A 288,358-nucleotide genomic window follows, 5' to 3' on the forward strand; every position below is an offset into this window, starting at 1 on the left:
GTGACTTAAACCGGTCCATTATTATAATCCAAATCTGCAGTTAATATTAGTTTCACTGTTAGTGTTCTCCATCTGATGGGTCTATTCAAATGTGTAGTGTATTTGCTGTTGCATTTATATTTGTTCTTAATTTTGTGTTAAATTCCAGAATTCATAAGTATTTAAGACATGAGGTATAGGAAATTATGATTTAAAATATTCCTTTTATTTAATTTTCAATTTTGTAATCTTGTACATGATAAAGTATTTTAAATCAGTATGTCCAGTATCTGTGCACTAACATTATAGTGAAGTTTTAATATTTTAATAAATGCATTAGACCTAGTAAAACCATTTTACTACATGATTGTATCACTAAGAAGTGATTGTTGTGAATAAAAATAAAATGTTAAGTCACCTATCAATTATTTTCTTGCCTAGGTATGTGACTTATATTGTTCTATATATTTTCCTATTCTTTGGTTTAGGAGATGATACCTATTCTGTGCTACTTTGATCTTGTAATTATCTCCAGGTATATACTGAGTTTCTGTAACATGGTAGTAGTAGTTTCGGTAACTACATTTAATTAACAGCTTTTTCCTGTGTTGTTTTCTTTTGTCTTCCCTTTTGCAGAGCCTCAACCTTTTCCTGTGGCTCCATTCAGGCCAGGCAAGTGTGCTATCACTGAGGTGTATCCTTTACACTAAGAAGTTTGCTTTCTTATATCAGGTTTAAGTTCACTGCAAAATTGAAAGGAAGCTCCAGAGATTTGCAGTTGATCATGTGCCTCTCACACATAAGTTGCCTCCTTCCATGGCCAGTGCTCTCCCCTAGAGTAGTACACTTGTGATAGATGATGACTTACCACGAGTCTACCCTTATCCTTAAAATCTGAATCTGCGGTTAATGTTAGGGTTCACTGTTAGTGTTCTCCATCTGATGGGTCTATTCAAATGTGTAGGGTATTTACTGTTGCATTTATGTTTGTTCTTAATTGTTTGTTAATACTCCATATTCAGAAGAATTTAGGAGATGATTATAGGAAATTTATAATCCAAATGTTACACTTCTTTAATTTCTACTTCTGAAATCCTATACATGAAAAATAGTTTTAAATTAGTATGGTTACTTTGTGTGTACTAACATTAGAGTAAACTTTTAATTTTTTAAGTAAATGTGTTAGACTTAGTAAAAGAATATTACTACATGGTTGTATTACTGAAAAGTGATTTTTGTGACTAAAAATAAAATTTGAAGTCACTTAACAATTATTATCTTCCCACTAAAGTATGTAATTTGTATTGTTCTGTATAATGTCCTACTCTGGTTTAGGAGGTGATATCTACACACTGTTACTGTGTTTTTCAATTATCTCCAATTGTATACTAAATTTCTGTATCATGGTATTAGTAGATTCATTAACTTTCTTTAAATAATACCTTTTTCTTTGTTTCTTTGTTTATTCTCTTTTTTTTCTGTTTCATTGTCTTCCTTTTTGCAGTGGTTGCCACTGAACCCGAGACTCCACTCAAGTCAGGCAAGTGCTCTACCACAGAGCTGCACCCTTTTCACTAAGAACTTTGTTTTTTATGTCTGGCTTAGGTTCACAGCAAAGTTGAAAGGAGGATCCAGAGGGCTTTGATTGATCATGTCCCTCTCACACAAAGTGTTTTGCTTCCCTCCATGGCCAGTGCCCGCCCCTAGAGGAGTACCCTTGTTACAGATGATGACTTACAGTGGTCCATCGTTATCATCTAACGTTGGCAGTTAACATTAGGGCAAACTGTTGGCGTTCTCCATCTGATGGGTCTATTCAAATGTGTAGTATATTTACTGCTGCATTTATATTTGTTCTTGTTTTTTTCTTAATACTGCAGAATTCAGAAGTATTTAAGAAATTAAGTATAGGAAAATTTTTATTTCAAAATACTCCATTTATTAATTTTTACTTCTGAAATCCTATACATGAAAAGAGTTTTAAAGCACTATGTTTACTGTCTGTGTAATAACATATAATAAAGTTTTAATATGTCAATAAATGCATTAGACTTAGTAAATAACATATTACTACATGACCTTATCACTGAGAAGTGATTTTTGTGACTAAAAATAAAATTTTAAGTCACTTATACATTATTTTCCCACCCAAGTTTGTAACTTATGTTGTTCTCCGTATTTTCCTATTCTTTAGTTTAGGCGATGATATCTAGTCTGTGCTACTTTGATCTTGTAATTATCTCCAGGGGTATACTGACTTTCCGTATCTTCTGCAGTACTGGGTTTAGTAACTATCTTTAATGAATAGCTTTGTTTCTTCTCTTTTATTTTCTATGCGTTCTTTTTTGCAGTGATTGGTAGACCTCGGACTCCATTCATGCAAGGCAAGTGCCCCTCCACTGAACTGTACCCTTTGCACTATGAACATTTTAAAATATCAGGCTTAAGTTCACAGCAAAATTGAAAGAAAGCTCCAGAGATTTCCAGTAGACTGTGTGCCTCTCACACGAGTTGCCTCCCTCCATGGCCAGTGCTGTCCTCTAGAGTAGTACACTTGTTATAGACGATGACTTACACTGGTCCTTGGTTCCCATCCAAAGTCTGCATTTAACACTAAGTTTCACTGTTAGCATTCTTCATGTGATGGTGGATTGGAATTTGTTGTGTGTTTCCTTTAGCAGTGTCATGCCTCAGACAGCTCCTTTGTGCTATTTGTTCATTGCCTCCCTGGCCCTGCACCACCCCACCAATACTGCAACCACTGAACTTTTCATTTTCCTGGCAGTGATCATTTTAGCAGATCTGCTCCTTCATTGAAATGATACAGTGGATAATTTTTGAAGATTAAAAGCAATAACTGTTCAAGCTAACTGAATGTAGCCAATAAAGCTGTTACTTGAACTGCCTTTCTTCCTCTTATTGGGGATGTTGCTAGGGACCGAAGCCAGTGCTTTGGCCATTCCAGGTCAATGATTTACCATGGAGCTATACCTCCAGCCTTAGTTTTTGTGTTTTTCATGCTTGTATGAATATGCGCTGATGGCATGTGCTCCACATGCTGAGCTGGCCTGCTTTCTATGTGGATTCCTCATCATGAGGAGGGTTGCCAAAAGTGACATCATGCTGAACTTCAGAGCACGAACTGCACCACCTTGTTCTGTTGGGTCCAGACAGAACCTTTGAGAATGGAGGCAGACACTGGCGAGTGCTGTGCTTCTCAAAGTGCCTCAGGGCTTTCATTCTTACCTGGAGATGGGAAGTAAGATGAGGGAGTAATGAAAGCTATAGGTGAGTCAAAATGCTCCTCTTCCTTTGAGTGCAAGTCATGTTAAGTTAGTAAAACATGACCGATTTTATCATTATTATTATTGGTCCTCACTCCTTCAGTACTAGGGACTCAGTGGTCTTGTGCGTGCTGTGCACACATGTTTACCACTGAGTCCAACCCCAGCCCTGACTTTGTATGAATAGGTTCTCTGTCACGGGAAATCAGAGGCTTTTGGTTCTTTGTGTTGTTTTGTTTTTTTCCCAAAGTTTACATGACGTAAAATTTTGTCTTTCACTTGTCACATTCTGAGAGGCTCAGTGAGTTAGTGGTTTCATTTGTATGTTTTCATTATTCCATGTAAGATAGTGCTCCCTGGCAGCTGGTTGCAACCTCCCCGGTGCTGGCTTTTAAGCTTTTCAGACTGGACCAGCTTGTAAGGGCTTGAGCTCTGAAGTGGTTCTTTCCATGGGAAGTAAGATAGCAGATGAACTTGAGCCCTGTTTGCATCACACATATGTCAGAGAAACCAGGGAGAACTAAGGGAGCTCCTTAGCATCTTCCCTAGGAGAGGAATAGCAAGAGTAAGTGCACAGACTTCTCCTGAGCTCTTCTCCACTGAGAGCTGGAAATCATTGCAATGGTGCTTGTTTCAGGTGTGCTTCCCATATTTTGCCATGCTGCAAATTAGAATGCCCTTTACAGCTTCCTTGAGCTAAAGTATTTCCTCTTCAAACTCTACAGTTCCAACTGAATGCTACAGCAGCTGCCTTGTGTCTTAAGAAAATAAGTGTATCTTTTATGATCGTTCCTAGTGCCACTACTCTAGGAAAGTCATGCTCTTTGTTTGCCATGTCAGCTTATGCCAGCGATACTGCTAATGGTACCATTTCTGTCAATATAATACCTTTAGGTAGGATGTGATTGTGCACAGCACTATTGCTCATTTAGCTATCAAATGTAGGTAAATTCTCTTCTTCCCTGCATTTCTTAAATAAAAAATAGGAAGTGAGATTTCTTATTGCATTGCATATCAATAGCATAATTAATACTGATTATAGAATGGGCTACAGATGTAGCCCAAAAGACTATTTTGTGTCAAAACATCAGAGTTATACTTTTAATAGTTTATATTTTTGTTAATTCAAAATGTATTTTACCTTTTTCTTGAATAGTGTGTGATATTTCTGATGATGACTCTCTAATCAGGTAAGAATATATAGATTTTTAAATATCGTACAGTGACTAATTAGTGAATGCAGAAAAGAAACCAATTGTTTTAGTGTTCTGTTCCAGGCCAGACAAAGTACCTGTGCTGTTTTAATCCAGTTTTATTAATTTTGCTGCTTTTATGAATGGAGGTTATTTAAATGGTCCATGGTCTCATAATTAAGAAGTAACTGACCCATGTGTTGACTGTTAGCCTGCCTGGCTCCCAGATGCCTTCCATTGCCCTCTGCAGTGCTGGGATCCAAATGCAGGTCATTTAAGATCAATGTAGAAAGTCACCATAAGGGACATGTCAAGTCTGCTTAGTTTTCCTGAGAAGTTGGTGAGTTTATTCTAAAGATAATGATTGAATTGATAGCCAGTTTCTTGTTTTTACCACTATAGAACTTAGGGGAGATGTGGTAGTTAAGACTATCTTTATGTAAATCATCTTATATTATTTATGTTGAGGGTTTATTGCAATGACATTTTTAATGCATGTGTCTATTCACCAATTTCCCAGTTTGGTTTTCCTTTCAGGCTATTACTACTGCCTAGTTCTATGATTTTTTTCCTCTTAAGTAAAATATTTTCTTGACTTTTAAAAAAATTTTTCTTCTACTTGGTATTTTTTTTTTTATTTCTGCTGCCTTAGTGGGTTTTTTTTAGTACCAGAAATCAAATCTCACGACTGCATTCTTGCAAGGCAAGTGCTTATGCTGCTTAGTATTTCTTATTGTTGTTTAGACAGAGTCAAAAACAAGTAAACTTTCAGGTTCTAAGAAATCTAAGAGACCAATAAAAATATCCTCTAGTGCTCAACCTGTTTAACATTCTAGCCACATGGTTGAATCCTAGAGAATTTGACATACAATGATATTAAAGTGACTTATCTGAATATAGTTCATGACAAAATGAGGTTGTATTCAGGTTTTATATTTGCTGTGTCTGGTACTCTTTGTCATGTCTCCTTCTGTGAGAGTTTCCATAATAGAAGAGAGGAGGAAGTCCAGCATGTCCAGTGGGAGATCATGAGAGTGGAATTCACAGGGGAAGGGCATGTTGGAAGGACAACATTGGGTGGGGCAAGACTGAGGTCTTACAAATCAGAATATTGAGGTTTGTCACAAGTCTGATAAAGATAATACAGAAAATGAAGCCCCAGAATACTGAGAATTATCCTGACAAATGTATTAAAAGTGTGGATTCAAAGGAGTTCTGAAGAGATTTTTGCTTTTTTGTTCAGTCGGAGGAACAGCGAAACTTAAAAATTGGTATTAGATTAGTTAGGGTAATCTGAGCCACCTGGAAGTCTCTAGAGCATGAAGGAATATCCCATGCCCTCCTTCCTACTCAGTTCATGGAGGGTGGCTTAGGCCTCTCACTCCACTGGGGACCAGAAGCAGCTGAACTTCATGGGCCTGTTACCCAGGACAGGTGTCCCTCATTTCCACCTCTTATGTAAGGTAGGCCTGCAAGGCAGATGTGTCCTCTTGATAGGTGGTACCTTGCTTCTGCTGAGGGCAGGTGATTGTGACACAAATACTTCTTTTCAGGAGCAGCTGCTCTTGGTTATTTGAGCACATCCTTTTTTTTAGGAATCTGTGCCTTCTTAGGCTGAAGATTTAAGTGAACACTGATGTGGAGCCCCACCATGAGAAACCCAGAAGGAAGAGCACTTACAAAAGGACATTAGACTAGATTTATAATAACAGAGGAGCAGCTACCAGGGTTGATTTTCCAGCCAGCTCCTACTTGAATGTCAGAGTGTCTGTGAAAGTTTCACCACTTTATGTGTAGGTGAAAAAAGCAAAGGCATACAAGAAAAACAATTGGGTTTTATCATTTTAATAGTTTAATTTCCCAGGGAAGAAATTGACCAACACACACACACACACACACACACCCACACCCACACCCACCCACCCACCCACATTTTTCTTTGATTTTTGTACTTTTAACCTTCAAATATTTTACAGTTGCAGAGGACTCTGTGTTGATTTATGCTAAATGATACTAACAGAGTTGTCTCAGTGTAAGGGGCTTCCATACAGAAAACAAAGACTGCCATTCCTGACTTACTCGGCATCTTACTGACTTTCAGTAACTTTGGCATTAATGGGGCAAAATGCTCAACCCTAACAATTTAAAGGAGGAAAGATTCATTCTGACTCAGGTAAGAGGCTCCAAGGCAGAAACCACTTGGCAGGGAGACAAGGTGGAGGAAAGCTCCTTAACACACAGGCAGGGAGCAGTGAGAGGGCTGAAGAACCAGGGGTGAGAATTTACCCTTGCAGGTCAGAACCCAGTGGCCTTCCTCAGAGCAGACCTCCCACCTAAGAGCACAGTGAGCTACTGAACTTGCAGATGGATGAGGACATGCTGAAGATAGGGTTCCCATGGTCCAAACACCTTCCACACACAGGATAATGAAAGGGGACACTAGATTAGAACCATCACATCCAGCTTAGTCATTGAACCAGAGACAGAGCAGGGAAAGGGGACGGTGTATTTTTCCACCTTGAGGTTACCAGGCTTGTTTGAGTCCAGGTAACAACTTTTGTTTGCTATTATTGCATTTTTCACTTCAGCCTTCAGAGCAGGCAATTTGTAAAGAGAAATGATTTTTAGACTGTGCTGGTCTCTTGGCTGTCATGCTTTGGGAGTGAAAGTGAGACTATGCTGAGTGTTTCCGAGATTGGAAGAAGTGAAGACAGAAGGAAGCATCTAAAATATTTCAAAACTGGAAGTCAACTTTTAATTGTGTCAACCACGAACCATCATTTGATACACAGATAGCCAAGCTTTCACCAGTTTTTAAAGAATGAAACTCACCCACTGCTATTGTGTGTTTTTGCTCCCCAGCTCTTCCAGCAAACACAGTCTTGTTAATTTCTGGCCTAAATCAGATGACACTGACTTTCTTCTGGATAACAAGGTAAGTGTCTTTCGTAATGTTAATTTTCTTCCTCTTAGTTTTGCATTGTATTGCCCTTAGTCTTCAAATTTAACAGTGGTGTAGCTACCATAAATTTATATGGAACATTGATCAGGGAAGATCACTTTGGAGAACTATGCCTAGTTAAAAAGAATTTCCACCCCTTTGGTAAATAACTGGTACATATTTTGAAGTATTTGAGACTGAAAATAATAATGGGTTAGAAAACACACAGTGACAGGAAAATTGTATCTGTCAAACCTTTGCCATGATGGCGGAAATACAAAATTTGGTCAAGGATCATTTGGATAAGTGGATCTTGCCATGGCTTGAAAATCTTACTACCAAGACCTTCATAGCACTCATACCTATATAAATCTTTTATGGATCTTATTAGTCCTACAATAATCAGGGAAGTTTGGTGCCTTCATTTGAACAACTTACCGTGTATAAAACAACTTTTCCTTTAAGTAATCTTTATTTTGCTATCATCAGTTTTTATGAGAGCTCTTCTGTTTCTGTTATTGGTTCTGTTGTTAGACTAGAATAATACCGGAAACTGTGACAACTTAGAAATTTAAAATGTGTTTCATCAGGGATGTATGACTATGGAATTACAGGATCTTCATTGTTATTGTTTTGTTTTTTTGTTTCTGGAAGGTGATCACAGGGCCTGTGCAGGAAGCTGTATCCCTTGCCCTCTTTTTTTAGTTAATTGAATTTGTTTTTGAGTCCGGTCTGGAATTTGGGATGTTTAGCCTCACCTCCAGTGCTGGATTGAATGTATACTACACCTTCCTGCACTGTGTTTTCTATGTGATTCCTCCATAAAGGGGATACCACTTTTAAAACATTTTATCTTATAGAAGACTACCTGTTTTCAAAATAATAAGCAGTGGTAGAACTAGATGGTCTACAAAGCAAGTGGTAATTGTAAGCTTTATAGCTTTAAAAATATACAGTGGTACTCTCTGTATCACATTCTGACATTTCAAGTTTCACAAGTTTTTGTACTTCCAAAAATTCATTTAAAACTCCGCAGTACAATGAGATTCTGGAGATTAGAAAGATTTTTGTGTGAATTCTGAAGACTTTCAGTGAGGTGTTTGGTATTAAGAAGCATTTTAATACCAGTTGAATGCCAATAAATGGATTTCTACCTAGTAGAATTTTTCAAGTAATGTATGCATAATTTATGTAATAAATAAGTGCATTCAGTTTGCCCTAAAATGTATACTGTGGTTAGGATATATACTTTCAGGTGACTTATGTTTAATGTTATGTCAAATAAGAAAACAAATCAGAGGAATGAAAGACACAGTACATTCTAGTATCCTTTAACTTTGAACATAGGTTAGAATGTCATCTTAAAATCTCTTAAGCTTTTCTTTTAGTCAGCTCCATGTTTATTAGGTGCATCTTTTCAAAGTGTAATTTTTCTGTAGAATCGTGATTAGCAGTTTCACTGAATGCAAAATTGTGGAAATTATTGTGTTTCCTTTCTCTCTACCGGAAATGCTTCAGTTCTCAGGTAGTGGTAAATAGCCCACAACCTTTCTTCCATTTGTAACTGTCATTGCATATGGCAATAAATAGAAAACTAGAAGTATTGGCATATACCATTTATTGGGGGAATAGGAATTTTCAAATAAGGCCTTCCATTTCTCCCTCACATTGTAGTAGCATTTAAAAATACCACTTTCTGTAAATCATCACCATTTCTCTTCTACAATTTACAATATGTTTCCCTTTATGAGAATGGACCTGGTTATATTCACCAGTTGGATTTCTGACTCCTGGCTTCAGGGACCATCCCGCCTGAGCTGCCCTATAAGCACAGACCACAGGTGCACATCAGCAGGCCTGGATTTCATTAAATCCTGGAAGATTTTTCTTTGAACAGGAATCTTTTTCAAAATCTTCAATGGGTATCTTAGTATTAAATCTTATGATTAAATTTTAAAATTCACATTTGCGTACTGTCTCAGAAGTTAGTATTTGCATATATCAGTTAAAGTTTGTTTATAGCTTCAACACAAATGTTAATGTATATAATTGAAAAATGGCATCTCCTGTAATTCCCCCCTCATGATTTCATCTGATGAATTTCAGAACTGTGCATAGATTAGCATTACTGCCTCCGTTTTCTGTATTCTACAAAAAGTTACTTACCTTTTGAGCCAATATCATTTCCTGAGTGAGGTCATCATCTCCCCTCCTCCAAATGTGTCTCCTCCATCCCAGGCCTCCAGTTAGATGTATTTCCTGCAGGCCTTGACTGTGGTCTTTCTGTGATGATATTGGATGGCACCAGATCTCTGAAGCTGAGAATTCCTGGCCCCAGCTACCCTTCTGGTGACTATCAAATTTTCTTACTTCCTACATTCTGAGAACTATTTTTCATTTCTGGACTCATTTTCTCACTCATCATTTAAAAACAATATTCTTTGATGCTGTGCTTCCCATTATTCTCTGGCATCGATCTTACAATATCAGAGAATCTACAGATTTGCATTTCACAAGGGAAAGTTCCCATTCCAGCCTGAAATTAGTGTGATGCTCCTGTTCACCTGTCTGTGCCCTTCCAGGAACTGTATTCCAGCTGTGTCACATTCCTTGGGCAGCCCTCTTTTGTGTATTGTTTCATGCCCCATCCTTTTGTTTCTGGTGTCCTTTCTTGAATGCCCTTGACACCCTTCCTTGGTGCTTTCTCACCTGTTCACAAGAAATGGCTTTTCCTGAGCTTTCCAGATAGAACTGATCGTATTTGCTTTAGAAGCCTGTCTTTGGACCCCATTTGTAGAATGAATGAAATGCATTTCACTGTTTTCATGTATCTGCGTCTGCTTCCATGCAAGCAGAATGTGCTTTCAGCTTTTTGCAGAGTAATCCGTGTGATTTGATAGATTTTTTCGGTGATTGTTTCCATTGTGTTTCCATTACACTGAGTGGGTGGCTGGGCAATTGCCTGCTTTGTAATACTGTTTTTTTCTTTTCTTCAATAGAAACAAGCAGAAATGTCAAAAGTTACAGCGTGGAAAAAGGGTAAGCCTTTTGTTGTAAAAGCACTGGATGAGATATCAGTTAACAATATGACTAATGTGGATGAGGAGAAGAAAACTCATCAAACTGGTAAATTAGTGACTGTGAAAGTTGTTTTTAATTATATGCTATTATTTTCAAATGTGTGTAGATCTAAAAAATGATATTCATTTCTTTTAAAATTTTACTTGTCTTAATTTCCTTCTACCAACAGGTTTTGGAAACTGATTCAAACTTCTGAAATTCTTTTAACATTGACTCATATCTCATTGAAATCTTCATGAATGTAGATATATTTATATCTATAAGCAAATTTTACAGCAGTGAATATTCTCACTAATGTGTCTCTGACTACATTTTATAGATACGGTGTTTGCACCAGGAGTACGGATGGCTTGGGATTCTGAGGTACTGCCTATCATTTGTAATTATGTTTGAAATAAGTATTGGTTGAGATTTTAATATAAATGGGACAATTTGTCTGTACTTTCTCATGTCTTCATATACCTGTAAGAAATCATTTGCTTAGTTTTCAACCACAGTTCCTAATTTTGTGACCAGCTTAGCTGATTAATAAGAATCTGTCTCAAAAAGTTAAAAACACAGGGTTCCTAGCTCAATACAAATACCTTATGTTGAATCCCTTGTACTGCAGGTGAAGGAATAAATGGATGGAGTGCTAAGCACACCTTTGCTACCTGTGTAAAATTCATTCAAGCAAGCCAGTGCAGTCAAAAACTAGGAGCTAGATTTCATAAGCAATCGGCTTAGATTCTGGAATTAAGTTGAACAAAAACTGAAGAATTTTCCCTGCTCAGCCTCTGGCCACTGGCTGAAAATTCTGCTGAGATTCAGACAAAATGTTTGGATATAATTTTTAGAGGTTTTAACTTGACAAAATAATGAGTGAGAATCACAATTGTTAATCTATTTTGGTTGCTTAGTGTCAATCTGCATGACATAATTCAAAAGAAGAAAGGACTCAAGATATAAATACAGGGCTTTATAATCACAGATCCATTTTACATTATTTCAAAAAACAGAACCCAAAGTTGAATGTGGATGCATTGAGTGTCTCTATGGCAGTCATGCTTGTAGTGATAAAGATGTAAATATTGACAAATTGTTTTAGAGTGAGCACTTAGGAAAAGGCCTAATGTGTTCGGTCCAAGCAGCTCCTGCATTGTGGTACCAGGGTAGTGGTGGAAGCACAAAACCAGTTAGTATTCTGGTTTTGTCAGTTAGTGACTGCTGGTTTTGGAAAAATCATTTAATGTATTTGGATTTTGTGACTTATTATACCATGAAGATAACACATGATCTGCTTTTTAGCTATATATATGGACAAATGTGATAAAAATTGTAAAAATACTTTGAAAATTATACAAAGTTCTAGTTGGTTTGCAGTACCTGAATAAATATTGAAGATTTTTTCCTAAACCTGAGAACAACAAAACAATAGTGTGAAGAAGACAATAAGAAAGTTGAGAGGGGCATATAGATTGCTACTTTGTAAATGGTAACACTGTTGGTAAACTGTTGATGGAGTCAGCATATAGGAAGAGAGTAGCTTGGTGCTTGAGGTTTCCCTGAGGAGGCTTTAAATGTGAACTTGAATAAATCTCTGTTATTCTGTACCCACTGTGCACTAGGTAGTGGGACACTGAATACATCAGATGAGGACTTGTGCTATCATGATAGAGTATTCAGACAAACAAGAGCACTGTTTGTTTCATTACTTTGAATCCATCCTGTGGCCTTCACCTGGCACTAGCTCGCCAGGCCTTTTCATACTTGAGATAAGGGTCTTTCTAAGTCACCACATTCTCCAGACTGGGCTTGAACTAGTGCTTCTGATGTCTCAAACCTCCAGAAGTTTGGAATTACAGGTGTGCACTGCCAGGCCTGCATAGGTTAGAGAATTCCAAGGGAGTTTGAGGTAAGGATGGGAATGAGCATGAAGTGCTGCTAATTTAAGAGTGAGAAAGAGCCAGCCCAGTCAAGTCTCGAGGACACTGTGGGCAGAGAGCAGGGAGCCATGAGCCATGTCTGGCTATCATTGTAGCACCCTACAGTGACCTGAAAGCAGGAAGTGCATCAACTTTCATCACAGTTATTTACAGTTTTGCGACAGACAGAAAAGAAAACATGCAAATCAGTATGAGCAAGTTTTGGGCACTTAATAAATTAAAAAAGGTTTTATGCTGCAGCTCTTTTTATACTTTTAAAAAGTTCTCCCTTAATTGGGAAATAGTTGTATATAGTGTCCAATATTTGTGTGCTCTTACTTGAATATAACATGAAGTTATTAGTATATTTTAAGTTTCAAACATCTTTTCAAGCAGTAAAAGTTTTACTCATAATTGTTTTTCTTCTAAGCCCTTGTTTACACAAGTGGAGCAGTGCCTGCGATGTTCTTTGTACTCAGCATGGCTCTCTGAAGCTTCTTAGCTGGCCAATTATTTTAACAGTGACGTGGCTTTTGTGATTAGAAATGCTTAGTGGTGAATGGTAACAAGTATATTTATAAGAATTTGTTTATTCAGGGAAGGGAAAGTGATGTTAGGGTGTAAAGGGAACCAAGGCAATGAAGAAATGATAACGAATGTAGCAGTTCCCCAAAACAAATGTAATTGTTGTATATCACAAACATACTCTCATAAAAACTTCTTCATTTAAATCTGTGTGTTTCAATGTTCCATTCATTGGAGAGTGCAGAGTACTTTGTCTCCTCCGACGTTAGGATGAAATATGTTTATCAGCTGGAATTTTGTCTCTGAATCCCTCCTGTGGCTTTCCATGCCTGCTTTACAAAGTCAGCACCCATGTGGAGACCGAAGCTGGGCTTCTCATAAGGCTCTCATTGGAGACATTTTGGTCCTCAGTACGTGATTCCCATTATTAAACCTGCCTGCCTTAAGATGGTAAAACTCAGATAACTTCTTGGGAAATGAGTAGGTAATGGTTGTGCAACTCATTACTGCTATATGAATTTTCTCAGAGTATCTCTGTGAATTTTCCACAGAAGCCTGTCGATCCTTTTTCTGGGAAAGCAGATGATGGAGGAAAACAGGCAGGAAATAGAAAAACAAAAGGTAAGAAATATGTATAAATGTGTGATATTTTAAGAAAGTCATTTGACAGCATGTTTATTTCACAGTGGAGCATGGCTGAGTTCTGAATCCCCCAAAACTACTTATTAATGACAAAGTAAGAAAAAAGAGAAGTAACACAGCAATAAGTTTCATGTACCCTGACGTATCAGCCACAGGCAAATTTGAGAGTCACTGAAGGAGCTACCTTCTTAGCTCCGTTTCAAGGCATTCTAATGTCTGAGGGATGTTAGAAAATTAAGAGGAGAGGAGGGAGTGAGGGAAAAGAGAGAGCCACAATACAGGGAGTAGGCAAAGGCAAGAGAAAGTATGGGTGTGGGAAAATGACGTAATCATTTAGAAAAAGGAAGAGCCATTAGGAAGAATTATAGGAATTATATCAATTGAGCACCGAGTAACAAAACTTGCAGAGAGGTTGGGCAGAAGTTTTCGTCTTTCCCCGTCTTCTCACGATTGGAAAGGTATTGAGGATTGAAGTAGTGAATTACACAGAGCTCTACTTCATTTACTACAGATCAAAGTAAACGAGCATTGTTCGCTGTACGTGTAGTTTCACTGGTACCTTGGTTCACGCTCTTACTTCTTCCCGCAATGCTGGTTGCAGAGTTCCATTTAAAAGTTTACCACTTAAAAACGTTGCTATTTCAGCAAGTAGTACATCCAGAATGCGACAGTCAAAAACTAGAAAGAAAGGAATGATTAGTCATTGAGTTCAGGAAAGCCATAGTCTCAGTTAAAAGTCCATTAGAACGGGGATGGCCTGTTATGCATTTTCATTTTAGTTGACAGGATGAGGAGGAAGTTGGTGCTAGATTCCAAAAATGGAAGGAAGGGAAGGGAAGTGGATTTGGAAGCGATTAGGTTTGTGGCCTGGAGCTTTAGTTATGAAATGAAGCCCCTGTGGGGGAACTTGTTACACCACACATCTGAGTCAGCAGGACTAAGGTGGTGTGTTTCTAAGAAGGTCTCCAGGGATGCTCATGTCACTCATCCTCAGACCACTGAAGATGGGCCAGTATCAAGTTCCCTGTAGAGAAATCTGGACGAGAGTCATTGGATAAGAACTAGTTCAAGACATAACAAGGTCAAGGGAGAACCATTTCGTGCCTGTTTTCCTGTTTGTATTTCTGAAAATAGTTCTAGTCACAGGGGAGAGAGTAAAGCAATGAACAGAGAAGAAATAGAAGTTGTACTTCTAAGATATTACTGCCATTTCTGCCAACTAAAGAAAGTAGTGGTAGGAATAATCCGCAAAAAGCCGTAAATGGAAACACTCAAGACCATAGAACTAGGTCAGTTTGGAAGGGAACAGGGAGTTATTAGGGGAGGAGGATAGGGAAGAACAAAGCTAGACAGTAACTTTGGAATGAATGATGCAAACTGAGAGGACTCCCTCCCCACAGCTTTCGAGTATGTGTTTGCAAGTGACAGAGTAGACTGTGGCTGTTCAGGGATGATTCAGAGCAGGGAGGAGTGCTAGCCTTGGCTTACACTGCAGGTACTTCCCTCCTTTCCCGCCTAGTCATCAGGCATCAGAGCTTTCTGTGAAATTGATCATTGTTCACGTGAGATTAGCTTGCACATAGAAGCACTGACTCCTTTTAAGATAAGTAAGTTTTGATAAAATAGCTTTTCCACACAAATCCTTTAAAAATGAACCAAGAGACATTGTTCAGTTCATTCCTTGAAGGCCAAAATTGTTACCTGTTAGTAAATATTGTGCTGATTTTAAATGTAAAAGTTTCCTAGTATCTAGCAATTCCCTGACTATTCAGCTTTTTGCATTTTGATAACTATTTCAATGTTGAAAACTGATGTAGCATTATGTCTCAGATATGGTTTATGTTCCATTCATGAGGGATTCAACAAATTTCAAGATGTGGCCAAACTAGTTTTGAGGATACAAGAAATGTAGGCATAGCCATGGCCCACAAGGACATAGAAAACATGACTGGGTTTATTAATTATTATGCTGAACATGTATGGCTAACTGTTTTGTGAGAACACAAAGTTTAAATTCCTCTTGATGATGACCAAACTTATGTACCAGTTGCAGTGCAGGAGAAATGCAAAACCACAGATACTTGGAGTGCAATGGTGTACAAATGGGTGATGTACTATGTTCGATTTATATGCTATTCCCCTCTCCTGTCAGCTCTGACACTCAGCCTCTCAGGGTCATGACTTGCTAAGATTACTTTTTCTCAGCAGTCAGCATGTAAAGCTCACTTCCTGTTTTAGTTATGGTCCTTGCAAGTATAATGTCACATTGGAAATCATGGTTGATGTATATTCTAGTTTTTCTGTCATATTGTTCTAACCAATGGCGAACGTTGTGTGTGTTGATAGTAAAACAGAAAATTTAAATTTATTGCATCAAATTCATTGTATTGGTACATTTTAGATACCCATAAGGATCCCCTTCATTAGAGGGAGATTCTGCCTCTATATGATACTTCTTGATTCTTTTTTCTCCAATCTCTTCTCCCTTAAAGGTCTCCCCTTACCCTGTTTATTTACAAAAGCTTTTTTTCTATTTTGTTCTCTCTGTTGTTTTTTTCTTTTCCTTTTCCTTTACTTCTTCTCCCTCTTACCCTCCCACCCTGTTCCCATTCCTATTGGAATATTTTCCAGTGTCTTTGTACAGTTTTGTTCTCATTTACACTTTTCAGTTTCTCTCACTAGAAAAACAGTACGATGTTGAAATGTGTGTGTTAGATTCATTTTATTTAAGAAATGGAGTCTTTCCCCCCTTTCTTTCCATTGGCTTTGCCCCTTCTTTAGTTCCCCTCTCCTTTAAACAATTTTGCCCTGCTTCACAATACCTTTTTCACTATTTGCTCTTTATTTACACATTTGATATCTAATAACAATGAAATAAAATTCACAGTCCTAAAGACTTAACAATCGATAGTCCTGGAAATTAAAGGTAAATCGGGATAATACTATTAAGTTAAAACAGAAGAATGAGAGATGATGGTGCGAATGAAAGTCAGCTGAGTGAGTGGCCAGCACAGATGCTATGGAGCACAGTAAGGCTGAGGCATTATTGTACTGTGGGGCAGAGAAACACAGGAGACTGCTTCTGAGGAATGGATTTGTACAATCGATATCTGCGTAGTATCGTTGTATCCTAATAAATCAAACTTTATATTTAGATTCCCACTTGAGTTTGCATCAGACTAATAAGACTTTTGAGAGATCATAGAATTTGAAGTTTGTTGATATATGTCCCCTTGCAACACCCTCAGTGATGCAGATTCTATCCCTCTTCCTGGAATCTAGTGAGTCAACCACAATGGGTAAATACTGATGAGTATTGGAGCTGTGTTTCTGTTGGGCAGTCGTACTCACCTTGTTGCATGATTCATGCCAACCAGAAAACAGCATAAGGGAAGTAATAAAGTAGCAGAGTTAATTCAACTTGTAGCACCTGTGCGTGGTTTTCTACTATAGTAATTATGCTTTTTCAGAAATCTTTTGGTGGTAGAATCTGCTCTGTGTTGTACACCTCCAATGCAGCTGCCAACCAAACAGTGTCTATCCACAAGGCAGTCATGGTCTTTGTCTTACCAAAGCATGGTAAAAATTATGAAGAAGATCAGAAGGAAGACTAATTTTATTTAGGCGAGTGTTTAGCATACATTTGAGAGAGAGTGTCAATAGACTTAGAGCTTCTGGGTGGAAAGAAAGACTAGGGAGAGATCTACAGATTGCTACTCAGATGCAACTTCTTTCTTTTAGTGCTAATTGCTCTGAATTCACAAGAATTATGTGTTTGTCACTATGTGCAGGACATATCCCCAAAGATGCTTCCAAAACCACATATTAATGATTTCTTACAATTTCTTTCAGTTTGTATGGATTGATTCTCACTGGATCAGTGGAAATCACTGAGAATTTACTGGGCAGCTTCTCCTTAGACATGTCCCCAACTTTCACACAAAATGGTTGTGTACAGAGTACTGATATTTAAAAGAAATACATGAAAATGTTGCCAGGTGTTGTGCATATCCTTTGAGTTCAAGCTATTTGAAAACTTGAGGCAGAGGGATCGTTCATGTCCAGAAATTGAAGGGCACCATGGATAGCGGAGCACAATCTCACCTTTTAAAATAACAATATTAGGAACACACCATTTGTGCGCTCTGCCGTGGTGGACATCTCGAGAGCACCTACATGTATGCAACGGTGTACCAATGGATGATGTGCTTTGTTCAGTTTATATGCTGTTCCCTTCTCCTGTCAGCTTTGATAGTCAGCCCCTCAGGATCATGACATCCCAAGATCACTGTTTTGCAGCAGTTCACATGTACAGATTGGAATATGCTCACTTCCTATTTTAGTTATGATCTTTGGCAGTATGGTGGCACATTGGAAATCATGTTTGACCTGTGTTCTAATTTTTCTGTCATATTGTTCTCACCAGTCGGAAAGGAGCTGAAACCTGAGGTAATCATTTCCCAAGCATAGCATGAAGATTCGGCTGTGTCCTAAGTCTTCATGAATGTATGCTTGGTTTTCTCATATTGCTGTCTAAAGTTTATTTTCCCTTTTTCCTCTTTAGAATCACCTGACACACATCTTCCCTTGAAGGTAAGGACTGTATATTTGTATTTTGAACGAACTGCCTATTTTAGGAGGTATGCAGTGTGTAGTAATCACTTTACTTTAAATCCCATTCAGCCTGCTGTGGAAACAAAAGATTCTGATGGGAAGAAAGCAGTAAGAGTGAAGGATGCACTGCCACCTCAACCAGGTACATGTCACAATACAGATTCCTCTGTAATGAAGTACAGTACCCTAAATTGTTTGATATGCCTGCAGTCATCTCCATTTTGTCTCCAAATGTTGGCAAGGCTTTGCCATAAATACTGCCGGTGTAATTATTGGTGTGCATATTTGCAAATAAGGTGCTAATAAGCTCAAGAGAAAATAATATTTAATGAATTGTTTACGTATGTTTTAATATCCAATGTTTTCAGCTTGGATCCTTATACTTCACAGGGATCCACAAAACTTACTATAAAATTCCACGATCTTTGCAAAGTGTGTGGGTGCTTCCCAGAGAGCTGGCTCCTCTGGGCATCCCAGAGTCCCGGTTACTCAGGCGATAGTGGCAAGTGGCTCACTGATACCCATGATTTAGTTCACTACCGCTAGCAAATATGCTTACAGTGATTCTGATGTTTGTCTAGAGTAAAGCTCTCCTTAGTAATATGCCCACTGTGTGTCCACTTTATTTCATCTCAGCCTTGGTATATTCATGATTGCAAGCAGATAGATTTTCTCGAAAGCAGACTGTGTGAGTGTGTATATATGGTGTCTCATACGTTTGATTATTAAGTGTGCAGACGTAATCATTCTTAGTGACTGTTTGATACAATTCTTCACAACAAAGATTCTCAAACTTTAGCTGGAATTCCTTTTAGAGTCGTAAAAGATCTTACATAATCTACAGAGGTTTCTTATTAAAGTATGTTGAATCTATTGACACTCTAGTAGAGACTAAATCTGAAAGATGGAGAATAGTGGGGCGGGAGATTTAACTCAGCAACAGAAGTGTCGGCCTGGCTAATGCAGCTCATGAGTTTGATCCCCAGTACTAAAACAAAGAAACAAACAACAAGAACAAAAAGCTGTAAGATACCAGCATGCAGTCACATATGCCAATATCCATTAGAGCTGTGATTCGTGAATCATTGGAACTATGACAGATGAGACGTTACATTTCTGAAAACTTCAGTCTGCTAGGCCCCATCAAGATAGGGAATGAGTGTGGAATTGCACTTAACCTTTGGAATTATTTGTCCTCTTAGAACCTTGAGCTTCAGGGATTCTAATTCACTGTTAAACCACCATTTCAACAATAAGTATTGTCCATGAACGCCAAATGACAAAGAGCTTCTTCACAGCGAACTGCTATTTAAACTCTCTATCTCCTGTTTTCTTTCAGTTGTCTTTAATTTTATAAGTGTGACAATTTTGTTTATAAAGAAAAACGGCATTGTGTCATTGTGCTTTCCTTTCTTGTCTCCAGCCATTCGCTGGGACTAATGTGTGTCTTGGTTGGAGACAGTGAGCCTTCTAGGGCTTTCAGTGATAGCAAAGAGCCCACTGTGGAGCATGTGCCAAAGGTTCACTACGAGTGACCTGGACTAAACTAGTTCGTACATGGGCACAATAAGGTCCCGGAGAGCCGGCACTTTTCTTATGAATTTGTGATGTTATCAAAATTTATAAAGTGAATTCTATCTAACAGCAATGGCACATGGAAGTATGTATGTCATTGTAGTTTTCAGAATTTAAAGTAATATATTGATTAACATCCATGTCTTTGAGTCTTGGAAACAATATTGTGTGTGTTTATAGTACAATAGACAATTTTCATTTTTGTTTTTCCATTTGATTATACTGGTGCATTTTAGATATCCATAAGGATAACATTCATTAGAGTAAGCTTCTACTGTATAAGATATTTCTTGATTGCTTTATCCCCAGTCCCTCCCTCTCCCTTCAAGTGATCACCTTAACCTGCTTATTTACAAAAGCCTTGTCTCTATTTTCTCCTGTCCGTTGTTTTGGGGGAGTGCGGGCACCAGGGATTGAACTCATGGCCTTACATTTGCAGAGCAGGCACTTTTGCTGTTGAGCTAAATCCCCAGCACTGTCTGTTCTTTTCCTTTTTCTTTATTTCCTCTCCCTCTCACGCAGCACCCTGTTCCCCTTCCTATTTGAATATTTTCCAGTATCCTTGCACAGTTTAGTGCTGATTTACAATTTTGAGTTTCTCCCTCTAGAAAAACAATATGATATTGATATGTGTATGTCTGATTCATTTCTTTTAAGAAATGGATCCTTTTTCTCTTTCTTTCCATTGGCCCCCCCCCTTCCCTAGTTCCACTGTCCTCGAAACAGCTTCTCCCTAATTCACACTCTGTTTTATGCAATTTGCTCATTATTTACACATTTGACATCTCATAGCAGTGAAATGAAATTTGTTTCCCTAAAGAATTAAATCAACTGTCCTAGAAATTAATGTATGTAAAAGAGATTGCTGGGTAAATCATAATACTTCAAGTAAGTGAAAACAGAAGAATGAGAAATGGTGGTGATAATGAAACTCCGCTGAGTGAGTGGCAAGCACAGAAGCTGTGTAGCACAGTAAGCCTGAGGCATTATTGTACTGTGGAGCAGAGAAACACGGGAGACTGCTTCTGAGGAATGGGTTTGTACATTAGTTATGGTTGTAGTACTATTACATTCCAAAATATCAAACTTTCTATTTTGATTCAGATTGGTGTTTGGCCTCCTGTTATGAGACTGCTGAGAAATCAGAGAATTTGAAATCTGATGATAAACAATCACTTGCAACATTACTAGAATCTGGTGAGTCCACATTAATGGGGATAGTTAGGCTTTTTGCTCAGCACCTGTGCACGATAGGCTGCTTGCTCCAGAGCTGTGGAGATGTGCATGTGCAGAGGCCATTAGAGCCTAGGGGTTGAATGAGGGGTTGCTTGGCTTTCACTGAAAGGCAGTGAGAGGTCCAGGGTCCCTGAGGTGCTTGCACTCTCTATAGACTGTGCCCAGAAGAACTTGTCCAGTGGGGACCCGGGACCATCGAGGCCTGTGGGCCTTCTGAAAAACTGCAAGGTTGCATTGCAAAGCATCTTTGGTGAGCCAATGCCCAAGATTCACAAGGCTGCCCGTAAGGGCAACAAGGACCGGGTGCAGTTTCTCATCACAGCAGGCCATGTCCATGACAGAGACAGAGAACGCAGGTAATGGGGCTGCATGACCAGGGGCGGCGAGTGGGGCTGGGATGATGCAGGAGAGCGAGGGTCTCAGGCTCAGGAGGGAGGAGTGGGTGAGGAGGGTGCAGGGGGATTCCCAACACCCAGGGAAGCAAAGCTGGCCAGAGGGTCGATCCTCAGGCAGTGCTCATAAGCTGCAACATAAAAACAAACCTCCCACTGGTTTATAATGGACTTGTACTTCCTGTTGTAGGCCACTTCATTGACTACTGAAAAGCTATTTAACATTGGTATGATGTGTGTGTAGTGTTTTGTTCTTAGTATCACATTAAGAGAATTGTACATATTATAAAAAAGGGAACTGTGGCATGTTTCTTATAATCTACAAATTTAGGGCTGAAACTTAAGCTTATAAAAACCTAGTGTCCATTTACTATCAGTGTCCATCTGTGCATGTATGTTCTGTACTAAGGACCTTTATAAGGAAACTGAATTGGGAAGGCAGCTCTATGTTCTTGGCTAGAAAGTTCCATTAGTCCCCAAATGTGAGCTTTTTGTGTATCTGCTTATGCAACGAAAAAAATGTGCAACACTTGAGTTTCCCTTTGTTGTTTTGCCATTGGGGTCACTAAGAAAATATAGTGAAGACCCACCTTCGTAGATATCAAGGTAAGTTATTTTCACAAATTAATTATTTTCTAACAGCCCAAAAGATAGACAAATGAATGTAACTTAATAGAAAATCTGGAAACATTCAAATATCTGTCAGAATTTAGAAATTGATCCTCACATATTTTAGTTGAAAAACTGGAATGATACATGAATGAAATGTAAACCATTTCAAAAAATGTAGATTTTATGTCACAAAAGTTTCCAGTGGCATAGAAATAAAAATTTTAGATCATACAAAATGAGAAAATTAGCAAAAGCAAACACATTTGCATATTCCTAGAAGTGACCGTCACAATGAGCATTCGTTTTTTTGTGTTGGGGGTTGCTGCTAGGTCCTGGTGCATGTGAAACACACTACCACTCAGCCATCCCCTTCCTGACCTGCATTATGAAGATTAACTCTCAAAAGAAAAATTAAATGTTCCTTTATATTAGGAAAACATTGACCAAATGAAATACAACATATTTGTAAGACATTTACAACAATGACCTGGGATATAGGTCAGTGGCACTGTGCCTGTCTGAAAAGTGTGAGGTCCTGAGTCAGATTTCTAGTACCAAAAACTAAACTAAAATAAAATAAAATAGAGACAGATATATCATAAACCATATATCAGATGAAATATACATCATAGATACATCAGATGAAAACTGTATCTTTATCTTTCAAGGTGATTGTTTGAAAATCATCAAAAAATTGAATACTAATTTACTTTAAAGGTAGATAGCACACACTGTGAGCGTCAAATCCTACTGTACCACTGAGCTATATCAAACTCTAAATTAGGTGGTTGGTTTGACAAATGACCTGTAAACATAAAAAGAAATGTTTAGTGTTCCTGATAAGGAGAATTTAATTTTACAATGGAGTGAAATATTTTTCAGCTACAGAGTTTGTGAGGATGAAGAGCAGTTTATCCTGCTGCTTAAAATTGGAGATGGCTTATGACTTTTTCAAATAGGAAATTTGATTCAAGTACTGTACCACAGTTTAGGAAAGCGTATGTCCACTCATCAGTTCCTTTCTAGAATACCTTCAGAACATACAGACACGTTAAATGTGCTTTTCTTCATTGTTGCTTAACATAGTGATGGATCCACAGAAAGATTGTATCAGTTGCAGTGCATTGCAGGATGGAGTGATATATAATCACTGAAATTGGCATCACATGAATGTATTTTTAACAGGGAAAGATGCACTTTGATATATCCACTGAGACGAGAGTCAGTTTACTTTTGCCTACACACAAATAGGCTGCAGTCTTGTGTTAGTCAGAAAATGTATACAAGTTGTGGCAAAATTTGTTATTTTTAGGCATTTGAACGAGAGGTGAAATTTTCTGTTCTTTTTTATTATCTAGAAAGTCATTCTACTCATAATATTTAAGAGTTTCTCATTAATTTTTTCACTCTAACAGAGTTTCATTGGCACCAGAAACAATGTTGAATATTCTGTATTTTTACATTTTTGTGCCTTTCATTTTGTACTATCTCATGATTAGTAATGGCAATAATGGTTCTGTGTGCCCTTCTTTCCTTTCTCTCATCCTTGATTTCTACAATAAATAAATATAAAATTCTAGTGAAAGTTGTCTATTAATAAAATAATTCTTGGGAAAAACACAAACATTAGTTAAGCACAGATAGTTTTCATTTTTTCTGTGTGTGTATTGGTATTTTTGACAACTTTTTGCTTCTTCAAAAATAAAGATATAAAGAAATTATCTGTACTTAGAGATTTTACTATGAATCATGTGATGATGCCATATGAAGAAAACTTTTTAAAGCCACTGCAGGATACTGAAGCCTTTTGCCCAGGAAGCAGCTTCATTGCTGCTCAGACTAACTCAGCAGATTCATGCCTAGTATCGCATGTTAGCCCCTTTTTATTCAATTTTTGTCTTTTCATCACCCTTATATGGGCACATGCAAGGATTTTCCAGTCTGGTCGGTATACCTTAACATTTTACAGGCTGGTTTTTGTTACAGAGTCACATCAGTAGCATACACAGTGTTTGATCCTACGCAGTAAAAAGCCCCCATACTCCAAAGGTCAGGAGGGGACCTTCCACACTACCAGGTATAGTTACACAAGAGCTTTTGTCTTCTGAGCTTTGTGTGCCTTTCCAATGACAGAGGTGTTAAAATATGAGAAAAAGTGTCTGGAGGCTTATTGAAATAATCCTAACCCCACAAAGAATGTCCATCTTAATTATTTTATTTTACTTAATTGAAATATTGTCTTTGTTAAGTAGTAATAGTAGACATTATAGTATCTGACAATTATTGAGCTGTTATTTGTTCTACAAGTTGTTCTAAATATTTTGTGTGGATTCTTATTTAACCATCTCAGTGGTGTCTTCTGAGAGAACTGAGAACTTCAGTTCTCATTTAGTAGGTGAGAATCCCGAGGCACAGAAGGGCCAAAGGATGGCTAGAAAGTAAGAACTTAGGGTAGAAATTAAATTCCAATTGAGCTGAATCTGAGGCCTGTTCTTACTAATTCCAGTGGGTTGCACTAGGCTGGGAGGTAGCGCAGTGCAGGGACCTTGTTTAGTTATGTGCAAGACAGCAGCTTCCATCCCCCACACTAAGCGTTACCCACTTGCACTTCCATTCACAGGTGAGCAGTAAGAGCTGTGAAGCATTCTATGTTTTCAAAGACAATTAAATACTTCTTGTTAAAGATATTTAATTTTCATAATAATTCCATAAATAATTTTGCATTTTGAAATGGAGCGCTGTAATTTCCTAATAATCTTCTTGACTGTCCCAGGACTGCTCTGCATTATGCCAGTGCCTATGGCCATCCAGAAGTGGTGACTCTCTTGGTAAAGAGCAAGTGTGATATTAATGCCTGTGACAGTGACTATGACACCGCTCTGATTAAGGTAAATAGCAGCCAACAATTTCAGCATGGGAGGGATTGTATTTAAATGCTGAAAATCAAAGTCAGTCAGTGTAATTTGAATATAACTCCTTGGCCAGGCATGTGGAAAGTGTGTTTGGAGTTTCTTGAGCTGATGGTGTCTCCTTTATTACAATACCCACAGGCTGTAAAATGCTACGAGGAAGGCTGTGCTAGTATTCTCTTGGAGCATGGTGCAAATCTAAATATTGCCAATGCCAAGGGCGACACTGCTCTGCATCTTTCGGTATTTCATCCAAGGTCTTCACTAACAGCAAAACTGCTTTCGCATGGTGCCGATGCTGAGGCAAAAAACAAGGTATAGAGCACTGAATTTTCTTTCCAAAGTTTCTGAAATACTTTCCTGTTCACAGTGACATATTGGTTGGTCAGTTTTCCACATGTAGAAACTCAAGTGTTTCATGAATACACTGTTTGAAATAACTTAATAGTTAATGTTTTCACTTTCAATGTTGATAGTTTTAATGAAATGCTAGAGGATGTGAGTTTCTTTTATGCACTTACAGTATTTGTGAACACACTGAATTTTAAAATGTAAAATTTTTGTTTCAAAAGGTTTCTTTCTTTCTTTTTTGCAGTAGTGTAAAACAGCACAAGATAGCAAAATTAACCTCAGAATTTGGTTTTATTTTAAAACTTAAGCAGAGCAATAGTGTTTTTTTATTTAAAAGAAACAACAGGAAAATGGTAGAAATAGCACATAATTTCAAAAATAATTAACAGTAAGAAATCACTAGTTGATAAATCACATACTGTTCTTTTAGATATAGTTCAAGTTACAAAAGTAAAGCACACAAAGTGGCTGGTCAAACAGCAATACTGCAAACTGTTCTTTTCAGCTCTCCAAGAAAAATTTACTAATAGGGTTATCAAATCTACTGTCACACATACGTGCAGTTGTAGCCTTTAGATCAGTTTTTTGTCCTCTCTTTTTCACAACAGCAATTACACATTTTGTGTTTGACTACTCCTACATTTCTTATTACATTTCACACTAGAGACACACTGTGATATTTATAAATATGATTATTTATTTATTTCATTAGTGAGAAGAGCCTCAAATTGTCTCCATTTGTCTATGAAAGCCTCAACAGCAACCTTTTTATAGCTGAGTAATATTCTATTGTATAAAAATATCACATCTTTTTCATCCACTCTGCAGTTCATGGGCATCTTGGTTTTTTTCAAGTTTTAGCTATTACAAATTGTGCTGCTATGAACATGGCTGCACATATCTCACAGGTATATGACATTTTCCATTTTTCTAGGAAAATACCAATGAGGGAACTCACTGGACCGAATGGAACTTCCAATCCTAGTCTTCTGCAAATTTTCCATACTGATTTCCATAGTGCCTGTGTCAGTCTACCCTGCCAGCAATCGTGGAGCATTGTTCCTCCCCCCCCCCAGCCTCGCCAGCATTTGTTATCAGTTGATTTCTTGATTGCAGCTATTCTTTTCGGAGTGAGAATCTCGATGATGTTTAAATTTGCATTTCTCGAATGACCAATGATGGTGAACATTTCTTTCACCGTCATTGTAATTATTTGCCATTTGTATATCTTCATCTGAGAAATGTGTGTTCATCTCAGATGTTCATTTTTGGAGAGGGTCTCTGAATTTGGGCTTGATGTTTTTCAATACTTTACACGTTCTGGATATAAGTCCTTTGTCTGAGGAGTTGTTGGCTAAAATTGTTTCCCATTCTGTGGGTTTTCTTTTCACTCTGTTAGTGATTTCTCTTGAAGTGCAGAAACTTTTGAATAATATGAGATCCCAGGTGTTGATTCTTTGACGTGTTTCCCATGCAGTTTACATTTTGTTCATGAAATCTCTGCCTACCTCTGTCTCCAAGTCTTCTGCCTACCTGGTCTTCCAGTAGATTTAAGGTTTCTGTATTAATGTTTAGGTCTTTGGTTCATTTAGACTTATAGTTTTGTGCTTGGTGATAGGCATGGGTCTATGTTCAGTCTTCAGCATGCAGAGAGCCAGTTTTTCCAGCCCCATTTATTAAAGAGTGAACATGGTTAGCCCCATTGTCAAATATCAGGTGGTTGATTGTTTTTGTAGTTTTGCTTGCATCTTCTAATCTGTTCCATTGTTCCCCAGGTGTATTTCTTTGCCAATACCCTGCTCATTTTATCATTGTGCCTTTGTAATAGAGTTTCAGGTCAGGAATTGAGATGCTTCCTCCCTTACCTTGGTTTCTCAGAATTGCCTTTGCTATTCTAGGTTTCTTCTGTTTCCAAATGAATTTCAGGAGTGTCTTCTCTAGCTCTGTGAGGCACGTTAATGGTATTCTGATTGCAATTGCATGAAATCTGTAGAACAGTTTTGGGAGTATGGCCATTTTCACAATATTGAGTCTTCCTAGCCAAGAACAAGGAATACTCTTCCATTTTGTAATATCCTCTTCAATCTCCCTCTGTAGTGTAGCATAATTTTCAGCAAATAGGTCTTTTACATTCTTAGTTAGCTTGGTTCCTAAGTATTTCATTATTTTAGATGCTATTGTGAAAGGTGATATTTCCACAAATTCTCTCTCGGTGAGTTTTTTTTTGGTTGAGTACAGGAATGCTATTTGTTTTTGAGTTTTGACTTTGGATCCAGTTACACTACTCAATTTTTTTATTATTTCTAACAGTCTTCTAATGGAAATTTTTGGGTCTTCTACATAGAGTATCATGTCACTTGTAAATAGTGATAATTTAACTTCTTCCTTTCCTATATTTATTCATTTTATTTCTCTCTCTTGTGTGATTACCCTGGCTGGTGTTTCCAGAACGTATTTGAATAGGAATGGTGAAAGTGGACATCCTTGTCTTGTTTCTGATTTTAAAGTAAAAGCTTTCAGCTTTTGTCCATTTAGTATAATGTTGGCTATTGATTTGTTATAGATTGGCTTCATAAGATTGAGGTAGACACCATGTGTTCTGAGTATCTGAAAGGTTTTTATCATGAACATGTGTTGGGCTTTATCAAAAGCTTTTTGTGCATCTGTGAAGACGACCATGCGGTTTTTGTTTTTGGCTCTGTTGATGGATTGTATTACATTTATTGATTTGCATATGTTAAAGTATTCCTGCCTTCCTGGAGTGAACCCCACTTGGTCATTATGTATAATCTCTTGATTCTTTGCTGCATTCTATTCTTGCCAGTATTTTATTGGGAATCTTTGCATGACTGTTGATTAGTGAGATTGGCCTATAGTTCTCCTTTTTGGTTGGGTCTTTCTCTGGTTTTGGTATGAGAGTTATACTTGCCTCCAGGAATGATTTAGGGAGGATTGCTTCCTTTTCATTTTCATTGAAGTGTTTAAGCAGTTTAAGGAGAAGTTCTCTAAATTTTTTGTAGAATTTAGCCATGAATCCACAGGATGTGGGCTTTTCTTTGTTGGTAAGTTTTTAATTATAATTTTAATTGCAATAGTTGATACCGGATTATTTAAATTTGCTGTATCTTCTTGGTTGAGCTTTGATAGTTCATATGGTTCTGGAAATCTGTCCATTTCCTCTGTATTTCCCACGCTATGTGAGTAGAGATTTTCAAAGTAGGTATTCATGATGTTTTGAATTTGCATGGGATCTGTAGTAATTTCCCCCTTTTTGGTCTTTATTGCCTGAATTTAGGCTTTTTCTTAATAAGGTTAGCTAGAAGCTTGTCAATTTTGTTTAGTCTCTCAAAAAACCAGTTTTTTGTTCCATTAATTCTTTGTACTGTTTTTTAAATTTCCATTGCATTGATTTCTGCTCTAATCTTTACAGTTTCCTCTCTTGTATGAGCTTTGGGTTTAACTTACTCTTCTTTTTCTAGAAGCTTGTGATGAAGCATTAGGTTGTTTATTTGTTGTCGTTCTTTTTTTTTGATATAACAATTTATTGATATATATTTCCTTCTTAAGTCTGCTTTCATTGCGTCCCATAGATTACAGTATGTTGTGTCTGCATTTCATTGATTTGTAGCTATTGCTTTATTTCTTCTTTATCTGTGGCCCACTGGTTCTTCAAAGGGTTGTGATTTAATTTCCATGTAATTATACAGGTTTCACAATTATTCTGCCATTAATTTCTAATTTCAGTGTGGTCAGATGTGTTTCTTGTATACAGCATACTGTGGGATCATGTTTCTTGATCCATTCTTTCAACCTATTTCTTTTGATATGTGAATTGAGACCGTTTACATTTATGCATATCAGTGGTATGTACTGGCTTGACTTTGCCATGTTGTGTTCCAGTTCTTTGATTTCTGCTTGTCCTACCAGGTGGTTTTTTTTCTGTTGTAGAACAACAGTATTTTAGAATAAGTGGAAATGTTGTTGCTGTTGACAGTTCATAAAAATGATCCATTTTTGGTGACTTGACTTAAATGGGAAAAATGACAAGGAAAAATGATTAGAAATAATGCAAGCCAATAGTGTTTGGTTGTTGATTAGTTGCTACTGAAGGAATATAGTTTCTGGTTCATGTGCATAGATAAGATGCTCTTCAATTTTAGGAATAAAATTTGTTTTTTTCTACTTATTACTGGAAATTGAACACAGACCCTTCACACAGAGCTGTGTCTCCTGTTCAACTGTGCTATGTTTTATTTTTGGTAGGATATGAAGTTGTCTTATTTGAGATTGAACATGTGATATGCCTGCCTCATATTCCCATAGTGCAGTGATTACTGGCTGTACCTAGCTTGAGAATAAAAACTCTTTATTCTGTTTTTTTTTATTTTTCTTTTTACATGCTTTTTTCAATAGTGGCACTCAAACTCTGAATCTTGCACCTACCAGCCAGGCACTGTGCAATGCTGAGCTACATTTCCATCCTCTTAAAAATTCTTAGTAGAAAAGAAAACCATATAATTGTTTTTTTTAAATTTTATTTAAAAGGAAAAAGAGAAAAACCAAAACAAAACAAAGCAGTTTAAGAGTACAAGTAATAAAGAACTACAAAAAAAAAAAAAAAACACTAAGAAATCACCAGTTAATAGATTACACATTATCATCCTAGAGATAGTTGCTCAAGTCAGAGTATCAAAGCATACAAAGTGAACATTCAAACAGAGGGACTGCACACAGTTGTGTTCAATGATCCAACCAAAAACATTAATATGGTCAGCTATTTAACACCCCTAAACACACTTGCAGTTATATCCTGTAGAGCACTTTTTTTCCCTCTCTTTTTTACAACAAAATTATATATTTTGGGTTTTATTACTCCTTAGTTCTTATTACTGTTTTTTTGGGAAGAGAATAAAGTCAAATATGGGAAAACAAAGCTGTCAGTCAAAACCAAGGATAGACACAGTACATGATGTAATAACAGAGTACAAGGTTATCAACAATGGTTACCATAATGCCTCTTGCTTCCTTAAAAAGAATTGTCTATCTCATTAGGTATTATAAAGTTGAACAAAACAGTAGAGAACAAGACCAATAAAACCTAAACATTGTAAACATTACAGCACTTCCAAAGGAGATAATAGTCAAACCAGAATGGGCATCTTAGTGAATCTTATTGCCTTCAAAGTAGTTGCCTATACTCTTGATACTATCATACAGAATGGAACAGAGTCTAATCAGTTAAAACAAGATCGTGGGAGTATTACAGGGCTTCAAAACAAGTTAACAGGAAATCAAAAAAAGTTACTATAATATATCCTGCTAATTTTTAAAATTTTTCCCCTTAATTAAAAAAACCATAAAAAATAACTAAATAATCTTTTTAATGAATAAGGGAGAGATTGAGATAAAAGAGGACATAACAACATAACAATACAGGTCAAAGCATGACAATTTCAGCAACCTAGTGCTTCACCACCAAATAACCCGACTTACTTGCAGTTAACATAGTGTCTGTCTTTTTCCTTGAAATATTTGAATATAACTTCATATACTATAGCTTCAAATATTTCCATATCAAGAAGCCCAGAATAAAGCCTTTCCAAGTTAATAAGTGAAAACTTTATAAGGCTTCAAGGCCACATAATGGGGAAATCATGATTACCACATACTTTTATATATTTGAATCGTTACTTACATTAGGGAAACTATTCGGTATTCACACATGCGAGATAGATTTATTTCACTTATGAGTATGGTCTCAAGCTGCGCCCATTTATTGAGAATCATATATTGTAAACCTGAAATTTTAGGAGAACTCCAGCAATCCAGTTTGGCATGCATGAATGGTAATTAATTAAGAAACAAGGGAAATGAAAGAATAATTAAGAAAGATCCTCTCCTTTTCAGTCAGAAACCGCAACTAAGATAAGAATCTGAATTGTCCTTTCAAACATATGATGTCTTGCTGGGAGCTGGGAGTTAAGGAGCTTGTATGATGAGATCAGTTGTATTTTGAATGTACTAGTCCCTGTTCTGCCCTGAGCCAAGAGGATTAAATGGAGCTTCCATGGAGTACCTGTCTCTCACCTTCCCTCCTTTTGTCTAAATTCTCAACTAGTAAAAAGTAGTGGCTGTGTAGATGAGAGATGAGACTGATGTCATCTTCTAGGTTCTTAGTCCTCATCTAGACTTGTGCGTTTCTGTGGTCAGGAGAAAGGTTTGAAACAGTTGAGGCTCTGCCCTGGAGATTTGGGTTCAGTAAATGTCTTAAGCCCTGACATGGATATTTCAAAATATTTCCTCAAGATTCTGACGTAGCTCAGAAGCATTTAATGGACAGGCATGTTTAATGGGTGAATTCCTAATTCTCAGAAACTGAAGAAATCTCTAGATGAGTTGGATTAAATACCACTTCCTTCTAATCTCTCCTTTCCAACAAAATCAGGCCAAGTTCCATTTGTCTTTCTCTACAACTGTCAATAGGAAGTGAAAAGGAGTATCATCAGTGTAACCTATTGTTGTGCAGAATCCACCACTTTCCTTCCCCCCTGTGGTCATTCAGTGCCACTGGTAAGCTCTGTATTATTTCACTAATGGTTAAGGCTTAATCTTGATGAATTCCACATCTCTTTGTTATCATTACTGGCTCTCATTATAATCACTAGTGGCACAAAGCTGACAAATGTAGATTTTCAGGAATTTGAACAATGTCCACCTTGAATCTGTATTTAGTTGAGGCATGTGACAGACTATGTCACTGTATTCAGTTAAGAAAGCCCTGGCAGAAATCAATGAAATTGTAAGAACAGAGATGGGAATGCTTTTTAAATTCGTATTGCTTATTTCTTAGTGTGTGTGTGTGTTGGGGGGGTAATGGAGGATTGCACCTAGGACCTTCTCACTGAGCTGCATCCCCACCATTCATCACTGCTCACCCCCTGTTAAATTTGAGACAGTGTTTCACTAAGTTTCAGAGGCAGAAATCAGACATGAACTTGGATCCCTCTTCCTAGCCTCACAGAGTGATAAGGTTACAGGGTTGTACCACCCTATGCAGCTGGGAATTGTTGTGGTAATTTCTTTTCAGCGCTCCTTTGAAACTGTTTAACAGCAGGGAGACCTGCATACAAATGGAGGATAAGTATAAGTGTTGAAAAATTATTGAAATAGTTATAATGCTTTTCATTTCATGGTAGGACCTCACTTTTTTGGTAAAACATGATGTTAAGGGAAGAGTTTTACACAGAAATGCTTGCTTTGTACACAACCATTTGGCAGCCCATGCATACCAAAGGTAAAAGCAAAACTCTGTGACTTAAACGTGGCTCTTAGCTCTATGCAGTTTTCCTGCATCAATTGAACTCACAAGGAGGTTTCAGAACCCTGCTCCAAATTTGAAGTTGAAGATGCTCAGAGAGAAGGGACTGTCCTGTCTTCAGAGCCTGTGTGACCATGCAAGTGCCCTTTTACAGACCCACCTCTGTGTTTCCCTGTGCACACTACTGATTGTGCCTCTGTGAGAGTTTGCAGCTCTTAAAAGATGGTATATTTTAATAAAGATTCTGGAATTTCAGAATATCTTTTATTCATTTATAAGAATGTAATCTAAGTGCTGGGGTTTTATCTCAGCAGCATAAGCGCCTGCCTTGCAAGTGTGTGCTCATGAGGTTGATCCCTGGTACTGATAAAAAAGGAAAAAGACAAAAAAAAAAATGTCATCTAGATTTAAGAATAAATATTTAGAAATGGAATGGAATTTAGAAATTGTTTAAAATTGTTCCCATATGCTATAAATAATCATGTTCCTATCAGAATGCCTGTAGACATTAATAATTATAATCACAACTGAATAATTTATGCTTGTTACCAAGAATTTTGTATCTTTCATTTCAGCCTTGCCCCTTAAAAATATGTGTCTTACTGAGTTTCATTGTGATACAATTTTCATATTTAGTGGTATGAAAATTTTCATATTATGCAGTATTAGAATTTGTTCATTATGAGAAAATCCATCCTGAGCAGTGTTATAATTTATTTATTATGTTAAAATCCAAATTGAGCAGTATTAGAATCTTTATTGATGAACCATATTTTACATTTGATTTGTATAACATTGGTAATTGAAATGGAACCAGAATAAAACTTATTAAAAGCAATAGTTATGCATGGGGATCCCAGGATTGCTGTTATATATGAGAAGTGAAGTTTTGTACTCATCTTTCTAACAGCTGAGATAATATTTTCATCTAATAATAGGACATAAAGAGCCATAACTGGTTTAATAAGAAGTGATCCAAGTTCACTTGGGGCTGATCTCACAATTGAGTGACCATGTAATGGGGGTACTCCTTAAAAGCTGGAATGGTTAAGAATTGTAGTTGGATCCTGTCACCAGGTGGAGAATTCAGCAAGTTTCCTGCCTAACTGCTTTGCATGGTACCGAAACTGTTAATTCCCTGAAACTGTTAATTCCTCAGGTGTTGATATTTGGCAGAAGACAAGTAGTGTTGAATATGAGTAAAGCAAAGGTAAAGAGATTTTAATACTGAGGAAATAATGCAGTTTTATAATTTCTCAAACATGATTATCTAATCTGTTGAGACATAGAAGTCATGGAAAATTATTCTTTGGAAGATAGGCTGAGAATTCCTGCCCTAGGGATGATGATTTAACTCATTAATTTAATCCAAATCCTTCAATCATTTTTGACTGTGCATTATGGTTGGAGCTACTGAGAAAAAAGATACAGCCCCTGCCCTGAAGGTGCATTTGATTGAAGCGGGAGATGTTACATAACTCTGAGTACCATGATAAAGGTTGTGATGGAAATTTATCCATTGCATGTTTTTCTAGGAAATTGTTTTGCTGGCTTGCTATGACTTGGTATTCCCTATAATACAGAGAGGATAGATATATATGTAGAAATTCACACATGGGTTCTTTTTTTCTTTTTAATTATTTATGGGAACAGATTATATAATGTAAGATGTAATGAACAGATACTCTGAGGAAGAGACACTAGGAAACTCGAGGCTAATTTAGTAGCATTATGATAGAAATTCTAGCAATACTAATGTTTGCTGATTAGAATGACATTGGACTGGTTTCTTGAGTTCAATTTCAGCATATGTAGAGATGGGGACAGCTATCACAAAGAGAAGGAGAGATGAGTTGGTAGTTACTATTGTCTTCCCTAATTTGGTACTTGAGGACCTAAAAAGTCTTCAATGATTTGATTGTTCTATAATATACACTAAGTATACAAGGTGGATGAAGAAGGGGACAACTATTTGTAAAAAACTAGAGACAGTTAGATAGACAATCAAGATCTGCAGTGGGCTTCCTATGAAATCTGTATTTCTTTAAATTGTTTTTTAAACTGCTATGTTCTGTTTTGATATGTTTAATCTTACCCTCTTTGAGAAGTAAAACAAATGTGTAGGACTGATAACCACGTTACTGAGCTCTTGTTCGATCATAGAGCAGAAGGGTTTGTAGTGTCACTTTATGAATGTCATTCTAAATGCTTTAATTCCATAACATGAACAGCTACTTCTAAGATGACAATGTGTAACTTATCAACCAGCAATTTCTTACCGTTTTTCTGTAAGTTTGTATCATTTCTACCCTTTTTTAAAATCTCCATGTATTCTTTTGTTTCCTTTTCTTTAAATAAAAAATTAAAAAAAAAAAAAAAAAGAAAGACCCTTGGAACCAGTGACTGGAGCGAGTTGTGACCCTGGGGTTTCTGTAGCCACTGTGGGCAGAGAGCATGCACTGCAGAGGGTATGGCAGGGCAGCACGTGTGGAAGCACTGGGAGTGAGAAGGAAGAGACTGCTGTGTGTTGTTATCTATATCAGGTTAACAGTCAGGGTCCTTCACAAGCTGTTCAGTTCAGCTGAGAAGCAGGCAGTTGTGTGGGTTTTAAATTGTTTCTGCTTCTCCACAGGAAGGCCTCACACCACTTATGCTTGCTCTAAGGGAAAACAGAATGGACGCGGCAGCAGCATTGTTAAAATTTAAGACAGAAACAAAGTATGTGGTGAATGAGCCAGAAAGGTATGGTTGTTCTTTTTTTAAACAAGAGTTCAGTAGTGTTGTGGAGTGGTAATAAGTCAAATAAGTCAGTAGCTGAAAGACTACCTTAGTGACTGGTGTATAATGAAAAAGATCAACACAAACCATCAGATAGAAAAATTATTTGGATTGGCAACCTAAGGAATACTGTGCAGTACAAGTCATGCTCTATTATTGAGTAATTTTGACTGATGTCTGCTTTTTAATGAGAAGAATAACTTTTGTAGTAAAACAATAAGGAAGAACACTGTATTGCTATGTTCATGGAACTTCCTCAGAGTACAAATCATAAACCTAAATGCTTCATAGAAAAAGGAAAAAGTGTAAATGTTTCTTTTCAGTGATTGAAAATGAGCTAGTAATATAAACAAGTTGGCATATAAAAATATTTGGAGAAGCAAAATATGCAATTTGGAAAAGTATGCTCATATAAGAGAAACCAGAAAATATTTGAATTTCTGTGTCAGACTTATTTAAAAGAACTTTATATCCTCAAGTTGCATTCATTTATCTATGAGTTCCTCAAGGTTATCTTTCTTTTTCATAGTGCAGTATTCCATTGTGTATAGTTGCCATTTTCCTTGTACATTATTCTCTTAATGGATGTACACACTATTTTAGAGATGTAGCTGTTAGAAATTGTGCTGCTGTAAACATAGATATCTATATATCCCTGTATGTATGATTTTAACTATTTTGGAAGATTTCTGCAAGGGGACATAGCTGTGTCAAGTGGATTTCTATTTTTAGTTTTTTGTGGAATCACCACACTGTTTGCTGTAGTGTTCATACTGGTTTACATTTGCACCACTGGTGTAGAAAAACTCATCAGCATTTATCATTAGACTTTTTTTCATGGAAATCTTTGTAAGATAAAATGCTATCTTGGTGTATATTTAATTTGCATTTATGTAATTTCCAGAAGCAATGATGAGTTTTCCATGTTTTTATTGGCCATTTGTACTTATAACAAGTATCATTTCATTTTATTTTTCTGTTCTTTGAGCTTTCTTTACTAGGTCTATACTTTGATGCTTGTCCTCTGCCTGTGGAGTGACTAATAAGGGTTTTTTTTTTTTTTTTTTTTTTTTTTTGTATTCTGAAGGTTGTCTCTTTCTGTTGGTTGTTTCCTTTGCAATAGAGAATCTTTTTAATTTCACGAGACTCCATTTGTTGATTCTCTATATTGTATTTTGTGCCATTAGGGTTTTGTTCAGAAAGTCCTTGCCTATGCCTGTGTCTTTGAGTACTGCCTATTTTGTCTTCCAGAAGATTGCTTCTGTTTTAACATTTAGTTCTTTGGCCCATTTTGGTTATAGTTTAGTACATGGTGAGATATGTGGATCTAGACTCAATCTGTTGCACGTAGGTATCCAATTTTCCCAGCACCATCCCTTGAAAGAATATCTTTACTCCGGTGTATGTTTTTGACTCCTTTGTCAAAGATCACACAGCGCTCTGGCTCTGTGTGCTTTGAGTTGTCTCTGTTTGTTGTGCTCTCTTCAACTGATGCACATGCCTGTTTCTATGTCAGTACCATGTGGGTTTCATCACTGTAACTTTATAGTGTAGCTCTGAGCTTGGGATTATGATTCTGATGCCACCTGCGTTGCTTTTGTCACTTTTGAGTCTCTTCTAATTCCACCAAATTTTAGGATAATGTTTCTTTAGCTCTGTGAGAATTGACTTTGGTATTTAACTTGGGGTTGCATGAAGTCTGTTTACCAATATTGAAAGTCAGGCCATTTTGACAGTATCAGTTTTGCCTATCCAGAAATGAGGAATATCTTTTCATTTTCTGATATTTTAGTTGCCTTTTTCTGATTTGTGTAATTTCCACTGTACAACTCTTTGCTTTCTTAGGTTAACATCTACCCATTTAAGTTTTTTTGATGCAATCGTGAATGATACTGTTTTCCTAATTGCTTTTTCAGTGAGTTCTTCAATATTGTAAAACATTGCTATTGATTTTCATCTCTGTATGTGTGTGTGTGTGTTTTATCCTTGTATCTTATTAACCTTGGCTAACAGTTCTAGAATTGTGTGATGGACAGTTTAGCATTTTGTAAGCAGAGGGTCATGTCATGTGCAAATAAAGGCCTTGAATGACTATATTGATCAGGAATGGTGATAAGAAGCCTCCTTGTCTTGTTCCTGTTTTTAGAGAGAAGGCTTTTAGTGTTTCCCCGTTGCATGTGATGTAAGCACGAGGATGGTCATAAATGACTTTTATCATGTTGAGATGAAAACATTCGGTACTTATTTTCTTCAGGATTTTGAGAATGAGTGTTGCATTTTATCACAGCCATTTTGCATTTTATCATAGCCGTTTTCTCAGCCTGTTTAGATGATCGTGTGGTTTTGGGTCTTGCTTCTTTGTAGATGAGGAATTAGAATTATCATTTGTGTTTATTGAGCCTCTTTGTATTCAGGGGCCTGAAACCTGTTTGGTACAGTGCATGATGGTTTTGATAATTTGTTGCTTTTGGTTTACCAGTATCTTATTAAGGATTTTTACATCCATGTTCATTAAACAAATTGTTCTCTAATTGCCTTTCGTGGTTGTATTATTTTCTAGTTTTGTGATGAGGATAATGATAGCTTCCAAGAATGACTTTTGAAGTCCTACTTTTATTTTTACTGCAGAGTTTTTTGTGTTAGATATTCACAGAAGTTGTTATAGAGTTTCATTGTGAACCCATCAGGTTCTGGGCTTTCTTAGCTGGTATTTTTTTTTTTTTAAGTTCTCAAATTTCCTTGCCTGATGCTAGAAGATTCAGGATTTTCATATCTTTTTGTTCTTTTTTGGTAATCCATATATATCTAAGAATCTCTCCATCTTTTCTGAACAAAGGCTTAGCATATACTTTCATGAAATAGTTGCTAATAACATCTTGAAGTTTGACAATGTCTATTGTGATTCCACTTTTTTATTTCTAATTGTAGTATTTTATATGTTTTGGCTTTCGATAAAATTGGCTTATGTTTGATTTACTTTGTTTATTTTTTCAAAAGCTCTTCAATTCAGTGGTTCTTTTTTTCCCTCTAGTTTCTATTCATTGATTTCTGTAATGAGGTTGATAGTGTTTTTATTTTTACTAGCTGTGTGCTTGAATTGTTCTTATTTTTCAGTGACCTTGCGATGCATCATTATGTTTTTGAGCTCATCCTATTTTGTAAAAATGAAAATATTCACTTCTCTATACTTCCTATATTGAACTAGTTTCATTGTATCTCATAAATATTGGTGCACAACTAACTCTAGGAACTGTCTTATTTCTTCCTTAATTTTCTCTATGACTCAGTGATTGTCTTTAATATCCATCTGTTTGCACAATTTCTGTAGTTTCTTTTGCTATTGATATCTACTTGCATCGCACTGTAATCTGATAGTATGCATAGTAAAATTTTTATTCTTTTGCATTTACTTAGTTGTGCTTTATTAACCAGAATATGGTCTGTCTCCAAGAAAGTACTATATGAGACTAAAGAATGTATCTTCTGTTGTCTTTTGGAACACTGTATACAGTACATCTCCAAGTGACAAACATTCAAGTTGCAAAGTTTCAGAGATGCAAATGGGACCTCACATTACAAAAAATTGTAGATGCAAAGAAATCAGAAAGGTTGCTTGTGTGTCTACCAGACACTGCTACAGTTGTGCTATTGTGTGCTTACAGTATGTACAGCTTTACAGAGCTACATCAGAACCTGGGATGTCTGGAAGCAAGCAGAAAAGCAGCAGTGATATGGATGTTGCTGCTAAGAAGTGCAAAGCAATAACCATGGAAACAAAAGTGAAAATAATTAATTGCATTGTGTCTTAGTTACTTTTCTTTCTTTGCTGACACAAAATACCCAACACTGAAAATTAAGGAAGGAAAGATTTCTTTAGCTTACAGTTTGTGGAAGTTTCTTTCCATAATCAGGTGGCTCCAGGGCAGGATGGCATGGCACCAGGGCAACACATTGACAGCAGCAGCTTGCAAAAGCATCCAGAGCAATAAGGAGGAAGAGAAAGCCTCTTTCCCACCCTTATACTCTACACAGCCCAATCCAGAGCAGGTGTAACGCTCCCCAAATGTCTGTCCTCCTCTTTCACAGTATGAGAAAATTTACAAAGAAGGATCCTGGATCCCTGTTGAGTCTCTCGTAAAAGGTGTAAAGTTCTCAAGTTGACACAGTGTATCAACCACAACAGATAGAGGTAAAAAAAAAATAGTACACATGGCTGGTTTTTATAACATGAATCATGCAACCATGTCCACAGTTATGAAGAAAAGGAACAATATATTGAAATGTGTGTGGTCCACTGTGCCAATGAAGCCATTTTGCTGGACTTACAGAGAAATCTGACTTCCAAAATTCTCCCTGAATAGAACTCATTAATAAGTCAGGGAAATTACTGTATATATAGTAAGTCCATTTGTTTAATGTTTGGTTCAACTTTTACATTTCTTTGTTAATGTAATTTTGTTTAGTTGAAGAATTTTTGATAATGGTGTGTGTAGATCTTTTACTAAAATTGTATTGATATTTATTATATAATTTTCATTAGGTTTTTTGGGTCAAGGTTAGTCACTGTTGCTTGGCATGTTTATAAGTATTATCTCTTTCTATTGAATAAACACATTAATGTAACATTTGTTTTGCTTTCTTTTCTTTCTTTCTCTCTCTCTCTCTCTCTCTCTCTCTCTCTCTCTCTCTCTTTCTTTCTGTTTTTTTTTGTGTGTGCATGTCTCCTTTGAATAGTTTTGCCTTGAAAACAGGATTACCCCTCCTGCTTGTTTTGGGTTCTCTTCGTGTTGAATATGGTTTTGCAAACTTTGATTTTTTAATCCATGGAATTTTTATTGTATGAATATCTTTGTTTGTTTGTTGCTGCAGGGTCTCACTATGTATTACAGGCTGTCCTTGAACTTGTTTATATAGCTCAGGAAGGCCTTGAACTCACAGTGATCTCCTTATCTCAGTGTGGCTTTACAGGCATGTGTATTTCTTGCATAGAGCATACTTTTGGATTATGTTTCTTGGTCCATTCTACTAACGCAGGCCTTTTGATTAATGAGTCCATTTACATGGCAGTTATGACTGGTAAGTACTGATCTGTTCCTGTATAGTAATTTCATGTTGTTTTCTTTTCATTCTACTTGTTACCCTACATGATGTATTTGTTTGATTACATCTTTGACATTTTTAGCTTCATTTTGTCCTAAGATATACTTGAAAAGTTTTTGGAATATTTGTTAGGTGGACATAAGTATCTTTAGGATTTATTATGGAAGTATCTTATTCATCAATTTTGAGAGATAATTTTAGTCAAGGTTGGAAGTTGCTTTCCTTAAGAGCTTGAAACACTGACTTCCATGCTGCCCTTATCTTTAAGTTTTGTGCTGAGACATCCATTATAATTCTGCTGGCTTTTCCTTAATAGGCAATTCATTGCTTTGCATCAGTAACTTTTAAGATTTTGTACTTGTGCTACATGTCATTTTTAAGTATGTGGCATGGAGTAGTTTTTTCTGATCAAGGCTACTGTGATCATACTTTACCTGCTTGTATGATTTCTGCTACTTGCCTCAACAGGCTTTCTATGTCCATTCTGCTGTCTTCTGATTTTCCACTAATTACCATTCTTCTTGTATTAGTGCTCTTTGAATTTTCTAGGAGATGTCAGGTCCATTTTTCTTATCCCTCTGTACCTCTAAGGTACCTCTCAGTAAGTGATCATTGACCTCAGCCTGTCTTCTAGATTTTCAGTGTTTACATTAAATATTTTTTGAATTCCAATTGTTTTCTATTCTAGATATTCATATTTTGTAATTCTTTATATAGTTCTAAAAGCTATTTCTTATATTTTCTTTAATCTTGTTGATCATCTGTTTCAGGAGGGTCAATATTTGATTAGTTGTATGTTGTGAAATTTGCCAGTTGCCTGTGGAAGTGTTTTATCTGGATACCCTTTCAGAAATGTCTGCTGTGTGGTTTATGATTTCCTCCCTAGGGCCCTCCAAACTGGTTGCAGGGGGGTGGGGCGGTATTGGGAGGTTGTGAAGGCATTTTGTTGCCTTATCTTTTCATGTTTCACTTTCTCTGTTTGTTTTTCATGATTGAGTTTACAAATTTTATGGACTGGCGTCCTGTTTTGGGGGGAGTGAATCAGTATTGTTTTTGACATCCCCACCCCAAGGTGTGTACCTGGTGGCATAGAGAGAAATCTAATGTAACTCTGATATGTTACACTGGCTGTTGTAATAAATTCAACAACAATGGAATCACATTGCAAGTGAATATTCACAAATCCTAGACACGAGTCATGAACAGCCCTTAACCAAAACAAGGAGGACTATCACTTAAGTGAGTTATACTACCCTGTAGTAGTTCAGGCCACTAAATTCTGCTGGATGTAAGTGGTACAGTGCAAACATACAGCTACAGTATATGCCTTCTTTAGAAGTGGCCCTCTAACTATTACTTCCACCAAACTTGGCCTTCCAGAAGAGAATACGGGCCCCATGATCTTCCTGTTCACAGCCCATACTTCCCAGGTGACCACAGGAGATCCATATTTAGCTCTCACCATGTGTAGCCTATCTCCCAAAGTTCTCACTTATTCTCTGAGGAAGGCTATCAGTTCAGTGTTGTACTGAAACTCTCTCTGGGCATTGGTCACTTCCTGGCACAGGTCGTTCTGTTGGTTTTTACCTTTGTGGCCCTGTGCTGAGGGGAACCCAGTGCTGGAGGATAGTGTGTTCAGGTCTGGGTACTCCTTACCCTCTTTAGATGTCAGGCAGGCATCTATGTCAGCTCGGAATGCAATGCTTACTTACTGGGTTGTCCTCCAACTCTGCTTTGGGACAGGGGGCATTGGCTTTATCTGAGGGTGGGGCACTCAGCCTGAGGTTTGCTGTGTGTGCTCTGATTTTGCTGGTCATTTGACCATCCGTTAACTAGAGAAGTTTGACATCTTTTCATAAAGCACAGAAGTTGGGACTGAATTGAGAGCTTCACAGATGTGAAGCATCTGTCATAGCACTGAAATACAACCCCAGACCCTATCTTGGGACTTGAGAATCATTACCCATAGGGATCCCATGTAATTGCTAGTACAGTTCTCTATGGTGTACAAGTAGTGTCACAGTTTTGATTTTTCTAATTAACCACTTGGGTCTTGACATGTCTAGTTTAGCATAAAATCTTTGTTACTTTGCTGTGGGAGCTCTCTCCTACACCCTCGTCCCTGAATTTTCCAAAAATCCAAGACATTGCTTAAGACTGAAGAATTCAGTCCTCTTTCATGAGTCAAGTGTACTTTTGTGGTTTGTGTTATTATTAAGTATCTCTCAGTGTAGTGGTGATTAACTTTTAGTCCCAGGTTGTCATTACTGACCCAGATCCCTGAGCCTTCATGGTAATACACACTTACACTTAAATTGCAGCTTGTTTTATTGTGTTTTTTTTGTTTTTTTTTTTTTTTTTTTAGTATGTGTGCTTTTTTGCTCAGTTTTTGTCCCTGAACTGGAAGCACTTTACTTTGGTGGCTGAACCTCGTAGATTCGCCCCATGCATGGTAAACAAAATGACTCTTCCCACCTCCTCAGAATCCTACACGGATCCTACACATTGGTGGAGACCTTCACGGTGGCTCATGCTCTGAGACCTTCATTAGTCTTCTGCCAGAAAATAAGAGCAAGGATCATTGTAAAGTACTGAAAAGACCCAAATAATGTTTCCAAAAGAGATCAATGTTTGTTTTTTCTTTGTCACCAGGTCTTTACCGAGAAGTCTCTTTATACCAAGTAGCACCATTACATAAGTTGTAAAAGGTCCCGAATTAAGCCTTAAATTGGCAGCAACTTCTGTTTGGCCTCTGAAATTGTTTACTACTGAAAATCTATTTTTGTCTTGGAATCAGGACTCTAGAATATTTACAGATTTTTGTCTCATACAGAAGCAATTAAATGAAACTCTCTGAATTCATAGTAAAGAAAACTAAGCCCCAGCATGATGCAATATGTCCTGCACACAAGAGGGTTTTGCCTTCCATGTCAGTTGGAGACAGACAGAAATTGAACCAGCCAATCTTTGTTAGAATCACACTCAGAGTTTTGTTGTGTAGAGGAAGAATATTAGTCCATTCCAGGTCTTTAAAAGAACTAACTCTTCACTTCATTAGTTCTCCGTATTATCTTCTTAGTGTCAGTTGCATTAATTTCTGCTCTGATCTTTATAACTTCCTCCTTTATATGGGTTTTAGTCTTGCCTTCCGCCTCTTTACCTATAAACTTGAGATGCAACATACAGTTTTTGCTCTTTCTTTTTTTTTCTTTTAAATTTTATTTAAGGAGAAAAAAAAGAGAAAGGGTATAAGTTATACAGATTTACAGAAAAAAAAATAAACAGTAGGACATCACTAGTTAATGGATTACATATTGTCATCTTAGAGATAATTGTTCAAGTGACAAAATTAAAGCTTGTAAAGTGGACATTCCAACAATGATACTGCAAACAGTTCTGTTCAATGATCCAATAAAACTCAGTGATATCATTTTCTATCTTATACACTTAAATATACATGCAGTTATATTATTCAGAGCACTTTCTTTTCCTCTCTTTTGTACAATGACTATTACACATTTTGGGTTTTATTGCTCCCATGGATCTCATTACTTTTTTGGAAGAGAGTGAAACCAAATGTGACATAACAGAGCAGAGTCGGTCAAATCAAAAGGGTGGACATAATAGATAATGTAAAAACATAATACAAGGTGATCAACAATGGTTACCATAATGCCTCCCGCTATCTCTAATAGAATTGCCTATATCATCAGTTATAATAAAATTGAACAAAACAGTAAGGAATAAAACCGACAAAACCAAAACATTGGAGACATTGTAGGTCTTCAAAAGTAGATAAAAATCATCGAGAATGGGCGTCATAATGAATCTCACTATCTTCACAGCTGTTGCCTAAACTTTCGAACCTGGTACTATCCAGCAAAACACAATAGGGGGACATCAGTCAAAAACAAGATGGTGAGAGTAATACAGGGCTTTAAATCAAGATAATGGAAAGTCAAAGTGGGTTACTATAATATATCCTGCTATTTTTATTTATGTTTTCCTTAATTAAAAGGATAAAAATTAAAAAGTAAATAATGGAGTGGAGATTGAGATAAAAGAGGGCATAACAGCAAAACAGCACAGATCAAAACATAACCATTTAAGCAGAATATTGTTTCACCACCAGATAATCCTGACATAAAAGTAGTTACCATATTGTCTCTTTCCTTGAAATCCTTGAGTACAACTTCGTATACTGTAGCATTAAATATATCAAAACAATGTAAAACCATTTAAGAGAATGACAGCATTACAGGGTATTTAGAATCAACTAACAGAAAATGAACAATGGTTTCTGTATAATCTCCTTGTCTTTAAAAGTTTTTACTTATACTATCGTACATAATAAAATCCAACAAGATCCAACCTGTTTAGACCAATGGAGACAGAAGAACAAAAGCTTGATGAGACTTCAAAACAAGATGATACTAAATCAGTATTACCTATTAAGACATCATTTTCTCCAAAATAGCTGTTCCTATCATCCAATCTTCTCTGCCTCATTTCTGTTGAGTTCTTTTTCTGTCATTAGTTGTCAGTTTGTCTTCTTCATTTTGTTTTCTGCTCCATTCATTGTGGCCTCTCTGCCGCTACTTCTGGATTTTTTGTATTTATCTTTTTTAGAATATCTTGCAGTATTCTCTGTAGAGTTGAATTGGTGGTTGCAATTTCCCCCAGTTCCTCTTTATCCTGGAAGCACCTTGTTTTTCCATCAATTTCCAGGGACAGTTGGGCAGGATATCTCAATCTTGGCTGAAGATTATTATCTTTCAAAGCTTCAATTATTTCCCCCCACGCTCTTCGTGACTTGATGGTTTATACAGAGAAATCTGCTGTAATTCTGATGGGTGTTCCCTTGTAAGTGGTCTGTTTCTTGTCTCTGACAGTTTTTAATATTCTGTTCTTGTATTGAATTTATGGAATTTTTATTATTATATGCCTGGGTGTTGTTCTGTTTGGGTTGTAGGTGGCTGGGGTCCTGTACATCTGAGTATCTTTACCTTTTGCTAAATTAGGAAAATTCTCCTGGATTATTTCTGTGAGTAGCTTTTGTAGTTCATTTGTTTGTGTCCCTACTTCTTCTTTTATGTTCTTAATTCTTAAGTTATGGATCATCTTATCATCTTCTAGTCTTTGTATTATTGCTGTTTGTTTCTTTGTTACTTTTAAGAAGTTTTTCATTTCATTCTCCCATATTACAAATCTGCCCTCCAGTTCAGATAGTCTGTCCTTAGTTTCTTTCAAGCTGTTATGCCAGTTTTCGATAGACTTTTTAGTTTCCTGGTAGTCCCTTTGAACCTGCTTCACGTATTCTATGCTTTCTCTATTTTCTCCATCAAACAATTCTCCCCTCTTTTTCTGTTCTTGCATTCCACCATCCGTTTTTTCTTGGGTGGTGCTTAGCATTTCTCTAACTATTCTGCTTACTTCTAGCTTCAGGTCATTAATAACTTCATTCCTGAACTGATCTATGAGGCTCTCTAGATGGCGCTTTATGTCTATTGGTGCGGTGTCCGCTCTTGCCTGTTTCTCAGGATTAGGGGCTCCCTCTTCCCATATTCTTTGTTCCTTATATATGCAAGCTTATATAGGAGGCCCAGCTTCCCTCCCTATCAGCCACAACCTGATCGAATTGCGCCGGCTAGGTGTTCCCACCCGCCACAGCACACCAGGAAGTTGCAGACCAGGCAGCCTACACGGGGCCCACCCCTCCAGGCCACCCTCAGGCTCTGGGATCTGGGTTGTGCTAGCCTACTGGGTCTCGGCCAGCAGCGTCACATAGGCTAGGCACTTCTCACCAATCCCGCCTGAGAGGGGCATATGTGGCTGAAGTCGCCACAGCGCCCTGCTCCCGCAAGTCTGCCCAGTCCCAGAATGCTTTCCACTGGAGTCAAACTGTGGTAGAGTGTCAGTTTCTCTTACTCACCTCACCACAAGTCAGTGCATGGCTCCCGTCCATCCTGTTTTCAACTCTGTTCACCAATTCCCGTTCTCAGAACTTCTGCACATCTCTCTCCCTGCCGAGCCGATGCAGATGCAGTCACTGCATGGTGGAAAACCCAAATCGCGGCTTCCAATGGCGCGGGGTCCAGCCTCCAGGCTGAGGCTTTTCTGTTCCTGTTCTAGCACCAGGACTGCATTCCAAGTTGGTTTCTCTCAGCCCAGTTCGTTCCTGGGTCAGTAGAGCATATCTCCACTGGTTTATTTCTCCTTACTCCACACCATTCCTGACTTCTGAGCCAAGTCTTAGAAGCAGCCTCCATAGCTGCTGTTATCTGTCCGCTATGTTCTCCTGGAAGTCCCAGTTTTTGCTCTTTCTGTTTTTCTGGTGTGAGACTTCACTATTACAAATTTCCCATAGGACTACTTTCATTGCATTCCAAAGGTTTCAGGAAGTTGTATCTGCATTTTCATTTAATTGTAGACATTGTTTAATTTCTTTTTTAATTTCATCTGTGACCCATTGGTTGTTCAAGAGTATGTTATTTATTTCCATGTGTTTATGGAATTTTTGCGGTTTCTTTTGGTGTTAATTTCCAGTTTCACTGGGATGTCATCAGGAAATATGCCTGGGATAAGTTCAGTTCCTTAGTACTTACTTAAGCGTATTCTGTGGGCCAGTATATGGTCTAGAGAATGTCCCATTTGCAGCTGAGAAGAACATGTATCCTAATGTTGTTCGGTGGAATGTTGTAAACACTTACCAAGTCCACTTGTTCACAGGTTTTATTCAGTTCTGATATTTGTTTGCTGATTTTTGTCTACTTGGTTTATGTCTTTGTGACAATGGGGAATTAAACAGCTCCATCACAATTGTATTAATTCTTATTTGATTTTCCCTGTCCGGTCATGTTTGTCTGATACAGTTATGTGTTCTGCTTGAAGTTTTATTCCAGGTCTTGATATCTGTTACTTTTCTGCCATTGGCATAACTAGTTCAGTAGTAGAAGACAAATGTATTGTCCAATTTAATGAGATATTTATAAATAGACTTAGTTATAAATTATTTAAAAGTTGATATGCCATGAATTACAAACCACAGAGAAGAGAAGAGCTCATAGTCCAAATTAAGACCCATTATTTTCTGGTAACTACAGCACTTGAATACTACAATCTGAAAATACACACGTTGGGTTGTAGTTGGAATTCCAAATTAGGTGAGCATTTAGGAACTACTCACCCCTTACTTTATTATTTCTGAGAGCAGGTTTCTATGTTACCTCATCAAACCTTCATGGGATTCTGGTAAACTAAATTAGCCAAGTCCTTACAGTTTATAAGACTTTGAGTCTAAGGGAAATGACTTATGCAAAAAGAAACAGCTGTTGGTTTTCGAGCCGGAGCTTGTGATTTCAAGACAGTTTCTCTTAAATTGTGCTAATCCAGCTAATGCTTGGAGCTGTCTTGCCTTTCTTGATTGATGCCTGCCTCACTTTACTTACTGTTTTTTCTTCCTTAATTACAGGTGTAATAAAGTTTTGTAGACATGACAGATTTAAAGTATTGGAGTAAAGTTTTCATATTAGATCTAACATTGTCTGAAATACGCTTAGTAATTTAATATGTTTTATATCAATTTTAAATCACTTTTTTTGCATAGAAAAAATTCTCAATGTGAAAAAAAGGAATCTTCAAATTCTGACAATAGCCCTGCAGGTAAGACTTCTCATAGTGAATTACACTTGGTGGCCCTGTCTTGATTTTCAAAGACAAAAGGATGAGTGTGAAGGCACAAACCTGTAACCCCAGCACTGGCGAGGCTGAGGCAGGAGTACCTTCTTGTGTTGAAGGCAATCCTGCACTACATAGTGAGACCCTGTCTCAAAGAACAAAAAACAAAAGACAAAAACAACAAAAAAGGAAAAGAGTAAGAAAAAACTTTGAACACAGAGGAGTTAAAACATTCACTGTGTCAATTAAATTTATATTTCCTTAATTTTTTTAATAATTCAGAACTCAGAATTATTTAAGAAATGAATTACAAGAAAGACCTAATCTAAAACATTCCATTTATTTAATTTTTACTTCTAAAATTCTAAACACAAAAAAGAATTTTAAACCAGTGTGGCTACTTTCTGTGCACTAACATTAGAGTAAACTTTTAATATTTTAAGTAATGGATTAGACTTAGTAAAGGAATATTACTCCATGATTTTATTACTGAAAAGTGATTTTTGTGACTAAAAATAGCATGCTAAGTCACTTTTATCAGTTATTTTCCATCCTAAGTATGTCATTTATATGGATCTGTATAATTTGTTACTCCTCAGTTCAGGAGATAATATCTATCACTGCTACTTTGATCTTGGAATTATCTCCAATTGTATACCGAGTTTCTGTAACATGGTAATGGTAGATTCAGTAACTATGTTCAATTAATAGTGTTTTCTCTTTGTTTCTTTTCTTTATCTCTTCTGTTCTCTTATTTGTAGTGGTTGCAAGTGAATCTGAGACTTTTTTAACACCAGGCAAGTACCCCTCCACTCAGGTGTATCTTTTGCTCCAAGAAGTTTGTTTTTTATATCAGGTTTTAGTTCACAGCAAAATTAAGAGGATATCCAAAAATTTCTGGTTTATTATGTGCCTCTCACACATGGGTTGCTTTCCTCAGGGGCCAGAGGCCTCCACTACATTAGAATGCTTGTTATAGACTATGATTTACAGGGGTCCATCGTTACCATTCAAAGTATCACTTTTAGTGTTCTCTATCAGATGGCTGTTTTGAAATGTGTAACATATTTATTGTTGCATCTATGTTTACTCTTCATTTTTTTCTTAACACTGCAGAATTCAGAAGTATTTAAGAAATTCAGTATAGGAAATTAATGATCTAAATACTCCATTTATTTAATTTTTACTTCAGAAATCCCATACATGAAAAAGAGTTCTAAATCAGTATGGCTGATTTATACACACTAACATTAAAGTTTTAATTTTTTAAGTAAATGTGTTAGACTTAGTGAAAGAAAATTATAATATGGTTATATCACTAAAAAGTGAATTTTTGACTAGAACTAATATGTTAAGTCACTTTTCTCAATTATTTTCACTTAGTTGTATAATTTATATTTTTCTGGATATTTTCCCGTTCTTTGCTTTAGGAGATTGTACCTATACTGTGGTGCTTTGATCTTGGAATTATGTGAATTTGTATACTGAGCTTCTGTAACATGATACTAGTAGATTTAGTAACTATTTTCATTTAATAGCTTTTAACCTATGTTTCTTTCTTTTCTCCTGTATGCTTTTCTTTTCTTTTGTCTTCTTTTTTGCAGTGGTTGCAATTAAAATTGAGGCTCCATCCATGCCAGGTAAGTGCTCTATCAGTGAGCTGTACCCTTTGCACTAAGATTTTTTTTTAAATCAGGTTTAATTTTGCAGCAAAATTGAAAGCAAGATCCAGAGATTTTTGTTAGATCACGTGCCACTTGCACATGGGTTGCCTCCCTCCACGGCCAGTGCCCTCCGCTAAAGTAGTACACTTGGTGTAGACAATGACTTACACTGGCCCATCATTACCAAGCAAAGTCGGCAGTCAGTGTTAGGATTCACTGTTAGTGTTCCCCATCTCATGGGTGTACTGTAAGGTGAAGTGTATATTTGCAGTTCAATTTATATTTGTGTTTAATTTTTTGTTAATATTCCATATTTAGAAGAATTTAGGAAATGAATTATAGGAAATTTATAACCTAAAATACTTCATTCATTTAATTTTGCTTGAATTCGTATACATGAAAAAGTTTTAAATCACTATGGCTACTTTGTGTGAATTACGATTAAACTTCTAATATTTTGAATAAATATGTTTGACTTAGTAAAAGAATATTACTACAAGAGTGTATTACTGAAAAGTGATTTTTGTGACTAAAATTAAAATGTTGTCACTCTTATGAATTATTTTCCCACTTAAGTATTTAATTTATATGGCTTTGTATAATATTCCACACTTTGGTTTAGGAGATGATACTAATAGTGTGCTACTTTGATCTTGGAATTATCTCCTATTGTACATTGAGTTTCTATAACATGGTAATACTTTCAATACCTATCTTTAATTAATAGCTTTTCTTCTTTGTTTCTTCTCTTCTGTTTTCTTTTCGGTTCCATTCTTTTCTTTTTTGCAGTGGTTGCCAAAAAACCCGAGATTCCATTCGTACCAGGCAAGTGCTGTACCATGGAGTTGTACCCTTTGCACTATAAACTGTTTTTTTTTTAATTTTAGGCTTAAGTTCACAGCAAAATTGAAAGGAAGATCCAGAGATTTGCAGTTGATCATGTACCTCTCACACATAAGTTGCCTCCCTCTATGGCCAGTGCCATCTCTTAGACTAGAACACTTGTTATAGACAGTGACTTAAACCGGTCCATTATTATAATCCAAATCTGCAGGTAATATTAGTTTCACTGTTAGTGTTCTCCATCTGATGGGTCTACTCAGCTGTGTAGTGCATTTAGTGTTGAACTTATGTTTGTTCTTAATTTTTTAATACTGCAAAATTCAGAAGTATTTAAGAAATGCAGTATAGAAAATTTTTATCTGAAATACTCCATTTATTTAAGTTTTACTTCTGAAATCCTAAACATGAAAAAGAGTTACAAATTCGTATGGCTACTTTCTATGTACTAATATTTTAGCAACGTGTTAATATATTAATAAATGCATTAATCTTTGTGAAAGCGTATTATTACACAGTTGTATCAGAAGTGATTTTTGTTACTAAAAAAAGTGTTAAGTCACTTCTCAGTTATTTTTTCACCCAAGTTTATAACTTATATTGTTCTCCATATTTTCCTACTCATTTATGAGACGTTACCTATACTGTGCTAGTTTGATTTTGGAATCATCTCTAATTGTATACTGAGTTTCTGTAACATGGTAGTAGTGGATTCAGTAACTACCTGCAATTAATAGTTTTTTGTCTTTCTTTCTCTCTTTTTCTCTCTCTGTCTTTCTTTCTTTCTATCTTTCTTTCTTTCTGTCTTTCTTTCTTTCTTTCTTATTTTCTTTCTTTCTTTCTTAATGTTTTTACTTTTCATTTTTGCAGATATAACCTTACCTGGGACTCCATCCTTGCCAGGCAAGTTCTCTACAAGTTAGCTGTGTCCTTTGCACTAAGAACTTTGTTTTTTAAATTAGGATTAAGTTCAAAGAAAAGTTGAGAGGAAGATCCAGACATTTCGGGTGATCATGTGCCTCTCAAAGATGGGTTCCCTCCCTTCACAGGCAGTGTGCTCCCTTCGAGTAGTACACTCCTTATTGATGATGACTTACCCTGGTCCATCGTTGCCATCCAAAGTCTGCAATTAACACTAAGGTTCACTGTTAGTGTTCTCCATCTGATGGATCTATTCAAATGTGTAGTGTATTTGCTGTTGCATTTATATTTGTTCTTAATTTTGTGTTAAATTCCACAATTCATAAGTATTTAAGACATGAAGTGTAGGAAATTATAATTCAAAATATGCCTTTTATTGAATTTTAACTTCTGTAATCCTGTACATGAAAAGGTGTTTTAAATCAGTCGGTCTAGTATCTGTGCACTAACATTATAGTGAAGTTTTAATATTTTAATAAATGCATTAGACCTAGTAAAACCATTTTACTACATGATTGTATCACTAAGAAGTGATTGTTGTGAATAAAAATAAAATGTTAAGTCACCTATCAATTATTTTCTTGCCTAAGTAGGTGACTTATATTGTTCTATATATTTTCCTATTCTTTGGTTTAGGAGATGATACCTATTCTGTGCTACTTTGATCTTGTAATTATCTCCAGGTATATACTGAGTTTCTGTAACATGGTAGTAGTAGTTTCGGTAACTACATTTAATTAACAGCTTTTTCCTGTGTTGTTTTCTTTTGTCTTCCCTTTTGCAGAGCCTCAACCTTTTCCTGTGGCTCCATTCAGGCCAGGCAAGTGCGCTATCACTGAGGTGTATCCTTTACACTAAGAAGTTTGCTTTTTTATATCAGGTTTAAGTTCACTGCAAAATTGAAAGGAAGCTCCAGAGATTTGCAGTTGATCATGTGCCTCTCACACATAAGTTGCCTCCTTCCATGGCCAGTGCTCTCCCCTAGAGTAGTACACTTGTGATAGACGATGAGTTACCACGAGTCTACCCTTATCCTTAAAATCTGAATCTGCAGTTAATGTTAGGGTTCACTGTTAGTGTTCTCCATCTGATGGGTCTATTCAAATGTGTAGGGTATTTACTGTTGCGTTTTTGTTAGTTCTTAATTTTTTGTTAATACTCCATATTCAGAAGTATTTAGGACATGAATTATAGGAAATTTATAATCCAAATGTTACACTTCTTTAATTTCTACTTCTGAAATCCTATACATGAAAAATAGTTTTAAATTAGTATGGTTACTTTGTGTGTACTAACATTAGAGTAAACTTTTAATTTTTTAAGTAAATGTGTTAGACTTAGTAAAAGAATATTACTACATGGTTGTATTACTGAAAAGTGATTTTTGTGACTAAAAATAAAATTTGAAGTCACTTAACAATTATTATCTTCCCACTAAAGTATGTAATTTGTATTGTTCTGTATAATGTCCTACTCTGGTTTAGGAGGTGATATCTATACACTGTTACTGTGTTTTTCAATTATCTCCAATTGTATACTAAATTTCTGTATCACGGTATTAGTAGATTCATTAACTTTCTTTAAATAATACCTTTTTCTTTGTTTCTTTGTTTATTCTCTTTTTTTTTCTGTTTCATTGTCTTCCTTTTTGCAGTGGTTGCCACTCAACCCGAGACTCCACTCAAGTCAGGCAAGTGCTCTACCACAGAGCTGCACCCTTTTCACTAAGAACTTTGTTTTTTATGTCTGGCTTAGGTTCGCAGCAAAGTTAAAAGGAGGATCCAGAGGGCTTTGATTGATCATGTCCCTCTCACACAAAGTGTTTTGCTTCCCTCCATGGCCAGTGCCCGCCCCTAGAGGAGTACCCTTGTTACAGATGATGACTTACAGTGGTCCATCGTTATCATCTAATGTTGGCAGTTAACATTAGGGCAAACTGTTGGCGTTCTCCATCTGATGGGTCTACTCAAATGTGTAGTATATTTACTGCTGCATTTATATTTGTTCTTGTTTTTTTCTTAATACCGCAGAATTCAGAAGTATTTAAGAAATTAACTGTAGGAAAATTTTATTCCAAAACACTCCATTTATTAATTTTTACTTCTGAAATCCTATACATGAAAAGAGTTTTAAATCACTATGTTTAGTGTCTGTGTAATAACATATAGTGAAGGTTTAATATGTTAATAAATGCATTAGACTTAGTAAAAACCATATTACTGTATGATTGTATCACTGAGAAGAGTTTTTGTGACTAAAAATAAAATGTTAAGTCACTTATACATTATTTCCCCCCCCAAGATTTTAACTTACGTTGTTCTCCATATTTTCCTATTCTTCAGTTTAGGAGATGATATCTAGTCTGTGCTACTTTGATCTTGTAATTATCTCCAGGGGTATACTGAGTTTCTGTATCTTCTGCAGTAGTGGGTTCAGTAACTATCTTTAATTAACAGCTGTGTTTCTTCTCTTTTATTTTTTATGTGTTCTCTTTTCCAGGGATTGGTAGACCTGGCACTCCACTCACGCAAGGCAAGTGCCCCTGCACTGAACTGTACCCTTTGCACTATGAACATTTATAAACATCAGGATTAAGTTCACGGCAAAATTGAAAGGAAGATCCAGAGATTTCCAGTAGACTGTGTGCCTCTCACACATGAGTTGCCTCCCTCCACAGGCAGTGCCCTCCTCTAAAGTAGTACACTTAGTGTAGACAATGACTTACACTGGCCCATCATTACCAAGCGAAGTCTGCAGTCAGTGTTAGGATTCACTGTTTGTGTTCCCCATCTCATGGTTCTATTGTAATGTGAAGTGTATTTACAGTTCAATTTATATTTGTGTTTAATTTTTTGTTAATACTCCATATTTAGAAGAATTTAGGAAATGAATTATAGGAAATTTATAACCTAAAATACTTCATTCATTTAATTTTCCTTGAATTCCTGTACATGAAAATGTTTTAAATCACTATGGCTACTTTGTGTGAATTAAGATTAAACTTTTAACATTTTAAACAAATGTGTTTGACTTAAAATGTTGCCCCTCTTATGAATTATTTTCCCACTTAAGTATTTAATTTATATGGCTTTGTATAATATTCCACTCTTTGGTTTAGGAGATGATAGTAATAGTGTGCTACTTTGATCTTGGAATTACCTCCTATTGTACATTGAGTTTCTATAACATGGTAATAGTTTCAGTACCTGTCTTTAATTAATAGCTTTTCTTCTTTGTTTCTTCTCTTCTGTTTTCTTTTTGGTTCCATTCTTTTCTTTTTTGCAGTGGTTGCCAAAAAACCTGAGATTCCATTCGTATCCGGCAAGTGCTGTACCATGGAGTTGTACCCTTTGCACTATAAACTGTTTTTTTAAATTTCAGGCTTAAGTTCACAGCAAAATTGAAAGGAAGATCCAGAGATTTGCAGTTGATCATGTACCTCTCACACATAAGTTGCCTCCCTCTATGGCCAGTGCCCTCCCTTAGACTAGAACACTTGCTATGGAGAGTGACTTAAACCGGTCCATTATTATAATCCAAATCTGCAGTTAATATTAGTTTCACTGTTAGTGTTCTCCATCTGATGGGTCTATTCAAATGTGTAGTGTATTTGCTGTTGCATTTATATTTGTTCTTAATTTTGTGTTAAATTCCAGAATTCATAAATATTTAAGACATGAAATATAGGAAATTATGATTTAAAATATTCCTTTTATTTAATTTTCAATTTTGTAATCTTGTACATGATAAAGTATTTTAAATCAGTATGTCCAGTATCTGTGCACTAACATTATAGTGAAGTTTTAATATTTTAATAAATGCATTAGACCTAGTAAAACCATTTTACTACATGATTGTATCACTAAGAAGTGATTGTTGTAAATAAAAATAAAATGTTAAGTCACCTATCAATTATTTTCTTGCCTAGGTATGTGACTTATATTGTTCTATATATTTTCCTATTCTTTGGATTAGGAGATGATACCTATTCTGTGCTACTTTGATCTTGTAATTATCTCCAGGTATATACTGAGTTTCTGTAACATGGTAGTAGTAGTTTCGGTAACTACATTTAATTAACAGCTTTTTCCTGTGTTGTTTTCTTTTGTCTTCCCTTTTGCAGAGCCTCAACCTTTTCCTGTGGCTCCATTCAGGCCAGGCAAGTGTGCTATCACTGAGGTGTATCCTTTACACTAAGAAGTTTGCTTTCTTATATCAGGTTTAAGTTCACTGCAAAATTGAAAGGAAGCTCCAGAGATTTGCAGTTGATCATGTGCCTCTCACACATAAGTTGCCTCCTTCCATGGCCAGTGCTCTCCCCTAGAGTAGTACACTTGTGATAGATGATGACTTACCACGAGTCTACCCTTATCCTTAAAATCTGAATCTGCGGTTAATGTTAGGGTTCACTGTTAGTGTTCTCCATCTGATGGGTCTATTCAAATGTGTAGGGTATTTACTGTTGCATTTATGTTTGTTCTTAATTGTTTGTTAATACTCCATATTCAGAAGAATTTAGGAGATGATTATAGGAAATTTATAATCCAAATGTTACACTTCTTTAATTTCTACTTCTGAAATCCTATACATGAAAAATAGTTTTAAATTAGTATGGTTACTTTGTGTGTACTAACATTAGAGTAAACTTTTAATTTTTTAAGTAAATGTGTTAGACTTAGTAAAAGAATATTACTACATGGTTGTATTACTGAAAAGTGATTTTTGTGACTAAAAATAAAATTTGAAGTCACTTAACAATTATTATCTTCCCACTAAAGTATGTAATTTGTATTGTTCTGTATAATGTCCTACTCTGGTTTAGGAGGTGATATCTACACACTGTTACTGTGTTTTTGAATTATCTCCAATTGTATACTAAATTTCTGTATCATGGTATTAGTAGATTCATTAACTTTCTTTAAATAATACCTTTTTCTTTGTTTCTTTGTTTATTCTCTTTTTTTTCTGTTTCATTGTCTTCCTTTTTGCAGTGGTTGCCACTCAACCCGAGACTCCACTCAAGTCAGGCAAGTGCTCTACCACAGAGCTGCACCCTTTTCACTAAGAACTTTGTTTTTTATGTCTGGCTTAGGTTCACAGCAAAGTTGAAAGGAGGATCCAGAGGGCTTTGATTGATCATGTCCCTCTCACACAAAGTGTTTTGCTTCCCTCCATGGCCAGTGCCCGCCCCTAGAGGAGTACCCTTGTTACAGATGATGACTTACAGTGGTCCTTTGTTACGTTATCATCTAACGTTGGCAGTTAACATTAGGGCAAACTGTTGGCATTCTCCATCTGATGGGTCTATTCAAATGTGTAGTATATTTACTGCTGCATTTATATTTGTTCTTGTTTTTTTCTTAATACTGCAGAATTCAGAAGTATTTAAGAAATTAAGTATAGGAAAATTTTTATTTCAAAATACTCCATTTATTAATTTTTACTTCTGAAATCCTATACATGAAAAGAGTTTTAAAGCACTATGTTTACTGTCTGTGTAATAACATATAATAAAGTTTTAATATGTCAATAAATGCATTAGACTTAGTAAATAACATATTACTGTATGATTGTATCACTGAGAAGAGTTTTTTGTGACTAAAAATAAAATTTTAAGTCACTTATACATTATTTTCCCACCCAAGTTTGTAACTTATGTTGTTCTCCGTATTTTCCTATTCTTTAGTTTAGGAGATGATATCTAGTCTGTGCTACTTTGATCTTGTAATTATCTCCAGGGGTATACTGACTTTCCGTATCTTCTGCAGTACTGGGTTTAGTAACTATCTTTAATGAATAGCTTTGTTTCTTCTCTTTTATTTTCTATGCGTTCTTTTTTGCAGTGATTGGTAGACCTCGGACTCCATTCATGCAAGGCAAGTGCCCCTCCACTGAACTGTACCCTTTGCACTATGAACATTTTAAAATATCAGGCTTAAGTTCACAGCAAAATTGAAAGAAAGCTCCAGAGATTTCCAGTAGACTGTGTGCCTCTCACACGAGTTGCCTCCCTCCATGGCCAGTGCTGTCCTCTAGAGTAGTACACTTGTTATAGACGATGACTTACACTGGTCCTTGGTTCCCATCCAAAGTCTGCATTTAACACTAAGTTTCACTGTTAGCATTCTTCATGTGATGGTGGATTGGAATTTGTTGTGTGTTTCCTTTAGCAGTGTCATGCCTCAGACAGCTCCTTTGTGCTATTTGTTCATTGCCTCCCTGGCCCTGCACCACCCCACCAATACTGCAACCACTGAACTTTTCATTTTCCTGGCAGTGATCATTTTAGCAGATCTGCTCCTTCATTGAAATGATACAGTGGATAATTTTTGAAGATTAAAAGCAATAACTGTTCAAGCTAACTGAATGTAGCCAATAAAGCTGTTACTTGAACTGCCTTTTTTTCCTCTTATTGGGGATGTTGCTAGGGACCGAAGCCAGTGCTTTGGCCATTCCAGGTCAATGATTTACCATGGAGCTATACCTCCAGCCTTAGTTTTTGTGTTTTTCATGCTTGTATGAATATGCGCTGATGGCATGTGCTCCACATGCTGAGCTGGCCTGCTTTCTATGTGGATTCCTCATCATGAGGAGGGTTGCCAAAAGTGACATCATGCTGAACTTCAGAGCACGAACTGCACCACCTTGTTCTGTTGGGTCCAGACAGAACCTTTGAGAATGGAGGCAGACACTGGCGAGTGCTGTGCTTCTCAAAGTGCCTCAGGGCTTTCATTCTTACCTGGAGATGGGAAGTAAGATGAGGGAGTAATGAAAGCTATAGGTGAGTCAAAATGCTCCTCTTCCTTTGAGTGCAAGTCATGTTAAGTTAGTAAAACATGACCGATTTTATCATTATTATTATTGGTCCTCACTCCTTCAGTACTAGGGACTCAGTGGTCTTGTGCGTGCTGTGCACACATGTTTACCACTGAGTCCAACCCCAGCCCTGACTTTGTATGAATAGGTTCTCTGTCACGGGAAATCAGAGGCTTTTGGTTCTTTGTGTTGTTTTGTTTTTTTCCCAAAGTTTACATGACGTAAAATTTTGTCTTTCACTTGTCACATTCTGAGAGGCTCAGTGAGTTAGTGGTTTCATTTGTATGTTTTCATTATTCCATGTAAGATAGTGCTCCCTGGCAGCTGGTTGCAACCTCCCCGGTGCTGGCTTTTAAGCTTTTCAGACTGGACCAGCTTGTAAGGGCTAGAGCTCTGAAGTGGTTCTTTCCATGGGAAGTAAGATAGCAGATGAACTTGAGCCCTGTTTCCATCACACATATGACAGAGAAACCAGGGAGAACTAAGGGAGCTCCTTAGCATCTTCCCTAGGAGAGGAATAGCAAGAGTAAGTGCACAGACTTCTCCTGAGCTCTTCTCCACTGAGAGCTGGAAATCATTGCAATGGTGCTTGTTTCAGGTGTGCTTCCCATATTTTGCCATGCTGCAAATTAGAATGCCCTTTACAGCTTCCTTGAGCTAAAGTATTTCCTCTTCAAACTCTACAGTTCCAACTGAATGCTACAGCAGCTGCCTTGTGTCTTAAGAAAATAAGTGTATCTTTTATGATCGTTCCTAGTGCCACTACTCTAGGAAAGTCATGCTCTTTGTTTGCCATGTCAGCTTATGCCAGTGATACTGCTAATGGTACCATTTCTGTCAATATAATACCTTTAGGTAGGATGTGATTGTGCACAGCACTATTGCTCATTTAGCTATCAAATGTAGGTAAATTCTCTTCTTCCCTGCATTTCTTAAATAAAAAATAGGAAGTGAGATTTCTTATTGCATTGCATATCAATAGCATAATTAATACTGATTGTAGAATGGGCTACAGATGTAGCCCAAAAGACTATTTTGTGTCAAAACATCAGAGTTATACTTTAATAGTTTATATTTTTGTTAATTCAAAATATATTTTACCTTTTTCTTTAATAGCACCTGCTATTTCTGAAGATGAATCTCTAACCAGGTAAGAATTTACAGGTTTTTAAATATCATACAGTGACTAATTAGTGAGTGCAGAAAAAGAAAATAATGTTTTTTAGTGTTCTGTTCCAGGCCAGACAAAGTACCTGTACTGTTTTAATCCAGTTTTATTAATTTGGCTGCTGTTATGAATGGGGGTTATTTAAATGGTCCATGGTCTCATAATTAAGAAGTAACTGACCCATGTGTTGACTGTTAGCCTGCCTGGCTCCCAGATGCCTTCCATTGCCCTCTGCAGTGCTGGGATCCAAATGCAGGTCATTTAAGATCAATGTAGAAAGTCACCATAAGGGACATGTCAAGTCTGCTTAGTTTTCCTGAGAAGTTGGTGAGTTTATTCTAAAGATAATGATTGAATTGATAGCCAGTTTCTTGTTTTTACCACTATAGAACTTAGGGGAGATGTGGTAGTTAAGACTATCTTTATGTAAATCATCTTATATTATTTATGTTGAGGGTTTATTGCAATGACATTTTTAATGCATGTGTCTATTCACCAATTTCCCAGTTTGGTTTTCCTTTCAGGCTATTACTATTGCCTAGTTCTATGATTTTTTTTCCTCTTAAGTAAAATATTTTCTTGACTTTTTAAAAAATTTTTCTTCTACTTGGTATTTTTTTTTATTTCTGCTGCCTTAGTATTTTTTTTTTAGTACCAGAAATCAAATCTCACGACTGCATGCTTGCAAGGCAAGTGCTTATGCTGCTTAGTATTTCTTATTGTTCCTTAAGCAGAGTAAAAAATAAGTAGACTTTCAGGTTCTAAGGAATCTAAGAGACCAATAAAAATACCTTCTATTGCCTCAACCTGCTTAACATTCTAGCCACATGGTTGTATCATAGAGAATTTGAAGCACAATGATATTAAAGTGACTTATCTGAATATAGTTCATGGTAAAAATGAAATTGAAATCAGGTTCTATCGTTGCTGAGACTAATACACTTCCTCATGTCTCCTTCTGTGAGAGTTTCCATAGCAGAAGAGAGGAGCAGGTCTAGCATGCCCAGTGGGAGAGCATGACAGTAGAATTCATGAGGGAAGGCAAGTTTGAAGAGCAGCGTCGAATTGGGCAAGACTTGGGTATTAGAAATCAGAAAGTTGAGGTTTGTCACAAGTTTAATAAAGATAATACAGAAATTGAAGCCCAAATTAGTGAGCATTATTTCAAAAGGCATATTAAAAGTGAAGGTTTAAAGATACCTGAAAAGATTGTTGCCCTTTTGTTCAGTTGGAGAAACTGAGAAACTTGAAGATTGGTGTTGGATTGCTTAGGGTAATGTGAGCCATTGGGAAGTCTCTAGAGCAGGGAGGAATGTCCCATGGCCACCTTCCTTCTCAGTTCATGTAGGGTGGCTCAGGCCCCAAAGTCCACTGGGAACCATAAGTTGCTGAACTTCATGGGCCTGTGACCCAGGACAGATGTCTGTCACCTCCACCTCTTTACTCCATTGGCTGATGTGCTTCCTGTAGATGGAAGGTAGGCCTGGAAGTCAGACGTGCCCATTTGATTATCAGTACCTTGCTTCTGCTGAGGGTAGGTGATTGTGACACAAATAGCTTTCTTTTCAGGAACAGCTACTGTTGCTTACTTGAGTTCATCCTTGTTGCAGGAATCTATGCCTTCATAGACTGAAAAGTTTAGGTGAAGACTCTTGTGGAGCCCTCCATTGAGCAGCCCAGGAGTAGGAGCCCTTTCAGAAGGACTTTAGATTAGACTTAGGATAACAGAGGAGCAGCTGCCAGGGCTGATTTTCCAGCTAGATCCTGCTTGAATGTCAGTGTGTCTGTGAAAGTTTCACCAATTTATGTGTAGGTGAAAAAAGCAAAGCCATACAGGAAAAATAATTGGATTTTATAATTTTTAATAGTTTAATTTCCCTGGGAAGAGATTTATCAACTCACATACACATTTTTTTCTTTGATTTCCATACTTTTAACCTTCAGATATTTTTATAGTTCAATGTCCTGTTTTTATGGTAAAGGGTAAGAAACAGAGTTGTCTTACTGTAAGGGGCTTTGATAGTAGAAAAAGACTGCCATTCCAGAGTTACTTAGCATCAAACTGACTTTCACTAACTTTTGCATTAATGGAGGAAATTGCTCAACCCCAGTGTTTTAAAGGAGGAAAGATTTATTTTGACTCAGTTCAGGCTCCAAGGAAGAAATTCCTTAGCAGGGAGACAAGGTAGAGGAAAGCTCCTGCAGGCAGGAGCAGTGAGAGGGCTGAACAACCAGGGGTGAGAATTCACCCATCCAGGTCAGGACCCAGTGGCCTGCCTCAGAGCAGACCCGACCTGCTAAGGGCACAGTGAGCTACTGAACTTGCAGATGGATGAGGGCATGCTGAGTATAGGGTCCCCATGGTCCAAACACCTTCCCACTAAAGGGGACACTTAAACCAAAACCATCACAACCAGATTAGTCATTGAAACAGAGACAGACCAGGGAAAGGGGACGGTGAATCTTTTCACCTTGAGGTTACCAGGCATTTTTGAGTCCAGGTAACAACTTTTGTTGGCCATTGATTGCATTTTCACTTCAGCCTTCAGAGGAGGCAATTTGTAAAGAGAAATGACTTTTAGACTGTGCTGGTCTCTTGGCTGTCACGCTTTGGGAGTGAAAGTGAGACTATGCTGAGTGTTTCGTAGATTGGAATAAGTGAAGACAGAAGGAAACATCTAAAATATTTCAAAACTACAAGTTAAATTTTAGTTGTGTCAACCACGAACCATCATTTGATACACAGATAGCCAAGCTTTCACCAGTTTTTAAAGAATGAAACTCACCCACTGCCATTGTGTGTTTTTGCTCCCCAGCTCTTCCAGAAAACCCGGTCCTGTTAATTCCTGGCCTACATCAGATGACACTGACTTTCTTCTGGATAACAAGGTAAGTGTCTTTCGTAATGTTAGTTTTCTTCCTCTTAGTTTTGCATTGTATTGCACTTAGTCTTCAAATTTAACAGTGGTGTAGCTACCCTGAATTTATATGGAACATTGATCCACGAAGTTCATTTTAGAGAACTATGCCTAGTCAAAAAGAATTTCCACCCCTTTGGTAAATAACTGGTACATACTTTGAAGTATTTGTGACTGAAAAAACTAATGGGTTAGAAAACATACAGTGACAGGAAAATTGTGTCTGTTAAACCTTTGCCATGATGGCGGAAATACAATATTTGGTCAAGGATCATTTGGATAAGTGGACCTTGCCATGGCTTGAAAATCTTACTACCAAGATCTTCATAGCACTCATACCTAAAAAATATTTTATGATCTTATTAGTCCTTTCAATAATCAGGGAACTTTGGTGCCTTCATTTGAGCAACTTAGAGATAAAACATTTTTTCCTTTAAGTACATTTTATTTTACTGTCATACTGTTTTTATGAGAGCTTTTCTGTTGCCTTTATTGGTTCTGTTGTTGGACTAAAATAATATTGGAAACTGTGACAGCTTAGAAATTTAAAATGTTTCATCAAAGTTATCTGTATCTGTGTCATCAAACTTTAGAAGTGCAGGATTTTCATTGTTGCTATTTTATTTCTTTTGTTCCTGGGAGTTGATGACAGGGCCTGTGCAAGAAGGTCTACCCCTGGTCCTCATTTTTTTAATTAATTGAATTTGTTTTTTAATCAGGACTGGAATTTGGGATCTTTAGCCTCACCTTCAGTGCTGGGTTGAATGTGCTACTACACCTGCCTGCACCGTGTTTTCTAAGTGATTCCTCCATTAAGAGGATAACATTTTTAAAATTTTTCATCTTTTTGAAGAATACTTGTTGTGGTCAAAATAATGACCAGTCCTAGAGCTAGATGGTCTAAAAAAGCAAGTGGTAATGATTAAGTAATTGTAAGCATTATAATTTTTAAAATATACAGTTGAAGTGTCCAAATCTCATTCTGACATTTCAAGTTTCAGAAGTTTTTGTACTTCCAAATATTCATTTAAAACTCCCACAGTACTGTGAGTTTCTGGAGATTAGAAAGATGTTGTGTGAATTCTGAAGACCTGCAGTGCGGTGTTTTGTATTAAGAGGCATTTTAATACCATTTGAATGTTAATGAATGGATTTCTACCTAGTAGAACTTTTCAAGTAATGTATGCATGATTTATGTAATAAATAAGTACATTGAGTTTCTAAAAATATGCCCTAAAGTGTATATTTCCTTACTGTGCTTAGGATATATAATTTCAGGTTATGTTTAATGTTATGTCAAATAAGGAAACAAATCAGAGGAATGAATAGGTATGATACACACAGTACATTGTAGTATCCTTTAACTCTGAACATAGGTTAGAATGTCATCTTAAAATTTATTAATCTTTTCTTTTAGCCAGCTCCATGTTTACTAGGTGCATCTTTTCAAAGTGTAATTTTTCTATAGAATCCTGATTAGCAGTTGTTTCTCTGAATGAAAAACTCATGGAACATACTGTGTTTTCTTCTCTCTCTACTATAAATGCTTCAGTTCTCAGGTAGTGGTAAATAGCATGCAACCTTTCTTCCATTTGTAACTGTCATTGCATATGGTATAAATAGAAAATTAGAAGTATTGGGATATGCCATTTATTGGGAGAATAGGAATTTTTAAATAAGGTTTTACATTTCTCCCTCATGTTATAGTAGTATGCAAAAATACCTTATTCTGTAAATATATCACCATTTCCCTTCTATAATTTACAATATGTTTCCCTTTTTGAGAATGGACCTGGTTATACTTATTAGTTGGGCTTCTGACTCCTAGCTTCAGGAACCATCGTACCTCAGCTGCCCTATTAGCACAGGACACAGGTGCACATCAGCAGGCCTCCATTTCATTAAATCCTGGAAGATTTTTCTTTGAACAGGAATCTTTGGCAAAATCTTCAATGGATATTTTAGTGTTAAATCTTATGATTAAATTTTAAAATCATATTTATGTAGTGTCCCAGAAGTCAGCATTTACATATATCAATAAAAGTTTATGCTCATTTCCTGAAAAAAAGTTAGTGTATATAATTGAAAAATGGCATCTCCTTGATTTCATTTGAGGAATTTCAGAACCATGGATAGCATAGTTAGCATTACTACCTCAGTTTGCTGTATTCTACAAATACTTCACCTTTTGAACTGATATGATTTCCTGAGTGAGGTCATCTTCTCCCCTCCTCCTACAATGTGTCTGCAGTCCCAGGCCTCCAGCTTGATGTCTTTCTGCAGGCCTTGACTGTGACCTTTCCGCGATGATATTGGATGGCTCCAGACCTCTGAAGCTGAGAATTCCTGGCCCCAGCCACTCTTCTGATGACTATCGAGTCTTTCTTATTCTTTACATTCTGAGAACTGTTTTTCATTTCTAGACTCATTTTCTCACCCATCATGTAGACATTATATTCTTTTATGCTCTGCTGCCCATTAAACTCTGGCATTGATCTTACACTGCTGCCAAGAATCTGCAGATTCCCTTTTCACAAAGGGAAAGTTCCCATTCCAGCCTGAGATGAGTCTTGTGTGGTTCCCCTTGCTGCTCCTTTTTATCTGTTTGTGCCCTTCTGGAAACTATTCTAGTTGTATCATCTTCCTTGGGCAGCCCTCTTTTGCTGTATTGTTTCATGCCTCATCCTTTTGTTTCTGGTGTCCCTTTTTGAATTCTGAGGTATTTCATTTGTTCTTTAAATGAAATGGTATTCTTGAATTCTGAGGTGTTGCCTATCACTTGTAATTATTTTTGAAATAAGTATTGGTTGAGGTTTAAATGTAAATGTGATAATTTGACTTCCCTAGACAGCCTTCCTGTGTGCTTTCTCTCCCTTTCAAAAGAAATGGCCTTTCCTGAGCTTCCCAGATAGAACTGATTGTACTTGATTTGGATGTGTATCTTTGTACCTCATTTGTAGAATAAATGAAACACATTTCACTGTTTTCATTTGTGTTCATGTATCTGCATCTACTTCCGTGCAGAGCAGAATGTGCTTTCTGTTTTCAGCTTTTCCCAGAGTAGTCACTGTGATTTGATAAATTTTTTCCCGTGATTATTTCCATTATGCTGGGTGGGTCACTGGGCAATTGCATGCTTCGTAATGCTATTTTTGTTTTTGTTCTGCCTTTTTTTTGTTAGAAAGAAGCAGAAAGGCCAAAAATTATATGGCTGGAAAACGGTAAGTTTGTTCTTGTAAAAACACAAGAAGAGCAAACAGCCAAAAATGTGACAAATGTGGATGATGAGAAGAAAACTCCTCAAACTGGTAAGTTAGTGACTAGCTATGAAAATCGTTCTTGTTCATATGCTATTATTTTCAAATGTGTGTAGATCCAAAACATAATATCCATTTCTTTTAAAATTTTATTGTCTTATTTTTCTTCCACCAACATATTTCTGAACCTGTTTCTGAAATTCTTTTCACATTGACTTGTATCTTAGTGAAATATTCATGAATGCAGATGGATTTGCATACATGAGTAAAATTTATTGTAGTGAATATAACTAATGTGTCTGTGACTACATTTTATAGATACTGTGTTGCCACTGGAAGCACAGACAGATGATGAATCTCCTTGGGATTCTGAGGTATTGCCTGTAATTATTTTTGAAATAAATATTGGTTGAGGTTGAAATATAATGGGAAAATTTGACTATACTTTCTCACCTGTTCATATACCTGTAAGAAATTTTTCCTTATAGTTTTTAACCACAGTTCCTAATTTCCTGTGTAGCTTAGCTGTTTAGTATGATTATGTCTCAAAGAGTTAATGCCACTGGGTTCATAGATGAATGCAATTGCCCTGTGCTGAATCCTTTGTACTGCAGGTGAAGGAATAAATGAATGGAGTCTGAGCACACCTTTGCTACCTGTGTAAGATTCATTTAAGGAAGCCAGTGCAGTTAAAAACTAGGAGCAACATGTCATAAGCAATCAGCTTGGATTCTGAAACTAAGCTGAGCAAAATCTGAGGAATTTTTCCCAGTCAGTCTATGGCCAATGGGTGAAAATTCTGCTGAGATTCAGACAAAATGTTTGGATCATAATTTTTACAGTTTTTTACTTGACAAAGTAATAAATGATAATTGCAATAGTTAATATGTTTGGGTTTCCTGGTGTCGATCTGAACGTAGTAATTCAATAGAATCAAGGACTCAAGATGTCAATACATGGTGTTATACTCACAGTTTGGTGTTATATTATTTGAAAAAACAGAAACCAATTTTGAATGTGGAATGCAGTGAGTCTCTTTATGGCAGCCATGCTTGTACTGATAAAAATGTAAATAATGACAAATTGTGTTAGAGTGAACATTTTGATTTTTTGTTTGTTCTGTTTTGTTTTTCGGTTACTGGGGTTCAAACTCACAACCTTGTGCTTGCCAGAGAGGCACTTCAGCCACTGAGCTAAATCCCTGGCCCTAGAGTGAGCATTTTGGGAAAGGGCTAATGTCTTTGTTCCATGCAGCTCCTGCATTGTGGTACCAGGATGGTGGTTGAAGTCACAAGATGTGTTAGTATTCTGTCTGTTAGTAACTGCTAAATCTTGGAAACATAATTTAACGAATTTGGCTTTTGGTGACCTTATTATACCATGAAGATGGCACATGATCTACTACTTATGTGATGCTTTCTATATGTCATAGGAAATTTGTGATAAAAATTGTAAAAATACTTTGAAAGTATAAAAGGTTTTACCTGAATAAATATTGAAGATTTTTTCCTAAACATGAGATCAGCAAAATAATAATGTGAAGAAAAGAGTAAGAAAGATGAGAGGGGCATGTAGATTGCTGGTTTGTAAATGGTAAAACTCTTAGTAAAACTGTTGATGGAAACAGCATATAGGAAGAGAGTGGCTTGGTGCTTGAGGCTTCCCTGATGAGATTTTAAATGTGAACTTGAATAAATCTCTGTTTTAGAGTACCACTGTGTACCAAGTAGTGAGATACTGAATATCTTAGGTGAAGACTTATGTTATCATGATAGAGCAGTCGAATGAACAAGAAGCACTTTTTATTTCATTAATTTGAGTCCATCCTGTGGCCTTCCCATGGCACTACACCACCAGCCATATTAGACTTGAGACAGGGTCTTTCTATGTAACCACATTCCCAAGACTGGGCTTGAACTGGTGCTTGTCATGCCTTACCCTTCCAGAAGTTTGGAATTACAGGTGTGCACCACTAGGCCTGCAAATGTTAAAGAATTTTCGAGGGGGGTTTCAGTACAGATGGGAATGAGAGTGAACTGCTGCTAATATAAGAGTGAACAGGAGCCAGCACAGTAAAGTCCAGGAGGACACTGTGGGCAGGACCATGAGCCCTGTCTGTCCATCACTGCAGCACCCTACAGTGACCAGGAAGCAGGAAGTGCAGTTACTTCCTCACAGTTATTTACAGTTTTGCAACAGATAGAAAAGAAAATGTGTAAGTCGGTATGTTGTAAATTGGGGGCACTTTGTAAAAAAAGTTTTTATGGTGCAGTCTTTTTTCATACTTTTTCAAAGTTTTTCTTAATTGGGAAAGAGTTGTATATAACATCTCATATTCATGTGCTAGTTCTTGAATATAACATGAAGTTATCAGTATATTTTTATTTTCAAACATTTTTCTATCAGTAAAAATATTATCTCAGAATTGCTTTTCTTTCAAGTCCTTGTTTACACAAGTGAAGTAGTGCCTGCAATGATGTTTTTACTCAGCATGGCTCTCTGAAGTTTCTTACTGGCCGAGTATCTTAACAGTGACATGACTTCTGTGAATAGAATGCTTAATGCTGAATAATAACAAGTATATTTATAAGAATTTGTTTATTCAGGGAAGGGAAAGTGATATTAGGGTGTAAAGGGAACCAAGGTAATCAAGAAATGATAACTCATGTAGCAGTTCCCCAAAACACGTGTAATTGTTACATATCACAAACATGCACTCATAAAAATGGCTTCATGTAAATCTGTATGTTTCAATGTTACATTCATTGGAGAGTGCAGCGTACTGTTGACTCTTGTGAAGCTAGGATGAAATAGGTTTGTCAGACAGAATTTTGTCTCTGAATCCTTCCTGTAGCATTCCATGCCTGCTTTACAAAGTCAGCACCCATATGGAGACAGCAACTGGGCTTGTCATAAGGTTCACATGGGAGACATTTTGGTTCTCAGTATATGCTTCCCATTATTAAACCTGCTTGCCTTAAGATGGTAAAAATCAGATAGCTTCTTTGGAAATGAGTAAGAAATGCTTCTGTAACTCATTACTGCTATATGAATTTTCACAGAGTATCTCTGAGAATCTTCCACAGCAGCCTGTCGATCCTTTTCCTGGGGATGCAGATGATGGAGGAAAACATGCAGGAAATACACAAACAAAAGGTAGGAAATATGTGTAATTTATTTAGAGAAGTTATTTGATAGTTATTTAGCTAAAAGTAGAGCATTGCTGGATTATAATAGTCAAAAAACTACCCATGAATTGGATAGTAAGAAAAAAGAAGTAAATCAGTAGTAAGTTTTATATACTTTGAAGTTTAAGTAATAGGTTAATTTGAGGGTCACTGAGGGAGCTACCTTGTTAGCACCATTTCAAGGCATTCTAATGTCTGAGGGAAGTTAGAAAATTAATAGGAAAGAAAGGAGTGAAGAATGCGAAAGCAATAATACAGGGAGTAAACAAAGAAAACAAAGTATGGAGTGTGGAAAAATGAAGTAATTCTTTTTTTTTTGTCTTTTTCCTTTTTTATTGGTACCAGGGATCGAACTCACGACTGCCTGCTTGCAAGGCAGGCACTTATGCCACTGAGCTAAATCCCCAGCCCCTGAAATGAAGTAATTCTTAAGAGAAGGAAGATCAAGGTAGCAGAAGTGTAGAAATTGTATCAATTGAGCATTGAGTAGCAAAACTTGATAGAGAAGTAGAGCAGAAGTTTTTCACTTTCCCTGTCTTCTTACCACTGGAAAGGCATCAAGGACTGAAGTACTAGATTATGCAGAGCTCTTCTTTATTCACTACAGATCAGAATAAACAAGCAAGGTCAGCTATATGCGTAGTTTCACTGGTACCTTGGTTCATGCACTTACTTCTCCCACAATGCTGGTTGCAGAATTCCATTTACAGTTTTACCACTTAAAAAGAGTTGCTGTTTCATCATGTAGTGTATCCAGAATGAGACAGTAAAAAATAGAAAGAAAAGAATGCTTTTTGAGATCAGCAAAGTCATAGTCTCAGTAAAAAGTCCATAAGAAAGTGGTTGACATTCGTGCATTTTCAATTTGGGTGACATGATGAGGAGGAAGTCAGCACCACTTTCCAAAAAGGGAAAGAAGGGAAGGGAAGAGGATTTGGAAGAGACTCAGGGAAGGGAAGAGGATTTGGAAGAGAGTGTGTGTGCCAGATCTTTTGTGAAGAAAGGAAGCCCCTGTTGGGGAACATGTTACACCACATATTTGATTCACAAGGACTGAGGAGGTGTATTGGTAGTAAGTTCTCTGGAAAGGCTGACACCACTCATCCTCAGACCACTGGAGGTGGCCCAATATCAAGTTTCCTGTAGAGAAATCTGGAGAAGAACCATAAGTTGAGAACTAGATCAAGACATAACAGGGTCAAGGGGGAGCATAAATCTTTTTTTCTTAATTTTATTTTAAACAGTAAAATTAAGCATAACAAAAGATAACAAAACAAAACATAAGAAAGCAGTGTAAGAGACACATTTCAAAGCAAGACATCAGTAGATCTTCACTATCTGTTATACTTTCTCTTGTTTTCTTCCAAATACTTGTCCATATCTTCACATACAGTGAATTTATACAAAACAACATAGTATAAAACTGATCCAAACAGGATGGTGAAGGCATTTTACGGCTTCAAGACCAGACAATAAGGAAGTCGACAATGGCTGTCATAGTGTTCCTCATTCTCTTCAAAATCACTGTCCATTCCTTCATGCATTTTGAAATTAAACAAAACAGACTAAAATCACTTGGAATAAAGAATAATAATTTGCTGGATTTCACATCATGATGCTACGGAATCAGAACTGGGTCCCTTAGTGTCTCTTTTTCTTCAAAGTAGTTGTTCATTTTATTGTGCATTATATAATCAGTTCTCATAAACTGTTTAGAAGTTCTACACATGCACGAGTCTCTATATGGATAGCTATCCTTTCTGTATTGGAGGGAAAAACAAAACAAGACAAAACAAAAACTCCTAGTAAAACACAAAATGAAAAAGTAATATAAAACCATGACACAAGGTGACCTACATGGTTACTATGATGTCTCTTGTTATCTTCAATAGAATTGTCTATATCATCAGGCATAGTATAATTGAACATAGCAGTATATAACAATATTAATAAAAACAAAACATTGGAGACATTATAAGACTTCAAAAGCAGGTAATAATCAAACCAGAGTGGGTATCCTAGTAAATCCTGTCATCTTCAGTGTAGTTGTCTATACTCTCAGACTTGATACTATCAAATCATAACAGATTTGAATAAGATCAGTCAAGACGAGACAGTGATCTGAGAAACCAGATTCAAATAAGATCAGTCATAATAAGACAGTATAAGTAATACAGGGCTTCAGATTAAGTTAATAGGAAATTAAGGATGGTTACTGTGGTATATCCTGCTATTTTTGGAGTAGCTGTCTGGCCATTAAGTCTACTACAGGTAGACAGGCTGGAATAAAATATAACCAAACTAAACAAAATGATAAGAACAATGTGGATTTTAAATCGTGGTACACTATTAACAATGTCCTCTGCCTTCCTTTTTAGACAATTCCTTCCCTTTTACTTTCACTTTCATGGGGTACATTGTACATTTTGGTTCCCACTAATTCCCTTTAGTTTGTAGGTTAGGGATGCAAGCTGTTATTTACCCAAGTGGTTCTGAAACTTTTTACCCCTGGGCTTGATCTTAAGTTGTTTTCCTGCACGTACAAAAGCCTCAAGGCTTTTGCTTCATTATAGCTTTTTCTCCACTGCATAAGTATCATGTCTTTCCAAGCGATCTTCAGGTGCTGGACGAGCTGCCCCTATTTCTCTCTGGTTCCCTGTCACATAGAGCATTGTTTTTTCATATTTGACTTTTGGTCCATAAACCCTCTTTCACGTTAATTATATTTCCCATACAGAGGAAATTTTCGATGGGCCCTATCTCCTGATCTACTCTGCCTGTGTTTCTTTTTGTTAGTGTATCAAGGCCATCTATGTTAGAGATTATAGCCAACCTTCTCTGCCTCATTTCTGCTATGCTATTTTTCTGCTATTGGTTGTCTACTTTTCTCCTTCATTCCATTGTCTGCCCCATTCATTGAGGCCTCTCTGCCACTGTTCCTGAAATCCTGGGGTTTTTTTCTCCCTCTCTAGAATGTCCTTCAGTATTTTTTGTAGGGTTGGGTTGGTGGTCACGAACTCCCCCAGTTCCTCTTTGTCATGGAAGCATCTTGTTTCTCCATTAATTTTGAGAGACAGTTTTTCAGGGTATGTCAATCTGGATTGGAGGTTATTTTCTTTCAAGGCTTGGAATAATTCACTTCAAGTTCTTCTTGATTTGATGGTTTGTGTCAAGAAGTCTGTCATGAGTTTGATGGGTTTTCCTTTAGAGGTGATCTATTTCTTTTCTCTGACAGCTTTCAATATTCTGTTCTTGGGATGAATTTCTGGGATCTTGATTATTATATGTCTGGGTGGTAGCTCAGTTTTGTTTTAGGTGGCTGGAGTTCTGTATGCCTCAAACAGCTGAATATCATTTCCTTTTCCTATGCCTGGGAAGTTTTTCTTAATTATTTCTGTGAATAGCCTTTGTATCTGCTTTGTGTTTACTCCTGCTTCTTCACTCATTTTTATTCTTAAACTATGGATCATCCTCTTGTTGTCTTCTAGCCTTTGTATTGTTACTGCCTATTTCTTTGTTATTTTTAAGAGATCTTTCCTTTCACAATCACACATTGCAAACCTATCAAGTGTTGTTAATGTATCCCTAGTTTCCTTCAGGCAATTTTGCTATCTTTCAATGTAGTTTTAAATTTCCCGGTAATCTCTTTGACTCTGTTGCATGTATTCTAGTTTTATTTTATGGTCTTCTATGAAGGTTTCTCTCCTTTTTCGTGTTCCTCCATTTTTCTATCTATGTCTTCTTGGGAGGGGCTTAGCATTTCTTTTATTAATCTTACATCTTACTGTAGTTGTATTAATATTTCAGTTTTCAGTTCATCTATAATGTCATGAAGATATTTCTTTATGTCAGCTGATACCATGTCAAATATCTCATGTTTCCTGCCCTCAATCTGTTCGGTATATACCTCTCCTGGCCCCCATATTCCCTGGGTTGACTGGAGGCTTTTTCTAACTTCTTTCTCTTGTTATGTATCTTGCTTCCTCAATACAGGTGTATCGTGAAGGTCCCAGCCCCTTTCCTATTGGTTATGGTTCTCATGAAGTGCGCTGGCTAGGGATTGCAGCCTTCTCCATTTTGTTGTTGGTCATTGAGGTGCAAGCAGGGGTGGTGTAGGATGGCCCCTACCCTCTGAGCCAGTCAACCAGTGGAGGCCTTCACCACATTAGTTTGTGCAGCGAGGATGGAACTGGTTTAGGAAAATGTCAGGGACAATTTCAACTCTGGCTATTGGGTGCTGGCCAAAGGCATGACCCAGCTCTATCAGATCCCACCCATGTGCTCTTGGCAGGGAGCAGCCAACTGAAGTCACTGCCATTCCTTGTTCTGGCCCATCCTGTCCAATATCAATATGTCATCTGGTTGGTCACCTAATCTCTCCCAGGAGGGCCAGATTCTGAGCACTCATTGCAGGTTAGTGCAGGTCTCCACACTGGCTCTGTCCTCCATTGGGCTTACCAAACCCTGACTTCAGCACAACTGTGGCTCCAGTGAGAGCACTGCCACGCGAGTCCAACTGGCTCAGGTGAGAGTGCCACACCCGTGAGTTGGACTGGCTCTGGTGAGCGTGCTTCTGGCTCCAGCCTTCTGTCCACATTTTTCTTTTCTTTTTTTTTTTAAATCTTTTTCCTCAGTTTCTTCCTGAGTCATTGAGAGTCCATTTCCTTTCACCCAGTCTTCTGCATGGTGGTAAATTCTAAGTGTCTGAGCTGTTTCTCCCAGAGAGGCTCTGTACCTTGTTACTTACTGATCCACCATCTTTCCCGTGACTGCTGAACAAGGACAATCTTATAACAGAATCAACACTCAAAAGTCAGCTACAACTTGAAGATGTCTCTGAGGAGTAGTAATTTCCCAAGTCATTGCTATTGATAGCAGCAATAAAGATAACTACCATAAACAATTTATAAGGATCAGTGCAGCAATTTCACTGAAATAAAAATAGAAAATGTGAAGACATAGAAGCCAAATGTAACTCTGGATCTGCAAGTCCCCAAAGGCAAATTTAAGAGGCAATGAGGTGGAACAATTGAAAAGCCACCCTTCTGGACTCTTATGAAGTGGTATCACTGAAGGTAACAGAGCAGATGCATGAGGCTCCCAGTGTCTGACCTGTTCTCCCTGTCCTAAGCTCCACCACAGCTCAGCACTCCCCCAGGGCAGGACTGCTGCGGTAGGTCGTGCCCCTAGAGAGCTCCCTCCTGGGACCAGAGACTGAATGGGAATCATACGCCTCCTCAGCCTCATCCCATAAATCTTGTTTTTATTTCTGAAAATATTTCTAGCCAAAGGGGAAAGAGTAAAGAGATGAAAAACAAATTGTAATTCTAAGATACTACTGCCATTTCTGCCAAATAAAGAAAGGAATGGTAGGAATAATCCATAAAAAGCAGTAAATGGAAACAATCAAGACCATCGAACTAGAGGTCAGTTGGGAGAGGAACAGGGATTTATTGGGGGAAAAAAATAGGAAATAACAAAGCTAAACATAATTTTGGAACAAATGATGAAACATGAGAGCACTTACTCCTCACAGCTTCAGTGTTTGTGCTCACAAATGGCAAAGTCGATTCTTGCTGCTGCAGAGATGATTAGAAGCAGGGACAAGGGCTAGACTTGCCTTACACTGTAGGTACTTCCCTCCCCTCCTAAACTATCAGGCATCAGAGATTTCTGTTAAATTGATAATTATTCAAGTGACATTAATGTACACATAGAAGCATTGACTCATTTTAAGATAAGTAAGTTGTGATAAAATAGCTTTTTCACACAAATCCTTTAAAAAGTAACATAGAGACACTCTTTGGTTCATTCCTTCAATGCGGTATCAGTGGAAATCACTGAGAAATTCCCACGTAGCTTCTCCTCAGCCATGTCCCCAACTTTCACAAAACCTGCTTGTGTAAGGAGTAATGATATTGATGAGTAGTGTATAAAAATCTCACTAGGCATGGTGCGTATGCTTTCAGTTCGAGCTATTTGAAAATTTGAGGGAGAGGGATCACTCATTTGCAGGAATTTAAGGGCACCTTGGCAGCATAACAAAACCTCATCTTTTAAAACATAAATAGCATTGACACACCGTTTGTGAGCTCTGCTGTGCTGGGTGTCTCGAGAGCACCTATGTGTAGTGCAATGCTGTACCAATGGATGATGTGGTTTGTTCAATTTATATGCTGTTCTCTTCTTTCAGCTTTGACAGTCAGCCTCTCAGGGTCATGATGGATCCCAAAATCACTTTTTCACAACACCCGACATGTATAGATTGGTATATACTCACTTCCTGTTTAGTTATGGCATTTGGAAGAATAATGTCACATTGGAAATCATGTTCAACCTGTATTCTAATTTTTCTCTCATATTGATCTGACCAATGGGAAAGCAAAGTCAAAAATCTGAAGAACTCATTTCCAAAGCAAAGCATGTATCCTAACTCTGTGAGAATGTATGTTTGGCTTTCTCATATTTTCTTATATAGATTATTTTTCATTTTCCTTTTTAGATTTACCTGACACACATCTTCACTTGAAGGTAATGACTGTATATTTGTGTTCTGAATCAACTTCACATTTTGGAGCTGTGGAGTGTTCATTAAGCATTTGACTTTAAAACCCATTCAGCCTGCCATGGAAGCAAAAGATTGTGTTGCGAAGAAAGCAGTAGGAATAAAGGATGTAAAGACATTTCAACCAGGTAAATCTAGCAATACACATGACTCTGGAAAGAAATACAGTAGCTTACTGTGTTTGATGTACCCACAATCATCTCCATTTTTTCTCCAAATTTTGGAAAGCTTTGACATAAACACTGAAGATGTAAGTATTGGTGTCTGTGTTTGCAAATAGGTGCTAAAAAGCACAAGAGAAAACAACTTTTAATGTGTTGTTTACTTATGTTTCAATACCCAATGTTCCCAGTTTGCATCCTTTTTTATTGACAATTTTAAGTTTTATTTTAAAGAGATTAAGACAAAAGAAGACAGAACAAAGCAGGTCAGAGCAGAACAATGTAAGCAATACAGCACTTCACTACAAGACAACTGGATATTAACAGTAGCAACCAAAATTTGAAATACTTGCGTATACCTTCACATATAATAGTATCAAACATAACAAAATAGTGTAAAACTATTCAGGAGAATAAAAGTATTATAGGGCATTCAGAACCAAAGAACAGAAAATTAATAATGGCTATGATATTAACTCTTTTTCTATAGCAAATTTGTTTATACTATCACATATATTAAAATCCAATAAGACGCAACATGATAGAACCAATGGAAACATAAGAACAAAAGCATAGTAGGGCTTCAAAACAAGATGATATTACATCAGTGCAATGGCTGCCATAATGTCTTGTTTTCTTCAAAATAGCTGTTCATACCATCACACACAATCAAATCAAACAAAACAGAATAAAACCATTCCAACTAATTAATGAAAACATTATAAGGCTTCAAAGCAATGTAATGGGGAATCAAGACTACCATAAATCCTTTTGTACTCTTACCATGTCTTACATTAGGGAGACTATATGGTATTTAAATATGAGTTTTTATTTTGCTTATGAGTATGGTCTCAAGTTGCATCCATTTATTTATAGATATCTCAATGTGATCCTTCTTTATAGCTGAGTAGTACTCCATTGTATAGAAATACCACATCTTTTTTATCCATTCCTCAGTTGATGGACACTTAGACTGTTTCCAAGATATGGCTATTACAAATTGTGCTATTATGAACATGGGTGCACATATATCACTGTGGAATGGTGTTTTCAGTTCTTCTGGGAATATGCCCAGAAGTGAAATAGCTGGGTCAAATGGGACTTCCAATCTCAGCTTTTTGAGGAATGTCGAGACTGATCTCCCCAGTGGTGGCACCAGTCTACACTCCCACCAGCAGTGCAGGAGAGTTCCTTTTTCCCCACACTCTCTCCAGCATTTGTTGTTGGTAGTTTTCTTGATCCTGGTCATTCTTTCTGGAGTAAGATGGAATCTCAGTGTTGTTTTAATTTGAATTTCTCTAAAGACTGATGATGATGAATATTTTTTCATGTATTTATTTGCCATTTGCATTTCTTCATCTGAGAACGTGTATTCATCTCAGATGCCCATTTTTGGATTGGGTCTTTGAATTTCAGGGGTCTCATTTTTTAAAAAAAATTCTTTATATGTTTTAAAAGTCCTTTGTCTGAGGGACAGTTTAGTGAGAATTTTTTTTCCCAGTTTGTGGGTTTTATTTTCACTCTGCTGGAGACTTCTTTTGACATGCACAAACTTTTTAATAGGACATCATCCCAGTTATTGATTCTGGGAAGTATTTCTTGTGTGGTTTGATTCCTGTTCATGAATTCCCTACCTACCCTTATGTTTTCAAGATTTTTATCTAAGATTCAAGATTTTTGTCTTCCAGCAGATTTAGTGTTTCTGTTTTAATATTCAGATCTTTGATCCATTTAGATTTTAGTTTAGTACATGGTGATAGGCATGAGTCTAGGTGTAGTTTTCGGCATATGAGGAGCCATTTTTCCAGCACCATTTATTAAAGAGACTGTCATTCTTCCAGTGAACATGTCTTTATCAAAGATAAGGTGGTTGAGTGTGTTTGCAGTTATGATTGTGTCTTCTAATAATCTATTCCATTGATCTTCAGATCCATATTTATTCCAGTACCATGCTGATTTTATTACAGAAACTCTGTAGTATAACTTCAAGTCAGGGATAGTGATGCCTCCTGTCTTGCCTTTGCTACTTCAAACTGCTTTGGTTACTCTAGGTCTCTTTTGGTTCCAGGTGAATTTTAGGCATTATTTCTCTAGATCTGTAAGGTTTGTTAATGGTATTTTCATTGGGATTTCATTGCATCTGTATATAACACTTTTGGGCGAATGATCATTTTCACAATATTTATTCTTATCCATGAACAATGGATGTCTTCCCATTTTCTGATGTCTTCAATTTCTTCTTTCAGGGTATTATAATTTTCCCTGTAATTCTTTTACTTGTATTGTGAGATTAATTCCTAAATATTTCATATTTTTGGATGCCAGTGTGAAGGGTGTGGCTTCTCTTATTTCTCTGTCTGTGATTTTGTTGTTAGTGTATAGGAATGCAATTGATTTTTGAGTATTGACTTTGTATCCAGCTGCACTGCTGAACTTATTTATTATATCTAGAAGTCTTTCAATGGAGTTTTGGGGGTCTTCTGTGTAGAGTATCATGTCATCTGCAAATAATGATAATTTAACTTCCTCTTTTCCTATGTTTACTCCTTTTATTTCTCTCTCTTGTCTAATTGCTCTGGCTAGTATTTCCAGTACTATGTTAAATAGGAGCGGTGATGAGGGACATCCTTGTCTTGTGCCTGATTTTTAGGTAAAGGCCTTCAGTTCTTTGCCATTTAATATGATTCTGGCTCTTGGTATGTCATTGATGTCTTTTATCATACTGATGTAAAGACCATCTATTCCAATTTTCTGTAAGATTCTTCTCATGGATAAGTGTTGGATCTTATCAAAAGCTTTTCTGCATCTATAGAAATGATCATGTGATTGTTACTTTTGGCTCTATTGATATGTAGGATTACATTTATTGATTTATGTTTGTTGAACCATCCCTGCATGGATGGGATGCATCCCACTTGGTCATGGTGTGTAATCTTCTTGATGATTTGCTGTATCCTGTTTGCCAATATCTTAATGAGGATTTTTGCATCTATGTTCTTTAGGAAGATCTTTTTTAGTTGGGTCCTTCTCAGATTTTGGTAGTAGGGTAACAGTTGCTTCCAGGAATGACTTGGGAAGAATTGCTTTCCTTTTGATTTCATTGAGGAGTTTGAGGAGTGTTGGCATTAAGTCTTCATTGTATTTCTTGTAGGATTCCACAGTGAATCCACGTGGGCCTGGGCTCTTCTTTGTAGGTAAGGACTTAATTATGTTTTCAATTTCATTAATTGAATTTGGGTTATTCAGCAGTTTGACATCTTCTTGACCCAGCTTTGGTAGTTTATATGTTTCTAGGAATCTGTCTATATCTTCTGTGTCATCGAACCTATGAAAGTAGAGGTTTTTGAAATAGGTGTTAATGATCTTTTGTGTTTCTGCAGTCTGCAGTGACTTCACCTTTTTCATTCCTTATTGCATGAATTTGAGTTTTTTCTTTCCTTTTTTAAAAAAAGGTTGGTTAGTGGATTATCAATTTTATTTATTCTTTCAAAGAACCAACTCTTTGCTTCATTGATTCTTTATATTGTTTTCTTAGTCTCTATTGCATTAATTTCTGCTCTGATTTTTATGATTTACTCCATTCTTATGGCTTTGAGCTTGACTTGCTCTTCTTTTTCTAGATGTTTGAGGTGTAGCATCAAGTTGCTTGTTTTTGTTCTATAATCCCGATGCGGGAGCTCAGTGTAATTTTTCTCTGAGGGCTGCTTTCATTGCATCACACAGATTCTGGTAAGTTGTATTTATATTTTCATTTGCTTGTAGGTATTGTTTAATTTCTCTTTTAATTTCCTTTGTGACTCACTGAATGCTCAAGAGTGTATTATTCAATTTCCATGTGTTTGGGGGATTCTTGCCATTTCTTTTATCATTAATTTCTAGTTTCATTGTCCTATGATTTGATAAAATGCATGGGATAATTTCAACTCCTTTGCATTTACTTAGATATGTTCCATGGGCTAGTATATGGTCTCTTTTAAAGAATGTCCCATGTACGGCTGATAAGAATATGTATTCTGATGTTGTTGAATGGAACACTGTATACGTTTATCAAATCCATTTGTTCACAGCTATGATTCAGTTCTGTTATTTGTTTGCTGATTTTCTGTCTGGTTGATCTCTCCCTTAGTGCCAAGGGTGTGTTAAGGTCTCCTGTCATAATTGTGTTATTACTTATTTGATTTTTCATTTCTGCTAATATTTGCTTTGTATAGCTGGGTGTTCTGGAATTTGGTGCATGTATATTTAAGATTGTTATCTCTTCCTCTTGAAGTTTTCCCCAAACTACTATGTAGTGACCTTCTTTATCTCTTTGGATTATTCTTGGTTTCAAGTTCACATTGTCTGCAAATAGAATAGTTACCCCTAATTTTTTAAATTCCTGTTGCATGAAGTATTGTTTTCCATCCTTTGACTTTCAGTCTATGAGTTTCCTTTTGGGTTAGATGGGTTTCTTGTGGACAGAGTTTGATTTGATGTTGTTTCTTAATCCATTCTGCCAGTCTGTTTCTTTCAATGGATGAATTGAATCCATTTACATTAATGGTTATAGCTGTTCTACACTGCTTTATTGTTGACATGTTTTCTTTCTGCTGTTGTATCTTTACCTTTCTATTCTGTTTAATTGGTATGTCATAGATGTCCTTTATCATATCGAGGTAAATATTGCTTAGTAGTCTTTTCCTATGTGTATCTAGAATGTGTTTCAGTATTCTTTTCCAGATTGGTTTGGTATTTATGAAGTTCGTCAGCTGTTCTTTGTCATGGAAGTATCTTATTTCTCCATCCATTTTGAAGGACAGCTTTTCAGGGTATATCAGTCTGGGTTAGAAGTCATTTTCTTTTAGGATCTGAAATACTTCGCTCCATGCTCTTCTTGACTTCATTGTTTGTGTTGAGAAGCCTTCTGTGATTCTTATATGTTTTCCTTTATAGGTGGTCTGTCTTTTCTCTTTAACAGCTTTTAATATTCTATTCTTATGTTTGATTTCTGGGTGGTGATTATTATATGTCTGGGTGGTTATGGCTATTTGGAGTTCTATATGTTTCACTAATCCATATGTCAGTTTCCATTTTCATGTTTGGGAAATTTTCAGCTACTACTTGTGTAAATAGCCTCTTCATATCATTTGTGTTGTCCCCTTCTTTTTCATTTATCCCTATCAATCTCTTGTTTTTATTTGCATCATGTTGCATTGCTTGAATTGTTATCTCCTGATTCCTTGTTATTTTTAAAATATCTTTCCTGTTCACTAGCTGAAATCTTGTCTTCGAGGTCTGAAGTTCTATCTTCACTCCTTGTGACAGTTTTGACAACTTTCAATGAAATTTTTGTTTTCCTGTATATCTCTTTGAATCTGCTTCATGCATTCTGTTTCTTAAACTGTTCATCCATGAATTCTATGTTTTTACATTATTCCTCTAATTATTTAACTGTGTCTTCTTTAGATATGTTCAGCATTTCTTTTATTACCTTTATCATTTCTTCTTTTACTTGAGAGATTATTTCTAATTTGAATTCCTTTAAAACTTCTCAGAGTTGCTTCTTTAATTCATTTCATATTATTTCAGATATTTCAGGTATATGGCATATATTTTCTTCTATGTATATGGTTTCCAGGCTATCTTGGGATGGGCTGGAGGTTTGATATTGCATTTTGGTCTTCTGTCTTGTCATTTTCCTAGAATTCTGTGTTTCAAAAGATGTTCCAAAGCTTCCCCTGGGTGTGTTGGTAATTGTCTCCTGTGCCCTTGGCTCCTGGGACTGAATGGAGGTTGCAGATCATGGTCCAGTCATACCCACAGGAACTTTCATGCCATCTCCAGTGTTTCAGAAAGCTGGGTGAGCTCCTAACCAGGGTTAGGGATGGTCCAAATGTCTCCCTAGGCTAGCACCAATGTGCTAGAACTAACCTCCAATGCATTCATCTCCACTGATTGAAGAAGGTCACAGCGTATAGTCCATTTGAGTCCGTGAAAGCTGCAGAGATCAGTATAGTGTGGCTGGAAGCTGGGCGGGCACTTAACCACTGGGAGCAATGATCTTAAACTCTCCCAATTTGGATTCTTATATTTCACAGGGATCCACAGATCTAACTATAATATTTGAAGATGGTTTGAAAGTTTGTGGATTCTTGGTGGAGTGCTGGGTCCTCTGGCACATCCCAGAGTCCCTATTAATTCAGGAAGTTGTGGTAAGAGGTTCACTGGTACCCAGGACCTTATCTCTCAGTTCAACATCACCAGCAAAAATGCCTCCAGTAATTCTGATTTGTACCTTGACTAAAGCTTTCCTTAATAACAAGCCAAATGCATTTCCATTCTATTTCATCTAATTATTAGAATATTCATGTTTGCAAGCAGACAGATGTTCACAAAAGCAGACTGTATGAATGTGTATGTATGGTGTGTAACAGTTTGATTAGTAAGAATGGGGTCTATAATCATTCCTTGGTGCCTGCTAGATAGAATTTTACAGACCAGTGATTGTGAAACTTAGGTCTGATTCCTTGTATAGTAGTTAAGGTTCTTACAGATTCTACAGGACCTTTTATTTTTAAGCATGTTGAAATCTATTGACACTGTAGAAGAAACTGAATCTGAAAGAGGTAAAATATAGGGACCTGGGATTAAATTCAGCAGCATGAGTGTCTGCTTGCCAAGTACAAGATGATGAGTTTGATCCAAGGTGCAAAAAGAAAGAAAGAAACAAGCAAGAAAGCATTAAAATAGTGGCATGCATACATATGTCGACATTCATGAGAGCTGTGATTCAGAATCTTTTGAACTGTGACACATGACATATTACATCTCTGAAAACCCGCTGTGCTATGCCTGAACAAGAAAGAGAATCAGCATGAAATGGAACATAACTTTTCATATGATTGGTCTTCTTAGAACCTAAGCCTCCAACAATTCTAATGCACTGTTAAACTACCATTCCAAAAACATGGGAAATCCACGAAAGCCATATGATAAAAAACTTCTTCACTGGGAAATGCCTTTTAAACTCTTATGTCTCCTGTTTGTTTTGACTTGTGTTAAAATTTGCAAATCTTCCAATGTGATTTATAAAGAAAAAAAGATATATTTTCATTATGCTCTCCTTTGCTGTCTCCTGGTGCTCTGCATTCACTAATGTGAACCTAGGTCAGAGACAGCAAACTTCTAGGCCTTTCAATGATGGCAAAGAGCCCACTGTGCAACATGTGCCAAAGGTTCACCACGATTCACCTGGAATAAACCAGTTTGCACATGAGCACATTTAGGTCACTGAAAGCTAGCACTTTTCTTAGGAATTTATGATGTTATCAAAACCCGGAGAAGGGAATTCTCACAACACTGATGTATTGAAGAATGTATCTCATTGTAGTTCCCCATTTGAAAGTAGAATATTCATTCACATCCATACCTTTGACTGGGGAAAAAATAGTGTGTTTATATTCAAGTGGATAATTTTCATGTATTTTTTCGAATTGCTTTCATTGGTGCATTTTAGATATCCATAAGGATCACATTCATTAAAGGAAGTTTCTCCCTGTACCTGATAGTCTTATTTATTTTTCCCCTAGTCACTTCTTCTCCCTTCAACTCCTTATCTTACTGTCCTTATTTAAAAATTTTGTTTCCATTTTCTTCTGTTTGCTCCTTTTTTTCCCTTTACATCCTTTACTTCCTTACCCTCCCACCACTTTACCATTTCTATTTGAATATTTTCTATCTTTTGCACAGTTGGGCCATTACACTTTTCAGTTTCTCCCACTAGCAAACAATATGATATTGAAATTTGTGCTTGTGACTCATTTCACTTAACCAGTGGAGTCTTTGTCCCCATTCTTTCCATCCACCCTGCCTCTTCTTTGCTTCCCCTTTCTCTAGAAGAATTGCTCCCTATTTCACAATGCCTTTTATACACTTTGCTCATTCTTTACACACTTAACATCTCAAAGCAGTGAAATATAATTCATATCCCTAAAGTTTTAACAATCAAGAGTACTAAAAACTAAAGAGTGGAGCAGGGGATTTAGTTCAGTGGTATAAGTGCCTTCATGGGAAACACAAGGTCATGAGTTCGATCCATGGTATACCCCACCCAAAAAAAGAAAACAAAAAAAAATTAAAGAGATTGTTGGAAAATCACAATACTACTAAGTTAAAACAGAAGAAAGAGAGATGATGGTAACAATCAGACTTGGCTTAGTGAGTGTCAAGCACAGAAGCAGTGGAACAATTATTGGACTGTGGGGCAGAGAAATACATGAGAGTACTTCTGAGGAAAGGGTTGATATATTAATTATGTTTGTATTGTCATTACATCCTAATAAGTAAAACTTTTTGTTCTGATTCAGATTGGAGTTTCACCGAGTCTAATGAGACTCTGAAGAGATCTGAGAAATTGATGCTTGGCCATCAACATCCACTTCTGGCAGAATCCGTGATGAAGAGTCCATCAGCATTCCCAGAATCTGGTGAGTCAACCTTACTGGGTAAAAACTGATGAATATCAGACCTGTGTTTGTGTCAGGCAGTTGTTCTCACTGTGTTGCATGATTTGGGTTTCCAAAGCAAAGCATGAAGATTCAGCCAAAGCCTCACAGTACAAGAATGTGTCTTTGGCTTTCCCATATTTCCTTATAAAGTTTATTTTTCCTTTTTCCTTTACAGAATCAGGTGACACACATCTTCACGGGAAGGTAATGACTGTATATTTGTGTTCTGAATTAACTGCATAGTTTGGAGCTGTGGAGTGTTTACTAACCATTTTACTTTAAAACCCATTCAGGCTGCCATGGAAGAAAAAGATTCTGTTGTGAAGAAAGCAGTAAGAATGAAAGTTATACCGACATTCCAACTAGGTAAATGAAGCAATACAGATGACTCTGGAAAAATCACAGTACCTTAAAGTGTTTGATGTGCCCAGAATCATGTCAGTTTTTTTCTCCAAATGTTTGGAAGGCTTTGACATTAACAGTGCAGATGTAATTATTGCTGTCCATACTTGCAAATAGAGTGCTGATATGCATAAGAGAAAACAACTTTTAATGTGTTGTTTACTTATGTCTCAATACCCTATGTTACCAGCTTGGACCCGGGGTACTTCACAGGTATCCACAAAACTTACTATAAAATTCCGAGTTGTTTTCAAGTTTGTGGGTGCTTGCTGGAGAGTTGATCCTTCTGGCACCTTCCTGAGTCCCAGTTAACTCAGGAGGCTGTGGCAAGAGGTTCACTGGTCCCCACCATCACATCTCTCAGTTCACCACAGTGAGGAAAAGTGCTTCCAGTAAGTCTGATGTTTACCTAGACTAAGCTTTCCTTACGAACAAGCCCACTGTGTTTCCACTTCATTTCATCTCAGTATTGATATGTTCTTGATTGCAAGCAGATAGATTTTCTCAAAAGCAGACTCTTACAAGTATGTATGTATGGTGTCTCATATTTTGATTGTTAAGAAAGTAGTCTACAATCATTCCTTAATGACTGGTAGATACAGTTATTCAAAACAGTGATTATGAATCTTAGGCCTGAATTCCTTGAGTAGTAGGAAGTTTTCTTACAGATTATACAGAAGCTTTTTTTATAAGAATGTTGACTCTATTGACACTAGTAGAAACTGAATCTTAGTGAGGCAAAATACAGTGAGCAGGGATTTAGCTCAGCAAGATACATATCTGCCTGGCAAGTGCAAGTTGAGGCGTTCAACCTTAGGTATCACAACAAAGAAACAAACAAGTGGCAAAATAGCAACATGCAGCACATATGCCAGCATCCATTAGAGCTGTGATTCATGAATCATTTGAACTGAGACATGTGATACATTATATATCTGAAAACCTCACTGTGCTATGCCCCAACAAGAAAGAAAAAGCGTGAAATGACAGGTAACCTTTGGTATGATTGGTCCTCTTACAATGTTATACTCCATAGATTTTAATTCACTGTTAAACCACCATTCCTACAGTATGGGAAGTCCATGAAAGCCATATGACAAAGAGATTTTTCACAGTGAATTGTCTTTTAAACTCTTATGTCTCCTGTTTTCTTCCACTTATCTTCAAATTTTTAAATCCGATAATGTGGTTTCTAAAGAAAAAGGGTATATTTTCATTATGCTTTCTTTTCCTGTCTCCTAGCACTCTGCACTTGTTGGTACTTGTTTGTGTCTAGGTCTAGATCAGAAACGGAGAAACTTATAGGGCTTTCAGGGATAGCAAAGAGCTTGCTGTGGCACATAAAAATAATACTTACCCAATGTTTATGAGCTCTACCTCTGTGGAAATTTTGAGAGCACCTTACCTCCTGTTGATGAGGCCCTCAGTTTCCCATGCTGTCCCTTCACAGCCTTCTGTGTCTCATAACCATTTTCAACAGTGAAAATACTAATTCACTGGCTGCATAGCTGAACAGCTTCAAGAACAATGGAAAATACCATACCAAAATGAAATGGCAATGAATATTAGTTCATGTGGATCTGAGGAAGCCTCAGAAGTAAGAACGGATGCTCAAAAGAGAAATATAGACTAGTGGGGAAGATGGCAGATCAATAAGTAGCAAGATAGCGAGGCTCTCTGAGAGAAACAGCTAAGATGCTAGAATTTAATGCCATGGAGAAGACCAGAAAAAAGGAGAGGGATTCTCATGACTCAGGAAAAAGCCAAGGAAAAATGAAAGAAAAACATGGGTGGAAGCCTGAATCCAGATGCACTTTCATTCAACAGAAGTGCTCCCACATTGCCCTAAGCACCCTGGAGTCCAACAACTCACAGTCCTGCTGAAGTTGGGGGTTTTTGAGCCTGAGGACCTTAGTAGGAAGGTGTGTAACAACAGAGAATGGAGCTGGCATGGAGATCTACACTAGCCTGTGGTGAGTGCTTGGAATTTGGTCCTCCTGCAGGAGGTGGTGATCAGCTGGGTGACATGCTGGAATCAGGCAGGATGGGCCTGAATCTGGAACTGTAGTTGCTTCATTTGGCCTCTCCTGATGCAGAGCAGATTGGTGGGAACTGCTTCAACTGGGTCATGCCCCTGGAACGGGACCCAATAGCCAGGGATGAAGTTGCCCCTGAAACAGTCCTGAGCCAGTTCCATCTGTGCAGTACACACTAAGATGGTGAAGACTCACATGGTTGACTGGCTCAGAGGGGAGGGGCCAGCCTGCACTACCCCTGCTTGTACCTCACTGATCAACAGCAAATGGGAGAGGGCAGAAATCCCTCACCATTGACTTCAAAGAAATCATAACCAATACAGAAAGGGCCTGGGACCCACACTATGCACTTGTCGGGAAGAAACCAGAAACATAACAAGAGAAAGAAAGAAAAATCTGTCTTCAGCTACCAATTCAAACAGTATGGGTCTAGGAGAGGTAATTACAGAAGAGATCAAGGATAGCAGACATGAAGTATTGGAAACAGCATCAGCTGACATAAAGAAATATCTTTGTGACATTATAGAAGACCTCAAAACAGAAATACTAATACAAGTACAGCAAGATATAAGAAGTCTAATAAAATAAATGCTAAGCACGTCTCAAGAAGACACAGATGGAAGAATGGAGGGTCACAGAAAAAGGAGAGAAACCTTTGATGAAGAATATAAAAAAGTGTAGAATACATGAAACATATTGAAAGATACTACCAGGAAATTTAAAACTACATTGAAAGATTGCAAAACTGCCTGAAATAAACTAAAGATAGACTATGAAAACTTGAAGACAGGCTTGCAATATGTGATCATGAAAGGAAAGGTCTCTTAAAAGTAACAAGGAAACAGGAAATAGCAATACAAAGGCTAGAAAATGACAACAGGATCTATAACTTAAGAATAAAAAATGCGGGGCTTCTGGGAGAACATGGCGGACAGATAGCAGCAGCTACAGAGGCTCTCTGAAAGACCCAGCTAAAAATTCATGAATGGTGCGGAGTAAGGAATCATAAGCAAGTGGAGATATGCCCTGCTGACCCAAGAACGGGCTGAGAGAAACCAACTTGGAATGCAATCCTGATGCTATAACAGGAACAGAAAAGCCTCAGTGTGGAAGCTGAAGCCCGCGCCATTGGAAGCCATGATTTGGATTTCCCACCACGTGGCGGCTGCGTCTACATTGGCTCGGCAGGGAGAGAGACGCACGGAAGCTCTGAGAACAGGAATCAGCAAAGGGAGTTAAAAACAGCACGGGCGGGGAGCCATGCATCCACCTCTGGTGAGTGAGGGAAAACTGGGACTCTCCCACGGTCCAGGAGACTCCAACAGAGGACATTCCGGGACTGGGCAGACTTGCAGGAGTGGGGCGCTGCAGCGACTTCAGCCACCTATCCCCCTCTCAAGCGGGATTGGTGAGAAGTGCCTAGCCTACGTGACGCTGCTGGCCGAGACCCAGTAGGCTAGCACAACCCAGATCCCAGAGCCTGAGGGTGGCCTGGAGGGGCAGGCCCCGCGTAGGCTGCCTGGTCTGCAACTTCCTGGTGTGCTACGGTGGGCGGGAACACCTAGTCGGCGCAATTCGATCAGGCTGTAGCTGACAGGGAGGGAAGCTGGACCTCCTATATACGCTTGCATATATAAGGAACAAAGAATATGGGAAGAGGGAGCAATAAGAAAGGCCCTTCGGCCTCCAATCCTGAGAAACAGGCAAGAGCGGACACCACACCAATAGACATAAAGCGCCATCTAGAGAGCTTCATAGATGAATTCAGGAATGAAGTTATTAATGGCCTGAAGCTAGACATAAGCAGAATAGTTAGAGAAATGCTAAGCACCACCCAAGAAAAAACGGATGGTGGAATGGAAGAACAGAAAAAGAGGGGAGAATTGTTTGATGGAGAAAAAAGAGAAAGCATAGAATACATGAAGCAGGTTCAAAGAGACTACCAGGAAACTAAAAAGTCTATCGAAAACTGGCATAACAGCTTGAAAGAAACTAAGGACAGACTATCTGAACTGGAGGGCAGATTTGTAATATGGGAGAATGAAATGAAAAACTTCTTAAAAGTAACAAAGAAACAAACAGCAATAATACAAAGACTAGAAGATGATAAGACGATCCATAACTTAAGAATTAAGAACATAAAAGAAGAAGTAGGGACACAAACAAATGAACTACAAAAGCTACTCACAGAAATAATCCAGGAGAATTTTCCTAATTTAGCAAAAGGTAAAGATACTCAGTTGTATGAAGCATACAGAACCCCAGCCACCCACAACCCAAACAGAGCAACACCTAGGCATATAATAATAAAAATTCCATAAATTCAATACAAGAACAGAATATTAAAAACTGTCAGAGACAAGAAACAGACCACTTACAAGGGAACACCCATCAGAATTACAGCAGATTTCTCTGTACAAACCATCAAATCACGAAGAGCGTGGGGGGAAATAATTGAAGCTTTGAAAGATAATAATCTCCAGCCAAGATTGATATATCCTGCACAACTGTCCCTGGAAATTGATGGAAAAACAAGGTGCTTCCAGGATAAAGAGGAACTGGGGGAATTTGCAACCACCAATTCAACTCTACAGAGAACACTGCAAGATATTCTAAAAAAGAAAAATACAAAAAATCCAGAAGTAGCGGCAGAGAGGCCACAATGAATGGAGCAGAAAACAAAATGAAGAAGACAAACTGACAACTAATGACAGAAAAAGAGCTCAACAGAAATGAGGCAGAGATGATTGGATGATAGGAACAGCTATTTTGGAGAAAATGACGTCTTAATAGGTAATACTGATTTAGTATCATCTTGTTTTGAAGTCTCATCAAGCTTTTGTTCTTCTGTCTGCATTGGTCTAAACAGGTTGTATCTTATTGGATTTTATAATGTATGATAGTATAAGCAAAGACTTTTAAAGACAAGGAGATTATACAGAAACCATTGTTCATTTTCTGTTAGTTGATTCTAAATACCCTGCAATGCTGTCATTCTCTTAAATGGTTTTATATTGTTTTGATATATTTGATGCTACAGTATACGAAGTTATACTCAAAGATTTCAAGGAAACAGACAATATGGTAACTACTTTTATGTCAGGATTATCTTGTGGTGAAACACTATTCTGCTTAAATGGTTATGTTTTGATCTGCGCTGTTTGGCTGTTATGCCCTCTTTTATCTCAATCTCCACTTCATTATTTACTTTTTTATTTTTATCCTTTTAAGGGAAAATAAATAGAAAATAGCAGGATATATTATAGTAACCCACTTTGACTTTCCATTATCTTGATTTAAAGCCCTGTATTACTCTCACCATCTTGTTTTTGACTGATGTCCCCTATTCTGTTTTGCTTGATAGTACCAGGTTCGAAAGTTTAGGCAACAGCTGTGAAGATAGTGAGATTCATTATGACACCCATTCTCATTGACTATTATCTACTTTTGAACACCTATAATGTTTCCAATGTTTTGGTTCTGTCGGTTTTGTTCTTTACTGTTTTGTTCAATTTTATTATAACTGATGATATAGGCAATTCTACTAGAGATAGTGGGAGACATTATGGTAACCATTGTTGATCACCTTGTATTATGCTTTTACATTATCTATTATGTCCACCCTTTTGATTTGATTGACTCTGTTCTGTTATGTCACATTTGGTTCTACTCCCTTCCAAAAAAAAGTAATAAGAACTGTGGGAGCAACAAAACCCAAAATGTGTAATTGTCATTGTACAAAAGAGAGGAAAAGAAAGTGCTCTAAATGATATAACTGCATGTATACTTAAAGGTATAAGATAGATAATGATATCACTAAGTTTTGTTGGATCATTGAACAGAACTGTTTGCAGTCTCACTGTTGGAATGTCCACTTTACAAGCTTTAATTTTGTGACTTGAACAATTATTTCTAAGATGACAATATGTAATCTATTAACTAGTGATTTCCTACTATTTATTTTTTTCTATAAATCTGTATAACTTGTACCCTTTCTCTGCTTTTTTTTTTTCTCCCTAAATAAATTTTTTAAAAAATTTAAAAAAAAGAATAAAAAATGTGAATGAAGAAGCAGGGGTAAACACAAAGCAAATACAGACTATTCAAATAAATAATTAAGAAAAACTTCCCAAGCATAGGAAAAGGAAATGATATTCAGATGTATGAGGCATGCAGAACTCCAGCAATCTACAACCAAAATAGAGTTACACACAGACATATCATAATCAAGATCCCAGAAATTCCTCACAAGTACCCAACATTGAAAGCTGTCAGAGAAAAGAAACGATCACCTCTAAAGGAAAACCCGTCAAAATCATGACAGACTTCTTGACACAAACCATCAAATCAAAAAGAGCTTGGAGTGAACTATTCCAAGCCTTGAAAGAAAATAACCTCCACCCCAGACTGATATTGCCTACAAAACTGTCTCTCAAAATTAATGGAGAAACAAGATGCTTCCATGACAAAGAGGAACTGGGAGAGTTTGTGATCATCAATCCAACCCTACAAAAAATACTGAAGGACATTCTAGAGAGGGAGAAAAAAACCCCAGGATTTCAGGAACAGTGGCAGAGAGGCCTCAATGAATGGGGCAGGCAATGGAATGAAGGAGAAAAGTAGACAACCAATAGCAGAAAAATAGCATAGCAGAAATGAGGCAGAGAAGGTTGGCTATAATCTCTGACATAGATGGCCTTGATTCACTAACAAAAAGAAACACAGGCAGAGTAGATCAGGAGATAGGGTCCATCAAGATGCTCTGTGTATGTTGGTGGGAGTGTAGACTGGTATAACCTTTGTGGAGGTGAGTGTGGAGATTTCTCAGAAAGCTGGGATTGGAAGTCCCATATGTTCCAGCTATTCCACTTCTAGGCATATTACCAGAACTGAAAGCATCATACCACAGTGATATATGTGCACCTATGTTTATAGCTGCACAAAGATATGAAAAGCTATAATCTGGAAAGTGAGCTCCCACTACTCAAGCTGCCAGGCAGCTGCTTTCTCAGGAAAACAGCCTCCCATAGATCACATAATCTGGGCCTGTTTGATTCTACAATTTGTGTCCTGCTTGGGCAGGACTGACTGTCGTCTCACTCAGTTTGAGTCTGCATGGGAACTCACTAATATTACTTCTGGGTCATCAGGACAGACCAAGGATGTTCTGGATGGAGGTGTTATCTCAGCATTCTTTTCTGTCTTGGCATTTCCCCATGCTCACATCAGTGACCTGTCTGTCTGTGCTCTTGAAATATTGCAGGTGATGGTTCAGTTTTCCAAGTCTTGGTTACCTAACATGGTACAATTGAACCACTGTTGGCTCTTCTTGAAGTTCCTTGTATGTCATCATTAGAAGGTGGTTACATAATCTTATCTGGACACTTTCATACCTTTGCTGCAATGAGAATCCTGCATAGCTGTTAGATACTGTTGAGCAAATTCTTTCTCTCTTGGTTCATCTCCTGTAGACGGTGATCTTATTTCTTACCTTACCAGTGGTCCAAATGAACGCACTGAAGTAGTTGTAAAAACAGGAGTTGTGCACCATCTGCTGAAACTTCTAGGATCAAGTGAATTGTCCGTTCTGCCTCCCGTGCTACTAGCCATAGGGAATAATGTCACTGGAAAAGAAGAGACTCAGATTGTGAGAGATGCAGGATCATCTGCTGCTTTTCCCAGCCTGCTCATTCACCCCAAAACTAATCTTCAAAAGGAAGCTACATGGACAGAGTCAAACATCACAGTTGGCCAACAGGACCAGATACAGCAAGTTGTCCATCATGGATTAGTCCCTTTCCTTGTCAGTGTCCTAAGGCAGACTTTATGACTCAGAAGAAAGCTGTGTGGGCCGTGACCAACTACATGAACCATGGGGCAGTTGGCCAGGTTTATACTTTGTGCAGTCTAGTAAAATAGAACCATTGATAACTGCGAAAGATAGGAAAATTATTTTTGTTCTTCTGGATGCCATTTCAAATATTTTTCAGGCTGCTAGAATCTAGACAAAACTGAGCAGCTTAGTGTAATGATCAAAGAATGCGGGCGTTTGGCAAGCTTGAAGGTCTACGAGACCGTGAGAATGAGTCTGTGAATAAGGTCTCATTAAACTTGATTGAGAAGTATGTAGAGCAAGATCAAAATGTTGTGCCAGAAACTACCTCTGAAGGCTGCACTTTCCGGATTTAGGATTTGGCTCCTGGTACCTTTATCTTCTACGCATGCAGCTGAGGGACGCATCAATTTTTCTTGTGTCCTATGTTTGGCACAAGTTTGTCTGCTTCTCTACTGAGAACTCTTTTTTAAAATGTGATTTGTGTTTGTAGCACTTCTTACAATGAAACTATACTTGAACAGTTGCAAACTGTAAATATTATATGAAGGTTATCCCCTGAAGGGTTTCTTAGCACTATGTGGAATCTCATATCTTGCATTTTCCTGTGAATAAACATTAACTTCCATTCTTTGCTTTGCCATTCTAAAAAATTAAATCACTAAATTCAATTAGTAGGACAATCTATTCATTGGTGTCACCTGATATGTATTCTACTTTATGTAGCAGCTAAATTAGTGCCCTTAATCATGTGATTACATTGATAAGAAATCTTGAAACATAATGTATATGTCCTTACCATATCTTATAGACTACTAGTTATCTCCTAAATTAATGGGTATAGGCTATAAACCCAAAATTATTTCCCCACAGATGTGACTTCTTTGCATCTCCTGCTCTCCTTGCCTTCCTCTCCCCAACCTTTTCGCTGGAGACTAATCTCAAATAAATTCAGATCCCTGCACATGCTAAGCACATACTCTACCTCTGAAATTCACCTTCAGCCCTTCTCTTATGTGTTGATGTATGTGGTAACCTCAAGAAGCGGGGCATTTTACACAAAACACTAAATGTGTTCCCTCCACATCGCAACAAGTGAAGTAAGAATTACAGAGTAGACTCAAGCAAGTTAAAGAAATCTAAGTAGTTCATTTCACAACTCTTTTGTGAAATGATATCTTTTGAAAAATAATTAGTAGAGTGTTGTTCTCCAAGGATGCAGTTGTATACATTTACTTATTTAATAAAAATTCATTCTATAACGGGTGCTCATGATTTCATATCTGAATATTTCTGGAAATAGAATTTATGGACTGTTTAAGAGGTTTAGGCCTGCATCAGCTTTACTTGACACTGGTTCCTTCTATGAATTCATCTCCCTCCCTTTATTCATTTGGCCATCATATTCATCCTCCTGACTATTGAGAGTGATTGATCTCTGGAACAGATGTGACCATGAGCCACTGTTCAAAGCACTGATGCGCAAACATCTCAAAGTTACCTTTAGGCTTGCATGATCTGACTTCTACTTCTGTATGTTCAGCCTTCTCATCTGTCTGCCCTCATTGATCTCAGGCATTCCTAAACAGCTAGTGATATTTTCCATTGTGATTCCTCTATTTTTAGATCAGTATCATTCCCATTTAATATTTTTTTCTCTTGCTACTACCTTTCATACTCCCACAATTCCCTGCCTTGTGTCTGGCTAACCTCACTCTAATTCTAAGCTCATCATTACCTCTAGAAAAGCCATTCCCTATACCTTTTATTTATGCTCTCTAAACCCCAGTGCTTAGCACTTAGCAAGAATTCCATAAATAGTTTTTGAGTAAGATGAAGGAAGACTTGTATACAAAGAAGATTTAAAAGATTGTCCCATGCAATACAGGATCAAAAAGTTTAATAAGGAAGTAAGTTTGTTGTTTGTGTGGTAAAGATACAGTGGAAACATTGATGAAAGGGAGCCCCAAAGAAAGAAGCAGTTGTTTTATGTGGAGAAGGTAAACATAATCAAGAAATAATTCACATTATAAACTGAGTCTTAAAAGATTTTTTAAAATGTTGCCAGAAGAGTGGATGAAGACATTGCAGACATAAAGAAAAGGGTGTTCACTGGTAAACATGTAAAGGTAATAGTAATTTACAGACCTTTAATAATAACATGCTGAGCTGTTTAAAAGTAGCCAAGATGTGTGGGAGAATAATGCATAGAGTGGATTTATATGTTTCTGTTGTATTTGAAATATTTCTGACTTCCATCTATGCTTAGGGAGTAAATTCATGATGAAGCTCTAAGAGGTCCCTATATCTTCAATATAGTGATATCTAATATCTTTCCAAATAATTTGTTAATTTGAGGATAATTACAAGTATTTCTATGTAAATATCCAAAAATTAGGATTAATTCAATTATTTAATTCTTAACTGGAAAATAAAAATAAATTTGTATTAGTTTTTCTACTTCATAAAAACTCACTTTTTATCTGTTCTAAGTAGTTTATTTTACATAAATATATAAATTTTTCAGAAGAACTGAACATAGAAGTGACATTAAAGGAAGATTTGAGAAGACGTGATGACAGTGAAAACAGCCAGGACCAGGTAAGTAAAAATGTAAATTTATATGCCTAGTTTAACATTGTTTTGTTTTCTTTAATAATATAGTATAAGCCAAATGAAATGACTTTTCTGACTCACATTTTAGAATCAGTGGTTTATGATTTAATATTTACTTTTGAAAATATTTCAGTCATGCCAAGGACGTGGCTCAGTGACACAAATGCCGGCCTGCATATACCCCTGAGTTTGATTCCTGAGACCCCCTCCAAAAGAAAAAACTTTTAACCAGTTATAAACAAGTTATTCTTAGAATCTATAGTAACTTATGTCTAAGTTTTAGATTTAAGGCAAAAGTGCTTCCATGTGTGCAATGTTCTTAAATGACGAAGAAAGGGAGTCCAGGTTCAAGCCCTTTTGTTAAGCAGCTCATGTTAGGGCCAGTGGAACAGTGATGACCACTGTTGGATGCACAACAAATGGTGATCATTCCCAGAGCCTCAGCAATGTATTCCTGAGTCCTGTTAGAAAGGAAAGAGACAATATGGTAACTACTTTTAGGTCAGGATTATCTGGTGGTGAAACACTATTCTGCTTAAATGGTTATGTTTTGATCTGCGCTGTTTGGCTGTTATGCCCTCTTTTATCTCAATCTCCACTCCATTATTTACTTTTTTATTTTTATCCTTTTAATTAAAGGAAAAAAATAGCAGGATATATTATAGTAACCCACTTTGACTTTCCATTACCTCAATTTAAAGCCCTGTATTACTCTCACTATCTGGTTTTTAACTGATGCTCCCCTATTCTGTTTTGCTGGATAGTGTCAGGTTCAAAAGTTTAGGCATCAGCTGTGAAGATAATGAGATTCATTATAACGCCCATTCTCTTTTATCTACTTTTGAAGACCTCCAATGTCTCCAATGTTTTGGTTTTGTCGGTTTTATTCTTTACTGTTTTGTTCAATTGTATTATAACTAACGATATAGGCAATTCTATTAGAGATAGTGGGAGGCATTATGGTAACCACTGTTGATCACCTTGTATTATGTTTTCACATTATCTATTATGTCCACCCTTTTGACTTGACCGATTCTGTTCTGTTATGTCACATTTGGTTTTACTCTCTTCCAAAAAAGTAATAAGAACCGTGGGAGCAATGAAACCCAAAATGTGTAATAGTCATTGTACAAAAGAGAGGAAAAGAAAGTGCTCTAAACTATATAACTGCATGTATATTTAAGTGTATAAGATAGAAAATGATATCACAGAGTTTTATTGGATCATTGAACAGATCTGTTTGCAGTATCATTGATGGAATGTCCACTTTACAAGCTTTAATTTTGTGACTTGAACAATTATTTCTAAGATGACAATATGTAATCCATTAACTAGTGATTTCCTACTGTTCATTTTTTTCTGTAAATCTGTATAACTTGTGCCCTTTCTCTGCTTTTTTTTCTCCTTAAATAAAATTAAAAAAAAAGAATTGAATTGTACTTTCTAGTCTCTAGCTAACTCCATTGCCTACATTGAACGGTCATAAAGTCAACCCAGCTGCAAAGACTCATACCTTCCCAACTGAGACTTTGGTGTTAGGGTACAAACAATAATTTCTTACTTCAATGTAAGAAATCAGTAAGTACTTCATCCACTCTGTGTAGTAAACATTAGAATATATTAGAAGTGGATTTAACAAACGTAGTTCACATGGATGCGCAACACTTTTGTGGTATAAATTTGAATCACTCTGACTGGTGACCTTGTCTCTCAGTAATTTAAAGTCTACCTATACTCCAGTTAGTAAGCTTTAGAACAAAGGACTTTTTAATGAAGGATTCGCTGTTTAAAGGGTGACATTTTAGTTAAGTTTCTCATTGATAAGGCAAAATACCCAGCACCCAAAGTAAAATGAAGAAAGGTTTATTTAGCTCATGATTTGTAGAGATTTCAGTCAGTAATCTGTTGGGCCCAAGGTAGGGCTGCATGGCAGAGGGGCAAACATGCATGTTGCCAGAAGACATCAAATGCAGCAGAAGACCTGAATAGGGTCTTCACTTTTTATCTTATCCAGACTACTAGGATTAGGGTGATGCCAAACCAATCAGTGAATTGATGTAGCAGGCACACCCTTAATTCCAGTACCACAAACTAGATTCAGTGACCTCTGAAAAAGCTCTATGACTGCATGGGTCTTTGAGGGGACAGGTAGGCCCAAGCCATAACAAATGGTAAGATAAAATATCTTTATATGGGAACAGATTTATAATATTAAAGATCACTTAGTACATATTTTTAAATTTAGAACATAAGTTTAGTCTACACACAGATAAAGTGAAGGTGTTGGTTCATGTTTTTCTCTTTGTTTTAAGGTAAGGTAGATTATTTTTCAACCACTTTGTTGCAGTCCACTGAGGAAGAAGTAGCTATGTAAATTAAGTCATCAATGAGACAGGCTAAATTTTAATTTTCTACTTTCCCTTTTTCCAAACTTTGTGGTTTCTTAAGAAGAATATTATGTTAAAAATATGCTCCCCTGAAGAAAAGGCATCAAGAATCAGACCAAGGAAACTAATCTTCCACTTCTACATTTGGAAAAAGTCTCTTAAGAATCAGAAACCATTATAGATTTTGAGAGATTGGATATATCTTTACACTTGGGAACTCATTATGTGAAAAAGTATAAGAAAAATTGATCAAAAACCATATAACCATGTATCACTGTAATATATTTTCTTTAACTCTTTTGGGATGATGCCTGGAAAGAAAATAATTAGAACAAGTGGAATTTCTAATTTTAGTTTTTGAGGGATCCCCATACTGATTCCCATGGTGGTTATTCTAGTTTACATTCCACCAACCATGTAAAATGGTCTCTTTTTCCCACAACCTCTCCAGCATTTGCTGTTTTTGATTTTCTTGATAACCATCCTTCCTGGAATAATCTGGAGTCTTACTGTTAATTTTTAATTTGGATTGCTTTAATGATCAGTGATTTTCAACAATTTTTCATGTACTTATTGACTACTTGTATTTCTTCTGAAAAGTAGACTCATTTCAGTTGCCCTTTTTAAAACTGAGTCTTTTATTGTGGGGGGTCTATTTTGCTGATTTTTTAAAAAGAGGGTAAAATTAAACATAACAAAACATCATAAGATAACAATATAAAAGACACAGATTGCAAAGCAAGACAACTGGAGATCTTCACTGTCTATCATTTTTTCTCTTGTTTTCTTCCAAATAGTTGTCCATATCGCCACATACAATGAATGCATACAAAACATAATTGTATAGAACTGATCAGAACAGGATGATGAAGGCATTTTAGGTCTTTAAGACCAGACAATAGGGAAGTCAACAATGGCTGCCATAACGTCTCTTACTCTCTTCAAAATAGCTGTCCATACTTTCATGTATGTTGAAATTAAACCAAACAAAACAGGCTAAAATCACTCTGACCAAAGAATAATAGTATTGCTGAATTTCACATCATGATGCTATGGAATCAGCACTGGTAACCTTAGTGTCTATTTCTTCAGAGTAGCTGTTCATCTCATCATGCATTATATTATCAACTCTCATGAACTTTTTAGAAGTTCTACACATGCATGAGTTTCTGCATGTATACCTGTCCTTTCTGTATTAGAGGGAAAAGCAAAACAAGACAAAACAAAACAAATTACTAGAAAAACCTGAAACAAAAAAGACATATAGACAACAATAGAAAGAGCCTAGAACACTGAAAATATAGGCCTTCAAAACAAGGTGGTAGGAGCATAACTAGGGTTGTTATTTTATGTAACGATCTTCAAGAGTTCCTCGGATAACTATACAATAATATTCACAATTGTTCCAATCCTATGTGAGTTTGATTTATTTCACTTGTGAGTATGGTCTCAAGTTGCATCCATTTACTTATAAATATCTCAATGTGATCATTTTTTATAGCATAGTAGTACTCCTTTGTATAAAAATATCACATCTTTTTTATCCATTCCTCAGTTGATGGGCATTTAAGTTTTTCCAAGATCTGACTATTTCAAATTGTGCCTATAAACATGGCTGCACATGTATCACTGTGGCATGATGATTTCAGTTCTTCTGGGAATATGCCCACAAGTGGGATAGCTGGGTCAAATGGGATGTCCAATCCCAGCTTTTTGAGGAATCTCCAGATTGACCTCCATAGTGGTTGCACATCCCCACCAACAGTGCAGAAGTGTTCCTTTTTCCCTTCAGCCTCTCCAGCTTTTGTTGTTGGTAGTTTTGTTTATCCTGGCCATTCTTTCTGGAGTGAGATGAAACCTCAGTGTTGTTTTAATGTGCATTTCTCTAATGATCAATGATGCTGAATTCTTTCATGTATTTATTTGCCACTTGTATTTCTTCATCTGAGAAGTGTGTGTTCATCTCAGATGCCCATTTTTGGAATGGGTCTTTGAATTTGGGCATCTGATTTTTTAAATTCTTTATATATTCTAGACAGAAGTTCTTTGTCTGAGGGACCGTTCACTAAGATTTTTTTCCAATTTGTGGGTTTTCTTTTGGCTATGCTGGATATTTTTTTGACATGTAAAAAATTCTTTAATAGGACGTGATCCCAGTTATTGATTCTGTGAAGCATTTCACGTGCAGTTTGAGTCTTATTCATGAATTCTGTACCTACCCCTATGTATTCAAGATTTCTACCTACTTTGTTTTCCAACAAACTTACTGTTTCTGTCTTAAGATTTTTAGATCTTTCATGCATTTAGTTAGTTTAGTACACTGTGACAGGCATGGTTCTAGTTTTAGTTTTTGGCCTATGGAGAGCCAATTTTTCCAGCACTATTCATTGAAGAAACTATCTTTCTTCCAGTGGACATGTTTGGCCCCCTTATCAAAGAAAAAGTGGCTGAGTGTGTTTGTTATTGTATCTTCTAATGTATTCTATTGATCTTTACATCTGTTTTTATTCCATACCATGCTGATTTTATTACAGTAGCTTTGTACTATAACTTCAATTCAGGGATTGTGGTTCCTCCTGCCTTGCCTTTGTTGCTTAGAACTGCCTTTGCTATTCTGGGTCTCTTCTGGTTTCAGATGAATTTTAGGGGTGATTTCTCTAGATCTGTGAGGTATGCTAATGGTATTTTGATTGGGATTACATTAAAGTTATATAACACTTTTGGGAGAATGGCCATTTTCACAATGCTCGTTCTTCCTATCCATGAACAAGGGATGTCTTTCAATTTTCTGAGATTCCCTTCAATTTCTTTTTTAAGGGTATCATAGTTTTCCCTGGACAGATCTTTTGTCTCTTTTTTCAGATTAGATCGTAAGTATTTCATTTTGTTGTTGATATATATTGTAAAGGGTATGGCTTCTCTTATTTCTCTCAGTGGTTTTGTTGTTAGTGTATAGGAATGCTATTGATTTTTGAGTGTTGAATTTGTATCCATCTACTTTACTGAATTTATTTATTATACCTAGGAGTGTTTCAATGGAGTTTTGGGGTCGTCTGTGTAGAGTATCATGTCACCTGCAAATAATGATAATTTAACTTCCTCTTATTCTGTCTTTACTCCTTTTATTTCTCTCTCTTGTCCAATTGCTCTGGCTAGTATTTACAGTACTGTGTTGAATAGGAGTGGTGGTAAGGGACATCCTTGTCTTGTGCCTAATTTTAAGGTAGAGGCTTTCATTTTCTGGCCATTTAATATGATGCTGGCTGTTGGTTTGTCATAGATAGCCTTTATCATATTGAGGTAAAAACCATCTATTCCCATTTTCTGTAAGGTTTTTTTTTTATGATGAATAAGTGTTGGACCTTATCAAAGTTTTTTTTGTATGTGTAGGAATGATCACGTGGTTCTTATTTTTGGCTCTATTGATATGGTGGATTAAATTTATTGATTTGTGTATGTTGAACATACACATTGTTCCTTGCATTCCTGGAATGCATTCCTGGGTTGAACCCCACTTGGTCATGGTGTATAATAATCTTGATGATTTGGTGCATTCTGTTTGCCTAAATTTTATTGAGAATTTTTGCATCTATGTTCATTGGGGAGATTGGCCTATAATTCTCTTTTTTGGTTGGGTGTTTGGTATAAGGTTTTGGTATTAGAGTAATGTTTGCTTTCAGGAATGAGTTAGGGAGAATTATTCCCCTTTCAATTTCATCAAAGAGTTTGAGGAATGTCAGCATTAAATCTTCTTTGAATTTCTTGTAGAATTACACAGTGAATCTGTCTAGACCTGGGGTCTTCTTTGTTGGTAGGGATTTAATTACATTTTCAATTTCATTAATTGAAATTGTGTTTTTCAGAAGTTTTACATCTTATTGACCCAGCTTTGGTAATTCATGTATTTCTAGGAATCTCTCCATTTCTTCTGTGTAATCAAGCCTATGAGAGTAGAAGTTTTCAAAAGAGATTTTCACAGGGTCTGTTGTGATTTCATCTTTTTCATTCCTTATTACATGAATTTGAGTTTTTTCCTTACTTTTAATAAGGTTGGCTAGAGGCCTGTCAATTTTATTTATTCTTTCAAAGAACCAACTTTGTTATTCATTTATTCTTCATATTGTTTACTTAGTCTCTATTGCATTGTTTTCTGCTCTGACCTTTATAATTTCCTCCCTTCTTTGGGCTTTAGAAGTGATTTCTGAATTACTTGGTTGTTTACATTTACTGCCACCATTTCATTGCTTTTTACTGGGCTATCTTCTTAGCTCCATTTTGGTCATTCGTATGTGCCTAGAAATCTATTTTTTCTATAGTCTGACAATTTATTAAATAGAGGTTTTCAAAGTTGTTACTTTGAATCTAGGTTTTTTTCTTGCCAGTGTCCATGGTGATTTTGCAGGATAGAAAAGATTTAAGCATGAAATAGGCATGTTACAAGTAGATTTCTTGGCTTTGTAGAAAGGCACATTTAAGTAAACCTTGCTTGGTGGCACAAACCTGTTACCCAGCACTCTGGGAAGCCAAGGCAGGAAGATAGCAAGTTTGAGCCCAAAGGGAGCATCTTAACAGCTTAGAAAAACCCTGTCTCAGCATTGAAAATGTATATAACAGATACATCCCAGGGTTATACCCTCCTCACCCCTGCAAAATTTTGTGGTAACCATGGATGGTTATGGAATACACACTTGTATTCACAGCTCCTTAGGCTGAAGCAAGAGGACTCCCATTACAATCCCATCCTGGGCACCTTAGTAAGACCCTATCTCCTCTAGAAATAAAAAGGCCATCCTGGCTTATAGCTCAGTGGCAGAGCACTTGCAGAACATAGAAGAGTAGTTTACACAGTGCTAGTCGGTTTTGCTCTTTACTAGTTACATTCTGGTTTCCACTTGTGAAGAGTTCACATATAAAATGAGGTTATCTAAATATGAAAATATGTCCAGAAAGAGTTCATTTCTACTATCTAAATAGTGGGAATTTGGGAAACCATTCTTGTGATCCTTGTTCCTTCATCAGCGTTTTTCTGAGTCTCCCAAGTTGCATGTAACCTGGGACAGTATTAGTGCCCTTACCTTGTGACCTGAACCAAGATAAACACAGAGCAAGTTGCTTGCAAAAACTAACATCTGAAGTTTTATTTGTCTATTACTTTAGTGATAAATTGCATTTGCTATGTTTACACCATAAAAGAAGTTGAAATGCAACAGAAGCAATGAGTGAGATTTAAAAGTCTATCTATGTTTGAGATTTGCTGTGAATCTTCCTAGTCAAATGAGTCCATTTTTCTACTGTCATGTGTGCAAATTTACCTTTTTACTCAAATCACTCATGGACTGTGTAATTCCAAGATGACCACCTATTTCCACATATTTATTATTACTGCTCTTAAATTTTATTTCTGAATAATCACACTTGTAATTTATTGGCTTGATTTTTTTGAGTTCACCTGGTAATCTGTCCATTCCTGCATTATACAATTGTATTCTCTATTGGTGTCATGAGGTGCAGGAAATGCCACTGAGAAGCTTTGCAGGAATCATTTAATCTGAATTACTTCTGATTCCCTGTGTTTGTTGTGTTGGCTTAAGTATATATTTCAGTGAGTACCTACAACTGTCTTGAAATCCCAGTTAGAGTATCCAAATGGAAAAAGAATTGTGAAAGGCAAGGGAAAGAATACCTTGATCCTGAAATTGTAAGAGTCTTTTGTTCCAGAAAGCCCTACAGTAACACATTCTCTAAACAAAAGACCCACTATGCCTTTGACTTTTTATTTCTACCAATAATACAGGGGATGAAAATGTTGGATAGCAAGGTGAATGAAAATAAAACCTAGTGCTTTTCAAAATTTGGAAAGTTCTGTTTCTTTCACTCAAACAAAAATGGAGCAGAATGTGCAAAAATTTCATTGACCTGTAATGATAAGGTAGACACAAAAATATTGTTTATGCCTCAGCGTGGTGGCACATTCCTGTACTCCCAATACCCTGGAAGGCTGAGGCAGGAAGATCACATGTTTGATTCCAGCCTTGGTGACATGATCCCAGTGGTGTCCTGTCAGAAAATTTAATATAAAGGGTGGAGGATATAATTCAGGGTGAAGGTCCTGGCTTCAATCACCAGTGCTGCAGAAAAAAATACATGTCTTTCTGGACTGAAATAATGACAGCTGAACTGAGTCAAGTGATATAAAGAACAAAATATTTAATAAAGTCAGTGAGTGAAAAGTAAGTTTTCCTTTACATCAAACTTTCTTTAAAGGTTGAAGGAAAAAGAAAGAGTGGAAAAACTGACACCCAGCAGTTGCCTACTGAGAAGAAAGAAGAACATGATAGGTAAGACTATGGAAATATTTGACCATAAATAGTTACTGTTCTGTACAACAAAATCTAACGTGAGCCTGTATTTGTGATTAAGAAGTTATTTGCTTTTACTAGAGATACTCAGCTTTGAATGACTGTCAGAAAAATACAGACAATTTAGATATCATTTTTCCAATTATCTTGAGAAATGTTTTTTAAACATTTGGATGAATTAGCCAGTCTGAGGAAACAGACATCATTATGTACTGTTAGTAAGTGAAATTATGAAGTGCATTTGAACAATTTAATAGCATTAATTAAATCTCAATGATTTCATTGTTTTAATCTAATGCCTTCTCTTATGAAACTGAATCCTTCTTGGAAAGGAATACAAGATCCATGATCACACACATGTACATAGCTATTAAAGACATTTAATGTACATATCCTCTAGGCTAAAATTGGTGAGTGTATATACTTCATATACATAATATGAGCATTAAGCTGGTATAACAGGTTGATAATAATTATGTAAATGTGTTACCTATATACATTCATATGTTGAAGGATTAACTATTAACATTCTCATAAAGTGTGAGATAGTCTAGATGCTTAGCAGTAAGGAAATAATTGAATTGCTATATCCATAAAATAATATAGCATGGAGCCTTTAGATAATATTCATTGTGATTATTTCACAAAATATTTTTAAAGCATTGTTTAATAATACGTCTTCAGCAAATTTGCTGTAATACTTGTTATATGTGCTAAGTTGCCAAAGAAAGTTGCAGGCTGCACTGAAGATCTTATTACCAAGAAATTTGGTAGCTGTTAGACTTTTGCTTTTTCTCAGGATATAAGTACTGTAATCTGGACCTTCATGTTCATCTGAATATTGCCAAAGGATTGCATGAGGATCCATGATTGATTAGTTTTCAGTATATTAGGTAAAAATCCTTTAAAATGTCACCAAAGGGTCTTTTAGTAGTAAATCAAGAATTAACTTTTTTCTGCAAAGATCAAGTAGTAGATATTTTAGGCTTCATGGCATGAAATCTCTTTTGTGGTCATCTAGAATCTGAGGTAGACAACAAATGAATGTCTGTGGCTACATTTCAGCAAAATTGATCTACAGAGCTGAGGGATAGTTCTGTATTAGAGCACTTGCCTAACTCACAAGAGGCCTTGGGATTCGTCTCCAGCACTGCCAATAAAGAAGAATTTATTTTAAAGTTAGATGATAGACTGGAATTGCTCCACTGACAATGATTCACTAAACCTTAATGCTAAACCCTAGTTTGCTGCTAATGTACTAAGCCGGTCTTTTAAAGTTTCCCACGTGTACATCATTGTCTCATTTTTACAGATAATGCACTCCACTGTATTTTTCAGCAGTGAATATAGAAAACTTACAAAATTCAATTTATAAATTAAAGTTACTTTATTTCCCTTCCTCATACATATTTTATGTTTTTCCTGTCTTATTTGTTGTTGTGGAGTGTATACTTTACTGTCGTCCATAGAATTTGTGTGTATTTACTACAATATCACCAGTGCATACAAAAAGGTGTAGCACACAGTGAGTAGCTAGTCAGTATTTACTCAGTGTGAGTAGAGTTTACTCCTTGTGTATTATTTTAAACAGTAGGCTAATTTGTCACTTACAGAAGTTTGACTTAGGAAGCTGAGGCAGAAGGATTGCAAAAGCGAATCCTGCTTAAGAAGCTGAGCAGGTCCTTGCCTCAAAATAGAAAGGGACTGGGGGTAGCGCTCAGTGTTAGGACACTCTTGATTCAACCTCCTGTACTAGAAAAAAGGGTTCAGGAAGAAAATTCATTCTGAAAGTTTTAGTTTTTACTCTACATTAATATTTTTTTCATTTAGGAAGAAATTTTGAATATTGTGATTCTTCATTCTTTTAGGGTAGTTTCACTTACAGTACAGTGGATTAAAAGAATTGCAGGCTTCATTTGTAGTTTATTAAGAAAAATAAAACACAAAGATATTAAATTTAATAGGCTTCAAAAAATATCATGGCCAAAGGACTAAAACTTTCTAAACTGAAATTAAAAGACAAAATTGGAATGTACTGTGTTGCTTCCTCTGGAAAGAGAGAGCTATGCTGGTTGGGCATGGTGTTGTTATAACACAGGTGCCTGAGTGCTACCTCAGTTCTTGATCTTGATTTTTTTCTGTGATTCTGGTTGCAAACTGAGTTGAGTCAGAACCAAATAAAAGTTAGTGGTTGAGCTGAGCATGGTGGCACACACCTGCAATCCAGCAAGTTTGACTTGGGATGCTGAGACACGAGGGTTGCTGTGAGTTTGAGGCTTGTCTTGGCTACATAAATGAGTTCTAGGCCAGCCTGTACCTCATGGTAAGATGCTGTCTCTAAAATTTTTTTGTTCTGTGGGTAGGTTCAGTGTTGATCTTAATTGGTTTAGATTTGATTTAGTTCTTGTCCAGTTTGTTTTGCCATCAGGATTGTGGAGACAATTGAGTTTGTGAACCCAGGTACCATTGTATATGATTTTGCAAAGAGTAGAATTTAAAAACTGGCCAAACTTCAGAAGGAAAGTGATTTTCCATCTGTAGCTATATTAGTGTGCCTTGCAGGAAGCAAAGTGTTAGCATTAAGTGGTTGTTTGGTTGGATGCTTGGTTGTTTGGTGGGTGAAGCCAGTGACAGTTGACTGAATCAACACGGGGTTGCCACAGCTCCAGTCAGTCCTTTCGTAGGCTTGGACTAATTTCAACCCAATGCTTTGTTTAAAAATTATTTTTCATCTACTGCTTAAAATGAACAATTTCATACTCTAGAGTTGTAACCTTGTTTTTGAATTGAGTTGCTTAAATGACTTTTTATTTTTAAAGCAGTGGACCCAACGTGCCTTTGAGGAAAGTAAAGAATAAACATAAACAGCAGCACTCCACGGAATCTGTGACTTCCTTAGTGTCTAACAAGGCCCGTTTCCTGTTTGCTAGTCTCCAACAAGTGATGTGTATTTAAAGATTACAAGACACTGTCAAAGATGGAGGAAGTTAAAACCTCTGTAAATGTTTTATTTTCCTTTAATGGAATGTTAGCAGGAATTGCTTTTCTAGAAATAAAACAGAACAGTGTAGTCTACAGGGAAAGCAAGAGGATACCCAGCCTCCTCATTGCTGCAGAGAGATTGGCTAAGAGAAGCACAAATGAATTTGACAAAGAGCAGTTTCAACACTGGTCACACAGGAAGCTGACTACTGGGGACGATCGGACAACACTTCAGACACCTTTCACTGGGAAAGTTAGGGAAGCAGGTGTTCTGAGCAAGAATGCAGCATTTAAGAGTTGTTTTCTTAAGATTTTAGAGTGTATGCATACACCACTAGAAACCATCAGTAGAGAAAGATATGTTTATTCATTTTAATTTTTAAGAATATTTGTAAAACTCAGAAATTATGTGATTATAACTGACAATGGATGCTGATATGGATTAACACAATCACAGTGGAGCCACACTTGCATGCCTTTCAGTGCTGCCCAGCAGGATAGTCATGCCTGTGCCATCAGTGTTTGAAGCTGTGGGAAATGTCAATGTGGTCTTAACATCACTTAACAACACTAAATGCTTAAAGGTAGTTATTTCATAACATAAGGCATACTCCCACGATGTCACAGTTCAGAGTTCTCAGCCTCACTCTTTCACTGATTTTTAGTTGGATCCTAACATTTTTTCACAGAGCCCCCCACAGTTTCATGGCAACCACAGGGATCCTCCACAAGGAGTTTCTGGCAGGAGGTTTGCGAGTAGTGCATTCACACGTTACTCAGTTCTTCTGGCTTTGGAGTGCTTGCTGCCTTGTAACCCATCTCTGCATTGTAACAGGTTGATGCACTGCATGTGTCTGTCTCCATTGTTGTCAGTTGTGTTCTTAAAAACCCTAAGATCCCAATGATGCTGCCAAAATGCCCCACACTAAAGTTTCATCAATACAATATTTTATTAAATTACGTAATTCCAGAAGTCATAGCATATTTATAGAGTTTAAACTATAAAACGGGCATTGATAAGCATTTTTATGATCATATCTGAAATTTGCAGTCTTTTGCAATTGCAAGTGCTCTAGGACCAGTACTGTGCATTTAGGGAATCCACTGTACTGTGGAACATTCCTGGGTTTAAATTCTTACTGTCTGTACTTGCACATGTGCAAGTTACTTGGCATATCTTCACCTACCTTAGTGATGTATAAAATAAGATGTTACCTCTCAGAATTGTGTTTCACACACACACACACACACACACACACTCTTCAAGTAGGTGTGCCCTTTGGAAGAGATTAAATTGAAAGATATAAAATATGACAGATAGGAAGGAAAAATATTTGAAAGCATTTCATTAGGATACTAAATCAACATATACAGCCAGATCATAGCTAGAACTTTATATTTTCTAAAAAATGCATGTTATATTTTCTTCTATTTTGACATGAATAAAACAATAAATAAAACCAATCAAAACAAAACAGTGAAAGTGATACACAACTTTAAAACCAGACCATAAGAAATCAACAATGGCTACCATAATGCCTCTTGTTGTCTTCAAAATAGCCGGCCATACCATCAGACATTATAAAATGAAACAAAACAGAACAGAAACCAATCGAAACAAAACAATGAAAGCAATGGAAGACTTCAAAAACAAGATAATAAGAAATCACCATCAGCTTCAATAGTATGTCTTGTTATCTTTGAAATAGCTGTCAATAAACAGAATAAAATGAAACAAAGTAAAACAGAATAAAACTAACACAAGCCAAACAAAACCCTGAAAGTGATACAGAACTTTAAAACAAGATAATAGGGAATTAACAGTGGCTTTCGCCTTTAGAAGGAACTCTCCCATAGCTGCTATACTGCATATTATTTTCCACCAAGTAAATGCTCAGAGCACTGGGCTAGGCCTGCAAAGTGAAATGCTAAACACTACAGGCTTAAGTTGTTTTTCTTCCTGCCTCAGTAGCTATTATCCCAGCCTGTATGTCTGTGATCAGCTGGTTGCTTGCAGGGGTTGGGAGGAGCTCAGCTCTTATCTCCCAGCCCAACTGCTGGCTCACAGGAAGCCATTGGCTTCATATTTCTACTTCCCTTGGCCTGTGACTGTCACTGACTCAGAGGAAGGGGTTGGCTTGTTGATCCACTTTAAAAATACATTTTAAATACACAGGTTTCACTTCAGACTTGTCTTAAAAGAAGAGGACAAGAGAAAAAGTCTCAAGGAAAAATGTTCTCAAGAAGTTGAAGCAAAACAACAGCTTGAAATTTCTTATGCAACACTTGAAATGGAATTCAAAGCTTCAAAAGTGAATCAGGTAAATTAATCTTTGATGAAAATTTTATATTGCTGTTGTATTGGCATTGTAGTATTTCTTTGATTGCATATTTACTCATGCATTGCTTACATTGAGAATATGATCCAAAGCATGTGTGGTTTGTTATTTTCATTATTATCCAAATGTAAGCAGGTGGCCACACACACTTACATCTCCCACATCACTGGGCGATATCGTTTCAAGGACCATAGTTGAGCATGCAGTCCAGTGTTGAACAAAACATTCTTATACATCACACGTCCCTATTATGTGGGTTGAAAACAAAATGTTAAATCACCCTCAGAAAACCTCACATAGACAGCTAACTGTATTTATTATAAATGTTGACATCTAATAGCTCAGTTTGTTTACTGAATAAAGAAATGAAAGGAGTTTAATCATGAACACAAGTGTCAATTTGAGTATTCTTATGATTTAGCTAACTTTGAAGCTAGTGAAGTGTTTCTTAATGAAATTTTATTTTATACCATTCGTGCCTATATTTAATAAATGCTTTCACTCTTTAACAAATTTTAGGTTTCATTTATGCAATTTAATATTCACAGCCTTGCATGTTGGCACTCACCTGTAATCGCAGTCCTGGGAGGCTGAGACAGGGTGAGTGCTATGAGTGCTAGGCCAGGTGGCATGAAATAGCAAGACTGTGGCTCAAAAAACTATTAAGGAATTAATTATACTATAACCGATAATTTCTTTGAAACATTGACATAATAGCATTGACAATACTTTAAGAAATACAAAATTGAAAGTACGCAATCTAATGGAGAATTTCATGTCAACTGATCATATTTTCCTTACCATGAAAAAATGGAGTTTTGCCTTCATCACATAGCTATGCGCAGGATTCACAGACCAGGCATTTGACCAACCTAAAAGCTCTTGTGAAGTACCATACCACACCGTTCATTTGAACATCAGACTGCTTTCTGAAGAGGCCTAGCAGTTGCTACAAACGAATTGATTTGAGGACCTTTATTTAGCAGCAGGGCCCAATAGTCTCAGCTCAGTGGGTTAGCCTCCTCTCATGGACATGTTATGTACATACTGCTTAACCCAGGAAGCACTGTTTGCGTGATCGTTGCCCACTGGGCACTGCTATGTGAGAATAAGCTGTGAGTTGTTACAAATGAAGTGCCACTGACTACTTGAGCTAACTGATGAGTCTCAAGGGACTGCAGGGATGTCTTTTGGGCTGCATACCCTGCATTTATTGCCACCTTCATCATGAGTGACCAGTTCAGCTTGCACAAAAAGCCTGTCCGATTGTCCACCACCTGCCAAAAACATCACATTTTGCTTTCTCTCCCCTGAGGTCAGCTGAGGAGGCCCCTTGGAGCAGTAAAGTATCTCCCTTTTTCCTTCCTCCTGTTCACCTGTGCCTTTCTCACTACAGCCCAGTACAGAGCCCTGGGCCATTCTGAAAACTCCAGTATTTCCTCTTCACCTTCCAGACAGTTCTGGCACTGGTGAATGAACCCAGGGTCCTCCACAGAGCTTCATCCATGGGCCATTTTTGTTTCTTTCTGAACAGGGCCTCTCTAAGTTGCCCTGGGCTCAAATGAACTAGCCTCATACATGAGCCAACCCTATTGCTAGGACTATAGACATGTGCCACTATACCTGGATTAATTAATTTCTTTTGGGTTATTGGAGACAGGGTTTCGATGCATAACCCAGGCTGGCCTTGAATTTCCTGTGCCTCTCCAAGGTGGTCTCATGGTTACAGTAACCCTGTTGACTCAGCCTCCTGAGTGACAGAATCACAGCTGTGTGACACGAAGCCCAGCTTCTGATTTAAATTTTGAGAGATCTTCTGACTAAATTATCAAGACTGCACTTGACCTGAGGAAACTTTTACCTCAGCTTTCCTGCAATATTAAACTTTATCAAAACAGAAAACACAATAATACCTAAGAGGAAAGATTTTATAGAGCTCCCACTGCTGGTGACTGGTGGAGTTGGAACTCTGGCCCAGGCATGCTGGTGTCTGTCTAGATACTGTTTCTCCAACAGTTCCTGGAGACATCTAGATGTTACTGCAGTGTCATTTCTGTATTATTATCATTGGCATTGCTCTTAGTCATATAAGCATTATTCATATCATAGTTGATAAATAGTACTTGGAATCCATAAAGTAGGATGTAATGCGTGGAATGTAAAAATACAACTAAAAGGACAGCACAAGTAAAGGGACTTCCTCTTTCTCTCCATTTTACCAAAACTTTCACTTTTATAGTTTCCTGCAAAAGAGTTGTCTCCCCCAGTTGCCCAGGCTGGTCTCAAGCATCAGCTTACCAAGCAGCCAGGAATGCAGGTCCATAGCACTGTGCTAACCTTCTAGTTTTGTCAGTTTGAGGACCTGCTAACAGGTCTAAAATCAGGAATATAATATGTTTCAGACCTAGAGCTGGGGTCGGTAACTTAAGTAGTGGGGAGAGGGTGTTATTTTGTAAGGTGTGGGCCATTGGATCCCTGCGTCAGCAGTTCAGCTAACGGTGTAGACACAGCACAGAGGTAACTATAAACCATACGGAGGTGGAGCATTATAGCTGTGCCCACTACAGTTATGAAACAAACACCAGGGATGGGCAGGTTATTAATAAATATTTTTGTTAATTTTCAGTTGACAGAAGCACAAGACCGAGGTAAAAGCTCTGTGCAACACGACGAAAAAACGGAAGAACCCTTAGACAGGTATGGCTTAACCAAATGACTTGAGCATCTCTAAAGGAAATCAGCAGCATAATATGAGACATATTGCAGTTATATAAGTACTAAATCTTCATTAGGCCAGGGGAAAATTCTAGCTTTGATAAATTTACCTGAAAGGAGTAATTTAGGGGAGCAGAAATAGTACAGTGAGGAGAGAGCATGTGCTTTCCACGTGGAGCCCTGTGTTCACTCCCAATAATGCCAAAGAAAAAGTGTCAACAAGCACAATGAGAAAAATCTTACCTACCAAATCATCTACTTTTTCTAACTTTTAAAATTGTGAGTAGTCTTTCAAAGGTTATGCATTTTTAACAGATCTGTGCAAATAATTATTTTGAAATCAATATTTTAGGATTGAATTGGTGTGTTCACACCTGAAAGAAAATGTTCAAAGTCTCGAAATGGAGATTTTGAGCCAGACAAAGAAAAGGAAGAAAACAGCAGGAAAAGTTGAACATGCTCAGAAACACTTGTCAAATGACAGTTTGGTGAGTCCATTTGATTTTAATTTCTATCGTACTTGAAAGGAGTTCTTATTTCTCTGCTAGTACGTAGGAATATTTTAGGCACTATGAAAAGTTTCACTGATAAAAACACTTGTTGTAATCATATTGATACCTCCTTACTAGCAGTAGTGACGTCCTCTTAACTTTATGGAAGATAAATGGTTTCATGCAATTCATGACTTTGGCAGTGATATTTTAATACAAAAGATTTTTATAGCCTAAAATCCCTATTTTACACATACCACATTTGTTTATCCATTATCCATTGAAGGATTTGAGAGTTATTCCCACACTTCTTTGGGAATCATGCTGATCTGGACATTGATATATTACTGTGTGTCACGAGTCTCAGCTAATATGATACAATAACTTTTAAAATTCCAGGAAATTGAATTGCTGAATCTAAGCCTTTGAATATCTGTTGCAATGAAAGCTTTTCCATGATATTTTGTAATTTATATGGTCACCAAGAATGGATAGAAGGGCACTACACAAGCATTTTCCCCAGAGACACTTTATTTCTCTTTGACTGTAAGCAAGGAAAAAGATGCCAGTAACAAAGTAGAAATGGATATTTGTCTTACTGAGGAACTAGTGGTCCTAGCATTGCAGTTTCATGATTTTTCCCCATTGATTAGTGTTTATCAGCCATTTAAACTTGTCCAGTCTAAGAGTAACGCATAAGACTGGGTGACAGTTTGTTGATGTGTAATGAAAACCATGTACCTCTTGACCAGGCAGAGCAGATTCTTCTGTGGCCCGTGTTCTCCTGTGTGGGAATTAGGACCACAAGGACACATTGTGTGCATGGAAGTGGAGATGTGAGGTGGCTCCTTCCACTGACTGATTTGTTAAAGTCACAGCAATTTGATCCATCGAGCTCCATTACACAGATGCTTGTTGCTATGTCTCCTGCCTACCTGTCCCCCAAACTCTCAAGGAGCTATAGATGGGTGTTTTTCATAGGTGACTAGATCTGTAGAATATGATGTTGGGATTCAGGATATGTGATTACCAAGTTGGTCCACCGGTTGGTTTGGCATAGTTCTGGGATCAAGGATGTGATGTTAAGATTAAGGGCATAAGTGCTACCTGCCCTAAAGGTGAGTACCTGGATAAGATGTAGGGACAGAAAAAAGCTTGATGCTGCTGCTGCTGCTGCTGCTCCTGCTTGTCTTCTGGTCCGTGATGCCCCTCTGCAATGCCTCCCTGTTCTGGAGCCAGCCTAGTATGAACTGAAACCTCTATAAACTGTGAGTTCCGAACCTTTCCTCTCTTAACTTGTGAGTCTGGGTATTTTGTCTAAACAACAAGAAAAGACTTGTTATAAGGGAGCTACAGAATTCTGCCTAGTGTTTTCTATGATGAAATGTGGAGAAACAATTTTTTCTAGAATTCAAATAAATTAGTCCTGTTGTTGTACTATACTTTTCATACACATAACATGCTGACATGTTGATAAGGTGTCGTTTGTGAATTAAAATGCCAGGGGCCATCATCTTACTTTAAGTGTCATATACAAAGGTATTGAGATGTTGAAAAATTGGTAGTGGTACCATGTACAACTGGAAAATATTCAAAAAAGACAATGTGGTCCATTGGAAAGCAACATTATAAAAGAAAAACAAGGTGAATTATGACGGGTGCCATTCTAACAGTGAGGCCTCCAGCCCTAGATTAGAAGATTGCAAAATTCAGATTGAAACCCATGTGAGTCACTTTGCCATGTGTAGGACTCAGTGCAGAAGGAATCCATACCAAATAATGGCTGATGAGGTTTTGTTCTGGGAGAAGTAAACTAAAAGGAAGAAGGGAAAGTGTAAATGACCCCTGTGCCGAGACATTTTGTGTACCCCAGGCTGGCCTTGAATTTCCTGTGCCTCTCCAAGGTGGTCTCATGGTTACAGTAACCCTGTTGACTCAGCCTCCTGAGTGACAGAATCACAGCTGTGTGACACGAAGCCCAGCCTCTGATTTAAATTTTGAGAGATCTTCTGACTAAATTATCAAGACTGCACTTGACCTGAGGAAACTTTTACCTCAGCTTTCCTGCAATATTAAACTTTATCAAAACAGAAAACACAATAATACCTAAGAGGAAAGATTTTATAGAGCTCCCACTGCTGGTGACTGGTGGAGTTGGAACTCTGGCCCAGGCATGCTGGTGTCTGTCTAGATACTGTTTCTCCAACAGTTCCTGGAGACATCTAGATGTTACTGCAGTGTCATTTCTGTATTATTATCATTGGCATTGCTCTTAGTCATATAAGCATTATTCATATCATAGTTGATAAATAGTACTTGGAATCCATAAAGTAGGATGTAATGCGTGGAATGTAAAAATACAACTAAAAGGACAGCACAAGTAAAGGGACTTCCTCTTTCTCTCCATTTTACCAAAACTTTCACTTTTATAGTTTCCTGCAAAAGAGTTGTCTCCCCCAGTTGCCCAGGCTGGTCTCAAGCATCAGCTTACCAAGCAGCCAGGAATGCAGGTCCATAGCACTGTGCTAACCTTCTAGTTTTGTCAGTTTGAGGACCTGCTAACAGGTCTAAAATCAGGAATATAATATGTTTCAGACCTAGAGCTGGGGTCGGTAACTTAAGTAGTGGGGAGAGGGTGTTATTTTGTAAGGTGTGGGCCATTGGATCCCTGCGTCAGCAGTTCAGCTAACGGTGTAGACACAGCACAGAGGTAACTATAAACCATACGGAGGTGGAGCATTATAGCTGTGCCCACTACAGTTATGAAACAAACACCAGGGATGGGCAGGTTATTAATAAATATTTTTGTTAATTTTCAGTTGACAGAAGCACAAGACCGAGATACAAGCTCTGTGCAACACGACGAAAAAACGGAAGAACCCTTAGACAGGTATGGCTTAACCAAATGACTTGAGCATCTCTAAAGGAAATCAGCAGCATAATATGAGACATATTGCAGTTATATAAGTACTAAATCTTCATTAGGCCAGGGGAAAATTCTAGCTTTGATAAATGTACCTGAAAGGAGTAATTTAGGGGAGCAGAAATAGTACAGTGAGGAGAGAGCATGTGCTTTCCACGTGGAGCCCTGTGTTCACTCCCAATAATGCCAAAGAAAAAGTGTCAACAAGCACAATGAGAAAAATCTTACCTACCAAATCATCTACTTTTTCTAACTTTTAAAATTGTGAGTAGTCTTTCAAAGGTTATGCATTTTTAACAGATCTGTGCAAATAATTATTTTGAAATCAATATTTTAGGATTGAATTGGTGTGTTCACACCTGAAAGAAAATGTTCAAAGTCTCGAAATGGAGATTTTGAGCCAGACAAAGAAAAGGAAGAAAACAGCAGGAAAAGTTGAACATGCTCAGAAACACTTGTCAAATGACAGTTTGGTGAGTCCATTTGTTTTTAATTTCTATCGTACTTGAAAGGAGTTCTTATTTCTCTGCTAGTACATAGGAATATTTTAGGCACTATGAAAAGTTTCACTGATAAAAACACTTGTTGTAATCATATTGATACCTCCTTACTAGCAGTAGTGACGTCCTCTTAACTTTATGGAAGATAAATGGTTTCATGCAATTCATGACTTTGGCAGTGATATTTTAATACAAAAGATTTTTATAGCCTAAAATCCCTATTTTACACATACCACATTTGTTTATCCATTATCCATTGAAGGATTTGAGAGTTGTTCCCACACTTCTTTGGGAATAATGCTGATCTGGACATTGATATATTACTGTGTGTCACGAGTCTCAGCTAATATGATACAATAACTTTTAAAATTCCAGGAAATTGAATTGCTGAATCTAAGACTTTGAATATCTGTTGCAATGAAAGCTTTTCCATGATATTTTGTAATTTATATGGTCACCAAGAATGGATAGTAGGGCACTACACAAGCATTTTCCCCAGAGACACTGTATTTTTCTTTGACTGTAAGCAAGGAAAAAGATGCCAGTAACAAAGTAGAAATGGATATTTGTCTTACTGAGGAACTAGTGGTCCTAGCATTGCAGTTTCATGATTTTTCCCCATTGATTAGTGTTTATCAGCCATTTAAACTTGTCCAGTCTAAGAGTAACGCATAAGACTGGGTGACAGTTTGTTGATGTGTAATGAAAACCATATACCTCTTGACCAGGCAGAGCAGATTCTTCTGTGGCCCGTGTTCACCTGTGTGGGAATTAGGACCACAAGGACACATTGTGTGCATGAAAGTGGAGATGTGAGGTGGCTCCTTCCACTGACTGATTTGTTAAAGTCACAGCAATTTGATCCATCGAGCTCCATTACACAGATGCTTGTTGCTATGTCTCCTGCCTACCTGTCCCCCAAATTCTCATGGAGCTATAGATGGGTGTTTTTCATAGGTGACTAGATCTGTAAAATATGATGTTGGGATTCAGGATATGTGATTACCAAGTTGGTCCACCGGTTGGTTTGGCATAGTTCTGGGATCAAGGATGTGATGTTAAGATTAACGGTATGAGTGCTACCTGCCCTAAAGGTGAGTACCTGGATAAGATGTAGGGACAGAAAAAAGCTTGATGCTGCTGCTGCTGCTGCTGCTCCTGCTTGTCTTCTGGTCCGTGATGCCCCTCTGCAATGCCTCCCTGTTCTGGAGCCAGCCTAGTATGAACTGAAACCTCTATAAACTGTGAGTTCCGAACCTTTCCTCTCTTAACTTGTGAGTCTGGTTATTTTGTCTCAACAACAAGAAAAGACTTGTTATAAGGGAGCTACAGAATTCTGCCTAGTGTTTTCTATGATGAAATGTGGAGAAACAATTTTTTCTAGAATTCAAATAAATTAGTCCTGTTGTTGTACTATACTTTTCATACACATAACATGCTGACATGTTGATAAGGTGTCATTTGTGAATTAAAATGCCAGGGGCCATCATCTTACTTTAAGTGTCATATACAAAGGTATTGAGATGTTGAAAAATTGGTAGTGGTACCATATACAACTGGAAAATATTCAAAAAAGACAATGTGGTCCATTGGAAAGCAACATTAAAAAAGAAAAACAAGGTGAATTATGATGGGTGCCATTCTAACAGTGAGGCCTCCAGCCCTAGATTAGAAGATTGCAAAATTCAGATTGAAACCCATGTGAGTCACTTTGCCATGTGTAGGACTCAGTGCAGAAGGAATCCATACCAAATAATGGCTGATGAGGTTTTGTTCTGGGAGAAGTAAACTAAAAGGAAGAAGGGAAAGTGTAAATGATCCCTGTGCCGAGACATTTTGTGTACCCCAGGCTGGCCTTGAATTTCCTGTGCCTCTCCAAGGTGGTCTCATGGTTACAGTAACCCTGTTGACTCAGCCTCCTGAGTGACAGAATCACAGCTGTGTGACACGAAGCCCAGCTTCTGATTTAAATTTTGAGAGATCTTCTGACTAAATTATCAAGACTGCACTTGACCTGAGGAAACTTTTACCTCAGCTTTCCTGCAATATTAAACTTTATCAAAACAGAAAACACAATAATACCTAAGAGGAAAGATTTTATAGAGCTCCCACTGCTGGTGACTGGTGGAGTTGGAACTCTGGCCCAGGCATGCTGGTGTCTGTCTAGATACTGTTTCTCCAACAGTTCCTGGAGACATCTAGATGTTACTGCAGTGTCATTTCTGTATTATTATCATTGGCATTGCTCTTAGTCATATAAGCATTATTCATATCATAGTTGATAAATAGTACTTGGAATCCATAAAGTAGGATGTAATGCGTGGAATGTAAAAATACAACTAAAAGGACAGCACAAGTAAAGGGACTTCCTCTTTCTCTCCATTTTACCAAAACTTTCACTTTTTTTTTTTTTTTTTATTTAAGAGGAAAAAGAGAAAAACACAAAACAAACCAAAGCGGTGTAAGGGTACACGTAATACAGAACTACAAAAAAAACAAAACAAAACAAAACAAAAACAAAGCAAACAAACAAACAAAAAAAAACATAACAGTAAGAAATCACCTGTTAGTATATTACATATTATCATCTTGAAAATAGTTCCTCAAATCACAGTATCAAAGAATACAAGGTGGACATTCAAACAGGTAGACTGCAAACATCTGTGTTCAATGATCCACAAACATTGATACAGTCAGCTATTTAACACCCCTAAACACACTTGCTGTTATATCCGTTAGAGCTCTTTTTTTTTTCTTCCCCTCTCTTTTTTACAACAAAATTCACACACTTTGGATTTCATTACTCCTTAGTGCTTATTACTTTTGGGGAAGGGGGGGAGAATACAGTCAAATATGGCAAAACAAAGCTGTCAGTCAATACCAAGGATAGACATAGCACATGGTGTAGAACACAGTACAAGTTTATCAACTATGGTTATCAACGTTGTCCCTTGTTTCCTTAAAAAGAATTGTCTATCTCATTAGATATTATAAAGTTGGACAAAACAGTAGAGAACAAGACCAATACAACTTAGGCATTGTAAACATTACAGGACTTCCAAAGAAGACAATAGTCAAACCAGAATGGGTATCTTAGTGAATCTTATTGTCTTCAAAGTAGTTGCCTATGTCTTCAAACTTGATACTACCATATAGAATGGAACAGAGTCTAATCAGTCAAAACAAGATCGTGGGAGTACTACAGGACTTCAAAACAAGTTAATAGGAAATCAAAAAGAGTTATTATTTATATATCCTAATTATTTGAATTTTTTCTTTAATTAAGACAAACATAAGAAATGACTAATTTTTTTAAAACAATAAGGGGGAGATTGAGATAAAACAGGACATAACAATATAACAATAGAGGTCACAGCATGACTGTTTCAACAACCTAGTACTTCACCACCATATAACCTGACTTAATAGTAGTTACCATAGTGTCTTTTTCCTTGAAATATTTGGATAAAACTTCATATACTCTAGCTTCAAATATTTTCAAATCAAGAAGCCCAGAATAAAGCCTTTCTAATTAATGAGTGAAAACTTTATAAGGCTCCAAGGCCACCTAATGGGGAATCATGATTACCACATATTTTTATATATTTGAATCATTACTTACATTAGGGAAACTATTCGGTATTCACACATGCGAGATTGATTTATTTCACTTATGAGTATGGTCTCAAGCTGCGCCCATTTATTGATAAATATCTCAATGTGATCCTTCTTTATAGCTGAATAATACTCCATTGTATAGAAATACCACAACTTTTTTATCCATTCCTCAGTTGATGGACACTTGGGTTGTTTCCATGATCTGGCGATTACAAATTGTGCTGCTATAAACATAGGTGCACATATATCACTGTGGTATGATGCTTTCAGTTCTTCTGGGAATATGCCTAGAAGTGGAATAGCTGGAATAAATGGGACTTCCAGTCCCAACTTTTTGAGAAATCTCCAGACAGATCTCCACAAAGGCTGTACCAGTCTACACTCCCACCAGCAGTGCAGAAGAGTTCCCTTTTCCCCACAGCCTCTCCAGCATTTGTTGTCGGTTTTCTTGATCCTGGCCATTCTTTCAGGAGTGAGATGGTATCTCAGTGTGGTTTTAATTTGCATTTCTCTAATGACCAATGATGATGAGCATTTTTTCATGTATTTATTTGCCATTTGCATTTCTTCATCTGAGAATTGCGTATTCATCTCAGATGCCCATTTTTGGATTGGATCTTTGAATTTTGGAGGTCTGAGTTTCTTTAATTCTTTATATGTTTTAGACAAGAGGCCCTTGTCTGAGAGAGAGTTCACTAAAATCTTTTCCCAGTTTGTGGGTTTTCTTTTCACTATGCTGCAGATTTCTTTTGACATGCAGAAACTTTTTAATAAGAAGTGGTCCCAGTTATTGATTCTGGGAAGTATTTCCCGTGCGGTTTGAGTCCTGTTCATGAATTCTTTACCTACTCCTATGTCTCCAAGGTTTCTACCTAATTTGTCTTCCAATAGATTTAGTGTTTCTGTTTTAATATTCAGATCTTTGACCCATTTAGATTTTAATTTAGTACATGGTGATAGACATGGGTCTAGCTTTAGTTTTTGGCAAATGGAGAGCCAGTTTTTCCAGCACCATTTATTAAAGAGACTGTCGTTCTTCCAGTGAACCTGCTTGGCTCCTTTATCAAAGATAAGGTGGTTGAGTGTGTTCGTAGTTGTGGTTGTATCTTCTAATCTATTCCACTGATCTTCGGCTCTGTTTTGATTCCAATACCATGTTGATTTTACTACTGTTGCTTTGTAGTATAACTTCAAGTCAGGGATTGTGATGCCTCCTGCTTTGTCTTTGCTGCTTAGAATTGCCTTTGCGATTCTGGGTCTCTTCTGGTTCCAGATGAAATTTAGGAGTGATTTCTCTAGATCTATAAGGTATGTTGATGGAATTTCTATTGGGATTGCATTGAATCTGTATAACAGTTTTGGGAGAATGGCCATTTTCACAATGTTTGTTCTTCTTATCCATGAGCAAGGGATGTCTTTCCATTTTCTGAGATCATCTTCAATTTCCTTTTTCAGTGTATTGTAATTTTCACTGTATAAGTCTTTCACTTCTTTCGTAAGAGTAATTCCTAAATATTTCATTTTTTTGCTTGCTAATGTGAATAGTCCAGTTTCTCTTATTTCCCTCTCTGTAATTTTGTTGTTCGTGTATAGGAATGCTATTGATTTCTGAGTATTGATTTTGTATCCAGCCACATTACTGAATTTATTTATTGTATCTAAGAGTATTTCAATGGAGTTTAGGGGGTCTTCTATGTAGAGTATCATGTCATCTGCAAACAATGATAATTTAACTTCTTTTTTTCCTATCTTTACCCCTTTTATTTCTCTTTCTTGCCTAATTGCTCTGGCTAGTACTTCCAGTACTATATTAAATAGGAGTGGTGATAAAGGACATCCTTGTCTTGTGCCCGATTTTAAAGTAAAGGCTTTCAATTTTTGGCCATTTAGTATGATGCTGGCTGTTGGTTTGTCATAAATGGCCTTTATTATATTGAGGTAAAGACCATTTATTCCAATTTTCTGTAAAGTTCTTATCATGAATAAGTGTTGGACCTTATCGAAGGCTTTTTCTGCATCTATAGAGATGATCATGTGATTCTTATTTTTGGCTTTATTGATATGGTGGATTACATTTATTGATTTGCGTATGTTGAACCATCCTTGCATTCCTGGGATGAATCCCACTTGGTCATGGTGTATAATCTTCTTGCTGATTTGCTGGATCCTATTTGCCAATATTTTATTGAGGATTTTTGCATCTGTGTTCATTAGGGAGATCGGTCTATAGTTCTCTTTTATAGTTGGGTCTTTCTCAGGTTTTGGTACTAGAGTAATGTTTGCTTCCAGGAATGACTTAGGAAGGATTGCTTCCCTTTCAATTTCATTGAATAGTTTGAGGAGTGTCGGCATTAGGTCTTCTTTATATTTCTTGTAGAATTCTGCAGTGAATCCATCTGGGCCTGGGCTTTTCTTGGTGGGTAAGGCCTTAATTACATTTTCAAGTTCATTAGCAGAGATTGGGTTATTCAACAGTTTTATATCCTCTTGATCTAGCTTTGGTACTTCATATGCTTCTAAGAATCTGTCTATTTCTTCTGTGTTATCAAACTTTTGAGAGTAGAGGTTTTCGAAATAGGTGTTGATGATCCTCTGTATTTCTATTGGGTCTGTAGTGATTTCTCCTTTTTCATTTCTTATTGCATGAATTTGAGCTTTTTCTTCCCTTTTTTTAATAAGGTTGGCTAGGGGCTTATCAATTTTATTTATTCTTTCAAAGAACCAACTCTTTGATTCGTTGATTCTTTGGATTGTTTTCTTAGTCTCTATTGCATTGATTTCTGCTCTGATTTTTATAATTTCCTCTCTTCTTTTGGCTTTGGGCTTGACTTGCTCTTCTTTTTCTAGCTGTTTGAGGTGTAGCATCAAGTTATTTATTTGTATTCGTTCTGTTTTCCTGATGTGGGAACTCAGTGCAATAAATTTTCCTCTCAGAACGGCTTTCATTGCATCCCACAGATTCCGGTAAGTTGTATCTGCATTTTCATTTTCTTTTAGGTATTGTTTAATTTCTTCTTTAATTTCTTCTGTGACCCACTGATTACTCAAGAGTGTGTTATTTAGTTTCCATGTGTTTGTGGAATTTTTGCAGTATCTTTTGTCATTAATTTCTAATTTCAGAGCGCTATGATCTGATAATATGCAAGGGATGATTTCAACTTTTTTGCATTTGCTTAAATATGTTCTGTGAGCTAATATATGGTCTATTTTAGAAAATGATCCATGTACTGCTGAGAAGAATGTGTATTCTGATGTTGTTGGGTGGAACATTCTGTATATGTCTATCAAACCCATTTGTTCACAGGTGTGATTCAGTTCTGTTATTTCTTTGCTCATTTTCTGTCTGGTTGATCTGTCCCTTGGTGTCAGTGGTGTATTAAGGTCTCCTGTTACAATTGTGTTACTGATAATTTGAGTTTTCATTTCTGTTAATAATTGTTTTATATAACTGGGTGCTCTGGAGTTTGGTGCATATATATTTAAGATAGTTATGTCTTCCTCTTGGAGTTTTCCCCTTACGAGTATGTAGTGACCTTCTTTGTCCTTTATGGTCATTGTTGGTTTAAAGTTCACGTTGTCTGCAAACAGAATGGCTACTCCTGCCTTTTTTTGGATTCCTGCTGCATGGAGAATTGTTTTCCATCCTTTGACTTTCAGTCTGTGAGTATCCTTCTGGGTTAGATGGGTTTCCTGTAAACAGCATATGGTTGGATTTTGTTTCTTGATCCATTCTGCTAGTCTGTTTCTTTTAATTGGTGCATTGAGACCATTTACATTAATGGTTATTACTGTTAAATGCTGGTTAATTGTAGGAATGTTATCTCTCTGCTGTTGCATCTTTATCTTTCTGTTCTGTTTAATTATTTGCTTTGCTTAGTGGTTTTTTCCTTTGTGTTTCTAAACTGTCTTTCAATATTTTTTGCAGGATTGGTTTGGTGTTCATGAAGTTCTTCAGCTGTTCTTTGTCATGGAAGTATCGTATTGCACCATCTATTTTGAATGATAGTTTTGCAGGATATATCAGTCTCGGTTGGAAATCGTTTTGCTTTAGGATCTGGAATACTTCACTCCATGCTCTTCTTGACTTTATTGTTTGTGCTGAGAAGTCTGCTGTGATTCTGATAGGTTTTCCTTTATAAGTGATCTGTCTTTTCTCTCTGACAGCTTTTAATAATCTATTCTTGTGTTGGATTTCTGGGATGGTGATTATTATATGTCTGGGTGTAGTTTTATTTTGGTTATGACTGTTTGGAGTTCTATATGCTTCACTGATCCTGATGTCAGTTTCTGATCTCATGCTTGGGAAATTTTCAGCTATTACTTCTCTAAATATCCTCCTGACATCCTTCATGTTGTCTCCCTCTCTTTCATTAATCCCTATCATTCTTATGTTATTCTTCTTTGCATCGTCCTGCAGTTGTTGAATTGTTGTTTCCTGATTCCTTGTTATTTTCAAAAGATCTTTCCTTTCCTGTTCACTAGCTGCAGTCCTGTCTTCAAGGTCTGAAATTCTATCTTCACTTTCATTAAGGCGGTTTTTACAACTTTCAGTGGAGTTTTTTATTTCCTGTATATCTCTGTGCATCTGCATTATGTATTCTGTTTGTTTCTTATATTGCTCATCTAGGGATTCTATCTTTTTGTTTAGTTCCTCCAATTTTTTATCTGTGTTTTCTTTAGATATATTTAGAATCTCTTTCATTTCTTTTATCATTTCTTCTTTTATCTGGGAGATTATTTCGAGTTTGAATTTCTTTAAAGCTTCCTGGAGTTGCTTGTCAATTTCAGTGGCTATTGTGTCCGATATATGAGGTGGATGGGATATATTTTCTTCTATATACATCGCTCCTAGGGTTTCTTGAGATGGGCTGGAGGTTTGAGGTTGTAATTTAGTCTTTCGTTTTGTCATTTTCCTATATTTCTGTGTTTCAAGTGTTATTTGAAAGCTTCCTCAGGATCTGTTGAAAATCCCCTTCTATGTTTGGAGCTACTGAGATTCTGGCACCACGCTACCCCAAGCCTTTGGGCCTACAGAACTAGTGGCTCTCCTCTGCCTGCTCAGAACTCCGCAGTTCAAGACAAGCTGGGCCTCAGGGACACTGTGCGCCCACCTGCCCCTTGGAAGCTCCACAGTTCTTCAATCGCAGCCGGGTTAGGGTACTCACCACAGGCCGTAGTGCTTCAGGAACCTGTGGACCCTCCCTGGTTGCAGAGATATCCAGAGTCCTCCAGACACGCAGAGAGGCCTGTGAGGGCACCCCAGATCTGCCCAGCTCCTCTTCTGCAGACCTATGTCCAGGCGCGGCAGCTAAACAGGCTGGGCTACGCTGATAGTGTGGGCCCGCCCATCCGTCGGCAGCTCAGCAGGTCTCCAAGTGGAGCCGGAATGGGGAGGCTGATGTGATAGCCTCAAACCCACCTCGCCCCTTTACTGCACCTGGAAGCCTGGGGGAACTCCAGCAGTCTGGGCGGAGATATCCAGAGTCCTCCAGACACGCAGAGAGGCCTGTGAGGGCACCCCAGATCTGCCCAGCTCCTCCTCTGCAGACCTATGTCCAGGCGCGGCAGCTAAACAGGCTGGGCTAGGCTGATAGTGTGGGCCCGCCCATCCGTCGGCAGCTCAGCAGGTCTCCAAGTGGGGCCAGAATGGGGAGGCTGATGTGATAGCCTCAAACCCACCTCGCCCCTTTACTGCACCTGGAAGCCTGGGGGAACTCCAGCAGTCTGCGCGGAGATATCCAGAGTCCTCCAGACACGCAGAGAGGCCTGTGAGGGTACCCCAGATCTGCCCAGCTCCTCCTCTGCAGACCTATGTCCAGGCGCGGCAGCTCGAAATCCTGTTTCACATTGATTGTTTTCTTCTGATCTGCTTTGCTCTGTTTTGTTTTTCTCTCTTGGAACCGGAGGGTTTCTTGGCTGCAATCCCACAGTCAGCCACAGAGAGGAGACAGCGGCCGCGAGAACCGAAGGGCCGTAACCCAAAACTTTCACTTTTATAGTTTCCTGCAAAAGAGTTGTCTCCCCCAGTTGCCCAGGCTGGTCTCAAGCATCAGCTTACCAAGCAGCCAGGAATGCAGGTCCATAGCACTGTGCTAACCTTCTAGTTTTGTCAGTTTGAGGACCTGCTAACAGGTCTAAAATCAGGAATATAATATGTTTCAGACCTAGAGCTGGGGTCGGTAACTTAAGTAGTGAGGAGAGGGTGTTATTTTGTAAGGTGTGGGCCATTGGATCCCTGCGTCAGCAGTTCAGCTAACGGTGTAGACACAGCACAGAGGTAACTATAAACCATACGGAGGTGGAGCATTATAGCTGTGCCCACTACAGTTATGAAACAAACACCAGGGATGGGCAGGTTATTAATAAATATTTTTGTTAATTTTCAGTTGACAGAAGCACAAGACCGAGATACAAGCTCTGTGCAACACGACGAAAAAACGGAAGAACCCTTAGACAGGTATGGCTTAACCAAATGACTTGAGCATCTCTAAAGGAAATCAGCAGCATAATATGAGACATATTGCAGTAATATAAGTACTAAATCTTCATTAGGCCAGAGGAAAATTCTAGCTTTGATAAATTTACCTGAAAGGAGTAATTTAGGGGAGCAGAAATAGTACAGTGAGGAGAGAGCATGTGCTTTCCACGTGGAGCCCTGTGTTCACTCCCAATAATGCCAAAGAAAAATCATCAACAAGCACAATGAGAAAAATCTTACCTACCAAATCATCTACTTTTTCTAACTTTTAAAATTGTGAGTAGTCTTTCAAAGGTTATGCATTTTTAACAGATCTGTGCAAATAATTATTTTGAAATCAATGTTTTAGGATTGAATTGGTGTGTTCACACCTGAAAGAAAATGTTCAAAGTCTCGAAATGGAGATTTTGAGCCAGACAAAGAAAAGGAAGAAAACAGCAGGAAAAGTTGAACATGCTCAGAAACACTTGTCAAATGACAGTTTGGTGAGTCCATTTGTTTTTAATTTCTATCGTACTTGAAAGGAGTTCTTATTTCTCTACTAGTACATAGGAATATTTTAGGCACTATGAAAAGTTTCACTGATAAAAACACTTGTTGTAATCATATTGATATCTCCTTACTAGCAGTAGTGACGTCCTCTTAACTTTATGGAAGATAAATGGTTTCATGCAATTCATGACTTTGGCAGTGATATTTTAATACAAAAGATTTTTATAGCCTAAAATCCCTATTTTACACATACCACATTTGTTTATCCATTATCCATTGAAGGATTTGAGAGTTATTGCCACACTTCTTTGGGAATAATGCTGATCTGGACATTGATATATTACTGTGTGTCGGTGTCGCTCCCGGCCGGCACACGACAAAGTCTGGCAGTGGACAACCTTTTCTTTTATTTCTCTCCGTACAGCCTGCCCTGGGACCGCTCCCAGCCAAAGCCTCCTCTGGTCCGCTCCCCGCGGCTCCTTCCGGGCTTCGCTCCAAAGCCTCTACCGGTCCGCTCTCCGCGGCTCCTTCCGGGCTTCGCTCCAAAGCCTCTACCGGTCCGCTCTCCACGGCTCCTTCCGGGCTTCGCTCCAAAGCCTCTACCGGTCCGCTCTCCGCGGCTCCTTCCGGGCTTCTACTTCCCCCCAGGGGTGGCACCAGTATATATACGGATACAGTGTCCAATCATGTTAAAGTAAGCAAGGCAAGCTGATTGGCTAACATATTATTGAGCGGGTTGTTTACGCGGTAAGCAGGAAACTAACGTGCTCGATGGGAGGGGTAATCTAACTCAGGCTTTACTCTTTACCACAGGCCGCATGATCGCTATATGCGGCGGCTCGGCAATGTGGTGGCTCCCAACATCTCCCCCTTTTTTATTTTTTATGAATGTGCGCATCGTAGCCCTTCCTGGACTGGGTGCAGAGGCTTATGCCCTATGCGTAGGCCCACCGTAGGTCCTTGGCTTAGACCCTGGTCGGCCGTGCCATGGTCTGCCAAGGCCCTGAGGCCCTCGTCCTTTTTCTAGGGCCAGGCACAAACTGGACGGAACCTGGATGCACACAAGCTTGCACTCATTTCCTCTCCGTAAAGAAATCCCCTCGGAGAGAAATTTAGACCTGGGCAGCATCTAACAGTCCAGCGGCTTACGTGCAGGATGGGGTAGGGCCTGGCTTAGGTTGAGTCGCACCGGGGGAGTACGCTCTTACCCGTCATTGACTCTCCTACCCAGCTATGTCATAATTTTTTAGAGGAGGAGTGTGGGAAGCTCACCGCCCCTAGACTCGGTCATAGGCTAGGCGAGCGAGCCATGCATATGCCTGAGGATCTTTTTGTCCATTTTGGGCTACCGCTATTTCTATTCATCTTGTTGGTTGGTCTGTGATGGATCTCCGGTAGGGCAGGTCTGATCTTCAGTCGAGGGCTTTGTCGCCCGTGTCAGTCTCTCCGGTACCCACAGTGGTTCTCGTCCCAATTCCTGCAGAAAAACACAAACCGCGCCTCGGTTCCAGCTGATTACCGGATCCGGGCCCATCCATTGTCATGCCATAGATAACCGCGCCTTTGGAGGCAGGCCTTGGCTTACTCCCCCTTTTTGTTTTTTATTTTTTATTTTTTATTTTTATCTTTTTCGTTTTTTTTTTTTTTTTTGGTACCAGGGATCGAACTGGCGATTGCCTGCTTACAAGGCAGGCGCTTATGCCCCTGAGCTAAATCCCCAGCCCCCATTTCCTCGACCGGCGTTTTTTTTTCAGCCTGCTCGGCAGAGAACTCTGTGTACCAGGCTCGCCAATGAGGGGCCCAGAAGACAGGTTCTCCAGCATGGCAATGGTGTAAGGCGCAGTCGGCCCAAAGGTTGTTTTTAAGTTCTCTAATCTGCTTTATCTCAAAAGGCTCCCATGCATTACGTCCCTGGCCCATAGCTACTTGTACAGGAAATATCCCGTAGGGGCCACTATCTATCCCAGGTGGTGGATGTACCTCATGAGACAAATGTCCCTCCTGCCAAAGCCGCCTGTAAAAATACCGACCCGCCGGCGGCGGAGCATAGGACGGCGGCCGTGATTGGGCGGAAAATGGGGGCCCGTGCATCACTTCCTGTTCTGGCGAAAGGGGAGGGAGCTCCCACGCGGCCGCCTCGAGGCGAGGGATCGCTTCCGGGAACAGCCCCCAAGGTGGGGCGGAAGGCTTCGCCTCCCTCTCGCGCCAGGGGGCGCTCAGGAGCTCTCTACTCCTCCGCAGACCAAGTCGAGCGGAGCGCAATTCGCGGCGCAACGCTGAGAAAGAACCCTGCGACTCCTTATCGAGCGGCCTATCCTCTTGGCATCTAGGCTCCTTGGTCTCATCGTTGTCTAAGCCTTCCTCATTCTCGGAGTCGGACGACTCCGAGGCCTGAGCCCCGTCTTCCTCCTTTATATCTTTGTCTCCTTTGATGGACCCTTCCCGGGAGCTTCTTGACTGTGCCTGTTTAAATGCCTCGTGTACTTTTACAAGTTTTTGAGAGCTCCCCCCGTAACTACCCTCACTCTTTAGGCACGCGTGTATCATTTCCCACAACGGACGAGCAGAGACCGAAGCTCTACCCTCCCGTTCTGCTAGGGAAAGGTCTCTGCCCAACTTTTCCCAGGAGGGTAGGTTTACATGCCCTGTAGGCAGAAACCAGGGAGCAAAGCTGTCAGTTTCTGCAAGGAAATTTTCCAGAGTCTTACGCCCCAACTTGAGGTCCTTGGACTTTAGGAGTCTCCGAAGTACCAACACCAAGGCTGTGTATCTTTACTTGGCATGTTATCTTCTGTTATTTTTACTTCTATGTTTATGTTTTACACTCTTTTATTACCTTAAGTTCTGGTGTTATGTTTCATACTCACCGCGTGAGGCCCAAGAAACCCGCCACTTACGCGTGAGCCTGAGAGGAGTCTACAAACCCTGTAGGTGCGCACCACTCAGGGCCCAGGTTTATCCTCTACTCACCTGTCTTGCAGCTCTGCGTTGGAGCGTTGTCCACTGTCATGTCTCGGGGGTGATCAGTCCCCGTGCGGGCCTCCAAATGTCGGTGTCGCTCCCGGCCGGCAGGAAGGACACACGACAAAGTCTGGCAGTGGACAACCTTTTCTTTTATTTCTCTCCGTACAGCCTGCCCTGGGACCGCTCCCAGCCGAAGCCTCCTCTGGTCCGCTCCCCGCGGCTCCTTCCGGGCTTCGCTCCAAAGCCTCTACCGGTCTGCTCTCCACGGCTCCTTCCGGGCTTCGCTCCAAAGCCTCTACCGGTCCACTCTCCGCGGCTCCTTCCGGGCTTCTACTTCCCCCCAGGGGTGGCACCAGTATATATACGGATACAGTGTCCAATCATGTTAAAGTAAGCAAGGCAAGCTGATTGGCTAACATATTATTGAGCGGGTTGTTTACGCGGTAAGCAGGAAACTAACGTGCTCGATGGGAGGGGTAATCTAACTCAGGCTTTACTCTTTACCACAGGCCGCATGATCGCTATATGCGGCGGCTCGGCAATGTGGTGGCTCCCAACAACTGTGTGTCACGAGTCTCAGCTAATATGATACAATAACTTTTAAAATTCCAGGAAATTGAATTGCTGAATCTAAGCCTTTGAATATCTGTTGCAATGAAAGCTTTTCCATGATATTTTGTAATTTATATGGTCACCAAGAATGGATAGAAGGGCACTACACAAGCATTTTCCCCAGAGACACTGTATTTCTCTTTGACTGTAAGCAAGGAAAAAGATGCCAGTAACAAAGTAGAAATGGATATTTGTCTTACTGAGGAACTAGTGGTCCTAGCATTGCAGTTTCATGATTTTTCCCCATTGATTAGTGTTTATCAGCCATTTAAACTTGTCCAGTCTAAGAGTAACGCATAAGACTGGGTGACAGTTTGTTGATGTGTAATGAAAACCATGTACCTCTTGACCAGGCAGAGCAGATTCTCCTGTGGCCCGTGTTCTCCTGTGTGGGAATTAGGACCACAAGGACACATTGTGTGCATGGAAGTGGAGATGTGAGGTGGCTCCTTCCACTGACTGATTTGTTAAAGTCACAGCAATTTGATCCATCGAGCTCCATTACACAGATGCTTGTTGCTATGTCTCCTGCCTACCTGTCCCCCAAACTCTCATGGAGCTATAGATGGGTGTTTTTCATAGGTGACTAGATCTGTAGAATATGATGTTGGGATTCAGGATATGTGATTACCAAGTTGGTCCACCGGTTGGTTTGGCATAGTTCTGGGATCAAGGATGTGATGTTAAGATTAACGGTATGAGTGCTACCTGCCCTAAAGGTGAGTACCTGGATAAGATGTAGGGACAGAAAAAAGCTTGATGCTGCTGCTGCTGCTGCTGCTCCTGCTTGTCTTCTGGTCCATGATGCCCCTCTGCAATGCCTCCCTGTTCTGGAGCCAGCCTACTATGAACTGAAACCTCTATAAACTGTGAGTTCCGAACCTTTCCTCTCTTAACTTGTGAGTCTGGTTATTTTGTCTCAACAACAAGAAAAGACTTGTTATAAGGGAGCTACAGAATTCTGCCTAGTGTTTTCTATGATGAAATGTGGAGAAACAATTTTTTCTAGAATTCAAATAAATTAGTCCTGTTGTTGTACTATACTTTTCATACACATAACATGCTGACATGTTGATAAGGTGTCATTTGTGAATTAAAATGCCAGGGGCCATCATCTTACTTTAAGTGTCATATACAAAGGTATTGAGATGTTGAAAAATTGGTAGTGGTACCATATACAACTGGAAAATATTCAAAAAAGACAATGTGGTCCATTGGAAAGCAACATTAAAAAAGAAAAACAAGGTGAATTATGATGGGTGCCATTCTAACAGTGAGGCCTCCAGCCCTAGATTAGAAGATTGCAAAATTCAGATTGAAACCCATGTGAGTCACTTTGCCATGTGTAGGACTCAGTGCAGAAGGAATCCATACCAAATAATGGCTGATGAGGTTTTGTTCTGGGAGAAGTAAACTAAAAGGAAGAAGGGAAAGTGTAAATGACCCCTGTGCCGAGACATTTTGTGTGCCCCAGGCTGGCCTTGAATTTCCTGTGCCTCTCCAAGGTGGTCTCATGGTTACAGTAACCCTGTTGACTCAGCCTTCTGAGTGACAGAATCACAGCTGTGTGATACGAAGCCCAGCTTCTGATTTAAATTTTGAGAGATCTTCTGACTAAATTATCAAGACTGCACTTGACCTGAGGAAACTTTTACCTCAGCTTTCCTGCAATATTAAACTTTATCAAAACAGAAAACACAATAATACCTAAGAGGAAAGATTTTATAGAGCTCCCACTGCTGGTGACTGGTGGAGTTGGAACTCTGGCCCAGGCATGCTGGTGTCTGTCTAGATACTGTTTCTCCAACAGTTCCTGGAGACATCTAGATGTTACTGCAGTGTCATTTCTGTATTATTATCATTGGCATTGCTCTTAGTCATATAAGCATTATTCATATCATAGTTGATAAATAGTACTTGGAATCCATAAAGTAGGATGTAATGCGTGGAATGTAAAAATACAACTAAAAGGACAGCACAAGTAAAGGGACTTCCTCTTTCTCTCCATTTTACCAAAACTTTCACTTTTATAGTTTCCTGCAAAAGAGTTGTCTCCCCCAGTTGCCCAGGCTGGTCTCAAGCATCAGCTTACCAAGCAGCCAGGAATGCAGGTCCATAGCACTGTGCTAACCTTCTAGTTTTGTCAGTTTGAGGACCTGCTAACAGGTCTAAAATCAGGAATATAATATGTTTCAGACCTAGAGCTGGGGTCGGTAACTTAAGTAGTGGGGAGAGGGTGTTATTTTGTAAGGTGTGGGCCATTGGATCCCTGCGTCAGCAGTTCAGCTAACGGTGTAGACACAGCACAGAGGTAACTATAAACCATACGGAGGTGGAGCATTATAGCTGTGCCCACTACAGTTATGAAACAAACACCAGGGATGGGCAGGTTATTAATAAACATTTTTGTTAATTTTCAGTTGACAGAAGCACAAGACCGAGGTACAAGCTCTGTGCAACACGACAAAAAAACGGAAGAACCCTTAGACAGGTATGGCTTAACCAAATGACTTGAGCATCTCTAAAGGAAATCAGCAGCATAATATGAGACATATTGCAGTTATATAAGTACTAAATCTTCATTAGGCCAGGGGAAAATTCTAGCTTTGATAAATGTACCTGAAAGGAGTAATTTAGGGGAGCAGAAATAGTACAGTGAGGAGAGAGCATGTGCTTTCCACGTGGAGCCCTGTGTTCACTCCCAATAATGCCAAAGAAAAAGTGTCAACAAGCACAATGAGAAAAATCTTACCTACCAAATCATCTACTTTTTCTAACTTTTAAAGTTGTGTGGAGTCTTTCAAAGATTATGTGACTTTTTAAACAGATCTGTGCAAACACTCACATTGGAGAATTTGCGCCTGAAAAAGGAAAATCAAAAGCTAAGGGGTAAACTTGAACGAGCTCAGAAACACTTGTTGAGCAATAGATTGGTAAGTGCAATTCTTTTTAATTTCTATTGTTCTAGAAAGCAGTTCCTCCTCTGCTAGTATGTAGGAATATTTTAGGCACTATGAAAATCTTACTGATAAAAACACTTGTTGTAATCGTATTGATACCTCCTCCTTACTAGCAGTAGTGAAGTCCTCTTAACTTTATGGAAGATAAATGGTTTCATGCATTTCATGACTTTGGTAGTGATATTTTAATACAAAAGATTTTTATAGCCTAAAATCCCTATTTTACACATACCACATTTGTTTATCCATTATCCATTGAAGGATTTGAGAGTTATCCCCACACTTCTTTGGGAATAATGCTGATCTGGACATTGATATATTACTGTGTGTCATGAGTCTCAGCTAATATGATGCAATAACTTTTAAAATTCCAGGAAATTCAATTGCTGAATCTAAGATTTTGAATATCTTTTTGTAATGAAAGCTTTTCCATGATATTTTGTAATTTATATTGTCACCAAGAATGGATACTAGGGCGCTACACAAACATTTTCCCCAGAGACACTGTATTTCTCTTTGACTGTAAGCAAGGAAAAAGATGCCAGTAACAAAGTAGAAATGGATATTTGTCTTACTGAGGAACTAGTGGTCCTAGCATTGCAGTTTCATGATTTTTCCCCATTGATTAGTGTTTATCAGCCATTTAAACTTGTCCAGTCTAAGAGTAACGCATAAGACTGGGTGACAGTTTGTTGATGTGTAATGAAAACCATGTACCTCTTGACCAGGCAGAGCAGATTCTTCTGTGGCCCGTGTTCTCCTGTGTGGGAATTAGGACCACAAGGACACATTGTGTGCATGGAAGTGGAGATGTGAGGTGGCTCCTTCCATTGACTGATTTCTTAAAGTCACAGCAATTTGATCCATCGAGCTCCATTACACAGATGCTCGCTGCTATGTCTCCTGCCTACCTGTCCCCCAAACCCTCATGGAGTATAGATGAGGTTTTTTCATAGGTAGCTAGATCTCTAGAATATGATGTTGGGATTCTGGATATGTGATTACCATGTTGGTCCACCGGTTGGTTTGGCATAGTTCTGGGATCAAGGGTGTGATGTTAAGATTAAGGGTGTGAGTGCTACCTGCCCTAAAGGTGAGTACCTGGATAAGATGTAGGGACAGAAAAAAGCTTGATGCTGCTGCTGCTGCTGCTGCTGCTGCTGCTGCTCATGCTTGTCTTCTGGTCCATGATGCCCCTCTGCAATGCCTCCCTGTTCTGGAGCCAGCCTACTATGAACTGAAACCTCCCTAAACTGTGAGTTCTGAACCTTTCCTCTCTTAACTTGTGGGTCTGGTTATTTTGTCTCAACAACAAGAAAAGACTTGTTATAAGGGAGCTACACAATTCTGGCTAGTGTTTTCTCTGATGAAATATAGAGAAATAATTTTTTCTAGAATTCAAATAAATTAGTCCTGTTGTTGTACTATACTTTTCATACACATAACATGCTGACATGTTGATAAGGTGTCATTTGTGAATTAAAATGCCAGGGGCCATCATCTTACTTTAAGTGTCATATACAAAGGTATTGAGATGTTGAAAAATTGGTAGTGGTACCATATAACTGGAAAATATTTAAAAAAGCAATGTGAACCCATAGGAAAGCAACAGTATAAAAGAAATACAGGGTGACTTATGCTGGGTGGCATTCTAACAGTGAGGCCATCAGCCCCATGTTAGAAGATCACAAAATTCAGATTGAAACCCATGTGACTCACTATGCAATGTGTAGGACTCAGTGCAGAAGGAATCCATACTAAATAATGGATGATGAAGTTTTGTCTTGGGAGAAGTAAACTAAAAGGAAGAAGGGAAAGTGTAAATGACCCCTGTCTAGAGGCTGCATCTGGAAATGGGGATTAGGTTATCAGACTCAAAGGCTTGGATTTAGGATCTGAGGGAATCTGAACTGTAGTGGACATAAGACTTAAGCAACTGCCTTTAGGAGCACAGTGGAGCTCGGAGTGGAGAGAAGTGGAGAGAAGTCACTGTGAGCAGAAGCTCTGAGCAGTGGGAAGGATGAGAACTCCGGAAACAAGTGTCTTTGGTGACTTTCACATTACTTTATTGGAAATACAGGATGAAAATCAGATTTTAATGTCCTCCAGTGATGAAAAATTAGATTTGTACATGAGACTATGTATCAGAAATGTAAGAGTCCTTTGGAGGGCAAGAAACAAGATGATAGAAAAGCCATAAGAACCATGTAGAAGTGAGGCTTCTTCGCATTACAAAAAAGAGAAACTGAAGAGAAAATTGTTTAATAGCAGAAAAAATAATTCTGGGCTGGGCACATAGCTCAGTGGCACAGTGCCTGTCTAGCCAGCAAGGGATTCAGGTTTTGGTTCCTGGGTACAAAACAAAATTCCTGAGAGGATGCTTAGAGAGAATAAATATCTATCTCATTCCAAAGTCGAGTGAGGTTCAAAACTGGGATGAAATCGAGGTTTCCAGAATTTGTCTTGATAAAATATGTTTTAAATAACCCTGGAATATGTTGAGCTATTGAGGGAAAGACCTCTAGAATATCTTTAGAAAGTGAAATGGAAATACAGTCCTTTTCATATATTTTTCATCAATGCTTATGTGTAAAACTTTCTTTTTTAACAAAGTTTGGCAGCACACACTTCAGAAACCGTCATGATGAAAACAAAATGATGAAAGCACAAGTTAACTTGAGCTGTGTTCAGAGAAGCTGCTGTTTTCAAGTCTGTTCTTACTGGCGTCCGTTTTATACTTTGCGTTTGCACATTCATGAGCACATGTGAAGTAATATTGTTAAGGAATGAATCTTTAGAGTTTTAGAAATTAATTATAAATTCATTTTCAAAGTCTGAAGATGAGAAAGAACAGTTCTTCAAATTCACTGAGCTGTTCAAAAGTGCAATGTCTGAGGTGGAGCAATTAAAGAAGGAAAAGCACGACCTGGAATGTGCTTTGGATGAAATACAAAAGAAAAATCGTGAACCTGAATCAGAACTAGCAGGGTAAGATTTTCATAATGTCAAACCTTACCAACCAGTCATGAATGGTTTCACTGACTTTACTAAACTAATTGTGAATCTATTATTTGCATTTTAATTAATACACAAATTATTATATTTTAAAATTTACCTTAGTGACCCACAGCATAATCTGTTTTGTGAATGCCATATGTTATTTACTCTGGTGGTTTCAAACACATGACAGTGCTTGGAAATAATATGAAGTTCCCTCTTTTTATCTACTTGAATTTTTATTTGAGGGTTTTTTTTCTCTGTTACCTTCTTTTGGTAATATCCTTCCAGCTAGCATTAAAATATATTTTTGTGTTTAACAGCCTATGTCATTCTTTAATAACACTAATATTAATCTTGATTTGTCTCATATTTTCTGTGTACCTCTTTCTCCGTTAGCTATAAAATCTGTCAACAACTACATTTGTCATCCATGAGTAATCCCATGTGTGCATGCAGTATATGTGGTACTAAGCTTCTGTCCACTTATCGTGTGTGTGCCTTCATTCAAGATTATATATTATACAAATAAATATGTGTGTGTATGTGTGTGTGTGTGTGTGTGTGTGTGTGTGTGTGTGTGTGTGTGTAAATACTATACAATCGCCCCTTGATGTATTCACAGTATTGGTCCCAGGACCTCTTTAGATATCAAACTCCTTGGATACTCATGTCTCTTTTACATAATTGCATAGCATTTGCATATACTCTACTGAATCCTCCTATGTTTTAAGTCATTGATAGATTATTAACACTTAATAGAAGGTAAATGTTATGTGAGTCCTTGCTGCGTCATTCAAGGAGTAATGACAAAAAAATTAGTATGTGTTGAGTACAGATGCAGTTCTTTTCCTGAGTATTTTCAGTCTACTGTTGATTGAATCCCTGAAAACAGAACCTGCAGGATAGAAAGGGGTGATTGTAAAGTCTCTTGCACACAAAAATATGTATGCCTTGCGGATGCAAATGATTCTACAAGGAAAAAGAATAAAATGGTTTAAAAATGAAAAGTGTTTTCCAGTGTCTTGAAGCCCCCATGATGGCTGGTTACCATTGGTTAATGGAGAGCTTGAGGTTGTTATGATTCAAGCCAATATTTGCATCTCCTTAACTGTTTGTCTTTCCAATTTTGTACCTCCTGCATTTTGTCAGCATGGTAGTACCAAAGACTGAAATTTGTTCCTAAAACACACTTTCAGACTACCTATTATTCCTCTGTTGATTTCCTTTCTCCTAAACTGCTTTTTTTCCTCTTCAACTCAGATTTCAAAGATGATGTTTCTTGTCTTTTTCTGTTTCCAATAATCTCAATATTTTCTTTTCTTCTCTTTGCTTTGCTTTACTTTTGTTCTTTGTTTGAGACTGAACCTATATATTTGCACATGCTGGACACATACTCTACCATTGAGCTGCACCTCCAGCCCACCTTCAGAGTTTTGTGTGCTCTTTCTTTTCTTGTTCACCATGGTTAACAGATACCTAATTATGTTTTTAAAATCTTTAACATTCAAATACATGTAAGTATATTTTTCTTCATTTTGGTTTCTGATCTCTGGGCTTTAGCTAAGATGAATAAGTTAGTGTATTATGTTAACACACCAAAGAGGATAGTAATTATATGAATCTTGTGCATGGTTACAGTATTAGCTCTTTACTGTCACATATACAGCATAAACTTTTACTGCATATTATTTATCTAAGATTATATTTCTGTCAATGCTTTCAAATACTGTTAGGTTGAAACAAATGAAAGAATTGTTTTCATGTTAGAATATAATATCTGTTTCAAGAGGTAAAACTTCAAATTTCACTCTGTACATTCTTGCAGATGTAAGAAACTTGTTAAAATAAAAGAAACAAAGTTAGATGAGCACAGAAGTGGAGACTTTTGTTTCCATGGAGATACAAATTCCAGTGCACTTGAATATTCCAAATACCAGGCTAATCTACAAGCTAATTTCTTAGTAGTTTTGGGAACAATAACTACTTAGTTTGGGGAACTATACATCATTGTATTTTAGTCAGCGAGGGGAAGGATATTTTTTACTTTTATTTGATAAAATCACTCCTTTTCAATTCAAAGGGTATCTTGTTGTTTTAAGCCCTGGCTAATGATACAAAGCCAACATATAGACCATCACATAACCTCAAATCACGTGTATGAAATGAATTTTGGGATGTTGCTTGCATCTTTATTAAAATACTGTTTACGTAGGTTGAAATTCAGTCATTTAAAATGTGCAATTTGGTTACATTCAGTATATTCAGAGTCATCACCCCAATTTCAGGAAATTCTTTCATTCTAAAGAAAATTCAGACCTTTCAACCATTGCCTACCTCTTTCCTGGCTCACTGTTAAAGAACCAGTGATATACTTTGTAGATTGTGTTCTTCTGGACATTTTGTATCAAAATACTCAATATGTGTCCTGTCTTCTTTTGGGACTGCCTTCTTTCACTTAGCAGGTTCTCAAGATTCATTCATGTTGTAGTTCTGTACTTTATTTCCTCTTCTAAGTAATGTCCTCTTGTGTGTATTTTTAATTCATCAAGCAGTTGATGGACTTGCAGTAGTTTCCATTTCAACAGTTATTCATACTGCTGTGCAAATACATGTACAGCATTTTGTGTGTGCCTGCTTTCATTTCTCTTGGCTTCTGTGTGGAGTCATGTGGTAACTCTCTGTGCTTAACCTTTGGAGAAACTAGCAGTGCCGGTCCATTTTCCAAACTTATTGCACCATTTCACCTTCTTCCAGCATTGTATGAGAGTTACAGCATCTCTGTATCCTTGCCAAGAGTTTTTATTCTTTTTGGTTGAAAGGTTCCATGCAAATGAAGTGAAATCTGATTGTGACTTTCCCTTGCATTTGCATTTTACTTTTATAATGCAACTTCCCTATTGGTGAGTAAGGGTGTGGTGTTGGGCATATGTGTTTTCACAAGCCAATTGACATTTGTGTATCTTCATTGGACAAATGTATACTTAAGTTCATCCTGCATTTTCAGTTTGAGTTACCTTTTTCCTTTTCCTTTTTTTTGAGACAGGGTCTTACTGTGTAGCTCAGGCTTTCCTTGAACTCCTGAAAACATCTGGCCTCAGCCTTTGGAGGGATTCCAGGTGTATGCCACCATGCTCAGCTTTGGGTTATCTTTTCTGCTTTTTAATTGTGAGTCCTTTATATATCCAAAACATAAATCCTTTATCAGATACATGATTGTCAGATATTTTCTGTCACACTGTGGCTTACTGCTTCACTTTCTAGTCCTGTTGGATCCTGTAAGTGTCAGTTGTTGTGGTAGGACTACTTTGTCTTTACTCCTATGGAGATATTTTTCTTCCTGTAGGACACTGGCCAGTTCATGTCTTGCTGACTCCATGACATGAAGGGAAGTCAGGCTGACAAAGCAGAGCCCATTGCTGTCCTTTTCTCCATGCAAACTTTTCATCTTCCATCCAGAGCATCCTTCGTATCTCCCATTCCTCCATCTTGGCAGAGCATCTGCTAACTCAGAATGCTATTCACTGCATGTTTCATTAAGTCTTTGTGATTCAGTTATGTCTAGATTGTTATCAACTAGGAGGGGGGAAATGGAGCTAGAAGGGGATAGCCTTTTTCTTTAGAAATTGAGCCAACTGTCACCTTACAGTTCACAGTCCCATCCTATTTTGCCCTGGTATTGGCTGATGTGTATCACACTGATTTTATGGGGGCACAGATTCTACATGCATACACATATCTCCTTTCCCATAAGCTGTTACATGATTTAGATTGTGAATAGCAGCCATGAGAAACTTCCTGCCCTATTAAAGGATATCAAATTCAATGCAAGATAGGAATTCATGAGTTGCCTCAAAAATACTTGATATTATCTAGTACACAAACTGCTATTTCTGTCCTGTTTCAGGCAAATACAGCTCAAGAGACCTGCTGTATTTATCCTAGCCTGGTCCTTGCCCACATAATTTCTCTCAGAAACAACTGTCTACACTTGAGAATGCAAAACTGAGTTCTAGACACAAGTCATAAGGCTCCAACCACAGGATTTTTCATTTCCATCTAAACCATCCTTCTCAGAGTCCACATTATCAATTATACTCACCATGTACCTATCCTCATCTATAGTCCAAGTTAATATTTTAGCTTGTATTAAACCTGGATCTGAGAAACTGAAAGCTGACAAGTTTGAAAAGCATCTCATCTGTTTGCCAAAATGGAGCCCATTCTCCTCCATTTTTTCCAGACCAGCTATACATTTAAAGTAGTTACTTTCTGGTTCTGGGAATGATGTGTTCCCTTTTGCAGAAGTGGAGAAGTTACAGGGTTAGCCAGACTTGGCTTTGTAGGGTGATTATCCAACAGCTCCTAAGCCCAGTTTCTCTAAAGAGGTCTGCGTGTGTATTGCAAAACAATGTCAATACATGTGCCTATGTCTCATCCATAGCAATGAGACAGTAATATCAGCACCTCCCTTTTGTACTTGTGTCTGCCCTTGTGCTTTGTCATTAACCTTGGATCTACCCTCTTTCAGCCAGATACTGGGGGTTAGAGAAGGCAGATCAAAGCAATTTCAGAAATGTCAATGTAAGCTCAAGTCTCAGAATCATGCTAAAGAAATGAGGATTTTAACTACATTATCATATTTAAGATATGAAAAGTTAATGCTTGAGAGGGAATTAGTGAATCTTCACTTGTTCACAGGGTGGTTACAACATGTCAGGTGTAACCATGAACTTGGTTTTATACTGGAATGCTATGGTTTAAAGAAATGTGCCTGCTTATTAAGTGGACAGAGTGCAATGTGATGCTTATTGTCAGTTTGTGTAAATAACATCCATGTAAATTGACTCAGCATAATTCTGGGTGTGGAAGGTTTAACATAGGGAGGAGCACCACAAGGATTTTATAAAAAAGGAAATGAAGCTAAGGATTGGTGTGTTTTCCATCTGGGGAGTTCCAGTCTTTTTCATATTGGATATCATATCTCCTGGCATTCAGTGCACTCCTCAGCCTCCAGCATTGACCTATCAGTCTCCTGACATGGACTCACATGGGGCAGTACATTGAGCTGTGTCTGTTTGGCTGGATCTTTCAGATCCCCAATATGCAGACAGCCCTTTTATATTCTCCCACACTTGGCTCTGGGCAGGCATTGGAAGTCAACCTTGTAAGTTTTATAGATTTGTTTACCTCATAGTACATTTCTTTCTCTAGGAAATACTGACAGCTACAAGGAGATAGGATCATCTCCCCAACCATAGGGGAAACAAGAGAGAGAACTGAGCAGATAAGCAGATGCTGTATTTCCCCCTGCAGCCTGGTGAATTGAGACTCAGATACCTCTGTCACAAAGGGAACATTTCCAATGCCTCTGGCTTCTGTTCAGCAGCATGCACATCAAATGCAGCATCTCTACCTAAAGCACTGTGAAAAGCCATTAAAATTCTCCCTGGACTGGCAGTGAGTCTCCTTGCTTATGATCTGTGTTCCACATTCTGCGCTGAGAACTCTTATTACTGGACTTCTATCCTGGCTTCCAGCCTTCTGTGTTTTCCTGTCACTCCCTCACCTGTACCTACTGCTTTCTGCCAAATAGGGTGATCAGGGACATCTCTGAGATGCTGTCCCAGGACTTTGGTCTGGATCTTACTGCTGAACAAGCTTACTCTCCTGACTCTGGGAAGCTGTGTCAGAGAGGACCATCATAATTGAGCTTGAGATCCGTGTTCTCTACTATGCACTGATCTGGCCTCTTTCCCTCCAGCAGGTCCAAGAATGGTTACAGGAGAAGTTTGAGCAGGTCAGGGATTAGCTAAGGATTCAGGGAGCCATGCATGGCTCAGGAGGCCCCCAAACCCTTTCCTGCAGTGGGTATCACTAGCTATCTGTGCCCTCCCAGGAACCACATTAAGGAGCTCACCTCCAAGTGTGTTAGGTTCATATAACACATTAAACTGTCATTAGGTCTTTTGCCTTACTAGACTCCCTAGAGCCCAGAGTAGCCATTCATGGCAATTTGAAACACAAAGTGGTGGGGCTACCACAGATGTCCTTGGGTCTCACATTCCAGGTGTATGCTAGAAATGCCTGGATAACTGTGCCAAAGGCCATACTTAAACATTAGTCATGGTCTCCTGTCCCATCTTCCTGGGATTCAGACAAACATACGGAGCAAGAATCTCTAGACTTACACAGGGTGCAGGTCCATAAGTCATGTGGGAGGTGTTTGCCAAGACTGTCTCATTCACCAAGTTTAGATGTCAATAACTGAGTAGCCAAGCCAGAACCACTGGCAAGATGGCTAACCAGTATCTGACTGACACTGTGTGGAGCCTGAGATAAATGAGAAAATTCCTATTCGAGTAGCCAGAGGTACACACAGCATGAGTGCCAGCTCTTGGCCCTGGCTCCAGACTTCATAGTGGAGCATTTCTATGAGTCACCTTCCACATATAACCATATGTCAGGCCATTCCTATACCCAGTAGAGGTGAGCCCCTTTTTCATACTTCTTAAAAATATAACAGGAGGCATGAGTAAAACTCCACAGGAAAGAAATTGGGAATCCCCATGAGAGTAACCAGAAGGCAGATGGACCATAGCCCTCCTAATGTATGAACAGGAAACTAGGCCATATTTTACAGAGCCGTATCACTGTGCCTACACACTAGAAATCCATGCAGTGATGGTTAAAACCCTGGGGACTGGACACAAATGCCCCATTTCACCCTGATGCTGCAAGACTGAATAGATGACTTCACCTTTATCCAGGTGAAGATAGGTAAAAGCCACACCACTGCGTTGTGTCAGGTCTAGAAGGGCAACATTAGGGGTAGCCATGAGTAAGTTTTCTTAATCAGAATGAGTCTGTCACCAAAGCTAGTGTGCCACCACCAGCAAAATGACAACCAAGGAGAATGAGCTTTCTGCAGACAGACTGCCTCTGGTGCTATGACTTCTTCTGTGTCACCTGTTACCACCTTCAGCTTCATGTTTCCCAAGGATTTCTTAGGTCCCAACCAAGTCTAGGTGTGTTCAGAAGCTAAAAATCATGCAGAGGTTGCAATTTAGTCAGTCACCAAACAGTATCTTCTTTTTATAGACACCGACCACGCACAACTTATGAGGAACAACAGGGAAAGTCATGGGTTCTAAGTAGTATTATGCTCCAAAGTCACAGTCACTATACATCACGCTCCCAATGTGTGAGCCTGATGGGACACACTGAAGCCTGAGAAATCATTGCTAGGGAGGCCTGACTCCAGAAGGCTACACCTTGGTCAGACCACAGTCTCCTCAACCTGCCTCCTCTCATTTTCACAGGCATTGATCCCTAACACACTTAAGATCTTATCACCTATCACAAAGCTTGACCTTGTTATTGAGCATCTCACAGAGGATCAAGTGTTCCAGCAGCATGGAGAGGCTTCCTATGCAAGCCCCTCATTGCAACAGGTTTACCTGACTGTCACCTGTGCAGAGAATAAGTATGCAGTTCACTGTTAGCTCCTGCAGGTCCTACACAAAAGTCATGGAGACCCAGAATGTGGGTGCTGATCAGAGGCCCAGGCTCATTTCCAATAGCCTCTCAGGAGCCACCACCAAAGAGGAATCTGTCCCTTCTGATGTGGTATGGGACCTGGCACACATAAAATGGTAACCCAACTCTGACTGGCCATAGCTACATAGTCTTAGGTTTAGAAGACAGATGCCTTTGTCAAGAAACCCTAAAAGCTATCAAAAGAAATACTCTGCAGGGTTATTTCCCTTTATCCAGCTTCTATGGAGAGTAGTATTTTAATACATTTATTTCTACAACTGCTTTGCTTTCTTTGGGTAAATCCTACTCCACAGGATTTCATGCTGTCAAAGGTTGAGGCATATTTAGATATATGTGCATACTCAGTTCTAAATTGGCTCATATTTGACTTCCTTAGAAATCATGTGGGTTTCCACACTGATTAATGAGTACATTCATGAATACTCAAAAAGAACTGGGAAATGGTGCCCTGTGGCCTCAATATACACCTCAGAGCTGTCACTTCTCCTGAGCTTGGTTCCCTCAACATTAGTAAAATTTGTTTGAAGGATGAAAGGATTTCTTCTGCATAGTTGAGCAGCTCATATGATCTACTGATGACTTCATTGTTGAGTCTCACAAAGTGAGGGCATTAGGTGGTTTGTCTCATGGAGGTTCTAGTGCACCTGTGTCCATAGGACTGTGATGTGTCCATCCAACTGCCTCATGAAAGAGGACTCTTTTCAGATTAGAATGCTATGAGGGAAAGGTCACTAAGCAGGCCGCATGTTCTTGAAAGTCAAGCTAAAGAAACTGAGTCTATTGCCAGCCCAAATGTTTACTGTATAACCCAGTACAGAAAATCCAGGCCTTTTTATTAAGATTTGACTCAGTTCAATACAATAACTCTTTATGGAGCAGATGGACATTAAAATCTGACTCACAAAGACATAGAATGGCATCTGCATAGGGCAGATTTTAACACAATCAGCACCCTGGCTGATGTCCCAGCACTGGTTCCTTTGTGAAACATCTTCTCTTTGCATTCTCTTGTCTCTATCTTGGAGTCACAAATCAAATAAAAACGTGGAACATGAGAGAATTGGAAATCTTTCAATGACCCACAACTTTTTTAGTTGTCTATTTTCCCTCACTTCTAGTCAACTCTGAACCACTTGCAAATAGAGATGAAGAGCTCAAACTTTAAACTTCTCTAACACATTGACTTCTGCAGTGATACTCCTGAGATACAGTTTTGAAAATTTGTGTATCTACAATAGTCCAAAGTGACTGAGAGCATTCATCACTGGAAAGTGATCAGAGGTTCTTTCTAAGCTACACTCATTTCAGCATTTTGGCTATGCCATGTCAGACACCTCAATGCCACTGTTTTAAATGCTGACCACTCTGGTTTCTGCAGTGGTTGAAGCAGTAGATCCACAGTCTCTGCTGTTAGAGTTTAATATGCAGAATGCTGGTTCCTAGCTTCTTGATGTCCTTTAAGTAATGGGTCATGCCAGCCAAGAGTCAAAAACAGTGAAGAGAATGTGGAGGTTAAGGAAGCCATGTGCCACTCCCGATTCTTCCATGTATGCAATGTGATATTTGTTTGGATACTAACGCTGGAGCTATGATTCTGCTACAGTCCACAGGCTTCTTCCATATTAGCATATTCCAATGGAAGTAACAACTTAGAAGGATCTCAGATGAATCCAGAGCACCTCATGCATCAGGTCATAATGGAAGAGTTATTACTTCTAAGATTCCCCAGGCTTTATAATGAGAATGTGAATGGATGGATTTGGCAGTGGCTCCAGGATGCCATTAAGTGAACTACACATGTGTACAGTTTTTTCATCTCAGCAATAGTAAAGTGAGTCAGTCTAAATTCATCCTGTCTAGCAAAATCCCATTGCAACCCACCATGGGAAGAAGCAGTACCAGCATGGAGCCAAGATTTACTTGGGCCTGAGGAAGTTTGTCCTGAAGAGTACAGATGTGCAGCCTGATGACATCATCTACTCAGCTTCATCAAGTACTGGGTAAAGGGACACAGTGGATAGGAACTCAATAGTTTTGTCATCAATTTAGACTTTAAATTCATTGCACCATTGACACAGACTGCAGCTCCAGAGGTTCTTTTTCTGAGACCCATCAATTTACTGAGTTGGGCTGAACCTATTTAGTATACTGAATGTTGCTTCTGCTCCATACCTACAGGAAGCTTGATAAAAGCACCAAGAACCAACAAGCTGGTATAAGCTGCAACAAGGTGATTTCACTGACTGTACAGATGCAGCAGAAACTTCAGAGCATCATGACAATGTGCAGTTAACTCCTGGTATCTGAGGAGTTATTTTATAGAGAAGTTCTGAGTCAAGGTGGCAGACACTCATACTGTAGCACTCCTGAACATACATGCATGCAAGAATGATTTTGTTTATTTAAAGACAAAAATAGGACACCATCAAAACAGGTTAGTAGAAGAGTTACAATAACACATTGTGTATTGTTGTCTTTATAGTAGTTATTCAGTGTATAATATATAGGCATGATATCTTTTGCAGACTATATTAGCATAAATGTTTTCAAATAGCAAATATTGAGCTGAGTCAAATCTTTGTAAGTCCTGGCTTTTCTCTACTGGGTTGTATAGAAAACATCTGGGATGGAAATAGATTCCATGTACTAACAGGAGCTAGCTGTACAATTATATTAACCCTGGTGTTTCTTTTTCCCTTCTTGTTCCCTATCAGTTTGATTTTCTTTTGAACAGTGCTTAATCTGGTAAAGGAAAGTGGTCTTGAGGCCAACCTCCAAGTGAAACATTATGAGTGCTAATATTATCCTTTATGAGAGGGGAGAAATATGCGTCTCAGTGGAGATAAAAAAGATATCAATGTATTCCCACTGCACAATTTCCTGAAGACCTGATCAGTGCTAGCAGTGTTGGAGCAGTCTGCCACATTTATTCATTTATGCTTGCTTTGTTTGCATTCAGGCTGCTTCTCTGCATCACAGGGAGGCTAAATCCACCATCTCTATTATCCAGTATTCTGGACTATGCTCTTCCCCAAAGCTCCTCCCTGGATGAATCATCAGGACCTCATCTTGTTGTAGCTTTTACTTTTGTCCAGTTTTGGAGAACTTCATCCCCTGAAACATTTCCATCAGTGCTGTTCAGAGGGCAGAGGGCTGTCAGACTCACATTTCAACTCACCTGACTCAAGGTAGCCCTAGTGAGTGGAGTAGCAGTTGGAAAGAGCCACTATGTCCCACAGGGATTTGGTCCTGAACAACTAAGTGGAATTGCACTCTGCTCTCCTCCTGCTTGGATATCAAACCTCTGAGAAGGTCTAAGGGTGGTAGTGAAACCATGAAACCATCCTGATGGTGAGATGACCAGGTCTTCATGACTTTTAAGTGTTTCATAATTTGGCCTCACTGGAGAATCACTTTCTTCCTAATGATTTATTGTTCATGAACATCTAGACTTAGGAGCTGCCTGGTCAACAGACAGCCATGCTGCTGATGGCTCTTCAGTGCTTGATCAATTCAGTTAAATGCAGTACCAGCATTGCTTTCTGCCAGTCCATGAATTTAAGAACCATCATGAAAGCAGACTGCTTAAACACAGTACGGTACAGAAAATATAAGCACTGAGTGAAACACAGTTCGTATATTGGACCAGGACTCACATGGAATTTGGATTGGTACCAAATGAGCAGTGATATTTGGAGGAAGATGCTAGGATGGCTAACAATGCCTTTCATTATTGAACAGATTCAATGAGCTTCAAAGCTATCAATGGCAGAACTACAGACAGTGGCTATTCTTTTCTCTATAACTTCCTCCAGTGTGTTTCTGGGTTGACCATGGCCAGTAGTATCTTTGATGTCATCAGGAAGCTACATTAAGATTCACAGAGGGATGATTTTTAGAAAATGGCAGAGGCACCTCAGTACTGGAGGATTTGCAAATCCCTTTAATCCACTAGCTTTCATGTGCATCCGATGACTGCACAGAACACTCTGTATCCTTCAAGATCTCAAATCATCCAGCCTTTACTTCCAGTTTCATGTCAGGCTATACTAACACACAGCTTGAGTATACCTTACATTTCCAAGCATACTTTATTCACACTCGTGATTGCCAAGCCTTAGGGTAGCACTATGGATGTCTCAAGCATGATACATTTTATATACATGTTTTCCTAGCTGGACACCAGGCACACTGAACTTCTCCTAGATTTCAATAGTGCAGTTAAAATATCTTAACTCACTGAATGGGGAAATGGGAAACAGTAGTGGAAATCAAAACCGTTCCCAGCACAAGCAGGATATCATTTAGCACACACTTTCAAGCACAGCTCCAGCAGGATGCTCCTCATATCACTATGTTCCTGATGAAGTCAGCTCAAGATGCTGGATTCTTTCAGCACCTAGGAGTCATTCTCATTTTTATTTTGTCTTAAAATGTCACCATACAATAATTTGCTTCTTAGTATGGCCAGTGTTGTAGACCTCTCACTCACGAGAATTGCTACAGTAACACATGTGGCCATAAACTTGGCTAGGATGAAATTTCCACTAGCCCCAAGGACTTTCAAGCTCATCTTTTCAGACAATGTATTTAAATAGCATCTTTAGAGACATTGATCTGGATATGTGCTGGATGACCATGAGTTTTGAGAAAAATATCTTGGCCTCAAAGAAGGCAGAAACATGTCAAGAGTAACTTGCAGGGGATTTGCAAAGCATCAGCACCTCTTATTGACAATCTCAGCTACAGATTTGTGATTAGTTAGCTCAATGTATATTTAGACATATTTAGAGGCTGTTACATGATTTAGTTTGTGAATGTCTGATTAGCACCCAGGATCAGAGCTTGGAGACATTCTGGAGAAATTTCCTGCGTCATTTGAAAATATCAAATTCAACACAGGGATTGCTATGAGTTGCCTCAAAATCCTTGATACTAGCCTAGGACACAAACTGATATTTCTGTCCATTAAAAATTTACTCAAAATATTCTTTGCTTACTTTGTCTCAGAAGCTTCTAATATAAATTCCCCGCACTAAGGACATAGTGTGATCTATACCAGTCACCCATAGGGTTGTGTCCTCTCTCCCTGCTGCACAGGGCCCCAAATAAAACCTGTGAAGCTTCACAACTACATGGGGGCAGTAGAAAGTGACACAACCATAACTGATGTGGCACAATGGAGCAGGACAGTACATTCCACGTGTTTAAGAAATGCCACTGTGAACTGAGTTAGAGAGGAACAATTCCCCCAAGGGGTGTTATATACATTCAACATCTGGTCACGCTCAAATTCCCACTGTATGAACCCATGTACTTACAGAGGCCAAAACAGTCCAGACACTGGATGCAGAGCCTGTGGTCACAGTATCTTGCAGTCTTAAACGACCACACTAAATGGTCCATCTGGACTTAAGGAAAGTTGCCCAGGATGTGGATCTCAAGTTGCATCTCTATTCCTCACAGTCACCTCTGTGGTGACTATGAGAGTTGTCTTCTCCTTTATCTCCATTTCTTGCCTAAAGCCTTTGAAGAATTGGGATCAAGATTTTTGAATTGTCACTCAGAGACCTCTGCTACAATGGAACATAGCCAGGGTGCCTGGCTTCTGTTCAGTATCATGTATGTAAAACACAGCACCTCTACTTAACGCACTGTGAAAACCCAAGAAAAAACTCCCTGGACAGGCAGTGACACTGTCCTTGCTTCTGAATCTTTGCTCCATGCTCTGCTGTAAGAGAAAGCCAGCTACTGGACGTCACTCGTGGTTTCCAGCCTTCCATGTGCTGCTGACACTCTCTGGCTTGTTCCTCCTGCGTACTGACAAAATACTCCTCTGATGTCTTCTGCAGTTGGAGTTCCAGGACCCTTCTCTGGATCTTTTTCCCTATTAACCCTCACTATCCTGCCTTTGGCAGGCTGTGTCAGGGAGGACCACTGTATCTAAGCTTGAGCTACTTCGACTCAACTCTGTACTCACCTAGCTTCCTGGCTTCCAGCAGGTGTCAAAGTGGGTTGCATGAGATGTCCAGGCAGATTAGGGAGTAGCTGTGGGGTCAGGGAACTGTGTATGGCTTGAAGGCACTCAAACTCCTTCCTGTAGTTGTTGTTGCTAGAGATCAGTGTCCTCACAGAAAAGGAGCTCTCTTCCAGTGGTACCAAGTTCCTGTGGGACACTAAATTGTGCATGGCCAGATCATTTGCTTTCTGGACTCCCTAATACAAGAGTAGCCATTCAAGATAATGGAAAGCACAGCGCTTGTGTGGCTAGTACAGATGCTCTAGGATCACACACTACATTGCGAGCATACTACATGTGTGTGCTAGAAATGCTTGTGGGTCACTGTCAAATGCTGTTACTTAAATGTCAGATAGTTTGTCCTGTTCCAATTCCATGTGATACAGGGAAACATAAGGAGCAAGAGTTTTCAGACTTTTATACACAGTGCTATTCCATGAGGCAGGTGGAAGGTGTCTACCAAAACAGGCTTGATCACTTCCTGCTGACCACTTTCTGAAACAGTGAATGAGACAGGTGGCTAATAAGCATCTGATTGTGGTGTCTGAGGCAGATGTGCAAATTCCTTCTCGGGTAGCCTGAGGTGTACACAGCATGACTGTCTGTCTCTGGCCCTGACTCCATGCTTCGTAGGGGAGCATCCATATGAGACACCTTCCACATATAGTGGCATAGCAGGCCATTCCTATATCCAACAAGGGTGAGCCACCATGTTTCCCACTTACCTCTTGTGAATACAGAGCACAGGAGGTTTGAATAAATCTCCACAGGGAATAAACTGGGAATCCCTCTTTCCCATGAGTGTCATAAGAAAGTGAATGGACCATGATCCTTCTAGTCTATGATCAGGAAACTAAACCTTGTTTTAGAGAGATGTCTCACTGTGGTTAAGCACTAGAAATCCAAGCAATGATAGTTCAAAACCTGGGTACTAGACTCAAGTGCCCCATTTTATTCTGATCCTGCCTGCAGGACTCAATGGACAACTTCACCTTCACCCTAGGCAAAGATGAGAAGAAACCTCACCACTGGATTACAGTGGGCCCAGCAGGACCACATTGTGTGTGACTACCATTGGAAGACCCTCTGCCTTGTGATGAGTGTGCCACCACCAACTACATGACAACCAAGGGAAATGAAATTTGTGCAGAAAGACCATTCCTGGTGCCATGACTGCTTCTGTGTCACCTGTGACCATATTCAGCTTCACTTTTCCTGAGATTCCCTAGGTCTTGTCCAAGTCAAGCAGTGTTCAGAAGCTGCAGGATTCAGAGGTTGCAATTCAAAGCCCTGATTTATGTATAGAAATAAGAGGACTTCATAGGTACAAGAAAAGCACTCTTTAGAAGACTTTGAACGGAAGAAACCTGAGTTTTCTGTATGAGACTCACCTTGTTAGTTTACGTGGTTGCAGAAGGACCTGACTTCTCACCTGCCTCTGCCACGGTGGGCACAAGCAGGGGCACAGATGTCCAGTGATGGCCCCAAGGCAGGTCACCAGGGGGCAAAGTCTCCTGTCTCAATGTCATTCTGACCTTCTTAGTTGCACGGAGAGGGATTTTGCTCACCACAAAACCCAAGCACGTACTTTTCTTGTGAAGCTCCTGTGCAGATGGAATTTGTAACGAGACTTCCATAATAGAATCTGAAGTTATTAATTACCAATTATAGTTTGGTCTTAGACTCACTCCAGCATGTGAGTGAGGGAGATAGGTCTGAGGATCTGGCTTGTTCAATTTAAAAAGCAGAAGAAATTTAATTTGTTTAAATCAGATTTCTCCCAGGGAAAAGCCACAGACAAGCTCATCAACGCAAGTTCATTTTTCAAAAAGTGCGTTTGTTCAATGGAGAATGACTTCACTCAGGATGCAAGTGCATGCCCAATATAGAACTTTCACAGCCCCATGCACCTCTGAGCTGCCTTCTGAGTTCATTTCCAACTGCATTGTGCTTAGAGTATCAAGGAGTTCTGTTTCACTGTACTAAACTTATTTCTTCCACAAGAATCGTGCTTTCTTATACAGTACATTTTGTAAACTGACTTTTTCATAGTTTTGTCCAATAACACCAATCATAATTACAATGAAGAATACTATGGCAAAAAATAGTGATGGAACTGACCTTACCTCACTCGTTCAGTTTTCCCAAAAATGTGTCCAAGGAACTATACTGAGAAGTCACTGGTCCCTCTCCTGCCTCTCTTGCCTAGTGAGTGACCTTCAGAAGGGGCTGTGATGTATTCATCTATGTAGCCCAAAAGCCTTCCATGGGTCTTGCCATCTATCTAGAAAGAGCTATTAAATATCTACAGAATGCAAGACTTTCTAGAAGTCAAGTTGAACTTCCCAAGCAATGTCAAATTCAGAGTAATACGATATCAGACATTTTATTACTATCCCAAAAGCAGTTATTTATAAAATTTGGAAGAAGCATACTATGTTTAATATGCTCTTTCATGCTTTTTAGGTGATTTTTTGCCTTGCAAGATAAACCATAGAGTAAATTGAAAAGAATGTCATTAATAATCAAGAGATGAAGTCGTTATGGGAAAAGCAGTGTAAATTCTCAGGCTGTGTCTGGAAGATTGGATTGCCACTCTTATCAAATGAGTGTACACACAGGCAAACTCTTTCATTCAGTGTATGTTAAGTGAGCATCTCCAAGGCACAGAGGTAGATAAAGCACACTGTGTAATCTCAGGAAGGTCAATGTGTAGTTACCACCTGTGTGAGTGACTTCACAGTGTCCAGTAAGTGCTGAAGTCCCAAAAGAGTAGCTGATGGTACAGCAACATCCACTATGGTTCTGAGATACAAGTAAACGACTTCTCAGAAAAAGTAACAATAAGCAGTCTCAAGCCAGTGAAAGGATCACTTATTGAGCCATAATGGATATATTCAGTATATTTACTCCTGAAAGGCAGTGTGATCTAGCAAAAGATGAAAACAAAACAAACTGTTGAATGCAACTGGATTGATATGTTAGATTGCATTTAAGATTTTTGTTTCATTGCTTGAGAGAGAGTCTGGGTGAGACTTCACCCACCTCAGCCTCAACTGCTGAGGTTACAAGCCTGAATAATGGTGCCTAGATTGAGATTACATCCAAATGAAAGTTTTCTTGGATAATCACATACATTCTCTGAATGCCTCTTTCTTCAAGGGGCAAATGTAGATAATAGGTTATATCTCACAAGATCACTGTGAAAATAAAAAAAGGGGGACAAATATGGAGGAAGCAAGACAACTACCACTTCTTTTGAAAACATGTTACCAACTGAATAAAAGACAAATTTTTTTTTAAATTTTATTTAAGGAGAAAAGAAAAAAAAACAGAGAAAGGGTACAAGTTATACAGATTTACAGAAAAAAATGAACAGTAGGAAATCACTAGTTAATGGATTACATATTGTCATCTTAGAAATAATTGTTCAAGTCACAAAATTAAAGCTTGTAAAGTGGACATTCCATCAATGATACTGCAAACAGATCTGTTCAATGATCCAATAAAACTCCGTGATATCATTTTCTATCTTATACGCTTAAATATACATGCAGTTATATAGTTTAGAGCACTTTCTTTTCCTCTCTTTTGTACAATGACTATTACACATTTTGGGTTTCATTGCTCCCATGGTTCTTATTACTTTTTTGGAAGAGAGTAAAACCAAATGTGACATAGCAGAACAGAATCGGTCAAGTCAAAAGGGTGGACATAATAGATAATGTGAAAACATAATACAAGGTGATCAACAATGGTTACCATAATGCCTCCCGCTATCTCTAATAGAATTGCCTATATCGTTAGTTATAATACAATTGAACAAAACAGTAAAGAATAAAACCGACAAAACCAAAACATTGAAGATATTGTAGGTCTTCAAAAGTAGATAAAAGTCAACGAGAATAGGCGTTATAATGAATCTCATTATCTTCACAGCTGATGCCTAAACTTTCGAACCTGATACTATCCAGCAAAACAGAATAGGGGAACATCAGTTAAAAACCAGATGGTGAGAGTAATACAGGGCTTTAAGTCGAGGTAATGGAAAGTCAAAGTGGGTTACTATAATATATCCTGCTATTTTTTTTCTTTAATTAAAAGGATAAAAATTAAAAAGTAAATAATGGAGTGGAGATTGAGATAAAAGAGGGCATAACAACGAAACAGTGCAGATCAAAACATAACCATTTAAGCAGAATAGTGTTTCACCACCAGATAATCCTGACCTAAAAGTAGTTACCGTATTGTCTCTTTCCTTGAAATCCTTGAGTACAACTTCGTATACTGTAGCATTAAGTATATCAAAACAATATAAAAGACAAATTAAATGAATGCAAGCAAAACCCAAGCTATGAGAGTGGCATACTGTGTAAACTCTTTTTCCAAAGGACAAAATAGTTTTTCAGGAAATGCAGACAATAAAATATATGATTTACATATACAACATGTTGTATGTAACTTGTAACATGGGTAATATAATTTGACATTGAATACCTATTACTATTCATGTAATACATTAATAGTACACTATGTAATGTAATAGAGAAGTCACTTAGTAAATAATGCAATGATAGCATCAAATACAAGGAAATTAACTGCTAGTATTTATATAGCCCCTTGTGTATACCAGAAACTGAGCTTCACAACTTTATATGCATCTAATGTCATTTGATAGCCACAATATGAACCTATGAAATGGGTATTTTATTGTGCTTACTTAACACATCGAGATCCTAAAAGTATAATAATTAAGAGTACAACTCTAAAAGTCTATTAAGTGGCGAAGACCAGGTTAAATATTTAGCCATACCCTTAGCCAGAACAAAAACATCATAAATGACTTGTGAGAAAGGTGGAATTCTGACAGTATTTGAAAAAAATGCTCTCTCCCTTCCCTGTTGAACCCTTTCCTACCTCTTCCCTCTAGCCATGCCTTGGTTTCTAAGTGCTTTGTCAATATGCACATTCTAGAGATGTGATCTCAGCTTTTGAGCATATATTCTGTTCAGAATTTAATCTAGGACCCAAATATCAGAAATCATGATTAGTGTAGAACAAACGGAGCCCTCTAAAGAACTCAGAGTATTAATCCAAAGGGTATTAAAGCAACATTTTATTTTGTTTTGATTGTTGTGTGCTTGTCTTTTTGATACAGGGTGTTGTATTTTAGTTCCGGCTGGCCCTGAACTCTCTATGTGGTCCAGACTGGCTTCAAACTGTTCTCCTGGCTATAGTTCTAATAAAGTGTTAGTTACAAAGTAGAGGACCAGTATGGGTCCATCGCTAGCCTGTTGTCCTAAATATTGCTTTAAATATTACCTAGTCAATTGTGGCGTTAGGGCACTCTCCAGTTCTGGTGTTTCTCTTTCCTCACCTTCCCCTTAGCTAGGGATCCTAAGAAACAGACCAAGGTAGAACAGCTTTGTTGGTTTTGCAGTGAGCCTGGGAGCCCATCAGCTTCCCAAGTAGAACACAGTTGGTGTCTCCAACTCCCTTTATGCCTCTCCATGCCAACTGCTAGTGGGGCTCCTTATGCTACAGGATGGCCAGGCTCAGGGAAACCTCCAACACAGCACAGCACTTAAACTGGGGAAATGGAACTCCACTAATTGAGATCACTAATTAGGAAAATAAGCAATAAGTGGCTGAATTCCCGTGTGACTGTTTGTAACGTAGCAAAGATAACACTTTAATGGTACCAAAGTAGCCACATCTTACATCTATCTTGAACCTCGATTGCAAGTACTTTTGTCTCCAGGGCTTTCTTTTTTGTGTTTCCTGTCTTCATTCCAAATGCAGCTGCTGATATATACACTTGTAAGCACAGGCACACAAACTCAGAGCCAGTGTGAGCTGAAAGAAAATAAGATTTGTTGAATCTCAGTTTCAGGATGGGCCCTACTTAATTAAAATGGAAAAGGATATCAGAACTTTTTTCTGCTTGAAAAGTCTCTTCTTGGGGAGAAAGAAATGGTGGATCACTTGTGGATCAGAGGCGGGTGCACTGTGCATCTTGGGTAACTACCTAATTCTGCCACTAGTCCAAGGACCAGTCTTTGCGTCTTCTCTCTAGGACTGCTTAACACTCACCTTCCCTTAGTTTAAAGGACATTTTCACATGGACCCTGGAGGTTCTTTGCTTGTGGGTGCACACTCGCCTCACTCGCTTCACGCTTGCCTCTCATTCTTTGGCCCCTTTCCTAACCACATAGGCACCTAGAGACAAATTCAAAGATGAGACTTTTAGTAGAAAGGCTTTCAAGGTATTTTCTTAGTCTAAAAGTGATTTTTCTCTACCAGAAATTACTTATGGATGGTCCTAAAACCTCAATCCTGGGAACCTTAGCAACACAACACCCATAATTAGGACAAGTTTCCTCCATTCATCTTGTTTAAGGGTGTTGTCACAAGAAAATGATACTCGGCATTCTTAAAGAGAACTGTAATAACTTGGGGACTTTCTCTGCCAATGTACCACAGACCACAAATTACTTCAGTTTCATGAGCAATTTGGGTACCTGTCCTTACTTGAACTAATATCTGACTGCTGGGTCTCTAACCTCACATTCAGAAATGTGGATTTACCCAATAGCATGAACAGAACAGATGCTACCCTGGTTCACATCTTCTAACGACATTTGGAGGACACACACTGTGCTCTGGCTTAGCTCTTAGCAGCAGGATAAAGCAGAACAAGTCACCTAAACTCTTTGTTTTCTCAGGGGGAAAGAAGAGCTGAAAATGTTAATTCAATTTCCCACAAAGGATATAAATTCAGATCACTTACAGGATCCAAGGACTGAGCCTGCGTTAATCTTCATTTTGTGCCTTTATCTTCAAAGAGGGCCATAGGAGAGGACACCAGGTGGCCATGTCACATGGACCCCAAATGACAGGGTCATAGTTTATGTGCTTTTCCCTTAGAGTCAGAGCATGCAGAATTAGTAGAAGTGCACAAAGAAAGTGGAGGTTGTAACAACCAGGCATAATCCTTACTCATCGAGTGGCATGATGCTTCTGACTCTTAACATGCACATTTTAAGAAGTGGCCCAAATCATTCTGGGAGTGGGCACTAAACTGCCCACATGAGCATGGAAATATATGGGGGTAGGAGCAACCTCTACGAGCACTGGTTTTCTGGGTGTGCAAACATCGTTCCTGAATCTGATCTAATGCTTAATCCATAAAATAGTCACATCTCACAATGAAGGTGACCCCTTTCCTTCCCTGTGGGAAGTTGGAAGAACATTCTTATTTAGCCATCTGTATCTATTTAATGAACATTTTCTGAAGCTCTCTGTGTGTCACACTATTAAATTAGTAGTTGGAATATTTTATTAGCTGTGTTTGTCGTCCCTGAACTAATAATGCAATAATGGTAGGTGATCTATAAAGGATTACATACAACCGAGGTTATGCCAAAACAGAATAGCGATGAATCACGCATTTTAACACTTATGGTGGACTTTCCCATTGCTTAACTGGATCACGAGAGTAACTCTGTGCCACAGATCACGCACACATCCTTATTCTATCTTATGAATATTTTCTTCATTTCCTGTCCACCCCACAACAATTACAAACATCTTTGCATTAACGGGAGACCTTTTTCGTGAAAGAAACAGTCATCCAGTCTCTTCCTTGTTGCTTTTCCAACTCAAACATGAGCAGGTGACCCAGTGACCAAAAGCCACATAGACTGTAATTCAGTTTGGAGCAACAATGAAAGAGGAAGTTTCTTATTTAGACTGCCCGTTCCTGGGAACAGCACTGAAAACAGTCGTGTTAGGGAGGAGCTGTTTCTTCACCAAGTGACACCTGGGACTCAGCTTTGGTTTTGTTCACTTAGATCAGGGAAATGTCATTGGTGCTAGTTGCCTAACTTTCCCAATGATCCCATGAGCTTCCAAAATCATTTTAGTGAGCAAATTTTTAAGAGAAAATGCTTACATGGAAAAGTGGATTCTGAGATTCTAAATAGCTGAATATCTTATTCCCATGGTGCAACTCAAAGAACTCAACTTCACAATGTGGAGACATTTATCCAAGGTAAACAGGCTTCACCTCTTCCCTTTTATGTCAGTGTGACCCTGAAGAGAGTGACTAAACCACCTTACCCAAAACACAGTGTAATGATTGATATATTGTGTCAACTTGAGAAGTTTAGACATTTAACTGAGAGCCTCAGCAGGGAGCCAGGATACTTACTTTGTAAATATCTTCATCCTGTGCAAGAGGAGGGCACAGAGATTTTATGAGTGCTACACTCTGCTCTTGGGAGGCTTGTGTTCAATATGCCGGGTGGGAAAAGTATCTTACTCTTTCCTTCCCCTCCATTGCTTTTGCTGCTGCCATGAAGTGTTGCCCCAATGCCATGTCATTCTGCCTTCTAGCCAGCTAATTATGGACTGAAACCTCCACAAACTGTAAGCTAAATACACCTTTCCTTCCTTCTTTTTGGGATCAGGTATTTTATCTCAGCAATGAAAGAAAAGTAGCCAAGACTTATAGGGACTGAGTGTTAATAATACTGCTTTCAGAAGTGTTACAGTGTCACAGTGTAGATGGTACATTATAGTATAACCTTAAGAATGTTGTCAAGAGATGAACATTCAACCACAATTTGTGTTAAATTAATAAAAAATTAAGGAAATATGAGCATACGATGACATTTAACTCCTCATTTGCAGTAGTACTGCAGTAGAGTAGAGGGAAATGAATAAACAAAGAGCCCCTCTACCGGGAACCAGAATATTAGGGAACCCCTGCTCTGTAAGATCTTTTCATGAAGCAGATTTATCTAGTGATTATCCCACTGGCAAGAGTCAGTACAAGTGCAGTTTTGAAAACTATCACAGATACACACACAACTGCATACATGTGCATGTGCACACACACACACACACACACACACACACACACACACACACACACACATGCAAATACATATACCCCTAGAGTTGGAAAATTCAAGGATCCTTTTAAACCTTCACTTCAATATAAGGAACCCAGCATCTTTGCTATTTATGTGTGAAGAGAGAAATCTTTACTGTCATTCTTGATGTGCACAGCTATAGTTATCTTAAAACACAGTGAGATGTTTCCCATCTAAACCTAAAAATATATCAGTCCAAAGCAATGGACAATTTGTACACAGTTCAGTTAGGCTTTGTCAAGTGAATTATTCTTGCATCATCTCAGTATTTTTATAAGTGGAACTTTCTTATGTTTTTTCTGTGTATAACAGAAGCTCAGTCTCAGTGTGGCCCTATTGGATGTAACCGGAGGCCCCACAAAGGAGTCATTTTATTTAGGTCTGAAAATAAAAAAAACTGAGTAAAATAAGTGAGCTCTACATAAAGTTATGGTTACAAAGTCAAGCTCACTTAGATCTGTGTTTTTATGCAGGTTAATGTGCTTTAAAACTTTGGCTTTGCTTTGTAATGCCCAATAAGTCTTTCTGGAATTGCAAGCCTCTCAACTGCTCTGAGTAGCTGGGTAGACTTATGATTTATGTCCTACCAGCTTCCCTCCTAGACTAAAGGAGGCTTCCCACGAAGATGCAAGTATGCATATAGTTTTGGAAACAGTTGGAGGTGTAAATATCAATGTAATGACAAAATACCCACAGGAAAGTTAAAACATCAATAAAAAAGAAAAAAGAAAATGCATGAAGAAACGAGGTGATAACCACAGTCAGGAAGAAATTTAAAATGTATTCAGGACTCCCTAGCAGCCAAGATACAAAGGGAAAGAGTTGATGTAGAAGAGAGGTGAATGGAGAATTAACCATAACCCATCTAGCAGGCTGCCTGTCGCGTGCTGCAACCTCTTTTGCAGAGGCAGACAATCAGCAGGACCGAGCTTGGTTTCCACCTCTCTTCTTCTTTTTTTTTTTTTTTTTTTTTTGTCTTTTTCTTTTTTTATCGGTACCGGGGATCGAACTCACGACTGCCTGCTTACAAAGCAGGTGCTTATGCCGCTGAGCTAAATCCCCAGCCCCTCCACCTCTCTTCTGAGGATAACATGACAGCCCGTATGTTATCTCTCAATAAAATTTTAAAAAGAAATGGGAATTCAACTCCCTCAAGTCAATAACACCTGAGTGTTATTGAGAAAATCACCTGATACCTCAAAGTAGCATTTTGTTTATTTTGAAAATACTGGCTAACAATAAAACTCTGATGTATTCTTACCAGATTCCTCTTGGATAATGTACTAGACTATACTTTATCATATGTAAGCTGTTATGTGGATTTTAACTGATTTTATAGTTTTTGCCACAGCATGGATGGAGGCTTGCACAAAAGGAGCATAACGGCCAAAAATATTATTGGTCATCGTTTTTCTCAAAAATTTAATTCAACTTTTACCCTCAGCATACTCAAGAAAGCCCAAACTTCATGAAATCCCAGGGTTAAATATGCTCCTGTGCTCTCTGTGGCTGTCACCTGCCTTTGGGAGATTTGTTTCCGCAGGTAAGCTCCAGAGCTCTGGTCAGCATGGGTAAGATGCAGTGGGCGAAATGGAGAGGAAGAAGAAGAGCCACAGGGTGCCTGCCCCTGGCCTCCTGTGCCCAGCCCTGTCACCCCATGTACCCCCTCTTCCTGCACTCCAATGAGCTGTTACAAGTTAAGTTGCAATTTTTAAAGAAGCACTGGGGCATTTCTTAATTGGATTTCAGTATCTTAATATTCTAGGAAGAAGGAGAATTTGAAATTCCATACTGTTTTTCAGAGTACGGAGGTACTTGCATAAGCTCAGCCTCTGCTAAAGAAGAGGCAAGGGGGGTGGGGTGTATTCTATAAGCAACTATTTTGATCCTAACATTTATTATTTATTTACTTAACAAAAGCACTGTACATGGCACTGTAATTGATGGTATCATTTGATGTTGTCAAGAGCCCTATCAGATGGTAGTTATGATCTTCAATCTACATACCTGTAAACTGACTCACACAGCCTTCGATTAAAGATCACTTGTTGTGTGGAGATTTTCTTTACTCCCTACCTAACATGGCAGCCCTAAGTGATGCCCGATCAGATAATCCCATTTACTTGTTTCATAGCATTTATTAGAACCTGTATTTGTTAATGGCTTATTTATTGTTGTTCATTTCCTTCACAAGAATGTATCCTACAGAGACAAGAATCACACCTGTCTCATTCACCTGCATTTTTAGTATCTAGCACTACAACAATTTTTTAATAAATAAATAAATGGTCTTCAAAAGAAAATACTCTTTTCACTATCATGCATTAATTTTTATTTTCTTTTTAGATGCATAAAGCAAACATTAAGTGAATTATGAATGTCTGTGTTGTACTAGGAAGATTTTATTTCAAATTGAATGCGTAAGAATAAAATCATTTCCTATGGATCACCAAAGACACTTTTAATATATTCTAATATGAAAGATAGCATTGGAATTTATGTGAGAGCTTCAGGATATTTAGCCTTGGGAACCTTGAAGTCTTTTAGCTCTATTTGATCCAAAGCACGACTGAAATCTTAAGAGAAAATGAATTGTGCCAATAAATATTTACTTTCATCTTCTTTTCTGTGAGCCTACAGAGTCACTTCTAAACTGTCTTAAGGATGGAAATTACATGATCACTTGAATGGCTCTTTGAATATGTAACCAAAGGAAAACCTTTCTAAGGCAAAATGCTCATTTTTCTACTATACGTTACCATGTATAAATTACCTTGAATTACTCCAGATGTAGGAATTGATTTTAAGAAACTCAGATGCTTAAGTTAAAAAAAGTTAAATGAACTCATCTAATACCTGTATATGCCAGTGAGAAAACACCTCTTCCTCCCTGTATCATTCGGTGGCATACACCATTTCCTCTAGATAATTCCCACTCTAGTTCATGATAAAATTTACACGATATCCTCCAGAAAAAGTCTTCTCCTCTTCTCCTTCCCACACTGTATATGGTCTTCACCCTGGGCTGTGTCCCCAGTCCTCATTATCATTTTATTTTTTTTTAAATCCTGAGACAGAATTCATTGAATTGCTGGGATTGCAGGATCCTCCCACCTGGCCACTCATTCCACAAATCATATGTTATTGCCACTATCTGCTTAACTAGCTTAATTATTTAAGACACCTACAGCAACACCTGCATTTATTCATGTCTGTGTTTCATTACCAGATAAATAACCAAGCTTTATTAAATAGTTGTTACAGATTAATGAACGAGCAAATAGAATCTAGTTTCTTTATTGGAGAATGAGGGGTGACCAATGAGTACAGACAGAACTTTTCTCACAAGAGGTTCCCTGGCAAGTCTCTGGGGTGGCTCTGATTTCTATTCCCTACTGCTGCCTGGATCCTGAGTTTAAAACAAGTCATCAGGGGGTAACAGGAAGATGTGGACTGGCAAATGCAAGTGAGTAGAGCATTGTGGAGGATTTTTCTTTGGCAGACAAACATGTGTTGATTGATTCTAGGCAGTATGGTAAATCTTCAGGAGCTGTTAACCAAGGGAAATTTGGAAAAACTGTAGAGGAGTTTGTAAAGCTGCTGCCAATGTTATCACAGTGGAGCATTTTGAGAAATGTACTTTTTTAATACGTTACACTCATTTTGCAGATGTATATACCCCCTTCCCCTGCATACCTTACCTTAAAATCTGCCTCTGTTTCCTACCATCTCTATGGAGGAAGCTCATTTCAGTGTGACCTTCGTGACTTCAACTTTTACAAAGTACTCTGTGAGTAATTACAGAAAAAATAATGAAGGCTGACTAAGAAATGAGAATGTTTAGAAAATCACAGAAACAGTAGATTATTTACAACAATTTTTAAATTTTCAATGAAAAAGATAAATTCCATAACATTAACAGGGGACATGGATAAGAATCATTCCTAAGGTTGAAGTAGTGTTATTTTTTCCTCTATCAACATCCCCCCCAAAGCCTCAAGAGGTCAGAGGGGTGACTTTTTGGGGGTGACTGGGTCATTGGTGTGTGATACTGGATCATGGGTGTGATACTGGTTTAATTCACTGACTGATCTAGCAAATTTGTGGGCAAAGGCATTACTGAAGAGAGAAGCTCCATCCTTGGTGTGGGTGGCACCAACTAACAGGCCTGTAACCTGTCTGGGTCCTTGCTTTCTGCCTACCCTGCCATGGACTGTTTCTCCTCCACCATACCACCCTGCCTTGGAGGCAGCCAACTGTGGACTGAAACCTCCACAAACTGTGTGCTAAAATAAATCTCTCCTTTAATTTATGGGCACTGAATATCTTATCTCAGTAACAAGAAAGTAACTAAGACAAGTAGAAACATCAAATAACCAAGAAAATGAAACAAAGAATGATTTCCCAAGAGCCTCACTTGGCTAATAATTTAACTAGTTTTTTTCTAGGAATTGAAAACGAAAATTAGCAATACATGTATGCATACATACATATTTTAGTGTTTATATAAATTGATATAACATCCTACAACACAGTATAATTCTTGGCATTGGATATATGATATTTGGTCTATGGTTGTTAAGTTCTGAAACTATACTTTCTCTAGGTAATTTTAAAAGTAAATTTAACTATATCACACTCCAGGCTTTACTAATTGTACAGTAATTATTTGTTAAGTGATACATGACTAAATGAATGTTGATATGAGATATTACCTTTACCAACCAAATCTTCTAGTTTCTCCTTCCATTCTTTTGCCCATATGTGGCTAACTACCCATATACAAGGCTTTTAATCAGCCTTACGTGGATTATGCCTATGCAACCTTACGCATGCTATAGTTACTTAGATGCCTATCCTAATTCTTTCTCTATGGGGGTAACTTCTACCATCTATCCACACCCAATTCATGCATGCACCACTGTATCACTTTCTCTGGGGAACTTTGCTTTATGCCACACATGGAACGATGCCTCAACTTCCTATCACTCACTGCACCCAGGATGTAGATATATCTTACTTTGTTTCATTGATGCTTTTTCAAAGGTCATCCACTATAGTGTTCCCAATTTTCCTATTGAAAATAATTCTGCAATGAACTTGATTACAAACACACAATTGCATATTTATATCAAGTTTTCCAGAATGACTTAAATACCATTAAAAGCATGAGTGCTTAAAATAAATCACATGTGATAATATGTGGGACTATTTATGTGCATGTTTGCTTCTTTGTTATTTCAAAGACTATAATCTAAAATCAAACATGCTATTCTGTTTTAAAGAAAATTTTGCATTTGAAATAGAAAATTTTGCATGAAATTCTTCATGTCTATGGTTAATTTCTCATTGAATTCTTAATTGTGTGTATTTTCACTTTTTAATACTTGTTTCTATTTTTATTAGTGCTTTGATTTTCACATTGTGTTTCTGTATGTAGACCTTTTCACACTATTTTAAAATTCTTGTTGGATGATTATTTTTATTATTACTTGTCATGACATTAAATTTTTAAGTTATACATTGTGCTCCGAATCAATTTCAGATCTGCAGAATAGTTATTGGAGTGTTTTATAACTATTATTATCTATATACTGATCTGTAATACTTTTGCATTTTTGATATTAATGTTTATTATGATCATTTCAGTATTCAATATTCTACAGTTCATACATTTTTGCTAATTTAACTTTCTTTTGGAATATCTATTATGTCTATATTGGAATAAACTTTTCTTTATCTGCATCCCTGGTTTGCTTATATTTGTTCTGTAATTTATAGTATTAAATACATTTTACCATCCAATTTCTTATATGTGCACTTATGCATATTTGTGTAACTTATTATGTATATGAACACAAGTCAAGCACTATTGTGATTTAGTACTGAATGATTACATCTGTGGAGTCACATGAAGGAAGTTTTGCTTCCTTTCTGTCACTTCTACTTTATGGAATCATTTGTTTCATTGGTGGTTATACTATTCTTGCACATTTAAGGTATTTCTTGAACAACAAGAATCATTGGTTGCATATGATTACTGATGCCACTTCACATTAAAAACGTCTCTCATGTGTTCCTCCATTCTCTTAGTGTTTATTAGTTGCCTCCTATGTGAAGCACAGGATTCTTTGTGGATCTAGTGTCCTGCTAATGTTTTATTGCCATGGATTCCACATCAGTAGGGAATAATTACTATTTTCCCTGAGTTCTGGGTCTTCCATTCTATGGCCTGCACATATTTATTTTCCTAAAACCCTCTTCCAAAGGTTTTATTTCAGCATGTGACTTCTTTTAATCATCAACATGTTCATGTAAATTTTCATCTTCCTTGAATTTCCATAGCTGTACTAAATTTAGTTTCAATTTTGACTACTGTAAATTATTGTTTTAAAAAGCCAAACACTGCTTTGCCTACAGTTCCTTGTCTTAACCTGGATTTCTTTGAGGATACTTTAGTAGTTTTTCCTATTCTCTTCCCCAAGGCATCATCAGTGCCAAAAGAGGATGATGCATCTGCCCATAGCCACTGCATGTGGGTGACCTGATGCCCACGGACTCAGCCCTCATGGGCGGTGAATGAGAATCAGAGCTAGCCTGTCACTGCCTGCTGTTTGCACTAAGTACTCAGATGGGGTGTACACCGCACCTCCAAAGCCCAGGGATCCCACAGGAATACCTGCTCACTAACTTGTCTAAAATCATGTCTTGAAAACCTACTTGTCAAGCTTGTGTCTCAAACTAAGGTGAACTTTGTGCCCACTTAAAGATTTGTATCTTTCTCTATGGCAGAAAAAACTGGTTTCTGTGTTATATTTTTCTGTTCTATAAGCACATTTGTTATCTTATGTAATCATCCTGATCCTCAGGATAAGGTGCCTTCCTTTACATAGTAAGTTGCCTCCAATACATAGTGAATGTTGTTTTCTTAACATTGCTCTCTATTTGCTTGTGCTATCTTCCAGGTCTCCTCTTTAAATTTATACTGAAGGGCTGTATTTTGACAGTTTTGCTCAGGTGCACAAACACTGTATAGTATGAGCCAACCGTGTATCTCCAGTGGCAAATTAGAGCCAGCTACACCAGCAAGTAGTGCCACAACTTGGTGTCATTAACACAAAACCTTGCCTCTACCTGAAGTAGTCTTCTTTCTCCTATTTATTGAACACAGATAATTCATGCTTCTGTTCTCAGCTCAGAAGTTACACCTCAGAGAACTCATCTTCATCACTTGAACCAAATTAGCCTCCATATTATGGGCGCTAATAGTAGGGTTTGTTGAGAGATGAAAATGGTTAAACCATCTCTTAGTAAAGGGATATTTGACAGTCATTTGGATGACTGGAATGCAATGGCACCTCAGTTCACAGACTTAGTTCTTTCCACAATTTTAGTCACAGAAATTGTTCCATGATTCTGGTCCCAAATGAATTTCAAGCATACGCAAACAGAATCATGGAACGAATTCTGGAACGAGAACAGTGGAAAGAATTAACTTCATGAACCAAAGTACCCCTGTGCAAGCAACAGCCACACAGAATATGGGTTCAGTTGTCTCTCCCTACCTTATATAATTTCCCAAGATTTATTACAATTCCTATGTTAATTTTTGTATGATTTTTAATATTGTATGCCTCACTAGCTATCAGTTCAAAAGTCCAATCTGTTTATTCACCGTCATCATTTCTTCTCACCTAATGCAATGTCCAGTACCCAAAAGATAATAAATTTCAGTCAAAGACAATATGGATAAATTAAGAAACAACAACATCATTCTGGATATCAAAATTTGGTTAGCTCATTTTCCAGTTCTTGTAGATGATGGCTCACAAACTTTTAAAGGCAAATACTGATCAATGTACACACCAAGGATATCATCATATAAGTGATGAAGAATTGTGATGCGCACAGCCAATACTAAAAAGATGTAAAAAAGTGTCCTCTGTGGCGCTGAGACAAACACCATCCAGACCAACCATGCATCTGAGGAAGCACCTGTCAGTCACAGTACCAGAAAATTCATCTGTGCAGCAAAAGTTTCAAATGCAGAAATAGGGGAAAGCACTCAATTCTTACCGATGTTTTCAGGCTAGTTAGAGAGTACTGGACATTTTCACATTAAGCCTCTTCATCACAAGAGTGTCAGAGTGATTTTTAAGGTGATTGGAAAAGTACACTATTGTTTTTCCCCTGCTTAGGAACATCTTGATGTAGAATGTAACACTCTGAAACTACTTGAAGAGAATTAACCTCTTAAATTTCTTGTTGTTATAAAAAAAATTCAATTCATTCCATGTTTTTAGGTTTTGTTTTTTATTGGTGAAACCTGCACAAGTAAATCTGCTTTTTCAATTTACATGTTTTAAAACAAATTTAACATATTGTCAAATAAATGTGTCCCAGCTCAAGGATACTGAACTATTTCCATTGGTAAATGTGTGAAATATATTTATGTGCTGGTAACCTGAAAAAAATATTTCACATTATCCGTAAAGGTCTGTGAATGTCAAATGCTTTGCAATATCTTCCGGAAGGAAATAGTCTGAAGAAGTCTTTATTTTGTTCTCAAAAAAGTTTTCATTTTCCCTCCCCTGGAAAATAGTTGAATGTTCAGTTTATATGTTCTGAGTCTCAGGCCTTTCTCCCTGGAGCTCTTTCCCTTTCCAGACAACATTTCAAACTGCCTTTATTATCTCTTCAGCTTGAACACTGCAATTCCCATAGAAAGTGTTATTTTGCCCACAATGCCAAATTGCACGCCCCTTGAAAAGATCACTTCTCATTTGCATTTTACTTTAACACTTCTAAAAAATTAATTGCTTCCTTTCTGAGATTAACAAGCTTCTATCAAAGACAGGGATTTTTCAAAAGGGAAGAAAAAGTTCATTGTCATATCATTAATCAATTTACTATTAGAAAACAATAAATGAGCATGAAACACTATCTGAAAAATCAGAATGGGCCGACGCTATGGCCTATGACTTCCACTTCAAAGAACTCCTACTCTCGTTTCTTTAATTTCTATCAAAAAAGTATTTGATGAATTTATATATGATGTTAAATTGACTTACTGAAATATCAGGCCAGACAGTAATTTCAGAAAGAAGTAAACAGTCCCAAAGGCACATTATGATTTATTTAGTGTGTTAATTAGAGTTCCTAGTCACAGAGCTAAATAGGGCAAATTTATGCAAATGGTTATTAAACAGCTCTCTGAAATAGTGGGAGGCCAGATTTTGGTAAATAGTCAGGAACCATAGCCAAAATCACAACACAGAACTGGTGTGCTTAGCAATCCTGCCCTCTCCCAGAGGGAGCATGTGTGTATACTCACATTCTAAACTCAGTCACTGGACGCTAGGCAGTTGCTACTGGGATCACTACCATTGCCAGCCTAGAAAAGCTGTAGATGGCAAATGTACTCATCCTAACTGAAATGGTTTTCTCTGGTGTCTGATTTTTTGCATCCTTAGCAGGGCATGCAAAATCCTAATGGGCTGAAATTATCATAATTTGGCTCATATATCAGGATTACAAGCAAAACTACTAAAAAGCTGGAAGGTACCCCTATGGAATTTTCATGTTCTACCATGGGAGGCGAGTTCTTCCCAACAGCTTAGGAGTGTCATAACATCTCTGATGGTTTAGATCTAGAATCTCCCCTATAAGTTTCATATATTCAGAGGTGGGGCTCTTAGAAAATGGTTGGATCCTAGGTTGTTATGTTCATCAGTGGATTCTTCCGTCTTGAGTTCACAGTTAAATATGCTGATGGGCTGATCAGAAGAGATGGGTCATTGGGGGCATGACCTGAAAGTAATCGTCTCCCTCCCCAGCTCCTTCCTCTTCCTGTTTCCTGATTGCAATGATGTAAGTAGCTCTATTCTCCTCCAGGCCCTTCCACCCCATCCTTCTACTTTGAAGTTAGTTGACTATGGTCTAAATCCTTTAAAAACCATGAGCCAAAATAAACCACTCCTTTTTTAACTTGTGGCTGTTAGGTATTTTATCTCAGTGATGAAAACCAAGACAACTTATAAAGAGGTTGTTAAGTATGACTGCATATTAACACTGTATATATATTAAGAAATATTCTCTTCATTTGCCCCATGATCCCACTCTTCTCTCTGCCAGTTTATCTGTCTTCTACTGACCCTTCCTCTCCAAATTCGTCTCATCTGTAAAAAGCTTATAAAAATAAGGGATGATATATAAGGAAATTCCTCCATATTCTTAATCAAGAAAGCTTACCTCAGAAGGCTCCTGGGTCCCTGAATGCATTTGCATCCTTCTGTTCTTATTGCTAAAGAACTACCTCAGAGATCCCAATACAACTGTAGATAGAAGGCTACTTAAGACCTGAGTGTCCTAGTGTGAAGGCTGCAGATGATATCAGCACAGAATACTTACACGGATGAGCACACGTTAATGTTTATATGTGAATGTCCCTCAGAGTCCCCTGCTTTCATAAGAGGAACACTGGGTAGGGGACTGGATAGTGGGAGCCCAGAGATGACTCACTGTTGGAGGTGGGGTCTGATGGGAGGATGTGGGTGACCTGGGTGCAGGATGCAGAAGAGTTTTCCTCCCTTCTGATACCTCCCCTAATCTCTCTGCTCCCTGGATACTATGTCATGCACAGCTCTCCTCCTCTATGCCTACCATCAGTGCTGTCCTATCTTGGAGTCCACCAATGATGGACTGAAACTGAGCCAAAGTAAATGTCTCCTTCCTTAAGGTGAGGGTGTGCAGTATTGTCTTAGTGAGGAGAAAGTGACTAAGTCACTGTGCAAGGGAAAGGAAAGCCAGGAATCATGCGAAGACACAGGGATAGAAAATAATCTTGTGTGGGGAGAATTCCCTTTTCAATGCACAAAAGTTAAAGATCTCTAGAAGATGTCAAGATGAAAAATGGCTATGAGCACCAGGGAACCAAAGGAGATCTCTACAGAAATGTCCAGCTCCTCATGTACTGTTCTGGTTATTTATTTTAAAAATGAATTTCCTGATCAGTTGCAGCACTCATGAGTAAACTCTGAGCATAAGCAGAGCTCTGTCCTCCTGGTTCTCATCTCTCCTCTCTCTCACTTTCTTCTCCAGCTCTTACATAATCCATTGAGCCTTTAACTTGATACATAATCATTCTCCCTGCCACAATGTTGTGCACTGAGCCTTTCCACCATCCTCTGTAGCACAGTCAGCCCCTTCTTACCCAGCTCCTGATGTGCCCATCCCTACTCTAGATGAGGTTGCTCCATAACCCTAAGAGCTGGGTGTGCACACAACAGGTATGGGGTGGGGCGTGACTTTCAGCTCTTCAAACTATGTCAAGATTATTTTTTTCCAGAGCCCTTCTGAAATTCCATTGAGGCTGCAATTGCAGGAGCCCAGGGGCACTGACTGGTGGATTAAGGAACTAACATAGGATGCATGTCCTGTTTGACGGAGCAGACAAACCAGGAAATTGAAGTTCATCCAGCAACCGGGTGCAAAGTGAGCCACCAACAACTATGGCAGTGGTGCTGGATCAGCAGCTTAAGGACAGGCATTTGGCCTTCTCCAGCTTCAGATATGGAAATGACACAGAAGAAAAATGTCAGGAAAGCAAGCTTGATGGTAAGAATATCTGGTGAACACCTGAATCAAAACCTTTACACATTTCCTTTCCCATCCAAACACATGCCATGTGGGATTAAACCTAAGCACAAATTAAGTTACATGTGGCAAATCTTCACAACTAGGAGACAGAGCAGAGCAGAGTGACAGTTCTTCCTTCAGTGCTGGAGATTGAATCCTGTACCTTTGTGCAGAACTATACCTTCCTCCTCTTTTTAAAATTTACTGGATTTTTTTTGACAGGGTCTTACTAAGACACTAAGTTGCCCAGGCTGGTCTTGAATTTGTGATCCTTGTGCCTCAGCCTCCCAGAGTTCTGGGATCACAGGTGTATACCACCATACCTGGCCGAGATAGTACATATTTAATAGAAGACATAAGATTGTTAAGGTCATACCTATAGAAGCATGCATTGAAAGAGTAGAAAGGTTGCAATTTTGAAAAATGAGCGGGAAAAAGAGAACAGGAGACAGAAAAAACCACAACACTGATTATATATGAATTGGAAGTACAATAAAAGAATACCATTTAAAACTGACAAAGCAGATTGTGAAAGGTAAAAGAAGAATAAAGGCAATAAATATAAAGCATAAATATAAAGCAAAAATATTCATTTTTATACACAAAGCATAAATATAAAGCATAAATATTAAGGTGACCTCTAAAACAAAAATACAGAAAGAGGAGAGAGACAGAGACACAGAGAACAGACATTGTACACAAAGAAAAACTAAATAGATTGCAAAGTAAAATGCATTCCAACAACATTGGTAAGACAGAATGACCTTGCTTTAGCTACAAAGAAAGTAATGTCATATCCCCCTAAAAAGTTACACTATCTTTATTTACAATTGCAAAATAGACATTAACTATTTGCACAAATGTTAAAAATCAGTACAAATAAAAATGGAATCTTATGTGATTTTCAGAATAAGGAAAGTTTCATAAATTACTGGACGGCAGATTCCCAACATGTGTTTTTGCAAAATGGTATATGAAGAATGCTACCACTTCTGTAAAAATGAGTATAAATTTTAAAAATATTCATTTTTATACACAAAGTAACAGACTGCCACCGATATAGTGGGGTTTATGTGTGTTTTATCCCATCTGAGTCATGCTGGGGCCGGATGTCCAGGCTCACCTGAGCCTGGGACCCTGCTCAGGGGTTTGTAAGGTTTCATGAGAGGTGTCAGCTGGACTCTGCCCTCTTTGGAGCTTCCGGGTTCCTTGTGGTTATAGGCATTGATCCTTGAAGCTGGAAGACCCAGGCCCCTCATTTCTCGTTGCTTCTTGATGAGGCCGTATCCTGTACTAAAGGACCCCGCAGTCCCACGCCACCTGGCTCTGGCACGAGTCTTATCACAATATGGTCAGTGTGCTGGGAATCTTTCTGACTTACTGATTGTCTCTTCCTGGGTTTATATAATGCAATCAGAGGAGTGACATCCCCCTCACCGATAACATGTTTATTGACTAGAAACAAGTCAAAAATGCCAGGGGAGGCTTCAGCCTGTGGTCACTTGGTGTTGTCATCTGGGGCCTGGATCTAGATGATGGTCATGGAGGGAGTGTGTGGCTGGGAAATGCACAGCCATCTGGCAGGAGAGAGATAGCACAGGGTAGGGTCTCAGCAGCCCTTCAAGCTACCACTTCTGATGCCCAATTTGCTCCCAGCTGCCCACCACTTACAAACTCACTACCTCCAAGTTGCACAGTGGGCTGAAATCTGAGATTTTAGCATCTGTACATTTGCAGAATATTTGGGATCCAAACTACAGCAGAGGCATCTTCTGCACTAAAACCCACAGTCTCCAGAAGTTTAATAAAGTAATCAAAGCAAGAAGCCCACAAAGGCTAGGAGTCTAACCAGATCAAATGGTGACCAGGGAGTAGAGAATCACTAAACAAACAAGCAAACAAAAACAATCTCTAAACACTTAAGGGACAGAATGTTGTGAAATTCTAGGCTGAAGGTGTGACTCAACAATAGTGTTTGCCTAGCACTCATGAGACACTTGGTTTCATTGTCAGCACTCTAAAATAGAAGAAAAAGAGGGAAGGGGAGAAGGGAAGAGGGTGAGTTGGGGAGGGGAGAGGCAGAGGAAGATATATGAATTCAATAACAAAAAATATGAAACTCTGAGCAACTGATATTTTAGAGAAAAAGTAAATGGTAATGTGATTTTAATAAAGCATTATTCCTAAAAGCATAAGGAGAGATTTTCATTATAAAAAGATGTGGGTAAGAAAAATAATCGATTGAAGTCTTTAGAAATCAATATTGTATATGTAAAATAAATAAATGTGTAGATAATTGGACCCAATGCTGAATAAAAAGGTCTCAAATCTTGGGACTGTATTATCAATCAAGAAGAAAAATAAGATTCTCCTGAAACATAGTGTAGCAGGACTAAAAGAAATTACAAGGAGAGTTATGAAAGCAACACAGATCCTGAAACTTCAACCTATTCCAGACTGTACAGTAAGATGACAGACAGAGATGAAGAAAAGAAAGAAAGAGAGAGAGACAGGGAGAGAGAGAGACAGAAACAGAGAGAGAAAGGCAGAGAGAGAGAAGTCAGGGAGCATAAAAAGGAATTGCGACGGTATTGCTATGTCAAAAAGAAATTCCCAAAAGAGTCAAAGGTCATTAATTTTCAGAAGGAAACAACACACCCATTCAAAAGGATGAGTACTAAAAGTTTTTGCAACATGCACCTGTTATTTAAGGACACAAATGATATTTAGAAATCCCTAATCCTTGGTGGAACATCCTTTAAAAATGAATACCATCAATGCAGACTTATTAGCACTAAATAATGGATGTGTAATAATTTCAATCACATAAAAATGTGATTTTGACCTAGAATTTCATCTTTATCAAATTATAAAACAATTGTGCAGAGAAAGGACGTTATTGGACAATCAACAACACAGAAAATGTTCCATTTAAGGAACGCTACTTATGAAAGACCTCCTTGAGGATGCTCCACACACAAAGTAGGGCGAAGCAGGTGAGAAAATGGAAGATTTAGAATAAAACAAACAGTGTATTCACAGGCTACTCATTATTTAAGTTCATTTTCAGTACAAGTGATGATTGATACATGACGTTAAAATTTTAATAATATTCAGACAATAAATTTACTCATAGTTTTCATGGAAATTGTACTCAGGGGGTTCAAAGATGAGACAAAATCAGCATTCATCTTTTTTATTTTTCAGTTTATTATTATGTAAATTTTTGAAATAAAATTTTAAAGATATCCAAGGAAAGTGCAGAAATATCACGTAAAACTTCCAGAACATTAAAGAGAGGAAAATAAGTTACCTTGTTAAGAAGCCAGGGAGCCGCCCTGAATCAGATTCCAGCAGACTCAGGAGACCAAGACCTCTAAACCTTAGTGGCATGGAATGTCCTTTGCTTTTTTATGACTCAGTTTCCCTCTCTCTGAAATTGGCTCTTTGGTCTTTATATCTCACTGTCAATCTAGCATCATACATAAATTCATCAAAGACATTTTGGGTCATAAAGAAATGAGTATATGAGTTGTTTGCAAGAGTTTGCAAGGGTAGTCATAGACGGGCTCAGTTTGACTTTTCACCAATGCTTTGTGACTTATGAGTTGTTCTTTCATGTTACAATGATGAATCCTGTGACAACCTTCTTTTTCCACTTAGGGATAGCATACTTTTGGATGAAAGTATGCTAAGCCCGCAGTTTACAGTTTCTTGTGGCATCTCTTTGTATGCAGTGCCAGGTTCTCCATCTCTGTGACCTGTTAGGAAATTAGCAGCCCCTCAGGAGTGCCCAGGTGCCTGCAGTCACTGCCCTGGCTTCAGTCACCCAGAGAGGGCCGCAGCAGCTCTGGGGAGCTAGATCTCATAGGTGTTAGCCCTCCTGCAAACCGTGCATGTGAGGAATCTTGGCTGCCCTGGTGGGACACTGCTTTCTATAAAACCAGCTCCTAGTGCCAGACGAACTGGAGACACTGCTTGGCACACCATCAGCACTGTGCCCACATAGCTGCACCATTAAGCACCTCTCAGAGTTTACGATCTGGGGCATCACACTTTCCGCCGTGGCAGCTGACCCTGTGTCCTGCCTGATCTCATTTCCCTGAAGACACCCATTTCACTGCGCTCAACTATCCACCCTCCTCGACAGATTATTTACCTCTTGGTTGTACTATAGACTGAGGCAAAGATAAGTGCTTTGTTCACTATTCTGCCCAGCCTTGGGTCTAGCAGAGATTTGCTTCAGGGTAATTCCATTTTTAATCTTTTTTATTCATACATGTTTGCAATAGATACTGAATACTTTTCATACTGGGTAATGGGTGTGCATCCATATTACATATTAATCATTTTTCTTTTCCTTCCTTTTCCATGCCCTTGTGTCTCCCCCATCCTCAGATTCCTTTCCATCTCCACCAATCTACTTCTACAAATATGAAAACAGAAGACTGATGGTTTTCAGGGATCAGGCTGATGTGCGTGACAAGCCTGCCATTCACCATTTTTTGTACACATAGTTCACAGAGGCAGGAGGATTATGATCATCCTTCACACCACAGATGCTGTGATCCACACCTCCTATCTCTCTTGCTCTTCTCCTGGTGTGAGAGCTCTCTCATCCCTACCTCCCAGGCCTATATTCTAACAGATTTCCTCTTCCATATTCTGTCTCAACAAAAATATTCTCACCTTTTTTCTTCCTTAAACTGCTTTAATTTTCCATTAATTGTGTCATATGGTGTTACTAAAAGTTATAGGACTGTTTACATTCAATTTTTTTTATTACAGTGAAAGACATGCAGCTGTGAATCACCTCAAAATAGTACTACTTGTTTATAACATACTCATCTCATCGTGCTTGTCACATCCTGCAGCAGCTCTGGAGTTCCCTTTGCTGAGAATCTTTAGCTGTGCTTCCTGCCTGCCCTGATGTCCTGAATGGATTCAAAATGTTCCCCTTGAATGGTCATTGTGACTTTGGCTAAGAACCTCAGGTCCAGTGGGTGAGATGGATGAGAACATGGCATTGTGCTCTTATTTGACAGAAACTGCCATAAATTTTGATAAATAAGAAATGATCAGAAAGCACAGTGAATGCTGAAATGGGAAGCTTTATTACGGCAAAAGATACATTTCCACTTATACCCCTCAACATGCTCAAAATAGTTCCTCTCACTTCCAACACTATAACCTGTCTTTCACAGTAAGATGTCTTTTCCTATAATGTCTGTTTTATTCAAACATAATGTACTTTTCAGTCACCCTTGGCATAATCTGACATGGTTGTCTATCTTTCTATGTGCTAGTCTCTCACCTTTAACACGTAAGCTCTGTAAACCTAGTTGTCTGATAAAATTTTATTTTGTGGGTTTTTCCCCAATAATAGTTGGAAAATGAACCTTATTTGAATTAATGAATCAAATATGATCAGTGGATAAAGTTCAACAAGCTTAAGAACATCCCAGCCAATCTTACTCACTCAAAAATGGGAAAGACGTTATAGCCTCAGGAGTCAATAGCATGGAGCCCACGGTATGTATGTTTAATGTAGGATCCTTGGGGAAAAAAACCCTAATAGTCTGTGCCTCCTCTGAAAGGTAAAACAGGACCTAACTGAGTCATGATGCAAATCCAGAGAGTGACCCAAAAATCCAGTAAACAGAAAAGATTCACCTCCTTGTCTTTGTCATTCCTCTTACCACAGAGCTAAGCTGTGCATATTCCTTTCCAGTCCACCAGAGAGAAACAGCAGCAGGTGGACAGAGGTGAGCAGGAAAGCAGTGTGCCCTCCTCAGTGACTACTGATGATTTTTCTTGGTCCTGCACAATGGATCTTCCAGGGACCCGGGCTGCTTGAAGCTGGCTGTCTTAGTCACTTTCCCAGTTGCTGGAAGAAATACTCAACACCGCCAATTTAAAGAGTTTCTGTAGCGCAGGTTGTGAAGTCTCAGTCCTAGCACATTCGGCTGTTCCAAAGCAGGAAGACCTCGCACAAGGGTCTGGCGAAGGAGAGCTGCTCGGGTCACGGTGGCCAGGAAGCAGACAGCAATGGGAGGTGCCAGGGCCGGAGATGAAAACCCTTCCAGGTCTCACCCTGGGGATGACGTCTTCCAACCAGCTACCACTTCCTCACAGCAAGTGAGCTCTGACACTTCTGCTGTCCAGTCCTCTTCCAAAAGCCTCACTTATGTGCACACAAGGGCATGGTAAAGAGTCTCAGTATGTCCTAACATGGAGCTCCATCAGAATGCATTTCTTCTGTCTTCAGCTCTTGGCAGAGGGTGATGGGCAAGTTGTGGGACTCCTGCAGGAAGACCTGGGCTCTCGCTCTGCCCCTCCAACATCCCTTGCTCTATTCCTTGCTCGCTCTGGACTTAACTTCTTCATTCACATCATGAATATTAATAGTTCAAAGCAAGTCCTTTTTATCATTTTAGTAACCATGTCAAAAATGGAAACAACTCAATACCTACCTGTGGGAGATCATTTAAATCAATCTGATGTAGAGAACACAATGGAAGAGTATCTCATGACATAAAAATGCCCAGGATTAATTGGTACATACAATTGTAGATGGCCAAACAATACATTAGCATAAAGCTAATTTTGTAAGGAAAGGACAAAAACCCATTTGGATGCAGAGTAACATAATTAAAAGAAATAGTTTGGTGGATTACAAGTTATTTCTGGGTAGAAAATTACAATTTTCCTCCCTTTCATGGTTTTTAACTTTTCAAAGTAATAAAAATTATAGAAATAATTATAATAATGAATAGCAAACAACTGTATAACACTTACTCTGTAGCAAGACATAGCCAAACATTTTATATATATATATATATATATATATATATATATATATATATTCATTTCATTCTTTCAGTGTAGGTATTTTTTATTCATTTCATAATTGCAAAAAGTAGCAAAAGCAACACAAAGAAAATGTAAGCATTTTGTAATTAATCTAAGGTGTTACAATGAATTATTGCTACTTTGAAGGCTTGGGAAAACTCCTAAGTTACCAATAAATAAATCAGGAATTGATTTCTTGTGTCTCTTTTGTTTTAAGTATTTCACAATCGAACATTGAAGTCACACAAAAATGACTATGGGGCTGATTTTCTCAAACCCCTAAGGGAAAATTTCATCAGAAAATTTTCTGGTTGCTTTTAGGCTAAAATAACAATTTACTCCATGAACTATCAAGGATCAAGGAAGGTTTGTAGGAGTAAAATACTGAACCCCATGTAGCAGTTATAAGCCTGCTAATAGCTCTTTAAATCTGAGAGAGTCCCAAACTATGGATCTTTGCCTTCAAAGCACTCTATGTAATACCCGCAGATAGCTTTAGGTGCCACAAAAGTCAATAACAAACGATTCCAAGACTGAGATTTTCAAGTGTCTATACAGAAACACTTTAGATCACTTCGTCTCTGAAATGCCATTGCTAACCTTTGTCTGTTTTCTATTTTCAAGCACTCAGATTGCCTTGACTGCTAATGTACAGAGATTCCTCTAAGTCACAAAAATCAACTCTATAACTAAGCATGTTATTCTTCTCAGACTCATGTCTAAAAGGAGAAAAGACATCTCTTCGAGTTTTCCAACACAAGTCCTTTAACATGTTCTGAGGTGGCTGAGTTGGAGAAGATTTGTTTCAGCCAAAGTATCTCAAATGATACAAAGATATTTAACAAAGATTTTGATATTACAGGTTTTTTCTAATGATCATATACAGTGTGATAGTCAGTAATTAAATCTTATTTGACAATTGAACTACAAAATAAATTGCAATGAATTTAATTTGTCCAAGGTCACACTAATAGTACTAGATGCAGCAGTCTATGCAAAGATACTTGCCTAGCTCTACATACCTTCTAGATACTAAATGCAATTGCTGTTAGCATTTTTGGAAATGTATCTGGTTGTTATTAACACACATGTACTGATTCCCATGCTAGTTCTTGCTATTTGAACATTCCTTGGACAGCTCCCCACTGTATGGGCTGCCCTGATTACAACTGGAGAAGTCTAATTTCCATTTATTCTCAAAAGCCCATATTCAATTTCCCAAACATGAGGAGGAACTAATCACAAAACAAGAAATGTGTTTTTTTCATACAGTATTTATCCTGCATCAGGTAGTCTCTAAGGACTTTATATATACTGTTGCTTAATTCTTATAAAAAATTTATTAATAAAGTTCTTAAAATACGGGGGCTGGGGATTTAGCTCAGTGGCATAAGCACCTGCCTTGCTAGCAGGTGGTCGTGAGTTCGATCCCTGGTACCGATAAAAATGAAAATGAAAAAGACAAAAAAAAAAAAAAAAAAAAAAAAAGAAATTGAAAGTTCTTAAAATACCATTATAACTTCAAATGAGATAACTGAAGTGCAGCAAATTCAATCAACTGGAAAAATGGAAGCTATTTAAGGAGTGCTGAAGGCCATCTTCATTGATATAACAACAGCAAAATTCCTGGGGAAGGTGTATGGTACCTACTCAGATCTAGTTTATAACAGCTGCTAAGTAAACGCTTTGTGTAAATAATAAATGTTAGAGGAAAACATTTTATAGTGTCAACAATATGGTCCTGGGTAAGGGAATAATAAATTAAATGATGGTTTTTGAAAAGAAATACTACCATATGCAAAGGAAAACTCAGGACTCAGCTAGATCCCCCAAGCATCCACAGAGCCACATCCTGCCAGTAAATCTTGCCTATGAAATAAATATCCAATGGAAATGTTTTGTGCAGCCAATCCTGAAACATCTTGTTCACAGACCATTGGTGCCTTCAAATCTGAGGCACCAATGAGCAGCCATCCTATTTGCATATTTTTCAAGCTTCAGTGTCTCTTGGGACTAAGAGCATTGCTCAATCACCGACCTCTCTCAATGTGCTACTGTTCCAGCTCCGACACCAGATTCTAAACTTTTAATGGTTATTTGAAGACATCTAAGAAAATGAAACAGTAGTAACAATTTGCAAAAGGAAAGCAAATAAGGAAAATTAAATAAATTATAACAATTAAGATGAAAAACACTCATCCTATTTCTAAATCATCACGGAAAGAAACAGAAGAAAATGTTTTCAACTTGGCAGACAACCAGTGACCAATGGTCCTTTTCCTATAAGCTTCTTGTTTCTATTCAAGTAAGTTATCTCTACTTGCATTGCATAGTGTTTGCACTTGGTTTATTTTTAGTACAAAAGTAATAGTCCTTACCTTTTACTTCAATGTATATGTTTATTGCTTCAACGTCTGAAAAGTAGAATGCCTGTCATTTTAATGTGAGAATAAAGTGCTAACACTCCCTCATGACATACATGAAATGACTGCACTTCCTCTACTATCCATGGCAAATTGCAAGTGCTCAGTAAATGCCTGATGAAATATATTCTCAGAGGAACTGTGAGAACTTGGTGTATCTTGCACTAAAATTAAAATAAGAAGAGATAGGTAGCCTTTCTGATTCATAGCTTCAAACTATACCTCATTGTCTGCTTATGCAAGTTAATGCTACAAGTATCAGCACTGAGAGACAGAAAAAATGGGTGAAGAAGGAAAAAGGCAGAGAACAGCAATGGGAGGGTAAGTGGGACAGACGGAAGCTGTGACATAGAAGACACACAACCTACATCCCATGATCCCTGTGCAGGGTGTGAAATCCTGCCTAAAGTTTAAAGAGCTTCACTACAAGCTCATCATGTCCCTTCAGGAAGTGAAAAATACAGAGCAGAGAGATAAAAACAACAAAGGTGACACCTTGGAGGACATATATCAACCCCCAGATTATGGTAAGTTAGAAGCATCACAGACACAGTGATCTGGGCCACTTGAATTCTCACTTTTTCCATTTCTTTCTTGAAAAATAGTCTTCAAAGGATGCGTCTTTACTGACTCTTAAGAAGATAAAATAGGTAACATCTATGAAAAGAACAGTCACATTATGTTATCCCACACATGGTGCTTGAAACAATGAGACTTTCTTTCCATTGGGAACATGAAATATATTTGTCCACAATGCCCTGATTTGTCATAGTTAAATATTCTATTTCTTTACTGATATTTTTCTTTTTTTCCTGGTGCATATCTGCGAGGAACCTGTTCTGCCATTAATGTTAATAATATTAAAATTAATGACTAGTTACCTGAAAATCAAGCTGTTTTCATATTCTAGGTTCTGTTGACCCACTGGATATTAATGTCCACTCACCTGTTGCTGCAAGGGCCTTTCCATGGGAGAGAAGGACTCTGGCATGTACTGTGCTCACTCTACATTAGCAACTGTCTGTCAGCCTTTGGATCATTGATAAAAATCACCTTGCTTCTGCAGAAAGTCTCTGTTTCCATTTCCTATCAAGAAACACCCCTAAACTCACCAATAATCTCTTCAGAATGTAAACACAGCTCAGCAGCAAAATATTCTCTAATCTGTTTCCTAATATGCCATGTTTGCTGCTCAGCCTGGGATGCAGTAACTCATTTACAACTGTAGCCAGCGGTGCTACAGGAGGGACACACAACTGGTTGCCGAACTCAAACAGAGAGTGTGCTGGTGCCACCATGGCACACCCACATCACCCCGCTTCCTAATGAGTTGCTCTTGGGATGCACTGCAGATGTTTGCATTTTACTGTCACACCTGTCAGTCTGCTGCACACACAACATTAAGAATTGTCTGCACACACAGCCAATTCTTAATGCTGTGTGTGTTTGTGTGTGTGTATGGACACACACATGTGCAACCATGAGCTTTGCCCAATACAAAGAATTCATCTCTAAAATAACTAAAAACATAATGGGCTAGGTTGTCCCACCTGCTGAACTTATCTAAAAATATTTCCTTGGGGCACCCTGGATGTATAGCACCATATTTACGCAGAGCCTTTAAGGAATGATGTGCTTCACCAGGGAAAGGTGAATATTTTGTGTTTGTTGTCACAGCAATGTATTTCACAAGCTTGAATTTAAAGAAGCTTGGGGAACTGCCATCCTCAAGAATATGTTTTCAGAGTGGTATAGACACCCACATTTCACACACACACACACACACACACACACACACACACACACACACATTCATACTCATGCAAAGTAAAACTGCTGTATTGAACGACCTTTGTATCAGTAAATGTCTCATTTTGTCATCAGCTGCACCCTGTGTGCCCAGACATCCTTTGCTTTATGAAATCTAAAGATAGTGTCTGACTTGGCACTCCAGTTGCTTTTCTTCTGACACTACAATGTGGAGCCCTATTTAGTCATGAGAGCAAGAAATCACAATGGTACGGAAGGCACCTACGACTTCCCTTGCTTCCTGCAGAAGGTGCTTCCATAGGAACGCACTGTCATGTTGCTCACAAAACCAAAGAAGCCTGATCTACACTGCCCTTGAGACCAAGTGGCAGGGCAGCCACCAACAAGAAGTTATCCTCCCCTCAGTTCTCTAATCTGTGAAATAGGATGATTGTCACTGTCACAGAGGCTAGAATGAAACAACCAATGTGAAAACACATTCAGTCTTCAAAGTTCTTACCTCATGTATCTTCACACTGAGTTCATGCATTATCTAAGTATGCTCCATAGATATCACATGATGAAAAATTTTCTTGTATCAATTGATATTAGAGTGTTATTTGTAGACCATCCTTTACTTTTTCTTACCACCTTCTATTATTTAATAAAGTATATGATGATGTAATTTTTATAGTTTTTCTTCAGAGAAAAACTAAAATGTAAGACTCAGTCTCAATCTGTCACCAATGCCTGGGTCTAAAATGCAGGTTTAATTAGTTTTTCTTTTGTTTTTGATACTTTAATCCCAGTGGAAGAAATTGCATGTTCTTTCTGATATAAACTAGATGGAGCTACAGACTTATTTGGGTTAATGAACACTGGTTTAAAGACATATCAGAGAACAATTGAGCAGTGGTCATTCAGAACTTTGTTTACTTTCTGTAAACTATAGATGTTCTTTGGCATTGTGTTTGGGAAGACAGCGCAGATGACTACATCCAAAGGCTCCCATCTGTAACCAGTGTAACCCAGAATGAATTTAAGCACGAAGAGAAAAATCCCATCTTCCACACTTAACATATGATAAGACGCCTTTCCCCTCTAGCCATTGCCAAAAAGGTGGGAAAATATAGTTCTTTCATCTCCACAGTAGAAATAAAGATTGATTTGCGCTCCAATGTAAGTCCTCACCTTCACTATTCATTATGCCTCACATTCCATTAACCACTTCAAGGTGACCTGAGTCGTTAATTTCTATAGAAAGAGAGTCAGAAAGTGTCTTCGTAATAAGAATAACTGCAACCTAGAGTTTATAACTGCAGAGATTTTCTCTTCTATACTCCTCAAGAACAGAAATAAGTACTTATTCAGCCAAACCAACAGAGTATAGAAGCCATAATTTTGTGTCTAACAATTTCAGAGAGATCTTCTGAGAAACTGAAGGTGGCTAGAACCACCCACTGCGACAAGAAAGTCACTTTTTTCCCAAAAGAAATTCACTAGAGGAAATCATTTAAGTTTTAGATGACAGTGTTCTGAAGGAAAAAAATTGAAAATAAATGTGAAAACTTTGTAGAAGTAGTGAAATAAGTTTTGATTAAAATGTTTTAGGTTTAACAGAGGAAAGAAAACATGAGGAGAGATCAAATAAGGAAATATAGTGATTACTTTATTCTCATTTTGAATTCTGTTGACACTGTAGATTAGTTCAGGACAGAGTTTTACTCTTTTTCCTGTGTTTACCATCTGGCTGAGTCCTTTACCTAAGCTGTGAACTAAAACTGACTTTCACAAACAGTCATAGCATCTTTTTTTCTGTTCTGTAATGGGCTGGATCTTTGGAAAAGTGAATTTTCAATGACATCGCATTCTATGGATAACTATTCAAGTATTCCTGGTAACAACAATGTTTCCATAGATGTAATAATAATGGGAGAATGAACAATATTGAGAAGGGGTCAGCATTATATAACTAGGCTCTGATTATTTGCATTTCTTCACTTTTCCATTGAAAATACGAGAAAGTCTCAAGAAAATGGATAAACAAGTTTATTCACATTTTGTCCAATTGGGAAGTCAGCTATTCTGACACCTGGAAAATATTTTTTAAAACTCCAATTTATAGCAGGAGTAGAACAAAGCCAAGAAATTAGCTGACCTTTGGCCCATCAGAAGGTCCAGAAATAAGTAGGAAATCTGCACTATACATTAATACTTGCAGATGAAGGTAGCTTATATAAACTAGTCCCCCAACCATTAACCTGCTTAATCTTAAAACTGTGAGAGAAGTCTTTCTCTGCCTTCCATGGGAGGGAGTTAGTACTCAGAAATGAAAAAGAACTTAGTTACTCAGAAACTGAACCCATACACAGATCACGAAAGTTTGTGGGTGAGGGAAACAAGGTGAGAGATGGAGGAACAGAAGGATTATGTAACCCCTCAAGCTTGTGATTCCCAATCTTGGTGAACACTTATCCACAGCAGTATTTGCTGCTGTTCTATGCACCTGTAATATCCTCAGAGAAATGAGAAGTTTGCCTCCTTTAAATTCCCATGTCCTTTATTAGTACTTTTCTGGGCCTTTTTGACATTCCTATCACAAGTTGCACATGTACTGCAGTGAACTGGACAGGGGTCCTTCAGGATAACTTTGCCCTAATGCCAGAGCCTACAAATGTTACATCCTTGAGAAAGGGGCCTACCAGCTCTGATTAAGCTAAGGAATGGGAGATAAGGAGATTACTTTGTATTTACATGAGGGAGCACTTAGTGTACTGTATAAGCATCCTTGTAACAGGATGCCATGGGTTAGATAACACAAAGAGATGGGAAGCAAGCTCAGGACACCAGAAACAAGATGCAAATCACTGGTTTTGAAGATGGCAGCTGGGGCAGGGACCAGGACTCTGAAGGAATGCAAGTCCAGAGTCTAGAAAAAACAGTAGATCGGCTTCTCTCCTGGGTCTTCCAAGGGGAGCACCGCTTTGCTTCTCTTTGACTTTGACCCAGTGATGCTGATTTCAGCCTCTAACTTCCACAAATGCAAGAGAATAAGAGAGGGGAAAATGGGTTTGGGTTCTTGGCTCCTTGTTTGTGGTTGTCATGAAAACTGTAGGATGTTGACATATTTACACTTTGGGGTGCGACTTCATAGATGGTGAAGCCCAATGATCTGGCTCCAGAGTCAATATTCAAAACATTACCCAATGTAAGCTTTTAGAGAAACTGTGGATTTTGTCTGCAAATGTGTCAGTCATCTGTTTTTATCTCCCACTCCCACTCTTGGAATACTTAAAACAGTACTTCAAGGAAATTAACTATTTTACAAAGTTTTTACCTCCACTAAAAGTTTAATATATTCTGGCTCATTATGCAGTATTTGGGAAAAACAAGAAAAATACCCATAATTTTCAACTCTTATGTCCCAAAAATAAGCACATTTAACATGCAGGTATTTATTCTTCTGTAATTTTATGCTGACTTTGTAGTTTTATTTGTTAGTTTTACATAGTTGCAGCCTAGGATTATGTATTCTATATATATGTTATACTTTTATACTTTTCTTCCTTATGCTGAACAATGTAAGCTTTAATTACAATGTCATAATTTTCTTCTCAGAACATCATGTTCTTTCCTAATTTTTATTATAAATTATAAGTAAAAAAATAAAAAATACAGAATTATGATGTGAAGACCATCATTGGTTAATCTTTCTGATTCTTTGTATGTGTTTCCAGATAGGAATACATGGATAGACTGAGAGATAGACAGACAGACAGATACCTAGACACAGAATAAACACAAATATAGAATGATACTACATGTATTAACTTGAAATTTACTTTTAAATTCAATGGCATATATCAAACATCTATTTCAGAATATACAAACGAGTTTATTCTATTCAATGACTATATCATTGAATCTAATCAGTGAGTGTATCAAAACACTGGTATCATGATTGACATACTTACAGAAATTCAACTTTTCTATAATGGTTTTTTCCAAAGTGTCAATAAACACTCCTTTCCAACATTTTGAGTGTTTCTATGTGAAACTTAATTTAAAAGTAGAATTTGTGGGCCAGCATTTTATGTACTTTTTATTTGATTGTTACTGACAATTTGCTCAAAATCTTGCACCAATGTATACTTCCATCTACAGGAATAGTATGTTCCCCATATCCTTAATAACACTAGGTAACATGCTTTGAAAACATGAGAGATAAAATAGTGCTCCATTATTCTACTTTACTGAAAAATATATTGTGGGAGCATATTTTCATTTATATTAATCATGGTTCGTATATTGCTCAAATGTTTTGGCCATTTTCCATTTATTATTTAAGCCACAGTATAGCTTTATAAGCACAGTATAAGTCACAGAATAATTTTATAAAGTGTATAAGCTAAACTAGTGAATCATATCATTTATCAGTTTTGGAAAAAATGAGACAAGAAATTTTCATGCAAAAGCTTTTGTACTGTTCTAGATTACAAAACAAAAATGTTTATTAACAGTTTGAATGTAAAGGTTCTTTCTCTTTGCTAAATAACTTCACCGACCACCAGCTCCACAGTCTTGTCCCTGTGGCCTTGTGCTACAGTGGCAACTGACAACTGGACTCAGCCATGCAGAAGAGCACAGCACTCAGGTCACACCTGCGACCTACACCCTGTTCACAGGAGTTGATAGCATCCCAAAGATGAGATTCTTACTAACAACAGAATGTTTGGACACAAGCAGAAACCTGGCTGACCATTTTAGCCAGCTCTCAAGGGAGGTTGTGAGATGCTATCTGCCAGGGGAGCCATCTATGACAGCGGAACCCAGCTGGCTGCACCCCAAGGCTATGATGCAAGAACTCACGGGGCTGTAGTTGAGCTCATGATCACCATTATCCAGGGGCCTGCAGTTGAGCCACAGGTGCCTGTGACACTGCTACACAGGTGCCTTAGATTGAGTACCCCATACATTAGTCTGCCTCTACCAGTTCATAAAACCATCAGGGTGTTTCCTATCCAAGAGTGAAAGCCAGGCAGGGGACCAAGTAGGAATCTGAAATCTCATCTTTCTGGTCTCCTTCTGCCCCAGAAACTGAGGGAAGAATGTGTGGTTTGTTTGTGTTCTTCACTACTGTTATGTAAAGTTTACAAATAAAAATATATGAGAGAGAGAGAGAGAGAGAGAGAGAGAGAGAGAGAGAGAGAGAGAGAGAGAAGCATAGTATTATACTATTGTTTCCTTCCATGGAAAACAAGAAAAAAATAATATTTTTTTTCTCAAAAATATTGTTAATTAGGTAGGCTGGTAAAAAATACTTCTCATTTTTCAGAGTGTGATTAAATATTTTCCCATCTGTGTGTTTCCCTATTTTTCCTTAAGATCTTTTGTTCATATTTTCTCTTGAACTCTGTTAGTGCTAAAAAGATTCTCTTTCTTAGTGGTCCTGATTTGGGGGCACAGAGTCATCAAAATGAAAAAGCAGATGTTCTGATGTAATTGCTTAGGTGTAAAGTGCCCCAGAGTCTCAGGTGTTTGGAAAGCAAATGGATCATGGGAACTAATACACTTTGCAGTTCCTACCCAAATGTGCTATTGGGAGATTGGGGCTTGCTAAAAGATGTGGTTCCCTGGGTTGTGACTAAGAAGGGTGACTTTCAATCCACTCCTTTCTTCTCTCTCTGTTTTCTAGTCACCAAGAATTAGCAGTCCTTCTCAGGAAGAATCTTCCATTATGAAATTCCTGCCTTGGAGCCAACCAAGCAGGGATTGAATCCTCAGAAAGTCATGAGTCAAAATAAACCTTCCCCACTTTAAATTATTAATGGTAACTATTTTATTCATGTGATTAGAAAGCAATTAAGAATTTTGTGAAAGAGATGTTGATGCAAATGTTCACTAGGGCTTCAACAGAACTTCCTCTTACCACACATGCATAGGGAAAGTAATTTTGACTGATAATGAAGTTGGACACTTGAAGGGGAATAACCCAATAAGGTCTACAGAGTTAGTGATTAAGAACACCAGAAAAATCCAAAGCCAGCCTGCAAATGTCTAGCCTTTCTCAGTTAACTGCCCCAAAGAGGCTGTCAGATATCTGTCTAAAGGCAAATATTATGGTTTGTATCTAGATGTCCCACCCATGTGAACATGATGAAGTGGGCTTTTGAAGACAGCTTGTGGAGACCTCTTGTTTACATGCCCTCAGGAAACAGAGTTACAGCAATTCCAGCTCAACTTAGCAAGGGGACAGGCTCCTCAATTTTTTAAACATACTATGCAACAGGAGGACATAGAGATGTTGTGAGCACTACACTAGGGTGTGGTGCTCTAGGATGAGTAGCCTGCATACAATACAATGGAAGGGAAAAGATTTGCTTCACTGCTTTTTTGCTCTTGCTTTTACTGTCTTGCACCACCATGAACTGTTGTCCCTTTTCTATGACACCCTGATTTGAGCAGTTGATTATGAACTGAAACCTCTACAAACTGTGAGCTAAATAAACCTTTCCTTCTTTAATTTTCAGCAACAGGTATTTTGTCTCAGCAATGAGAAAAAAGTAACAAAGACAGAATTTGGTACCAGGGATGGGGTTGTGGTGACTATAGCTGACCATACAGTTCAAGAACTTTCGGGAATAATTTGTGGAAAGAGTTTGGGAAAGTTCAGATATGGCACCTGAAAGAGTAGAACTGGCATGAAAAGCAGAATTTCTGTATGGGAGATTCTGGTCAAGCTCAGAAAATGAGAAGGCCAATACAAATCCTGCTGGTAGAGACTCGACTTGGGAGATTTCTGCTGGAAAGAAGGACTACATTGACTGCTGAACTCCACGTGATACGGCTTGGCAAAAAGTTTGTTTGTGTTTTGCTTGTGCAAGATACTTTGCTGAAGACTAAAATTAAGGGTGATGAATTATCTAACCTCACAGAAGAAATTTCAAGACAGTCTAATGTTGAGACAGTGGCAGGATTTACATGGAGAATCAAGAATAGAGAGCCCAGTACAATGATATAAAATGTTGTGAGTTTGGCCAGAGCAGAGGCTCCAGTAAAGCTGTGGAAAACAAAAACACAGCTGAGGTGATCCCAACTGCTGAGAAGAAACAAGAGGATAGAAAATATGGCCTGAGGTTATCAGGAGAAGCAGCAAGTCTCCACCCTTTGCTGCCCCAAAACTGAAAAATTGAAAGACTTGGCTTTGAGAAGAGACCTGCAGAGTACCATGTTCCAGAATGGTGACAGCAAAGAAAATTTGTCCCTCAGAATTGGATTCAGAGTACCCAGTAATCCAGGCACTTGACCCCTACAGCTAAGAGAGGAGAAAGCGTCTCTACTGCTCCAGCTGGCAGGAGACCTTGGCATCATCCACATTGCACTGGTTTTAGGCACACAGAGAATGCAAGAGTTGTGGGATTAAGAAAGCTGCCACTCCAATCTCAGAACACCTGGGAGTGCAGGTAATTGTGCCCCTGAGAGGGCAATGTGTGAAACTGTGGGAGTGAAGCCAAAGATGCAAGAAAGGAGGAGAGCAGGCCCAAGGGAGAAGCTGTGGGAGCTACAACCACCAAAAGTTCCATAAGTGCTAAGCCATGCAAGTCCTTTGAAACTCACATCTTGCCACAGATTGCCTCATATGCTGTACATGGAACTACAGGACTTAATGTTTGCCCTGCTGGGTTTTGGACTTGCTTTGGTCCTATTCATTTATTATCCCCATTTGTAACTTCTAAAAAGCACATGTTTAATCTTATGCTACTGAATGTTGAAATCATTTAACTTCTGATTTGTACAAGGGCTCACAGCTAAGAGTTTGCCTTAAATTTAAGAGGAAACTTAGCACTTGGACTTTTCAGCAATGCTGAAACAGTCATAATTTTGGCAATTCTTACAGATGAATTAAACGGTTTTTGAATAAAAGGGCGTGCATAATTCTGACCCCATTTTTGGGTCATAATGTTATGGCCTGTGTCTAGACAGCCTCTCATATCCTACTGTTGTTTTGAAAAGTGGGAATTTCAAAAACAGCTTGTTAAACTGGACATTGGTGATGGGAGTGTAGACTGGTGCAACCACTGTGGAAATCACTGTAGAGATTTTTCCAGAAACAGGCATTGTAAATCTCATTCAATCTGGCTACTTCTTTTCTGGGTATTTCCCCAAGAAAATTGAAAATATCATGCCACAGCAATATATGTGTACCCATCATTTTTAAAAAATTTTATTTAAGGAGAAAAAGAAAAAAAACAGAAAAAGGGTACAAGTTATACAGAATTTCAAAAAAAAATAAACAGCAAGAAACCACTAGTTAATAGATTACATATTGTCATTTTAGAAATAGTTGTTCAAGTTACAGAATTAAAGCATATAAAGTCTCACATTAAAACAGTGAGACTACAAACAGTTATGTTCAATGATCCAACAAAAACTCAGTAATATGGTTATCTATCTTATACACTTAAATATACATGCACTTATATCCTTTAGAGTACTTTCTTTTCCTCTCTTTTTTACAATGATAATTGCACATATTGGGTTTTACTAATCCTACAGTACTTATTACTTTTTTTGAAAAGAATAAAACCAAATGTGACATAACAAAACAAAGTCAGTCAAATCAAAAGGATGGACATAGTACATAATGTAAAAACAGAATACAAGGAGATCAACAATGGTTACCATAATGGCTCTTGCTATGTTAAAAATAATTGCCTATATCATCAGTTATAATAAAATGAATAAAACAGTAAAGAACAAAGCCAATAAAAACCAAAACAGTGGTGACATTGCAGGACTTCAAAAGAAAATAATAGTCAATTCAGAATGGGCATCATAGTGAATCTTATTGTCTTCACAGTTGTTGCCTATACTCTCAAACTTGGTACTATCAAGCAAAACAGAATAGAGTAAAATCAATCAAAACATGATGATGAGAGCAATACAGGGTTTCAAATCAAGTTAATAGGAAATCAAAGTGGGTTACTATAATATAGCCTGCTAATTTTTATTTATGTTTTCCCTTAATTAAAAAGATAAAAATAAAAAATAAACAATAATAAAGGAGCCTGAGATAAAAGAGGACATAACAACAAAACAGCACAGGGCAAAACATAACCATTTAAGCAAAATAGTGTTTCACCACAAGATATTCCGACATAGAAGTAGTTACCATAGTATCGCTTTCCTTGAAATCTTTGAGTATAACTTCATATCCTGTAGCATCAAACATATCAAGACAATGTAAAACCATTCAAGAGAATGATAGTATTACAGGATATTTAGAACCAATTAACAGAAAAGGAACAATGGTTTCTGTATTATCACCTTTTCTATAAAAGATTTTGTTAATAGTATCACATATAACTGATGGGTGTTCCTTGTAAGTGATCTGTTTCTTGTCTCTGACAGTTTTTAATATTGTGTTCTTATATTGGATTTCTGGAATTTTGATTATTATATGCCTGGGTGTAGTTCTGTTTGGGTTGTAGGTGGCTGGGGTCCTGTATGCCTCACAGATATGAGTATCTTTACCTTTTCCCACATTAGGGAAGTTCTCCTTGATTATTTCTGTGAATAGCCTTTGTAGTTCATTTGTTTGTATCCCTGCTTCTTCCTTTACATTCTTAATTCTTAAGTTATAGATCCTCTTATCATCTTCTAGCCTTTGTATTGTTACTGCTTGTTTCCTTGTTATTTTTAAGAAGTTTTTCTTTTCATGCTCCCACATTACAAATCGATCCTCCAGTTCAGATACTTTATCCTTAGTTTCTTTCAAGCTGTTATGCCGGATTTCAATAGGTTTTAGTTTCCTGGTAATCTTTTTGAACCTGCTTCATGTATTCTGCCTTTTCTCTATTTTCTCCATCAAACAATTTTCCCCTTTTTTTCTGTTCTTCCATTCCACCATCTGTTTTTTCTTGATAGGTGCTTAATATTTCTTTAATTATTCTACTTATATCTTGTTTTATGTGGTTAAATACTTCACATTTGAACTTGTCTATGAGGCTCTGGAGATATCGCTTTATGTCTATTGGTGCCATGCCTGATATTCCATGTTTTCTGTCCTCATTCTCCTTTGCATTTACCTTTCCTGGATCTGCATTCTCAGAATTGGGGAATGAGGACCCTTTCTTGTTGCTCCCTTTTCCCATACGTTTGTTATTCCCATACAAGTATATATAGGAGCCCCAGTTTCTTTCTTTGTCAGTTACAGTTTTTTGAATCACACTGGCTAGGTGTTCCTGCCCACTGCAGTGTACTAGGGAGACACAGACCTGGGCAGCCTATACTGGGCTCATCCCTCTAGGTCAGTCAACCTGCTGAAGGCTTCACTGCATTAGGGTGCACTGCAGGCACAGGGACCTGGTTTGGGCTAGCCTAGTGGGTCTTAGTCCATGGCATCACCCAGGTCAAGTGCTCCCCAAAAATCCCACTTGAGAGGGGAATATGCAGCGTCTGTTCCGGCTAGTCTGCCCAGTCCCAGAATGTCCTCTGTTGGAGCCTCCTAGTCTATGGAAGGGTCTCTGTTCCTCTCACTCACCACAGGTCAATTCAGGGCTCCCCACCAGCTCTGATCTCAATTCAGTTCACCGATTCCTGTTCTCAGAGCTTTTGAGTCTCTATCCCTGCTGTGCTGATTCAAATGCAGCAGCAGTTACAAGAAATTCAAGCCATGGTTTTCCAAAGGTGCTGGTCCCATCTTCAGCACTGAGACTTTAGGTGTTCCAGTTGTAGCACCAGGATTGCTTTCCAGTTGGTTTCTCTCAGCTTAGTTCATTCCTGGGTCGGCAGGGTATATCTCCCCCTGCTTAGGACTCCCCACGCCGCACCATTCCTGGAATCTAAGCTTCTGTTATCTATTTGCCATGTTCTCCAGGAAGTCTCCAGTCTCCAGTCCCTTCATTGCAGTTGCATTTCATCCTGAACAATCTCCATTAGAATTTGAAGAATGGCTCAAAACCTGCAGAGCCCAGTTTAGTATGGGTGGAATCTGGGTGGTCCTTAACCAGTGGAAGCAATGATCTCTTTTTTTTTTTAATTTTATTTAAGAGGAAAAAGAGAAAAACACAAAACAAAACAAAGCGGTTTAAGGGTACACATAATACAGAACTACAAAAAAAAAAACATAACAGTAAGAAATCACCTGTTAATAGATTACATATTATCATCTTGAAAATAGTTGCTCAAATCAGAGTATCAAAGAATACAAAGTGGACATTCAAACAGAGAGACTGCACACAGCTGTGTTCAATGATCCAAAAACATTAATATAGTCAGCTAATTTAAGACCCCTAAACACACTTGCTGTTATATCCGTTAGAGCTCTTTTTTTTTCCCCCTCTCTTTTTTACAACAAAATTTACACATTTTGGATTTTATTACTCCTTAGTTCTTATTACTTTTTTGGGGGGGAGAGAATAAAGTCAAATATGGCAAAACAAAGCTGTCAGTCAAAACCAAGGGTAGACATAGCACATGATGTAGAGCAGAGTACAAGGTTATCAACAATGGTTATCAACGTTGTCTCTTGTTCCTTAAAAAAAATTGTCTATCTCATTAGATATTATAAAGTTGGACAAAACAGTAGAGAACAAGACCAATAAAACTGAGGCATTGTAAACATTACAGGACTACCAAAGGAGACAATACTCAAACCAGAATGGGAATCTTAGTAAATCTTATTGCCTTCAAAGTAGTTGCCTATACCCTCAAACTTGATACTATTGCACAGAATGGAACAGAGTCTAATCAGTCAAAACAAGATCGTGGGAGTATTACAGGACTTCAAAACAAGTTAATAGGAAATCAAAAAGACTTACTATTATATATCCTATTTTTTTAAATTTTTCCCCTTAATTAAAACAAACATAAGAAATAACTAAATAATTTTTTTAAAGAATAAGGGAGAGATTGAGTTAAAACAGGACATAACAATATAACAATAGAGGTCAAAGCATGACTGTTTCAGCAACCTCGTGCTTCACCACCAAATAACCCGATTTAATAGTAGTTACCATAGTGTCTGTCTTTTTCCTTGAAATATTTGTATAAAACTTCATATACTATAGCTTCAAATATTTCCATATCAAGAAGCCCAGAATAAAGCCTTTCTAATTAATAAGTGAAAACTTTATAAGGCTTCAAGGCCACATAACGGGGAATCATGATTACCACATATTTTTATATATTTGAATCATTACTTACATTAGGGAAACTATTCGGTATTCATACATGCGAGATTGATTTATTTCACTTATGAGTATGGTATCAAGCTGCTCCCATTTATTGATAAATATCTCAATGTGATCATTCTTTATAGCTGAATAATACTCCATTGTATAGAAAAACCACAACTTTTTCATCCATTCCTCAGTTGATGGACACTTGGGTTGTTTCTAAGATCTGGTGATTACAAATTGTGCTGCTATAAACATAGGTGCACATATATCACTGTGGTATGATGCTTTCAGTTCTTCTGGGAATATGCCTAGAAGTGGAATAGCTGGAATAAATGGTATTTCCAATCCCAACTTTTTGAGAAATCTCCAGACAGACCTCCACAAAGGCTGTACCAGTCTACACTCCCACCAACAGTGCAGGAGAGTTCCTTTTTCCCCAGAGCCTCTCCAGCATTTGTTGTTGGTTTTCTTGATCCTGGCCATGCTTTCAGGAGTGAGATGGTATCTCAGTGTGGTTTTAATTTGCATTTCTCTAATAACCAATGATGATGAGCATTTTTTCATGTATTTATTTTCCATTTGCATTTCTTCATCTGAGAATTGCATATTCATCTCAGATGCCCATTTTTGGATTGGATCTTTGAATTTTGGAGGTCTGAGTTTTTTTTAATTCTTTATATGTTTTAGACAAGAGTCCCTTGTCTGAGAGAGAGTTCACTAAAATCTTTTCCCAGTTTGTGGGTTTTCTTTTCACTATGCTGGAGATTTCTTTTGACATGCAGAAACTTTTTAATAAGAAGTGGTCCCAGTTATTGATTCTGGGGAGTATTTCCCGTGCGGTTTGAGTCCTGTTCATGAATTCTCTACCTACCCCTATGTCTCCAAGGTTTCTACCCAATTTATCTTCCAATAGATTTAGTGTTTCTGTTTTAATATTCAGATCTTTGACCCATTTAGATTTTAATTTAGTACATGGTGATAGACATGGGTCTAGCTTTAGTTTTCGGCAAATGGAGAGCCAGTTTTTCCAGCACCATTTATTAAAGAGACTGTCGTTCTTCCAGTGAACCTGCTTGGCTCCTTTATCAAAGATAGGGTGGTTGAGATTGTTTGTAGTTGTGGTTGTATCTTCTAATCTATTCCATTGATCTTCAGCTCTGTTTTGATTCCAATACCATGTTGATTTTACTACTGTTGCTTTGTAGTATAACTTCAAGTCAGGGATTGTGATGCCTCCTGCTTTGTCTTTGCTGCTTAGAATTGCCTTTGCGATTCTAGGTCTCTTTTGGTTCCAGATGAAATTTAGGAGTGATTTCTCTAGATCTATAAGGTATGTTGATGATATTTCTATTGGGATTGCATTGAATCTGTATAACAGTTTTGGGAGAATGGCCATCTTCACAATGTTTGTTCTTCCTATCCATGAGCAAGGGATGTCTTTCCATTTTCTGAGATCATCTTCAATTTCCTTTTTCAGTGTATTATAGTTTTCACTGTATAAGTCTTTCACTTCTTTCGTAAGAGTAATTCCTAAATATTTCATTTTTTTTTGCTTGCTAATGTGAATAGTCCAGTTTCTCTTATTTCCCTCTCTGTGATTTTGTTGTTTGTGTATAGGAATGCTATTGATTTCTGAGTATTGATTTTGTATCCAGCCACATTACTGAATTTATTTATTGTATCTAAGAGTATTTCAATGGAGTTTAGGGGGTCTTCTATGTAGAGTATCATGTCATCTGCAAACAATGATAATTTAACTTCTTCTTTTCCTATCTTTACCCCTTTTATTTCTCTTTCTTGCCTAATTGCTCTGGCTAGTACTTCCAGTACTATATTAAATAGAAGTGGTGATAAAGGACATCCTTGTCTTGTGCCTGATTTTAAAGCAAAGGCTTTCAATTTTTGGCCATTTAGTATGAGGCTGGCTGTAGGTTTGTCATAAATGGCCTTTATTATATTGAGGTAAAGACCATCTATTCCAATTTTCTGTAAAGTTTTTATCATGAATAAATGTTGGACCTTATCGAAGGCTTTTTCTGCATCTATAGAAATGATCATGTGATTCTTATTTTTGGCTTTATTGATATGGTGGATTACATTTATTGATTTGCGTATGTTGAACCATCCTTGCATTCCTGGGATGAATCCCACTTGGTTGTGGTGTATAATCTTCTTGATGATTTGCTGGATCCTATTTGCCAATATTTTATTGAAGATTTTTGCATCTGTGTTCATTAGGGAGATCGGTCTATAGTTCTCTTTTTTAGTTGGGTCTTTCTCAGGTTTTTGTACTAGAGTAATATTTGCTTCCAGGAATGACTTAGGAAGGATTGTTTCCCTTTCAATTTCATTGAATAGTTTGAGGAGTGTTGGCATTAGGTCTTCTTTGTATTTCTTGTAGAATTCTACAGTGAATCCATCTGGGCCTGGGCTCTTCTTGGTGGGTAAGGACTTAAATACATTTTCAATTTCATTAACAGAGATTGGGTTATTCAACAGTTTTACATCCTCTTGATCTAGCTTTGGCACTTCATATGCTTCTAAGAATCTGTCTATTTCTTCTGTGTTATCAAACTTTTGAGAGTAGAGGTTTTCGAAATATGTGTTGATGATCTTTTGTATTTCTATTGGGTCTGTAGTGATTTCTCCTTTTTCATTTCTTATTGCATGAATTTGAGCTTTTTCTTCCCTTTTTTAAATAAGGTTGGCTAGGGGCTTATCGATTTTATTTATTCTTTCAAAGAACCAACTCTTTGATTTGTTGATTCTTTGGGTTGTTTACTTAGTCTCTATTGCATTGATTTCTGCTCTGATTTTTATAATTTCCTCTCTTCTTTTGGCTTTGGTCTTGACTTGCTCTTCTTTTTCTAGCTGTTTGAGGTGTAGCATCAAGTTATTTATTATCTTCGTTCTGTTTTCCTGATGTGGGAACTCAGTGCAATAAATATTCCTCTCAGGACGGCTTTCATTGCATCTCACAGATTCCGGTAAGTTGTATCTGCATTTTCATTTTCTTGTAGGTATTGTTTAATTTCTTCTTTAATTTCTTCTGTGACTCACTGATTACTCAAGAGTGTGTTATTCAGTTTCCCTGTGTTTGCAGGATTTTTGCAGTATCTTTTATCATTAATTTCTAATTTCAGAGTGCTATGATCCGATAACGTGCAAGAGATAATTTCAGCTCTTTTGCAATTGTTTAAATATGTTTTGTGAGCTAATATATAGTCTATTTTAGAAAATGATCCATGTACTGCTGGGAAGAATGTGTATTCTGATGTTGTTGGGTGGAACATTCTGTATATGTCTATCAAACCCATTTGTTCACAGGTGTGATTCAGTTCTGTTATTTCTTTGCTCATTTTCTGTCTGGTTGATCTGTCCCTTGGTGTCAATGGCATATTAAGGTCTCCTGTTACAATTGTGTTACTGATAATTTGAGTTTTCATTTCTGTTAATAATTGTTTTATATAACTGGGTGCTCTGGAGTTTGGTGCGTATATATTTAAGATAGTTATCTCTTCCTCTTGGAGTTTTCCCCTTACGAGTATGTAGTGACCTTCTTTGTCCTTTATGGTCATTGTTGGTTTAAAGTTCACATTGTCTGCAAACAGAATGGCTACTCCTGCCTTTTTTTGGATTCTTGCTGCATGAAGAATTGTTTTCCATCCTTTGACTTTCAGTCTGTGAGTATCCTTCTGGGTTAGATTGGTTTCCTGTAAACAGCATATGGTTGGATTTTGTTTCTTGATCCATTCTGCTAGTCTGTTTCTTTTGATTGGTGCATTGAGACCATTTACATTAATGGTTATTACTGTTAAATGCTGGTTAATTGTAGGAATGTTATCTCTCTGCTGTTGCATCTTTATCTTTCTGTTCCGTTTAATTATTTGCTTTGCTTAGTGGTTTTTTCCTTTGTGTATCTAAACTGTCTTTCAATATTTTTTGCAGGGTTGGTTTGGTGTTCATGAAGTTCTTCAGCTGTTCTTTGTCATGGAAGTATCGTATTTCACCATCTATTTTGAATGATAGTTTTGCAGGATATATCAGTCTAGGTTGGAAATCATTTTGCTTTAGGATCTGGAATACTTCACTCCATGCTCTTCTTGACTTTATTGTTTGTGATGAGAAGTCTGCTGTGATTCTGATAGGTTTACCTTTATAAGTGATCTGTCTTTTCTCTCTGACAGCTTTTAATAATCTATTCTTCTGTTGGATTTCTGGGATGGTGATTATTATATCTCTGGGTGTAGTTTTATTTTGGTTATGACTATTTGGAGTTCTATATGCTTCACTGATCCTGATGTCAGTTTCTGATCTCATGCTTGGGAAATTTTCAGCTATTACTTCTCTAAATATCCTCCTGACATCCTTCATGTTGTCTCCCTCTCTTTCATTAATCCCTATCATTCTTATGTTATTCTTCTTTGCATCGTCTTGCAGTTGTTGAATTGTTGTTTCCTGATTCCTTGTTATTTTCAAAAGATCTTTCCTTTCCTGTTCACTAGCTGCAATCCTGTCTTCAAGGTCTGAAATTCTATCTTCACTTTCATTAAGTCAGTTTTTACAACTTTCAGTGGAGTGTTTTATTTCCTGTATATCTCTGTGCATCTGCATTATGTATTCTGTTTGTTTCTTATATTGCTCGTCTAGGGATTCTATCTTTTTGTTTAGTTCCTCCAATTTTTTATCTGTGTTTTCTTTAGATATATTTAGAATCTCTTTCATTTCTTTTATCATTTCTTCTTTTATCTGGGAGATTATTTTGAGTTTGAATTTCTTTAAAGCTTCCTGGAGTTGCTTGTCAATTTCAGTAGATATTGTGTCTGATATATGAGGTGGATGGGATATATTTTCTTCTAAATACATTCCTCCTAGGGTTTCTTGAGATGGGCTGGAGGTTTGAGGTTGTAATTTGGTCTTTCGTTTTGTCATTTTCCTATATTTCTGTGTTTCAAGTGTTATTTGAAAGCTTCCTCAGGATCTGTTGAAAATCCTCTTCTATGTTTGTAGCTACTGAGACTCTGGCACCACACTACCCCAAGCCATTGGGCCTGCAGAACCAATGGTCCTCCTCTGCCTGCTCAGAACTCCACAGTTCCAGACAAGCTGGGCCTCAGGGACACTGTGTGCCCACCTGCCCCTTGGAAGCTCCACAGCTCTTCAATCGCAGCTGGGTTAGGGTACTCACCACAGGCTGCAGTGCCTCAGGAGCCTGTGATCCCTCCCTGCTTGCAGAGATATCCACAGTCCTCCAGACAAAGGAAGGCATGGCAGCAAAACAGTCTGGGCTCTGGGGATAGTGTGGGCCCGCCCACCCGTCGGGAGCTCAGCAGACCTCCAAGTGCAGCTGGGATGGGGAGGCGGATGTAGTGGTCTCTAACCCGCTGCTCCACTTCACTGCACCCGGAAGCCTGGCGGGTCCGGAACAGTCTGAGATTTGGGCAGAGTGTGCTGAGCACTCACCACAGGCCGAGGTGCCTCAGGAACCTGCAATCCCTCCCTGCTTGCAGAGATATTCACAGTCCTCCAGACAAAGGAAGGGGCTGATGCAGGCACTCCAGATCCACCCAGGTCCTCCTCTGCACACCGATGACTAGGTGCGGCAGCAGAACAGGCTGGGCTCGGGGGATAGTGTGGGCCCGCCCACCCATCGGGAGCTCAGCAGACCTCCAAGTGCAGCCGGGATGGGGAGGCGGATGTAGTGGCCTCTAACCCGCTGCTCCACTTCACTGCACCCGGAAGCCTGGGGGGTCCGGAAAAGTCTGAGATTTGGGCAGAGTGTGCTGAGCACTCACCACAGGCCGAGCTGCCTCAGGAACCTCAGAAGCAATGATCTTAAACTCTATCCAGACTCATGCTGGTGTGCTGGAAGCCACCTTTGGCAGTATTGTTCCTCATTGCAAAGCTTCAGGATCTCCTAGGGTCTTTCCTATACAGGATGCATCTTGTAGAAATCACAGCATGTAGGTTCCTCTTGTGCACCCATATTTTTAGCAGCACAATTTGTAATAGCTAAATCTTGGAAACAACCCAAATGTCCTCAACTGAAGCATGGGCAGAAAAGGTGTGGTACTTTTTATACAATGGAATATTACTCAGCTATTAAAAAGGATAGTCTTGAGGATTTATAGGTAAATGGAAGCAACTTGAGACCATATTCCTAAGTGAAATAAATCAAACTCCTATTTATAAATGTCATACTGTCTCTCAAATGCAAAAAAATTAAAGGGAGAGGGGAGGAGATGGCAGATAGGTAACAGCAGCTACAGTGGCTCTCTGAGATAGCCATCTTAGACTCCAGGAATGGTGCAGTGTGGGGAGTCCTAAGCATGGGGAGATACACCCTGCTGACCCAGGAACAAACTAAGCTGGGAGAAACCAATTGGAAATGCAATCCTGGTGCTATGACTGGAACACCTGATATCTCAGGGCCGATGCTGGAACCCGTGACTCTGGAAACCATGGCTTGCATTCCATGCTGCTGCTACATCTGAATTGGCACAGCAGGGATAGAGACACAAAGGCTCTGAGAATGGGAATCAGTGAACTGAATTGAAAGCAGAGCTGGTGGGGAGCCCTGCATCGACCTGTGGTGAGTGAAAAGAATGGGGACCATTCCATAGACCAGGAGGCTCCAACAGAGGACATTCTGGGACTGGGCAGACTAGCTGGAACAGGACACTGCAGTGTCTTCAGCCAAATATTCCCCTCTCAAGTGGGATTTTTGGGGAGCACTTGACCTGGGTGATGCCATGGACTAAGACCAAGTAGGGTAGACCAAATCAGGTCCCTGCACCTGGAAGTGCACCCTAATGCAGTGAAGCCTTCAGCAGGTTGACTGACCTGGAAGAATGGGCCTAGCACAGGCTTCCTAGGTCTGTGTCTCGCTAGTACATTGCAGTGGGTGGGAAAACCTAGCCGGCATGATTGAAAAAAACTGTAACTGACAAAGAAAGAAACTGGGCCTCCTATACATGCCTGTATGGAAGGAACAAAAAATATGAGAAGAGAAGGCAACAAGAAAGAGTCCTTTGTTCCCAAGGTAAATGCAAAGGAGACTGAGGACAGAAAACAGGCATGGCACCAATAGACATAAAGCGATATCTCTGGGACCTCATAGATGAGTTCAAATGTGAAGTATTATCCAAGTAAATCAAGGTGTAAGTAGAATAGTTAAGAAATGTTAAGCACCTCCCATGAAAAAACAGATGGTAGAATGGAAGAACAGAAAAAAATGGGAGAATCATTTGATGGAGATAATAGAGAAAACATAGAATATATGATGCAGGTTCAAAGAGATTACCAGGAAACTAAAAACTCTATTGAAAGCTGGCATAGCACTTTGAAAGAAACTAAGGATAGAGTATCTGAACTGTAGGACAAATTTTTAATGGGGGCGAATTAAAGGAAAAACTTCTTAAAAATAACAAGGAAACAAGCAGTAACAATACAAAGGCTAGAAGATGATAAGAGGATCTATAACTTAAGAATTAAGAATGTAAAGGAAGAAGCAGGGATACAAACAAATGAACTACAAAGGCTATTCACAGAAATAATCAAGGAGAACTTCCCCCATATAGGTAAAGGTAAAGATACTCAGATCTATGAGGCATACAGAGCCCCAGCCATCTTTAATCCAAACAGAACTACACCCAGGCATATAATAATCAAAATTCCAGAAATCTAATATAAGAACACAATATTAAAAGCTGTCAGAGACAAGAAACAGATCACTTACAAGGCAACACCCACCATAATTACAGCAGACATCTCGGCACAAACCATCAAGTCATGAAGAGTGTGGGGCGAAATAATTCAAGCTTTGAAAGATAATAACCTCCAGCCAAGGTTGATATATCCTGCACAACTGTCCCTAGAAATTAATGGTGAAACAAGGTGCTTCCAGGATAAAGAGGAACTAGGGGAATTTGCAACCACCAATTCAACTCTACAGAGATTACTGCAGGACATTCTAAAAGAGAACAGTACCAAGATTCCAGAAATAGAGGCAGAAAGGCCACAATGAATGGAGCAGAAAGAGAAATGAAGAGGACAACCTGACAACGAATGACAGAAAAAGAGTTCAACAGAAATGAGACAGAGAAGATTGGATGGTAGGAACAGCTACTTTGGAGAAAACAAGACATCATAATAGCTAGTGCTGATTTAGTATCATCTTGTTTTGAAGTCCCGTCAAGCTTTTGTTCTTCGTTCTCTGTCAATCTTAACATGTTGTATCTTACTGGATTTTATTTTATGTGATAATATAAACAAAAACTTTTATAGACAAGGAGATTATACAGAAACCATTGTTCCTTTTCTGTTAGTTGGTTCTAAATACCCTGAAATAATGTCATTCTCTTGAATGGTTTTACATTGTCTTGATATGTTTGATGCTACAGTATACAAAGTTATACTCAAAGATTTCAAGGAAAGAGAAACTATGGTAATGACTTTTATGTCAGGATATCTTGTGGTGAAACACTATTTTGCTTAAATGGTTATGTTTTGACTTGCGCTGTTTTGTTGTTATGCCCTCTTTTATCTCAATCACCTTTTTTTTAGTTTTTTATTTTTTATATTTTTAATTAAGGGAAAAATAAATTTAAAATAGCAAGATACATTATAGTAACCTACTGTGATTTCCTATTAACTCGATTTGAAACCCTGTATTACCCTCAACATCTTGTTTTGATTGATTTTCCCCTATTCTGCTTAGTTTGATAGTACAAATTTCGAAAGTATAGGCAACAATTGTGAATACAATAAGATTCATTATGACGCCCATTCTGGTTGGCTCTTATCTTCTTTTAAAGTCCTGTAATGTCTCCAATGTTTTGGTTTTATTCTTTACTGTTTTGTTCAATTTTATTATACCTGATGATATAGGCAATTCTTCTTAAGATAGCAAGAGGCAGTATGGTAACCATTGCTGATCACCTTGTATTTTGTTTTTACATTATCTATTATGTCCATACTTTTGATTTGACTGACTCTGTTCTGATATGTCACATTTGGTTTTACTCTCTTCAAAACAAGTAATAAGAACTGTGGGAGTAATAAAACCCAAAATGTGTAATTGTCATTGTACAAAAGAAAAGAAAAGGAAGTGCTCTAAAGGTTATAACTGCATATATGTTTAAGTGTATAAGATAGATAACCATATTACTGAGTTTTGTTGGATCATTGAACAAAACTCTTTGCAGTCTCACTGTTTGAAAGTCCACTTTATATGCTTTAATTTTGTAACTTGAACAACTATTTCTAAGATGAGAATATGTAATCTATTAACTAATGATTTCTTACTGTTTATTTTTTACATTTTGTATTACTTGTACCCTTTTTCTGTTTTGTTTTTCTTTTTGTCCTTAAATAAAATTTTAAAAAAAGAGTGTCCACCAAGAAGCTCTTTATAGGAAATACAATTAGCATGAAGAAGATTATATGGACCAAAATCAAACATGAGAAAATAGAACTCAATGTGATGGGGAACCAGAGAGTAATAGAGGTAACTAGACCAGTGTTTATGGATAGGTTGAACAGATAGGCTTTAGTAAATGAAGCAATATAACTGGAAATCCAGCCCAGGAGTGAGAAAGTTCAGAAACACTTAGGCAAGTTCCCCCCCCCCATACAAAACTGTGAGTGTTGTGGAGACCCAAAAATACACAGTTCATTCTGGGGGAGTAAAAGGGAGGAATAATCCTCAAAGAAAAAAAAACAGCAGAAAATATAGCTAATAGTGTATCAGGAATTAAAATCCTTATTACTTGCACCACTCTGGTTGGTTGGAACTTGTTCCATCCTAGTTTGTATACAAGCATTGGATCTGCGGGGCACAGATAGATATCCATAGAACAGTGGACATCTTTAATTCCCTATTAACTCATTCAGGATCCATGTATGACTTATACTGTTGTATCATGACTGATCTTAGTTAATCTGACTTATTTGATTGCTGCTTATTATTGACAGATGTTATTTAAAACTGTAAGGTTGATGGTAACAAGTTGAGGAGTTCAGTATAGACAACTATACTGAAAATGACAATGATTCAGTACGATATCCATTCTGATTTCATTATTACCTGTTTTTGTAGCTCTATACTATCTGCAAAGTTTGTATTTCTGTTAATTCTGTTAGGTACTGATATGTTCAATTATACTTTATCTGATGATATAGCCAATTCTGTTGATGAAAACAAGAAACAGCACAGTGATCATGGTAGAACCTCTTATACAGCAGATTTATATGTCTTTTTAGTTTTATATGTCTCTAGGAAAAAGTTTAGTTCTGTCCTGCTTTGTTATATTTCTCCCTCTAATATAGAACGGATAGAAATGCATGTTAAGACTCATGCTTATGTAAAACCTATAAACAGTTTATGAGAACTGATCTGATGACACATGATGAAATGAACAAAAACTTTGAAGGAAATAAAATGGCACTGCAGTACCCAATTCTGATTCCAGAGTGTTACGATGTGAAATTCAGCAATATTATTAATCTTTCTCCAGAAGGATTTTAATCTAGTAAGTTGTGTTAGGTCTCAACATAAATGAAGATATGGATATATGCGTTCATGTCTAAGTGTATAGGATTGATAGCCATAATACTTAGTTTTTGTAGGATAGTTGAACAGAACTGTTTGCAGTCTCTCTGCTTGAATTCCCATTTATATGTTCCACTTGTATATCTTGAACAACTATTTATAGGGGGACAATATGTATACATCAGCTAGTGATTTATTACTGTCTGTTTCTTTTCTTTGAAACTATGTACTATTTCTGCCCATTTTCTATTTTGTTTTGTCTTTCTTTGAATAAAAAAAGAGGAAAAAAATTTTTTTAAATTTTAAAAAATTAAAAATTGAAATAATAAAAAATTCCAAAATGTACAATAGATATTATAATAATGAAAGGGAAAGAAAGTGCTCAAGAGGGAAAAACAACTAGGATAGGAGAAAGGAGAAAAAGAAGAAAAGAAAAGATTACATATATGTAGGTATACATATATAAGTGTATGTTACATGTATACGAGATAAATAACTATATTACTAATCTCTGTTAGCTCATCAAAAAGAATATTTTGTTGCCATTGTTTGATCACTTTTATGCCTACATCTTGTAATCTGAACAACTACTTTTAATATAATATGCAATATGTTAACTAGTGTTAAATTCCTACTGTTTTTGAAATTCTGTACTATTTCTCTTCTTTTTACTGTTTCATTTTTTAAAACAAAAAAAAAATAAATTAAAAAAAACCCTTAACCTCTCATTTTCATGTCCCCACCTCAGAAAACAAAGTTACAGAATTTCCAGCTTGACTCAAGGGTTCAGGATCCTCGATATGTAAACATCCTCAGCATGTTCAAAAGGAAGGCACAGAGATGGTATGAATGCTACAGCCACTCTAGAGTGGGTAGACTGCATACAGTATAAGGGAGGAAAATAGGCTTGCTTCTCCCTTTTTTGCTGCTTTTAATGCTTCCTACCACCACAAACTGTTGATCCTATGCCGTGCAACTCGGCTTTGGAGCCAGCTGTTTATCAATCAAGCCTCTACAAACTATGAGCTAAATAAATCTTTCCTTCCTTAATTTTGAGCATTGGATACTCTGTCTCTGCAACAAGAAAAAAGTAACTAAGACAACAAATTTCCAAAGTCATCCACTCTTCTTTCCTGTTCTTTTTAAGGCAAAGTACAGTTTTATTATTTCGCTGCCTGACACTTTTTTTTTTAATTTTTGGCATTAATATTTTTTGTTTTTTCTAATAACTGTAAATGTTTAGCCAATTTATTATGACTTTATATTTTTAAAGAATCAAGGAGACTATTTTATTTTATTTCTCTTTTTCAATTTTTCTATTAGCTTTTACGTAAAGAAAACCATTCCATTCCAATATAAACTCCCATTTGCTGGCTAGATTTGACATAGATTCATTCCTATTTGCTAAAATTGTTTGATTTTTCATGTTTAATGCTTTGAATCTTCTAGAATTTGTCTTGTAATTTGTTGTTATGTGGGTGTCTAAATTTATTTGCTTAATTTCCACAAAACCGGTAGAAAATTAAATAGTACAATTAATATCACAGCAATTGAATATTGGATTTATTAGATGATCAAAATTTTCCACATTATGCTGAGCTACTGAGCTATGTAATCTATCTTAATGTAAACCTCTTTATTAATTTTCCTTTTTTATGTCAGTGTTCATCGTAAAAATTATACTTAATTTTAACCTTGCTAAGGCTGGTGTCTCTCCTTACATTTTTTTCAAAGTGCTGCTTTCTAACTTTAAATATTCAGTGAAGGATACTCATGAAGGGATGAAAAGGGGAGTGAAGAAAGAGTGGAGGTGAGTCAGCCACTGAGCAGCTCTTTCCCTTAGGAGGCAGCAACAAAGGCAGAGAACACCAGCTTGCTCTAAAGTCACTGGGCAGCCACCCTAGGCAGCGCAGCATCTGCGTAAATCAGTTTACAACTTAGCATCATAAAAGAAACATTCATAAATCTGTTTAGGAGCTGTTTGGAAATATAAGAAGCATTATCATTATCTGTAGTCACCCTACAATGCAATAAAGCACTAAAACTTCTTTTATTTCAATATAATATAGTTCCAACTGTTGGCCTTTCCCACACTCTTTTCTATTTTACTCTCCTGGGCTTATGATAATGACCACTCTGCAGCCCTATCTTTTATGAGATCACCTCTTTTTGAATTCCACATACAGTTGGGACAAAGTACTATTTGTCTTTCTGTGTGTGGCTTACTTAGTTTATCATAACAACCTCTAGTTTGAACCACGCTATTGAAATGATATAGTTTTATATGGTGGGTGAGTACTTCCTTGTGTTTATATGAGGTATGATCAAAATATACAGTGTATATTTATATTAAAGTGTGGTATTGGATAAGACACACTACCATGAGTCTCACTTAAAATCTTCCTCATTCTAAGCACACTTATCACACCATTCTAGCCACTGCCTGAAGCAGTGCTGGAAGTTCTTTCTTCTCTTTCTGAGCTATTATCTCAATAATAGTGAATATCGCCGCCAAGTACTATGAAATGGGAACACAAGCTTGTGAAAACATCAGAGTGCATCTGTGCCCACCTATTCACAAGTTCTGTCACCATGCAACTTCTGCTCTTCCCCAAAGATCTACATGACCATGAAAGGGAAATGTTTTTGATTGATTCAGAACACCAAGGGAGCCACACAGCACCAGTAATGGCACTTAGGAAAGAGAATTTCCAGAACTGTTTCAGAAAGTGGCAATAATAATGGGAAGTGAAGAGGAGGATTTTGAGGAGGATTCGTGGCTATGCATCTTTTACTCTAATATTTTTTGCTTAAGCATTCATACAGTCACCTTATTTTTATCACACTATGTATACCACATTTTCTTCATCCATTCATCTAGTGATGGGCATCTCAGTTAATTTCATGGTTTTTATATATTTGAATAATAATGCTACAATAAGCATTAGAATGCAGATGTCTGTCTCTTCACCATACTGATGCCTTTTCTTTTGGGGATAAATATAGATGGCTTACTGGATCAAGTGAAAATCTATTTTTAACTGTTGAGGATCCTGCACACTGTTCTCTGTGACTGTTGTACAAATTTCCATTTCCACCGACAGCATGCAGATTCTCTTTTTTCCACAGCCTCACCCAACTTTATTACCTTTGTATTCCGATATAACCATCCTGGATGGAGTGAGATGATATCTCTTTGTGGTTTTCCTTTGTATTTTCCTGAAGATTAGTGATGCTGGACAATTTTATTGGCTTAGTCACTACTCTCATGCTTTCTTTTTTTAGATCTATCACCAATTATAAATCATTTTTAGAACATTAATTGATGCTCAAGTCAGTAGCATTGAAAGTATGCAAATGAATCTCGCCATCTCTATAAAAGAAAGATTGACTGCAAATGTTTCTGAAAATTTTCCCAGCTACATATCTGTGGACTTATTATAGTTAAAACCTTTGCTTCTAAACATTCATGTAGGCTGACTTTTCAATTTCAAGGGATTTCAGCACAGTTCCCTGCAATTTATCATGTGAAAGAAATAAACAAGAAAGAAAATGGAAGCACATTCACACTTGCCAAGACATTTCCCTTCAGATGGAGAAAAAGCTACTGAATGAATAATACAAGAAAGATGATTTTGGTCCTTCAAAAATGGAGAAATTACTTAAAGCCCCAGTTAGTGAAGCTGGCCTTCCCTTTCCTATAGAATATAAATAAGCACCAGGTACACAATAGCAGCCTGCTCTAACCCAGCTCATTACCACAGAGCCCAGGCAGGCTCAGGAGCCACCCTTTATATAAAGCACTCCAGTCAGTTCACTACTACCGAGGCTCCACACACAGCACTAATCCAAATAAAGTTTATTCCCCACTTTCTTGATTTTTCCCCTTTACAAATTTCAAGAATAAACTTTCATGCTAATGTAAATGTATACATTTATTATACATATTCATAACCCTATGTGTTGTTTTGCATAAATTTTTATCTTCTTCTCTGGCCTTACTCCCTTAGTGCTTCCTGTTTAAAAACATGCTCCTTTTGTGTTTTTGCTGAATATCTACATGTTCCAATAACCCCTAATTTAATCTGAACTATTCCCTCATTTCTTAGATATGTAATTTCTACTCAGTATTTCCAGTTGGATATCTGTGTTGGTCAGCTTCTTATTGCTGAGACAAAATACCTGACATGTACAATTAAAAACAGAAAAGTTTGTTAGCTCACCACTCCAGAGATTTCAGTCCGTGGCCGGCTCCTCCAAGGTACAAACAGAACGGCACAATGAAATAGCAGAGGACGGTTGCCCATCTCATGGCAACCAAGAAACAGAAAGCAGGTGAAAAGGAAAGAACTAGAGACATGATACATCTGTCAAAGGCATCTCTCTGAGTCCCCCATGTCCCCCACATGGACCCTACCCCTTAATAGTTCATGCAGCTACAAACTCACCAAGGGATTGTTCGTGAGTATCCACCACCATGATGCAGTCGCCATCCGAAAGCCCCACCTCTGAGCACAGGAATCTTCTAGGAGCACTTCTGATGGAGACCATAACAGTATCTAAGAGACAGCTCAGGAATGTGCCAGTGTATCCTCTCTGCACTCCTAGGAAGGGAGGTGCTCTGATATGCTCATCCAGGAATCTTCTCTCCTTTTTCCTCAGCAGTCTTCAGCAATCCAGGTGATAAGGAAGTAAGCAGACAGGGGAAGGCTTTCAAGTGAAGAATGTAATTAGTCCCAGTCAGAAGATAATTTTGTCTGCCTGGATTTAACACTATGGGATTGTTAAGTCTGAAGCTCAAAGAGGGGAGAAGCTTTCCATGGTTTGAATGTATTTGAAGAGATTTGTAGGAAAATTCACACACAAGTGACTTAGAGTCAAATCAAAGTGACCCAGAGCCCAGGAGTCATGAGAGGCAGAGTAGCTCCTCTTGCAAATTCCTGAACCCTAAACAATCCCAGGAAGCCAGAAATCACAGCAATTAGGATTTAACGCCAGCCAAAGCAGTGATTTAGCATGCTTCAGGATATGATAAGAATAATGTCTAGAAAATCAAGACTATTCAGAATAATGTGGGAAAATGCAAGGTCTAGATCACATGAAACAAAAGGTATTTCTCTCCCCACTCATAATTAGCCCCCAGAAGAGAAATAAAAAATTGAAAAGTGAAACTTCATGCCTGTAATTGTTGTATTACACTCGTTTGTTGTGTCTCTGCTAAATTAGTGTTTCAACCTAAGTGTGCCGTGGTTCTACTATGGAATTTAGTTTTTGTACTATGTGTTCTTTCATGAAAAATGTCTCCAAATCTGCTTTTAGGTAATCCAAGAAACATTTGTGTAGTTTATTCATTCAATCACCGTGACAAAACCAGAAAAAGATGTTATACACAAAAGGGTTCAGGCATGACATAAACACTGTTTTTAATTATATCTAGGTGTCCTTATAATTTTCTAAGAAAATAATTTCTGCCAGTATTGCTATGAGAAGAACTTTATCTGTGGTTATAACAATCAGGACATGCATAGCCCACAAATAAATAACAGACTTAGACAGACAAGGTAAATGACACCCCTGAGTAAATTCAACAGCTTGTGTTATTGCCAAAATTAAATACACGGCTTTGGAAGAAATTTAGGTAATCCAATAGAAAGTCTTAAGAACTACCAATATTCTACTGGAAAAAAAAATGTAGAAGAGGAAGAAAGAATTAAAAACAGAACAAGTCAACCCTTGGCTGAATTTCTGCTTCATATTTATGCACCCATCTGCCATAGCCTAAGGTTAAAAAGTACTCATTTTAACCATGAGAAATATATCCATCATAAGTTTGCCTAAAAAAATCACTCACCGTAGGGAAAGCAATGTACATATGGACGGTTATACAATAAAGTGAGAAACAAAGAAAGAATAGTTTGGGTATTTTTTTCCTAACCTGGGCAACTCTGAAATCTAATGAAGCTTAAGTCTCAAGCCAGCATTCTCCAACAGCATCTTTCCCAGCTATTTGACGAACAAAACAATTAAGTTTGATATTCTTGCATAGAACTTTCAAGCTATGAGACAGACATAATATTGCAATAATATGTAATTTGCGAGCAGCGCTTGAATTTGGTAAAGGAAGCCAAAGTGTATCATCAACCCAGTTCAATGTTGCCTGCAGCCTAACAATTTTTGTTAGTTTCTGAAACAGACCCACAGATAACATAAACATTTTGACAGGAAATTGGTGGTAGTGACTATGGTGAGGAGCGATCGAGGACAAATGTACTGTGACTTGGGACATAAGATACAATTTTCTTTGCATAGAGGCAAAATGAAGTGATGGCAGAATTCATAAAGCCTATTCTCCTCTTCAAATTGCATTCCGACTTCTCCTCTCTCTGGGCATCTTTCAAAAAGAAAAAATCTCGGCACTCTGAGCAAGTCCATTGACATCGGATTGCAAGTAATCACAGCTCCAGAGTTTGCTGTTTGCTTTTCTATGCTCTTTCTACCTGCAAGAGTATTAAAGAGGCCTTCATCCCTCTCCTGCATTTCATTAAGAAGTTTGCTCTCAGGGAAAACACTGAGTTAGCCCAGCTACATCTTGCCTGTCACTTTCATTTACTTCCTGGTTCTGTATGTTTGGCCTCCTTCCTCTCTGTTAAATACAGGCTTCTGACTGGATATTATCAGGAAGATGGTACTAAACTTTGGGCTGGAATTCATTTCTTCTGTTTCCTGGGTTCTCCTCTCACCTGCTCATCTTTTTTTTTTTTCCTAGAATTCATTCTCTGTTCTAATGAAACTATACTCAATCTTCGAAGCACATGCTATATTTGTTTCCCTTTGTACTGCTTCTTAAGTTATGCATTCTCCTTTAAGTGACCTTATCCTGAATTTTCGATGACTGTATGTTTGATGTACAAAATATGATAATACAAATACAATGCATTTTTTATTTACACAACTACAGTAGGTGACACATTGCCATTAATGTTCCTTGTGATCCTCCCCTCACTTAAAACACATCCATCCCATTGACCTTGCCACTTCCTGCAGCAGCTCTGGAGTCCTCCTTCCTGAGGGTCTCTAGCTACTCTGTCCTGACTGTCTTGATGTCCTGAATGGATTTAAACGTTACCCTTTCATGGTCATTTTGACTTTGGGGAAGAGCCAGAAGTCACATGGCACTAGATCTGGTGAATAAGGCGGATGAGGACACAGTGTCATTTTCTATGAGCCGCCTTTCACTGCGGGTCACTTAGCAGCATACACTATGTTTTTTATAACGTTAAGAAAGAGGACCTGTGGCACTGCTTCAAAAAGTGGCAATAACAACGACACAGCTGTGTTTGAAACAAAGGAGAGTATTTCGAGGGAATTAAAGTCAACATGACTTTTATTATAATCATTATTCTCTACATTCACATTACTTTTTTAACAGCTCTTTGTAGTTTCCAAGATCCAGTACAGATATTCCCCTACTTGTAGAGCTTTTCCTCATCTACCACCCAAGAACAGGCCCGTGTAGTTCCTGCTGAGCAATCGAAAACATGCCACAAGCCCCTCACATTATGGGACACAGTCTCCCTCAGCTAATTCACATGCATTTTTTTCTCCCTTACAGGATGACAGCAAATTGGACCCAAAATTACTGCTCTGTTCTCTGAATCAATCCTCTTCTGTCTTCCACTGGCTGAGGTTTACTGGACCATGCTGTGCATGAAATGTGATCTCAACGATTCTTTGTCAAAGTGTGTTCTTCCCCAAATGTAATTATAGTCTTAGAACTCTAGCATTGGCTGGGCTTCATTTCATATAAATAATGTACAAAATTAGCGCTGAAATTTTCTACTCATCATGAAGTGTAACTTACGGAAGACAATTAACCCTGGTTTAAACTTTCAGCTAGAAGATTTCTCAGAAGATATTTCAAGTTTAAGCACATGTTAGAGAGCAGTTGTTTAAATTAATTATTAATTTCTGAAGAATAAAACAATAGATTCATTACACTAAAATGGCATTCCTATGTTTACAGCAGCATAGTTTATAATAGCCAGATCTTGGAAACAACCTAAATGTCCATTGACAGAGGAATGGATAAAAAAGATGTGGTAATTTTACACAATGGAGTACTACTCAGCTATAAAGAATGACAAACTGGACACTTTTATAGGTAAGTGGATGCACTTTGAGAACATACTCATTAGTGAAATAAATAAGACACACATGTGTAAATATCATATTGTTAAATTAGTGTGACAAACTAAAGAAAAAACATGTATATGTGTATAAAAAGTGTTAAGATAGTTATACTATTGATTTCTCTGAGTTTGCTGAGGAGAAAGATTTGTGCTGGTAATTTTCAGACAATTGAATGCAGATGTTTTGTGCTCTGGGTGAATGATTTGAGGATGACAATGGAAAATGTATGTACCATTGTTGCCCCCTGATTTGTGTACTTTGAAATTTTGTTATAGTTTTTTCTGTCTTTCTTTCTTTCTTTCTTTCTTTCTTTCTTTTCTTTCTTTCTTTCTTCTTCATCTTTCTTTTTATATTTGCATAACATGGATTTGAAAAAAATGAAAAAAAGGACAAAAAAGTTTAAAACAATACAGAATTTCAAAACTGGTAGAAAATTAACACTAGTTAATATATTGCATAATTTTATTTTAGAAATAATTGTTCAGATTACAAAATTTAGGCATAAAAATGATCAATCAAACTGTGAAAGCAAAAACTGTTCTTGTCAATGAATTTACAGAGATTAGTAGTACAGTTATCTATCTTGTGTGTGTATAAATATATATACATGTACACATCTTGATATTAAAATATGTAGCATATAGTGAAGCAGTTCAAAGCAATTCTATTCTTTCGGGAGGTCTTGAGAATAATTTTCCATATAAAAGCAATCAAAATAAAAATGGTACTTGATCTCTTCTGTCTTTTGGTACAACATAGGGAAGTTCACAGAGCAGGTTAAATGTGAAATTTATTATGAGTGTGCTTCAGCTCATGCCTAACAAGGTTAATGCAAGGTCATTAACTCTGTAGAGTGCTGGGATTTTTGATCAAGCAACCAGACAAAGCCTGAGTATGCACATTACAATAAGATATCAGCCCAATGACAATCAGCACAGGGAAAAAGCACATTTAAAGGCAGACCTTTCAGTGAAAATATTATATAATTTATGAAAAATATGAATAATTAGCACTGTACCAAGTAAAAATTAATTATTAGTCAATTGATTTCTCAATGCCTGGTCTAAAAGCTCAAACTAATGGGAAATTTAATAATGAAGCATTTCAGAATACAATAAAATTATTAATCATTAAAGGATATTAAATTTCTCTAACCCAATTCCCTCAATTTTATGATTATGGAAACAGAAGGCAAGTAAATGGAAATGGGTTACAATTAGCAATGGCTTCCAGTGTGGCACTACTGGTCTCTTGCCAGGGTATGGAAAGTTGTTCTTCCCACTTTTCCTCAAATGACTTGTGGCTCCAAGCTCTTAGAGTGTTCCTACGTATGGAGAACGCGCGCTGCTTACAGGAGCAGGACAGCTAGCATAGGCTGCATTCATGGAAGTGCAGGGATCCTGCTTCCCCTCCTTAGCAGGAGTTTTTCAGTTATTTATGTCTTCATTTAAAACCTGGGATTCCCTGCACTATATGATAGGATCTGTCCCTTGGATTTTAAGGTAACAGTCACTTGTAGGAAACGGTGTGTACAAGGAACACTGGTACTGTATTTTATAATGTGCTACCTTAGAAAATTATATAAATACTCTGAATATTTTCTCCCATCAGTGAAGTCTAGGTGCAATGATATAAATTTGCATTTACTGAGAGTCATAAATTTAAATTAGTCCTTGTTATGGCTTAAACACTGGTGGTCAACTTCACACCAGCTGAATAAAATCAGCATGGTGCTGAGTGTAGATGGCCCACCTGGGGAAAGTTGCCAGCACTAAAGGAGACATGGAGAGGAAGAGCTTAGTGTTGTGGGTTCTCCTTAGTGTTGTTATTCGGAGCCATTGGTTCTCCTGGAGGAGTTTGTCATGGTAACTTCTCTGATAGGAATTCAGCCATTATCATCAGAAGAGCTCAGGACCTTGTTGCTAAGAATGGCTATGGTTCACTTTGGGGGAGCTCTGGTCCTTACATTGAGCATCACTACCTGGCTCTGGAGGATAAGGTGTTTACTGTTTAATCTCCAGGAGAAGCTTGTCACACTGGCTTCCTGACATGTACTGGACTGTTCTCATCATTGGAGGAGCTCAGGACCTCTTTGTCACTGAGGGTGGCTGTGATACTTTTCAGGGGAGTCCTTATCTTGAGTGTCACTTCATTCCAGTGTAGAACCCTCAACCTATTGTCACAGGTCCTTCACCCTACTGGCATAAATTTTCTGGCTTCTGTCACTGATCTTTGGGCCTTCCCAGCACAGATCCATGAAATAGACTTGCATAAGTCCTTGTCATAGGTTCTAGGCCTCCGGTTGGATGCATAGGAGGCACTGTCATGGGCTCCAGGTCTTTAGCTGGCCTCATGCAGGACATTGCTGTGTGATCCAGGCCCTCAGCTGAATTTTCTAGGTCTTTAGTGTTGTGGATAGATTTTCTGCATTTTCTTGTATTTAATTCTGGGTGACTGACATAAAATAGTATTATAAATTCTGTGTCCTGTATATAATTTTGTAATGCCTGACTACAACATTCCTTTATTAAATCATAGGTAACAGGGGCTGGGGATTTAGCTCAGTGGCATAAGTGCCTGCCTTGCAAGCGTGTGGTCGTGAGTTTGATCTCTGGTATCGGTAAAAAAAAAAAAATCATAGGTAACTATCATATTGATAGGGATTCCTATTTCCATTTTTCAGGTGAGAAAACTGTGGTTAAAAGTTTTAAAACTATAGTATAACATAGTGTTCGTGAACTTGGGTATAGGTGGATCTAAATCCTACCTCTACTACTTCCTATGTGAAGAAGTGACTTAACTTTATTCTATAGTAATTTCACTGTTTTTGTTTGTTTTTTGAGATACTGAATATTAAACCCAGACCTTTCAAACTGAGCTACACACCAGCCCCTTTTTATTTTGAGATAGGGACTTGCTAAATTGCTTAGGTTGACCTCAACTTGCCATCCTCTTGTCTAAACCTCCCAGGATGCTGGGATTACAGGCATGAGATACAATGCTAAGCTAGTTATCTCACTTCTAAGATGAGCACAAAAGCAATATTACATTATGTTACTGTGTAAGGACATCATCAAATAGCTTACTTATCTCTAGAGAACACTGAGCATGTCAATAAATGTTGACTAATTGCCACCATTCTCGGGTATTGACTATGTGCCATCATTGCCATGTACTGTCCAAGACCTCAGTGATGCGAAGTGGCAGAGTACAACTCAGCCCCAGATCTAATCTGAGTCAACTCAGATCCAGACCCTGGATCTTACCTTCATGCTCTGCTCTTTAGTGTTCACCATTAACTCATCCAAGATTTTATGACCTGATATGTAGGCTCTTTTGGGGAGATGTTAACTCTTTCACCTTTTCATGTCACGCATTTAAAGCTATAAAGATTTACTAATTGATATTTTACTACTGAAGGATAGGGACTTTTTACTTCTCGTCTATTATTTAGACATATAATACTACAACATAATACAAAGAATTTTTGTATGCCATTTACACAAATTTCCTAAAGGGCTAAGTTGACTAGGGTTGTGGTCTGATGGGATGTCCTGGGAAGGACACAGCTCTGCTTCTGTGTCATCATCAGTATTCCTTAAAAGGTCATCATCATAAACAATCAGACTAACCCAATCCGAGGAGCACAACACAAAACACCTGGGGTGCTCGGCTTGAAAGTCCCAAGCGATGGAAACAGAAACCCTGAGAAACTGTCCCAAAATAAAAATGGCTCATGAGACATGAAAGTTGAATGCAGTGCTTGTTCCTGAAATGGATTATTATTTGGAAACAGGACCTGAGACTATCTATCTGTGCAGACCAGCTTTGGTTATCTCACTACTCTACATTTTTGGACTAAAAATCCATTTCAGGAATATGTGAGTTATATCAATACTATCTTCCTGATTTGATAGTTTCTTACTGTATATTTGAATGTAATATGTGGAAGATTAAGTGTAGGGCAGGTGTATTGAGAAACCGAACGTGTGAATCAGGACTGTAATAGATGTTGTGAAACAGGAAGGAAATTTTCAGATAAGGAGGGGAATAAGGAGGGAGCACAGGGAAAGGAAAGAAGGGAAAAGTAAAAGAAAATGAGAAAACAAGGAAAGCATGGAAACAAAACTTTTGTTTTTGCAGAGGGGAAGAGTGGTTGAAGGGAGGGTAAGGTAATGGAAAAAACAAAACAAGTTATATCATGTCAGGTGCAAATTTGCTGTGATGAATGTGATCACTATGTATATCTAAAATCTGTACTAAAAAATCTGATTGTTAAAAAAATTGACTAACTGTAGGGAATTCTTTCTGTATTGAGGATTAAACCCAGAGCCTTCAAGCTGAATTATACCCTCTGCCACTCTCCCTACTTTTAATTTTTAAAATTTTAATTTTAGACAAGGTCTTGCTAAGTCACTAACTTGCCTAAGATGGGTACAAACTTTGGATTCTCCTCCCTGAGAAATTACAGACGTGTGCTGCCAGCTCCAGCTAGGAATTTATTTTAGATGAATAACATGAAAGAAAGCCCTGCTTCTAATGGCCCACAGAGAGAATCGGGGCTTCGGAAGTGCGTGTTCCACGAGCTCTGTTGCTGCCTGGAGTCTCTCAGCACAGAGCCTGCCTGCTCCAATCCTTTCCAGAATGCTTTCATCTGGCCTCTGAGAACACAGAGTTATTTTGCTGCAGTTCTTTTAATAAATTAACAAAAACTAGCTCATGGAAGAGGCCCTGTCCTGTGCTTTCCTTCCTCCGCCCCAGCTTCTGATGCTGCCTCTCTTGCATCCCTTAGCTCCTGGCTCACTCCTTCAGCTCATTGCTAGCAGCTCTCAAGTCTTTGCCTCTTTCCGGTACTGCTTCACTTTCCCTTCGTCAGCCTTCAAACCTCCTTCTGCCTTACTCCTCATAAACACTGCTGTGATTCTGTTTGGGCACAGCTCTTAATTTACTATGATCTCATCATTTCAAAATTCTTCATGGAACCACAGCTAAAAAGTCTCCTTGTCATACAAACATTCATGGGACCCAGGGAGTAGGACTGACGAACCAGTGAGGTCATTATGTAACCTATCACAGACATAGAAAAGCATCTGCCTATTATTACCTGAATGCTAATTTTTAATGAATATAGTTGATTATGCATTGAACTGCAATTAATAACAGGGAAGCAGATAATTCTGAATCATTTTAGGCAAGAATATATTCTGATCTCAGACTGTGTGAGGGCACATACTTGATGTCTGCATGTCTTGGTGAGTGTCTTTGAAGGCAGATACATGTTGAATGTTTTGTGTATCTCCATGGTGGTAGGCTGAATACTGGTTCCCCAACAATATTCAGACCTTAATTCCTATAACCTGTGCATGTTACTGTCTAAAGCAAAAGAGACTTTATGGATTTGATTAAGGAGCTTGTTAAGTGAGAAAGGTTTATCTGAGTGCACCCTAAGCAGAGTCATAAGTGTCCTTAGAAGAGAAAGTCAAAGGGGGCAATTTGTGTAAAAGTGGAGAATCAAGAAGATGGCAAAAGCCAAGCATGGTACTGCAGGGATACAGCCAAGGAAAACTAGTAGCCACCTGAAGCTATAAGTGGAAAGAGGAAAGAGATTCTACTCAAAAGGCACCTTAAGTGCTGACAGCTTAAGTTAAATGTGTAAGACTCTAAAAGTGCAAGAGAATAAATGTGTGTTACTTTAACCCCAAAATATGTAGTGAGGCAGAGCAGGAATAGAAACTCAGTATAGCTGTGTATTAATAAGTTTCCATCACTGGGCCACAATTTCAGAAGCTCATAACTTAACGGAGGCAAAGTTGTTTAGCTCACAGTTTCAGGGCATTCAGTCCATGGTCAGATGCACCAAGGTGGAACATCACAACAGAAGCTCAGTTCATAATGACTGAAAGCACAGCAGGGAAACAGAGCAGAAAGAAAGGGAACAGGGACCACATATAGAACCCCAAGGTGAGTTTGCTGTTTCATAATCCAATCAGGTTGATATATCAAGATTATTGATCACCAGCAGGAATAGGAAAGCAACTGTAGCAGTAACTAGATCAGTGTCAAGTACACAATAGGAACTCAACTGATGCTTGGTAAGTGTTACAGAAAAACAAAGAAAGGAAGGAGAGGGAAAACAGTGAAACAGGAAGCCAGGATAGATTTAAATGTACAAGGTGAACAGACATTTTGAATTTTAAGTTACTGTTTACACTGTTTTACTCAATGGGGAATATATTATTGATCTCCCAAGTGAGAAGATTTAAGAGGTTTTGGATTTTTTTCCCCTGAAATCTAAGGTATTGTCTTTTAAAAACTACATGTGGAACTGGTGGAAAACATGCCTTGCATAACATCAAGAGGATTTTTGCAAGTGAGTTACAAACTCCTGCAGCAAGAGGTTAGAGTGAAAGCCTCATTTTCTGAGGAAGCACTAACAGGCCTGTTTTAATCCCTGGAAAGCGGGGAGAATCAGAGGTAGAGGTAGATCCTCCCACTGTCTTAAGAGACCCATTCATTTCTGTGTGAAAATTCCCGGCCCAAAGTCACAGCACCATAGGCAGCGCTGCTTTACAAATGCGCTCTTGTCTATTAGCTCCAGGGAAACCATTCTTACCTGATGCATTTAGTGACACACAGAATATCAGAACCCAGGTATAAACTTCAGGAATAAGATACGCTGACCCAACCTGAACTCGCTAACTTGTGGCGTTTAATAAAAACCTGTAAATGCCCAGATGCAGTGTGCTTCCACTAAGTAGTTCACTCAAGTGTTAAATTAAACAAAACTGGAGATGGAAAGCTAGAGGGTATTAAGTTCTTATGCTATAGATTCCTTTCTCCACCTCCTATGTTAAGATTCAATTAAAGCAAGAACTTTTTTCTTGCCCCAAATTACCATTGACTTATTGAGTATGACAAAACTCAACAATGCCTTAATGTTTGTCCAAGGGAAGAAATCTCTGCTGTGTCACAGAGATAAACGAAGCAAATTCATCAAGGACCCCACTCAATAAGACTATTGATGATGCTCTGCTTGGATGCATAAACTCTTCAGTCGTGTGCGACTTCTCGATTACTCAAAGTAGATTTGAGATTTTTTTCTGTTATTGCTCATAAAAAAAAAATAGCTGTGAAATGTATCCAGAGTACCCATTCTGTAATTTCCTCAATCATTTTTAAGGTTATGCTACATTTTTCATTGCAAGTTTCATTAAATCAGAACTACAATCAACAAGGAAATAAATAAATAAGCAAATACCCTATTAAACTGAATCTAACGTTATTATTTTTTTTTCAACCAAATAGTATCTATTGTTTAAATTTCAGAATTAGGATAATAAACTGTGAATTTAGTACCTTCCCCCAACTGTCTGAAAATGTCTTACACATTTTGATTTACACAGATAACTATATAAATCCCACAATCATGGAACTTTAGGATACATCAGATTTCCTAACACAGGACTTGCATTTATTTTCCTTTGTAAAGGGCTTTGCGTTTATTTGTCTACATTCTTCTTTTCCTTTTTCCAACCCTTTAGGTAAAGCATGCTAGCATCTTCCATACCTGACTCCTTACTTAGACATACCAGCACGTGTGTTACACATAGGTAAATACATAGACAAACACAGAAACCTAAATTTAAAATTCATGAATCTCTTTGGATGATGAATGACAAAAATTAAAACCTACAGGATTTTCTTCACCTTACTTTTTTCCACTGCTGATGTATATACTCCCAATGAACAGACAGAATTCTAGCGCATTCTTTCCAGTGGCTTTGTTCCATAGTGTGAATGTATCTTAATTTGTAAAATTAATTATTCATTGTTGCTTCCTGGTACATTTCTGTATGGATAATGACACAAAACAGTCCCTTGTACATAGAGCTTCACTTATTGATAGGTTTGTCTCTGAAACATACATTTCCAGGAATTAATTATTGCTGGGCCAAAGAGTAAAAGCACTTCAACTTCTAACACTGTCTTTAACAATAAAAGATGGAATGATACATATTCACATAAGCAGATGTTAGAGTACAATTTCTCTACATTCCTTAGCAAAAATAGATTTTGTAATCCCTGTACATGTTTCCATATCTCATTATGAGCATGACTTGTATTTTATTGTCACATAACAGCATTTTACTTGACCAAAATACTGCATTTCTGAAAATTTACAACCTGTCACAATTATAAAGAAGACACTGAGAGAAAACACCTAAGCAGAAGGCACACGTATGTAGGTATGAGTGGAAAGGTCATTATCATCTTCCTGTCTCTAGTTTTACTAAATTGGCAGGAGACACACAGCAAAAGGGAAGAATTAGTTATGAATTTTGCAGTAGTTAATCTTGCTATTTGTTTGGTTTTTCAGTGTTTGAACATCTTTGGGAATCTTGAACTCACTTTATTTGAAGCAGCTTGGCTGAGACAAATCTACTGTTTGAAATCAATGCACGATCTATGCATTGATCTTCAATGGATTGATCCTCCTCAAAGATACACAGGGAAAAAAATCGAATCTTGGAGTTCATTTATAATGGGTAATTGACATTTTTAGCTTATATCCAGAATTCTTTTTTTCTCTATGTATCTTCAAATGTTTAAAAAATGCATGCTAGTATCTTATTTATTTTATTTATTTATTAAGTTATTTTATTTCAACTGTCCCTCCAGGGAGAAACTCTTCACCAAGAAACTTTCGTTCCCCATCATAACTATCTTCCTGGGCAGATTTCAAAGTTATTGCAAGATATGAAGAGCAAAAGCAGCAAGATGAAAACCTGTCTCTCCAGTTGAGAAATGCTGGCCTACACTGAAATAACTTGTCACCATCTTGCTCCTAGAGGTAGGAATTCCCTCTGTGCAGGGAATACGGATTCCAACAGGCCAGAGAGGAACAGCTGAACATGAAGAGTTGGGGCTCCAAACCTGGGCTTGGATGCAGCTTCTCCAAGCATTCAAGGACTCCCAGCAAAGAAATGCTTTCTGCAAATTTTATCTTCTTAGTGCCTGGGCGGATTTAGGAATTCAGTCAGCGGCCTGAGCTAGAAAGGTGCTAATCTCCTCTTAGAGGCCTCCTGGTGACCCAGTAAGAGAGACTTTTCTCCCTTTCAGTGGAGAAGGCCACAAAATGTAAGAACTGCCTTGCGGGGAGCTCAGCTCCTGCAGTGCTCTATTCCCGCTGAGAGACTCCGGAAAAGCAGAGGTTTCCTTAAAGCTTAACCGACTTGCTGCCGCTCTTTCTGAGGAACATTACTTGCACTTTGCAATTGGTGTTTTAAAAATGTCACACGTTTTTGCTAGAGAAAAATTGATGTGCAGAAACCAGATGATTTGGAGAATAAACAAAGTCATAAAGAGATGCCAAAGTGATTCTTCATCTTCATGTTTGCTGTTTTATTTTCTTTTTATCAGTGCATGTTTGCAGTACATAATGATCACATTCTTCATGGGGGATTTGCATATGTACAAAATCTAAATACCCTCTTTTGTGTGTGTGTGTGGGGGGGTTCCCTTCCCCTCCCTCCAACTCCATGTACCCTCTCAATGATAGAGATATATTTCTGTTTTTCCCTTCTTTTTTCCTTTAAATCCCATTTTTCTACTTTTCCTCCCCTCTTCCTCATGTTTTGCTCCCTTTCCAGTTTGAACAAATTATTCCTAATTCCTAATATTCATCTTTTATTTTACTCCTTTTTTATAATTTGGCTTTCACACACAAAAGAAACAATGTAATAAACAAAAAAATTTCTGTGTCTGGTTGATTTCACTTAAGATTATGGTCTCAAGGTGCATCTGTTTTCCTAAAAATAAAAAAGTTTATTCTTTTTATGGTACAGTAGTACGCCATTGTGTATAATCACCACATTTCCAGTACCCATTCATCTGTTAACAGGCATATGTTTAAGTAAAAGAAAGGTAACTGTAGACATAAAATATAATCTTAAAAATACTGAGTGAATTATTATATGAGGAAAATAAAGAACAGATGGAACAATAGAAAATATATACTGTGACTTTAGGAATAAATCAAATAATACCAAAAATTATATCAAATAAAGTTGTCTAATCCTGCCAATTAAAAGACATATTACCAACCTGGATACAAAAATACGAATCAACCTGTTAAATACATGAAAACCAATTTGAATTTAAAATTGGATACAGTCTAAAACCATATGGGAAGAAGATTTTTAGTATACATATTAGCAAACAGGATAGCTGAAATGCCTATACTAATAGAATAAAACATAGAGTTTGGAAAAAGGAATGCAACAGGCATAGAATGAAGAACATCCTGGGGGGTAAAGGATATATACAGCTGTGAGACATTTGCATATATTATATCAGAGTCTTGAAACACTTGTATTTTAAAATCTGCATGCCTGAAAGAGAATCAGAAAAAAACGGTATTCCCATACATTGAAAAATACTGACATAGGTTATGCTATGAAAGAACTAATTTAGAAAGAACAAGGTGAACAAAACCCCACAAAATTTTAGAAATTATATGACTTGCAGTTGAAAACATCACAAGACCAAGAAAAAAATCAGGAGGGAAAGGAGAAAATATTTCAATTAAATGATAATGAAAACTCATCCAAAGTAAATGGGATGTTGTGAAAGCAGTGCTTGACTAGAAATGACTTTAGTTTTATATTAGAAAACAAAACAAAACAAAACAAAAAAAGACTCCAAGGCAAACGATTTAAGCTTTGAACTTAAGAAATGAGAAACTGGAAAGCAAAGTACATAAATTAAAATAAGTGTGTGTGCATATATTAACAGGAGTCAATGGAACAACAAATAAACAATAACATAAAGAAAAGAAAACCAATAAAATACTAACCTAATCCAAATGAAAAGAGAAAGTGCAGAAAACTCTGGAATTAAATACATCACTCACACTTCACGCAATTATATTACGATAAGAAGATTCCATAAAAATTTTTACATCAACAAACTTGACAACTTAAAAAATGGGCAAATTCTAGGGAGGAAATTATTTTCAAAAGTTGCCTTCCGGGGCTGGGGATTTAGCTCAGCGGCATAAGCACCTGCCTTCAAGCAGGCAGTCGTGAGTTCAATCCCTGGTACCGATAAAAATGAAAAAGACAAAAAAAAAAAAAAGTTGCCTTCCACAAAATTAAAATCTTAATATATAGCTCTGCATATATTATGGAAATGTAAATAGTAATTGTGTGCTCCAGACATAAATAGACAAAAAAATAAAAGTACATGCAATGTGAATGTGCTTCCCTGGCAAATTCTGTCAGAATTTTAAGAAACAGGGAACCCATTAAACTTCTAGAAAGCAGGAAATAGATTATAATGCTTCATGAAGTCATCACCTTCCATTAAAACCAGACAAAAAGAAAACCATAGGGCAACATGCTTTGTGAACACAAAGCAAAAATTGTCAAAATATTATGAACTGACTTTATCCATGTTAAAAAAGATTAATGAACCATGGTCAGATGGTGTTCTTCCAGGAACACAAGGCTGAATAGACCTTCAAAACAATCAACCTTTTTTAATAATATGAGATCCCAATTTTTTATTCTTGGTGACAATTCCTGGGTGATTGGAATTTTATTCATACTCTTTTTCTATACCATTTTCTTTAAAAGTTCTACCTATTCTATCTTCCAGCAGATTTAATGTTTCTGTTTTAGTATTTCAATTTTTGATCCATTTTGAATTTAGTTTAGTGCATAGTGAAAGATAATGAGTCCATGTTAATCTTCAGCATGTGCAGAGCCAGTTTGTCCTGCACCATATATTGAAGAGGCTATCTTTCTTCCAGTGGATGTGTTTGACACCTTTGTAAAAAATAAGGTGGCTTACTATGTCTGGAGTTGTTTCTGAATCTTCTAATCAGTTTTATCGACCTGCAAGATTTTTATTTTGTTTTGTTTTTTGCCATTACCATGCTCTTTTTATCACAATAGCTTTATCATATAATTTCAGGTTAGGTATTGTGATGCCCCTGCTCTGCCTTATTGTCCAGGATTTCTTTTGCTATTTTAGGTCTCTTCTGATTCCATATGAGTTTAAGGATTGTTTTCTTCTCTAATTCTGTGAGACATGCTTTTGAAATTTTGATAGGAATTACATTAAATCTGTATAACAGTTTCAGAAGTATGACCATTTTCTCTATATAGGTCTTCCTACTCAAAAGCAAGGTATATCTTTCCATTTTCTGATTCCTTTTGAATCTCTTTTTAGAGTACTGTAGTTTTCAATGAAGAGATCTTTTATATCCTTCATTAGATTGATTCTTAAGTATTTCCTTTTTTTTGTTTTTGATGCCAAAAAAGATTTTACATAGCAAGAGAAGCCACCAACAGAGTGAAGTGACAATTCACAATGTGGGGGGAAATGTTTGCCAGAAAACAAACATTAGGCAAAGGATTACTATCAAGAACATATAAAGAACTCAAAATAATCAGACCACCAAAATTTAAAAATCTAGGCCATTTGAGATGAATGCACACTTCTCAGATGAAGAAATACAAACAACAAATAAATATGTGAAAAGTCATACAACATCACTGATCACTGGAGAAATGCAAATTAAAACAACACTAAGATTCCATCTTACTCTGGACAAAATAGCTGTTATCAAGAATTCAACCAGTGACAAATGCTGGAAGAGCTGTGGGGAAAAGGAACCATTGTCCACTGCTAGTAGGAGTGTACATTGGTGCAAACACTGTGGAAATCAGTGTGGAAATTTCTCAGAAAACTAGGATTAGAGGTCCCATTTGACCCAGCCATTCCCCTTCTGGGTATTTTCCCCATAAGAATTAAAAACATCATACCACAGTGATATATGTGCACCCATGTATATAGCAGCACATGTAGATCTTGGAAACAATGCAAATGTCCATCAACCAAGGAATGGATAAAAAAGGTGTGGTCTTTTTATAAAAAAGGAGCACTGTTCAGCCATAAAGAAAGATAAATTGAATACTTTTATAGGTAAATGGATGCAACTCAAGACTATTCAGAAGTGAAATAAACCAGACGCACATGTATAAGCATCATATTTCTCCCTAGTGTAAGAAACTAAAAGGGTAAGTAAGGTCTACAATGTACAACAGACATTGTAAAATGAGAGGAAGCTTCAAAAGAAAAGAGAAATTAGAATGAAGGAATGGAGATAAGAAGAAAGGGAAAAGCAATATATATGTATCTATATATGCATGTATGTATATGTAAATATGATAGTTAAGATAGTTATGAGACTTATTTCTCTCTTAGTTCATTGAAAAGAAAGATTTGTGCTAGTATGGGTTAGACAATTAAATACCAATATATTGTACTCTAAGTAACTAATTTAAAGATAAAATATGCAACATAGTAACCATTGTTACTCTGATTATCTTGTTCCAAATTATATTTTATTCTCTTTAAAATAAAAGATAAATAAATAAATAAAACAGGCTTCTGCAGTGCAGCAACATGGAAAGGGGGAAAAAAACCGATCAGCAGAATGCACTTTTCAGCAGCTAACACAAACTCTGAGATTCCAAAAGATGCCTAAACAGTGTTGACAAAATTTAAGCACCATTTTTATTTTTAAAAATGTCAGACTGAACAGATGGAGATGTCAGCCTGGTAAAGGACAAGTACCATATCCAAACAAAAATATGCAAAGAACCCAGAACTACAGTTAGCATTGCATTTATATCAACAATCCAAATACTTTCCCACTAAAATTTTTAAAAAAGAGAAGAATGCTCACTCTCTTCTCTTAATTATCATATTTGAGAGTCTAATCACTGTAATAAAACCAAGTAAAAATCTGGCCAACTGCAAAAAAAGTAACAAAACTGTCATTGTTTGCAGACAAGATACTTGTGCATGGATAAAATCCTTAGAAATCCAAAAGTAAATAAATACAATCTCACTAGAACTCAAAAATATATTTAGTGTACTTAGGGTATCAGTTTTTTTTTTAAAAAATCAACGTTTTTCCAGTCTCAACATTGAAAAATAGAAATTCAAATTAAAATATCAGATTTAGAGTTAAATCATGAACATGTAAATATTTGAGATTCAAATGTACTCTGCCTGCGTAAAATCTTTATGATGAAAACTTTAAACCATTCTTGAGAGAATTTAGTCAGATAAAGATGAATGGGGAAGAACGCTGTGCTCTAGGGTAGGAAAACTCTGTATTTTTTAATGGCATATTTCCTCAAATTAATCTAGTAATTCATACAAACCCAATAAATACCTTAGCAGCCTATTTTTGAGACATAAACAAGCTATTGTAAAATAAATCTAGAAGCCTGGTCATAAATTCAAGCACAGCCCGGGCAATGTAGTGACTTAGCAAGACCTTTTCTCAAAATAAATAATTTTTAAGAAATTAAATTAGTAAGTAAATAAATAAAATAATAAAAATAAAATAGGAGTGGGGGTATAGTTCAGTGTAACCTGGATTCAATCCTTAATTCTACAAAAATAATAGAAATGCAAAAGACTTATAGTAGTTAAATCAATTTGGAAAAAAAAAAGTAAAGGTAAGAGAGTCACGATATTTTGCTTCAACACTTATAGAGCTACAATAGTTTATTCACAATGAAAAATCTAGTACTATTTAGCAAACATAGACTTACAATCAAAGGGAAATAAAAGGATTCTGGCAATAGAGGCCAATTTCAAAGAAGATGTCAAATTTATTCATTCATAAATTTTACAGCCTTTTTCACAAGCAGTCCTGGAAGAAATGCAATCCACACAGCAAGAAGAAATCTCAAGCTGTAACTAATATACCTACTAATTGAGCATGGATCATTTACGCAAAACTAAACCTACAACCATGAATCTTTTTAGAAGATTAAAGAGAGAAACCCACTTCTGGACTCAGAGGAAGTAAAAGTCCTCAGGACAAAGTCACAAGCCAGGGCTGGAGATATAGTTCAGTAGGAAAGGGTCTGCCTGGTGAAGACAAGGTCCTGGGTTCAATTCCTGGTACTGAAAAAAAGTTCACAAGTTATAAAAGAAATGAATCAGTAAATTAGACTGCATCAGAATTAAAAATATTTATTCTTTGAATGACATTGATAAATAATGAAGAGAATATCCAATCTTAAAGAAATATTGAAAATGTTTTACCCATTTTGATACTGACTGTATCTATGTATCTAAATGCATATATATATTTTTTACCATCACAGAAATATGAAAAAATTTGAAATTTAACAAAAGAAGATGTGAAAAGAATAAGATGTTCCCTATCATTAGTTGCCACAGAAATAAAGCTTACAATTACAGTAAGATACTAACACACACACAAACCTCATTAAAGTAATTTCCCAAAGGAAATGAAAAAATACACTCAAATCCAGAATGATACACAAGTAGTAGTCAGAAAATAGTAGTCAGAAAACTAGAAGAAACTTAGATATAATGAACGGTGGTAATGATGAATTAATAAACATTTTGTGATAAATTCATGCATTGAAAAGTTACTCAGCTAGAAAAGTACTGGACCGTTATGGTCACAAATGGGTAAACCTTTAAAACTCGGTGGGGCAGGCAGAGAAAGAAACCAGAGTGAGTCCTGTACGATTCCACCTCTATGAAGTTAAGAAAAGACAAGTGGACTCTTGAGTGAGCAGGGCGAAGGAAGTGTTTCCTACCTTGAGTCTGTAATAGTTGCATAAATATGTGAGTCACACTGAAATGTTCACTTAAACAGCAAATTTTTGTTTGTAATTTACAGTTGAAGTTGGTTGATGGAAAGCATTTTTTAAAGTGCAGATGAGTAGTTCAACTGCAAGACCCAATGTCTTTTCTGATTACCTAGAGCAGGGTGACCTTCATTTGCTCAAAGAACAAGCAAGTTGCTTTAACTTTAGTGTTTGTCCTTTAGTATAATTTCGACTGATTAGAAACTGTTTAGCTTTGTTATTCATCATGGTCCTTTATTTTGCTATTTTTGTTTATCTTGGAAAAAGAGTAAGCACTTGTGCTATAACTCGGTGCTAAAAACTTTCTATTTCCTTAAGAGATACTGAAATAAAGATGCAAAAGCATCATCACATAGGAAAATACATCAAGAATTCACAACCAAAGGTCTGGCTGTGTGGTTTTCATAAATTATCAGTGGACTAACAATCATAAATAAATATTCTTCCTGATTAGAGGTGTGTTTTTATCTATTTTTTTTTTGGTCTGTCTCTTTAAAAGCAGAAGTCTAGTACTTTTATTAATATTTGCCTATTTTTTCTGTCTTCAGTTTTATGATCTCCTAATTTCCAATATCTTGAAGGTAATGGGTCTTCAAGGAATATTTGCTGAATTAACCAAGAATTGTATGAATCAATGAACCATAAATTAATCACCGAGTACCAAATACATGATTTACCTGTGACTATTTCTTGTTTTTTTTCATTTTACGATCTAAACTTGGGTGCCTTTACTTACTGAAATATTTTAGGCAAATTAGTTTTCATTGCAGCCTGACCTGGCTGGGTGCCATGTCCTCATATTTGGGGTGCGTGGGACGGCTTTCTTGTCATACACGACCTCCGAACAGAGACCTCGGACAATGTCCACAACAGCCAATTTTGTGCATCTTCTTCTCCTCTTCCAAAATGGAAGTGTTCCAACTCCAATTCCAGAAGAAAACTTTCCATTTTTAATTTGCCTCTTCATTTTCAAAGGATGTCCCTTCCTCCTGTGCCTCCCTTCAGAAAGCTTACAAGATCTAATAGGCTCATAAAATCACCAAACTTTATAACTACATTTTTACTTTTGTAAAATTCTCTAACCTTTGAAAAACACATTCTCTTTGCAAAAAGCTCCATTATAACTCTGTGGGGAAGTGTTTATTACAAGTTAGTCATCTCTATCCACGCAGGTAAGGAAGAGCCAGCCTTGTGCAGAGCAATTAAAAGGGTCCAATAAAAGGGAAAAAGGAAAGACTGCCATTAAAATGCCAGAAACTCCATGCATCTGCACAGGAGATTTCCCAAATGGTTCATAAGACACGAATGTCACCAGTCCAAGCAGCTACGGCAAGCTCTAGTCTCATTTATATTCTGTTGTGGTGGATTATAGAAGGCCCCTGTGTTTTCCATCCCAGGATTCATGGGATTCTACGATGGGGTTTGTGCTGCTTCTCTTCCGAGAGCTGGAATCTGTCTCTTCACTCCTTAAATTCACGTTGGTCCACACTTGCTTTGATTATCCTGATAGCAGGGCAAACAGTGAAGCAGGGAGTTGAAAGCGTACCCTGTGGCATGCCCTGTCTTGGTGATGTTGGAACTGTGGACCAGCTGAAAATACTCAAAGCATTCAATTGGATGATGGAAGTAATGTAGCAAGTCATCCCTGCCTCCTGGACCACAGTACACTGTCAGGTTGACAAGTACATGAGGTTAGACTACAGCTTTCAGCACATCTTGACCTGCCAGGTCATCACAGATACAGGAGCAAGACGAGCAGAAGACCTGGGCTGGCTCACACCAAAGAACCCTACAGCTAAGGGTGAATCACAATCTCAATGAAAAGCCAGTATCTTAAGCCTCTGAATTACCAGTGAAAGTCACCTGACATAAATGGACAAATCTCAGCAATCCCAGCTGGTCATAAAGTTCAGGTTAGATTCTGAACCAAAAGACATGTATAGAACCTACATCCTCAGAAACTCAATTTAACACTTATTGACTGTTTATTGTTAGCTAGTAAAGCTGTAGTAAAATCATAAAGACAGACAAGTTACAAACATTGCATTTACATTAATTTAACATGAACTATCAACTGTTTCCTGAATTAGGCTTACAATATATTTTAAAATGAGTTCAAAAGCATTACATGGGTCTTTCACTTTCTCATTATGTTAACTCCTAAGTATTTAATTTTCTTGAAATTAATGGGAGTGGTATTGTTTTCCTAATTTCTTTCTCTGTGAATTTATTATTGATGTACAGGAACACTATTGCTTTTTGACTGTTGATTTTGTTTCCCACTATGTTGTTGAATTTCATTACTAGTTCTAGGAGTCTGGTGGAATTTTTTGTGTCTTCTACATAAAGGAACATATCATCTATGAAGGATAGTTTGTCTTCTTCCTTTTCTATTGATATCTCTTTAATTTCTTTTTACCTGATCGCTTTTGCTAAAGCTTTGAGATTTTATTAAACAGGAGTGATGAGAGTAGACAATCCTTGTCTCATTCCTGATTTTAGAGGGAAATCTTTTGGCTTTTCTCCACTTAATATGATGGTGGCAATAAGTTTGCAATAAATGGTTTTTATCAAATTGAGATTAGGTCCTTATACACCAAATTTTTTTTATAATGAATGGATATTGGATTTTATCAGAGGCCTTTTGTTTCTTGTATCTATTGAGATAATCACATGATTTTTGCCCTTGCATCTGTTTATGTAATGCATTACACTTATTGATTTGCATGTGTGGAACCTTCTTTGCTTCCTTGGAATGAAGCTTACTTGATTATGATCTACGATCATTTGAATGATTCATTGCATACCCTTTGCCAGTATCTTGTTAAGGAATTTTGCATCTGTTTTCACTGAAGACATTGGCTAGAAGGGTTTTTGAGTTGAGTTTTTATCTGGTTTTGGAAATAAGGTAACATTAATTTTTAGGAATGAACTTGACAGTATTCCAGTATTCTTTCCCTTTCAATTCTATTAAAGAATTTGAGGAGCATTGATGTTAAATCTTTCCTAAAATTTTTGTAGAATTCAGTGATGAATCCATCAGGCTCTGGGCTATCCTTAGTTGATAGTTTCTAATAGTGCTTCAACTTCATTGATTGCTATTGGATTATTCAGGATTTTTATATCAACTAGTTTGCTTGTTTTAATTTGTCTGTATCTAGTAATTTAATCATTTCTCCTGAAGTATCCAGTTTATTAGATTATATGTTTTCTAAGTAGTTACCAATAATCTTCTAGGTTTATGTTGTATCCATTGTGATATTGCCTTATTCCTTTCTATCACTCTATTGTGGTTTTTTTCTTTACTTTTTTTGTTTGTTGTATTTTTGATAATGACTATGAGTTTTCCTCTTCTGCTTATCCTTTGGAAGAACCAGCTCTTCAATTCATTGATTATATTGGGTTTTTTTTGTTTGTTTGATTTTTCAGTCTCAATTTCATTAATTTGTGCTATCATCTTTACAATTTCTTTTCTTGTACTTGCATTGGATCATTCTTGTTTGTCTAGGACCTTGGAAAAAGATATTGAAGAAGACATCATAAAGTGGACGTCTGTTCCCTGTGCCAGGATAGGTGTAACTAACACTGCCCGAATAGTCATACTTTATAACAGTGTAATTCCAATCAAATCACCAGGAGCATTTCTTACTTTACTAGGAAAAAATTTTATAATTCATGACAGAAGAGATCTAAAGTAGTAAAAACATCTTGTACTACAAGACCAAAGCATTGCAATCTAAGATTTCAAGTTATACTATGAAAATTTAGTGGAAATAAAACCACTAAAATGAACAGATGGATCAGTGCTAAACTGTAGGCAATGCTAAAACAAATCAAGGCACATTCAGCCATCTGAACTTTGACAAAGGGGCCAAAAACACACACTGGGGAAAAAAACTAGCTTTTAACAAATGGTACTGAGAAAACTGAAGACAGACCCAGTCTCTCAACAGAATGTGGATCAAAGTCCAAATATTAAAATAGAAACACCTAACCTGCTGGAATATGAAATAGGAAATAGGCAAAACTTGAAGACATAGGCAAAGAAATGTTGGAACAGAAGAAATAACACCAAGAAGCAATGAATGTGACACATCAAATTTAAAAGCTTCTGAAAACTAAAGAAACAATCAGCAAAGGGCCAGTGATTCCTTGGAAAGCAGAGCAATATCTTGAATATGCAAAGAATCATAAAATTAGACTTCCCCTAAATAAAAGAATCAATCAAAAATGGGCAACTGCAGGGGGCTGGGGATTTAGCTCAGCGGCATAAGCACCTGCCTTGCAAGCAGACGGTCGTGAGTTCGGTCCCCGGTACCGATAAAAACAAAAAAGACAAAAAAAAAAAAAAAAAAAAAAAAAATGGGCAACTGCAATGAACAGACTTCTCAGAAGTACCAATGGACAATAAATACATGAAGAAATGCTCAGCAATTCTGGCCATTGAAAGAAATGTGAGCCAAAACAACATTGAGGTTCTGTCTTACTCCAGAAAGAATAGCTATCATCAAGAAGTCAAATAGAAACAACTGTTGGTGAGGCTTTCCATGCACCCAGAGAGCCACACACCCTGTTTCTGGGGGCAGCTGGGATCCCTAAACTAAACTACCTCTGAGCCCTGTCTTTCTACCCAGGGCTTTCTCTTTCTCTTTTTTAATTTCTATTTTTAATTTTATTACCTTCCTTTCCCCCTCCCTCTTTTCTCCTCCTTCTCTTTCTCCTCCTTTTCTTCCTCATTCTCTTCCTCCTCTTTCTCTTCATCTTCCTTTTCTTGTTTCTCACCTCTCTAACTCTATCTCTGTGTCCGTCTCTATCTCAATCTCTATCTCTGTCTCTGTCTCTTTCCTACACTGAGGATTGAACCCAGAGCTCTGCACTGAGCTATATCCCCAGATCTTTTTTATTGTTTATCTAGATACAAGTTCTCTTTAAGTTGATTACTTGCTCAAGCTAGACTGGAACTGGGGATCTTCCTGCATCAGCATCCTAGAATATTGGGACTAGAGGCATGAACTACAACCCACCACCCAACATTCACACTCCAGCCCTCTTGATGATTGCATGAGTTTCTAGTTTCATGTGTTAAATATCTGCCCAATATTTTTTCCTTGTGACATTTTTGTTACTGAAACGTGCTTCAAAGGAACAGACTCCAATGTGGCACTAGATTCTTCAGCCTGGTCAGAATTGCTATGGTGGCATAGAGTTATTTATAAGTTCCCTGCAGGTTCTGGGAAGGAACAGCCCACTGAGAGTGAGGCATAGAGGGACCAGTATTTGTTAAAACAGGATGCTGGAAAGTAATTACCAAGCAGACTTTTTGTTGTTCTGATGCTGAGAGAAAGGACCTGCATTTCCATAACTTCTTAATAACATGTACCATCTGCTGACTCTCGGGCTCCTTTTTGCATTTACAGATGACAAAAGCAATGATTTCTAGAGCATGAAAATTCAGAGGTTTATTGTGCAAGTGAGGAAATTACAACTTTTTAAAATACAGGATAGACAGACCTCTCACCCTGAAGAAGCACTGAATCTTGATTCCTATTATGCCTTCGTTACTAATACCTGAAGCTGCAGCCATCCTTTTGTGGATTCGAGGAGGGACCATCAGGGGAATAAAAGCAACAGCTCCAGCTGTGTGTTCCAACTTCAGGGGCTGCGAGGCCCCCACAAAGGGACGATGCCATTTCTCATATACCCGCAGCTGCTTTCCTGTCCTTGTCTTGGCTTGCCACACATGACAGATTAATCTCCTGCATAGGTAGAGCTTTTCAAATCATTCTTCTCTTCAAAACAAACCCAGACTTCTCATCCTGGCACTCAAGGGTTCCATGATGGAAACTACTGAATTAAAGTGCTTTTGGCAAATAATTAAAATATGCTACAGGCATGTACCAAATCCCCAAAATGAACAACTGCAATTGTTTTCTGCAAATATACACCAATAAAAATATAAATATTTCCTTTCAAGAAATAAAGTGCTATTATCTAAACCAGTATTTTCACATTGGAAAACAAATATCTCATTCATTAGTTTATTTAGTAATTTTACAAGTGTCTATGACGTGACAGTTTCTACAAGGAATATGAGGCAGCAAAGTAAGTAAAATACAGCCCTCACCCTCCAAAAGCTTGCATATCAGCATGGAAGGCAGACGTAGAGGGAAAGTGTTATCACAGGGGGTGTCAGATGCTATCACACAGGTGTGCACAGAATCCTAGGATCAAGTACCTCACAAAGTACAACAGCCTGTGAGAAGAGACTTTCATGGAACTTACATAAAAAGGGCTAAATATTTCGAAGTAGCTCAGATATTATACCAAACACAGATTCCTGAGGATTCTAGAATGTTCGAGGACTGCTTTGCCATGGCATCCTGGAATGCCAGGATACTAAAGGGACAATAGAGAAGAACCCAAGAGCACATTTGAACATAAACAGCAAAGAGAACGAGGCATCTTGTAGCCATGTTGTGACAGGAATAAACAGTCCTGCACTGGTTCTAAGACAAGGAAAGAGGGTCTTCAGAATCCTGTTTGGAGGTAATATGGAAGTTAAGTGCAGAAGATGGACAATGAGAGAAGAGGAAGACACTGGGATAGGTTTCAGTCCAGGAAGAGAAAGGAATTAGTTAGTCTCCTCATTATTTTAACAGAAAAAAGTAACAATACTGACAAAACAGTTTCAAAACAAGCTAGTAGAGTAACAATAATTAATACATTGATTATTGTTATAGTCTTAATAGTCATTCAAAGATATACAAGATATAGGCATGAAATATTGTCCAAAAAAGTAGTAGCACAAATACTTTCCTGATTGTTGAGACATAACACCCACCCCCACATCTTAAAAGGAGAAAGGTTTATTTGGGCTCATGTTTCAATAGTTCCATTCCATGTTCAGCAGATTTAATCACAGAAACAGCATGGCACAAGGCTTGGGAAGAGCAAAACTCTTACCTCATGGTTTCCAGGACGCAGAGTGAAACAAAAGAGGAACCAGGAAGGATGACATAAAGCCTTCCGGATCATGACCTCAGTGACCTGCTCTCCCAACCAGGCCCACTTCCTGACAGGAAGTCAGCTATAATGGCCCCATAATCCAGTCACGCTCCAAAAATTCCACTAGTGATCACATGAGGCTTTAGGGAGACATTTAGACATAAACAATAACAGGAAGGAAGACCTGAAAGAAGATAATTCCAGTGGGAATATAGCAAAGAATCAGCCTGTCTAGTGGATGTGCCTTTCATTAATCACAGGGCCCATGCTGAAAGGACAAGCAGTTAGGAGAACACACTTCTCTCCACCTCCTGATGAGACAAGCACCTTGCTGTCTCCCCACACCTCTTGCTTAAAGAAAAATCCTAAACTGTAAAATATATCATCTACACCTTGTTCCTGCCAAGGTTTAATAGGTAATAAAAGAGGCCCTGTACGATTTAGAGGACTCACTTAAGAGTGCTTGGGTACTCATATCACAAGCCTTCAATTATCTGATCTTTCTTCCTGCCTGCTCACTTGTATTATGATCAAGTCACAGTGCAGTCTCTCAGAACATTAATCCCTATCCCCACTCCAGGTGTGAAAATACCAAATTGAGAAAAGGGATGGTGGGGTGAATGAGTGGCAGAAATGCCTCAATTAGCAGGTGAAATCAGTCTCAAAGTGTTTGAAGTGATCAAAAATTTTTTATTAGTTAATAAAACTACTTATAATCTTCTACCATCTCTCCCTCCTTCACTCCACTCCTCCCTTTTTTTCTTCTCCTCCTCCTCCTCCTCCTTCTTTTTATTGTTGTTGTTGGTACTGGGGATCAAACTCATGACCTCACTCTTGCCAGGCTGGCTCTTGTGACCCTACATCTCCAGTCCTCTTTCTTTCTTTCTTTCTTTCTTTCTTTCTTTCTTTCTTTCTTTCTTTCTCTCCCTCTCTTCCTTCCTTCCTTCCTTCCTTCCTTCCTTCCTTCCTTCCTTTCTTCTTGTGTTTCTTCTTTCCTTTCCTGAGGTATTAGGTGATAGATTCTGCTAGACTGGGGCTTAGCTAACATGACAGCTGCCCAAATTGGTCCTGGACCCAGAAAAGTAACTTCTCTAAGAGTAACTTCTACTTTCTCCTCATTCCAGAGATAAATCTCCCACTCCGTTTTTGCATGTGCGCTGAGCCCTTTCCAACCCCAAAACTCCACAACCACCCAAGCCTCCAGTAAATCTTTGTGTATCCTGTTTTGCACACAAGGTGCTTCTTCAAATCAGTGGTTAATATGTCATTTTGCTCACCTCTAAAACTCCTTCCCGCCAGACCTGATAAAGGTGACTTCATTTCTTTGTCCTAATGGAGAGCCCCCGCACTTCTTTTTAAGCTCTCCCGTGTCCACATTAAAGGACATTCTACTCTTTGTCTCTTTTTATTTCTTCTGCACTGCCTCATATTGACTGCCAAAAATAATATTAGGGGTTTAATCCAGGACAGTTCCATTGAGCTATATCCTCAGTGCTTTTTAAATTTAATTTAGGGTCTCACCAATTCACTAAGTTGCCTCCCTGGGCCCAAACTGTTGATGCTTCTGCCTCAGTCTCTAGAGTACCGAAATTATAGATGCAGCAGAGTAAATAAAACACAGGTATTCTAAAACCTTGCATATTGGCATGGAAGACAGCCGTAGAGGGAAAGTGTTATCACGTGGGTGTCAGATGCTATGATGCAGGTGTGCACAGAATCCCGGAACCCAGTACATCACAAAGTACAACAGCCTGTGAGAAGAGACTTTCATAAAATGTACACAAAAAGGGCTAAATATTTCTAAGTAGCTTCTTGTAAGTTTTTGAAAATAAAGCCGAAATAGCACCAGCAGGTCAGTTACCACAGCAAGTAACATAGTATAGCAGTTCTAAAAGAATAATGAAGAAAACTGTTGAATCCAGAAAGGCTGAGTTGAAAAGAATGTTGTTACTTCCTTGTTCTTCTTAAAGGAAATTTGGAGTCTGCAGCAAATATCACAAACACACACAATCTATACTTATCCATGAACACACACACGTATTACACACATATATTCACGTTGAATAACAAATTCGATCCAACTTCTAGCTTAAATGCTTGGTTGAAATCGCTTCCCCAGCTGCACAGATAGCTCCTGCCTCCATTGCAGCTTTCAAGACATGTTGCTCTGCACGCCTTCTCTGTGGTGGTGACGCCAATGCCATTGTAGCAGAAAGTTTGAGTAGAAAATAAGTAACTTCCTCTCACTCTCTGCACCAGTCTTGAAGAAGCTACAATTTACTGTCACCCTTAGAATAGAACATTTCTCCTGCCATTTATTGGAATAACAGTGAAAAAATGTGACCAAGTTATTATAGTTAACATTCAATTTTATGCAAAGCTACACTATTTTCCAAATGCTTTCATGAAATGATCCTGTCTAATTTGCAAAGTTTTTCTCAAACTGAAAACACGGTTTCCAGCTTCCTTCTGAAGAGGAAATGAAGCTCCAAAAGAGTCAAGATCAAGACGGGATGGCAGACCTCTCCTGCCGGCTCCTTGTCCAAGGTTCTCACTGTAGCTTATTTATTTCGCTTTCACCCAAGAAAGAAAAGCAACCCTTCTCATTGCCTCAGTGTTCCTTAGGCAGCTGTGAGTTTTCAAGCACTGTGGAAAGCCCACTAAAAGCACAGCATATGTCCCAGCTAAAGGTAGACTATAGGCCTGGTCCCCAGCAGGGAGGACCTAATGCAAATTGTCTTGTTGTTTGTGTTCATTTTCCTCAAGGACAACTTGTGGTTTATATGAAAACCTCCTGCCAGGGTCAGAGGTGATCGGGAATGAGCACACTGGAGCAGTCTGACATCCTGGTGGAAGTGCCAGATTGAGAAGGAGAAAAAGCAGGAAAACAACAGTCATCACTCCACGCACTGAAGTATGCAAACGCCTTTGGTTCTCCGAGCATTGCTACACTGTGCTCCTATGATAGCTTCGTTCTGCAGATGAGGAAACTAACATAAAGCCCCTAGGCACTGGCTTAACAGTATGCGCCTTGTGACTGGCAGGTTCCTGCAGAACTCCCCCTCCACTTCTATTTCTAGATGAGAAGTCTAAAGAGAAGCACATCCGAAAGGCGCCATCTGTTTAGATTCTGTGATTTGGACTTAGTTGCCAGCACTGTTCAGTCTGTTCTCTCTTGTTTGCTTTTGAACTTTTCTTTTAATTTTTGTGGATTTTTAAAGAATTATGGATAACCTCATGATGAGGGTGTTGAAACAAATTTCCAAAGAGTTCTTTTACCGTATGTAATAGGCACTCCTAGTAAAGATTTAAATATAAAAATTTTAAATTTGTTATAATGAACATCTCCATTTATAATTAAATGATTGCAAAAATAAATCTTCCAAGTTTGAGCTGTGCCAGATGTAGGAAATGGAGAGATAGAGCATTCTCAGAGAGAGAGAGAAAGAGAGAGAGAGTAGGGATCCATAAATAAAAGGAGGGAATGGGAGGGGTGAAAGGAAAGGGAAGGAAAAAGGAATAAAATGTGTTATGTCCATGTACTGATTCCACGTGAGGAATGTATTACCATCATTGACTGAGAAGGCAGGAAAGAAAAAGAAAGAAAAAAAGAAAGAAAGAAAGAAAGAAAGAAAGAAAGAAAGAAAGAAAGAAAGAAAGAAAAAAAGAAAGAAAGAAAGAAAGAAAAGGAAGGAGGGAGAGAGAAAAAAGAGAGAGAAAGAGAGAAAAGAAAAAGAGAGAAGGAGAGAAAGAGAAGAGAAGAGAAGAGAAGAAAAGAGAGGAGAGGAGAGGAGAGAAGAGAAGAGAAGAGAAGAGAAGAGAAGAGAAGAGAAGAGAAGAGAAGAGAAGAGAAGGAAGAGAAGAGAAGAGAAGAGAAGAGAAGAGAAGAGAAGAAGAGAAGAGAAGAGAAGAGAAGAGAAGAGAAGAGAAGAGAAGAGAAGAGAAGAGAAGAGAAAAGACTGAGCCCCTCTGGTGCTCTCAAAGGCTTCGCTCTTGATCTATAAAAACATCAGCATTAGCAATTTGCTTTCCATTCACTGACTGAGCTCCTAGAAATCCATGATGCTTCCTCTGGACTCAAGCACTTCACCGTAGTTAGATATACAAGACCCAGATGCTAAGCTGGAGAGGTTTTGCTATGTACCCGTCTTGGTGATGAAATAGTGCCAGAGCAGGTGTGACGTCTTTGGTGCTGTAGTTTGAAGTGAGGAAACCTCAAGATCTGAATGACAGGGAGTGCCAGCCCTGAGTACAAACACTGTGTACTGTGACAAGGAAAGGTGTAGGGCCAAACAGGGACCCTTAGTGTGTCCCCGTGCAAGCCTCTTAACTATTCTGAAGATATATGATAAATACTTCAAAGAAATTTTTAAGAAGTGACTGGAGATGAGGAAGGACATTCAAGTCAGTAAGAAGAGCAATAAGAGACACACAAAGTGTGGTCTTAAACTTGGGAGTTCTTACAATTGGAAAGAATGTATTACAGTAAAAATCCCATGGTCTCCAAACAGCCCTCCTTGCTTTGCACACACTGGTCCCATCATCCTTGCCCCTTCCCGCAGCAGCTCTGGAGTCCTCTTTCCTGAGGGTCTTTAGCTGCGCTCTCCTGGCTGCCTCCATGTTCTCAGTAGATTCAAAATGTTTCCCTTTCATGGTCATTGTGACTTAGGGGCAGGGCCAGAAGTCACATGGTGCCTGATTTGGTGAGAAATTTGGATAAAGATTTGCTGTGAAAATTTTATTTCTCAGAAATTTCCACAAATGTTTTGCATTGATTCAGAACATTAACATAACCCAAAAAAGACATGCAGGGAAGTTAAGTTTTAGAACTGCCTCAGAAAGCAGCAAGAGCAATGGGATGAATGTGTTCCAAGTAAGGGGAGGAATTTTAAAGGGAATTTGTGCTGATATTTTATTGTAATAATTCTTTTAAATAATTATATTTTTAGTTGCACGTGTTAGTAGTACATAGTGTTTACATTCCTCGTGGGAAGTTACTACATGTACACAACACATTTTAATTCCTTTTTTCCTTCCCTTTTTCTTCCCTCCCTCCACTCATCCCCTATCTTTTGATTCCCTCCCATTTTGTACATAAATTTTTAATTTAAGTACTCAACATATTTTTATTATAACTCCTAGGTCAAAGTGTATTAGTCAGCTTTCCTCTTTGTGGGAAAAAATACCTAACACCACATTTTAGTAGGAGAAATGTAATTTGACTCACGTTTCAGAAGGTTCAGTTCATGGTTGGCTGATTCTCAAGCATACACAGGAATGTAAGTACTTTGAATTTGGAAATAATATCTTCCTCTTTTATATTTTTGCTATTGTTTTTCTGCTTTGATTATGGAACAGATAGCTCTTCATAGCCTATTATAGTCACATCAATAATTTCTCTTTGGCAGTGTTGAAGCACTCTGGTCATACCAGAAAGACTTAATAGAAGACAATCCCGTAAACATAGCCATTAAGAGTAGCAGCCCAGACTCTAGCTATAATTCAGGGCCAGGAATTTGACAACATTTGCAGTCACAAATAACACTGTCTGATTTGGGAGGAAACCTGCTTCTGGTTTGCATAGAACTGTAACGATTCCGGGGTGTGCATTCATACCTGGCAACTCCCTGAATTTCCATTGGAGCTGACTGAATGCGTACTACCAAATCAGGCACACTAGGAAAGTGAATTTTTCATGGCTTCTTTCTACCTTGAGTAAAATTTACTGCCGTCTCCTTTGAATGCTTTATTTATTTAAATTTGGAGAATGGTGCCCTTTAGTGACACCTATTTCTACAAATACTGAGGTGAGGCTCGAAAAGTACTGGCTTTCACGGGATCCCCGGGAGACCTTCACAGGTTTACCTGACACAGGTAAAGGCTGAACATGTTTGAAGTTCTGGTTGGTGTCACGGGACCCTGAGTTCCTCCAATCCAGTCCAGTGTGAGTATTCAAACCCCTTGTCACTAGAGCTATCAGGTGATCAAAAATATCTCAGACAGCAAAATTCCAGTCTTGTCAAGACTCAACTAGAATGATTCCTTTTATTATTTCTTTTGTTTTTAAATCCACAGACATAGGATGGAGAAAACATTAACCCAAAAGTCAGAAGACTTGAGATCACACTTAATGACTGTTGTAGCTTTAAGCTGAGATGGTGGATGTCCTCTTAACTCTCTCACATGCTGGTGCTATTTTTCATAATTGTGGGTAGAACATCCTCTTTTAAATTACAGTGGTAGAGAGATAAAAGACAGTACTATTTTCCTCATAGTAAAATAGAACAAATAAAAATGTCATTTAGGAAGGCATCTATTCATCAGCCAAGAAAACCAATCCAAATATAAGTACCAAAGACTCATTATGCAAGGAATAAAATTTATTTGGGGAGAAAGAGAGACAGAGACAGAGTCAGGAGAGACACAAAGAGAATCTACAAATTTATAGTCTGAATCATTACTGCAGCCTCACACTCTGGTTCTCCCAGGAGTTTGCTGGCCTGATCTCTAGAATTCAGGGTACCATGTTGTCGATGTCGCTTCTGGCCGGCAGGAAGGACACACGACAAAGTCTGGCAGTGGACAACCTTTTCTTTTATTTTCCTTCTCCGTACAGCCTGCCCTGGGATCGCTCCCAGCCGAAGCCTCCTCTGGTCCGCTCCCCGCGGCTCCTTCTGGGCTTCTACTTCCGGGCTTCTTCTTTCCCCCCAGGGGTGGCACCAGTATATATACGGATACAGTGTCCAATCATGTTAAAGTAAGCAAGGCAAGCTGATTGGCTAACATCATCAGTTGCCAGGCAGACTATATTGTTGAGCGGGTTGCTTACGCGGTAAGCAGGAAACTAACGTGCTCGATGGGAGGGGTAATCTACCTCAGGCTTTGCTCTTTACCACAGGCCTCACGTCCGCCAAGTGAGGCGACCGGGCTCGGGGCTGCGGCTCCCAACATCTCCCCCTTTTTTATTTTTTATGAATGTGCGCATCGTAGCCCTTTCTGGACTGGGTGCAGAGGCTTATGCCCTATGCGTAGGCCCACCGTAGGTCCTTGGCTTAGACCCTGGTCGGCCGTCCCATGGTCTGCCAAGGCCCTGAGGCCCTCGTCCTTTTTCTAGGGCCAGGCACAAACTGGATGGAACCTGGATGCACACAAGCTTGCACTCATTTTCTCTCCGTAAAGAAATCCCCTCGGAGAGAAATTTAGACCTGGGCAGCATCTAACAGTCCAGCGGCTTACGTGCAGGATGGGGTAGGGCCTGGCTTAGGTTGAGTCGCACCGGGGGAGTACGCTCTTACCCGTCATTGACTCTCCTACCCAGCTATGTCATAATTTTTTAGAGGAGGAGTGTGGGAAGCTCACCGTCCCTAGACTCGGTCGTAGGCTAGGCGAGCGAGCCATGCATATGCCTGAGGATCTTTTTGTCCATTTCGGGCTACCGCTATTTCTATTCATCTTGTTGGTTGGTTGATCCATCTGTGATGGATCTCCGGTAGGGCAGGTCTGATCTTCAGTCGAGGGCTTTGTCGCCCGTGTCAGTCTCTCCGGTACCCACAGTGGTTCTCGTCCCGATTCCTGCGGAAAAACACAAACCGCGCCTCGGTTCCAGCTGATTACCGGATCCGGGCCCATCCATTGTCCTGTCAGGACATCTTTCCACTTCACCCACCCTTTATGGTTGGGGGAAGGGTTGCAGTGCTCCACGGCTGGGGAGCAATTATCATTATTTAAATTTTAAAAATTGTGTGTGAATAGTGCCATGGATAATCGTGCCTTTGGGGCCAGGCCTTGGCCTACTCCCCCTTTTTGTTTTTGTAAAATTTTTTTGAGGCTTTTATGAGCCCTCTCAATGATTTTTTGACCTTGGGGATTGTATGGGATATCATGTTTTAATTGAACCTCTATCATTTTGTAGAACTCATTGAAGGCTTTGCCTATATAGGCTGGTCTATTATCAGTTTTTAATATTTTTGGTTTGCCCCATGCGGCCCAAGCCGCCAGGCAATGATTGATCACATTAGACACTTTTTCACCTGTTTCTGCTGTTGCGAATATGACGTGAGAACAGGTGTCTGTGGAAACATGAACATATTTAAGAGTCCCAAACTCTTGTATATGTGTGATGTCCATCTGCCAAACATCACCAGGGATCAAACCTCGAGGGTTTACTCCCATCGGTATGGCAGGTTTGTATGTGGCACAGGAGTCACATAGTCGCACGATATCTCATGCATCTGCTCTGGAAACATGGAAATGGTTTGCTAGTGTCCTGGCATTGACATGAAACTTATCATGGAAGGCACGGGCTCGCTCGATTGGTGTTAGTAAGGTAAAAATCCATAACGGGCGAGTGGCAGTATCAGCAGCCACATTCCCCTGTGCCATAGGCCCTGGCAGGGATGTATGTGCTCTTATGTGGGTGGTGAAGACCTTATGGTGTCTGTTCTGAAGCAATGTCTGGATAGACAGGAACAGCCCAGCCACTGTGGAAGTGGATCTAATTAAACCGGCAGTCTCAAGCACTTGCATAGCATTGACCACATACCTAGAATCGGAGACAATATTAATGGCAAGTCTGGAGGCGACACTGAGGTCCACACCTGCTGACCCAGGGGTGGCCCTTGTTGAAGGCTGCCATCCTGAGCTGTCCTGTCTCTGGGGCGGGGGCCCGCCTGTGAAGGGGGCCCCCTCTGGCCATTTTTTGGCCCTCTAGCATCTCGTCCACAAATACGGTTGCCCTGAGCATCAAAGACCGACCTACACTCCTCAGCTTTGTGTGATCCCCTCTTGCATCGCCCACAAACATATGGTTCTTCATTCCTAGGGCGAGGCCTAGCATCTGCATTGTTTGGGCAATGACGTTTAATGTGTCCTGGCTCCCCGCAGGCAAAACACCCTTTAGCCTTACATTCCCCTTCTAGCCCGCGAGGTCCCCTCTGCTGTACAGCCGCGGCCAGGAGAGCAGCCACTCCCGAGTTGGAGAGCGGCCCCCCTATCTCTCTGCATATCCTAATCCAGGCGTTGAGGTCCTTGTTCTTATGAGGAGCTATCGCTGCCTTGCACTCCTTTGTACATTGCTCAAAAATCAGCTGCCTTACCAGCGGTCGAGCCACTCCCGGATCGGAAAATATCTTATCGGCAGCATCTTGCATTCGGGCCACAAAGTCAACAAATGGCTCTGTGGTACCCTGAATTATTTTTGAAAGACACAAGGAGGCTGTTCCGGCACCACTTACCTGCTTCCAGGCGCGGAGCCCTATGGCATTGATTTGTTCATAGACAGCGCCGGGGAACTGAGTCTGATCATCAGCGTGCCGACCTTCTCCCATAAGCATTTCCTTGTTCCACCCCCGGTTTCCCCGATTGGCGTTTCTCTCAGCCTGCTCTGCAGAGAACTCTGCGTGCCAGGCTCGCCAATCCAGGTAACTGCCCGAGGGCAGACACGCCTTTGCCAGCTGAATCCAGTCCGCGGGGGTGAGGGGCCCAGAAGACAGGTTCTCCAGCATGGCAATGGTGTAAGGCGCAGTCGGCCCAAAGGTTGTAACTGCATTTTTAAGTTCTCTAATCTGCTTTATCTCAAAAGGCTCCCATGCATTACGTCCCTGGCCCATAGCTACTTGTACAGGAAATATCCCGTAGGGGCCACTATCTATCCCAGGTGGTGGATGTACCTCATGAAACAAACGTCCCCCCTGCCAAAGCCGCCTGTAAAAATACCGACCCGCCGGCGGCGGAGCATAAGACGGCGGCCATGATTGGGCGGAAAATGGGGGCCCGTGCATCACTTCCTGTTCTGGCGAAGGGGAAGGGAGCTCCCGGGCGGCCGCCTCGCGGCGAGGGATCGCCTCCGGGAACAGCCCCCAAGGTGGGGCGGAAGGCTTCGCCTCCCTCTCGCGCCGGGGAGCGCTCAGGAGCTCTCTACTCCTCCGCAGACCAAGTTGAGCGGAGGGCAATTCACGGCGCAACGCTGGGAAAGAACCCTGCGACTCCTTATCGAGCGACTTAGGCTCCTGACAGCTGGTCTCTTTGGCCTCCTTGCCATTCAACTTTCCCTCGTCCTCGGAGTCAGACGACTCTGAGGCTAGAGCCCCGTCCTTCTCCTTAGCATCTTTGTTCCCCTTGACGGGCCCCTCTTGGGAGCTCCCTGACTGGGCCTGCTCAAATACCCTGCGTACTTTTGTAAGCTCTTGAGAGCTTTCTCCACAACCACCCTCGCTCTTAGTGTTGCTACCTAGCATGTTTCCCATTTTTTTTTTTTAATATGTTACTCACCGCGTGAGGCCCAAGGAATCCGCCACTTACGCGTGAGCCTGAGGGGAGTCTAAAAGCCCTGTAGGTGCGTGCCACCCAGAGCCCAGGCTTATCCCCAACTCACCTGTCTCGCAGCTCTGTACTGGAGCGTTGTCCGCTGTCACGTCTCGGGGGTGATCAGTCCCCGTGCGGGCCACCAAATGTCGATGTCGCTTCTGGCCGGCAGGAAGGACACACGACAAAGTCTGGCAGTGGACAACCTTTTCTTTTATTTTCCTTCTCCGTACAGCCTGCCCTGGGATCGCTCCCAGCCGAAGCCTCCTCTGGTCCGCTCCCCGCGGCTCCTTCTGGGCTTCTACTTCCGGGCTTCTTCTTTCCCCCCAGGGGTGGCACCAGTATATATACGGATACAGTGTCCAATCATGTTAAAGTAAGCAAGGCAAGCTGATTGGCTAACATCATCAGTTGCCAGGCAGACTATATTGTTGAGCGGGTTGCTTACGCGGTAAGCAGGAAACTAACGTGCTCGATGGGAGGGGTAATCTACCTCAGGCTTTGCTCTTTACCACAGGCCTCACGTCCGCCAAGTGAGGCGACCGGGCTCGGGGCTGCGGCTCCCAACACCATGTCAACCCCCACTTTCCCTCTGAGACAGTTCTCCTGAATTCTGAAGGTGAATTTCTCCTGTTTAGACCCATCCATGTGATAAAATCTTTAGAAGAGTAGCAAGGAAATAAAATCAGTGAAAGAGAAGGATGTAGAAACAAGGCACACAGAGTCTGCCTCTATGTCTGGTTTATTTTTGGAGACAGGAAGCAGATTTGGGTAGGTGGGAGACAAGAGGGCAGCGAGGTGAGAGGAGAGGAAGAAAAAATGATTCAGATGGGATATACAGGGATACCAGCTCTCCCAGGTCAGTGTGATCCCTGTGTATTGCAACACATGCAAAAAAAGAAAGGAAGGAAGGAAGGAAGAAAGGGAGAGAGAGAGAGAGAGAGAGACAGAGAGAGAGAGAGAGAGAGAGACAGAGAGAGAGAGAGAGAGAGACAGAGAGAGAGACAGAGAGAGAGACAGAGAGAGAGAGAACAAAAAGAAAAAAAGTCTGTCACAAAAGGCCAAAACAATCAGGAGCCCACATCTGGAGGGGTTAAGGTCTAGCATTAGAATCAAGAAACACTCATGATTTCATATGCTGTAAAACAGTAAAATGAGAGTAACTTTGACTGGGATAAGATTTCATTTGTATCCTTTCTCCTGGTGTCCCTCTGGAGGAGTTAATTAACTTACTGAGATGACTAATTCATCTGTAAAATAGATACCGTGATACATGCTGCAGGGTCATTTTAAGATTAAATAAGAAGCTTTGTAAAACATCGGGAATAATTTGTGACAGGAGCTGCTGGTAAGTGCTGAACTCTTCTCCACATTTTATTGTCAAAATAATCCTGAGGTCTACGAGGATGAGCAAAGACACCGTGGCACAGTGCAAAGGGATGCATGACTCCATTGTACATAACACGGACGTGTTCTGATGATGGAAAATTAACAGTCTCTAAGAATGAAGTGAGAATTGGCAGCACAGTAAAGAAAATAGAATGAATTGAAAGTCATTGGCCAGGCTGAGCCAGTGAAATGAAGGCTTTGTTTGGCCAGCCTTGGAGTGAGGTAAACTGGCTGGGAGCGGCTCAGGACGGAGACTGGATGGTTAAGATTGACTCCAAACTCCGCCAGTTTCACCAGTGAAGATATGTCATGGACAAGGTCCTAGCGACATCAATAAACGTGACCATCACCTGCCATAAACATGAACTAAGACTGATAATACCGACAAGAATGAAAGGGGCAGGAGGGGCGTTAGAGAAGAGCCAGGGGATTAAAAACAACAAGCTGTATTGTGCACACGCACTGGCTCCCCAAGGAGAGTTCATGTACCTCCTGCAGAGTTCATGTACACTGATATTAAAAAAAAAAGAATTGACCCCAGACTGTGGTAAAGCTACACAGTCATGGGTACCTTGTAAAGGCCCTAAAATGCACCACGGAGACATGGAAAGGAGAAGCCAAAAATGCAAATGTCCGGAGTTTATGAAACAAGAAGCGTAAAGAATAAATAGCTTCAAATGCCACACTTTCCTCAGTGCTCTAATTGCTGAATCTTTGGCTTGTGACCTGTGTGATTAATCTTCCATGTAGTCTCAATGGGTCCTGCATGAATTACACATTCCTCTTTTTCTCCCTTTTTATTTCAACATAATCACTTGAGTAAAATCCAGGTCTCAAATTGTACCATCACATTAGACATCTAAGGATGTCTATTCCAAACCCACTCCATAGAGTTTAATATGCAAAATTATTTTATTTTTAGAATTTGGAAAAGAATGACTATAATGAAAATGAAACAGTATTTTATTTCCCTAAATTTGTCATAAAAATGTATTTAGTAAGAGAATTCTTCAAAAATCCTGAACAAAAGTCAAGTAGGTGGTTCTACAAATTCTCTCATCACTCTGATAGTGCAGACGTTTCATGATATCTTTCATGACCAGAGCAATTTCAATTCTGTGAAAAGGCCATTCCCTTCCCGATAGTAATTACAATTAATTAGAGTGGCTCTGTTAACTTAAACCAGGTAAAGATGGAAGGCCATCTAATGATCTCTTTTTACATGTTTTACTTACTTCCTAACACACCAGCTTGCATGATAGACCCTCCTGGAGTTAAAGTGAGAAGCAAACAAAAAAAAGAGAAAGTAAGCTTTTCTCTGTGCTGTGGGACCCCACGATCTCCTGTCCTGGAAGTCATTTGTAGCCCACTGTTGGTGGAATCACTAAGTAAAGTAGTGAAGGGAAGGAAGCCCTTCAGGAAAAAGAGAAAAAAATATTTCTAGTAAGTGGATGTTGGCGCTTAAGGGAAGAAAAGTAAGAAATGAGGTCGAAGGCCGGCCAGGGACAGATTGAGAAATAGTAAGCAAAAATAACAGCCACCGACTATGAAAAGCTCACTGCAACTCTGGCATTTAGGTATTATCCATTCAATTCTCACAAAAAAAACGTAAAATAGAGCAACAGATTTTAAACAAAGGAACTACTAGTCATATTTTACCAATTACCCAAAACAATGGGCCTTGTAAAACACGAATCCAGTCCTCATACTTCTATGTTAGGAATACCCTATACTCAAGATAAAAACTCACATAGGAAGTCATGATCCAGATCTGGGCCAGAATCATTTACAATGGCTGAGTCTATTCATGAACTCAGAGAAGGAGTAAAAGAATAAAACACTGTAATCCTAGTTTTTTAAGGAATCTCCAGACTGACCTCCACAGTGGTGGCAACAGTCTACACTCCCACCAACACTGGAGAGGGGTTCCTTTCTCCTCACAGCCCCTCCAGCATTTGTTGTTGGTTCATATATTGATGGCAGCCATTCTTTCTGGAGATGAAATGTCAGTCTTGTTTTAATTTGCGTCTCTCAAGTGACCAGTGTTGTTGAATATTTTTTCATATATTTGTTTGCCATTTGTATATTTTCATCTGAGAAGTATCAAATGCTCATTTTTGGATTGGGTCTTCGAATTTAAGGGGCCTGATGATTTTCAATTCTTTATATGTTCTAGATAGAAGTCCTTTGTCTGAGGAGCAGTTGACTAATTTTTTTCCCACTCTATGGATTGTCTTTCCACTCTGTAGGTGATTTCTTTTGTCGAGTTCCCATTTGTTATTCTTAGTAGTATTTTCTGTTCAGTCTGGGTTTTGTTTATGAAATCTCTACCTACATGAATACATAAAGTATTAATTATTGTTATTTCCCTATTGCCTGTTTTGAAATTCTGTTTTATTTCAATTTTTTTCTCATTCAGTTGAAAAAAGAGTAACTCACTCTAATTAACCAATAATTATTGGTTCCTATTATTGGTTCCAAAAATTATTGGTTCCAAAATTATTGGTTCCTATTATGATTAACTTGCTTTTCTTCTTCTGACCCTGCCACATGGCTATTGTTCTGTCTGCCTGAAATGAGCTTTCCCAACTGAGTTCCATTCTACCTGCATAATTTCTGTTTGTCCTTTAAGACATGAATTAGAGAACTCCTGGATGCTGGTATAAGTTCTGAGGACCATGTTGATTATATGTCCTATAAACTTAGTATACAAGCCCATATAATATCTAAGCATGTGGTCACAATTGACTTTTCTTCCTCTCAAGGGAAGGCACAATCTTTCTGTATAGAGAGTTGACATAATGCTAACCATTTTCTGCAGTATCCTGGCTGCCTGGCAGTAATGTGCATCCCAGGAACATTTCATGGGCCCAGATGTGTTTAAAGACTGTGACTTTGCCATTTACTTACAGCATTATCTTATAAAAGCTTCTTACATTGCTCAAGCTTCCACTTCATGGCTATAAAATAAGAATAAATCATATCGCTTATAAACCTGCAATGATTCCATGGAAAGTGTGAATACTGTCAGTGTGCTCAGTACTTATCAGTGCTCTCTTGTTCCTGTTTGTTCCCTCTTACAGGGGCTGGGGATACAAAATTGTTCAGGCAAGATGCCTCACGCCTTCTCTGGCACATTGCTAGTTTCTCCCCCATACAAATGATAGGGAACTAATAATGTCATCACTCAAAGGTATTAAAGGTAAAATGACCCAGATATTTGTACCAACACTACCCATACCACCTGAATGGGTTCTGGGACGAGAGTCATCTGTACCACAACAAAGTCCATCCAAAGCTTCTACTAACTTTGGTCCATGTGTTCACTACAACCTTTATAGTCTGAACTCAGCTGGTAAAGCATGTGTTGGACCTAATTGCAGCCCTTGGTCCCAAGCACAGAATGCTTCTCTCAGTTACCTTTTAATCACCTGCCCATTGCATTTTAGTTATGGACCAGCACCAGATTCAAACCACCACTCTTCATTTGTGGACCTTGCTTATGTAAGGTTTTATTTTATGTAGCACCAAGAAACTAAGATCCACTAAACATTAATGAAGGTGCTGGAGGGGGGCAAGGGGACATATTTGTAGTATTTGCAGAGTAACGTGGTATCAGTATTTCTTTGGCCAATTTCAGAGCTGCAACCTCTGGCCATGCAATATAGCACTAGAATGAGCTACAAAGTGTGCACATATACGGCATTTCAGTTCTAGGGATTGAGCAACCCAGACTACCTCCAAAGGTAGCACTAAACCAGGCATGGTAGCACATAGCTATAATCCCTATACTCCACAAGGCTGAGGCAGGAGGATCACTAGTTGAAGCCAAACCTGGGCAAGATACTGACTCAAAACTTTAAAAAGAGAAGGGAATTTAGGAATGGAGTTCAGTAAATGCTTAGATTCAATCCTCAGGATTAACATAATAATTCAATAAATAAGCATGTACAGTAAGACATGTAGTGAAATATTAGGCAATAATGAGTATTGAAAATCTACAAATGTTTGTCTTTAGTCTAATTTACTCAACCGTACCTGGCTAGAATTTACTTTTTAATAAATAATGTATTTAACAATCAAATCAGGAAAAGTCCTGATAATTTCAGCATTGAATCTTGGTTTCAACACACAGAAGTCTACAATTGTGACCTGCACACTTTAAGTTCTCTGTAAGTGGTTGCGAATGTTCACCAAGAGTATTGGAAAGAAATAGTAAAGAGGCTAGCTCTATTCTCTTTCTCATCATATGTGAGTTAAATAGAACCAAGTCATATGAACAATGTCTCCCCACCAGGGAAACTGAATTTCTACACAAATTAAAGGGAAAGAAAATTTAAAAAAATGCCTGAAACGTGTTGCAATTTTTACTACAAGGAAAAAAAACTACAAGAGCTGAGCATAACTTAGCTCAAGGATAGAGCATTTGACTGGCATCTCTCAGTTCAATCCGCATCACAGGAAAGAAAAGTAAAAGAAAAAAAAAAACTAGGGCCACTGAAAGTGTGATTCATAACAGAGGCTCAGAATTTAATAGCAAGGACAGTATTATGACACAGGATTATCAAAGAGGTCCAGGCTGCCCTTAATCTATACCTGACAGTGAACATCCATGTCCACCTAAAATATTTACTATGTGTTATTAAAAAATCATACTATACATTACAGTTTACATTAAATGCATGACTGCTTTTTCCATAAAAATGTTATTAATCCACTTATAGTTTAATAAATTTATAGAACATATAGGCACTAAGCACGTTTATTTTTGTTTTATTCTTTTTTGTTGTTGTTGTGGCCCCTGGGACAGAATCCGACATATTCACCTGAGCTATATCCACATCTTTCCTTAATGTTAAGAGACAGGATCTCACTAAATCACTGTTGCTCAGGTTGATCTCAAACTTGTGATCTGCCTGCTTCAGCCTTCCAGAGTACTGCAGTTACCTACATATACCACTGTACCTGGCTGGCATATATGTTTCTAAAGAACTTGAGACTTGAAAGGAAATTTAGGGGTCACCCAGTTCTAGTCCTCTGTTTTATGTACATGAAAACCAGTAACTGGAAAGAAACAGCATTGTGGGATGATTAAGTCAAGCGAATCAACACATCAAGTTACTCAGCAAAAGGAGAAAAGTATTCTCTATTATTTTCAACCCTAATGTCTTATTATTACATATACTGAAAAATACAGTTTCCAGATGAGCATGAGCTCTTTGTATTTCCACATTTTAAGTGTTGTCATGCCTAAAGGGTCCCTCCTGAAGTCCAAAATCAGTAACAGGGGCAGTCTTTTCCACTTGTGTGTTCTCAATATCTTTAGGAAACTTACTGAATTAATAAAGAACTAGTACTGAGCAGCTGATGAAGGTGATTCTAAGTCTCCATTCTGTTTGCAAAACCCTGTAGTGATGTCCAACCTTAATTCAGATTCCAATGAAATTGTAGGTGCATAATGTATAAATAGAGCATGAATCCAAACAAATTCCAGGTATCCTCCTGGGATAAAAGTGTAAACTCAGACTCCCCAACCTCTGATAGGCCAGATGTTGGCATCAAATGCATCAGATACTGTAACCTTCACCCTCGTCACCTCTGTGCCCAGCTTGCCTATGTGGTTTGGCTAAGACATCCCCAAATAATTTGAATATGAAAGAATGAAACATAGAGTTGAGAGAATTTGGATGGAAGATAAACAAACAAAAAGATCAACCACAAAGAACAGTGTCAAACTCCAAAACAAATTTGTTTTCTAACTGCATGTAATGAACTTCTGCATAGTGTTTTTACTAAACTTCTTCAAACAAAGCAACTCCAACCTCACTCACAAATGAAATGGTCACATTGTTTATTCCACAGTAGCTTCCTGACCATGCAAGTGACCGCAGAGTAAGGTGCCAGGCTCTGTAACACTGTGCTCACAGTCTTTCTCTGTGCATATAGCACCTTTGTTTGAGTGAAATCAAATATGTGAACTCCATCACACTGATCGTTACTGCATCCTGGAGCAATGTGGCTTTCAATTATAAACCCCAGCACATGGCTGAAACCACAGGGGGAAAACTTAGCAAAAAGGGCAAGCAGTGGGAGAAACCACTAAAAGGGGAGCTCACCACTGACTTCTGGGCCATTTCTGGGACATTTGACCCCAGTGACACACAATTTAATAAGCAATAACATGATTAATCAGGGCCTCTGGGTGGTCATTTTCAGAGCACTTCCAAGGCACTGCAAAGTACATCATTATTTCAGAGCGTGTGCTGCATGGACTATAGATGTGAGCATTTGAAGTGTTTAGGAAGAAAGTAGACTTAAATTTGGGGTTCTTTTTCCTAGTACTGGGAATGGAAATCAGGACCTTGCATTTGCCAGGTAGGCACTCACTGATGAGGTAATCCCCAGCCCTCTAATTTTGAACAAACAGATACATTCCTTTTCATGGAAGGTTTTCTCACATCTCTTAAAAGTGTGACCAAACAGTCTTATATGAGTATGACACAAAATAGTGAATAGTTAAATTAAAGCAATTGCTTTGTATTAAAGGTAGATTTCCATGAATCCTCCTCCCCTGAAAATCTCCTTTTGAACATATTCATCTTATTGTCCTTACCACTTTCTGCAGCAGTTCTGGAGTCCTCTTTTCTGAGAGTCCTTAGCTGAGCTGCTCTGGCTGCCTCATTGTACTGAGTGGATTCAAAACATTTCCCTTTTGTGGTCATTTTGACTTTGGCAAGAGCCAGAAGTCACATGGTAGCAGACACAGTGACTGAGTGGGATGAGGGTGTGCTGTCATGTTTTTACAAGCTGCCTTTCCATGGATAGCCCTTGGCAGCAGCAGTCACTGTAATTTTATCACACCTGGAAGGACACTCAACAAGGAGGACTCCAGAGCTGCAGCAAAAAGTGGCTAGAATAATGAGATAAGTGTGTTCTAAGAGAAGCGAGTGTTTTGAGGGTCATACATCACAATGCATCTTTCATTATAATAAATTGTTATTCAAACTTCAACATTTTGTGATCAACTTCTTATGTCTCCTCCTCCATGGACCACATTGCTTGGCTACATATATAATATAGAAAATACATACATGCATGCACATTGCCATCACTGGAATTGTAAATATTTTCTGCATGATTAGCAATTCCTTAAATGCAGTCAGGTTTTCTGAAAGAGATCAGCATTGTACAATGAGTTTCTTTTTGGGTTTTACTAAAATAGCAACCTCCCTGCACCTGCAACCTCCCCATACTCCTGTTGCAAGCACCTCGACCTGCCATCCCTTTATATCTTCCTGGTCCATTGCTCCTGTTCCTCTCCCTCATCTGCCTGCCTATAATAAGTGATAATGCACAACCTTACTTCACCCTTCCAATTTGAGGCATGATGGGCAGTAGTTCCCTTACACAGGACTCTTACCTCTTCCTCAGCCGAGTTACTAATGGATGTTGCAAGTGAGGGAAGATTCACAGGTGAGAGAAGACAAATAGAACACTGCCCCTGTCCTCACGTTTCTTACCAGGAGTGGAGACCCACATATAAACATGAGTCCACAGAGACCTTGTCAACAGAATCAAACTCAAATGCTACATTGTGGCACTGAAGTTATTTCTTTGATGGTAGGAAACTGATAAACTCGCACCCACAACGTGGCATTGACACTACCTGGAAGACCCAGTAACAGTTTTCAGAAGAAGTAGGCCTAGGTATGGAAAACTGTGACGCAACACATCAAAGCTGAAATTCTGTGCACATTCCTGGAATTTCCAATGGCTGCAACCAAAGAATTGGGAGGAAACAATAACAACATTAATAAGGGTGCAAAGTCTTATAAAAAATGAATCTATCAAAAATGAGGTGCTATACATATATCCTAATTTAATCCTCTGTCTCCAGCCTCCTGAACACACTGTAAGGTTTCATCATCTTCTAAATACATTATAGACAATTTTTATTTGTATCAATGTTGTAATTAACTAAAAGACAAAGTTATATTTTTGGAATCAGTGTCCAAAATTTTACTCTAAATTAGTATATTCATTCATGTGACATGGGAATCCCTTACCAAATATCACATTTAGTCCTACATGCTGAGGGTCAGAATTTGAAATATCATATCAAATATCATTTCAAAGTTACATTTGTGAAAGATTCATATTTAGAAATTTGATGTGATCAATTTTCTTTTTTTTTTTTTTTGTCCTTTTCGGTTTTTTTTTTTTTTATGGGTACCAGGGATCGAACTCACGACTGCCTGCCTGCAAGGTAGGCACTTATGCCGCTGAGCTAAATCCCCAGCCCCAATGTGATCAGTTTTCACATCAAATTTCTTTCTTACTCTTTCCTTCTTTCTTCTTATCTTTCTCTCTCTTTTCTTTCTCTGTCTCACCTTCTTTCTTTTCTGTTTCTTTATTTCTTTTTAGCAGTACTAAAGATTGAACACAGGGTCTTCCCGATGAGCTATACTCCCACCATTTTTTATCTTTTATTTTGAGTCATTTTTTATCTTTTATTTGAGTTGTATGTTGCTGAATTGCCCATGGTGGGCTGAAGTTTGACCTTTCTATCTCTTAGAGTACTGGAATGACAGGCATGTGCCAGGACACACAGCTCACCCCCTCCCGTTTTTCTTTATTAAGAGCTTATTCAGGAAAGACTATACTACACTCAGTCACTGTGCCACTGAGCTATATCCCTAGCCCCAGACAGTATATTCCAAATAACACTGGTAATACCAACTGCCAATTATTGAGGTCCAAATTCTGTGTCATGTGAATTAACCATAAAATCTTCAAATTCTCTGAGTTAAATATCATTAACTTCACTTTTAGATGAAAAAAATAACTAGTGGCAGAAGGTAAGTAATTTTTTGATGACCACAGCTTGCAGTAGACTAAGCCTAAATGTGGAAAATGCTCAACTGGACACTGAATGAAACATGAAGAACTCATGAACTTTATGAGATGACAGTATTTATGAGAAGTGCATTCTGGATATAAGCTTCTGAACATGAGTTTTCTTTGGCACATTATTTTCAGTCAATTCTCCAAAATTTTCAAGGGACACTACAGTTCATTTCAAGCTATTCATATGTCTAGTTCTATGGCAGACAATATCAACTCTTGACTATCATTTGACTTTATACCAGTCCTGTCTAACAGTGTCATCCTATGTCACCATTGGGGAAAACCGAGTTCAGTGAATTTAAATGCATCATTCCAGAGTTGGGATTTGAACACACTGAATGTACTGCATGTGAAGCTCTTTCTTTTTCCAGAACATTCCCACACCCATACTCTCACGTTGGGCTGAGCTTCCTGCTTGAGTACAGTAAGTTCCCTGTGTGTTTAGCTCTTGGAACTGCTTTACAGAGAACACACAGTGTGCACCAAGCTGTTCTGTTTGACTTGAAATCAGTACATGAGAAAGTATGCTACTGTTTTGTGAAGCAAATATTCTTGATTGCTTTTCTTTCTATACCAAAAGTGGACCAGATTTAGAGCCAAATATCAGGACCTTTTGTAGTCAGGGGTTGTGCAGAGAACAATTAGAATCAGGACATGGAATTTATAATATTATTTTTATAATGGTCACCGGGAGTTAACACAAGAACATGCAGGAAATCTATCCGCAACACCAAGGACCTAGAATATTTAGACAAAGGACTAAATCCCATAGCAATGTTCCACATGAGTCCAGATGAAAACCCAGAGCTCATGACAGTGCCTCCCAAGAGTCCAACTGGTGGTCCAGAGCCCACAAAAAGGACTCGCGCCAGTCTCTTTTAGGATCCATGCTGGGAAGGCCCAAAGGTCAGCGGTGAAAGCCAGAAAGTTCATGCCAGTGGGGTGAAGGAGCTGTGCTGGTGGGATGAGGGTTCAGTGCTGGAGCCGAGGAAGTCATACTCACAACAAGACCAGGGTTGTCTTGAAAAGCACCACAGCCATCCTTAGTGACATGGAGGCCCTGAGCTCCTCTGATGACAAGCACATTAGGGTACATGCCAGGAAGCCAGTGTGATGAGTTCATCCTGGAGACCAAGCAGCACATGTCTTCTCCTCTGGAGCCAGGAAGCAATGCTCGATGTAATGACTAAAGCTTCTCCAGGAGAACCAGTGGCTCAAAGAGCAACTCATAGGAGAACCCACAATGCCTCAATGCAATAGTTTCTCCTTCTCCAAGTCTCTATTTATACTGGCAATTTTCCTCAAGTAGGACATCTATGCTCAGCACCAGGCTGATGTAATCCAGCTAGCGTTAAATTGACCACCAGTTCTTAATCCATAACAGGACCTCTCTTTGACTTAGCTTACTTTTAATTTTAGCTAGCATTCAGTCACTCCTTCTGGATCCTGTTCATAATGTACATGTTTTTTGACTTATATCCCTTTAACCGTCAGATTTAACCTCCTATACATTTTGTCTTCCTGTCTTGATTGTATAGAGAAGCTGAAGTCTGGCTGTAAATACCTTCTCCTAAGCGACTGAGCCACAGATAGAACTGGAGCTCTCCCAAAGTGGACTGCAGGAACCACAGCGCTATGGGCCCAAATATCCCCAGTACATCAAGCAAGCCTCTTCACTGCTTTTTTTTCCCCAGTCTGTAATGTCTGCTCAAAGCCAAAATAAAATGAATTTATCCCCACAAGAAGGAGAGCATGAGAGAATAGTCAAAATCATCAGATACAGATCTTGGAAACCATAGTCTTTGTCGTATTTAGTGGTTTACTTAAATTTTTTTCATACTGGGTATTGAACTCAGGGCCTTCACATTAAAGTTTATCCCCAGTCCTCTTTTATATTTTTATTTTAATTCAGGATCATGTTAAGTTACTCAGTTTCCTAGGCTGAGCTCAAACATGGCAAAACTCCTGCCTCAGCCTCAAAGAGAGTTTGGATTATAGCTGTGCACTGCGGGCCTCGCTGCACTTGTTTTCAAAGCATTTGCAAGAGAAAGAACGTCTAAATTCATATCCCAGAAAACTTGAGAGTGCCCTTTGGTCTGTCTTCTGAGCAAACTGTGGCAAAGAAAATTCCCCTCCTTCCATGAACCTGTTGTTGATTTAGACGATAATGATGTCATTTGGTCCTTTGGGTGAGGGGAAGGAGCATTGAACAGCAGGGTAAACCCTGCTTGATGACCAGGACATCTGTGTGGGACTCCTGAATCGATGTCTAGGTTATGTTTTCTCTTCCTGACACATGAAACACCTCCTAAGGATGTTACCTGACCCAACATGATCACTGTCCCCAAATACTGCCAGTCTGCAGGCAACTTCAGAAATGTCAGTCACAGTGGGATGAAGGAACAGAATCCTGAAACACCTGCAAATACAGCTATGCAGAAATAGAAATTTATCTATATTTCATTGGCAGGAATACATAACAATCAGAGCTATTCATATAAAAAAGAAAGGCAGTGAGTACCATAGTACATTGTCACGATATAGGTGTGCTGGTAGATAGGAGGGACATGTGTGGGGCTACAAGGTACTGGCAGCATTCATTTATTTTTTGCCTGGATCCAGATCTTGTGGATATTCACATTATAATTCAGTAGGCTGAACACTTTCATTTTCAGTGCTTTTTACATGTTTGCTACAATTGACAGTGAAAGTAAATTAATCAAAGTCTGCCCATAGCTATAAAACGTATTAGAATTAAAATAAGCATAGTATTTTGTGTCAGTAGAACCTTGAGCAAATTTGGTCATTGTAAGACTTGAGCACCTGGAAATGTTTCGTGCAGAACTATTAGTGGTGTCAATTGTTATGGTATCATCTTCCTTCATCATGTCTCTTTCTGAATAGTCAAAGTGATGCTTTTTATGATGCAATACAAAACCTAAAGATATCACTATCATATGGTCCAAGTTTTATACTTTCATGTAGATATCCAAAGAAAAGAAGTTGAACATAGTAAAGAATACTTGCATTCCCATATTTGACACAATGATATTTACACTAACCAAGACATGAAACAACTGAATTGTGCACTGACAGGTGGCTGAAGAAAACAATGGGGTAGCTATACACCAAGGAATATGGTAAAACCATAAAATAATTAAACCCTGCCTTTTGTTGCAGTAAGAATAGGACTAGAGGTCATTTTGTTAAATGAAATAATCCAGGCACAGAAATACAAATCCTATATGTTCTCCCCAATATGTGGATGTTAAAACAGTTGATCTGATAATCAAAGAGACTATGATAGTGCTCCGTAGATGCCAGGCAGGGAGGAAAAGACAGAGAGTAGAGTTTGGGGAACAGAACAAAATACGGGGAGCCTGGAGAAATGGCTTTTAATGTTTCTATAGCACAGTATACACACTACAGTTTGCAACAAATTCTGCTATGTATTTATAAGGAACTAAAAGAGAGGAGTTAGATAGCTCCCAACACATACACACACACACACACACACACACACACACACACACATACACGCGTGCACACACAAAGTGTTCAGGGAGATGGAAGTGTTAATTACTGTTATTTAATCACTACACATTGCATACCTGTATCCCATTATCACATTCTACTCTATAAACATGTTTACTTATGTGTCACTTAGTTGGAAGCCACAATTTCACAATGGCTAATTTTGCATCCTTCCCTAAGGGACAAAATGAAGGTGTGGGATTATTGGTATCCTCCACTTGAGATTTCCCATTAACTCCTTAGGGATGGGCCATCCTCTCCCACCCACTAAAACTAAAACTAAAACTGCTAAGTTTATGAAACACTCCAGGGCAAGAGTCTTCTTGGCATGGAACCATTTCCACCCTCTTAAGTCCTCCCAAGATTGTATTTGCCCACTGAGTCACAAGCCTCAGAGTCCTCTACCAACTTGGAATCTCTCATTAGTTCTGCCTATCATGTATACACACAGTAAATAGTGGCTGTCTTGAGGGTCACTCTCTTGGACTATTGGGAGATATCAACTTCCTACTCACTCATCATGAATTACTAAATTTGTCTTGGTTTCTTATTTTGTTCTCTCACCATACCCTTATCAGAAGTAATTGGAGGTCTTGGCCAGGTCCCCGATAACACTTTTTCGTAATATGCAAAGAAACTTCTCCTTTAGTTCCTTAGATATTTCTGTGAATCATCTTCTTGGATTTTGGATCTGAGAGTAAACCTAGTATAATATCTGAGAGGTCCAACTCATCTGTGGTCAGTCCTGCTGAGGACTGGTACCCTATCTGGGAGATTCCACCTTGGGTTTTCATCAAAAGTTGCTTGAAATTTGGATCAATCAGATCTGAGTTTTCAGTAAAATCTACTATCACTTTCTATTAAACACTGGGAAAGGAGCGGAGCAATAAGATAGAAGAAACCAAAGAGAGAATGAACAGGCCAGTCAGCGTCATGGACTTTCCAGGACCAAGACTGGACACACTCTGGGAAACACAATTCAGAATTATCCAGGAGTTTTTTAGCCACCAGTTCCATGTCTATCCTTGTTTGATCCCCTTTTCCAAGTCTATTCATCATTAGAATGTGCAGTTTACTCTTTCTTTCACATAAAACAAGCCACAGTTGTTACCCTGCCAAGGGTCTAAGGCCAGGGGTTCTTATTCACACTAGTAAACACCACTTAACTGTTATCGACATTATCCCAAGATCTCATAGCATAGTCTGTGTCACACCTGAATTTCCCCAACATTTATTCCAGAAAAAGCTGATTGTGATAGAAACGTAGAAGCTCCCAATCTACTAGATGTTCAGTACGAGATTGTGTTCTCTAAAATCAAAGAGTAAATTTTAGGAACAGTAGAGGGTAAGGGCAGAATACATTTACTGAGAAAAATAAACCTTCTGTCAGAAAGACAGAAGGGGGCCTGAGTGAGTTGCCAGGGACTCTGTCTTCTTTAGGGACTTTTATAGAGCGAAACCACAAGATGAGGCAGATCCAAGATGGGGAAAAATAGGAACTTGCAAGGCAGGCAGGCATGAGGTGGGACAGAACTATGGTCAACCAATAATATTGTGAGTATAATTGCTCAGGTAAGACTGATTAAATCAGGAACAATGGGGAGTCCAGTCACAAAGCAAGTAGGCATGAATACAGAATAGGGTCTTTGCTGGTAAGAGGTTGGCTTAGTGGCTGCTTCTGGCTTCCTCAATTGGATTCATACTTATTTAGAATATCAATCCCTGATGTTTATATTTAGGGTGTGGTTGCATTTGTTTTGCCTTTTGTATCGAGATCTAGCCCAGTGGAGCTGTCTGTCTCCTCCAAGGTTGCAAGATTTCTGGTCTTCTCTTCTGGCTCCTTCAAGGTCCTAGCCCTGTCTGATTGCCTATAATATTTCTAACAATTGTGTTTTCATTATGGACTTACCTGCTCCAGTCTCTTGTCTTCTGAACCAAGCTCTGCCAGTAAATTCATGCAAAAGAGTATCCATTACTTAACCATTGGGAAAGAAATTTTCACTTCAGTGATGTCTCAGGAGCTGTTTGAAAGTGAGTAATGCGGCCCTGTCAACTGTCTCTGTTTACAAACAGACAAAGGAAGGGGAAAAAAAAAACAAAGGGTGGCCCACTGCTCTCCACAGATGTCTCTTTCCTTCCTGGCTTTGTTTGCACAGCGCTTAGGAAGGGAATTTCCCAAGTAGTGCTTTTCTCTTTTTTTTTTTTTTTTTTTTTTTTTTTTTTTTTTTTTTGTCTTTTTCATTTTTATCGGTACCAGGGATCGAACTCACGACTGCCTGCTTGCAAGGCAGGCACTTATGCCGCTGAGCTAAATCCCCAGCCCCAGTAGTGCTTTTCTCAAGCCATAACCATGTTCCACATCTTATATAAGATATTAAAGCAATCTGGAAACGGAGGTGTTGTTTCCTTCCAAAGAAGTCAGAAAATGGTTTATGCCAAATAAATGGTAACATCAGGGATTGCGACATCAACTGATCTGGACTGGAAAAATTGGCAACGTGGTTACCCAGGAATAGCTATGGCTGCCAAGTCTCCCCATACCCGTGGCCAAGGGAGGGCGCTCCACACCTACCGCACCTAGTTTTTCATTCCTAGTCACTCTGCCCATATCTTCAGAAAAGCTTTTCCTGCCTCTGTGCAACTGAAGTTTATGCCTTACCTGAACATGAGCACAATAAGCAAACAGGTCAGATCATGCCCCAGAAGCCCTCTCTCCAAAAAAGAAGTGAAGACAGACCTGTCTGTCTGCTTCTGAAGACTTGTGTAACCCTGGTGTCCTCCAGCACACCGTGCAGGGGCTGAATATTTCATAGCTCACCGGTTATCTCACTCCCACAGGAAACCTGCAAGCCCTTCTATGGAAGGCAGGGTTCAGAGAAAGACTTTCAGCAGCAGGTTGAACACGTGTTGTCCTCCAGCAATCTTGGCTGGGAGCCCAGATGACATCAGCCTTGGGTGACATACTGAGCCAGGTTCTTGGAAAACCATGCATGTACCAGTCCAGTGAGGGACACAAGAGACAAACCAGAGTTCTTTTCATTTCCTTTAGGTTTTGACAGGAAACAAAAAGATACAGATTTAACCCATCACTTTTTTGTTAAAAATATTAGAGTTTGGCATGATCTGATTACATCTTCTTTCACATCCACATCCTTCCTGATTATCAGAAACAAAATACCATTACATTTCTGTGTCTCCTCCTCTCTGCTCTGTGCGCCTTTGTCTCTCTATCCTTGGGATTTTAACCACAACTACTACAGCAAATTCCATTTGTATCTTAAGTCATTTTTTTCATGCTCCCTCTGGTCAGAAATCACTGCCATTGTCTACATAAAACCTGACACACACTTTTCTTTTGCTCTTGTAAGATTCCTGCTGTTGCCCTGTGCTTCAGTCACTGCAGAAGTCTTGTCCCCTCATTCTTCTGTGTCATCATCCATGCAGGCATGACTGCCTGCTAGAAGATGCATGCACCTTCCTCTGCCTGTTTGAATCCAGCCCATCCTTCAGACACATTTCAAGGGCCAGCTTCTCTATGAAGACTTCCCAGATCTGCTCAGAGGAGAGCAGCTGCTTATCTTTTGACTTTGAGTACTACTTTATTACTGCTTCTCCATGCTACTTCTCTTTTGAAGGCTTGATTTTAATTATAGCTGATAGTTTTTTCTTTCTTTCTATGAATTATATTAAGAATGCCCATTGTTGCTACTTATGGCCAAATCTGAGCTTTGTGAATTATTAATCACAAAAAATGTTAATAGATGAGAAATATGAGCACTAGACACAGCTCAGAGAGGTAAAAAGTCCAAGGATTCCCATTTTTTCACCCACAAGGCTTCCACTTCAGATGCCTGCGCTGAAGAGAGGGCATCACACACATCACGCTGAGCTGGTGAGAGAATACTTGCTGTAGTCACCACATAAGAATGGTAGGAATGCAGTCTGGTCTATATCTATCATGCTTGTCTCCACACATAGCATTAGCCAGATTAATGCAATATTTTATCTGTTAATATTTACAATGCTAGATATCATCAAGCTATTAATTGAGCACCTGGCTAAGGTAGGCATAGTATCTGGTGACTTAGGTTTATGATTCTACTCTCTCCTCAAAACAGTTCTGCACTGGAGTGATTATTCCTACTTTATAGCTAATAATATTCTGCAGTTTTAGGAAGATTAGGTAAATAAGCAAAGATTAATTTTCCATTCCATGAAACCCATTCATGTTCTTGCTACTTCCTTGATGAAAGCCAGCTTATTTTTCCAGAACTTTGAAAGAGTTCTGCATAAATGTGGCAAGTGGATTCTCAACATTAAAACGATCCATTGTAGTCTTCTGTGTGGTCCAGTTGCACATTGACCGTTCCTATAGTTATCAACCAATTCCTGCCCAAGTCAAGGAAAAGTTAGTACCAATCTTTTAGAAGACTATTCTCGCAAGCTAGAGAGTGGTGTTCTCTCTATAAATGCAAATGCGCCGTCCCACAGATACTCACCAGACCAGCATTTACTAAAGTAAAAACTGTTAGGAAACATTGGAACGACCAGCATTACTCTGTCAGGACATCATCACTGTCATCATATTTAATTGTTTATGCCTTTCTACTTCCTTCTTAAGTATGTCTTGAGCAATTCTCATTAACTGGGGCAGGGGTCACTAAGCCAATGGCTCCATCACCTCTCTCTTTTTTGCATTTCCAGTTCTTGCCTGAATGGGGAAGTTGTACCATCCCTGCTTGACTTTAAACACTGCTCCATTAGAGAAGGAGAGCCCTTACTGCCAAAGGACAGCCATTTTGCAGGGAAGCAGGACATACTAAGCTTAACTCTAAACACAAAAGAGCCTGGGTAGCAAATGAATGACTGCCTAGTGGTTTGATGTCTTTGTGCTTCCACAGGCCTGTCTTTAGAGTAGTTCTCCAAAGTGGACTCCCCAAGATTTATTAAGTTTTATTTAATATTTATGCATTCATTTGTTTGTTTTTAATAATTGTTTTATATTTTCTTGGCTGGGGGATGAATCCCCAGGGTCTGCACAATGAATTATCTCCCCAGGCTTTTCTCTATTTTTCAGTTTCTGTCTGGGTCTTTTTAAAACAATAGGTTTCCCAGGTCAGGCTGCAACTTGCAATCCTCCTGTATCAGCCTCCCAGAGTGTGGGATTACAGATGTGAGTCATCGCACTTAGCTGCTTCACGGGATATTTTAAAGGAAATATTCTAAACATTATCTAAGATAGTATCGCCTAGCATTATAAGGTGAATTTTATAAATGAAATTTTACATCTTTTGGTAGTTTGTACTTTTAAAGAAATGGCTGAATTCATTTCAATAATATACTTTATTTATCCCTATTTATGCAGAATATTATCCTTGAAGTGCATAATCACAGGAAACACCCTCCTTTGTAGGGAGCCAAGTGACAGGCATTGCTGCCTAGATGTCTCTCTCTCTCTCTCCTATGGGCACTGCGTCTGCCTACATTAACCATAATCCTCTTCTGCTTACGTCACTTATCCGGATGTGATGGTAACCCTGTTGTATTCATCTGTTTAACCTCTTCCTGTCCCAGCTCCCGCCCTTAGCCTATAAAAGGTGTGATTATTTTCTCAATAAACCGGAGGCTTGATTGGGTTAACATCAACTTGCCTTCGTCTCTTTTTGTCTCCCCCATGTCTTTTGTTTAATCCCCGTTTCTCCTCCAGGAGTTCCGAACTTGTTGATCTGCAGGCCGGATCACTCCTTCACTTCTGGGATCATTACATGAGTGTCTTTTGCAGTCCACACCACAGTGGTTTTCCTTTGGCACTTTCGGCACCTTGGTGGCTGTGCCACACACACACCACCCTGAACTCCACCTCATAAGTGCACAAAGCTCTGTCCTCTATCTTTGTTTGTTTTTCTGATTTTTTATTCTGTTTGCACATGTTTGTGGTTCTCATAGTTTGCAATCTTGAACCTTTGCTATTGTGCTGTTATGAAAGACTGACAGCATTCACATTGATGACAAATGGGGCTATTTCCCTCTTTACCATAGGGACATTTTTGTGCTTTGACATTTTATCTAGCAATAGTTTCACATAAAAGCAAAATCAACTGCACCAAAAAATACACAACAAAAGCAAAACAGACAGACAAAATGTATCTGCAACCATCTCATGCTGATCAAGGAGGAGCTAGGGAGAGAAGGCCTTGCAAATCGTACCCTGGAGTAGATTACCCAGCCTTCCAGCTTCAAGAATGCAGCCACCTGACAAATGTGAATGCTGAATTTTCCCAATGTAGTGAGCAAATACAATTTTTTCCATACCCTCTCCCAAAATACATGAAAGGAAAATGATGAAACTTAGGGATGTCACAGAGGGACGATTTATGGTGTGCTTCTAATCAAGCTGTCCAAACTCTTTTTCAGTGTAGGTGATTTTTTATTGGTACACATTTGTGATACACAGTTGATCGTGAGGAGTTGGTACAGGAACATATTGCATCTTAATTCTTTTATTTCCGCTTCTTCCACTTCTCTTTATCTCTTGGTCCTCTTCCCATTTGCAAAAGATCTATCTCCCTGTTTCCTATCATCTATCTTTTATTTTGCTCTTCAATTATTTATACTTTGGGGTTTTTCCTATAAGAGAAACCATGTGATATTGAAGCTTGTGTGTCTGATTTATTTTACTAAGGATTATGGTCTCAAGGTGCATCCACTTTTCTACAAACAATTTAAATTTATTCCTTTCAGCGAATAGTACTCCATTGTGTATTCACAGTATATTTTCTATATCTGTTCATCTGTTGGTGGGGAGGTAGGCTGCTGCCAAGTTTTAGGCATTAGGAATTGTACTGCAGAAAACATTGGTATGCATGGATAACTGTAAACATCAAAAAGACAAAAAACTTTCTCAACAAGAAAGACAAGAGGTCTCACAACAAAGTGGAAAGGCTGCCATCCATCCCCATGCACATTATAAAACATTGAGCTCCTTGATTTTTGAACTCAAAATACATTACTTGTCTTTGTGAAGAGTTACTAGAAAAATCCAGCTCACTTCATTTTTAACTATGGTGGAGATTCTAATACATTCTTCAAGACACGAAATAAATAAATACATGTTCATGATATATAATGCCTACATCCACTACAAATAATGGAGAGCAACTTCCAGTTTCAGATTATAATCAAACAGAGATGAGGAGAAAGAAAGGGAGGACACAGGCCAGAAAGGGCAGAAAGTGGCAAGTCTATAAGAGAAATGATAATAGGAGGGCACTTCTGCGCATACATGATTATGTTAATGCTTGCATTTGCATATTGCTCATACAAGTGTACATGCATGTTTGTATATTCATATGTGCATGCATATATAAATATATGTCCAAACATTAGTACAGTTTGGGTCCTAAGTGTCTCCCAAAGGCCATGCATTAAAAATTAAGTACTTAACTTACACCTTTTGGGTGCTGGTAGGTACTTCACCAGGTGGGATTCAGGTCTCTGCTCTCAGGCTCTGTAAGAGGATGGTGAGACCCTGACCACTTTCTTCTGGACCATCATGTGTGAGCTTACCACAGACCTCAAAGCAATAGGGCCTACTGATTGTGGGCAGGGACCTCCGAACCATGCAAATTTACCAGTTCAGGGGTGTGTTACAGCAACAAAAAGTAGACTAAAACCTTCATAATGCTTCTTTAAAAAGCTTCATAATAGGGGAATGAGTTTGAAATTCAGTACAAGATATAAAGGTTTCAGAAATAGCAAATTTGTTCTCACCTTCCCTTAACCCTTTTGGGAGGGCCACAGTGAAATCATTTGAACCTTTGCACATCTTCTAAGTCTCAGCAAAAGGGATAATTTCTGCTCAAAACATTCCTCCTTCCCTCAATCAGATACCATAATTTCTCCATTTTCTATAGTATCTCACACACAAAATGGTTTTTAACTCATCGTATTCCATGGAAACAAACACACTCTCCATTGTAAGTTTTATTTTTCTATCATGTAAACTTGAGAAATTCCTCCAATTATACTATGATGTCATTTACCAAACTATTTCTGAACTTCTTGACATCAGGTTTCCCATATTTGTCACATATGATTATAATGTGCATCCCTAAATCTGAAACAATGATTGGAAAATATGGTGAATACTCATTTTATTTATTTGCTCTTAATATATTACAGGCAAGAACATGCTGCATGAATGCCCACAAAATCCTCCCCTTCATTACAAACATATTCTATCCCATCCTTGTTGCTTCCTGCAGCAGCTCTGGAGTCCTCTCTCCTGAGCGTGTTTAGCTGTGCCATCCTGGCTGTCTTAATGCCCTTAGTAGACTCAAAATATCTCCCTTTCCTGGTCATTCTGATTTTGAGGAAGAACCAGGAGTCACACAGTGCCTTCCTAAGGAAGATAGGGACACAGTGGTATGTTTTCAGCAGCTACCTTTCTAGTGGATGGTGCTCAGCAGCAGCAGTTACCAGATTTTTTTTTTATTCCATCTCAGAAAGACACTCGGGAAAGAGGACTCCAGAGATACCTCAGAAAGTAGCAAAAATAATGGGATAAGTGTGTTTGCAGTGAAGGGGGAAATTTTGAGGAAGTTCACAGCAATGTGTATTTTGGTGCACCTAGTGTGTGCATAAGGTGTGTATAAATGGTGCACCTTGAGACCATACTCTTAAGCAAAATAAAGCATGCACACAGATGTAAATATCACATTGTTTTCTGGTATGAGAAACCAAAAGTGTAGGTGATGACCAAAGTGTCTAACAGACACTGTGAAATAGGAAGGAAAGGTTAAATGGGAAGGGGAACTAGAGAGGGAAAAGGGCAAAGGAAGGAAGGGGAAAATGAGAAAAGAAAGAAAAGTAAAAACAAAGCTTTTGTAAATGAGAGAAAGAGGGGTTGAAGGGAGCTTAGGAGAATGGGAACATGAAGAATAAAATTATACCAGGTACAATTTCCCTATAGGGAATGTGATCATTGCACATACCTAAGTTGCAATCAGTAAACATAATTTTAGAAAGTCAAAAAAGCTTAAACAGTCACCCCTTATAAAGTCCATAAAAATAATTTTTCTAGGGATCAAGATATCCTGGGCGTCTCTGGAGCTGCTCACTAGCTCCGGGCACTTTAGTCTAGGTCCACTTCCCAGTGTTAATGTGCCTCTTTCTGATACAATGTGTACGCGTCATCATAAACTGGTGCCTGGCTCATAGTAAGCATTGACAAATCATCTGAAAGTTGAATTGGTAATATAACTGAGGGGTGGGGGCCGCCTGCCTTTCTTTTCATTCCCCTCCTGCCTCGGTGTCCTGATGTGTCAGGGCCAAAGGCTGGAAGAACTAGGCCTCCCGTCACCAAGGCCACACAGAAGAGTAATGGGATTAATCAGGCTTGAGCCTTTCCTAGAGAAACTTCAAATCCAAGTCCACAGGTGCCTCCTGGTTGTTTTTGCCTCATGGGACAGAAGCCCAAAAAATAGGATAAGAACTGTGGATGTGTGGTACTTTGAGGTTTCTGAGGCCCGTGGATGAGGGTTCGGCAGCATCCAGTGGTGAAAACAAGGCAGCAAGAAAATGACATAGCAGGATAAAGGAACAAATAAAGGTCACTTTCCTAGTTCTTTTTTTTTTTTCTTCTTCTTTTTTTAATCTCCAGCTTTCCTGATGTAATCCAATTTAATGAGCTGTGGAAATCCAGAGCTCTTTCAAATTTTAAAGCAATTACAACACAAATGACTCCAAAGCAAGATGATCTTATTATGGCGAGGCTATAAAATGCTAACTTCAGGATGTCAAGAAAACAGAATGGCTCTTGGCTGGTGTGTCAGAATTTATGGAAGGTCTGTGGTATTGTCGGCGCCTGATTATCCTTGGAGGATGGTTTATACAGCATTTCCTTTGAGCTTGTTTTTGGAATTATTGCTGAGACAGGCAGGCATGTTTTTTCTATGCAACTTTGAAAGTTTCTTTCAGCGAAACAGCGCAGATCAAAACATTATTTACTTTTTTATTTTTATCCGTTTAATTAAAGGGGAAAAAATAGCAGGATGTAATATAGTAACCCACTTTGACTTTCTATTATCTCAATTTGAAGCCCTGTATTACTCTCACCATCTTGTTTTTAACTGATGCTCCCCTATTCTGTTTTGCTGGATAGTATCAGGTTCGAAAGTTTAGGCATCAGCTGTGAAAATAATGAGATTCATTATAACGCCCATTCTCGTTGACTTTTATCTACTTTTGAAGACCTACAATGTCTCCAATGTTTTGGTTTTGTCGGTTTTGATCTTTACTGTTTTGTTCAATTTTATTATAACTGATGATATAGGCAATTCTATTAGAGATAGCGGGAGACATTATGGTAACCACTGTTGATCACCTTGTATTATGTTTTTATATTATCTATTATGTCCACCCTTTTGACTTGACCGATTCTGTTCTGTTATGTCTCATTTGGTTTTACTCTCTTCCAAAAAAGCAATAAGAACCGTGGGAGCAATGAAACCCAAAATGTGTAATAGTCATTGTACAAAAGAGAGGAAAAGAAAGTGCTCTAAACTATATAACTGCATGTATATTTAAGTGTATAAGATAGAAAATGATATCACAGAGTTTTATTGGATCATTGAACAGAACTGTTTGCAGTATCATTGTTGGAATGTCCACTCTACAAGCTTTAATTTTGTGACTTGAACAATTATTTCTAAGATGGCAATATGTAATCCATTAACTAATGATTTCCTACTGTTCATTTTTTTCTTCTGTAAATCTGTATAACTTGTACCCTTTCACTGTTTTTTTTTTTTCTTTTCTCCTTAAATTAAAAAAAAAAGTTTCTTTCAGAATGGTGCCAAGTTCAGTGGTTGGTGGAGGAATACAAAAAGATGGAATTGTATTTTGTGTTTATACATTGAACTAAAAAGGGTGTAGAAGTACCTACTGGGCTCCTGGGCTTCCATTGGGTGGCTCTAAGTTACAAATGCTGAAAGTGTGATCACTGCCAGGATCAACATCAAGTAGCAACTTGCAAAAGCAAGTAACAGGCCCCAATCCAGTCTGCAGAATCGGAGCCTTTGAAAGTAGCCTCCAGCAAGCTGTGCTTTAAACATTCACTCCCCACTCGCCCAGGGGATTCTGGTGCTGCCTTCCTGGCCACCCTGTGGGACCAACCTTGTTACCAGCTCTGCAGCCCGCTTTGCTGAAATGTCATAACACAGTACTGTCTCCCCATACCGCCCAGACATTCATTACCTCCCGGGGGTTTGAAAAACACCTCTGGCTTCAGGCAAACAGGATTTAGAGAGCTCTAGTGGGCCAGATCAAATCAAAATGGGATGAAGCCTTGGCCACCTGGGCCTGCTTGGATGCTGTAGGATGGGTGATGAACAAGTTCCTAAGGAAACAGCCTCAGCTTTGTAAGAGAACATTCTTCCCGAACCAAAGCATTCTGGTAGCAGGGTCTCCATCTCCTTCTGGCTCCCTCTTGACTTAGGCTAGGGCTGCTCTTGGGAGGGCGTATGGGGTCTCCCTTGCCTTTGCTGTCTGTCATCCAAACCCAGGATCACAGGAAACCTCAAAGGACTTGGTCAATGCTCAGGACCCTGCTGGGCACCTCTGCTGGACTTGACTGTCTGCTGAGACCTCCTGGCGTGGCCTGGATGTACCCCTCAAGGTGTCTTCCTGGGGCTGCTCTGTTAGTGTCAGACACTCACGTTCCCAGGATCACCTCCCCTCCCCAGAAGCCTCCCTCCTGACCTCCACCTCCTTTCTCTACCATTGTTTGTTCTGTCTCTGACACCTCACACTCAGATCCCTGCCTGGTGCAGATTCTGGACAGGCTTAGCCGAGGGGTGCTGGAAAATGTTAAGTGCAGCCTTCCTGGGAAAGAAAGAAGGCCAGTTATACAGCTTTTGCTGCTTTTCTTGGTGTGCAGACTTCCTCTGTGAGCAGTTTTGAAGCACAACATGGCCATATCAGATTCAGGAAGAGGCCTGCACACAGCAAATCACTGCATACAGCAAATTCTAACACACTCCCACCCCACCCCAGAAATTCAGTCTGTCTCATTGTACTTCACATTTTCTCACCTGGACTGGTAAACACAGACAACACACAAAGGCCATTGTCTTCTATGGATATATATATATATTTAAATTTAAATGCACAATATATGTTTTAATCACACCTCCTACACTAATCTTAATTGCCTTCAGAAGCTTTCTGGATGATTTAGGTAAACACAAAGAGAAAGAATTAAGGTTCAAAAGACAGCTCTGCACCCATGCATCTTGCAGTTGTCCCATTCTCCTGTCTCTTCCTAGTGCTTCATGCTTCACATTTAACTTCACTCCTGCTCTTAAAGCTCTGACAAAAAGACAACCCTGTCATGAATTTGACTCTTGTCCTTGGAGGAACTGTCCACTGCTTCCTACTTCTAGTCTAGCAATTCCCACTCTGCTGATTGTGCTGGGCACAGCTCTCCCTGCTCAGCTGAACAAGGCTGTCATGAATTCTACACCTCTATGTTGCAGAGTCCCACAGGAGCCCACCTGACACCTCGACCTGCTTTTCCTGAATGCTGTGTGCCTTCTCAAGGAGAGCCAACCCCATACAGCTTCTTTGGTGTGACAGCAGAGTCTGTGACTAAGGGCTTTGGGGCCATTGGACCCCACACAGACACAGCAGCCGATGGCAAGAGCGAACAGTGACCAGGAAGTGACACAGAGCAGGAGAGGCAATGGTGGCCTCTGTTTACCTCGTACATTCTCCAGTTCAGACATCATGAGGGACAGGCAAGCATTAATGCATGTGAGAGGTGAGGAGTTCAATATGATTGACATATGCACATACTCTGCGTTTGATCTTTATTCCTGGCATTAACATATCCAAGTAAAAATAAATTTTCCTTCTGAGAGCTTTACCTCGACGTCAGATGCTGCTTATTAGAGTTTTTAAAGATGCTAGACTTCATGTGTCTCTTTTAATAGTGGCTTCAGACTATAGCTCAAACTCAGTAGAATGCATGTTATATTTTACATTTACATAAAAATTTATGTTAAAAAAGTCTGCTTTACAACCTAATTGTCAAACTTGGTTACTGCCAAACTGGGGGTTAAATCCAGAGACTTCACACTGAGCTACATCGCTGGCCCTTTTAAAATTCTATTTATTTTAAGACAGAGTCTCACTAAGTCTCCAAACTGCTCAAGTTGGGCTCCAACTTCTCATCCTTTTTGCCTCAGTCTCCCAGAGTCCTAGGGTTACAGACGAGTGCCCCATTCCTGGCTAAGAGTCCAATTTCAAATGAAGTTTAAAAAAAACACTACAGGCTGGTAAGTCTTAAAAACATCCAATGGGAATATTTCTTCATTTCTTTCCTAGGGCAGCCAGTCCTGGTCTGACCTCTGAAGTCCTGCTTGTCTGCCTCAGGGAATAAAGACTTTCAGCCTGAAGGTTGGTCTTGGTAAATTCCCTAATAAAAGTGGACTTAACCAGGTAGTTTTTCAGGAAGCTCAATCCAGCCCAGCCGACCTGGTGTGGAACCAATCTTGCTGCTTCAAGTGAGTAAAGGGTGCATCTCCATCACTTTCCAGTGTCCGAGGCATCATACCTGATACCCACAACTTAAAGGAAGACAGTATAATTTGGCTCAGAATTTCAGAGTGTTCAGTCCTTCTTTGCAGAGGTGCCATATTCACCTGGAGAGGGATTTGGTGGAAGAGAAACAGCTCATGGCATGGCAGACAGGAAGCAGAATGTGATCAAGGAAGGAGGAGGGAGATAGACCCTTCCAGGCCACATGCCTGATGACCACTTCCTCTAAACAGGCTCCACTTCCCAACATCTTGGTGGTGGTAAACTTACCAATGGGCTGATCTAAATGTCATACCTGGTGATCCAATCACTATGGGCCTTTGGGGATGACTTTTGATATAACTATACCATCTATAGTTATACATAACTATACCAATGTGACCACTCTTCTTCACTCTTATCCACCATTATCCTCCCTTGGTGTCTGACCATACCTGAGCTTTCTTGGTAGCTTCCTCTGTCCTCCATCCCACTTCCCATTTGTATGGCCTTCATATGCCCTCTTGACCTTTGCCAGCTTCTCTTGCTGGGAGGTTAGATTCTTTACACACTTGTCTCTCACCGCTCCATGCATTGCCTTTTTCATCATCCAACTCTCTGCTGCCTCCTTCTCCAGTGCTTACATACACATGCACACACACACACACACACACACACACACACACACACACCCTCAGGTGCTGCCAGTGATGCTGGTAGAAAGAGGCTGAGTGACTGGAAGTACTGGAAAGATACCTGGCAAAGCCCTGAGAATCATTTGTTCCTGCCAATCCTCACTCCTCTGTCCTATGACTTTTCAGTGGCACTGGGGGTTTCATTCCAGGCTGTTACACTGAGCTACATTCCCAGTCTTTTTTGTTTTTAGATGAAGTCTCTCCAAAACCACTTCCTGCTACAAAATGGGATGGTGCTGAGGTTATATCTTGCTGTTACAATGAGACCTGTTTTAGTAGAAATAGGATGACAACATTTTTAGAATTTACTTCTGAAAAGTTCAAGGTCTTGCTAATTTGATGAAATGCTGAAGCTGGGCTGGAACTTGCCACCCACTTCTTCCCTCAGGTCTTTCAGAGTGCTGAGATGGCCATGATTTTGCATAAGCTTCCTGGACCCTAATGAAAGGTCCAAAGATATACAACCACTGTTCCTCTTGGGAAACTTGGACTGGGCCTCAAGTGAAACTTAGACCAGTCCTAATCAGCCAGACCTAGAATCAAGTTGGATTCTGTAGCTCAGCCTGACTCTGCCTCCTCCCCATCAGTTGCCATGGAGACATCATGGTGCATCACAGGCAAACCTATGCATTATAGTTGCGTCTTTCTGCTTGCTATTGCTTTGAGGAAACCAACAGGATTTAAAAGTACCCTTCCTATCTGTTCTGTACATAATAAAATCAAGGCACAGTAGAATACTCAAAGGTGCCTGGGCCTTCATTTAGACTATGTGACCACAAACTTGTGTTGGGAAAATAAATCATTTATAACCATTCCTTTTTTTCCCCCAAGAGCCACCAGAGCTCTCCAGTCAATAAGAATAGGAACTATTCCCTCTAGCAAAGCCCACACACCACCAATTTCCATTAAGTATTTATGGCTGGAATAAAAACTACCCAGAAGTGGGCAGGCATTTCATATGCAGAGCCTGGTTAATTTAGTTGGCTTATATCTTCTTGCCCATCAACATTCACTATTTCTAGCAAATATAAATCTATCTATGAGCTGTGAACTGTGTGTATTTCTAATGGCAAAGTGGAGAGAAATAGCTAAAAAGGGCTCTATTTCATTTTTTAATTATGAAGCAAAAGTGACAGTTCATCTAAAACATTGTCAAGCCGAGATTTACAATAAATGTTTGAGACTTGATTTCCAGAACCTTTGAGAAGAAAGAAAACCTTATCATGAGACACACAAAGACATTAGAGGCCAAGAGTTGTGCAGCAGACTCCTCTAAGTGGATGGAAGACGCCTATCATTTGTTTGTATGTTTCTGTTTTGTTTGCTACACTTGTAATTTTGCACAGCACAAGAATAAGACACACATGTGATGCAAATGTGTTTCTTTCCTATCACAAATTTTGGAGCCTAATATTCTGCAGAGTGATTGTGAAATGTGGAAGCGGAGCAGAGTTTCTGTGCTCTTTTGCAGTGCATTTTAACGCGTGTCCTCAGATTCAAGAGTCTTCGCCAAGGCTAAGACAAGTTTAGCTTAAAACTTATTGCTCTATATTGTGGATTGGTCTACAAAGAGCTCTGAATTTCTCAAAGAACTAAAATTAGAAATTTAACTGGACCTGGCTATTTCCTTTCTGAATAGTTTCCCTAAAGAGCTAGTCATACTACGGTGACACATGCACACCAGTGTGTACGGCAGCACAGTTGGTAGTAGCTAAATGTTGGAAACAGGTTTATGCCCATCAACAGATGAATGAAAAAAAGATGGGGCATCTGTGCATAATGAAACATTACACAGTTATAAAAAAGATTAAATTTGATTCATTAGAAGAAAATCAATTCACCTGAAAAATACAATGTAGAATGAAATTAATCAGACACATAAGCTTAAATACTGTATGGTATCTCTCATTTGAGTGCAGTACACCAATGAGCAAAATAAAAGATAAACAAGAGGAAATAAGAGGATAAATCTGTTGCAAATGAGAAGGGGTCCAGGAGACCAAGGATGAGAAGAGAGGGGAAGGAGAAGATTTATGATATGCTATGTACAGGTGCCAAATAGCCAGAATGAATATACATATAACGTCATGGAGACGTGTTAAGAATAATAATGACAAGGATCAAAGTGGGGGATGGGGTTCAAAGACAAGGAGAGAGGTAGTTTGGAGGAGACAAGGAGCTGTGTTATGCATGTGGACCCCCTCCCCAAGATGAATGCAAACATCACGTGCTGCAAATATGTACTAATGAAACTAAAATTATAATAAAGAGCTCTTACCTGTAGCAGGTTGCAGAGCTACTGTTTTTGTTATAAATGTCAAAACAGAGTATTCACCTCCAAGAAAGATCAGCCTTTAGAGGGCGTGCAAGTGAGCAGCTTTGGGAACTGCAATCGAGGGGGTGAGTACCACTGTGGGGTGCAAGATGAAAGCGTTTGCTCAGTCACAGCTGGAGGTAACAGCTGGAGGATGCCACCCCTAACATCTCCACCCAGAGTCTCTCCCAGCCACCAGGTAGCAAGGTGCTAACATGATGTCTTGCTGTCACCTATAATGACCTGTTCCAGGGGAAACAGATTTCACCATTTTTTAGATTTTACCACTAAAAGACTTAGGCAAAAATGGAAGAAACAGAAAGGGAGGGCATAAGAAAGAAGAGAGGGAAATGAAAGCTGGAACGTTTAGGGGAGGCAGGAATGAACTGTATGTGGATTTTCTATTAGAGAAGGTATCTTGTCTCTCTGGATCCTTAAAAATGGCATTAATTATATAACGATGTTAAATGTTATAAAGGAGGACAATAGAAGTGTTTCACTGCTGGGAATGAGTTGCTTATAAACACAGTTTTTAAAAGGCCTTCTTTAATGCACGTTTCAATTGGAAATAAGCCACAGAGACAGTGATGGCTGGGTTTCTGACATGCACAATTCAGAAGCCAGAGAGGACCGCAGGGCCGATGGGCGGACAGAGATCACCCGTGGGATGCAGCGGGCCACCCAGGGCCACAGTGACCGCTGCTTATGGGTCCTGATTCAAATCCAGATTTCTGTTAATCCGCGCTGCCAATTATAGATATGAATGGCATGAAGTGAATGCTCGATTTTCAAGATTGGGAGAGTGAACGTGGCCTCCTATCGGAAGTCTAGGCTTCATTTGAGCAGAACTATCTGGGTATTTTTCCAAAGGAAAAATAATCGATGAGAAGTTTAGCCAACACGCTCATGTGGATTTAACCACATTTGCAGCCTTTGCCAGAAACAAAGAGAGAGCGTCCATGATACAGAAGGCCCTTGCTTTACGTACTTTCCCTTTCAAAAATATGTTTGCTCACATCAACCTAACCATACAATGATGAGCTGTGGAGTTCTCAGTGTCCCCTTATCTTTGGGAAATAGGAGTCTTTTGTGCTTTTGGTCTACTGGTTATTTTCTTTTTCTTTTTCTTTCATTTATTTAAATAACAGCTTTAGTGAGACAAGATCCCCACTAAATAAGTCACCTATTTAAAATGACTAGTTGAATAGTTTTAGGTTTCATAAAATTCACTTGTTGAAAGCATACAACTCACTGGTACGTAGCATATTTTGTGCATATTTATTATCATAATAAAATTTAGGAGTTTATGTTATCCTCAAAAGAAAACAGATGCCCCAAAATAATCAGTCCTTCTCTCTCTCCATTTCATCTCCTTCTAATTGTCAATAACTAATCTCTATCTCAATGGGTTTATTATTTAGGAAATTTCATAGAAATAACTTTTGTCTTATATGGACTTTTGTAGCGTGCTTCTGTCACTCAGCACCGCCTGTTCAAAGGTTGTCTACACTAAGAGATATATCAGTACATCATCCCTTTTCTTTGCCAAATAGTACTCCATTGCAGAGTATATCACATATTTTACCCATTTATTGGTTTGTGGACATTTTTCTTCTTTCTATATGTTGTCTACTGATGTGTACATTCAGGTACAAGTCTTGATGTGTATGCATGTACCCATTTCTCTTTTGTAGGTAACCAGGTGTGGAATTATAGAATCATTTGGGAACTCTATATTTAGCACTTTGGGAAGCTGCAAACTTTTTGACACTGACTGTGCTATTTTACATTTGCTCCAAACAGTGTGAAAGTTCCAATTTGTCAACCTCTCTACCAGCGCTTATTATGTATTTTTGGTTCTTTCCATACTAGTATGTATTCAGTAGCAGCTCATGATATCCACCATTATAAAAGTGTGCTGAAAATTGGAATATTTAAAGTAGTAACAGTTGCTCATATCTAGACATCTAGAGATGGTGTCAAGAATTTCACTTAAAAGAACTGGAATGGGGAGAAAGAGGCTGAGAAGGGAGGTAGAAATGAAGGACAAAGGACGCTGAGTTGGTAATTACTGGCTTTAGATAACCGGCCCCATCTCTGTTTTAAAAAGTGTATTTCTAAGTTTGCTGCAATGCCATTTTCTCATAGTCTGGTGTGATGCTCACCTATATTTGGAAGGCCAGGCTAATTTTAAAAGGCTGTATTTTCTTTAGGAAATTTGTTAGCTAGTGTAGATTTACCTTCCCTCTATAAAGCATCCTTTTATTTTTACCGTTTATTCAGTATCTTAATGAAAACAGGGGTCAAACTGCTCTCATTTCATCCTATTTCCTGCGATCCTATATTCTATTGGTGATTTCAAACCTCTGGAAAAGACAGTGCTTCATAGGTGGTACTTGAGAAAATGAGTCACCTTTAAATTTCTGGCTGAGCTCATTGTCAAAAATGTGCTGCATATTGCAACACACACTGATGGATTGGTTTTGACCTCACTATGTAGTCTTTAAACTCACTTTGTAGCACAGGTTGGCCTGAAACTTGCAGTAACCCTCCTGTCTCAGCCTCCTGAGTACTGCAATAATAGGCATGTGACACTACACCTGGCCTATGACCCAGTATTAATATGCTAATCCGTGATTTGGTGTTTGTTTCTTTTCTATTATTTGTCCTTAATTCTGTCATGATATGTTAAGTTGACTTAGTAAACAGTCACTCAGGCTCAAAAACAGTAGGTTAAAATATTACTTTAGATAAGGAAACAATAATCTATATTCCTCTTAAATCTACTGGAGGAATTTTCCAAAAAGCTGTTTTTAATGAACATAAGAATCAATAATTCTTCATTAATTAAACCTGTCTCTTTTGAGTGTATTTTATCACTTCTTCCATTAGCTCTGATGTCTACACACATCTCCTGGAGTTTAGGAGTCTATTGGATGTGCAGTATAATCTATTTTCATGAATGCTGTCATCAGAAGTAGCAGAAAGAATAATAGCATTCTAGGAACATAAATATATATGCTAAAATCCCATGCCCCATTGCCTTATTTCAAGAATACACTGTGGCCTGGAGTTATCAGAAGATTTGTATAAAAAAGATACAGTTAATATTATTTTTAATCCTAAAATTCAATCCTCTTCATGCCACAGTACAAGTACTGTGCTGTGTTTGATGAGTGAGTACCAGATAATAACCATTCACAGAAAAAGGCTGTTTCCATAGGAAGCAGTTAATATTGATGTAGGTGCCTCAATAACTTTCATCTCCAAAGTCTGCTCACAGCGTCAGCTAAATCAAATCCACTAATAAGAGAACCATGTCACTCAAAAAGGTGCATTTATGTGGAAAGACTGAAGAAAGAAAATTAAAATCATGCATGCTTGATCTTTTTTTTTTATTTAAGGAGAAAAGAAAAAAAAGTGAAAGGGTACAAGTTATACAGATTTACAGAAGAAAAAAATGAACAGTAGGAAATCACTAGTTAATGGATTACATATTGCCACCTTAAAAATAATTGTTCAAGTCACAAAATTAAAGCTTGTAGAGTGGACATTCCAACAATGATACTGCAAACAGTTCTGTTCAATGATCCAATAAAACTCTGTGATATCATTTTCTATCTTATACACTTAAATATACATGCAGTTATACAGTTTAGAGCACTTTCTTTTCCTCTCTTTTGTACAATGACTATTACACATTTTGGGTTTCATTGCTCCCACGGTTCTTATTGCTTTTTTGGAAGAGAGTAAAACCAAATGAGACATAACAGGACAGAATCGGTCAAGTCAAAAGGGTGGACATAATAGATAATATAAAAACATAATACAAGGTGATCAACAATGGTTACCATAATGCCTCCCGCTATCTCTAATAGAATTGCCTATATCGTTAGTTATAATACTATTGAACAAAACAGTAAAGAATAAAACTGACAAAACCAAAACATTGGAGACATTGTAGGTCTTCAAAAGTAGATAAAAGTCAATGAGAATGGGCGTTATAATGAATCTCATTATCTTCACAGCTGATGCCTAAACTTTCGAACCTGATACTATCCAGCAAAACAGAATAGAGGAACCTCAATCAAAAGCAAGATGGTGAGAGTAATACAGGGCTTCAAATCGAGATAATAGAAAGTCAAAGTGGGTTACTATATTATATCCTGCTATTTTTTTCCCTTTAATTAAACGGATAAAAATAAAAAAAGTAAATAATGGAGTGGAGATTGAGAAAAAAGAGGGCATAATAGCAAAACAGTGCAGATCAAAACATAACCATTTAAGCAGAATAGTGTTTCACCACCAGCTAATCCTGACCCAAAAATAGTTACCATATTGACTCCCTCCCTGAAGTCCTTGAGTACAACTTCATATACTGTAGCATTAAGTATATCAAAACAATGTAAATCCATTTAAGAGAATGACAGCATTATAGAGTATTTAGAATCGACTAACAGAAAATGAACAATGGTCTCTGTATAATCTCCCTGTCTTTAAAAGGTTTTTTCTTATACTATCGTACATAACAAAATCCAATAAGATACAACCTGTTTAGACCATTGGAGACAGAAGAACAAAAGCTAGATGAGACTTCAAAACAAGATGGTACTAAATCAGCATTACCTATTAAGATGTCATTTTCTCCAAAAAAAGCTGTTCCTATCATCCAATCTTCTGTCTCATTTCTGTTGAGCTCTTTTTCTGTCAGTAGCTGTCAGTTTGTCTTCTTCATTTTGTTCTCTGCTCCATTCGTTGTGGCCTCCCCGCCCCTATTTCTGAGTTCTTTGTATTTTTCTTTTTTTAGAATATCCTGCAATACTTTCTGTAGGGTTGAATTGGTGGTTGCAAATTCCCCCAGTTCCTCTTTATCCTGGAAGCACCTCGTTTTTCCATCAATTTCCAGGGACAGTTGTGCAGGATATCTCAATCTTGGCTGTAGATTATTATCTTTCAAAGCTTGAATTATTTCTCCCCATGCTCTTCGTGATTTGATGGTTTGTGAAGAGAAATCTGCTGTAATTCTGATGGGTCTTCCCTTGTAAGTGATCTGTTTCTTGTCTCTTACAGCTTTTAATATTCTGTTCTTGTATTGAATTTCTGGAATTTTTATTATTATATGCCTGGGTGTTTCTCTGTTAGGGTTGTAGGTAGCTGGGGTCCTGTATGCCTCATACATTTGAGTATCTTTACCTTTTGCTAAATTAGGAAAATTCTCCTGGATTATTTCTGTGAGTAGCTTTTGTAGTTCACTTGTTTGTGTCCCTACTTCTTCTTTTATGTTCTTAATCCTTAAGTTATGGCTCCTCTTATCATCTTCTTGTCTTTGTATTATTGCTGTTTGTTTCTTTGTTATTTTTAAGAAGTTTTTCATTTCATTCTCCCATATTACAAGTCTGCCCTCCAGCTCAGATAGTCTGTCCTTAGTTTCTTTCAAGCTGTTATGCCAGTCTTGGATAGACTTCTTAATTTCTTGATAGTCCCTTTGAACCTGCTTCATGTACTCTATGCTTTCTCTGTTTTCTCCATCAAGCAATTCTCCCCTCTTTTTCTGTTCTTCCATTCCACCATCTGTTTTTTCCTGGGTGGTGCTTAGCATTTCTCTAACTATTCTGCATACTTCTAGCTTCAGGTCGTTGATAACTTCATTCCTGAATTGGTCTATGAGGCTCTCTATATGGCACTTAATGTCTATTGGTGCAGTGTCCGCTATAGCCTGTTTCTCAGAATTGGGGGCCGAGGAGCCTTTCTTGTTGCTTCCCTTCCCCATTTTCTCCGTTCCTTATAAAATGCAAGCTTACATAGGAGGCCCAGCTTCCCTGCCTGTCAGCCACAGCCTGATCAAATTGCGCTGGCTAGGTGTTCCCCCCCACCGCTGCGCACCAGGGAGTTACAGACTAGGCAGCCTACGCAGGAGTCACCTCTCTGGGCCACCGTCAGGCTCTGGGATCTGGGTTAGGCCAGCCTATCAAGTCCGCCCGCAGCGTCACGCAGGCTAGGCACTTTTCACCAATCCCGTCCGAGAGGGGAATGTGTGGCTGGAGTCGCCACCGCGCCCTGCTCTTACAGGACTGCCCGAGCCCAGAAAGTCCTCCGCTGGAGTCAAACTGTGGTGGAGTGTCAGTTTCTCTCACTCACCTCGCCACCAGTCAGTGTACGCCTCCTTGTCCGTCCTGTTTTCGACTCCGTTCGCAGACTCCCATTCCCAGAGCTTCTGCGTGTCTCTCCTTGCTGAGCCGCTGTGGAGGCAGTCAGCCGCGGAGCGGCGGGAAATCCAAACCGTGGTTTCCAATGGCGCGGGGTCCAGCCTCCACACCGAGACTTTTCTGTTCCTATTTTAGCACCAGGACTGCATTCCAAGTTGGTTTCTCTCAGCCCAGTTCGTTCCTGAGTCAGCAGAGCATATCTCTACCGGCTCATGTCTCCTTAATCTGCATCATTCCTGATTTCTGAGCCGAGCCTTTCAGAGAGCCTCTGGTAGTTGCTGTTAACTATCTGCCATATTCTCCTGCATGCTTGATCTTTAGAAGCTGTTTTCACCTTGCTCCACACTTAGTTCTCTTTAAATGCAAAATGCACCATTTTGGATTCATCTTGGCCGTCATATCAACATTGTTAAAATGTTTGTTTTATGAGTAGCTGCCTGTGTTTTCAAGAAATTTGGACTGAATTCTAATAATGCCTTAATACATGTGAGGTACCTACTATGGGCTGAATTCTGTTCCTGCCAAAAGAAATGTTCAAGTTCTAACTTCTGATGCTTTGAGGTGTGATGTTTTTGGAAAGAAAGTGGTTGCTCAGGTGATCAAGTCAAGGTTCAGTAATCAAGGAAGGATCCTGGCCCGACACAGCTGCTGGTACTCAGCGCACTTCCGGGTTGGGGTCCCGTGATGACATCACACACACGTCCTTACCACTCAGGGTCTATTCTTCTCTAACTCAGGCAGCTATGCCCGGGCTTCACTCTTACCCTCAAGACTATTTCAGTATTTGGATGTACCAAAAAAAAAAAAAAAAAAAACTGAAGACCCAAACCCTGAAAACCCACCATCTTTGGTGAAAGTTTCTTTGATGACGTGGATCAAGTCGCCATATACAATACATAGCAGGAGCACTGTAGGTATCTGGCCCTTTCATTTATAATCCAGATGTTATGGTTGAAAATTTGTGTTGACTTGAGAAATCTAGAAGTTTAACTAATTAACTGAACAGCTTTCCATCCTGGGGTGTAAAGGACATGTTCTTAGCTCTTTGAGATATTGTCCATTGTGTTAACTTGAGGTCAGAAGTTTAACTAAGTGACTCAGCAGGGGCCAGGTCTTTCCTTTGTAAACACCATCAGTCTGTGCAGAGGAGGGCATGGAGATGGTGTGAGTGCTGCACCCACCCAAGGGGCATAGCCTGCTTACCATCGAGGGTAGGAAAAGAGGCTTCCTCTGCACCATCCCCAGCTTTCTGCACTTGTGGCTTTGGTGTCTTCTCTTTAAGTGTTGCCCCTGTGCCCTGCCACCTTGCCTTGGAGCCACCTGATTATGGACTGAAACCTCCACAAACTGTGAGCTAAATAACTTTTTCTTCCTTAATTCTGGCATTGGATATTTTGTCCGAGCAATGACAGCAAGTCACCAACACACTAGCCTCTTTTCATTCTATTTCCCACTACCATCTTTCTGAGTACATCACAGTGTGTAGGAACCATTTGTTGACTAAATTTGTTTCTCCATGCAAGGATATTCTAATTCAAAGTAACGTTCACTCATTAATCCTGGGTTCTTCCCACTAAGCCACCTATTGAAGTCTAACTTGTTTTCCCCATGATGCACTTTGATCTATGTATAATAATCAAATTGCCATGATGTGTCTTTTTATCTCTAGGTAAACACCCAAAGGCTTCCCAATTAACCAAGCATTCACAAGTGTTTATGAAATTTTTCTCACTTACTGATTTTCAAATTCTTCATCATCAGTTATTTTACCTTGGGTAGCTGAGAGCAGTTTCCTTTTTCCACTGTGCAGAATTTCTTTAAATGCAATTTCATATGTAAATATCCCACTCAGTCTTATTTTATGCGTTACTTTTATGAATGAATCATGTGTATTTTCATGTAATTTGTCAATGCAAATATTGCAAAAAAAAAAGATAGTCTTTAAAATTTTGTTAACAAAGAAATTCCATAGCAAGGCACTTCTACTTTGTCTTCAATGCTTGAACCTACTTATCTGTGTCTAGGCCCTTAGTATATCCCAAGATAGGTTTTCAAATTACTGTCAGGGAGAGATAGTTTAAAAACTCTGGAGATATACTTAAATTTTTATCCTTCTGCAAAATGCTCCCATAGGTCTCTTTAGCCAACTTTCCAATGTTAAACGCATTCAATTCAGATTGGTTCTATCTTTATACCTACATGGTGCTTTCTATAGGGCATTTAGTGGTTTTCTATCATTGTGAAAGAATATTGATCTTAAGGACTCTGGTTTAAATATCTGAAGTCAATAGCATAGAAATTTCACTGAGTTCCATTCATTTAAGTTTAATGTCTTCATGTCAGACAAGCAATCTGTCCCTCTCTCTCTCTCTCTCTCTTTTTTTAGAGCAGAATATATTTATTGAGAGAAAGGAAGCTTCTGTCTGAAGAGAGACAGAAGGGGTCCCCAGCGGGTTACCCAATCTTTCCCTCTCTTTAAAAGGAGATGAGTATATCTGCCAGTCATAGAGAATAGACATGTGAAGTCACCTATCTGGGTAGATTCTTCCATTAGAAACTGCTTCCTTCCTTATCACTGACACATATACATCACTTTTAAAGTTTTCTAAGAATTTACATTTAGTATGAAATTTGAAGAGATTTCATAAAATTGCTGTCTCTAATCGACTTCTACTATTATGGAGATGTTACAGTAGCAATAAGATTTGTCAAAGATGATTATACCAAATTTATTCACCCATTTACTCCAGCAATTATAAAGACATATTCGGAACTGTGTTCTGTGATATGAGATGTATAAAGACTAACCAGACACTGATTATAACCTTGAAGAAGCCAGAGTCAATTACAGAAGCTGAGAGGGTATACATTCACATAAGATGACTCAGTGAGGACTTGAAGACATGGTTACCTGAGGTGCCAAAATTTACTCTCAAAGTTCAAAACCAGTTGAATAGCTATTAATGTGAAAAACCATTCCAGGAGTGAAAAGAGAAGGAAAACATTTTCTCCTGGGTGAGAACTCTAGGATTATCTAGGAACACGGTCTGATTCATATACTATGGGCTTTGAGTACTTGAGACACAACGCTGTTGTGTGTCAAATCCCATTTACCTGCCATCATGAGAAAAAGCTTCTCTGTGCAAAGGAGATTGCAATGAAACATCAAAATGGGAAAATCTATGGGGAAAAAATGGAGGAAAAATAAATCTTATATCCTTGAATGTCCCATCAGCAACGAGGCCAACTCCCCGTGTTTACTTAAAGATCCCATCAGTTGAAAGCAATTTAGAATATTTGTGAGTGCTTAAGCTGTGCCATTGGTGGTCTCACCTATTTTAATACTATAATGCCCTTAAGAAATTAAAATTTTCCTGGGATAAAGCTGAATTTGGAGTTTAATAAGACTCAGATTTCAAATGTGAACTGTCATTTATGAACTATGGGTATTTGGTCCAGTGAGTTGTTCTCATCTTCCATGCATAGATTCTCTGTCTCTTCCAGTTGTTATTTTAACATGTGTCTCATTATAGTGTTATAGAAATTGAACCTTCCACAGAAATCTGGGGTGCAAAAGTTATCACAAAAACACAGAAACTGAAGCTGTCTGACTGGTAGAAGATGCATGACATACAGATAATCTTGAAGCAATTCAGTATTTTTTTCTCCATGTTGTTTTTCCAGATATGCTTGGGAAAATGGAATTGTACATCTTGATTAATTATGTCCGATCCTGTTAAGAAGAGGAGGGTCATGGATGAGCTTGGAGGGTGATGTCATTTTCTCCATGCAACGAGTGGCCAAAATATTAACAACATCTACTGAGTCTTGGGGTAGGAGAAAAACCTAAAAAAATGAATCCTTCACCGCCACAATGCACACTTACTCTGTCCACTTCCTGCTTCAGTGCACTGGTGCCCTTTCAGGAGCAGCAGGGAGCAGAATTCCCAGGATGACTGTAAGTTTACCAGACAGCAGAGTCTGTCATTCCTATCCCAGAGGCAGAGAAGGGACATTTTCACACTGATCAACTGAGCCATTCTCAAGGGCATTTTTAGTTGTTTTTCATGATGCCAGATTTCTTCTTACCAAGCAAGTCCCTCCTAATGCTAGGAGTTCATTTGAGAGTAAGGGTGCATTGTACGGGAGCACTCCACCTTCTACAAACCAGGAAAGACTTGTTCTTGAAGATAATGAGCCTTAAACTCAGAACTCCTTATTTTCACAAGCCTGCATCTTATTTTAAATTAGCATACAATTCGAATATAAAATATTCCTCAACTGACAAAAAACATCTTAATTTTTCTACACGTTAAGGGCTAAGATTCTCTTGAATATGCCGGCCTGCTTTCCTCACTCAGTGTTCCCTTTCAAATTCTCCATGGGTGCCCTCTTCCCTCTGTGGGTGTAGGAGCCAGTCTGCCTGTCTTAGTCATTTTCTGAAACTGGAACAAAATAACCAACACCCACAGCTTCAAGGAGCAGTGATTGATTTGAGCTCATGATTTCTGTCCACAGTTAGCTGAATCTAAGTCAGGAAAGACACAGTGGGACAACCCAGGGGACAGAAAGCTGCTCACATAGCAGCCAAGAAGCAGAGAGATAAGGGAGGACCCAGGGATGAAGACACACTTCTCCAGGTCCCATCTCCAGGAGCAACTCCAATCACACCCTGCCTCTGGCAGCACATTCAGCTACCAATATCCATGGAAGGATTGCTGTTAGGTTGAGGACCCCCATTATCCAGCCATCTTCCAAACACATGAGACTCTGAGGGACATTTTTGATCTAAACCAAGCCAACTTCTTCAGCAAAACTCAAGGCCATCCCTCTCACCCAACCACTTTGATCCCTTGATCATTACTTAGCCACACTTCACATTCTAAGGCCTTTCTACAAACAGCTCCCTGCAGCCTGAATGCTGTTTTCTCTGAATCATCTTTTCAGAGCCCACTCAACTGTCACCTTGGCAAAACCCTCCCCCTGAGTCTCCTAGGAAATGTCTTCAACAGCTGATATGTACTCTGTGCGAAAGCCAGGGGACATTGCTCCTTCTCTAGTCATCTTCTCGCTGTTTCAGGATAGCTCATTGTACGCCATGGCCCCTGCTGCCTATGAAGCTCAGGAGCAGAGAGCCTGTCTTGACTGTTTTCTGATGCCTGGCTCCTCCCGGGGTCTTGTGCAGGGTGGTGTTCAAAGAATAAAGGGGGTGGATAGTTTTAGGGTGCCTCCAAGAACCTCCACAGTACCCCACCTTGCCTTCCAGTCATAGGATTTCAGGCTCGAAGAACAAATAACTCATAGATCCTCTCTTCACCCGCAAAAAATTTTCATTTTCTCCCAGGAATCAACCTTATAAACAACTTGCTGTAATCTCCTATTTCCTGCAACTTGCAAAAGATATTTCACAATAATTTTGCAACATGATCTCCTCTTTGCCAGCTAGAGGCAGAAAATTTGAGTTTTAAAAAATCCTTTGAATGACAGTTTTCTTTATTATAAGGGCCAGTGGGTATTCGCTCGCCCTATATCTGAAACAGGACAGTTGCTTGGTCATTCAAACTTACTTCTGCCCATGTATCTGAAGAAGTCACTCTTTATCCCATAGGCTGATGTGGGAAGCATCAAACCCAGAGAGAACAGGAAGAAGGGGACAGAAAGTGGTACTGACCTCTGCTTTCTCCACTGACCGATTTGTGCATGTGTGCATTTTATAAACATTTTTAAATATGCAAAAAGTGCCAGGCACTGTGCTAGAAGCTGAAGGGCAGCAGTTATTACGACACTCAATTCTTACCCAATCAAGGAACCTAAAACCCAGACCAGGGAAGAGCACTCCTGTATATAAAGAAGGCTGTAACATTCACTGTGTGGGAATGAGGTGCGGTGACATATATTAAAACTACTGTGTTTTGAAAGTGAGTAAAATTTGAGATATTAATAAATTTGATGCCATAAAGGGTTTAAATTATATCTTAAAAACATGGATATTCCCTAACAGGTTGCAAAAGAAAAGACATGGCCTTCAAAAATACAAGTTTGTTGAAAAAGTTGACAGTAGAACTCAGGGATGCCAGAGCACACATAGATCCATCGAAGGGTATTTTCATAATGTAGAGAAGAAATGATGAATTTCTAAAACTAGAAAATAGGAATAGAATAAATAAAAAAGAGCTCCAAAGGATATTTATAGACACAGAAGTGCACCGGATTGTATCTGACAGGATGTCAAGGCTGACGAGGACAGAGCAATCGGAACTGTTTCTGAGATCCCCAGTTCTCTCTGAAATGGGAGGTATAGAAATGAGGGGACCTAAGCTGCTAGTGATTTAGGTGAGCAGAAAATGGTGCTTACAGTGCCTGAAAGAGGCTGGGCTAGAACCGGGCTAAGAGCAGAGTTGAACTCAGGAACTGGAAGCTAACATAGCCAGAGCAGCATGACATGGGGGAAAGAAACAAACCAGGACAACCAGGAAGGTCCCAAGCCTGTGCATAGTGACAGGAGGAGAGTCGGGTTTTGTGTACTTAACCCAAATGTCCCTTGAGGGCCTGTCCGGTTTCTGACTATCTAGCCCTGGGGCCTGTGCTATGGCCACTTGGGATGCACTGTATCCTGTTGTTTTTCCCTTCCCAGCCTTTCCTTCTCATGCAGTGCTTGATTAAAATGCCCAAAACCTTTGGAGAAATTTCACCGATTCACTCAGCATATGACTTGAAGGTGTAACCTGTACCAGAGACTGTCTCCCCATCAGACTGCATTATTTGAAGATCCTCCCAAGAAAGAATGCTATCATTTTTAACTCTGTAGCCACT

General features: G+C 38.4%; 2 protein-coding genes and 1 pseudogene across 16 annotated transcripts; all 3 read left to right on the forward strand.

The window, feature by feature from the left end:
- The first annotated feature begins 4,423 nt into the window (after positions 1-4,423).
- Positions 4,424-51,692, forward strand: LOC134477230 (putative ankyrin repeat domain-containing protein 30B-like). The gene is made up of 17 exons (XM_063254336.1): positions 4,424-4,453; positions 7,319-7,391; positions 10,397-10,436; positions 10,798-10,841; positions 13,459-13,528; positions 18,114-18,142; positions 18,233-18,305; positions 20,843-20,935; positions 21,129-21,330; positions 24,752-24,866; positions 25,029-25,202; positions 35,189-35,298; positions 48,041-48,096; positions 48,873-48,908; positions 49,716-49,751; positions 50,565-50,600; positions 51,486-51,692. Exons 3-17 carry the CDS (start codon positions 10,409-10,411, stop codon positions 51,536-51,538), a joined length of 1,155 nt encoding a protein of 384 aa, XP_063110406.1. The 5' UTR covers positions 4,424-4,453; positions 7,319-7,391; positions 10,397-10,408; the 3' UTR covers positions 51,539-51,692.
- Positions 51,693-59,341: 7,649 nt separating this feature from the next.
- LOC101787092 (ankyrin repeat domain-containing protein 26-like) lies at positions 59,342-211,339 on the forward strand. 15 transcript variants are annotated; one of them, XM_063254343.1, is made up of 27 exons: positions 59,342-59,502; positions 62,337-62,409; positions 65,620-65,746; positions 66,014-66,069; positions 68,758-68,851; positions 75,386-75,414; positions 75,504-75,576; positions 83,955-84,074; positions 84,271-84,299; positions 84,389-84,461; positions 94,894-94,967; positions 103,634-103,707; positions 108,887-109,031; positions 111,676-111,746; positions 112,117-112,252; positions 115,075-115,145; positions 115,516-115,651; positions 125,683-125,753; positions 126,124-126,259; positions 126,691-126,960; positions 129,399-129,620; positions 132,263-132,333; positions 132,670-132,775; positions 135,636-135,790; positions 169,665-169,933; positions 174,743-174,957; positions 175,686-176,998. In XM_063254343.1, exons 1-25 carry the CDS (start codon positions 59,357-59,359, stop codon positions 169,684-169,686), a joined length of 2,580 nt encoding a protein of 859 aa, XP_063110413.1. In that variant the 5' UTR covers positions 59,342-59,356; the 3' UTR covers positions 169,687-169,933; positions 174,743-174,957; positions 175,686-176,998. The 15 variants fall into 15 exon arrangements, with proteins under 15 accessions (XP_063110413.1, XP_063110415.1, XP_063110411.1 ...); XM_063254345.1 differs by lacking the exons at positions 174,743-174,957; positions 175,686-176,998 and adding an exon at positions 211,325-211,339; XM_063254341.1 differs by having other exon boundaries at positions 174,743-176,998.
- LOC100731775 (importin subunit alpha-1-like) lies at positions 86,448-93,004 on the forward strand (annotated as a pseudogene).
- Positions 211,340-288,358: the final 77,019 nt, after the last annotated feature.

The sequence above is a fragment of the Cavia porcellus genome, unplaced genomic scaffold (assembly GCF_034190915.1).
Source record: "Cavia porcellus strain 051 isolate PalLab524CR breed Dunkin Hartley unplaced genomic scaffold, mCavPor4.1 scaffold_8, whole genome shotgun sequence".
In the NCBI taxonomy this organism is placed as follows: Eukaryota; Metazoa; Chordata; class Mammalia; order Rodentia; family Caviidae; genus Cavia; species Cavia porcellus.

What these genes read in the sequence shown, in the direction of transcription:
- LOC101787092 (XM_063254337.1), top strand. Translation starts at nt 59,357, where the DNA reads ATGGGCTACAGATGTAGCCCAAAAGACTATTTTGTGTCAAAACATCAG. An exon ending in GTGAAAACAGCCAGGACCAG is followed by an intron (nt 94,968 to 103,633) that starts GTAAGTAAAAAT and finishes CTTTCTTTAAAG; the next exon opens with GTTGAAGGAAAAAGAAAGAG. An exon ending in AAGCTTCAAAAGTGAATCAG is followed by an intron (nt 109,032 to 111,675) that starts GTAAATTAATCT and finishes GTTAATTTTCAG; the next exon opens with TTGACAGAAGCACAAGACCG.
- LOC134477230 (XM_063254336.1), top strand. Translation starts at nt 10,409, where the DNA reads ATGTCAAAAGTTACAGCGTGGAAAAAGG. An exon ending in TGAGGCTCCATCCATGCCAG is followed by an intron (nt 49,752 to 50,564) that starts GTAAGTGCTCTA and finishes TCTTTTTTGCAG; the next exon opens with TGGTTGCCAAAAAACCCGAG. An exon ending in CGAGATTCCATTCGTACCAG is followed by an intron (nt 50,601 to 51,485) that starts GCAAGTGCTGTA and finishes TCATTTTTGCAG; the next exon opens with ATATAACCTTACCTGGGACT.